The sequence below is a fragment of the Brachyistius frenatus genome, unplaced genomic scaffold (genome assembly GCF_029030835.1).
Source record: "Brachyistius frenatus isolate BFR_SWC_R1_liver_20210118 unplaced genomic scaffold, ASM2903083v1 Contig_10, whole genome shotgun sequence".
Lineage (NCBI taxonomy): Eukaryota > Metazoa > Chordata > Actinopteri > Embiotocidae > Brachyistius > Brachyistius frenatus.
Genome location: NW_027210609.1, coordinates 4,325,067 through 4,553,197, shown reverse-complemented (window position 1 = coordinate 4,553,197; position 228,131 = coordinate 4,325,067). Strand labels below are relative to the sequence as shown.

Genomic DNA, 228,131 nt, shown 5'->3' with positions numbered 1-228,131 from the left:
GCAACCAAGCAAACCGAATATCCTACTTGTATATGAGTAAATCCACTAAAAGCACTCAGTTCTTAAGTGCAGCAAAACATTCATTCTGAAAATAAAATCCTAACTGCTATCATATTTTGCACATATAAACTTGCTTGTTTATAGTTAACACATCCATACTTTTTGGAATGATTATTGCTCCAGTAGTCCTACAATAATGTCTAAAGTACTTTCAGAGAGATTGTTGCATTATGCCAGCTGTACTTTAAGTATGTTGACGTGGAGGCTGTGGCTCAGATGGTTGAGTAGTTCGCCCACTTCGATCTCCTGCTCCCTTTGTCCACATGTCAAAGTGTCCTTAGGCAAGACACTGAACCCCAAGTTGCTCCCACCAGTGTACCATTGTGTGTGAATGTCTTCCTGACGGTGAAGACCTTGCATAGCAGCTCATTCGTGTGTGAATGGGTGAATGGAAAACAGTGTAAAAACACTTTGAGGTGTAAATAAAGGTGGGAAAGTGCAGACCATTTACCATGAGAGAAAGCTCCTGTTTCACTGTAGTGCACCTGCCAGACATCCACATACTTTTTTCTTCCTGAACATCAAAGCATTTCATGCACTGGCACTAACTGTCACCTGTGAATGTAAATCACTAATGTGAATTTGTTACATAAAAGCTTAATTTGTTACTAGCAAAGCTGAACGAGGAAAACATAATTCTTGTAACTGCTTAGTTTTTGTTTTTTTTCTTCCCATCCCCTCCTCATCCTCCACCAGCACGTGGTCGTGAAGGGTAGTACTATAAACGCAACCCTAATCGTGTCTGGTATCACAACCGCATCCTATTCCCCGAGATATGTGGCCTACAAAGTCCTCCTCATCATGCATGCTGGAACATTGGTTCTGCATCAATGAATCTCCACATGGAGAGGGATGATGAATGGAGAAGAGAAGAGACAGTGGAGCAAGAAAAAGATGTTGTGGATGGATTCCTCTGATCCCAAGTTTTCCTTTTTTTCCTTTTTTTTTTTTTTTTTAAGACAATGTGAACAAGATGCTTGGCTGCCCATGTAGTTTCTGGAAGTCATTGAAAGAAAAGATGGAAACACTGTGAACAGCAGACATCCTGAGAGTCAAAGCAAAGTACATTTTTGTTATCTATAGAGGTCACCATCTTACTGAACCATGGTTTGCTATGTGTCTCCGTATTTAGTCTCCTCCAGGTCTGTTTCTGCGACCCAGATCCTAACCTTTTGCATCAGCTTTATTCATTCTCTGTGGCCTCCATTGGAGAGCCAAATGTAGGCTTAATAATTGATAGAAGAGGAAGAATGAATGAGAGTTTTAAAGTTTTAAATCTTACCTGGATAAATAAAGAAAGGGTGGCCTGATTTTAACAGCACCCTGAGACCAAATGTTCTTCTCCTCTCCTCCTTTTTTAATGTGCCTCTCCTGCTCTTAAGCCATGCAGCTGATCCATTTCCCCACTTTATTTCCTTCACCACCCTTCTTTTACTTTCTCCATAGTCTCGTTTCCCACTTCATGTTCTTTGTCTTTATCTTCACCCCTTTAGCTTCCTACTCATAGTTCACTCTCATTTTCACTATCTCTGTTTTCCCTTCACTAGCTCCTCTCTTCTTCTTCTTCTCTGTGACAGACCATTGTGCTTGCTAACAGTCGCCTCAAGTCAAAACAAAACACGCAAAATATCTCCGCTGCAGTCTGATGAACACTGATAGTCGCAGCTGAAATGTCACGGGCAGCCTGCTGCTAACTCCGAGCACATCTATTTCTCCACACTTGACTCTGGATAGAAAATAAAATTAGACTCAGAGGATCTACTATGCTGCAGAGTGAAGTGTGAGCCCCGCCATGTCAAGTTGTGGGTCTATTACGTTCAAGTATTTTCATGTAAATGACGGTGTACTGAATAACAACTTAGTGGAAACTGCAGTTTGATAAATTGTCTTTTATGTTCCAGATTTGAGGTAGAAGAGATGTTTATCTCCCCCCCCCCCCCCCCACACACACACACACTCATCAGGTATAGATAAGGGATGAACGGATGTTAAATACTTGTGTAAATCAGGAGGAGTAAAAAGGGACATTTACTGTTAGTTACAGTAAAGTTGGTAGCTTGCACCGCTGTTTTTTTTTTTTAAAGTCTCATTGGAGACTAAATGAGACTAAATAGGTTTCTGTATATGTGTGTGACAGAGGGAGCGACTAAATGTGACTACTTTGTGGCATAAAAGTTGTCACATTTTTATTTATTGAGGCATATTTTTAGCAAATGAATCAGCAAATAACAACATTTATAGAAACTGGTTCTTACAGCAGGGATGGATTATTAACACCAACAGTAGCAGTAACAGGCATCAGTAACCCAGTTTCAGTCTGAGTGATTGTAAATTTTCTTTATATCCTCTTTAATCCTTTCAAGCCCTAATAGCTCACGTAAGAAATAGACTGTCTGTGCAGACGGTCTGAGGATGATGGACACATTGCTAACAGAAGCCCTGTGTTGCATCAGTTCAGAAGGTGAGAAACATTTGCAACAGTGTCTTGAACTTCAGACACTGAGTATTTCTTAAAATTACACCTTTTTTTTTTTTTAAACAGTAGTTTCTGTTTTTTTTTTTTTTACCATTTCTTCTTAGACTCCTTTTTAGTGAAAAGTGTGAACAGAAGTAAAGGTGACCGAGGACTGGAAGCAAAGACAGTAGAGCATATCTGCTATTTACTTTAGTCTAAATATGAAGAGGAAGAGGAGGAGGAGGAGGAGGAGAAGGAGGAGGAGCAAGTTGATAGGATGAGATGAGACATTCACTACTGCCCCTGAGGAGGAACAGCAGTACATGGGAAAGCCTGATGAGAAGTGAGGGCAGAGTGTGTGTGAGTATGTGTGTAAAAAAAACTTCACCCTACTTTATGTACTGTAATGACATTAATGAGTCCAAGTAATAAATTAAAAATTTGTGTGCACACATTATTCTCCACATGTTAGTGCCTAGGCGTGTGTGAGAAATATATTGAGGTTATCAGTATATTCATGCAAGCAAACACAGTCTGTGTGTGTGTGTGTGTGTGTGTGTGTGTGTGTGTGTGTGTGTGTGTGTGTGTGTGTGTGTGTGTGTGTGTGTGTGTGTGTGTGTGTGTAAAGAGCAGGGTAATGAATGGCCCTCAGTTTATCTCAGCTTTTGCGAGCTCTGTGATTAACTCCCCCACATATATTCCAAATTAAAGATGTGGGTTTCAACTTTAACCCCTGTGGAGTAGCTTAGCACGGCACAGCACGGCACAGCCCTGCCCAGAGCTGCTGCAGCTGTTGCGGCCCGGCGATTAGAGGGCACTTCAATTCGATCCAGAACGAACCCAGTGTGGTGAAGCTGAGATTGAAGTCACAGAAAGGTTACAGCTGGAGAGAAGGGATGGTCACCATGACTCTACTGTGGTCAGAAATACCACCGTAGAGTCATGGTGACCATCCCTGATGAGTGGAGCTGCATCTTTACACTGAGGTTCTTGGTTTGTGCTGTTTTGGGCACTCGTGAAGTATCATGCGGTCAAAGTTCCATGCTGTCAAAAACCTTTTCTGGAGTCAAGTACTGCTTTTTAAAGTAACAAACTGACTGTTGTGGGTAGTAATGTATGGGCACGCAGCAGTCTTGCGAACACATCATCTTTGATAAATTATAATTATAATCACCTATATTTGTGTGTGTTTGCTTTCAAAATTTACAACAGGATTTGGTTTAAATCAGCTGGATGAACAAATCGACTGTCACTCATTAAGGTTTGGGTTTTGACCTTTTCATGGGATCTTTGACATTCAGTGATTTCAGGGGTTTGAGAGCTTAATTTTTCATTAATGTCCTTAAGTCTAATATTTTCCCGATATCCAAAATGAAAGATTAACAAAGTTAAACCGACACAAGCAATGAGGAAAAAGCATGAAACTGTTCAAGTTAATCATTGCGCAGTGTCTGTGGAGGTTTTCACTACAATGATCCTCCTTGTAATCTGTCAACATAACTAATATAAGTCAAAGTAACCATCATTTTAATGCATATTGTAACATATTTCACTCTATATTCAAGTAGTTAATAGTTCCATGATATGCAAAAGTGAATGTGATCCATATTTCTTTTGAGACTTTTAATATCCAATCATTTTAAAGTATAATGCATTTATATACACAGTTTTGAAACTTGTTGACTTATAAAACTGCTTTTGCTGCTTGCTTGAGGTTAAAAGCTGATGCTTTAGACAATCAATATCACCAATTCCCAATTTACAAATAGCAGCCAAGTTTATTTATATGGTCCTAAATAACAAGTTTGTCACAGAGGTTTTACAAATTGTACAAAATCTTTCCCCTAAAAATTACAGTTTTAAGTACAAGATTTTCTCTTTAACAGGCCCACTGTTGTACCAAGTTGTACATAACTTTGAAATTGTTGAATATTTATTTTATCGCTTCTTGTGCACAATCTCCTGCCAGCTGTCTCATGCAATATCAACTTTTTGTTTCAGGCAGCAGGGCAGGTTTGTCCTGTCTCAGAAGATGGAACTTCCTAGTTACAATGTGTGTGGCCTTCTTTTTACATAATGATCTTTGTGTTTGTATTTGTGGTGGTATTTTGTGTGTTGCAAAAAGACTATTTCGGTCAAAAAGTCCCGTGGAGAATCTTCATCAACTCTTCTTCAGCTTCTTCCATCTGGCCCTTCACCCCTCCCTTCATCTCCTCAGCCTTCGTCCTGGAAAGTTCAGCACAGCAGCAACCATTAAACATTTAACATTTGACTTTTACTATTTTCTCTACGCAACAAAATCCTTTTCCCTCAGCACATGAATATGCAAGAGGACTCTGTCCGCGCAGGAGCGATAGGAAGGCATACCAGGCCACGATTACAGTTCTGCCTGAAAGCTGCTGTTGTGTAGCCTTACATCACATCATCTCTTGGTGCAGAAAGGCACACTCCTGGAACACTAACCCATTAGGCTACAATCTCTGCTGGCTTTTTTTTTTTTTTTTCTGTGTCACGACTTCCCATTCTGTGTCGTCGCAGCTGGAACACTTGTGGTGGTCCCCAGATGGGTGAGCCTCTCGACAGAGCTGCTGGACACTGCAGAAGTCCAACACTCTGCAGCAGTGACAGGATTTTCCAAACAGCTACTCTAAGTAGGTGAAGCAGCAGTGACCCACTGACCGCTAGATGTCTTATTCCATTTGTTTTTTCATTGTCACTGCTATGCTGCAGCTATTATTAGAATATTGTTGACAATAATTTGCACAATCCAATCCCACAAAATAGACAGAAACGTCAACAAACATTTCACTTTAAAGCTTAATGTAGCTTCATTTTAGCCTATACGTCTCAAACCATTTAGATCTGTTTTAAATAGTTAATCCACATCCCTCCGAGGGGAATCTCAGAGCAGAAAGCATGTAACAAGAACAACAGCACACAGCCCTGAAAATGGCTGAGAGGCAGCACGCTGTACTTATTTGCGCTAAATGCTAATTTCAGCATATTAACATGGTCACACTGACAATGCTAACATGTATATGTTAAGCAGGTAGCCTAGATTAGTGGGTAAGCATCCTAAGCACCAACCAAAAACCAGGCCACAGGTCCAGAGACCTGCATGTGAAACAACTGGCAACCAAAGCACTTTAGGTTTTCTAGTAGGCTATAATTTCAGAATTTAACCAAAAACACAAACACTTAAAACTAATGTTGATTAAAATGAATACAGTATAAATGAGCTCCTCAAACAACAATACCGTTTTGTTTTGTTTTGTTTTTCATGAGGGTGACCCAAACTACACATTTGTATTATCATGGTGATGCTAAAGGAAAAGTCAGGTGATCAACAAAGTCAGTCACACTTCAGGAAGCTGTGAATTTCTCTTATATATTTTATGCCAATTTGTCCGGTCATGAGAGATATTTCAGTCTGGACCAAATTGACACCTCAGACTTGCAGCTTACTTTGCAAAAAAAAAAAAAGAAGAAGCTAAAGCCGTGTGGACTTCATGGTTGAGTACAACGATTTATTCTTTTGACCCCTGACATCAAATGGTGTGAAAAGCCCAATCAATATGTTTACTGCACCAAAGGGTACTTATGATCAATATCTGGCCTGATGGTGCTTTATCAGCCACAGTCCCCTGTCGGCTATGGGGACAGTCAAATGAGCGCCGTTGTGCCACAGATGGAGATAAACAGCAATGACACAGAAATCAAATGAAAGCACACAAAAAAATGAAGGTCAGTTACAAACACTAAACAAAGAAAGCTGCCCGGCAACATCGACGTGCTCTGCTGTTGTGTGACTTGCTCAAAGGCACCACTGTGTTATTCTGTATAGCTGAGTATTACTCATTCATACACTCCCCCAGTTTTTGCCAGTTGGTTTACGTCTCTGTCACAAACACTCCTTTTTCTAACCTGTGGGCTTCCTCTGACCTATTTGAGCAAGAAAATGAATCAGGAAGCCTGTGTTCTTGCTCGTGGCGGATTGTAATTAAATATTTGAAATGTAAGTGTAGTTGCCACCAGCATGGAGCCACATAACAGTCAGCTCAAGGCTCAATGCCCCAAATAAATAACAATGTAAAATTTAAGAGGTAGCTGCTGTAACTTTAGCGAGGCTTTCCATTTTCATCAAGCACCATTATCAGGTCAAGATATGATGTCGCGTTTGTGACGTGCAAAAGCGGTGGTGTGAAGGGGTTTCCAATGCTCTCCTAACATCACACATGCAGGCCATAAATCCTGCTTAATTGTATAAAAGTGGACATAGCTTTAGGGTCTGACAAGGGAGGCCAATGCAGAAGTGTTAAGGTGTAATACCACTGAGAGTCGCTAGGGGTTGGCTCCAAAAAGGCTCTGGCTCCATAGACTCCCATTCATAAAGACAACCCCATTTTGAAAAAAGTTCGGACACTGTGTAAAATATTAATAAAAACAGAATGCCAAATTATATTATTTGTTCTCATGAGCATTGCCTCAAAAGCAGCATGTTTGGGGACGTGTCTGTTTAATTGACAGGCCTGTGGTGCGTCAGATCCACCGTTCACTCTTCCCAGCTTGTCCAAATATGGTCACTTCTGGCTCCAGAATAGAAACAGACAAATGCCAAAATCTACGCCGATTTGATTCGACCTTGAATTCCTGCAAATTAGCGAATGTTAAACGTGCTAAATTGCTAAACTAAGATGTTGAACATCAATCAAAATTCTGCATGTTTTCTGAATGCTCAGAAGGAGTCTTGCCTTGTCACCAAAGGTCCAAACTTGGAAGGACCCGTCCTACCAGGGACGCATCCTTGTGACTAAGAAACCGCCTTCATCTTGCTCAACATTAAATGTCATATTTTGGTTAATTTTCATAACTGGAAAGGATTCCTCATTTCCTGGAGGGCATTTTGTGCTGCAGTGAGACTCTTAAGGATCCAAAAATAGCAACGTGAGCCTACCAGAAAACGATATAATCAGATAAAAAATGGCTCACAATTCTTTTTTTTCTTTCTCAGGAGCACAAGGGAACCTTCGAGGGATCAAACACTTAGATTTCCAAGTTAAAATCTCTCATAGGGGTCCTTCCTTTTCTCTATAGCTCCATCACTTCAAGCAGGTGAGCTAAAATTGAAACACTTAAGCTTCACCTGCCCCGAGATGCACCTAGCTGCTGTGTGTGAGCATGTGTGTGTGTGTGTGTGTGTGTGTGTGTGTGTGTGTGTGTGTGTGTGTGTGTGTGTGTGTGTGTGTGTGTGTGTGTGTGTGTGTGTGTGTGTGTGTGTGTGTGTGTGTGTGTGTGTGTGTGTGTGTGTGTGAAAGAGAAAGAGAGGAAGCGAGAGCCTCACTTGCTTGCGCGCCTGTGGCTGTGTCCTTATGAATGTGCATGTGCATGGCCGTGTGTGTGTGTGTGTGTGTGTGTGTGTGTGTGTGTGTGTGTGTGTGTGTGTGTGTGTGTGTGTGTGTGTGTGTGTGTGTGTGTGTGTGTGTGTGTGTGTGTGTGTGTGTGTGTGTGTGTGTGTGTGTGTGTGTGTGTGTATGTATTCACTGCATGTGTGTCAGTGGAGTCAGCCTGTCCCCACAGGGGTCGTTGTGTTACAGACTGTCCTACTGTTTTTATTAACCAGTTGCTGCACGAGGCCACATGAAAACACTGTCCAGCTTGTGCTCAGCAGACAGAGCGTCACAGTGTCGCTGACGTCGGGGTCTTGTGGGTTTCACCAGTTCAAATCATCTCTCCACCTGTCCCCAGAGTCAACAGTGGAGTGCACTCATATCTTCATTTTGACAAGTTAATCACATGCTGCTGCTTTTTATAAAGGGTCCATTTCTTTGTCAGCAAACTGGCTCCATTTTCAGCATTTACTCAAGAAAATAAGAAATTTTGTATTTTGCACATATTGTACTTTTTACTCTGTTGTCTTTGACAGCAATAGTAACTTGTCTTTGCTGATTAATATTTTACATAAAAAGGGTTACGTTTATAAAATACAATGTTATAGGATTAACTACACAGTTGTAGGCCTACAGTTTATATATATATATACATATATATATATATGTATATATATATATGAGGTATATATGAGGTGTATAGGAGGTAGTTAAATTATGTTGACTTTGACAATTAATCTGTTAAATTAACTGCCGAGTTAACCACTATAAGAATTACATAATCACTACGTTTTTTGGCAAAAAATAACAAACGTTTGATTATTTAAGTTCTTTAATGATGATTCTGTGCTTTTCTATGTTTTACAGTATATAACAGTATGAGGATTATATCTGGATGTTGGACTGTTACACACGCAGGGCAAAATGACATAGTGATGGGTCTTTTTTTAGTAATGTTCTCCAGACTAACCAATTTATTGAGAGAAACCAAAAATATATTTTAGTTGCCACCCTGAAATTCCATTTCAGCTGCATTATTTAAGGCATTAGTAATATCAAAAAGAGCATCACAACAGAAATTTGTGTAACAAATATGCAAGGGTCCCATCAGCCAAATTAATGCTTTCACTTTAAGAACATTTTGCAGATAATTCCTCTGTATTTTCTCTTAAAATTGTAAATGCAGGACTTTATTGAAGTTGTATTACATTTTGCTTTTACTCTGGTACAAATTTGAGTACTTGTGACAGTCAATCATCAGCCTCTCATTTGTTAACATTTATTTAAGATGTCATATGAGTGCTAAAAACAATGCATTTCTACTGTATAATTGATCAATAATTTTGTCTTTGTTCCTTTCTCATGCCTCATCGGCTTTATTTAAATACGAGATTTATCATTGATAAAGCGGTCTGATACCAACTGTGCATTATATTTGGATGTGGTGGCAGAAGGAGCGCTCTCAGTGCTCATCATGTCTCCAGTAACACTGGAGGAGAGCGAGGCGATGGCAGCACAAGGTGCAGAGAGGACATGTGACAGTGTGTAAAAAAAAAGAGGAAAACCCTGTAGCTGCTCCCATCCCCCCACCAAGCTCCTCCAGCCTGGCCGTCTGAATTAAATGGGGCCTGTCTTCTTCCTTGCAGCTGTAGCTGAGCTGTAACACTGTAAAATGAATGACAGACACACACATTGTCCCTCACTCAGGAGTCTTCCCTATTGAACAGCCACTCTGGCAAATATGTTGTATTATTTTGCCATTTTTAGTCCATAAACAATCAACTGAACAAGCCCATATACTGTATGTCTGTAATAATAGTACACTGACAGATGCAAGTGTTTTTCATTACCATTTCATGTCCTGAAAAAAGGGACATGATGTGCATGACAAGTCCTTTTTTTTAAAAGTGACTGAATATATGTTGGTGCCTGCTGCAAAATGACTCCGAGTGTGCTGCAAGGAAACCCCCACCCACACACACACACACACACACACACACACACACACACACACATACCAAACCCAAAAGGCTTGCATGCACACAGACACACTAAAAGACACATGCGTCAACTAAAACATTAATTAGACCCACAAAACGTCCCAAACTCATTCACATGCACAAGCACAGACCCACATTCATTAAACACACTGAAAATATTCCCTTTGGTGAAGTAAAAGCAGAGCAGCGGCTGTTTGGTGTTTATTTACAAAGCAGGAACTCAGACCATAAACTCAAAGCCTAGAGGCCCAGAGAAAATGACGAGAGGTCTGTGTACCTCTTTGTTTTTCATCCAAACCTCTTTAAGTTCACTCAAATGAGTCTTTAATGCGGTGGATGCCAAAAGAAGGTGGCAATTCAGGCAAAGACTCCACTTTTTCAAGAGGAACTGAATGGTGCATTGCTGTCTGTCAAGTTAAAACTCTGCTGGTGGTGGCGATGTTCCCGGCGGCGTTTCACTGTGCTCTGATGATTTTACCAGATGACAGTTTTAAACATCAGTGCATCTTCAGCGGACACCCGTGCACTCACTGAAAAGCAAAGGAGCATTCATATGCTTATGTGGGCCACTAAAGTAAAGAAAAAAAAAAAGTCAATCCAATGAAAGAAATCAAGTCTTCTTTCATGACCATCGCAGCCAACTAGCCTTTGTGGACGGGAACAGCCCACTGGTGATACCACAGAACAGTCAGTAATCATGGCTCTCCTCCAGCAGTTACAGCTGCTTTTTGCTCTGACATCCAAATGAGCTCTACTTACGACTGAAGCGTCTGAAGCAGAAGATTTCCCCATTAAAATCACCCTCAGCATGTCCACACTGTAAGGAAAATCTTACTTGAATGTACTTCCAAACAGCAGATTTGCTTTTAGCTTCAGGAAAAATATGCTCACAGTTGCACAAGATGAAATGCAATTATTTTGGTCATGAAGTTTTTTTAAGTCAAAGTTCACCCCATGTTATAAACAGGTCTTCACTGGTTGGCAATATCAGTCAGTTGATTGGTCGGTTTACTAGCTTTATCCAGAGGAACAAGACTTTGACAACTATTAGACAGATTGCAGTGACAACTGTTACGGGCAATCATAAATGAATATTCATAACTTTGGTGATCCTGACTTATCTTTTAGTGCGACCCACAAGGTTGATATTTGTGGTTTGGAGTGTAATGGCTCAGCACTCATTGGGTGGATCTCCATAAAATTTGGTACAAATATTCTTGTAACTCTCTGGGTGAATTGTAACAGCTTGTCATTTAGCACCAAATATCTGCAAAACATTCCCATCAGTCTCAGCTGCTCTTTGTTTTTGTGCAAATCAGCAAATATAAGTTTACAAGCACACTAAACTGAAAACATTCAGCGTATGGAAAATTGCCATGTTGGCTGCCAACTCTTAGTTTTGATGTCATAGTTTGTTTTGCACATTTAAATGTCACATTTAAGTTTTTAAGATATGCTGCTGATCAAATCTCAAAAGAAACCCAATTTACTGTCATTCTACACACCTCATCGAGGTTTCTAATCTGCTGTGTTCGCACTCGTGTCTTTTGCATGTGTGCAGTTAGTCAATACAAAGGAAACATTGAGTTGTTGCTTTCATCTTGCAGCAATCTGTTCTCATGCAGCAATAAGCAAAACTACGCTCATCCTCAGCTACTACGCAGTTGGTACAATACTGACAAATTTACAGGGTGAGAAAGAGTCGAAGACAAAACCGCTCTAATGCAGGCGATCACAAACCTGAACACTGTTACAATCATGTACACACGTTCCAGATGATCAAAATCAGGGTAAGACTAACACTTATAGATGCTAATGTGCATGGAGACGTACTAATTGACTTTGTTAGCCCGTTCAGAGCTCTGTAGTAAATATTAACACAACATCCACTTACTCAGCGACCGCTGAACCTTTCGACAGGAGAAGCCGTGAAAGGCTCCAGAAATAGATCATTGGGAATATTCACCACAGATACACCAGGAGGCCCTGAGGTCATAAGAACATCCATGTTCAACCAATTACAGCTTTTCAAAATTCAAATGTCACAGTGAAACATCTCAGTGAATTTGAAATAAGAGGCAGTTGACACAGGGACAACACAAAACACAGCATGTAACTGATTGTATACGAGTACAGCCATGTGTGTGTGTATCTGTGCGTGTGCGTGTGCGTGCGCGTGTGTGTGTGTGTGCGCGCGCGCAAATCAGTCTGCCAGAATGAATGAATGCATGAGAGTCCCTGGAGCCTGCACAGGGTCCATATCTCATCATTATAAAGATAAAGACATGATAGGAGGAGGCAGATTGACAGGAAGCCCTGGAGGCTCAAATCAGCCTGTCGACCTTCAAGCCATCCAGGAGGAGCAGCAAGCTCACCTGAGCCCACCCAACACACACACACACACACACACACACACACACACACACACACACACACACACACACACACACACACACACACACACACACACACACACACACACACACATAACTATCCATCTATCCATTTATCCATCTATCTATGGATTGAAGAGTCAGACATCATTTCCCAAGTCGTTTGCATATGCTAGTTGGTTTGGGAATTTTTCCACTAACACACATATACATATACACACACACACACACACACACACACACACACACACACACACACACACACACACACACACACACACACACACACACACACAAACTTGTATCAATATGCATGAGTGCACACTGCAGCCATTAATGGCTTTCTACAGAGACCCACATGCATGAGCTTTTAAAGCTGTGGCACTCAGCTCCTCATTGCTTCTCAGTGTGCCTCGCTCACACAAACCCAGAAATACATATATGCACACACACACACACACACACACACACACACACACACACACACACACACACACACACACACACACACACACACACACACACACACACACACACACACACACACACACACACACGACACAGCAGGGATCTCCAGAGTTATTACACACTCAGAGGGGGCCTAATGTTGGCAGGCTGGCTCCATGGAAGCAGATTTGCGGCACCTCAATGCAACGTGTCCAAACATTCAGAGGCCATGCTGCGTTCTCATATCAAGGCTGGACAGCCATTAGTAGCGGAGAAGTACAGTGGGACAGCAGGATACAAAAACAGCATCACCATAGTGTTATGCAATCGCTTGCAACAGCCCAGCAACAAGTACTTCAAAGGAGAGGCTTATCATGGTGAATTTTTTTGTAGAGTCAGACAATTTGAGGCCACTCAGTGATGATTTGTAAGATTTGTGGTCTGGTTGCATTGAAAAATATGACATTTTAGTATTCCTTTACATCCTTTGATTTTGTCCATCCTCTGTGTTTCCTTACCAAAAGCAGCATTTGTGGTAGCTTACATTAAGAAGGCAGACTTGTAGAGACAGGTGGCCTTAATCTAAATAAAAGACGCGACGCTATGTATTTGCAAGATATGTGTGTAAAGTTCCACAGCTTTCGAGTAGGCTGAAGTCACTGAGAAACCAACGGCAGAGTGATGAAGCAAACTCCAGGGATACAATGCGGAGCACTTTAGTTTTATTTTAAGTTCTTTGTTTGTGTATGCGTGGTTTGCAAAGAGAACAAAAAGTATTACACATGACCCAGTAAGCATTGATAACAGAACTAAAACTATAAATAAAAGTTACATGAGAGTTTAATTAAATGAAAAAAGGAATAAATCTCACTCACATGACACACAACTGATGGATATAGTCCAAAAAGAGAGCACACAGCAGGGAGGGCTGCGTACATAGCCTCTTCAGTGGATGGATTGATTGCAGCTGAGAGGGGGTGTTCCTTTCAGGTGGGTGTGTTTACCTTATTAAGAGGAAAAATGTGACAAGCAAACCAAATGTAGCTAAGACTCCCAGAACAATCAAATAAACCAACACATTGGCACTCACACCAAGTAAGATGAATCTCCCTGATGATCGGACTCCCACCACCAGACTCCTGCAGCGCGGTCTAAAGTCAATTTCATTATTATGAAATTCTCAAGAACAGTAAAGACCATGTTGGCCTTAATACAAAACACAGATGTTGTGTTTTTCCTGGAATCTAGGGTACTTTAAATCGTAATAGTTCCATTAAATTATCCACCGATTAGGTAATCCATGTCTACTGCATAACCATACTCCTATGGGGAATTGTAAAATGTTAACAGGGCCAGTGTTGGGAATTTTTAACCCAAAAAACATAAAATTATTTCTTGGAAGTCCAAGTTCAAACAGTTCGAGAGGAGTAATCAGTCCTGTAGGATTTTATTTTCATGTATTTACTATTTATATTTCATGATCACATAACGTTATATGATTTTCATTGATATATGTGTATTTTTAAATCTCTTTACACAGGCACAGTACAAAGTGTGAAGGCTATAAATGCTCAATTCAATATGCTGCTTTGTACACACAGACAGAAATAATATGATGTGTTGTACACATGTGATGTACACATCCTTTGTGTCATGATTTGTGATCATTTAAAACTGTGAAACGGCTTGCTTAACACAGTGAAGATCCAAAAATGTAAAAAACGAATTAAAAAATGTAGTTTTTAGATGCTAATTTGCTGTATTTTTTATTTTTATTCACTCCTGTCTGGACACCAGTGGTCCTCACACTTTCATTCAGTCGTTTTGAACATGTTTTGGCACCTGATCATGAGGTGACACAGGCGCTTTGTGTATATGATATTTTACATCGTTGTGATGTGACTCCACGGGATCGTCTATCAAAGTCTGTCCCAATTCAGGGCTCCTAAGTGACGAACCAGCAGCATTTTATCCAGTCTTCATTACCCTGCAGGAAATTAGGGCCATTCAGGCCACTTAACGCCTACAACAGCTGTGAATACTCACTTCTTGAGAGTCCCTTTTAAAAGAAATATCAACCTGCACCATTTCAATAGGCCCTAACGCTGCCTTTGAAAGGCAGGGTACTGTGTTCAATTAGCTATTGTTGTGGAAATGGCTGTTCATGTGGGTGATATTTAGCTGCGCGTCCTTTGGTGTGTAATCATGCTCCAATAAGCTGCTCAGTTTTCAGTGCAGTCATCTCTGGGTGTGTAGTACAGAAGCACATGGGGACAAGGAGACAGTTATTATAGTTATCAAGTGTGTGTGTGTGTGTGTGTGTGTGTGTGTGTGTGTGTGTGTGTGTGTGTGTGTGTGTGTGTGTGTGTGTGTGTGTGTGTGTGTGTGTGTGTGTGTGTGTGTGTGTGTGTGTGTGTGTGTGTGTGTGTGTGTGTTTGTGTGTGATAAAGAGGGAGCTCTGTGATGAGAAGCCAGTTGGCCAAAACCTCCCCCTGACCTCTGAAACGTGGCAGACATAAAAAAAAAAAAAAAGACGGATTTTATATAAACTGATTTTTTTTTTTTTTTTTTTTGGTCTGATAATGAAAACATATTAAAATGTTGATTTTTTTTTTTTTTTTTTTTTTTTAACATTTTGTTCAGCTTTCAGTTTATATGTTATGAAATGTAGTTGTTTTCGAGGGAAGCACATTTCATTCAAAAGTTCAACAAATTTGGAGACCTTATCTTGGAATATTTATTTTATATATCATAAGAAAGCTCCCTTAATTATAAGATCTGGATCTCATAATATTGACAAAACTTTGTCATGAGAGATGATGTCAAATAGACAAACACCAGTTTGAACACCTCCCAATTTGCCTGCGGGTCCAAAGGATTTAAAAAAAAAATTCAGTATATAATGATTAACTGTATATAGTAAATTCAGCTTACACAATTTACCAAAATGTAAAGAAATACAGTAAAAAAAAAAAGAGATAATTATCGTATTTGTACAGTGATTTTGTGTACGACGTCTGACCAGTGATGCCAAACGTCCAATAATGTGTTCTCATTTCATCATTCTGTGTCACTCTTGATAGTTGTAATCAGTTTGGCGATATCTTTTTAATTTATTTTCAGACACAATCAGGAGAATAAAATAATGGCTCTTCATCTGCATTTACTCATCTCCTCTAATTTTATGTATTTCCAGCCAGTCATGCCTCAAGCTTGTTGCGATGTTGAATGTGACTCACAAGCATGGCATGTCATTAACTTAGCCAATAGTTGTCGTTTATTTGTAAAGCGTTTGCATGCAAAGAAAGCAAAGTTATCTAAGTTGTCCCACCAAGTTAATATGCTAATGCAATCATACATTTATGCCTTGGTTCTAACTTGCTTCCACATGGTGGGGAAATACTACACACTGAATGTGCTACTGTGAGGGATTTTTTTTTTTTTTTTTACTGTATCATTAAACTCCAAGAATTAAACTGAAACGCTTCTTGGCACTGAAAGGTATGATTAGTTGTAAACCCAGTTGACTGGACATGCTGACATTTGCAGCTCATGTTTTGCTCTTGTGGCTTTGTTTCTGGAAAGATACCACACTCTAAATCAATTATATAAGCACATTATACTGCAGCATGTGGTGGTTTTGCAGGAAAAAGCAATAAGTGAAAGTAATCAGAAAATGTCATGAATATTGAAAAAGCCACTGATTATGAAAACAGCTTCTCATTCACAGTTCTTGTCAGAAAAAAGTATTCAATTTTGCAAACAATCTTTATGCCCTGAAAGCCAAACACCCCTGAATCAATCATGTTCATAATGTAATTAGGTATTTTTATTTGTTTTTTTTTCATTTGCTGGTGTTTTTGTTCTGTTTTCACCAAAGGCACAGTGTAACTAAATGGCAAACCCTAGGTGAGGAATGGAGGTGCAGGCAATTATGCCTGAAAATGATTTTCTCCGGGCTGATTTATCTCCACTGTGCACTGAGAGCAGATTATGAATCCCAGCCAGCGCACAATAAAACCTGTTTTGCACAAACCATGAATTTCATCAAGTAGTAGAGCAGCAGAACAGGAAGAGAAAAAAAAAAGATCCAACCATCCATCTGAGCAGTCAAAGAGTCTACCTTATGTTAAGCTGCAGCTGAATACAGAGCAGCAAAGGGAAGCCTCCACAATCCCAGGCAAGATATTCATTACAGCCGCAAACCTCCAAGTCAGCAGAACAGGAGAAGGATGCAATGAGAAAGCAGCCATCTCCAGTGGCTCTGATTTCATGCTCTAAGTTGCATTTCACTGGTTGTGGAAACCTCTTCCTCCCAACCCCCACCCCTTGTTTTTCCATTGTCCCACCGTTTTTCTCCTCTATGTCGGCCCACAAACGTGACTGCAGGCAGAAAGTGGCCATCACACTCGGGAGGGTGAAGCTCTCCTCCGTGAGATGCCAAGAGGGGAGGGAGGGATAGGGTTTCATCACCCGACAAGAGCTCTATTCGCCGGCGTGTGTGTGTGTGTGTGTGTGTGTGTGTGTGTGTGTGTGTGTGTGTGTGTGTGTGTGTGTGTGTGTGTGTGTGTGTGTGTGTGTGTGTGTGTGTGTGTGTGTGTGTGTGTGTGTGTGTGTGTGTGTGTGTGTGTGTGTGTGTGTGTGTGTGTGTGTGGCCCTAATGTGTTTTCATCCATGAGGAAAAATGCTATACTCCATCTCTATAATACTATAATACAAACGCGTGCGATGACACGAGCTGCTCCTCTGTGAGGGTTTTAAATCAGTAGCAGCGTTCTGCAGTGCTGATTCCAGTTCAAGGTGGGTAATGGCATCGAGAGTCAACAAACACAGTCTGCTGTCTACCAATGCAGCCTACACTGCATCACGGTGTGTGCCACTTCAAATTGCATCCTGTTTTGTTTATATCTTTTAAGGGACTCCGTATTCAATCTCTCAGCAGCTGCTTCATAAAGACTGTGTTTCTGTCTTTGAGGATTCCCTCACAGTCAGAGCTGATGTTGTACCTGACCACTTACATGTGAAGAGACTAAATATGCACAGAAAACCAGAAACACCAAGACTACATCCAGGAAACGATCCAAAAACACAACTACACACTTTATATGCCTTGAAAGGATTATGATATTTGATTATGACTTAGAACCACTTTTATTTTCAGTAAAAGAAACAGTATCACCGTTTGTTTTATCCGTACCTCATGGACCTAACTAAACAGATCTGTCTCTGAAAAATGCAGTAATCCACATATAAAACACCTCCCCCACCCCATGTAAAGATTTAAACAGGAGATCTCACTTGCAGACTAAGAAAACAAAGCACTCTTTCTCTCCCACAGCCTTGACATTCAGACATAAAGCCTGTTTTTCTTTGTGTATGTTTTATAGCTGCCCTCGGCATTATGTGTCTGGGTTTTCCGTACATACTGTACATCCCAATTCTTGCAAACACGATATTGAATGACTGGAGGGAATTTCCCTACATCTTGCTGAAACATGAACCTATCAGAATCTGGTGGCCAAAGGTGAAAGGTCATGGTGACCTCAGAAAACACGATTATGGCCATAACTCGATTAATATAATTACGGCAAACTTTCACACAAATATTTAATAGGATAAAATGATGAAGTGATGAAGTTTTATATACAAAAGGTCAAAAGTAAACTTCAATTTGGATCCAAAATCAAGAACCACTGTTTACATCTCACTTTTTGCAATCACATTATTGAAACTATTGCATCCTTTCAGCGTGCCGTGCGGTTGCAGCACGACAATGTAGTATTACTACTATTACTATAATAATAAATATCGTGTGTCCTAAATTTTTCCAAAGCTGACGTTTCAAGACCACCACCATCATGCACCTTTTAACTTTAAAGTAAAATCAGGAATATCCAGACCATCACAATAAAAACCAAAACATCACATTGTAAATAGAAAGGAAAAACACTGCTGTTTAAATCCCTGAATGAGTGACAGAGGATATAACATTAAGTCTCTTCACCACCGCCTCCATGAAAAAATGTGCAGGTCACCGCCCTGCTACTATATCACAGGGGGTGAGGACGAGGTTAGGTTAGCAAAGAGGGTGGGGCGGGGGGCGGGGGGGGGGGGCGGTGGGGGTTAATGATCAGTCACATAGACTCAAACACACAGACACATCAGCACTCACACTCACACACTCGTTGTGCTGCAGACACGTGGGAGCTGGTGACCAGGAGGGAGAATGAGGTAATGATGAAAAATCCAGAAGAGAGGAGAGCCTCTTCTAATGAGCTATTGACATTCTCAAACGACGAGTTGGGGGGGGGGGGAGACGCGCTTAACCGTCGGATTGAAAAACATGAGCCTGTCATCTGCCCACGGGAGAAAATTATAACGATTAGCGTTTAAAGCTAAAAAAAAAAAAAAAAAAAAAAATTAAAAAAAGATGCCTCAAACGCTGGCGTGAAAATACAGGAGAACTAAATGACTAGGTTTGACATGACAATAGAAGATGAGAAATGAAAACTTTTAAAGTCCAAAGGCAGAGAATCAGGTTGCACAAATTTAATTACGGGGGAATCAATAAGGAAATCGGGCATAATGGAGGATGAAAGCCTTCATCAGATCCCAAAGTGTTTTTTTGAAGCACGTAAGAGGCAGCAGACATAATTGCGCAGTGATGAGAAACACCATGAGGGCAAATAGGTTTTACCTCTACAGTACAAGTACGGTGGTTTGAATAATCATACACTGTGTGATCAATCTGTGATGCTGTTTTTCCACAAATTGCACCAATTTAATCAATAAGGAAGAGAGAGGGCTGCACAGCGTGAACAACTGCAAAACATCAATAATGTTTCATTTTCAAAAAAAATAATGTTCCTCTTACATCGAGGTTGGGGTTGGGGACCATTTGCAGGTCTGATGCATGTGATGAAAAAACAAAGTCACTTTTCATTCACTGTCAGTCCGAGGCTGTGACGCATCAGCTCAGTCTCCAGTCAAACCCACAGTGCTGCTGAGACGTATCACCGAAGAGTAATTGATTGCAACTCAAGCCAACGCAACACAGGAAAGGTCCCTGAAGATCGCCTGCCCCTCTGGTCCTTGAACACATTACCATTGATTTTTTTTTTTTTTTTTTTTTTTTTCAGTGCGCTCTTGTCGTCGCAGACTGTACAGACTACGAATCAGAGATGACCCTTACTTTACCAGTAAAAAAAAAAAGGTGACTCTTTTATATACCAAGAACACCAGAAAGCACTTTCAGATAAGGCATTTTTCATGAGAACAAGGTCATCAAAAGAACAAGTTGTGGGGTGCCGGGTCGTGACCGGTGGTTGCTCCACCTCAATTAACAGCAAAATGCTTTTCACATTATAAATATAAACCATAAATAATAATAATTCATAAAATATAATTGCTTGTTTTCCATGTGTGTTAAACATTTTCAAAGCCAATTTTCTTCTTCTTTTTATCTGTTTTTTTTGTTTTTTTTTTTTAGCTTTGTCAATCAGCAGCTTGAGACACACCTCGGGTCTCAAGACATAACAGAGATCCACTTGGACAAACATTGCTCCATACCAACTGGTCCAAAAACACCACAGGGTGCCTTCAGGAATTACCAACAGTGCTTCAAATGATCTCCTCTGGACTCAAATAAAAGAGACACACTTCTGTCAAAACAGTCAAGCCTCAAACCTGTACTGCTATGTATGTGTTTTGTGTAAACAAAGACTGCCTCTGTGTAAATACAGGTGGAATTTGGCGAGAACAAATGACCTCTTATTTCTTATGTAAACATAAAGGAACACCGAAGGGGAAAAACATCATGCTTTTTCAATTAGGAGCCACTGCTAATGAGAACTGAAGCCCTTCATTTTAATTACAAAACTGTGAGATTACAACCACGTGAAGGCAGACAATCCATGCTAATGGAATAATTAAACATGCAGCAATCTTTAATTAGCCTGTATAAACCTGAAAAAATAGGCTATATGGGTTATTCAATATACTTGATTTTTTTTTAAATGCAACGGAGAAAAGAGGACGGCCCAGATAAATAACAGTATTCTTTGAAACACAAGAAGTATTACAGCCCAATAAAAACAGGGGAGGAGAAAGGGAATGCATGAGTTTTGTGCGACCTCCAATTTGTGGATCATTGTGCGGAATAAATGCTGTATAACTAAGAATTTTCAACTTGAAAAGATGAAAAACACGTGGTACACGCTTTCACATGTGGTATATTAGAGGATCACCCGGGCATCGATACAGCATCACCATCAAGATAAATAAATTACAGACCGGAAATGGCAAATGATGAATCCTCGGAGGGCGAACGTAGTAACCTTGCACTCCAAACCGTCAATATTCCCCCGACAGTGAAGCTCGTGTTCACGCCCGCTCCAGAAAATGCATTAGACGCAGACGATATCCTGGACCAGCGCCTTCAATCTATTCCACACAACCACTAATCTGTTAATTGATCTTGCGAGGGAGATGAGAAGAAGTGTGTGCGTGTGCGTGCGTGTGCGTGCGTGTGTGTGTGTGTGTGTGTGTGTGTGTGTGTGTGTGTGTGTGTGTGTGTGTGTGTGTGTGTGTGTGTGTGCGTGCGTGTGTGTGTGTGTGGATGACATTACTGAAGAGATATATCATGTTTTATAATGGGTTCAGGGGCCTTGAGTGGATGAGAGCTCGCTGTTGTTGTTGTTGTTTGGAGTCCCCGACCCACTTTATTGCCGAGGACCTCAGAGGGCTGCCATTTCACAATGAAGAGCCCAAAACAGCGTTGAAGATGTAACGCAGCGCCTCAAAGAAAGCCGGCTTTGACCACCGTACTGGGGATAACAAACAGCTAAATAAAACGAAGACACTGACACTCCACCGCAACAAATGCGATCGCTTGTACGACTCGACCCCGACCGACAGTTCGGCGTGGGGGTCCGAGTTGTACAGGATGTTTTACACAGTGAAACTTAAGTAGATCTGCCCCGTGCGTTTCATTCTCGGTGTGCTCACGAAAGCGAAAGACTCTGCGACCACGCCGGCTGCTCCGTGAGGCCGGAGGCTACTTGGGCCTCGATGCTAACATCAGCACGCTAACTCTCAAGCCACAATGCCGACCTGCAGCTATAATTTGAACCCCGTTTGCCACGTTTTAATTTGACATGTCAGCATCTGAGGCTGAACAGTGAGTGTGTGTGAAAAGATCTTCCATCAGGTAATTGGATATTTTGACCCCCCCCCCCCCCCAGAAAAATCCAGGAGATCCCCAAAGTCGGATGACTAAAATGATTGTGTTCCACAGTGATGAACATCTGCTTCCCAGCTGCAGTAGGAATACATTCAGGCTTGCATAGGTTTGAACGCATCGGCATCCAGTTCTCCTCATCACGTGAACCACGTAAGCTCCGTTAAAGCTTTTAAGAGCACTGTTGAAAGAAGGTGAACAGCATTTCCTCAAATTCCTTTTTCTTTTCTTTTTTCCCCCAAGAAAAAACACGTTCTGACATTTATTTCCATCAACTCTTCGTGAACTGAGAATCTTTCCTCTGACCCTTCAAGTTGGCAAATTAAAAAACAAAAAAACATCCAGGAGGAACACAGATTGTGTGAATCATAAAAACGAACAGAAGAATGAAGAATGAATGGCATTTTCCTTCTGTGTTATCCTCATTACAACACATTAAGAAGATCTACATTCAATTAAATGATTAAATGAAAATATCTTTGGTTAAAAGTGGGCTACCTTCGTTTCTGCAGCTCACCAAAAAAAAAAACATCAAATAATTCCTTTGTGCATCAGTAATTTACGCTGCTACTACTATAAAAATCAATCGATTCAAATCTGCGTTTTTGTATTTGACCCATATCTGAATACTTTTGTGATGCAGTCTCCAAGAAAAAGAAAAAAAAGATGACGTGAATGGTGTTAATCACGTCAATCAATAATGTGATTTGGCGCTGCATAAATAAATTGAATGAATCAGCTTTTAATTCCTGTCACGTCTACGTGCCTCTTACGATAAAAGAAAAACTGCGGTCCTTGTTTTTCAGTCCTACATTTTTCCTCGCCAAATTCTTCCCAAGTATTTATTTCTGGGCATCAAAAGGGGAGCAGTTAGGTTTCTTCACCAAACTGTTGACGCAAAATCATGAACATCAGACACAGACTAATATCAGCCGGTGCAACTGACTGCTCTCAAAATTACACACCACGACGATGATCACATGTTGTAGGAATTGGAGAGAGAGAGAGCTTTGATGTGACTCCAGCCCACCTGGCACCGAGCAAGTCTTCTGAGGGACCCGGAGAAGCTGCAGAAAACCTCAGACCGGAGGAGGCGGGAGGATGGCAGCAGGCGTCGTTTCAGCCAGAGGATGATGAATGCAAAAGTGTGTGGGGGGGGGGGCATCGCTCCGCTTCTCAGCCACTAAAAGGATTAAGGGCCCGATCAAGGCTGCAGCGCAGGTGATAAGAGTCGAAAACAAGAAGAAGAAGAAGAAGAAGACGCGAGTCACACGCTCTAATTCCTAAACCACCGTCCTCACCAGCAGACTTTTAGCATCCTCCTCTGCTTGACACACGCGTCCTCCTCGGAGATCTAAGGAGCTTAGATGATGCAGCATTTTTTTTTTTTTTACTTCCCAAGAGAAAACTTGATGGGGTTCTTGTGCACATGGCCTGGCTGCTTTTAATTTGTCAGGAATTTAGTTTGCAGGATCTGCCAAAAAAAACAACAACAACAACAAAAAACGTACTGTATCATGATATTACAGCTGGACAGAGTGAATGGACATTTACCAACTGTTTTGACAAATAACGAATCATTTAAGTCATTTTTTTTTTTTTTTTTTTTAGGTGTAAAAAGCCCAACATTTGCCAGTTTGAGCCTCTCACTTGTGAGGATTTGCTGCTTTAGTCTGTTTGAATGTGATACTGAAGATAATAACCGTCTGTGTCAAGACTTACTGTTTAGATTTAACAAGTGATTTCAAGACAAGGAACATGGATTTGAGAAGGTTTTACCAGTAAAAACAACAACAACCTATGACTTTTTACTATTTCCTTACATCTTATGGACCAAAATATGAATTAGGAAAAACAATTGGCAGATTAATTGATGATAATAATGATCTGCAACTTTATTGTGATATACAAAATGTATGATGATGTTATCATCCATATTTTTTTTATCAAATATTTTCTACTCCCTAAAACGCCTGCTTATCAATCAATAAGTATTCAAATAAAAACTGAACAGGAGCCTTTGTGCCCTCAAGCGATAATTACGAGCCAATGACTCCTTTTAGCCATTATAGGCAAATAACAGAACAAGTAAAGCTGTAACAGCACTGACTGCTTATGAACTGTCTTCTTTTTTTTGTTCTTTTTTTTTTTTCATAATTTACACCAAGTCTTCTTTTTAGTGTCACTATAATCACATTTGCATCTCCCGGTAGAAAAAAAAAAAAAAGCCAACCTTCAGTTTGTAATATGACAGTTACAGGGAGCGTGGTAATCACTGGTGGTACGAGCGTTCACCACCGTTTTCTTTACTTTAGAGCATTTTATTCTTGATGCCGTTTCACGCCCTCGGTGTAGTCTCATTTATTCTGCCGTTAAAATCCCCGCTCTGTGCTTTACACTTGAAATCAGTGAGAGAAGATTACAGGAAATCCCACCTTTCAGGTGAGAAAGTAGGATTAAAAAAAAAAAGAAGAAAAAAGCCTCTTTTTTGGGGGGGGGGGCTCAGCGTACACGGTGCGATAAATACGACAACTTCCCTCTTCCCAAAGCCCACAGTGCTCGACGTGAAGAGGAATTATCATCTTGAAGAAGCACCGTGTGCCGTTTTGATTGATTGCGATTGTGCTATTAAGTCACGTTATGCAATTCACTGGTGGGATGCAGATCGACTCAAGAGCACTGTGACCGTTTCCTAAAATCCCATTTCCATTCATTTACTGACACCTAGTGGTCATCAAGAGTAAGGCCAAGCATGCAGGTAATGGTGCATTTACCCGGATGCAGCTACTCCATGTATTGATCAATAAACTGTCTGCTTTCACTGTATAGAATCAATACTTATTAACTAATGCTCACAAAATGTTCCCATAGAATCCCTGTTTTTTTTTTCCCCCCCATCTTAATTTTCCAACCATTAAAATAAAAACATCTTTTAATCTCACTTTTTTTTTCAAATAAGTCAAATCCACTTTGAATAAAAGTTTAATTCACAAAAATACATTGACCAGTATAATGAAAATGTACTAAAATGTACTTTAATAATCCATAAAAGCTGGAACATCATTGACAGAAAAACACAAGAAGCATTATTAGAGTTGGTTTAGTATAATATATTTCAGCTTCAAGAGACATAGAAATCAATCCTTATTTTTCCCCATATTTCTTCTATAAAAGACCCATTTTTTTCTGAAGCATTATTATGCAAAAAAAATGGCATTAGAATATATTATGGGAGCTATGAAATCCCAGTGACTGAGTATAAAATTAAGTCACATCAGAGAGAGATATTTGCAGAAGAGAAGTCCATGAACAACAGGGCGAACAAAGAAAAAAAAAATATAATAAAAATAATAATACATATTATAGACCTTGATCTATCATCACTGACATGACAGGCATGGAGAATAGGTGTATGGCTATAAAAAATTTCTCACTTTTCCACTTGATTTCACTTGAAAACATCTACACTTAACTGATGCATTTTTTCATGCTCATGTTTGAAGAATATTTATAATCATACAACTAAAGAGGTCAACGTCCATGTCTTTCAAATACGATATTGATATCGAAAAAGATGAAAAATACTGAAGTTCTAACTTTGTTTTTCCTTCTTTAACACAGTTATTTTCTTTTTGTTAAACTGTCAAAAACAAAAACAACAACAAACAAAAAAAAAGAAAACACGGGGCTGCTCTCTGCCCATGTAGGCGGCTCATGGAAACGTTTTTTTTTTTTTTTAACCTTTAGAAGCTTTGCTGCATTTTATCATCATCATCATCATCATCATCAGTTTGTGGTGCTGTTTGTTGGTGCAGAAGTGGAAACTGTCTGTTCAGGGTTCACACTGAAACACAGAGGAAGGTCCTCGGAGGTGAAAGACCAGAGTCTTCTCTCATGCTCTCTCTCACCCTCTCTCTCTCTCACTCTCTCACTCTTCCTGTCTTTTCACTCTCACTCTGTATTCTCTCTCTGTGGATCATCCTCGTCTTTGATAGGAGCAGTTCAGTCAGCTGATTCACCGTTTATGGCTGATGGAGGGTGGGGGCGGGAGGGTGGGGTGGGGCTGTTGGAAGGCTGGCACGTTCCAATCAGGGCAACAGTTCTTCATTACAGCATTTCTGCAAGACAGCACGCTGGTTAAGTTCTTGTTTCAGCCATCATCAATGCTCACACCTCACAAAAAGTAAGTCAAAATAAGAAATTCGACAAGGTGGTGGCGGCCCTCTGCTGGCCGCTGACTGACATTACACGTGTTTGCAAATTCCTGAGTAAGAGGGTAATGTAGGTGAAATCCTTTTTACCACACCACTAAAAAGTAAAGCTTTTCATTATTGCAAGGCGTGTATGGAGCTGTGATTACTGATGCAATGCAGCCCTGCCTTTATTAAATCACTGCAGTCACATTTAAAGCTTCACTAAAAGTAACATTTTAAATGATCTACTGTAGACTATTTTTCTCCGATTCATAAACTCGTGCTTTTCGCACCATTCTTAAAAACGACGTCTTGAGTGGTTTTATACAACAATCCCAGGCCTTGAAAACAGAGATCACATGTTTCGTCTGTACCCGAGAGGACGGAATAAATATGTGCTGAATTTCATGTTTGTTTCCCACCTCTGACCATCGCATCATATACCGTCTCTCGCCATCTAGTCCGAGAGCAAGAAGTGAGGTCAGCAGTGCGCGAGGGAGCCCACATAACCACTCAGACATTTTCACGGCAAAAGAAAACTTAATAAAGTTTTGGGGGTCCAGAACTTTACTCTGCTCATAACGTCTGACCAGCGTTCATTGGTCACAATCCAGGAAGCCCAGAAAGGGTGGGCGACTCGGCCGATTGGTAGCCTTGACGATATGACACGATTCCAAAAAATCTTCCACTATTTCAATAGCAAAATAAGTTTTATATATCAGCATAAATGTGACAGTTTACCGTCTAATATTCAGTAAAAACTAAAAAAAAAATATTAATGTAATTTGTTAATCTTTTGTAACCACTTTCATGCTCCTAAAGTAACACCATGCATGTTGCTGGGCACGTCATGTCCTCATACCGCTGCGCTGCATAACTTCATTATGACACCAAGTCTCAATATTACTTCCAATTTGAATTTTATTCAAATATAAAAAAAAACGATATTATCCTGAACGATTAGATATGGCGCAGTCCTGCAAGTGCAGGTCCAGCTGCCTCCTCGAGTGTTGGCTTTAGTAGTGGATGCTGCCATCAAACAGAGCAACGGGGGCATTTCAAAAGTGCGAAAGTGGAGCCAAAATAATGACGGCTGCGTCTCAATTCAGGCGTTTCCAGTCAAGGACCAGCGCGATTAATTTTTTAATTTTATTGTACTCTATTAATCCCCGAGGGGAAATTCTTTCGCTACAGCAGCATCCCATCCATGCAAGCTCACCGGTACGACTTACTGTGGGACATAAATGGACTGCAGCCATAATGAATGTTGTTATATCGGTTGCTTCTACTGCTGTGACGAGTAAACTGTCTGCAGTGGGGGGAAACAATGGTGTTTGTGACGCTTGTTAAGAGAGTTGCGCACAAAACTTCCATCTGGGGAATTTCCAAGTTAACGTCTGGATTTCAAAAGTTTTGAAGACGACCCAGAGCTCAATTACAAAAGTCTATGAACACATATTGCAGTGATAAAACAGCGTGTGGGCGTATCTGACTCAGCCCTGTGCGGAGTATAACTGAAGGCCACCTGCTGCTGGAGCTCCTCAAAAGAGCTAAAAACATGCCTTTGAAGTCTCTCCAGATTTTCCTTAAACATAGAATAAAGTCTTTCAAATCACACTCGTTTACAACGTGTCTCACGTAGGCCAGGGTTTAAAAACTGACCACAAATCAGAGAGGGGGGGAGGTGGGGACAAGTCCAAACACCAACAGTTTGAGAATCAATACACCATCGTATCAGATACGAGCTCCCTGAAAGTTTCTGTCCCAGTGAGCAGAGCGAGCGCTTAGACCAGAGACCCGTAGTTTAGAGCTCATGAGGTCAGCATGCTGGAAAACAGCCACGGACTGAAATGTCCTATTAACTCGCTCTGTGTCCCGTCTGTGGCTGGTACTGAAAACTCTCTGGTCTCTGTCCGTCCCTCTCTGTCCCTCTTTCTCTTGTCTGTGTGTGAGCTGGTGTGTTGTGAGCAGTGGAACAGTGAGGCTGAAATCCTGTTAGCGCTGGTTCACTGGGCTGGCCAGCATGTGTACGTGGAGAGGTGTGTGTGTGTGTGTGTGTGTGTGTGTGTGTGTGTGTGTGTGTGTGTGTGTGTGTGTGTGTGTGTGGGGGTGGGGGGTGCAGCAATCACCCCGGGGCTGTGCTGACAGAGGCCCCCACTCTCACACACTCTGGACCTCTAACTGACCAACACAGACGGATTCAGACGAGGAACGCAGTGGGTGGTTTAACAGCCCTGATGTCTGAGCTGGGCACAATGGTACTGTCTGTTTCACTAATCCGGTGTTATCGCTAATATCAAACCCCCACCACCACCCCCACCACCACCACCACCACCACCACCCCTCCACCACGCAAGTTAAAAGTGACTGAAGATGTAGATGTAAAAATCGCTGCAGTTGGCCGTGCTTTGTTGGTCTGGCGTCTTCGAGGTTTTGGTCTGACAACACGGCCCTAAATGTGTTAACAGACTCTCGGGCCTTTTAAGGGGCTGCACTCTGACCAAAACACTGAAAAGAACTTGTAAACTGTGGGTTGCTCAGCCTCACCCGCTTTCATTTCCAAACAACAAAGATGCCATAGTACCGACACTGAACCGGCTCTCTTCAAGTTGCATCTGTAAATTTTTAATTGCGTGTGCATTTTTTCACAACACCACCCAACGACTGACCTGCATGCTTTTCGACTGCCGATGCCGTATTTTGAGGATGAATATTGAAAAGGCATTTATATTAGCGCTTTAGCCTATAATTATACATATTTAATTCAATTAATTTGCGGTAATTAAATCAATCAATAAATGATCTGATGAGGTCTGCACCCCAAGCAGACTTCCTGTAGACCTTCAGAGCTCCCTGTGGACTGACAGGATTGTGGGTTTGGACATTTCTTTGCACCTGCAGACCTCCAGAGAATGCGGCCACAAAGTCCACAAGTCTACAAGAGCGGTCTGGATTTGGGATCAACCGATTATCGGAGCAGATATTTCGCATTTATCGCCGCAGGTACTTTTTTTATTCAATAGCTGATCAAAAATAAATTATTATTAGTGTATTTATGGAGTCCACGTGCTCCCGCTTCGTTTCATTTATTTATCTAAAGTCATTTGAATTACGTTTTGCGTTAGAATTTGTTATTCCAAATTTTGACAAAGATCTTTAGTTTTACTGCAAATGCGTATCTGCTTCACATATCGGTTTATCGTGGCCTTGATTACCAATAATCGGTATCGGCCCTGAAAAAGCCGCATCGGTCGATCCCTGGTCGGGATGTTTCGGTTACAGCCAGGGTCTTGCTCACGAACACGTAAGCATTGCTGACGCGCAGCCCGTAGTCCTCAAATTCTGCCAACTCATTTGCTATCCTGCAGCTTATTGGTCTCAATGACCAAATGCACTGATTAAACAAAAGGCTGCCAAAACTGTGGGCAGCAACAATCTCCCGTGAGGCTCCTGTCTCAACAACAATCACTGAACAACCAGCTGCAAAAGGTGCAACATTATTTGCGAGTATACGAAAACTGACGATTGTGTTTCCTTTCCACACTGAGCAGCCACGATTTGACCTTTTCTAATCGAGCTCCTATTCTTCACACAAGCTTTAATACATACATCCGAGTGCCTTCGAGGAGACCCCGTCATTATTCAAGAGGAGCAGGTACAAATGCTTTGGCCTTTAATAAAAGGTCAAATGACACATTATACAGCCTAGTTTATTTCAGCATTCTGAACCCTTTCGGCTTCACTACCTTTAATGTTTGGAAACACTGAGGCCCGACTCATTCATCTCCATGTGAGGGTGAGCGGCATATCATAAGATCTCACCAGATTTCCTCAACTGACGAACCGTAAAGTCCGACGGAAACTTTCCACATTAAGCTGTTGAAGGCCATTGCGGGCAAATGATCAAGCATGACTGCTTTATGGTGATTCTCACATTACAGAAATCAGAAGTATTCAAATTTGTCAACTATTTTAGTTACCAAATTAGGGGAGGAGGGGGGGGACAGTCTTTCCTATATATATTTACTTAACTAATTTTTTCTCAATTGAATGTTGCAGAAACAAGGGGACAGAGGACAAAATACCAAACCTTTGTTCCTACTGGTCACCTCCACCACCTCCTACTAAAATAAAAGTACATAATATTTAAAGCAACAAGAGAAAATGTCCTCACATTTACAGCACAAGAAGAAAATGACGCTACTAGTGTTTATAAAAAAAGGGCTTCACAGGTCCAGTCTACTTCAAAGCTGCAATGACAGTAATTATGAATGAAATCAAAATGAATAGAGAAGTTTTCCTGTTCACAAAGATTGACAGAAATAAGAGGCCTGGTTTACTGAGTGGGAGTATTTTCAGACTTCCTCATTACCAGCATCTGGTGAAACTGTCTGGTGAAAAAAAAAAAAAAAAAAATGCTGACAAAACTTTTTTTTTTAAAGAAGAAACAGCAGCAGCAATTCTTGTTTTTCTGGGGAATGACACAGTGACCGATCAGGATTTCCTCTAACATAATCAGCTGCTGCCGCTTGCTGAGGTCTGAAATTTAAATCTAGCTCTCATACGGTGACTCATTCATTCAAAAGTGACAAAGATGCACAAATGTGCCAATGATAGCATTTCACATTTTAAAGGTGTGACTCAGGGACGCAATGCTTGTCCAGAAAGATTCCCTGGACCTTATTAGTATCACTGAAATGCTATTCACTCTCACTGGATGACATCTGTAGTCGTTTATAGAAGATGACAAGACACGTCGCTCGCACAACTATAAACAAGATGTCTGACTGATCTGCTGTCACATGGAATAGTTCCTCTTTAGACAATGAAAACATTTATAGCCCGGAGTACAAAAGAAGCAGTACATCACTGTCAGTCAGCTGCACCGAAAAGCTCAAATGTACTAATCCCGGGTCCAGTTAGATGAATCGGGGCCTCGTCAGGTGTTAATCTGACTCCCGACCACTGGGTTAGCCTGCTTTCAATTGAAGGAACTTTGTTTTTTTGTCATCTATTTTCTCCACTTCAAACCTGTGTTGTACCTCCAGCTGCCTGGAGGGGGGGCTCTCTCTCTTAACCGCACCTTCTTGGGCTCTCCAGTTTTCTTTATGTGCTTTAGGTTCTTCACAGTAACCTCTGTTGACACGATTTATTTGTGCTGTACAAATAGATTTGACCTGACTCGGCTGCAGACAAACAAACTCGCAAAAGACTGTGATGAATGATCAACTACAACGGCTGTAGGCAGCATTATCTAAGGCGGCACAGGAAGATCACAGCTATTACATAACCAAATTTAAACTGACAGCCTAGGCATGAATCATGACATGAATATGCCAGCTGTATGTTTTTTTTTGTTTTTGTTTTTTGTTTTTTGCACTAATGCGTTTTGAAATTTTAGACATATATACACACACACACCTGGCTCAGAGCTGCTGCAGGGGCTGGAGGGGGGCTCTTTAAAGCAGGACACAGTTGGATTTCTTTTTTGCCTTCTTCTTTTCCACTGGCGTTTTCCTATTTATCTGTCTGACCAGGTCATAGAAGATCTAAGAGAGAGCAGACAATAAGTGAATAAAGTCAGTTATGTTACCCACTGTTGAGGACACTTAAAAGGTTTACGTGACCACATTAAGGCCTCGTTACTTAAAGGATTTGAGTCCTCATTTGCACACAGAAGGTGTAACGAGGGTGTAGCACTGACAACCAGGTATAATCCAGGTGAGCTCATTAGTACCTACATCTTCAATTCTTGTCTTTAATAGAAAAAAAAATTCTGCTGAGGAAGATAACGCAAATTCATCTTTTTAATACAATTTAAAATCAGATCACCGTTTTCAAGTAATTTCCCGAGAATATAATATTTTGGCTGATGTTTGAGGTCTGGTTGTTTACAATATGGGTAGACTCACTACTAGCAGTTTGTTTCTGTGTGTACTCACATCAAGGACGTTGATCTTTGACTTAGCAGAGGACTCTAAAAAGGCACAGTGGTTCCACTGTCTGGCCAGGTTCTGGCCCTGCTCCTTCCCGACCACACGCTCATCCTCCAAGTCACACTTGTTCCCTACCAAGATCATCGGCACCTGAGGACAGGACAGGAGAAAGCAAGATGGCATGTAAATACATCCTAAATCCTGAATGTTCTGTCTTCAAGAGATCTGGTGGCCTTTTCTGACACATTTTAGTCCAGTTCAAACATTTGTGACATTGTATTCAGCAAAGGTTGGTTATGTTCCTCTAAATGCATCTTTCCTTCCAGCTCAGATACTCCATGTCCTCCAAGAGGCTGTTTCTGGAGCTTTTTACAAATAAAATCATTATTAACTACTCTGATTGCACAAGTAAAACCCTACCTTGTGAATAAAACGTATCTACGTAGCATCCTTACCACAAGTAATGGCTGCAGCTCAAGATTTAAGCGTATACGGTGTATACAGTGGTCTATGAACCGGGTCGGATCCTGAAGAATCCGCTGTTGCACATTAGAAACTTCCAAAGGATGTTGTACAATTGCAAGTTTGTGTTTAAGTAACTTAACCAAGTAAAAGTTTTTTTTTTTTTCCCCCAATATGGGCAGACTGCGAGCTTACCTTCAGCACCACATTTACAGATAATAGCTGGAAAATTGACTCCTTTATCTTTGAAGATCTGCCATTCCTGATGTCAATTATCATCCTGTGGAAGGCTACGTGAAGACTTTGTAGCTGCAGATGTCTTACTTTGTTCTCCACTGGCAGCAATGCAAACTCCAAATACAGAAGTTACATATGCACTCGGTGTAGCACTGAGCGTTAGTGGGCTCAGGCTAAAGCTTTCTAATAGCAACAAATACCACCTCTAAAACACTGACTCAAAATACTTAGAAAGAAGGTTTAAGAATTGTGCAGTTTTACAGCTCAGGAGGGACCAGCCATCACAATAATTCACAAGTCTAGCACTTATATCAAAAATATTCTTACTATTTACATAAACATGATGGAAAAATATTACAGTACCACAAAATGATCAGTAAAAAACTGCAGATGTGAGGCAATGAAAATATTCTAATCAACCACACATGTGTCTGACATTATTCCCCAGAGTGCTGAGGTTCATAAGTAAGACAATAAAAATAAATTGAGAAAAAGAGGGAACAGAGGAATGGGTGCATAAAGAGAAAAATGAGTTAGACTGTAGAAAGGATAATAAAGAAAAGTACAGGGCTCCAAGTGGAGAGTTGAAAATCAGAATGGATTATTTTTTTCCCCTTCTTAATAACATTGTAAACACAATAACCAATTTACCAATATGAGACTTTGCAAAAGCGTGTGCAAAACAAAGAAGTCCATAGAATGCCAGGTACCATCCCCAGTATGAATATAAACAGGAGCCCATGTTATCTTTGAGACAGCACTTTGTAATTCCCGAATTGTGCCGTTTCTCATGAGACATTTACAGCCCCTTCAACACCTCCAAATCACTTGCGCATTCTGACACAGGGCCGAGTATTTAATAAAACATATACAGTAACTGACTTTTGACATGTTAAAAGACCACAATTCAGCTCGCTACCTCGCCCTTCAAACTACAACAAAGCTACAGCTACAGGCGCAGCCTCACTTGCACACTTTTGCAGAGTCCGGCAGCGGCATTAACATCCATGAGGGTTCAATGGTTCAGGACGGGCGTTGGGACGGAGAGGTAGTGAATATAATAGAAGGACATTGGCTAACAAAAGCTAAACTCGTGCATCCTCAAAGTGCAAAAGTAGAGGGAGGATTATTAACAGCCAAGAAACCTATTCATTTCATTGTGAAGCCTGGATGGGAGACAATACAAAAAAAAAAATAATAATAAATAAATAAATCGCTCCATCCCTGTGGGAAAGCAAAGAAAATAATTTAGGTTACACAACAGAGACCAAAGAGATTAAAGGATCAATGTAGCAAGGAAGGTAGTTTCCTTTTTTTTTTTTCATTTCTTTAAAAAAGGAAATCATTTCTAAGCAAAACTAAGAACACAAACGTTGACATAAAACGCAGCTGAAGTTGGAATCTCCCAAACAGGCAACACTTCTTTTGTGCCCTCAGTCAGATGTTTCAACAACCGAGGTCAAAAATAACTCAAACTCGGAGGAAGAGAATATTCTGGGCAAAACCTCGGCCCTGACTGTCACAGTGGGCAGAGACGGGGCATTCGGGGTGTCGGGATGCGTCTCATCCTGCCTGCTGTTTCCTGACTGGCTATCTAGGGAGAATGCTGAGGCCGGAGGAAGTCATGGCAGCCCCGCCCAGCCAGGATAACATCGCTTTCCTTCCTGAAAGTTTTCGAACATTTCAGCCTGATTCCACGCTCCGGCTGCTCCCTGGAATTACATGATAGTGTGAGCCTGTTTGTTTGTGTGTGCCTTCATTTGGCAGGCAGCGTTATTTTCACATTTAAACTTGGCTTAATAAACCACTCGCTGTAAAACCGAACGACGGCAGAAAAAGGGGTTGAGTCGCAGGTTTGAGGAAGAGTTCAGGGTTTTGTCACAGGGCTCACAGGATATTTGTCTTTGTGATGCAGCTAAACAAGCAACAAACACAATCACCAAGTGGAAAGTTTTGCATGCAGCACAACAGGCGCCAATATATCAGCTGAGGAAATCTATTTGCGGTGGGCCTGCAACAAATAAATCTATGCATGGGAAATCCTGCCTTCACTCCCTTCTTCTGGTCCACAAGTGGCCCACAGACGTGTCTTGTGGACCTGGAAAAACGGGATATTTGTAAGCTACATGGTCACATCCTGACATGCGCCAGCTCGCTCACACTTCCGACCATTCCCCACCCACAACTCTACTGTTCAGGGGTCGTTATTTGAGCAGTGTGGCCACACTTCTTGAGACAATATAAAGAATGAGATGATTATTCCAGGGTTCCTTTTCTGTTTTTGCCCTCTCTAACTGGAGCAGACGACAGGAAACTGAGATGTTTAGATTAACCCCACAGAGGTTGCTGCTTGATGTTTGATATCCAAACAAGCCCTCGCACTGGACTGCTGAGCGACATTTCTCCCAGGGATCCTGGGAGAACCAGCGGTATGCCCTCCCTACACAAACCCTGAGCCAGGCCAGGGATAAAAAGAACGGAGAGAGGGGTGGAAGGATGGAGGTATGCAGAAAGGAAAAATGTCCAGTGTCAGCAGCACACAAGGCAGCATTAGCCTACTTGAAGAATCCACACAGCCCACAGAGAATCTGTTGAGACGCTGTTAACATGCTACAGACAGGTCTTATTCCGCCCACAATGGCACAGAACAGGAGAGTATAGAGTAGCATAAATGAATGGAGCCAGTCCTTCCAAATGGAGCAGTGAGTCACAAGCATGGAGTCGAGCATTAGTACCATCCTAGTCACACAAGCAGAGACGGCGATGGCCCAGAAAAGTCATAAGACCTCTCTTACACAAGAACCGTGGAAGGAAGTAAAGGAATCGAGCTTTTAATACACTGGTGACTGCTCACTTACTTTATTTTTCACTCCTAATGACTTCTTTGTAAGGAGATGGAGTTTCACCCCACTGTGTTCAATGTACGGTCATTAAAAGGTCTTTTAATTGAGCTTGGGAATATTAAGTGCCACTGTACATTTTGCCAGCTTTGGAGTAAATGGTGTGTGGCAGAGCTAAGAATGACAACAGCTGTAGCAGCAAAGCTTTCTCCAAGTAAGAAATCGGTCCTCTCGGATGGAAAAAAAAGAAAACACGTTAAGCATTTCCTTTGGTCGCGCATTCCTGCAAGGGGCAAAGAAAGATAAACAGATTTCACGGCTATCATAGGTAAAGGCTTCAGTCGCCACTGAACTGACAGCTGGCAGAGTGGCCGTAATAGTCCGATAAGCAAAACTTTTTAAAATCGGAGGATCTATTCAAAGAAAACATTCAACTGTTTTCTTGCACGCCGAGAAGCCACTGATCCTGCAGTCCATCTGTTAGCCTGAGGCTAACCTCAGCTTCCAAACCACGGAGGCTCTAATGAAGCCCCACAGCCCCACAGCCTCACAATCCAGTGTGTTTTTGATGAGCTGAGGCTTTCCCTTGCACATCATCCCTGACAGTCCAATCACCCACACAGACTGCCAGACCACAGTCAAGACCACGAGGCAGGCCACAGAGAAGAGCGGGGAACACAAAGCAACAGGCGCTGAATGGGCCAGTCAAAGCAAAATGAAGAGGAGTATGCTGGCACAGATATAGAGGAAAGGGGAGCAAGAGCACAAAACTTCTGCACCAGGCTGCAGAGGGGCTTACTAGACGGTTGAAGGGGAACGCAGAGAAAGGGGGAAAGGAAAGCGCAAGAGAGAGGGTTATGGTCACATCAGTTCCCTCCAGAGATAACCAAAAAAGGACATCTTGGATCCTGCTGACGCACTATTGGCTCCACCAGAAAGGGGATGGAGGGCTTACTCACTCCAGCAGCCTCCCAACTCATGAGATACAGAAAAAGGGGAAATGTGCCACTGACAAACAGCAAACTAGGAATATAATGAGATGACGCTTCCTCTTTTCATTTGCAGTGTTACAGATCCAAGCTGAGGGCCACACGTGAAGGAAAAAGAAAAAAAACTGCATGTAGGAAAACCAAAAGAAAGAGTTTAACATCTCCTAGTGAGATAAAGATATTCCCCCACTTTTTACTGAACTCTTAGCTAAGTGGGGGCCAGTGATCAGTGTCCATGTTAAACACTGTTCAAATAATCAATCCACAGAGACATGCATGTCACTATTTAATATTAATTAAATGTTAATATAAACTCATACTAGACTGCGAAGAGTACAAAAGTTTCTCATTGTTTATACTCCACAGACAAAACACTGTGATACCACCTGCATCATGTTGAGGTAATACAATTTACAAATTCTGGCATAAGATGCAGTGATTACAATGTTGAATAGTAACCATAGCAACAGTGTGATCAGGTCCCAGAACATTGTAGGCGGCTGAGCCCACGGACAGAGGGCGCTTACAACTTATCTGCCCTATTTTCCACAATATCTGCTGTCTAAAGCACATTTACCCATGATGTAAAAAAAATTTTTTTTTTAAAACATTAAAATAAGATGATGAATATGCTTAAAGTTGGGAGAAGCTGATTAAAAACAGGCTTGTAAGCCCACGTGTGCACACTTGATACTTACATCCTCCGTGTCCTTTACTCGTAGAATCTGTTCTCTCAGGTCTTGGAGGTCGTTGAAGGTGGACTGTGCTGTGATGGAGTATACCAGAGCGAAGCCTTGGCCATTCTTCATGTACAAGTCCCTCATTGCTGTGAACTGTTCCTACACACAGGGAAAGAAAGAAAAAAAGGAGGATGGACAAGCAATGAGCTCGGTCATACAGCTTTCCACATTATACTGTTAAAGATGGATTTACTAGCATGGATCAGGAAATCGCATTAGTATCATCTGCTCAGAGATACACCACATAATGGATGTTTGAGCTGAAATAATCAATAGGTCATTCTTTCAGGAAAAGTGTGAAATATTTGATGGCTTCAGATTTTGCCATGTGATAATTTGGTGCTTGCTTTTATTTATGATAAACAAAATGTCTTTAGATTTTAGACTGTTGGTCACAACAACAAAAAACCAAGAAATTCATAAACATCATCTTTGTCTGTGAAACTATAATGGACATTTGTTTTACAAGTCGTTTGAGTAATACAGATTATTTGAAGCCCTGCTGGTTGCAGAAACTATATAGAGCAGTAAAACTCCAAGATCTCTGTCAGGCTCTCTAGCACACACGCACGCACACACACACACACACACACACACACACACACACACACACACACACACACACACACACACACACACACACACACACACACACACACACACACACACAGTATTGTTCAGTGTTGGACAGCCACAGAATCAGCCAGCTGCTTTTCAACTAAAAAGTACAGACATGAACATTTGTGTTGCTGGTGCACCATCAACAAATATGTATTCAGTACATACAAATGCTTTACCCAGACCCCGACAGGGAGAACACATCATACTGTGTAAGGTAGGGGGCACTGCATTCTGCATTTCAGAATAAAGGTCATGACAGGATGTCATTTTAGCTGATAAAAATCTTAGTTTCACTGCTGATTAGATGAGCAGGAACAGCAATGTGTTTTGTCGTTTTCAAATACCTGCCATAAAGTCACGTCTCGTTTCAAATGTAATCTATCTGAGCCAGCCCTGTCTTTCTGGAAGACAGAGATTCATGTTTCCCCTCCAATGTCAGTGTTCAATAAAGTGCTTATACACAGCAAAGCGGGGTATTGACAGAGATTTACATTTTGTGTTTCTCACTTACTGTGCCGGCTGTGTCGAGAATTTCAAGCATACATTGCTGCCCGTCTACCTCCACTTGCTGTAAGACAGAGAAACATGGCAACAGAATCAGATAATGTAAAGCTTAATTCCAGGTCACTGAGTAAATCCTATTCCGTGTTTAAAACACTGCACACAGTAAAGGCTATGAGAGAGCGAGCAAACATGGCGGAATGAAAAAGAAGAGACAGGGAAAGAGAAGGATGAGGAGTTGAATGAAAGAACTAGCAACCACAATATAATGACCCGAACCTGCAGAGCAGCTGCTAACAATCAGCTCATTTCAAGCCAGCACTCAGCCTCTCTCATGGGACACTCACCTTTCTGTACGAGTCTTCTATTGTAGGGTCATATTTTTCCACAAAGATTCCCTGCACAAACTGAACTGTCTGTAAAGAGAAGACACAGAGGAAGCCAACGTTAGATCAATGTGACCTCCGGGCCACAGAAACAAAAACATCCCGAGTGGCAAATACAGTGTAAGTGCCAAGTCCTCAACCACAATGTCTTTCTGCAATCATCTCAGCAACTGGAGAGGACATCTGGAATGACAACGTTCACGACGGCGCTGGGCAGTTCGGCCAAGACGGCGACAAAGCAGGACTGAAGGCCAGTACTTTTATTATACTAACATGTGTGACTACATGCTGATGTCAGGTTTGGACTATGCTATATAAAGCTCGGAGCTTAGTGGCAGGTTTACATTATGGCTAGACCGAGTTCACCTGATAACATCTTAATCTTAATGCCTGTTTGGGGGATTAACCTGAATTTCACACCTGGTCCAGGTTAGCTAAACGGAGTGTGCAACATTGAACAAACATACATGGTCTCCTGGCAGCCCTGTGATTGCAATAACTACCTTGCTGCTCAGCTTTTGTCTCTGTTTTTCATCAGATTTAAGAATGAAGGGAACGTTTTGGTTTTAGTTGTTTCACTGTAAATTAGCCCAGAATTTCTGCCTCTGACAAGCTTAGAATTGACCCGTTTAAGTTTAGCAAAACGTCTACAACAAATGGATGAGAAGGACAGACACTAATGTGCAGAAAACAGAGAATTCATATAAAACTGGCCTAGAGGACAGCAGAGGTGAACACCTGCTAGGAAACACAAGCATGTTATCTATAAATAGTTAATGAAGGAACTTGGAAAAAGGACAGTTATCTGCGCTCTTGCTACTTCTTGTCACAAAAATAATCTTTCCTGATTTGCTTTCTTCCACCACACAGTTTCCTTCAAAGTTATCAAAATGTCTGTCTGTTTCATTGACAATTATCTACAAAGCCTTTCGGAAACACACCGCAGGGGTGTTAGAAGTAGGAGGGGGGGGGCCAGGAAGGCATACTCACCAGAGCGGACTTGCCCACACCTCCAGAGCCTAACACCACTAGCTTGTATTCACGCATGGCGGGATTGCTTCACTGGACAGCCCAACAGTCTGCACTGGACAAACAAGGAGAAGCAAATTAGGAAAAGCAAAATGAGAAAAGGTGCAAGCTCTACTCAGAATAACTTTCTTTTCAAGCAAAACCAAGGAATTTCCCCAGTCCGGTCTCTGAGTTTATTCATTGCAGAAAGGAAGGATTGTAGTCATTCCTGGAGGTTATGGACAAGAGGCAGCACAACAATAGAGGGAACACCCATAAGTGGAGCTGCTTCAGGGTGGAGGAGGTGAAGAGTATGTGACCCCCTCTCTAACACAAACCAGCTGTGGTGTGTACGAGTGTAGGGGGGGACTGAAGGGGAGATGATACATGGATCTGGCAGATATTCCTGATAATGACACAATCCTCTGGCTTTCGCACACCATAACACACCCTGCTGTCAGATTTGTCAGTGTGTTTGGTTTCTGGTGTTTGGAAAACAACAATATGGTGACTGTCTCCTTGGCTAATGACAGAAATCAGCTGGGGGAAGTGGAAACTGCAATGGGGAGGAAATTGTGAAATCACTGGAATATCCCTTTAAGGGATGCAAGGCTTTGAAGCATTGGCACACACTGTTGCGTGAAGTCAGTTGGGCTCGCCAACTGGGTCACTACAAGTTGGGCTCCAGTCAGAGGGGTTGGAGTTTAGTTGTAGCTGGGCAAAGCGAAGAATCATGATTTTTTTTTTTTTTGTCAATTCATATTAAATCCTATTTTGTAAAAGCTGATATCTATCAATCATTTGGTCGAGAATAAAATAAAATAAACTAAAATGTGCAGTTTTGTCTAATCAACAGTCACAAACCAAAAGACCTTCAGATTTATTATATAAAACCGTGTAAAGCAGCTAATCATCACAATGCAGAAACTGTTTTGGATTTTTTTTTTTTTTTTTTGCGCTTCAAGAATGATTGAAACAATCAATTATCAAAGTGGTTGTGAAATGGTTTCTGTCAAATCAACTTACTATTATAGTTCTAGGTGCATTATTATGTCCCACGTTTCCCCATTTATTATGGATACCAGCTTGAGCTGTGGTAGAGTTCCTATACCCAAACTTTCTGCAAGAAAAACGCTAACATCAGGTCTCTTCAAGTACAACGGAATTCTTTTGGCTTCTGTGTTGAAAAGTGCAGCTTGTTGGCATCAAGGCCGTGTTGAAAATCAAAAAGTAGCTCGCGTCAAAATCAGGTCCCTCGGAGGACAGTATTGCCTCGTTTGATAATCAACCCTTTTTGCAAACCACCGAAAGCTAATCGTCAGCCAGTCTGGGAAGCAGATGATTCTTCCTACACTGTTCTCTTTAAGGCACACTCTATCAAAATCCTCAGGGGGGTGGACGAAGCACTGAGGACCTCCAACTTCCATCACAAGCAGTCACCATGTGGGATATGAAGCCCGGACCGTAAATAATTCGTATACCCTAATCCTCTTCACGCAAAGATAAGTTCTCCTTGCATGATTAAAGAGGAGCCACTGGATAGGGAAAAAAAAAAAAAAGAAACGATAGAGAACAGGGCTCTGCGAGTACTATGCGAACACACGCTGCTGTACTCTCATGTAAACATTCAGGCAGAGTCGAGTGCATGCTCTGTGTCACACATACAATGTGGTACAGACGAAGTCACACTCGGCTTTAGGCTCGGCCTCACTTGTCAGCTATCTGCATGTCATGTTTCTTGTACGAACGCCGACCCACGCGAAGACGGATGACGTCAGGAGGCTGCTGTGTGACACAGACGGTTAGATTATTATGTGACAGCTTCAGAGGTTGTTATGGAGGACTCCTGGTCCTCCAAATTGTCCAGAGTCAAATCCCAGCTGCCTTCTCCCATCTTAAAAAAAAAATTCTTTAAGGATGAGCAAAACAAAAAGGACATTAGGACTTGATCTGCAACCTGTGCATATCAACAGATGCCTTGCATACGTCTGAAGCTGACCGCTTTCATTTGTTGGCCAATTAATTACCTGCCATTGTTAAAAGAAGTGGAAAAGGTTTAAACTAATATTGAAGAAAGTGGTTAGCACAATAACTTCTTCATCAGCAAAAGGCACTCATCAGTTCAGGAGAGGTATGGTACCTTCACTGTAAAAATGCTGCAATGAACTCTGCTTTTGTTTCCCGTTATGAAAGTGTGTGGTTCAGCACAGTTAAAAATAGAGTCCTCTCAAAGGAAGATAGCCACTGATTTGTATGGTATACAAAGTAAAGAAAAAAATGTGCAGAAAAGTGCACAATCACATAATGAAAAAGCCACCTGCAGTCCAAACATGCCACATTTTCTTAACTACTTTTGTATTATCACTATTTGCTTTTTTTGTTTCTAACAAAAACTGTAATGTGGTCATGTACTTTTTAAAATAGGTGTCCTATATATGCTACAGGTGTTAAGCTTTTAAGTGCGTACATTATGTTTGACTGGAGGTGGATAATTGGTTTAACACTACTTGACATTCACACAACTGAAAGGAGAACTGATACAGATATGGTTTTCCCTTTATGTGACCGTGGGTGCTTCCCACAGCAAAAACGGAAACGTTTGAAAAAAAACCACACAAAAAAACAGTCGTCCGAATCACAATTATAATATGAACAAGTTGGTTCTTTTCTCCAGTTCCTCACTTGTTCTTTTGCAATGTTGCTGTTTTTATACCTACTAACTTTTACATAAGAGTGTCAATCCCTACGCGTCATTAAACTGCATCGGACTGTCAGGTGGTGTGCTAGTAAACTGATAAGGATGATTTTATTTTTTTTTTGTTGGCCATGAACGAAGACAGTCATATTTTAAAGCTAAACCCCATCACCGAGCATTAAACCGGTCAAAAAGGAAAGATTGTGAGTATTAGTTTCTTGCTTAGCTCAAGCAGGAGAGAAGGACAACATTTAAATGCCCATGTGTTAATTCATGCTCTCAAGAATGGCAAAGTGGTTACGCTTGATGGCTGCCAAGACACAAATACCACCATCGCAAGCTTTAATGACCTTATTGATTACAGCTCTGATTGATATTCAACGAGCTAGAAAAACCTGTCTACCCTGACTTCTTCACCCAGAACTGCACCCTGTTCTTCGAAAAAGATAAAACGCAAATGAGTAACGCTCTTGTTCTGAAACCTTCTCTGCGTACAAACTTTCATACCAGGAAAACTACAACTATGTCTGTACTCTCTCATCCGCCTGCCAACACTCGCAACACGCACAAACACACACAAGGCCATTTAAGGACATCAGCCTTTAAAACCAAACCTCTCTCTCTCTGTCTCTCTCTCTTTCCACTGCCCTGAACTACACACTGTCATTCCCAACAAAACAAACACGCCGCTGCAGCCGTTCCTCTGCTCTCGTAGTAACCCCAGCAAATAAGGAGCGAGGGAAAGCCACATGCCACAGAAAACATGCTCCTCCATGACATCACTGCATCACTCACCCTCTACAGCCAAAGGTATGTATCCATCTAGGGCTGGAAATTGGATCAGGTGGCGCTTGGTAGCAAGATCACGCAGCGAATGAGAGTCTGGATAAACCGCAAAACTGAATTTAGGAGAACCGGAGGCCGCACAGCTGATATGCAGCATCCAGGATCCACTATTTCCTAGTGCGCCGAGTCTAATCCGACGGCAATGAAGCTGTCAGAGCAACTGACTCGGCAAGATGGGGTGACTGACAGCTGCCCTCTGTATCTTCCACCCAGCGCGGATGGTGAAGATGCACACATCCGCCGGTTACGCCAGCAGCGCGATACCCACTCTTGTGGGTAAACGCTTGCTTGTTAAAACCACATGCCAATTACAGAAGCCACAGTGTTGCGAAAAACACGAGGTAGGAGTACAGAGAAAAACAGTGTGAGAATATTTTCTCTAGAAGCAGGTTTTTTTTTTTTTTTTTTTTTTTATATTGACAAGTTCCAGGTTACTCAAGATCACAGTACACATCACTTGTTCAAACTGAGCTCAAGAAAATAAAAACAACCAACAAAAAAAAACACTAACTTCAGGAGAATAACTGAGAAGCGACAGACGGCAGAAAACCTGCCAAAGTCAGGGTTATGGTGAAGATGGCAGAGCAGCAGCTGATCATTTGACAGCAAACATATTTCCTACCAATATCTTAATCATTTCTTTTAAACTACCTAAAGAGACACGTGTTATTTGACACTAATTATAAGGAGGAAAAAGTCCTCAGATCATGGATTTAGTTCAGTTAGTTAGTGTTAAGTTTAGAAACTGTCGAGTCCAAGAGGAACTTCCTTGAATCCCCTTCCCCATTTAACCACAAAAATATCTTCATTGTTCATGTCATATGCAGTTATCCTTTATACATTACAAATTGCATATTTGCCTATACAGAAAATGCACATTTGACATGTTGTCTAAAAGTCTAACTAGAATAGCAATTAATTGTAATTCATTATTTTGATGTGCATCAGTTGAACTCCGTCTCTAATTGACTATAATTGGTCCCAAATTACACCGTTTTTTTCCCTGGGGAGCTTCCCTGGGAAATTAGGAATTTACAAGCCTGTAAAATAAACAGAGCTTAAAAACAGAAACGCTAACCTTTCAAAGTGGTAAAGAGTGCAACGTTTTTTTTGTTTTTTTTTTATTTTTCAGGAGAAGATATTCACGCGCGGTAGATAATACCGTACAAACTGCACAGAGGTCATCATTACTTCTGAGTCACGAGGACGTTTCATCTCCGAGGTCATGTTCAATCTATCTCTCAAATCTTCTCCCATCAAAAGAACCAAAATCAGCATAACGACTCGGTAGTTCTTGCATCTTTTCCGTGAGTCAGTGCAAAACTGCAGCTCGGTACACCAAAACTTAAATTATGACAAAGACCTGCAACTGACAAACACCATCAGCCGAATGCATGCATCTGTCTCAGTGGGGCTTTGACCTGTAACCACATCCTCTTTCCAAAGCACAAGAAGGCTTCATGCTGATAGGATGGAAAAGCAGTAGCTACCTACTAAAATAACCTCTTCCAGTCTCTGTTCCTGTTCAAGACTACAGACAGCAGGCTTGCTATAAGTAGGGAGGAAGGAGGTGGAGGGTGGAGGTGGGGGTGGGGGGTTTAAAGGCTCCATCTCAGGCTGCTATCAGATATTCAGGGCACAGGATGGAGGCACATGTATCATCTCAGTTCACCCAGAGTGGAAAAAAATAAAAATAAATGTTAAAGAAAGGACTACTTCACTAAGAAACTGTGTTAATCTGTTATTAACAATAATAATAATACAAAAGATGACCTGCTGTGTTTTAGAGTTTGAAGGATGGAGTACACAACACCTTTCACACATTCAGGTCTCCCTGCAGAAGAAAACAACCTTACAACAAAGCTTTGGACCCGGGCAGGAGAGGAGAAAGTCATTTGAGCCCTCGGGCTGCGATCTCGCTGTGAATCTAACCCTAATGTGCTTACAGCAGTAGCATACGCTTTTATCAGTCCAGGTCATGCTTAAGTCCCTTCAATCTGCGGCTCCGACTCCACCACAGATGTGTGATTTAGTACATTCAGCTTCCACAACATGAACGCAAATTCATCGTAAAACCCCCTCTTCTTCTTCTTCTTCTCTCTCTTACAGATATAAAATATCCTCAAAATACCGTCATCTATAAATCCAGGCAAACGAGGCCCGGCGTGTGTTCACGATAAACAATAATAATGCCGTTTCAAAACCAGCAGCTACCGCGAAGTCCCGTTATCACACACACACACACACACACAAAACAAAACAAAACAAAACCAAAAAAAAACGCCGCTAACTAAGCTAAGCTTTAACTTGGCCGCTAGCTGCGGCTCGTTAGCCGCCGAGCTAACTAGCCGACACGTTCCTCTCCCCGCGTCGTGTAAACAAAACACGAGCTAGCTGGTCAGAAACGTGCCGCGATCGAGCTAATTTCACAAGTCAAAACGGCCAAATACGGCGGCGACAGGTCTGAAAACGACCCGCAAGCGAGGTGTATTTTCTCGGGTAAGACGCAGCTAGATTGAGCTAAACGTTACCTGCCCTTCCGTCCTGGCCTTGACTATTAAAAAAAAAAAAAAAAAAAAAAAAAATGGGGAGTGCAACACACTCCGGTTCGTACTTGCGGACAATTCTTCTCATTTATCGGGTGGTGGGGAAGAAACAAATAAACAAAACGCGAGCCGTCCGCTGCGTTTGTTTTCCGCTTTATTGACCCGCCGGCGTCGACGCCCCGCGCTCCCAGGTAAAATGACTTATCGACCGCGTCTCGTAAAGTTTTGTCATTTCGCACTCACCGTCTCTTGCTCGCTGTCTCTCGCCGCTCCGCAAGTGTCAGTTTGCCTCCGGGAGGCCTGTGTGCGCAGCAGACGTCACTCCTCGTCGTTTCTCCGGGTTTTTCTTTTTTTTCTTCTTAAAAGGGCATCATCACACATCGGCCGCTCATTTACATGATAACGGGCGGCACAGTACTGATGATGAGACAGAAATACACACTTTGGATTTAGCTAGTATGATTAAATATATATATATATGTAAATATAAATAAATAAAGTAATTGTACAACCCACTGAACATCCCACTCGTATACAACTGCACAAGTCTTGAAACACCCCCCCACAAAAAAACAAAAAATACCCATGAAGATGCATTCAAAACTTAAATAAAATCAACTTTAACTGAGCCAAAGTGTCTTTTTGTTTTTGTATATATATATATATATATATATATATATAATCTATAAATATATATATAAATATATAAATATATATATAAACATAAATATATATATATATATATATATAATATAAATCGGACTCGGTCCAGTGTCTTTTTGTTTTTGTATATATAAATATATATATAAAAATATAAATCTCTATATATATATATATATATATATATATATATAAATCTATAAATAAATATATAAATATATAAATCTATATATATATAAATATATAAATATCGGACTCGGTCCAGTGTCTTTTTGTATATATATATATATATATATATATATATATATATATATATATATATATAAATATATATATATATATACATAAATATATATATTTATCATACTAGCTAAATCCAAAGTGTGTATTTCTGTCTCATCATCAGTACTGTGCCGCCCGTTATCATGTAAATGAGCAGCCGATATATATATATATATATATATATATATATATATATATATATATATATATATATATGCTTTATGTAGGCAGAAAGCAGCAAGAAATGTCCTCCCTTGCTTTACATTTGAACACCCACTGAGGATGAGTTGCGTTCTGGTTGTAAAAACCTGTAACGCATAATGTAAAACAAAATCAATAAGGAGGCAGTATTTTGTGTGGGTGAAGTGAATAATAGTCATCAATATTACAAACTGTGTGAGTCACAGCTGTTTTAAGTCTTTGGGGGAATTTATAAATCAAGGCTAATTTCCCCCAAGGGGAAATGCAGTTGAAATATTTTCCTTTAAATTCCGTTTATGTTGATTCTTAGATTTGATGAGAGTAACTAGTCAAGTCATATTTATATATATATGAACAGCACAAACAAAAGTTTAACAAGGAGCTGCACCAAAATCAAACAAAATTAAAGCAATCCGATTAATTTGAAAATTACAACCCATCGAAAAAAAAAGAAGAAAAAAAAAAAGTAGATTTTAAAAGCAGACAGGCAAGGATGTAAGAGCAGCAAGCAATACTCATTAATCAAATAGTAACAGACTTAAGTGATTAGCTTCCTTTTAATTGATTGGTCGCATCTTCTTAAATGTGAATAAGAGATTTTCTTAATCCATGTTTTCTCACCAAGACCACAGACTTGGATGTGTTCATTTCACAAAACATGTTTTATTAAAAGAAAAGGCTGAATAGTGGAACAACAGGGATCTAATAAAGGATTGATAATTTAACAAGGAATCTTTTCTTAAGCAATATGCCAAAACATCTGCTGGTTTCAGATTCTCAAATATGAATATTTGCTTTTTTTTTTCTTTCTTTTTTTTTTACCAAGTCTAATATCTGAATATCTGAATATCTGAAGTGTCATCAGCACACAAGTCCAAGTCACAAGTCTTCAAGTCTTCTAACAACATATTTTCCTAATACATTAAGAGCATGTTATTTTAATGCATAAACCCAAGTTAAGTCAACAACTGACACAACAAATTAACAGTAAATTTATCACCAACAATTTGACAAAGTCAAAAATGTATTCTAGCTGCTTAAATGTGAATATCTTATTCTTTATAAAAGGATACTGAATATTTTAGGGTTTAGACTGTTGTATGGATAAAACGGGCATGTGATGGATGTTTGCTGACAATTTATAGACCAAATTAATAATCATTATAGAAAATAATAGTTAGTCACAGTCCAATAGGCCAAATCATTAAGTATTTGAGGTGTAGTATTTAACAGTCTACAAGTACTTTCTTTTTCATTTCTTTTTCTGGGATTTTATTAGGTCACACCTTGAGATTTTTCTAATTTTTGGCACTCAAGCCAAGTCTCAAGTGGACAGATCTGCAGCTTAAATAAATCCTTATCCCAAACACACATCTGACAACTGACATGCAGGAGAAACTGCATCACGGTCCTTTTTAGTCCATTTTGCCGTCCTGTGTCCTTCACCTGTAAGTGTTAGAGCTGAGACAGATAACGGGTGTGCGACAGACACATACAAGAATGTGAGAGGAAAGTGCTCCCTTATATGTGTCCTATCTTCACACGTCTTTAAAGGGTCAGCTGCTCAAGTTTGGGCAGGCAAAGAAAGCAACACCGGTCTGGATATTTTTGTAAGGAGGTCCCCCTAGTGGGGAAAGATAATCCTGCGCAGGGTGAAAGGAACATGGAGTGAAAATGCACTTTGAACTCATTCTCACGAACTAAAACAGAGTCCATAAATGTATTCATAAGGCTCTCTCTCTCTCTCTCTCGCTCGCTCACTCACACACGCACACACTTTACAACATTTTTTTTTTGTATTTATTATTGTACCATAGTACAATCTTTCATACAGATTTAATACAGTATGCATCAATCCCTTGCTTACGTTTCTCCATTCCTTTAAACTCGCTGTGCCATCTGTTGTCATTAGCACGCAACTGTGTTGAATGTAAAATCACTGTCACATAAAACAGAACAATTTGATAACAACTCTTCACAATCTAGAATAAATAAATCACTTTAATACAAACTAATATTCCAGGAAAATCAAATGGAAAGGCCAGCCAAGCGTCGCTGGACAACCCAAACGTGTGACATATTAAAGGCAAATAAAGAGTAGTATAACTGAGTACAAGCAGAAAGCTTTTACTGTACATACATGTAATTCTAAATCATTATCGTTTTATGTGTGACACGTGTTTTTGCTAGATTCAACGCTATCTCGCAGCTTGTCTGTCATGATACATGCAGTACATACTGTATGTGAACAAAATAGAAAAGCACAGCTCGTCCCCACACGCCCACAAACAAACAACTCTCACCACGCGTCTGTATTTAACCAGTGTCGGGTAAATCGGATGCACATGACAAGGCTGAGAATGATAAAAGGCAGATCTGCACATGGCTCCTGAAAGAAGGAAAATGAGGATGTGTTTCTGTCCTTTACTTCTCTGACAAAGTCCATAAAGTTGGGTCTGATGTGTGGTATTCTGCACCTCCATTTCTTCTCCGTGACCTCAGCAAGGAATTCAAAAAGGCCTAGTGGATAAAGAAGTGAAGAGTCCTCTCACTGATATTGCCTGTAGTCGCCAAAGGAGGGGGTGGACATGGGAGCAGGCTCTTCTGCGAACTGGGGTCCTTGGGAGGAAAACACAAGTCAACGTCAGAGTGAGAAGTCTGAGCAATACACTGAACCCTAACTTTGATTCTCAGCAGCTTCTGTGTATGCAGTGTAGGACTGCAACTAATGGATTGTGTTCACTGTTGACTATTTGACCTCTTGTGGGCAACAGAATATTTAAAAGAAAACTTCCAAAAAGCCCACGTTGACATATTCAGATTGATTGTTTAGTCAAAGCAACGACTAAAAACACAAATACATTCAGTTTGGTACAGAAAACTAAAGACTTTTTAGTAGTAAAAAATGTGGTATACGCAATGAAGTCAGTGTGCAAGTTTTAAAAAAAAAAGTTTAATTTTGGAGTATAATGTTGAAGTGCAGTCCTATCCCACAGTGCACAAAAGAAGTGGAGGAGCTTCTCGGTGCTGTGAAAAGAACAATATTTGTCGATGGCGGGGAAACAAATACGAGGGTCACACGAAAGAACAAAAAAACACGTATTTGAAAAACTCTCTAAAAACATTTCCAGTCTTTGTGTAGCATAAGTGGAAACAGCAATATAAAGCCATGTGTGTACGAAGCAGGTTTCGCATCAGTCACTAGTCGTAAAATAGTGTGGTATCTTAAATTAAGAGTAAGCCAAAGCAATTATGGCACGTATTGTCTCTCTTTGTCTTTATATAGTTTTAGAAGATGTATGCTGCACCCACGATGTGCAGTTTGAAACACTTATTTGACAAGGTGGGAAATACAACAGTTGTCTTTAGAATTATTCTCCATTCCTTTCGTTTGCTGTGCTAACATTTTTAATCTCCATATTTATTCATAAATTCTAGTTATAACTGATTTATATCTTTTTGCTAAGATGTCTTCATGAGCCCATTCTTTTTTTTTAACCCACCAGAGCAATTCTTTTTTTTAATCCAAATATATTTCTTTGTTATATTTTATGAGTATTAGTTCAAATGCAACAGATGGACTGTGGAACAAATAAAGAGAAGCATAGCTGAGTTCATGCAGAAAGCCTTTACTGTACATACATGCACTGTTGAACTGGGACTCATTGTTGCTGCTGAGCAGACATTTTTCACTGCAGACTTCCTGACTTGTTGCAGCAGAAAAAGCAGTAAAACCATTAACGACGGCTCAGTTGTGGGACCGAAGTGTCCCACATAGAACACAGCCGTTAATAATGCTAATAATTACACCTGGCATGTAAAAAATGTTTCATGCAAAAAAAGTGCAGCTAATTACTTTTTAACATCATTACTGTCAGGCAAAAAGCTTGTGATACCAATTTTTTTTTTTTTTTAAACTGCACGGTTTTAGCTTACAAAAAGATGTTTTGTAGGTCACCAAAAATCAACACCACAAAGACTCATAAAAATGTGTTAAAACCAACTAGTTCAACTAAAAATACAGGGTGATTAGACTGTAAACAGGAGCTTTCTCTCAGTTCTCTCACTGACTAGATGCTGCTTTTGTGCAAAGCTAGCAGGTGAGAAGGTGACTAATGCTCCTACAGTACAATCAATATAAACATGTCTAAGGAGGCATTCATATCTGGATGAATTACCAAGTGCTGATCTAAATGTGAATAATAGTTAACTACACTTTGACCACATAGCATATCTACCTTCTGTTAAAAATGTTTCTTTATCTTTTTTTTTTCCCCTCCCAGCTGTCGCTCACCTGGGAGTTGTTGAATTGTTGGGTTCCTTTCTAAAATGTTTTAAGCTTCTGTTATAAGGACTTTACTATGTTGTGCCCGGAAATAACTTCTGTAATGATTTGGCACTAAACAAATAGAATTAAATTATCCACACCGAGTTAACCAGATGGACTTGATTTAATTTGTTTGTATGAAGGAGGTCGATTTATGGATTGTGTTGTCTTTCCATATAATATTTGTCCGTCTCTGTCCTTCAGTGTAATGACACAAACTTCCCGTATCACAAGTGTCACTCACCAGTCGGGAACTGTGAAGAGGCAAACCTAGTGAGCAGGATTCCAGCGCCCTCTATCAACGCCAGCAGAATACCTCCCATGGCTGCAGAGCCAACCATGGCGACTGGTCCATCTACAGAGGAACGCACACCCCACATTAATATCCACATTTCACACAACAAGTACGTTCAGCAGGAACGGCTCAGATGGAACCGTTCGCCTGCTGCTCTTGATGATGTTTCCTAATAAGGTACTCCCTCCAGGTGTTCTCACTTATGCTGCCTAATTAAACCTCATGCGGTTGCAGACGCTGAGAATTACAAGAGATCCCCAAAGTACTCGTAATAATAGGCAACAAGTGTTGCCCCTGTGGTAAGTGCAACGGATGAATACATAAAAGACAAAAGTGAAAACACCTGAATTGGTATTCAAGCAAGTGTTAAGGATCCATATTTATAAATTAGATCACATGAAAGGAACTGAAAATACGCAGCCGAGTCACAACACTTTACAACTGCAGTACCTTTAATTTAATTGAGGAAAATCTAAAAACTGGATTTATAGTAACAGTTAAATCAGTTCTTTGGTCAGAGGTGCCAATCAAGTCCGGGGACGTTATCCTATCCGACGTCTAACCTCCGCTGTTCAATAGACTTTCAGGTGCCTGCTGGTGGAGTATTAATAATGCAACAAGATCAATGTTAAACTGTGTTCAGTCTAAAAACAGCAACATCAACATTTGCCGTTTATACGAAGCACGTATGCGCCTCCTGTAAGCTCACTCACTTCTTGCAGCGAGGATAGCTCCTGTCATGGCCCCACTTGTTATTGAGTTCCAGGGATCCTCCTTCCCCCGCACTTTTACTAAACCACAGTCAATCATGGAGAAGAGGCCTCCCCAAACAGCGAAGCTGCCTGCAACCCACAACAAAAAGAGTTAAAGGAGAAACAGGACATGTTTGGCACTTGGTTAGGTATTCAACAACTGTAGGCTTTGAACTGTCCATTTTCTTCAAGATTAAGAATAGTCTGGTGGGATTCATGTCTATTTCTCTTGTAACAAAAGGCTTTCAATAACAACACATTTCTACTGCAGAAAAGACTTATGCATCTTCCATATAGCTTATGTGCGGCCCTAAAAAAAAAAAAAGCAGTATAATCACCATGTTTTGATGGAATGATGATTGATTGCAATATAGTTTGCATACAGATGACAGCGGAAAAGAGGATTATACTCCAGGAGCGATTTGAGACGTTTCTATGTACGATTTTTTTTTTTTCTGAGATACACTTCTCCACATCAGAATTGTAAGTACAGTGAACCCTCGTTTTTCGCAGGGGTTACGTTCCAAATAGAAACCGTGATAGGCGAAATCCGTGAAGTAGTAACCTTTATTTTACAATTGAAATAGATAGAACTGGACATTAAATATATCTACGTTACATATAGTCGTAATGTGATTTCAATGCACGATGCAAATCCGTGAAGCAGCGAGACCGTGAAAAGTGAACCGCGTTATAGCGAGGGTTCACTGTATTGTAAACCACATGCTGATGACAGTCCGTACCTTTTACGTAGAAGGAAACCGTGACCTTTACAGCAGTTCAGCATTTGTTCTTACCTCCGAGCTGTGGGGCTCTGGTCTTGATGGCAGTCAAGCTGCCCCTCATTCTGTGGCTCATCCCCTACAAAACAGAGCAACAAAAAACTCAGGTCAATGAAGATTCAGTCGCTGGCAATAACAAAACACGGTGTCGAGCACGCTCTTTTCATGGTGTCAGAACAGGCTCATGTCGTACGAAGATGTCCAAACCGTTGTCTTTACATGACTGAACTTACCGAGGGTGCATTTCTGAAGCCCTTCACTGCCTGAAATATTCCTCCTCCAATGGCTCCCATGGTGAAAGCTCCCCCACAGTCGTCCACGATCCTCCAGGGGCTACAAGCAGAACACACAAATCATATTATCCGACACCGTCCATAGAATGAAGTCACATTAACACCAAGCTAATATCAGGATAACTCAAATCGGTTATACAAGTATCGATGACCAAGTTTGTAAACTTAAGTAACAAACACTATTTTAATCTGGCAATAAAACAACTAATCTGAACATTAACGTCCCTAAATCGCACATTCAGTCAATTTTGGCCCAAATACTATCATGACAATATGTATTTTAAAAAGTCCAGTCCACAATAAAAATAATAATCTCCAAAAAATGGTGAAACAAAGGTATAGTGGCTTAGGTGCTGAGAAAAAAAAACACTTTGCTGCTGCTCCTTGATATCAGCATATAGCAAATGTATGCAAACTCATGTCTTCTATTTAACTGATTGTCAGTATTCAGTGTCTCACTGCTGTGCATGACAAGACTAAAACCTGTTTTTTTATTTTTTTTTATTTTTGGAGTCTTTTATTTGGATGACATTGAAAGTCTACTAACAAATAGATGCAATTATATCTGTATCAATATATATTCTCAATTGCCTGATAATGACTAAGATATTCAACCTTACTATCTAGTTTAAAGGCATGTCCACTTGAACGTCTATCAGACTTTCTGACTATAAATGTGTTATTTCAATTAGTCACTACATAGTGAAGCCATAATCGTATAAAAAAAATAAAAATAAAAATGAAATAAATGAATGGAAGAACAGTTTTATTTTTCATCAATCCTTCCGTTTGTCACAGAACTTCACATTTAAAATCACCAACATTGGACATCTATGGTTTTCACTCGACACTAAAAGGTATCAAAAGTAACTTGTAACTAAAGCTTTTAGATAAATAGTGGAGTAAAAAGCACAATATTTCCCCCTGAGGTGTGGTGGAGTGGAAGTTTAAAATACAGTAAATGTACTTTGTCGGTACAAAACGAAGTAGATAAAGTCCACGACTTCTGGGGATTTCTTTTATGTCGAGGTTAGGTCACATCTGGTCACATCTGGTTTAACCTGATACCATACACTGGTTATAAAGCTGCCCCTTATGGCAATATACATATATACATATATATTACATTAACTCTTCACCAACACTATTCATTACAGTCACTAGTTTGCTGGAGTTCCCTGATAATAAATTGCTATCTGAAGATACCCTCCTCCAGCTGTTGTGAACACCCCCACCCCCCACCCCCACCCAGCTAACTTAGCATGGTGCTAAGGCAACAACATTAACTGACTTGACTTATAACCTCCAGGATTGCTACAACTGTCATATCGGCGCTTTGTATTCACTGCAGCTTGTATATCTTTTTTTTTTTTTTGTAGAGTCAGTTACCGGTGTCAGTAAACTGAATGTAAAATCACGTCGGCGAGGAAGCCGACAAGGTCACCAACAACGTGTGTTAGCCGAGACGGTCTGACTGCTAGCTCACCGCCAACACACTTCTATACAAATGTTAGCATTGCTGCTAACGTCAGTTAGCTCGCCGGATTTTTTTTAAAGGTGTTCCGGGTTACGCCACGCGTCGCAAAGTCGAAATAAAAGGTACACGCTTGACATTGGTAGTGACTTAAAACGGAGTCACGGGTAGGACTCGTTGAAACGCGGCGATGAAGTGATCTTTTTGGGATGTTTCAGGACTCACCATGGTTCTCTGGCATATTCCTCCATTTTGTTCTTTCGCTGTTCCCTGTGACGTCACGCGTATCGACCCAGCTGACGTAAGAACAAACCTTGGTGCCTTAAAGGAACATTTCATGTTTGTTTTTGTTTTTAGAAAACCTGGAAGATAGGCGTTTGAAGGTGAGAACTTCTTATTGTCTTGTTGGAAGATCTACTTCTTCTCATTGTAAACTGATCTACCAAAATCCGCTGCAACATAATGTGTTTTTTTTTATTTTAGTTATGCTTTGAGTCAGTTAAAAACATTTTTGGGACACCAGTGACTCCTAAACACCAAACGAACTTTTCTGGGCCATCAGTACAGGTGGACCCTATGAGGTTGACACTGGTCCAATATCAAAACAGACATGTTATAGACCTTTTTCCACTACTGTTATCATGACTCATCGCAGTAGGGGAAACACTGGAATCGATGAGGCTCACGTGACATGTCTTACCAGCGTGAACATCATAAATATTTCCCCTGCTTTGACAAATCACGGTGTCAGCAGCGAAAAAGGTCAATTCGAGGATGAGGAGGAGAACCTGTGGGTCAAAGGAGGCTAGTTTTTGACGGTTAACTTGAGTTTGATCCTGTTCTCATAGCTTTATGAGATGAGCAAGCCCAGAGAGAGAATGACAAAAAATATAAAAGTTGTAAAGTCAAGAAAAAGCCAACGTTAAAAAGTAGAAATCAAAATAATATACTTGAGATGTTCATTGATTTGGCCTCCTGTTGAGCCGGCTGTTCCAGATTTGAGGAGTAACGACAGAAAAATCTACCGTTAATAGTCAAAAGAAGATAAGGAGAAAAGAAGAAAAGGAGATAGACAGATTTATTGTGGCTTAATATTCTGACCTACAGAAGCAACTATCCGATTAAACTTCCTTGGAGTAGACATGTGACAAAAGTACAAAATGGAAGAAAAGCATTTAACCCTCGTGTTGTCCTCGGGTCAAAATGACCCGCAGCTGTGTTCAACCAAGTTCTATTTTATTTTCATATTTTTGGGGATCATTGGTGACAAGGAGGCTGTGAGGGTTTCTTTAAAGAATGATGACTAATGATCCCAAAAAAATATTAAAATATAGAAATAAAATAGAACTTGATTGAACACGGCTGCGGGTCATTTTGACCCGAGGACAACAGGAGGGTTAAACACATTCAAGACCATTTTTAGCACATTGCTTTGCTCCCTCTGTTTTATTGATAATAGCAGGCAATATTTTTTATCAATAAGTTATTATTCCATTTTGCTTTTTTTTACTATTTTATCCATTTATAATAATGTTTTATTATTTTGTTTTTTTGGGGGAGTGTTTAACGACGTCACATTTTTACACATGGTTGGTAAGTGCCAATATTGTTTAATGACACGCATTTGTTTGTTTAGTGAGATCTATGAATGCACTCAGACTATTTGTGAACTAAGATGTGGCTGAAAAAGATTGACTGACTGAAACACAGCACAACTATTAGAACTGAAAAACAGTGAGAGAGTTAGGTTTACCACAGAAGAGTTTCACTGTGATTCGCTGTAATTATTTTGTGGTCAGGTGATTCATTGTAAATTTATGTGGAAAAAGTACAGTAAAATGTAATCTCATAGGTCCTGAGTTGCCTGATGTTTGTTCAAAATTATTTTAGCTGCTCTTATGTTGCCTGTTTCAGGATTATTATTTTTTTTTTTATCAGACTGTCACAGCAAACCTTAGTTCATGTTGTAGTTAAGGTCCTCAAATTGCAAAAGGGGGATTGAACAGCTTAATCCAACCAGACGGAAAAGAAGGAAGGAACATTAATACACAATTACAATTAAATTGAAGTGCGGTATACTTTGTGCCTGACGTAAACACCAACCAGAAATGTGTCACATTATCATGTCAGCTGAACTGTTTTCTGCATATACATATAATGACCATTTTCCCCTTGAGTTCCCCTCCCTCCACACCAAACCACCAGTTATCTCAACATTATCATTTCTTCCCGTCTTTTTTCCTCCGGCTGAGACCAGATGTACTGGTCAGAGGAGCAGCTACAGCCGGGAGACAGACGGCTGGCTCGCAGCCCATTATTAGGAACGGGAAAGGAATGACTTGCAGAGCGAGCTTTCATTGAAAAATGACCAAATATAGGCATTTCATGGATGCAGAGACTGACGCAAGGCCATGGAGAGATGAACTGGCCTGCTGCTGCTGCTCTCCTCTCCTCTTTTGAAACACAAAGGATGATGTATACCTTTCCAGCTGGTGGGGAGACAGCAGACAGCTCTCACTGTATCCATGCAGCTTTAAACATGATGACTATGATGGAGTAGTGCATCAAATAAAACTATCTTGTATACATATTTTTTTAAGACGTTAAAATATGCTACGCTGGGTATAAGAATTTGAGTCTGGTCATTTGTTTTCCACAGAGAGTTCAATTACCTCGTTAACAATTCGTTAATTAGAGCTACTCCTTCATAAATGAGTCCAGAATCTATAAATAACAAATATTGTTCATTTAAAAAGTTAAAGTACTCAACTAAAGACGTCTCCCATACTTCATGGGAAAGTCACTTTTCAGTATACTTATATTGGAGGATTCCAGCATCACACTTTTGTAAGATGCCTACTGGAACACAAATCATAGTTGTGTGTAAACGTCTTGAACTCATAATAAAGGTGAGTGCAGACAAACATTAGCAGATAAAAGTGACAACCGCCAGGTTTAAATTCAAACTCTGCAGGACAACATTTTGCCCTGCGAAGTAACAATAAGCAAAACACATTTTTGAGTTTTGAGGTGTCAGAATTCACACGCAGAACAACAAGTCCTGAAGCTATTATTTATACTCCACGTTGGCTGTCGGCTATGGATACATATCTATATATGGCTCTATAATTGTTATGCTTTCTTACCAACTAGATCTGAAGTGGAATGTACACTGTGGAAATACCTGAGAATATTATTCACAGTGTGTGATTTTATACAGACCAGATCGGCTAAGGTGAGTGACAGCTCGTGAGATATTAATACATAACTGGATTTATCATACTGAAAAACACGTTCCCATTAATGTTATCAGGCAGGCATAACAATTGAAAACGTACCATAATCTTTTATTGAAGACATACAGGCTCTGTAAGAAAAGAAATGTGTAACAAGACATGTGTGTCCTTCATTACACCACTCAGTTTGTTTTGTTAATCACATTGAATTCACCAACATTCACTGAAAAGTACGGCTTTAATGAACAGGAGGGCTGATTTAAGCCTGTAATGGTTTTCCCAAATCCCACAAAGGTTAAGACATGTAGATGTATTACATAAAAGTTATGTAAGATACACCAAGGCTAGAATCGATCTTTACAAAATAAAACATCAGACACTGACGGACAGCCGTTTGCACTTCCTGATTAAAAAATTATGTAATTATTTCCATACTAAAAAGTCTGTCGTCATGCACCAGGATTCCACTGGCCTGCTTTCCAAGCCTGCCTGAGATGTGTTGAGATTTGACAATGAGACACACAATCAAAGACCACCTTGACCTTTTTTCTTTTTCTTACCCAGAATTTCTTAAGTCAGGCCGCCATGTTTGTTAATTCCCTGATATTTCCGCCATTTCAGAATTCCCAGTTTGAACAGATTTACAAGTGACAAGTATAAGGTGGATTCCTTCTCCACGAATAAATAAATGGTCAAATGAATGTTCACTATATCAATTATAGACTTTAGTATATTAGAATTTTATTAAGAGTTATTTGTTATTTATTAAGCTCATCGTACGCTCCCACCACACGCTCACATTCGGATGCATATACAAGCCAACATGTTATATGATCGGCTTCATATTATCTAGTGCAAATAACCAGCAAAGCGTCAATATGAACTGAAGACAAACAGCCTCAAACTCCTGGCACTGTCTGCGGTCGGCTGACAGAGGGCCCTGCTTCACTCATTCTCCACGGAGTCCTTTTGGTCCAGTGTTTGAGGGGAGAATTCATAGTGAGGGCTCGTCATCCAACCTTCTCGTGTTTCGCTCTCTCTACCCGTCCCACGAAACAGCTCTTTAACTAGCCCCGGGGGAGGAGGGTGATGTAGAGTTTATCTCCCAGAAAACCGGTTGTGACATGTCTGTTCTCCCTCGCTCTTCTTCTTCACTTTATATTCCAACAGGAAATACTACTGCAGCCACTTTGGCACCGGCACCTATGGGAAAAATCACATGTAAGAATACTTGAATGCAGCATGGCGGCGCAAAACTCTCCCCTTCTTACGTACCTTCTTCAGTTGTTTAACGTTGCTTCCTCTGATTGAGGCAAGCAGCTGGTCCCTTGAGTTCTTACGACCACCTGAGCGGTCTCCATCCAGCGTAGGAGGTGGAGGAGGAGGTGGCCCACCCCCAGGAGGAGGAGGAGGTGGTGGTGGTGGAGCCGGACCCCCAGCTCCTCTTCTGGGAGTCAGCTTTGGCGAAGGCATGGGTGAAGGGGTGGGAGACGGTTTGGGGGAGGCCTTTGGCGAGCACCTCAGAGAGCCTCCACCTCCGGCCTTGGGCACCTCCAGCGTGTCCTTCTTCTCCCCGTTGGCCTGCGCCTGCTTCTGTTCCTGCAGACGCCTCTGCCTCTGTCTGTCCATGTTACGACTCAGTATGTTTGTTGTGGTCATCCTGGGTCCCGCCAACTCAAAATGGTAGCCCAGTTTGAGCAGGGTGGTGTTTTCTTTCAGGACCTTGATCATCTCCATCTCAGTCTTGCCTCCACAGATGTGGCGCTGGTTTTGAAAGCGGAGCTCGGTCAGTGTGGAGTTGCGCTGCAGCGCCTGGATGAGAGACAGGATGCCCTTGCCGGTGAGATGGTTGGAGTCGAGGTTGATGCTGGTGATCGTCTTGTTGCTGCGAAGCGTGCCAGCGATGGCGTAAGCTACGTGGTCGTCCGCGCGGCAGTTGGCCAGAGCAAACGCTTTGATGTGGGAGTTGTTGTGCAAAGCCTCTGCAAACTCGATGAGTGTTTTCGTCTTGATGACCTCTGAGTTGTTGACATTGAGCTCAGTGAGGGAGGGGTCGTTGCTTCTAACTTGCTGCATCAGCTCATCGAACATGCTCGAGTCTTCGTCCTCCTCGTCTTCCTCTTTCTTCTTGCTGTTTGGGCTGTTTTTGGCCACACAGTTACCAAGCTTCTGGGTTTCCTCAACTTTTCTAACTTTACCTTTACTGTCCTCTTTTTCCTTTTTCTCCTCGGCTTTCTTCTCACTGCTAATCTTATCTTTCTCTTTCACGTGGTCACTGTGGTTAACCAGCTCTTCTCTGTCTGTTCTTTTTTCTGCCTTGTCACATTTCTCCTGCACCTCACCCTTCTCAGACAGTTGTCGCTCAACTTTGACATCAGCTTTGTTTTTGTCTTCAACTTTCTTCTCCTCTGTTTTGGGATTCTTCTCTTGTGATTTACTCTCTTGAGCCTGGCTTTCTGGTGCTTTGCTCTTCTTCTCAATCATCTTAGAGACAAGCCCTTGTGTCCTGATACCCTCTGACTTTCTGTCCTTTTCCTTTCCTGCATCCTTATCGCTTTTTTCTCGCAGCTTTGAGATAATGTCTTTGGTTTTGCTGTCGTCTCTTCTCCTGCAGTCTTCTTTCTTTTCCTTCTCTTTGCTGTCACCCTTTTTTTCCTGTAACTTGGAGATCATATCCTTTGTTTTGCTACCTGTGCTCTCCCTGTTTTCTCTTCTGTCTCTTAACTTATTGTCCTCATATTTCTCTTTTTCGCTGGTCTCCTCCTTCACTTCAGTCTCTCGGTTTTCCTGCTTCCTGTTTCTACTCGAACGCCAACTTTGCTCCTCTGTCAAACTTTCAGGCCCTTTGCTGTTCCTATCTCCTACTTTGATGTCTCTTTCACTGGAGACACTTGCTTGTTTTGGCAATCCTACTTTTGCGTCATCGTTCCCCTCCTGGCTGAGGCCCATCTTCCTCAGGTATTCCTGCTTCCGGCTCTCTTTCTTCAGTTCACCCTGCGTAAGGAAAAATATGTAAGTAAAGCACTTGAATACATGAATATGACAGTACCAAAAACCAAACAATTATAATCAAACGTCAGTGTGGTGGAGTATGTCAAAGGATGTGGTGCCCAAAACCTAAATAAATACAGCAGATAAAGAACAATGCTGTAATATCACATTTTTTAAAAGACTGGAGTTTGACATCCTTACAGTCTCATCATTCAAAATTTGTATTGGATAAACGGTGCAGAACTTCTTTTTCCAAACACACACTATATACTGCATGACATACACAGCATGTATGACGCCTAATTGTGTTAATACTTGTGCAAATACTGTATTTCTTCACTATAAAACAGCTCCTCATCCAACTGCTCATTGTAAACACACCCACTCTCTCTGACACAATATGGCATGTGTGTTTACAGTCAGCTAAAGGACAAGGAATCATTTTTTATAGCGCAGGGATACATTTGCGGTGAGTAGCTTGCTAAGTGTTTGATTTGTGAGCCTCCGTCTGTTTTGCTGTGTGAGCCTGTGGCCCTGGCAGATGTATCCTTAAAAGGCAGTGAGCATAGGAGCAATCAACCAAGGAATTCCATCAGGCCGGGATTAAGAAGCCCCGCAGGGCCGCCGCTCCATCGACTGGAGTGACTCGCTTTTAAACACACAAGCTGCTAGAAACCCTGCTCCCTGACTCACCGGCTATCGGTTTCTGTTGACAACAAAAACATTTATAACGAGTCGCGAGGATTAATAGAAATGTCTCTGGATGTTACTGAGAGGCTGTTTCTCTGCCAGTGAGATGATGGCTAAAGATGTGGGATGGATGCAAGCAAGCCTCAGAGGGGAAAGTAATGTTTTTCCTGGCACAGAAGCCCACTCTGGGGACCCGCTATTTTTTGAGCTGACGGCCTCGGGGTGCATGAGGTCCAGCTGCTTCAAGCAAAATGAAAAATAGCACATGGAAGCTATCATTAGAATACCTTGGGACAGTGGATATTATGTAATGCTGTCATCTGTCAGTCATACATTCAATTTAAAGTCAACCACCTGTTGGTTATTTCTTCAAATCTGATTGAAGGAGCTCAAATATAAAGTAAAGACCGTCTTAAAAACATGCAGATCATACTTAAAGTTTCCTCACTAACCTCAAATGACTGTTCCCTCTGACTGAGCCTCCCTTTGGTTTCACTTCGAGTTGTCGCATCCCGGACGTTGTTGCTCACAGGCGGCTGCGCAGCTTGGCTCTCCCCTTGGGCGATGATCTTCCCGTCCTCTGGGTTGAGGTCTGGCACTTTCATAATGTCCTTCTCCAGCTCCTCCACCTCTTCGGGGGAGAGGGTGGACAGCAGGTTGTCCAGGTCCGGGTCCTCGCTGACCTGGCGACCCGTGCGGGTCAGGCCTCTCACCTTTCGCCTGGACATGACTACCTAAGATTTGCTTCGCCCGTGTAGAAGAACAGAGAGAGTTGGTTTCTTTGGAGGTGGTAGTGGTGTTAGTGAGTAAATTCCTTTTATTTTAAATCAGATTACTGTGTAGTTTCTCTCCTGTGGTGAGAAGATGAGTATTCCGATGTGCCGAAGCTGATGTCCTGCCGTCCTGTCACCGCTTACCAAAAAGCTACCAGAGACATCAATCCTGGCGCAAAGAGGCTGGACTCGCAGTCTTGCAGTGAAGGGTACCAGTGACGAACTGCAAGAGGCTCTCATCATCAAAGTGGACTGTGAGGCTGGGACATTCTTCAAAATCCTGTGAAAGCGCATGTCCATATTTAGTTCAGGGTACACACTCCTTTAAAGGTAATGGGAAGGGCTGAAGTTTACAGAGATGCCAGAGCAGACTTTCACAGACTTCCTATTACACAATCTGTGTTTGTGCATGAAACCAGGTCCTGATTGTTTATTTAGTAGTTACACAGTGAGAAAGGTCAGTGTTTAAAAAAAAAAAAAAATCATATTCCCAACATTTTGGGGAAAAACACTTATCAGTAAAAAAAAAAAAAAAATTGTTTTATTTATTAAAAGCACACTGTAAAATTAGTGGGACAGTGATTTTTATTTGGGGTGAGGGGGGACAGTTTTTTAATTTAAAGAATAAATAAATGTTCAAAGTGAAATAACGTTTAGAAGCCAGTGTGCAGTAAGAAATGATATCCACTGTTTATGAAATTTAGAGACAAAAATCATGCCTACGAAGATGTTTTGAATAAAAAAAAAAACAGTTGGTTTGATTTTAGGAGAATATACATGAAACAAAGGGTGAGGACTAAAAGTTATTGTATTTTGACATTGAGATTTTGTTTATGATATTTTTGGTGTCAAATAAGTTGTGCTTTGTATAAAGAGTGTGTGCAAAAAGCTGCAGCTTCAATCTACATTTTTTTTGGTCTTGAGGAAAAAGCTCTCTGCAATGTTGCATTTGTTTTCTACTATACTGATGTGGTTGTTTTTATCCCAAATAGTATGTGTAATTATTTACAGTAAAAAAAAGTTACCTTTTAAGGAACATTTTTATATTACAATAAAGGTCAGGTTTAAAATGAGAAACGTACAGACAATAAAAGGTTTCTAAAAACTATCATAAACCTATATTTACTGTAAAGACAATAATAATGTATACAAATCTAAGGTGTACGTTGTCCTTATAACTGCAGTATAAAGTGAAATGTAAATGTAATATACATTACGTCACGGCGACGCCCATTGACAAAGTTGAACGAATGTCTCAATATATCATCAACTACATGTTTAGGTTATTGTGACCCGACTTTATGTTCATGTAATCAACCAGCTCCACGTAGAATGTGAAAGTATGAAGTGTCATTTCCAGTGGCCAACAGGGGGCGCTGTGACTATGAGTGAATATTACCACACAGGGGTCTTCAGGGCGGGGCTGTTATAAAAAGTAACGCAAAGTGCCGTGATGACCTTGTGTTACCTGTGCAGGTGTGTTTTAAAGCTGAATATCACGTTTTATATTTGTACACTGAGAGCTCATCACACTCCTGGTTTTATACACCTTAGTTTGAACTGTGACTTCTGGTGCTGACTCGTCATTTAACCCATAATCCACCTGAAAATCTACCTGCAGCGTTACAGGAAGGATTTGAACTGACTTCCCGTGTTCCTTTACATCCCGTGCTCTTAATTTGGAAAAAACAATGTTTGTACCTGATTTGCCCCTTTTATTGTTTCATTAATGTTGCAGTTGTGTAAATATATTTCTGTGACACACTAATCCCTTGGAAAATGGAGGACAAGCTGTTTTCTATCTGATTTTATCTGTTTGCTGAGAAAACATCTATTACTACTTAAAGTACTTACTTAAAGTAATGTAGCAACAAAGTAACAAAACATTGGTACTTGCGTACCGTGCTACAAACAGATCGGGTCCAGTCTACATCCAGGACATGGTCCAACCCGACATCCCAGCCCGCTCCCTCCGCTCTGCTTCTACCGATCGGCTTGTTGCTCCCTCACTGAGCTAAACACTACAAAATCACGACTGTTTGCTGTCCTGGCTCCTAAATGGTGGAATGAGCTCCCCACCGACATCAGGACAGCAGAAACTCTGTACATCTTCCACCGCAAACTAAAAACACACCTCTTCAGACTTTACCTTGAATAGTAGAACTTTAGTAGCACTTAAAATGGCACTTACTGATAGAACTTTGTAGTTTGGCTTTCTTGAAGAAATTGTATTTTCTTGATTCTTGTTGTTCTGGGTTTTGTACCCTCATGGTTGAAATGCACTTATTGTAAGCCGCTTTGGATAAAAGCATCAGCTAAATGAAATGTCATGTTACGTTACGGAAAAGTCACTAATATAGCATGTCGTCCAAAATATAATTAAAAAGTCATAAAAGCGACTAAATTCAAAATGGTGGACTTCCTGTCGAGTTGACGTCACGGTGCAATGTAACTTTTTTGTGCGTCGAGGTGTGATACACGTGTCCACCGGATTTGGTGAATTTAGGTAAATGTGGCCGCCGGGGCATCTCTGTAGGGGGCGCTCTCGAGCCGTTTGGCCGCGCCCACTCGCGACTCCACCAGAATACGACATTTTTTCGCCGGGAGACAAATGCGTATCCACTTTCATGAGTTTTTGAATATGATAAAGCCTCCAAAAAGGCAAATCACTTTACGTGAGAATAAGAACGTCGAACGAGTAAGAACATTTTTACGAGAAACAATAGGGCTTTCGCACCGATGCTCGGGCCCTAAATATGTTAACAAAAGTTAAGCGTCTGGTGATGCTATTTGATGACAGTGAAATTAATTCATTCTGACAAACATCTGAACACATTTAACTTTGCTTGGAGGTTAATACGGACATCTAGTGGCTACTCTCATGTAAACAAACCGTTTTCTCATTATGTACAGTTGGATTTCATAAAAACAAAGCTCTTTAAACATAAAAGACACAGCAGACAATTGCAATTTACATTCCAAAGTTAAATTTTATGTTAATAGAAATAAAAATGTTTCACTTACTTTATATTACAATGTCATACCATCCATATGACAACAGACAACAAGCCATATCCGGACACGTTATTTTGCCAAACTGATGTCAGTTTCATTAAAACACACTCATGGAGTTGGTTTAGAAGCACAAATAAACGGAAACATCATCGTTATGTCAAACTACATATGAAAGCATCTTACGAAGAAAATCCCAGCGTTCTCCTTGTGCTTTACAAAGGCTCAACAAATCTGTACATGTGGACGTCGCCGTCGGAGTGAATCATTTACGCTGTAAACTAGCGGTTCTCATCTGACATTACACAGCAGTAAGTCTCAGGCCTATGCTTCTCTGATCAACAGTGTCAATATGCACCTTAATTTCACATACAATTTGAGTTGTTCGATGCACCTGAATAAAGACGATCCGGGAATCACCCGTTAGAGGAGGCGGACAGCGCACGCTTGACCCATCGTGTTCCACCGTTCATACAGGTAACAGGCCCTGACCTCTCTGGAGCCCCAATCTGTCGGTGAACAGTTCAAAGAATCGTTTGACATTTCCGGAAGTCAACCCATCTGCTTTCTAGTTGAGTTGAGGATAGATTAGAAGACGGATAGGCGGCCAGTTATTTTAGTGTCGATACTAGATAACCAGTTTTTAAGTTTTGGCGGGAATCGCAAAAGAAGAATAGCTGGGGTTCGGGATGAAGGATAGGTTGAGGTTAAAGTTCGGGGGGAAACAGACTTTACAACGCCCAGAATCTACTCCCAAGCTCTGTACGAGGGCAGAAAACTCCACCTATCATCTCCTCTGCAGCTCATTCGTCATTATGTCTTGCGGGGTTTCCCCTGTTTATTTGATGCCAGTCCAGGCTAACGGCCCGCTGGCCCCCACCGAAGTTTATCATACGAGTGGTAGAAAGGGCGCAAATGCCATCAGCAGTGACACCTGGTTCAATTGCTGGCCAGACCTTTATTACGTGTCATTTCCTGTCTGTCTGTACTGTCACTTTGTAATAAAAGACACAAATTCAACACAAATAATCAGAACAAAAAGTGGTAGAAAGTACTGCACTAAGGAGAATTTTGAATACTTGACTATTTCCATTTTGCACAACTGTATACTTGTGTACTTCTGTACGTCGGGGGAACTATTATTTTTACTCCACTACTTTTTGAGGTATCTTATTAGTTCCTTGCAGATTCCCATTATTCATACAAAATAATCAGCATATTCATTCTCATGTATACATTTGTGAGCGACCCAGCAGTACATGAGGCAGTTATAATTAGCTTCACCTTCATCAGCTGCTACATTTAAGTAACACATTCATGGAACAATAATTATAATTCAATAATATAAATTATTCCAACATAGAATATAGTGCATAATGACTACGTTTACATTTGGTACGTTTCACTGATAAAACTTTTGTGAGGACGACTTAAGTATTTCTACATGGTTGTATTGGTAGTTTTACTTGAGTAACTACCTTGAAGTACTTTTTCCTCCATTGTACAAGAATGGTGTCAATCTTCTCATTCAACTCTCAGCTGGAAAGCAAAAACGTGCCTCCAAAAATGTCAAACAAATTCTTCAAGGCGACGCGGTCAACAAAGCCTAGTTTTCCGGCAGTAGTCGTTTTTGGCTTTGCAGCTTAGTCCAGGAGGTGAGAACCCATTCACAGTAAAAGGTAACCTCAATAATAATAAATACTCAACGGAAAGATGCCAAAATGTCATATCTTAAGTTATAATAATACATCGTTTTAAAATAACTTGTTACAATATCAGAAAATATTTAGCTGAAGAACAGATTTACAAAATATGCATTTAAATAGTTAATCTCTTCTTTTTCATGGTTAGTCATTATAAGGCGGGACATTTTGTGTTCATCAAGCAGCATGGCCTGTAACTCCCCTGATCTGATATGTTACAAGAAATAAACACTTAACAAGAATTTCAGTGTGAAACATCCTACCAGGCATTATAGGGTTAATCTTAAAACTCGTCTATAATTCATTTAAAACAACAAAAGAAGCAGAAGAGGACAGGTAACTTTGACTGGGTAGCATGCTGACGTTGAGATGGTACATGAGAAGGGTGCCACTATTTAACTACCTTGAAGTAATTACTCGAGTCAGATACAAAAAAAAAAAAAAAAAAAGACGAGACAAAGCTCAAACTAACAGGTGACAAAAGGATTCTTATAAAGAACTGCGAGTACCATAAAATCCAGTAAGCCATCTGACACAAAAATGTCACCCTTGTGACATGCTTGCCTTATTTCCAGTTTTTTTTTTTTTTTTTTTTTTTTTACTTTAGATTCTATCACGAAGCAAAAGAAACAATACAGATATAAACACATCATGTTATCGTAACTGGAGAATGTGGATCAGTGACAGATATTACCTGGAATGTGGCCGTGGGCAGTTTTCAATTTATCCAGATCTAACAAAAGTGAGGAAGTAAAACATTTTTTTCCTTTAACAAATAAAGAGGGAGTGCCTCGTCTTTTTTTTTTTTTTTTTTGTAAATACCTTTTCATCCCTCTCCTGTACGGGTAAAGAGCCTCTGTTTTAGGTGACACCCTGCCGTTGAGGTGAGCGTGTCAGAGCAGCGTCGAGATGCAGATACCTCCTCACTTTAAGGGTCATGTGAAACCTGCAGCGAAACCCGCCCAGAGCGATCGGGCGTCCGGTTGCAGGACAGGAACTGATTTACGTTAGTACTGCGGAGAAGTAGGACAACGCTCTAAATAAACGACAACAACAACAACAAAAAAAACATCTTAAAGTGCCTACTGCTCTGTCACAGACAAACCACTGCTAGTCGAAGCTGTAGCGTTTATTTGAGTGTGCATGTGTGTTTTGTTTATTTGCGTGTGTTTGTGTGAGAGTGTTGCTGCCTTCTCCTTTTGAAACAGTCATTTCTCTCAGTTGCAGTTGTTTCCCGCTGAGTGTCCGTGAAGACGAGCCCGTCAGTGACCAGGATACTGAGGTGGAGAGTAAGGTGGTGGAGCTGAAAAATAAATAGGCAAAGTCAGAAAGCCGTCGGCTCTTCAGTACATTATCATTATGTTGAAAACAAGTGTTGACTTAAGATACAATTTTCTGGTCACAATATTGTTCTGGGTTTTTTTTTTGGTGAAAATTAAGGGGAGCTCAGAGCAGGAACACACAATATGCAAAAGATGTGGTTAAACAAACAAAATACTGACTGACTTTCAGTGTGGACAACTAACAATCTGCTGATGGCTCTGTGAAGGTGGACTTGGGACACGCTTCTACCAAATTTAATGGCACGAGTCGTCGAGACATTTCACTCAGAATCTTAAATGCCTTATCGTAGAGCGAGAGGAGCTGTTATCTGGTGGCGACGACTGTCTGTAAAAACAAGACGAGGTCAAAACCTAGGGAATGGCTGGACTGCTTATGAAACGCTAAAGCTTCTCATTTAAAATGAAGGCTTTTAATTTGAAACAGATACAGGAAGTCAAGGCGTTCAGTCCTTTTAGCAGGTGTTGAAATGTTGGTGCTACAAGAAACATCAGTTTCTGCAGTAATTGTCAGAATATCTTGTTGGCAGAATCAGAAACCAAACATCCTTATTCTTATACTCCAATAATGCTTTAAACGGAGCCACCTCTTTTCTGCACGTTAAGTAAAACAGCTTACCTTTTCTCGATGTTGATTTATGTGCAAATGTTTTTTTTTTTATTGTGACATACTAAAAGAGCTATTGATATTAATGATCAAGAAAAAGCATACATAACACCGTGGCCAGGAAACCTTTCAGCTCAGTTCAACACGGTGCTCTTACCCTGGCTGTATGCAGGATCCATCAGGTGTGGTGCGTAAGGTCCCGGCTGCATCATTGCGTAGTGTGGGGGCATGCCGGGATACTGGGGCGCCATTGGATAACCTGCATGTGGATAATCAGAGGGTCCGAGGGGTTTTCCATAAGCATCATACATGGGCTCCACTGGGTAGCTGGCCATGGGGATCTGCTGGACTGTGGGTCAAACACATAAAGACAGCTTTGAAAGGAAACTGTAACCTCATGGTCGTCTGCACAGACATGGATCTAAAGAGCGGAGGTCTGACCATCGTAAGGTGTCCTGCCCCTCTGCTGCCTTCTCTGGTAGAGGTAACAGCAGGAGCACATGAAGCAGCAGACCATGGTCGCAATGATGGCCACAAACAGGAGGATGGAGGAGGCGATGCCAGCTAACGTGGTGGGGCTGAGAGGAGAGAGAGAGAGAGAGAAGAAAAAAAAAAAGAAAGAACAAAGAGTGGAGGACTTGGGTTACAAAGCATTCCCTTTGTGACTTTGATCATGTACATGTTATTCCTCTCTCCATGTCCTGCTAATTGCGAGTGGATTAAAGTAGAGATGGCTGTAGCGCTTTTGATTCAGACACTGTTAACCAAAGACTGACCCTGATATCACAGCTCAGTAAAGGATGTCCGATCCCGCGTGTCTGCGTCCGCTCCCAGATTCCATCACCTCATAATCTCGGTGAAGCAACGAAGCCATCCATTTCATCTCAGCCTTGGCCGCCCACTGATCTGATCTCCCGGCGGGCTTAAATAAGCTGCAGGTTGTCGGCCCGCTGCTGGATAGTGATGGATGGTTTCTGGTGCTGTGGAGGAAAACCGCCGTGCAGCAGCCTCTCGTGCACAAGCTTGCTTAGTCCAGCATTATCACGATCCCTCACGGGGGACTGTGGCATTAAAACACCACTGAATGCACACAGAGCTGATGTGACAGAACCACTAATGAGAAGACATTACAGTCATTTAGCGGAGTGCAGCCACTGAAGTGTGGAAACAGGCCTGTGTACGAGTCGGTGGATGTCAGGCTTTTTGTAGAAGAAACAAAGGGTGTGGAAGAAATTTGTTGAAGAACAATATAATGCAAAATCACTTTCACGTATATGTTTAATGCCAGTATACTTTATTACCAATTAAATCGCTCTGTACACAAACAATTTATATACCCCATAATCTAAATACTATGGTGCGAATAACTTTTTAGTTCAATGCATGATTTTCATTTGTAATTCTATATATTACAACTTCTTTATCCCCTCACTTTATTAGTGATTATTTACAGCTCACGGTATCATTTACATATGGTGTATATGGTACCTTTAATATTTATTTTTCAATGCTTCATACAGTATACTGTAGATGCTCATAAAGCAGTATACTCCTCTAGTTTGTTAAAGTTAGTCGTCTTTACTTTTCCAGCTGTAAAAGATAAAGTATAAGTGTTAAAGATTTTGATTCAATTGGTTTATATATGGGTTCAATATGAACATTGTATAGCTACAATAAAAATAAAATCCTAGATCTATTGGGGTTAAATAAATGTATACACTTTCTTGAGACTATTCTACCGAGAAACTACAGTGATTATGTGAAACTTGTGAGAAGAGATAAGATGAAGGTCTACTTATTAATTGTTTTCACGCTTCTTTCCCTGCCTCTCACTTAAGTCACATGATCACATCGACCAAGAGAGGCAGCTAATAGCCCCTGAAAGGAGATCACGTTATTGCTTGATTCATCCAAACTAACAGTCAAACGAGAGAAGAAGGAAATACTCACATTAAACAAGCTGAAAGCAGATAATCCCTGGTATTTTTGCCTGATTATCAATTCAAACAATGCACCTATTTTCAAAATTGGAGCATATTCATTTTCTGGTAATCAACTAATTGTTTCAGCTCTCGTGAAATGCTAAATTAGGGACCCCGCTGCGTAGAAATAACGTGCATCGACATTTTCACCTTTAAGATATTTTTTAGAGTCTATTCTTACGTGTGGATTTATGTTTGTAGATGTGTGTTCTGTCTTGCAGAGAAGAGATTTTTGTAAAAAACAACAAAGGATCAGCCTGCTTTAAGCAGATGAAGGATATGCGATTCTGCAGCGACGGCCTTGAATCAGGAACACACACACACACGCGCGCACGCACACACACACACACACACACTGAGCTCTTGGTGTCAAGGAAAATGAATAAATAAGTCATTAAATTTGTACCCTGCTGCTGCATCTGCCCCCACCTGAACTGGAAGAGCATGCAGCGCTTCTGCTCCCTCTCTGTGATCATCTTGAAGGCGTCCAGGCAGCAGTAGCGACGGTGGCAGTTCCCACAGCAGAACGTGATGAGAGGGCAGTCGAAGCCGTTGTGCCAGGTGCCGTTTTTATCCACGTACCACAGACAGTCCTCGTTCCCGCTGACTGCAAAACAAGTGCAACACAAAGTGTGAGGCTGGGATGACGCAACACGATCCAAAAGTGAGACGAAAGAACCAAACAGCAGGCCCGAATTCAGTTTGTTCTCTGAAGTGTTTATTTTCCTTCTTGCCGTCTCTTATTGTTTGTTTTATCACCAGTGAGAGATGTCCTGACTGTTTACTCACAGACGCAGCTTTGTTCTGCCCTCAGGAAAAGAAAAAAAAAAACAGTTGTATTTCAAACGTTTGCTCGTGCTTTTTTAAAAAAAATTTATTCCACATTCAGTCACAATTCAACGTTTTCCCTGAGGTTGAAAACTGATTGGAGCTCGGGTACCCGGGAGATTAAAAAAAAAAATCTGTTCGACTGCAACTCGGGATCATTTCACTCAAATTATTTAATCTGACAGTTATTTTTTTCAATTCATTCACTGATTGTTTTGGTCTAAAAAAAAAAAAACATCAGAAAAAGGACAAGAAAACGCTTATTAAAATCTTGTAGCGCTCATAAAGATGTCAATGATTGTGTATTTTGTCTGCCCTGTTGTCCAAAAACCCTAAATGTTTAATACACCATGATATAAGATAAAGTAAAGCAGAAAATTGTCAAATTTAATGACCAGTAATTATCAAATATTTGGAATTTTTGGTTTAAAAACAAAAAAGAGACTGTAATTATTGCATATATCAGAATATGAATTCTATTTGCCACTGCAAAGGGAAATCTGCACACGTGATTATCCTTTGGAGATGAAGGTTCAACTGAGAAATACACACCGTCTTTCAATAGAATAAACATATTGTAAGCCGTTAAATTGACTGGAGGAGAGCACATATCATTATGTTCTCCACAACATATAATTTAAGGCCACACTAAATTGCACGCTGAAAGCCTTGCTGCTTTAAAGAGGCCTGGGAGAAAACTGACACATAATGTTAAGTGTGTCGGTCCGTACAATCTGAGTAAATGCTGAATGCAAAATAAAAGAGAACAGAGAGCTGCATTTACTTGTTGAACGTATTGAACTGATGGAAACTCCATTAGAGGCTTCAGTCGGGCCGAGACCGATATCGAACGGGCTCCTGAACCTATCGGGACTAAATGAAGTGCTGCCATATTCTGCACTGTGATATGAGCTTGAACTGATCTATGACCGTTTCCTATTAGTATTGTTTACCCTGCTTTGTTTAAGCTACCGTTTGTCACATTATTGTCAACCCTCCCAGCCTGTTGAGGAACAGGAACAACTCCGTAGTGACTCCTGCCCTCATGAAGGTTATAATGTTCTGCTTTTGAATTGTTTTACAAAAAAAAGGTGCCGATTCAACTTTCTGGTTATTCTGCCGGCCGCAGTTTGTGGTGCATTTAAAATGTGCTGCGTCATACTGGTAGGTTTGAATTATTTTGTCCACTCCTCCCCATTTATATCTATGTGGGTAGGCAAAATAATGGAAACATCTGCTGGTCTGGGTAATATATATATCGATATCACATTACTTGTAATGTGAAATTACATATCTTCTATCATAATATCATGATATGGCATTTTTGGTCTTTTTTTTCTGGTTTTAAAGGCGACATTACAGTAAATTGTTGTGATCTAACGCCCTTACCAGACTTCTCTTCTTGTTTTATCATTTGCCTTTACTCACTCATCCGATAAAAAAAATAAAAAATAATAATAATAATCTCATTGTATAAATATTTTATGAAAGCACCAATTGCATCCCAACAATATTGTCACAATATTGGACATATTGAGGTATTTGATCACAAATATAAATGATAATATATCGCCCAGCCCTACTTCTCTGTATAATAATAAAACATAAACATTACAACCTTCACAAAGGAAGGATCTAATGTAGGACCGCCAGGTTAACTTCAGCGAGGTGTACCTAATAAACTGGCAACCAAGTGTAAAACTCCCCATTTAAATTCAGACTTGTGTTGGCTGCTATCAGTCTAATAAGCAAGTTGCTCTGTAATGATGAAGGAATCTTTTACAAACAAAGTCGGGGCTGGAAAATCAATTAAACACAATATCATTTTATATCCGCATCGAATTACTTTGATAACTTATGTATTGTGTTATTATCGGGCTGTCGGACAACCTGCGCGTGAATAAAAGTTGGTTTAATAATTGCCCGCATAAAGCGTGAAGTATATAAATAAACGACTCGCTGTTTGGAGAATAAAGATTTGTTTCTGGAAAGCCAGCAGCTAACTGTTAGGCTAATGCTAATTTGAGCTAATTCTTTAAATTCACTTCTAATTAAGTAAATAAAACAACTCGATTTAAAGAAATGCTCAAACGTGAGAAGGACTGGTTCACAGGAGACTCCGCTAATGGCTGCCAAATGAGGCCGGGCAATAAACAGTTAGTTTACAGTTATCCAGGCCTGAAGAAATAAACACAAAGCAGCGTGAGATCGTGTTGTCTTGCAGGGAGGGGGGACAGTGGGGGGACAGACACAGTCCAAGTTTAGTGGTCCGCTGTTATTAAACAAAAATATATAACGGACATGAAGGTCGTGGCGGTGGTGGGGGGGGGGGGGAAAACACCGCCTGTGGGATCTACCGGTAAACCGTTTACCGTCCATTAGGCGGCGCGGCCTGGACGGAGAAGCCCGTGATCTTACCCGGAGACGTGCAGAGGACGACGGCGAGCAGCGCCAAAGTCAGCGAGGCGAGGGACATGTTGCCCGTCGGAAAGACCATCCCCATCCTTAGGAACGAGAGCCGAGCGACCGGTGGTTCACGGAGCAGGTGTTTTCATCGGTGGAAACGAACAGAAAACAGCCGGACTAACGGTCCCTTTCCGGCATTATCCCGGTTTGCGAACGGACACCGGACACGGGACGCTGTTTAACGGTCGGTGGGTTTATCCGTCGAAATGACACATCGCGGCTGTGACGCCGTTCAACCGGGACGAAGAGGATGCTGCGTTCCCGTACTTCCCGAAACGTCGGAATTAATCGCTATCGGTGCACTAGCGACAATTCCGGAGCGTAAAAACCCAGACTGTTGAAGGATTCAGGTAAGATTATTTTTGTTTGTCTGTGTTAAAAAAAAAAAAAAAAAAAAAAAAAGAACCGCGTAAAGTACTGAAACACTCAAAAAATAAAATGTCTTGCATGTAAAATTTTACGAAAGTATTCAGAATAAAATAAAATTACTAAAAGTAGTCATCGGGCACAGTGGCCCATTTCATTAAATCACAATGTATATTGCAGGATTATAGCTACTGATGCATCAGTGTTTACAAAATGGTTGAAATACTTCGTATATATCTGGGTAGTTTGTGAAAAAAAAGGGTGTTTTACGAGCAGCGTAAATGCATCTCCCACTCCCGCCCCGCCCTTATAGAGAAAGAGAGACAAGTGACAAGTCTGGATTTTAATCTGGCACCTGGAAGAAACAAACAAAAACAACCCCGTCATAATGTGAGCAGAAAGTGTAAGAGCATGGCCATATCATAAATCTGAAATATATATAATTCGTAAGGGATAAAAAAAAAAATAAACCGAGTAATTGGGTCATATTAGCCCGCTTTTTTTGGTGTGACTGACATAAATATAAACTCAAACACACTCTGAGCTGGATTTAAGGTTATATAAATGCATATTGAAAATCGAATTTTAACGTGTTTTTTTTTTAATGTATTTACATGCCTCCATAAAGCCCTTTGAATTGCCTTGTGTCTGAATGGTGCTATAAAAATAAACTTGCCTTGCCAACGTGAAGCTGCTGTGGAAATCCATCCATCTGTGAATGAACTAGAAGCTACCAACTCCCCCTTGTGGAAAATCTGAACCTTGCTGAATGTTTTTTTTTTCCTAAAACTGCAAATGTCATCATCTGTCCTAATAATGCAAAACCTGGACATAAACATAATAATTATTACTATAAACTGCACTTTGCACATAAACATCATTAAAAGTAAACATGTCAGTTTTTACTTCAGAGCTTCCGTTCTCCAAATAGGAGTAATAATTGTTGGTTTAGCAGACTTCAGTTTTATTTTTTTACAGTTAAAATTTTTACAGTTGCATTTAATATTTGAATGTCAATACTGTAGTGGACCAACAAATCAACCTCAAACACTTATGCTGCTTTCATCTTGCCCAAAATAGGTATGAAATGTTTGCAGAACAGTAAGAAACTTGAAAGACATTTTTTAAGCTTTTTAAAGAAATATGATAGAAAGAAATGCAAATATTTGTTCCTAATTTGAGGACACAAAAACAAAGAAATCTGGTAATCAATCTGGAAATGTTGTCCTTTTGGGACTTTTATTTAGAAATTTTTCAATCCCAAAATTCAATGGGTACAAGGAAATGACAAGGCTGTGAATCACCATGGCAACAGTGTAAATTCCCAAATACCCACTGTACCCCGAGACATGACAGTTTTTTTTTCTAAGAGCTTTTCATTTCCTGTCGAAAAAAGTCAGTGTTTTCTGGAATATAAGGCCGCCAATGCTTCTCTCTCTCTCTCTCTCTCAAACATCATGATGGTTGTTTGTTTTCCCTTCAATCAACGTTAAATCTCTTGGAAGTGTTTTCGATGTTGCATTTCACTCCATTTATACCGAAACACAAAAATAATTAGCTAAATTACAAACAGGACATGGCCATGTAGTCCGTTCATGTCATGATTCGCCTGTCCCGCTCTGTGAAGCCTCGACCTCTCGTCCAGTTTAAAGTCGAGACTTTGACCTTCATCAGGAACAAACCTGTGCAGTCTCTTAACTCATCTTCCTCTTCACTTTAACACCTGCAATGTCCTTCATCCCATCACGCGCATGAAGAAACATGAGAGTTATGGGTAAAGTGCACGAGTCTCTTCCCACCCTTTCCTCCGTCATCCCGACTTTTCTTCCTCCGTTTTGCCGAGTTGAAAATTCATCATGAGAGCAGAAGTGATGGGGCAATAGAAGAGCTTTTCGGGATGTTGATGATGGAAGATGATGATGTGTTGGAGCGGCAGACGACGAGGCTAGAGGCCTATAGACTGAAGGGTTTGTCTCTCGGCGTTGTTGAGGTGGCCTGAGAACATGCTGTAACATGGCTGCTGGGCAAACTGTGTCAGGAAGTCCGTCAGGTAAGCCTGAGGAGGAGACAAATGATGACATCAGTGTCATGAAGTGATAAATCCTGCAGGACATATTCCTGTATCAGGGCAATCGGGAGCACAGGGAGCAGGTACAAATTCAGCTTCAGTTCACACGTCTCTTGATGTAGTTAGGAAACTGTAGTCCAAATACAACATTTATTACCCCCCCAAAAAAGAGAGAAAAAAAAATTAAGGCTCTAAACATTTTAAATCCCCAAATTCACAAGACTTTATTATGAATGGGAGATTACTCCCGTATACATTAAAAAAATAAATAAATAAAAAAAAAAGCATACATTTCATTGCATGTGTTCGTGAGAATTTGTATGTTTTTCAATTTTTTTTTTCAATTATTTTATTGTTTGTAAAGTTTATTTATTTGTATTTTTACCGTTCTCATTAAACTTTTGCAGGTGGCATGAGATGCAATAAGCGTTGATAAAACATCAGTATTTGATGCTCTAGTAACAGCCTTATTTGACACCCTGAGAATTAAAATGCATTGCTATTTCTAGTTCTCCATGTAAATCAAGACAGTATTATGCGATGTATCTATAAACACAGACACACAGTGGGGAACTAATTACTACTTAATGTAGTCCAATGCACTCCAATATAACAGTCATGTCATAAGAGGATTTACAAGTACATTGGTATCTTGATTTTGATCGTATTCAGGACATGACCTATAAATTAAACATTAAAATGCTGGTTATTCATATCCCCGAATACAGAGTCACTACAATATCCAGCTTTCTGATCATGAGAGTTCAATTTGTTGTCATCTCAGCCACTATGATCTTTACCATCAGGCGTAGGTCATACACCTGGATCAGGTGTTCACATGCCACGGTATCCTGGTTTCTACTGGATCATTCCAGGTATCATAAAGGATCAGCCTTCATCCAGGTTTTTGGAACAAAATAAGATGTTTACATGTGATACACATAACAAGGTTCCTTTGAAAATCCGATCATAACCGGGACACTAATGCACATGTAAACACATTGTGTAATGATGCTTATAATGTTCAGGTTTTGTCGACACCGTCATAGAGATTGTTTCTCATACTCGGTGTAAATGTTTTTTTTTTTTTTTTACTGAAGATCAATGTCCACAAAAAAAAAAAATCATTAAAAAAAATGTTAAGCTACAATTCATAGAAGAGCTGTTGTACTGAATTGTATATAGTTGTCAAGGTGTCTCTGATAAATTGGTCACTGAAAGAATGTTTTCATTACTTATGCATGTGTCCAGTCGATGAGTCATTACAGAGTCTGATAAAGATGAGGATGAAGTCAGGTATTGTAGTGGTCACACACAATAGTACCGACACATATAGGGGCTGTTTATTTCTCTTGTAGCCATTGCAATGAAAACATTTTAATTTTCGTACTTTAATAAAGCAGTGTGCCTCGTCTTTTCAGAGAATCTGATCCCTCTTATTCGGGCAAAGGTTACTTATTTGTGTTCTTGCTTCAAAGCTGACGAATCCACAAGCGTGTTGTGTACTTTCCCTTTTATTCGCCAGGACAACCAAACTGGACCCGAGAGAATAACGTTGCACAGCCACATGACCGTTGTTTATCAGCAGCTGGAAGTGCCAATTGCGCGTTTCAGTCTTTACGACTAATCCGCCATTGGCACATGGCACCATTTCACCCTAAAGCTCCTTTATAATTGGAGCATCTTCTGATCTGATTTGACATGCGAGGACAGAAAACGCTCTCCGACATTGGTGACGATGGCTGCGTCTTGCAGCGATGAGAGAAAAACCTTTCTGAGGGTCCGGATCCTCCAGGAGAGCGTGCATGATGACATGCTACCGTAACTTATTAATTACACTGAAAAACTACTGACTGCAAACACCTAGTAATCTGCCACGATGGGAACGTTTGGTAGTTTTCGTACAGAATATCTGTGCACAACCCTCATGAGCTGGCCGGGCATGAAACGGCACAAATACTGAAAACAGCTACATACACAAGGTGGCAGTTTAGTCCTCAAACATTTCCTGATTCACTGTGGAGTGAAATCAGATTCATCATTTTCTTGCTTAGAATCTCTCTAATGATTTTTTTATTTCAATATAAAAGTGTATTGCACTCATTTCACAGAACCAGCACATCAATTTTGGACAAAAGAGAGAGAGAGAGAGATCGCTTTTGTTTTTAGCTTCACGAATCTCTCACTGAACATAAAAACTTCAGCCTCTTGTGTTCATTTAGCAAACAAACCATTTTTAACAAGTATTTTCCAGTGTGTTTTTTTTTTTTCCCGTGTCCCTCACTCCCTCTCACAAGGTTTATTTTCCTTCATGCTGGTTTCGGCTGCTCTGAATCAACAGTGGTCTAATACTGCACGGTCACTTGTTGAGGGAGAGAGGAAGAGCGCTTGTTTTAATGCAGGTTAGTGCAGAAAGTGACAGATTAATCTGACCATTTGTGTTTGATATGATATGAAACCTAATTGGTTACAAGTCAAGTCATTTAATGGCATTTCCAAACCACACAAAAAAGAGTGTCCCTCCTAATGACTGCGTCCTTCCGGTGTGGCTCCGCGGCTCCAGACGAAGGAGTGTCTTCTGACTAATTAACCTACCTTGGTGGCTACATGTAAAATAAGACAAGTCAAATCAACGGTTTAGAGTTTACCTGCAGATCAATCAGATATATGGGGTCTTTCAAAGCATCTGGATCATCCTCATCGTCATCCTCGTAATAATCATCATCTGTAAAGAAAGAAAGACAACGGATATTAGGAAAACTCCATTTGTAAAGCTGAAACAATGTTCTACAGTAAGAAGTACACACGGGAAAAGTGAGGAGACTATACAGGAGTAGCTGAGACGCTCAGGAGATAACAGTACCGTATTTATTGGAGGCGATAAGGTCGGAAAGCAGCTGCCCTGCCAGCCCTTCATCCTCCTCCTCCTCATCCTCCCCCTCGTCTTGTTCGTGGTCCTCCCACATACCGCTGGATTCTGACACAAACACAAACAACAGCTGGTTACCGAGATGTCTGCTGCTGCGTTTCTCTTTATTTTACAGACATGGGACTGAGCAGTTTAAATAGAAAATACAATGAATCTGCAGTCGAGTCTTCAGATTTCAGCTGAATGGACTTCAATGAAGCCTTTCTACTGTGTCTACTCACCTTGGCTCCAGTCTGCTGCGTTCGCTCTGCTGGCGTTGGCCTCCACTACAGTCGACAGCTCGTTGATGATCAATTTAAAGATCTTCACTAGCAAAGGAATGTTGGTCCATCGCTCCGGGTCTGTTGAAATTAAATACATAGTCAAGAGCAATAAAAACAAGAGATTGCATCGTCTTAAGGTTTCTTAAGGCTTCTCCTAATGTCACACGTAATGCGATCGTTGAAACCTTTCCAACCATCTCTAAACTCAAAACCTCAACGCTTATGATGTAGAGAAACACGGTCAAGTAAACAAATCCAGATGATTTAGTCTCATACTCTTTGCAGATTTGGAGCGTGTGCGGATGCCGTCGTCAGGGTTGAAGAGTTCTTCTCCCTTGACCACGATGTCTTGGAGACGTTTGTCATCAGTGTTGAGACCGTGCTGCAGCAGCTTACAGAGAGCCACCGTGCTGCAAGGGGACAAGAACCAAAAGATAAATGGAAGATTCAACTTTATTATTTTTATTTTTTAAAAACTGTAAATCACTGACACTGACATAAAATACTCCAACTCGGTCCAGCCAGTGTCAACCATTTGAGAGAGGCAATAATTGTTTAAATATGTTGATAAAAGTGCAGATTCTATCCTGGAAGGCATTCATTGTGCTACATTTATTTGTACACAATAAAAAGGGAAAATAATTGTTGCGTAAATAATGAAAAAGAGCAGAGGAGGAAGAAATGAACAATGGCAGTTTTTCTCATTTTTTTCCCTCTATGATTTAAATGACCAGCTAAATGTAAATAGTGAGGAAAAATGTGCTAAAATATCTTTTACTGGAAGAACTGAACAACTACAGTCTAAACTACTGGTGCTACTCATGAATGTATTTTAGGAGACCTGGATACTAGATTACAAGATGGGACCCCGTGTATTCAAACTAAAGTGGCAAATACACACCAAAAGATTTGGGCCATGCGGTACATGGATGTTCAGCACGTTTCCACAAAATTTAAAGACAATGTGCATTAACATCCTTCTCCGTCGAACCCATATGCCCGTATCCAGGTCAGCTGACTTCCAGGTGGCTCCCCACACACACAACTGGACTAAAATAAAAAAATATATATTGCAATCCAAATGTAACTGGACCAAATGGATGGAATTCTGATAATAAACATCATTTCACTGGGATTAAAAAAAAAAAAATTCACCATTTTACAGCTGCTTCTTTTCATATGATTGTGTGAGGAAAACGTGTGCGTCACGTGGTGAATACAGAAGTTTTAGTCACACGGATGGCCGCCACACAAAAATCACAGCACAGCCCAGAACTGTTCCTAAGGGCTTCGTACTGCAAGTTTATTCCCCTATTAGTGATACAGGTTAGCTATGATGAGCCTGATACGCCTGATAGAAAGAGCTGAGCTATCATTAGCACCAGCGAGTTACTGTTGCAGCCTTCAGACCACCTTTGGCTGCAGGTAAAAGTCAAATATTATTGCTTTGTTAATAATGTAAAACTGCTGCAGTCAGGTACAAAATGATTCACGAAATGTTGTCTGACCTGACTTTACCCTCGTACTGTCCGTAGAAGAGGTGCTGCCTGCTCATCCACTCTGTCATAACAAACTCCAGCGCAGGTTTCCCTGTTGGTCCCGGCAGACTGCACAAGAACTCCAGCAGAGGCTCCAGCTGAGAGTGAACCAGGTGGGCGAACACCATGATCAGAGACTACAGAGGAAGATGAAGACGCAGGTTACAAACATCACATTCTCGCCTGCGTCCCATCCGAATTATCACGAAACATATTATCATCGTTGCTCCCGACCTGCATGACGCTCAGAGTCTCGGCTTGCTGCATCTTGCTCAGAATTGCTCGCAGGATCTGGTCCAACTGTTCCCCGAGCTCAGTTCCCGCCCGAGAGATCAGCGTGGACACCAACCTGCCCACGAAGGCGGCCGTGAACTCGGAGGTCCGGGGGTCCAGCAGCTGGTTGACAACCTGCATGACGTACCAGAGGCCGCTGTTCCCCTGCTCGTCTCTCCACTGGGCGATCTGCTCCAGGGCGACGGAGACGTACGCCCGCAGACACTCGCCGCCGTTCTGGAGCGACGAGAGAGGCGACAAGAGAGTAGATGGAGAGTGAGGAGAGAGAGAGGCGGGACACGGAGCACAAATGGTACCTTCAGAGTAAATCGATAGCTGCAAACTACAGTCGTAAATGAGCATCAGTACAATAGTTATTTGAAATATTTGCTATCCAAAATAACTTTTGGTGATGAGAATTCAGTGTCTGGATGAAATGCAAATAAGGAGAACTTCAAATAAAAAAAATAAAAATAAAGCTTTGTTTTGTTTACCTGCATTACTGCATTGTCATCAGTGCGTAAGGTGCACTGTGCCACTACAGGAAACGCCTGGCACACCAACACCTCTGACAGAGGCGCTTTGGTGTTTCGGACAACTGTGGTCAGGATGTCGATGGACGTCTGTGGACAGAGCAGCAGCAGCAGAGACAGATGAACCAAAGTCTTTTGTGAATCTCAGGGAAAAACTCAGTACAGCGAAAGAATTATGGGTTGGGCTCGGTCCGGTCTCACAATTGGTCTCAGCCAGACAAAAACTGTGTGTTATAAGGATAAGAGGGAATTATCGGCTGAGGAGGATGTTAGGTTCGGACTGATCTGGACTTTCATCTGGTTGCAGATTGAATAAATGCTGGAAGGAATGAAAAGTACTAGTAACATTTGTTGTGTATGTGTGGCAAAAGAGGAGAAAAGACTTTAGAGAAGATTTTCAAAGTTTAGCTGATATACTTTTTTGTGTCTTGTTTTTGTGATAAGATCATGAGGTTCCTAAATCATTCAAAAAAAAAATTATTTTGGAGAAAAACCAAAAGCAGAATGACTGACCTCATCATTGTTTGGCCTCACAGCAGGGTAACAAACATGAAAACATTACTGTGCCACCTCCTCATCTGGAAAGTATTTTCTTTTGATAAATCGTTGTCTTTCTGAGGCGCCTTCTACTTACAGCACAGAGTCCGTAGGGGATCTTGTCGGGGGGAGCCTGCATGATGCTGACCAGCGTGGGGATAAGCCTCATCTGCATGGGGCCCTGGCAGCCTTCGATCTGGGCCAGCTCCTTAAAGATGTCCTGAGCCAGGGAGGCCACCACAGGGTCTGAGGACAAGAGAGGAGACGGGGCCTGAAAGGTAAGAGACACTTTCCCAAGAATTTTTTTCTTTTTTTCCTCCCCTCAATGGTTCAACTTTAACCTCTAAGAGGCCATTTACATGTCAGATGTGATTATACTTCAACAGTCTGATTGAGAGGATAAGGCTTGATGAGCTGCATTAGTACCATTGTTATATTTAAGGAAAATAGCGATGGTGAGGGGGCAGATCTTGTTCTCGGCGCTGGTGGTGAAGGTCGGGTCGACGGTGCATACGATGCACAGCGTCTCCATGACGAGCGTGAGCACCTCTGAGCTGAACTGGGCTGCCAGTTGGACCAGTCCCTCGAGGATGCTGGGGAGGAAGGGCTGAAGGACGTGCGTGCTCTCTGACAGCTTCAGCTGATCACAGTAGCTGCAGAACGTCATGGATGTTAGCAGTCGATGAAAACAAAGCCTCCATTCAACATTTGTATTTTTACGATCAGTTATTATAGGTGAGTCTGTAATAAAAACATGAGAAGTTTACAGTTTATTTTAGGGTCTGTGATGAATGTCATGAGCTTTTTGTTTGGTCCGTTTTGATTTTGTGAAAATTCATTCCAGAAAATTGTAATATTTCCAAAACAAAAGATTTTGTTTTTGGGTTCAGAGACTCTGCAAATTTGCATGAACCACAGCTGAGGAGAACTACTGAGACAAAGTTGTGAGTGCCTGGTGTGTTAGATCACAACGATTATACAAGGGTTTTCTGGTTTTCTGGTCTTGACAGTCAAAATTAAAAACATGGCTAACTCACCCCCAGATGGCCCTGACCGCAGAGATGCGGACGGAGGGCGGCTGACTGTCATGGAGGCCGCTGACGGTGGCCTGGAGGAACTGCTGGATGAGCTCGGGAGACATGGCCGCCGTGAAGCGACTGGCCGCCCACAGAGCTCGGCCGAGGAGGAACGGAGATGCCGCTGGTAAAGAGAACAAAAAAAAAAAAAAGAAATAGGGAAAAAAAATTCATGAAACAACAGAGTTTAGCGTTTTAATTTCATATAAATCGAATACAATTTCACTGTCAAGTTCCTTTAATCCTGTGTTTTTCCGCTGACTTGATAATGACTACCTCACCTTTTAACCATCAAGATTCAGTTCAAGTCTCACCTGCCAGGTTGAGATCAGCCAGGATGACGCTGGCCAGAAAACCGTGCATGTCAAACTGGATACGACCGTTCTTCACGTTCTCCGTGATGATGGTCTTTACTGAGCCGAGGGCCAACATACAGGCCTCATGAATCTTCCACCTGGTTTGAAGAAAAACACCACGAGACATTCAGGGTTTCCTTGCCACTCTGAGTGTTTCGGACAGAAAGCAAAAAAAGAAAAGAAAAAGAAAAAAGAGTAGTGTCTTTAAAATAGACAAAGTCAGGATACTGATCGGTGAGTGTAACGCGTCTCCTCACCAGTGCTCATTGCCACTGTTTTTGGCCTGCTCGGCCTCCTGCAGGTGTCTGGTCGCGGCCGCTGCCAGTGCTGCTGCGCTCTCATTCTGAAACTCTGCAGCAACAGCCTGCAAACGGAGGTCAAAGGTCACCATCAATATACAAACCGTCAAGGTGGATGACAGGCTGAGAAGTGAGCTGATAAGCGAGCATTGTTTCCAAACCACAGCAAACATACGGAAATTGGACATGTCCAACCCGATCCTCGTGTATTTGACACTGCACACAAACACGCGCAGTCCCGAGTCTGTCGTGACAACACAGTGATCACACACGCGTTGTGTCATGGGAAATGTGTATCTTTCAAAATAAAAGCACAGCACCAGAAGTTCGGCACACTTCGAAATTAAAGTTCGAATTTCTTTCCACACACATATCCATGACCCACTCAAAATGGCTCCACGACCCACTTTTAGGTGACGGCCCAGTAGTTGAGAAACGCTGCCCTAGACCTTCTCACAAACCATTTTCCCTTATGAAAAGTCACATTTTGCCCCGTCTGTGTTCATTTGCAGCAGTGTTGAGTCTCCAGCTCTATGTTTGTATCTCACCAGCAGCAGGTCCTGAGCGGAGATCCTGACAGAGTAGGAGAAGGTGTCATCATCCTCGTCCTCTACAAACTGCTGGGGGTTCGCCGTCCACACTTTGATCTAGTGAAACAACACAGTTAACAATCAGGTGGACAAATCACCATAAATATAAGCAGCATTTACACTTTATTCCATCTTTTTAATAGTTCATACCTTCATGTATGCACCCACCCTGCCAACACCCATTTCTAACACGTGTCGCAGTCATTTCTCACCTGGTCCTCAGTGATCTGCATGTACAGGATGATGTAGTAGATGAGTTCGGGCAGCGCTTTCTTCACGGTGCTCTTGAACTTGTTGTTCTCCAGCAGCGTGTGGACAAACTCGAAGATGCTGAACACCAGATTCTCAAAGCCCAAAACCTCTCCTGCAAAGGTAAATAAATCTTATCAATCAATCAATCAATCAATCAATCAATTTAGAGTGCAGAATTCTGAAGCAGCATTATCCTGCTACACATTACATCACAAAGAATACAGAGACCCGAACATACAACAGTGAATAGAGTAATACAAGTTTAAGTAAGACAACCACATAAAACATCAGTGTTAACTGACAGAGGGGAATAAAACTATATACAAATTATAAAATTAACATTAGACAATGATGTCTAAAAATCAATGTGTAAAAAGGAAGTGTGAGCAAAATGTAAATTGTGCTCACCGTCTGAATCTACAGGGTCATCCACTTCCTCTGTGTAGTTGACTTCTGTTCTTACATAAGTGAACATCTGGTTAAGGAGTAATACAGTCTTCATATATTTAGGTTTTTGTAAGTATTTTTCCCCCACATTAATATTACCTTCCTGTTATTAAGTATTGTCATTAATAATAATCTCTTATGTGAAGATGTAGTTTATTTGGGAAGTACATTTTTTAATTTTCACACCATCTAGAAATGCTTTTTTTCCTCGAAACATGTGAAAAAGTGTTTCATCTCGCTTAAGGCAGCAGGTGACTTCCATAATACAGAAGTAATGGAGATGACTGATTTAAAGATGCTGAAAACAAAAGACCATAAACTCAAACCACAGTGAGTGGTCGATATAAACTGACTGCAAAATGCCTCAGAATTACGTTGCGCTCTTTCTTCCTGAAGTGGATGCTTTGGTAAGACATGGACAGCAGTAACAAATTCAACACGCAGCTTTTATTGTAAAGGATATAAAGCTGCACTTTCAGTCAGCGTGTTCCACACGATGGGTAATATTTGCTGCATAGACGACACCATGGGTTTGGGGAAGTTCTTTACCAACGCTGTCACTGCCTGTGACCGGAAGAAGACGACAAAAATACTGATTTAATTGCAGCTATTATACACATTAAAAATGACATGTGTTTCTCAAGTGAATAAATAAAATGTAACTGACAACGAGTGTACGACATAATCAGTCAGGATAAATGCTGGAATCTGTGACAGGCTCTGCAGGTACACACTGGTTTACCAACTCAAGATTGCCTTCATATTGTGAGGAAAGTGGAAGTCACTTAAGTAACTACTCAATGATTCTGTGGTGCATCTCACCTTGAGGACTTCCATCTTGAGGCCGCTGTCAGACGAGGGTCCATCAGGCATCTGCAGGGCCTGCACAAACGCTTCTGTGAACTGCTGCACCACAGGGAAGATCAACGCTTTGGCTGCCCCCTGCACGCACAAAGAATACACGGTTATTATTCAAAAACAAAAAAACATCGACCCGTCTTCGCTGAGACTTAAATGTAAGACTGTAGCAGGCAGAACAACAATTTCAAAAATGATCAAAAGAAAAGAAAAAGTTCCATTGTATTACTAATTCAAAATACATCTGTGATGGAACAGTTATTCCTATAATATGTAGAAGACAAGCATTTTATGTCCTGCTGTCCCCGCCTCACCTTCTCCAGCTCTTCGATTGCACAGATGAGGTTGGCACAGGTGGTGAATATCTCCACGGCTCTGGAGCGAGTGCGAATACTGTAAACCTGCAACAATTAGTGTGGAAAGGTCATGTCAGACAAATACAGTGCAGAGCAATTACTATCAGTAACAGAAAATAAGAGAGATTACACTGACAATTGACAAAAATGTATGCATGCAAAGACAACAAAATTCAAAACTATGTTAATTTATTGTTCTTGACGCAGTAAAACTCACAATCCCTGTTTTTTCATAAAAATAAAAGGTCACACTGAAGTGACAACTGGCTTCACGCTGCATCTGAATGCTGCTTGCTTGTGAATTTAAATTAACTGTGGGAGAGAAGACAGATGGAGCAACTTTCCAAAGATGCCTCTCCGCTACTGTTTATCCTAACTTGGTGAAAAAGCTGAAGAAATACCGTAAACACTGCTGCTGATCATTAGAGATAAGAGTTGTAGCAGTACCTCGGCCATGGTAAAGATCTTGTACATCTCGGGTAAGATGACTGGAGCTACGAGCGGCATCTGTGTATCCGTAACCTCTCGAGTAAACTCTGCAAACAATAACAAGAGACATTGACAACAAGAAAAAAAAAAAATAGAACTTTTGGCTAGTTTTAGTTTTTCATGGGAAAGATTTCTAGCCTGAAAGGAAAATTTGCCCCGTTTTATGTGGATGTTCACATCACTAGTGTTGATGGTGAATGTAGTCAATTGAGGGGATACGTTTGTCAGTGTGCTATATTGAGAGAGACAGCTGAGTTTTTCGGAGTCTTCCTGCAAGCAGAGCCGTACCGGTTATGTCTGCATGCACCAGGATGCATTTTGCACGACCTTGACAACTAACCCCCGATACTGATGAGGAAATAAGTGTTAATCACGCTGTTTCCTGCTGTTAGTGTAGTGTCACCACTGCGCCCTAAAAAAAAAAAAAAAATCGTATAAAAAAAATCCGGGTCAAGTATGTTTGTGTGTTTGTTTATGCGAATGTTATTACATACCTGTGAGGACCCTCATGGCCCCATGTACAGCATTGACATCTCCGCTGACCAGCATCTCCATCAGGAGGGTGAAGAGCTGCGGCCACGCCTCGGGCCAGTCCCAGTGGGCGATGGCCGACACGGCGTACGCAACACTGGAGCGAACTTTGCTGATCGACTCACGCAAACCGCTTGGCAGCAGCTCCCTGATGGCCGCTTTAGCCTGAAGGGAGACAGCAGGGGTTTTAACCACATTCGGCTTCAACCCTACGGGGGTTATATTAAAATTTGGTCCAAGTGCAATACTTCGGAAAGATGGAACTTCGGCCACCGGGAGGAAAATAAACGTACGGTTGATTCAGAAAGTTTATAATGCTTCCGTTTTTGAAAAGTTGTGTTGAATCAATAATAAAAATAGGTAAAATTTGATTCTTTTCCCATTTATTTATTCTAAAAAACCTGTAATGACAAAGTGAAAACAAGTTTATAGAAATATTTTTTTTTTTAAATGTTACAAATAAAAACTGAAACTAGATTGTTCAGACCCTCAATTCAACTTTGTAAAAACCTTGCAGAAAGTGAATAGTCGCTCCAGTCTCAGGTCAAAACACTCTGGACCAGGTTTTCTTCAAAGAGTTTTGGGTATTTGGTTGCATTCATCCTTCCCTCAGTCTGATCAGTCTCCCTGCCCTGCTGCCAAGAAGCACTCACACACAGCATGATGCTACCACCACCGTGCGTCACTGTACAAATGGTATTAGACAGGTGATGAACAGTTCCTGGTGTTTACCAGACAAACGTCTTGGAGTTCTACCCAAAGAGTTCACTTTTTGTTTCATCAGACAAGAATCATTTTCTTTATGTTGTCAGTCTTTTAAATGCTGTTTAAACAAGTCTAAGTGCTGTCATGTGACTTTTCTGTCTGGCGTCCATCCAGCTACTCGACCATAAAGTAATTTTATTTGGTTACAAAGTTTGACCACACGGCCCTCTCTAGGAGGAATCCTGGTTGTTTTCAAATTCCTCTATTTCACAATAATTGAAGCCACCGTGTTCCTGAGAACACTCAAAACATTTAGAAATTGTTTTATACTCTTCTCTTGCCATTTCAAATGTAGAGTTCTCCAGAGAGTTCTTTGGACGTCATGGGTCAGGTTTTGTCCTGACATGTCGTGTGAATTGTTTGATCTTATACACACAGGTCTCTAAACGATGTCCAATCCCTTCAGTTTGCCACAGATGGACTCCAATCAGGTTTTAAGACATATACACAGGGTATTGAAGGAAAAACAAGACGCACCTAACAACAGTCTGGAGAGCCACGGGTAAGGCTCTGAATACTTTTGTAAACAAGTGATTTCATTGTTTGAATGTGCAAAAAAAAAAAAAAAAATCAAGCATGTTTTCACTTTGACATCATAGGTTATTGGGTGCAGATTGATTTGCAAAAAGTGACAATTTTATCAATTACATATTAAATCTGCTACACAATAAAGTGTGCACTAAGTGAAGGGGTCTGGATTCTTTCCAAAGTGACCGTATCCAATGTCTACCTGATCTGTGGTTTCTGGAGGCCTGAATTTCTCAGACTGGGAACACCAGTGAGTCTCCACATACTGCTTCAGGATGACCGATGCCAACTGCAAACACAGAAAACCAGACAGTCACAAGCCTGATATAGGCGTATGTATACGTGTAAAGCTGCACGAGTGATATAGGCAGTCAGAGTCAGGGGGGAAAAAAACAAACATATAATGATCAATAACCTCAGAAAAAGTTTAAAAGATGCGAGTGTGACATGTGAAACTTCCAGTTTGTTTCAGAAAAAGATTATTATTTGTATTTTCTGCTCACCTGACGGATGGCGAGAGCTCCCTGAGGGTCGACAGTGAGTTCTGCCAGGTGGACGCCAAACTCTACAACATGAATATATCAGTAAGGAGGGCAGAATATAAACAACCAATTAATAAAACAAAAACCTGCCGGCTTAGAGGATGCAGCAAAAAACAAAAAACAAAACAAGAGCCGGATCAGAGCAATAAGAGATGGTCTTTCACAACACTGAATTGCAGTGTATGTAGTAAGGAACAAGAAAAATGGAAAAACTCATATCTTCAATGTTCAGTGTCCACTCCCACAATTGCTGCACGTGTCTCTGACTTGTATCTACCACGTTGTTGTTTTTTTGTCATTGTTGTTGTTCCAGTTGTTTCTATTATTTATTTTCACCTTGACAGTTAAGAATCTGGCAAAACATGAAAATACATATGAATCCTCGTTTCAGCTGGGCTATACCCGTTCAGTTTCTGAGAACATGAAATGGCAGCTGCAACACGCACGTGTGGCACGGTACAATTTGATTAAAGGCTAAAAGCGTGGCACAACGCTAACAGACACGCCGCATTGAACCTACTGTGGTCAGCATGCAAAGTGCGAGATAAACACAGAATTCAGGATCAGCGTCAACCTCTGTCTATATCGCTGGGTTTACCAAGAGTGACATCAGGCGCCAGAAGACAATGTTACTGCTGACAAACCTATAGGGCGGCTGCCTTAGAGAGGGGCCAGCGGAAAGGGTCAACCTCACTGCGACGCTGCAGCACAGCCGACAGACAGTGTGGACAATTAGCCTTTCAGCAGCGGCACGGGGATCGCAGGACAGACAATGGGAAGTCTAGTGGAGTATAAGCTATCGCCACTGTAGCTACTGTATCCATCTGTCCCCTTTTAGCTCTCTATTAAAAAAAATAATAATAATAAAAAAAAAAGCCAGTGGTTTGTCATAGAAATTATTTCCCCAAAACACCGATTTTTAACCAGTAGGTATGTCAGCGTCTGCAAAGTGGATCAACTATATTTTGAGATCGGAAAAAAAGCAAAACAATGATGTCACAGAAAATACAAATCGAGAAATTAGTGTTCAAGTGGTTATTTAACTCGCATGCAATAAGAGTGCTTAGCTTATTTGGCTTCTCACCACAAATGTGTCCTAACAAATCACACAGTATAAGACTCAAAGCCACAGGCACAGCATCTTCTCTCTCTGCACATAAATCCATTAAAAGGTTTGAAATGATATAATTTAACAACAACACTTGGCTGATTTTAATTGTTAAATTTGAACGTGACAAATCAGAAACACTCTGTGCCACTTTATTTGCATCCCTCTACATTGAGTCTTGATACATCATCATTTCCCAAATTATTTTTTTTTAATCTGAGCTGAAACCGCAGACCGTCTATGAAAGAAACAGAAAATCAAAGAAATTTAAGCATTAGGATTTCTTTTGAGGCAGTTCATTAATGAAGTAATGTAGGTAAACAAAAAAACAAAAAAGTGACAACGTTAACAACTTGGGACTGTTGTCCCTCTTTGTCTTTCTGGTGCTGATGATGGGAGGAAGCTGGCAGCTGGGGAGGGGAGGGGGGGAAGCCCCTTGGGAGACATCTTCGCGGGAAAGCCTGTCATGTTAGTTTGGTTTTCAACGGTTGCCATAGCGACAACAGAACAAAAACAACAACAACAACAACAACAAAAATTCTAAATAAAATAATAATAATAATACCGGAGAGTAACGGCACTTTAGAAGCACGTCGATTCGTTTGACTACGTATTTACCGTTAAATATACAGCCGTTAGTCCGCGTGGCTACCCGTTGGGGTCTGATGACGTCATCCCACCGTCTCCAAGTGACGTTATCGGCTTCCAACGCGCTCGAGACTTAGAAACAACGTGAATGAATCTAATATTTAGGTCATTATTTACCCTGCAGCGTAAAACTGAACGTTGTTGTTGTTGTTGTTGTTTTACTGAAGGGTGATAAGACAGGAGACGGACCCCCGCTGCTGTGCTGTAGAGGCCGGGGGTCCACCCCCCCCCCCATGTGCTTTAACATAACTTATGAGCTAGGTTGATGCTAATAACTCCACTTGTGACACAGTTAGCTGCGACCTGCCCGATCCCGCTCAGGGAACCTCCAAAAAAAAAGAAGAAAAAAGCCCCTGGTGAGGTGAGGACCGATCTTTATTTTTTTTTTTTGCTTGACTTAATCATCACCAACTTCTAAAAAAAAAAAAAAAAAAATGTGGCCTAACGTTAGCTTATGGGAGCCGACACAGTTCCCCCGGCTAACGCCGTGGCTGTTAGCTTCAGTAGCCCTGATAACAGCAGCGACCAGCTGCTCATGTGCCGTGACACCGGGCAGAGTCCCACCACCACCTCCACCACCACCCACCTCCACCCGGCGATGTTTAATAAAGTGACACCGCCGGACACCGCTCACCCTCTGTCACTTCCAGCACTTTGATCTGCTCCTCCGCGGCGGCGCGTACTTCTTGAACCGGGGACAGGATGGCCGTGAGCGTCTCGATCAGAGCCTCTTTCAGTCCTTGCTGCACGGGGCCGGCGGCCGAACCGGGCCGAGCACCACCCGCCGCACTCATTGCCTGCTGTGTTTCCGCTCGCAGCCCGCTACAGTCGGTCCAGCACCACCCGGGGAGGAGCAGGGAGCCGCGGCCACAGAGGCGAAGCGCGCCAATGCATGGAAACGCGGAGGCGGGGTTTTTGGAGGAGGAAGCACATTTTGTCGTCCGGTCCGGGACACGTGTTTTTCTTTTTCTTTAAATGTGTGTTTTGTTGTTAAACTCTGGCTCCCTCCTGTGGAGCGGGGGGGAAATTATGACTTCGACCGCTGTCTAAAATAGGATCAGGCCACTATGGAAGCAAATAGTCGACATAAGTCATTTTCTTTTATACTATAAAGAGACCAAATCCATTCACGTAAATGGTTTTCGAAGACAATATTTCATTGCTATTTGCAGTGATGAATGTTTTTAACACTAAGTATTCCGTAGAACAACATTTTAAAATCCACTCGCCGATCAAATTCAAGTGTTATGGTCATTATTTGCTTCCATAAATAACAAAGTTATCAATAAAATACTAGGAGAGTACATATTTAGTGAACCCCAGAATATTGTGCATGTATTAACTTGAAAACCTTGACAGCTGCAGGAGACACAGTATTTTAAATATGAATAAAAGTCTTATGGCGTTGATGTAAAGTATAAAAAAATCAGCTTCCGCACTGCTCCCAATGGATCAGTTGTGGCCAGGTTTTGCTTATGTTTGCCGTTTGGATATTCTCGGCAAATGTGTGCCAACAGCTTTCATGTTTCATGCCTCGCTCATGCTATTGTGGTTGTACGTGCTCTGTCCCAGGGAAGTGGAGGTCGATACAGCAGCATATTAAAGCCTGTGATTTGGAATAAGATGAGCAACAGTCACAGTATGTTTGTAATGTTCAGGTGTCCACATATCTTTGATTATATGCTGTATTGTTAAGTTTAAATAAAAAGAAATTGATGCCGTCGCGGTTTTCTACCGATGATTTTTAAACCGTCTTTAAAATGTCTCGTCACCACCACACAGGTAGTGCGATGCTGCACAGATTTACTTGCTGAAACAGGTCTCCTGTCAGCTGCATCTTCTGTTAACAGGTGTGGTCTCACCTGAGTTTAGAGAGGGCCTTAAACTTTCATGACCAACTTCTCACTTGTCAAATCTTTGCATAAACAAGAGTAACATTAAACTGCTGTGGAGTGAAACAATAGTGTAATTCTCTGCGAGGTGTGACTGTCAGTCTCCACACTGTAACCCTGGAAGTGGCAGCAGGTCGTGTTGCTGAGGGAGGAACTACCAGCTTCACTTCATAATCCTGTGGCTCCAACAGGGACATACAGTAGGTGTACTATCAGCACTACTGATACTCTGTTTGTGTCATCATGTTGAATTTCTTTTCCATCTTCTGAAGATGAGCTCCGATCTTCTCAGGTGTTTCTTTGTCATCGTTTGGATGTTTTTGACAGTTATTACATCAGGTTTCTACGTTTGCAATTCACCGTGTGCCATCAACGGATGTCTGGCTGCAATAAGACCTGAGGTTTCCTCGAGCTCTTAAACACATCTGACAAATGGGCAAAAGCAAACCTCAAAAATAATTATTCTGTATCTAAAGATCTGTGCCTCAACATATAACCTTATACGTGTCTCATTGTCTTTGTATAAAACGCAGAGAAAAAATTATAACGACGGAAAACTAACAAATACTGAAAACACTTGCTGCCAAAATCAATCTTGCTGAGCTAAAATGAAACTGGCTTATAGCTGCAGCCTGTGTGACTTTAGGGAGAACACAGGTGAGGAGGTGTTGACATATAAATAAACATCGTACGTTATCTCTCTTCTTGCATCGTCACTGCTGCAGATCTGAAGGATTAAGACACAGATGTAAACCTGGGGACTCGGGTCGCTCTGAAAATAAGACGAATAATTAAATTCTTCAATCTCACAATGTAAAGATGTTCCATTGAGGCCAGTGAGTGTGTTGTTTATCACACTTTGAATGTGTCAGTGGTCAAGAACTCAAACACTTGTCAGTTTCGTCTCTCAGAGCAAAGAAAATGATAACTTATGATAGTATTATCTGAAACAATCCAACTCAGAGACTGTAGAAATAGAAACCCTGGTGTGATCTTCATAGCAAAGACAAATACACCATATTTGTGTTGTTGAAGAAAATCCCAGCAAATAAATTGAAGTCTGGAGTTAAAGAAAATCCCACGTCTCGTGCAGGATGTGACTTTGACAAAAGTGTCAAGATAAAAACTGTGGCAGCTGGCTGTTACAGACACAGATTAGCTCAGTCATGTTTTAGTTTATTAGGTACACCCAGCTGAAACTCCTGCAGTCTCATACATTAGCCTTGTACTAAAGCCCTCCATGAAGGTTATAATGTTTTTGTTGAAACGGTTTCAGAGCTGTGTTGATTTTGGTTGATGTAGTTTGTGCTGCTGATGAAAAATGCTTCATTACCTTATTTAGTTCGGGTCATGTGTTTGAATGTGTTTATTCATTCGTGTATGCGGGTAGATTTCTGTACGACAGACGTGTGTTTGTGCGATGTTTAATTTGTATGTGACATTTTTCTTTTTGTCGCTTGCAAAGCACTTGTAATCGCTAGCTTTGATAGTTAGTATTCATGTCGGGCAGCACAGGGAGGCAGTGGTTTGTCCCGTCACCTCACGACAGGAAGTTCCCTTTCGGTCCGTCCACACAGTTTATTTCATCACACCCGTGAGGATTCGATGATCCACCATAGGGAGACCCGTCCTCCTATGCTCGGACGCAATCCCCATACTGATGTGTTGTACCTCTTTTCCTTCGCTCAAGGAACATTGGTTACGTGCATAACCTCCGAGTTTTGGGGTCAAACGTGCTGGTCGGCTGGGGCCTTTCTGTATTTGAAGGTTCTCCCTGTGCACGCATGAGTTTTCTCCGGGTGCTTCGGCTTCCTCCCAAAGACGTGTGGCAAGTGTGAATGTAAGCGTAAATTGTTTATTCCTGTTTCTGTGATAAACTAGCGATCTGTCTCGGTTGTATCCCGCCTTTCCCCAAAGTCAGCCCCAGTTGACCCTGATGAAGGCCCTCACTGATAGACAGTAAATGAGGTGGACAAAAAAAAAAAGAAAGACATCTAACCACTAAACTTTATAACCCTCGTGAAGGTAGGACTTATTGCAGGACTGCTGTGTTAATTTAATTTAATATAATTTAATTTAATTCAAGCAAAGCGTACCTGATAAACTGACAGCTGAGTGTGTGAGATAAAGACTGCAGGTGAGGATCTAATATACAGAGCCTAGGAATGAACCAAACACTAATACAACTGTTTCCTCTTGTTTAAGCAAAAAGAATTTGGTTTATGTAGAAACAAGCAATGTTTTGCAATTGAATATTTCCCTCTCCTCCAAAACAGTTAAAGCTAAAATAAAAAAAATAAAATAAAAAAAACACCCACCCCATTGCACCCAGAACTGCCACCTTCTGAAAGTGTTTGCAGATGTTACTAACAGAAAGCAAAGGAAACCCGGGCGACAGCTCACAGGGTAGATAGATATAAGTGTACAGTACATATATATAAAATATAAAATCTCAAATATATTTTATATATATATATATACATATATATATGTATATATATATATATATATATATGTATATTAAATTGTGTTAGGCTTTCACTACACAGCATTGAGGTGGTGTGTCAGATTATCATTTTTTTCCTTCAATTTTTTTTTTTTTCAATTCCTATTATATAAACCAGAGGAGAGTCAAAGCAAAACAAATGAATCAACGAACAAACAAATGTGGGGGGAAAAAAAAAAAGGAAACTAAGCAACAGACGAAAGGCCTCCGCCCCGATCCGATGCCCCTCCTCCCCTCTCCAGCCCCCAAGCGGAGGGGGTGAACTAGCCCAGACGAGGTGGGACAGACCCGTCCAGCTGTACAGCGCAGTGAAACATAACTTACATATTAGCTCTTTTTTTGTTGTTTTTTTGTTTTTTTTGTTTACACGTACAGTCGTGATCAAGGCACAGGGATCTTCTACAAGTTATTTTTTTTTCTTCAATAAAGTTGTACAAAATAATACATTTTACAGTCTGTACAAGAATAATAGTCCAGCAGTAAAATAAAGACAGACGTACTTAAAGCCGGGAGGGGGAGGTGGTGGTGGGGGGGGGGGTGAGAGAACAAGACGAAAGGTACGGCGGGAAAGGGGGAGGGGGGGGGGGTCGTTGTGAGGACAAGAGGACTGATGAGGAGTGTGTGCGGGTGTGTGTGTATGTGTGTGTGTGTGTGTGTGTATGTGTGTGTGTGTGTGTGTGTGTGTGTGTGTGTGTGTGTGTGTGTGTGTGTGTGTGTGTGTGTGTGTGTGCACTCCCAGGTAAAAATGTTGCATCCAGTTTCCATAAGTCTTAAACTTCATGCTTTCCTGTTGCCTTGTTATTTTTTTTTTCCTTATTAAATCAAACCTCTCTTTTATTTTTCACACGTTAGATTGTTATCAGATAGCAGCAGGGGCACAGGTGGGCGAGGATGGATATTTGTATGTGTGTGTGTGTGTGTTTGTGTCGGGAGGTTTTAACGGTGCACAAAGGCAGATCACACACAGTGTACACCAACACACAACATGGGGTAAAAACTAACAAAAACTTAAAAGTTGAATTGTGTTATTACAGGAATATATAATATTTATATTTATATATATACATATTTATATACACACATATATAAATATCTATATATATAGCTTGGATTTTTTTGCACTGCATGAAGTTCACTGGTATGCATGGATTTATGCATTGTATGATATTTTTCTTATACATATTTTTTTTAATCCTTTATTTTGTTGTTGTTTTCCGCCATCCCTCCTCGACTGGTTTCTTGAAGAGCGAGTCATGTGAGCCGTGTGGGTCTTATGGTAGAGTCACGCTCACGTCCACAGGCAGCCATTAGTCAATTAGTCTGTCTGTCCGGCCCCGGGCACAAAAAACGGCTTACAGCCCTCCTCTGTATCAGTTTGCCACCCTCCGTGACCGCCGCTCTCTTCTTGTCTTCCTTCCTTCGTCTTCAGCACGCGGTGAATAAACTCCTCTCTCCCAGAATGCATTATTTAATTCAGCCTCTGCCGCCTGTGAAAAGCAGGAGGGCTTGGTTTTTAAAAAGGTGTGTGCGCATGTGTGTGTGTGTGTGTGTGTGTGTGTGTGTGTGTGTGTGTGTGTGTGTGTGTGTGTGTGTGTGTGTGTGTGTGTGTGTGTGTGTGTGTGTGTGTGTGTGTGTGTGTGTGTGTGTGTGTGACTGCGATATTAAAACCTTCCTAAGAGTCTAAATGTCTTATTCTGTAGTGTGTGTGTGTGTGTGTGTGTGTGTGTGTGTGTGTGTGTGTGTGTGTGTGTGTGTGTGTGTGTGTGTGTGTGTGTGTGTGTGTTCATATATCTGAGAGAGCTAAAAGGAGCGATTGGATTCGAGTCTCGACCCTCTTTCCTGGGTCAAAGGTAGCTGAGTACAGCAGGCAGTCCAGGCTAATAGTTTGTTGGGGTATCTGTAACTTTGTTTCCTATATTTTTGTTTAAAAAAAAAAAAAAAAAAAAGAGTCTTTCAGCAGTTCTGTTTTTCTGAAGTCATGTTACCAGAAGTTGTATCGGGGCGGAGGGGAGGGGAGGGCAGGCAGTCAGCCGCTTGCTCGCTTGTTAGGTGGTTGGTGGAAGTGGAGGGGTGATTGGCTAACTGGTCATGGGGGAGGGTGGAGGGGGGCGGGGCGGGGTGGGGGGGTGAGGGGGTGGGAAGCTAGGTAGGTAGATAAGTAGGCCGGACGCCGCCGCCCATCACAAGAGCTCATACTGCCGTAGGTGCATCCTCTGTATGATGTCACGACAGTCATTGAAGACGCGGCGGATGTTTTCCGTGTCGACCGCGCAGGTGAAGTGGGGGTAACAGTAATGCCGTCCGTCCCCGCTGGCTGTGCTGATCCTCTGAAAGACACAGAAGTAAAGACAAGTCGGTGTTGACGACAATGTTGTCTGATGAACCCTCACGTAGGAATGTTCATTTGAACTTATTTAATGTTATTAATTATAGAGACAAGACTGTTGTTGATTTGTTCTTAGAATTGAAGCGTGAATGTTTGATCAGATTTGTATTTTGACCACTCGGACTGGCAGAAGCTCGACGTTTCAAGGAGTTATGCATTATTTCCGGCTACTTACTTTTAGCCATTTTACTCCATTTTTTTTTTTTTTTTTTTACTCTTTGTTTTCACAATCTACTTTAAAATACAAACGAAACGAGGGTGGATCAAAAAGTCCCGCATGTACAGAGCGCTGCCCTGTGACATGCAGAGGGCAGAAGGAAGCTATAATCTTCATCAGTTAGAATTTCAACTTGTGCTGCTTGATGAGCTTCAGCACCCGAGTTGCACGTGCATTTCTTTGTGCAGCGGTCTTTGCGTGTCTGGGATTTCTCCGTGGACTTGAGCAGAGAGCACCTGAGGTACATATAAGTGGTGAGGAACCTCTTGTTGCATGCGTGTCATGCCGAGACATATTTCACCTGAAATCTACTGAGAATTTCTTTCAGGCAAACTTCCTGTGTGCACAGTAAATGAGTGAAAGATCAAAGTGTCCATCCGCCGCACGTCTGTTTGGACTTTGGTGACATCTTTGGTGCTAAGCTGTCACTCGTGTGTCGAGTTTGAATTTATTACACACCACTTCCTCTGTATAATCTTTCACATATACGTTTAAAAGCTAATAAGAGCACCCAATTCAAGAATTACAACTGATTTTTTTTGGGGGGGGGCTAAATTTATTTAGGTGAATTGGAAAAAAGAGCCGATAGCTGTGTTTTGAATACATTTGGAGATGATGTTTATACAAATCTAAAATCTTCATTTACTGTATGCTATTGATTTATTCAATGGAACTTTAGTCTTTTATTGGCAAAACTGAATTAAATCCTCTCAACTGAGTCAGGAGTCAAACAGAGGAGAGATGGAGTGAAATGACAGCCAATTCGGAGACCATATCCCATGTAAATTAGCCATTAACAACCATATGATTATGATAAGAATAAGGTTTTTTTTTGTAATCACGCCTCATGCTACACTGCTCTGTGACCGACATTGCAAAAATGAGGTAAAATAAAAAGAGAAACGGGTCAAATTCAAAAGGTAAAACAAGTTTTACCTTTTGAATTTGAGCTTTGTACACACCAGAAACTCATCCCGAATGAAGTACTTTGCCCTGGTGACACGTGGATCTTCTCCTGGCTCTGGTATTGCTGTTGGACGAGAAGGAATCTGGTCACAATGAAGTCGTCTTTACGCAGTGCCATTCAACCGTCACACAGTATAGCACTGTAGCTTCAGATAGAGTACTGCCTTTTAGTATGTGTTCACACTGACTTTTTACAAGCTAGCAAAAAGCTGTAACCATGAAGTCACATGACTGACACCCAACTCACTGATTGGACCGTCTTGGTAATGACAACTTGCATCGTCGGGGCTACATGGACCCACATGATGCAAACAAATTCTGGTGACTGACATGAGCTCAGAGTAATCCAAATATCCGAGGCGGTCCTACCATCATCAGGTGTAGTGTAGCGTGCGAACTCCGGGAAATACTCCTCGATTTTAGATTTCCCTGCCAAAACCTTCTCAGCCAGTAGGTCCTGTTTGTTCAGGAAGAGGATTACTGAAATGGTCCGTAGCCACCTGTGGAGGGAAATGAACGAGTTTAGTGTCAGGTTTCTTTAGAATTAGTTAGATTTGGCCCCAAACTATGCTACAGGTCAGCTTTTGGAGAGTCGCTGTGTTTCAAGTGGCATTCTGTTTAAATGGGCTTTGGCTGACGAACAAGGGAGTTGTGGATTAAAAAGGTCTTAGAGCTTCTGCCATAAACAGTATAATGCCCTCACAATGAAAGACTAAGTATCCAGTCAGCGTCGACGCAGGAACATTATATTTATTAAATTTTTTTGTAAAGTTTTCAGACATTATTGCTGCTGAACAGGTTTGTGATGTACATACCACATTGTTCAAGTTTACAGTGTACTCCTATTTTGTCTTGAAGAGGTAAATCTCACTGAAAAGATACCGTGGTGCAAAGGGCTGCTCTTACACGGAACAGAAATTTATTCTGTTACCAAAGAAATATCCTTTTAAAGATCTCATATTTGACACTTTTATGGTGTTGTATTTTTTTGTAGCCTTAGTCTTCATCCTATTTGGTTTCAGGGCAACGATGCATGACCAACGGTACTGACTGTAGGTGACATTTTAAGCCATGTTAGTTTGCCGTGTGCAAATATATTTACAAAATGTTTTTTATAAAAGTTTTTTTGTGATATAATGTAATGGTCACAAACAGAAAAATGTAATGAGTAATGGTAAAATCCAAAGTGTCTCTGACCTGTTGTTCCAAATGTTCTTGAAAAGATTGAGGGCTTCCTGTAGTCTGTTAGTCTGATTGTCTTCTCTGATCACCATGTTGTAGCTGCTACTCGCCACCACAAAGATGATAGCGGTCACATCTAAATATCACACACACACGCACGCACGCACACACACACACACACACACACACACACACACACACACACACACACACACACACACACACACCGTAAAATAAGATTAACACACCAAAGATGAACAAAACAAGCAAATAAACTTCTATATATGTACCTGTTATTGCTATTTTTTTTTTTTAATTTTAGATCTAAATGAAGAGATGGAAATGCATCTGACAAAACCAGACACAAGTTTCTGAACATGATACAAATTAATCAAAGTCAATAACTAAGAAAATTCCTAAATAGTCCATCATCATTTCATCATAAAGCAATCCAAGCTGTAAACACCGTACCATTAAAACACTGGATCCACTTTCGACGTTCATCCCTTTGACCTCCGACGTCGAACATACTGAGACACAAGTTGAAATTTTAATTTACACTGTAGAAGCAAAGTAAAGGCTCGACATCAATGGATGGTGAAGAGAAACACGGTTTGACGTTTTAGAAAAAAAACATATCCATACAGTGTTTATTCACTATAAAAATAGATGATCTGATACAATGAAATTGATTGATTTGCCAACAAGAAACTTCAAATTGTTTTTTCTACATCTCTCTTTGGATGTTTAGGCTCTTATGCGTATTTTTTTGTGTACTATAATTATCAGGGGGAAATCTTTTCCACTATTATTTTTTTTTTACTTTGACTTTATTACACTACATTTTTATAAATAAAGTTTGCCGTAACTCACTGGAAATTGACTTTGTCTATTTGAAATCTTGTCTCAAAGATCCCAGATGTCAGTACTCTGCATCTCAGCAGGTCCTGAAATAAAGAGAGGGAATACGAGGGTTAAAGAAAATAAAAGCAGAAAACAGTACAGTCAGTCTCGAAGGTGGAGGCCAACAGCAGACAAAGAGAAGTTAGTGGGCCAAACCAATACAGCTGAAACAGATTAACAGAATAAATACAATAATTCAACAAATAGATTGTATATCTTTAGAACAAGAATAGAATCACCTCTAAGACCATCTTCTTTTAGGCCACAGTTTAGAGTTAATCATTAAATGCTATTTTTTTAATCAATTTGATTGTTCAATATATAAAAAGACAGAAAAACAGTAAAACAAAATTATCTTTACAAACTCAAGAGTTTTACCTGAGCAACAGAATAAAATCCCCAAATATTCAGTGAGAAAAGCAACGAATCCTCACATTTAAGAACCTGAAAACAATGTCCAAAACAACTGCAGATTGACCATACAGTGCCTACGAATGTATATTCACTATACATTTTATGTAATACATTTTTTTTTTTTTTATATATAAAATCTGCACTACACATTCCCCTCAAAACTCGTACAATAGACAAAGTATCCATGACTGATACATAACTTTTTGCTAACTATTTGACAAGGCAACGTGTACATATGTAAAAAATTCCCTCGATGACAGAAAATGACAGTGACTTCATGAAGGTCAGCTTATGGTTCTCATGTCCACGTGGGTCAGAGTGACGTGAACTTTATCATCTGCACAAGTTGGACCCTGTGCGATCGTCTGTGCGCGGACTGGCCGCAGATCAGGCATGAACAACTGCACACGCTCATTTTGCAAATCCTATGTATGTTCTGATATAGTGTATGTACAGTATTACACATCCTTGGACCAAGCTGGGGTAGATAGCTCTGAAAAAAGTCAGAATTTGAAAATACAGCTCTCCTTCTTCCTGTCTCTACCCTAAGCACCTCCCGCCAAACGAGCACACGCACACGCTTTAGTCATGAAGTTCTCTTCATCTCTGAAACATTTGGCCAATATTGACACGAGCTTTATTGCAGATTGTGAAAGTTGCACAAGGATTGTTCTCTTTTTGGATGTTTGAGTTGATTAAGAGTATGAATGGCCTTGGTAAAGAAACTGTTCATGAGCAGTGGTCCCAGTTGCGAATGACCTGTAGCGCCTGCCAAGGAGCAGCGGGTCAAACGGGTGCTAGCCACGGTGTGAACTGTCTTCGAGAGTATGAATGGCTCAGGAAAGGTAGCGGATGTTGGTGAGTGAGTCGGAACAGCCAATAGGAACGCCCTCTCTCTGAAATGACCTGTAATTGCCCTTCAGTCTCCATCACGCGCTACATTTTCTGGAGACTGAGAGCTAAGAGGAGATGCAGACTTTTAGCGTTCTCTCTGAACACTTCAATTACCATATGCTGAAAGGTTAATACGGATATTTTTGCATACTGATGTCACCAAAAAAAAACCTGCCTATTCCAGCTTTAAGGAGTTTCAGACAGTTTTGTTTTTTGACGTTTTAATGTTATTCAGTTAAACACATTTGGGAAAGGAGCTTTTCTTGTTGAGATTCACAACAACCATTTTGATAAGTAACAGTGTTACTAAATAATATTATCACAGTGTGACAGTGAGCAAGCATTCACAATACCAGGAGTCTGATACTAAAGCCGCTCCAAGGAATTCAGCAGTCATTCATCATATTCTAACTTTAGTTTTATTATATTTACATTGTGCTTTTCTAGTTGTTAGTTGAGTTCTATAAAAAAAAAATAATAAAAAAAAAAAAGGCTTATGTTAGTTGCATGGATGTTAAACTATTATTAAAGCTGTTGCTTGTGATGAACATCTTACCTGATCAGTGGGTGTGTAGTCGTTCTGCCTGACCACATCGATCCTGTCTAAGAAGCTGCAAAGAGAACAGAAAAATACAGACAGTTAGATCCCAGCTGCTGTCCTGCAGGAACATAATAATAATTATACAATAACATAATAAAACTATAATTTACAATATAGTTACAATAACACAGCAAAACATGTCAATTCAATAGCCCACTTTCAGTAATCATCCAAATAAATGCTACTTAGGACTACATGTACCGGCTGTGAATGCACCATAAAATCTGATTATACTGACGAGCCTACACAAACAAACACACACACACAGTGGTCCAACCCAGTACAGTAATAAGATGAGAAAGATGGAGGACAGCAGTCCCTGGACGGCCACGAGGGGGCGCGTGTCTCAATTCACAGTGAGATCAGAGGCAGCCAGTCTGAGTCACCAGCAGCCGTTTGCTCTGTCAGACCCGAGAAGCCTCGTCAATGGAGCTGTTGTAGTAGTAGTTGCACAGGAGGAGAAGTGTGTGTGTGTGTGTGTGTGTGTGTGTGTGTGTGTGTGTGTGTGTGTGTGTGTGTGTGTGTGTGTGTGTGTGTGTGTGTGTGTGTGTGTGTGTGTGTGTGTGTGTGTGTGTGTGTGTGTGTGTGTGTGTGTGTGTGTGTGTGTGTGTGCCTGTGGCAGTGTGTGGCAGTGTGTATGTGCGTGGGTGGGTATGCAGGCCTACAGTGCGCTCAGATTTGCATAGTGCCTACCCAAGCGCATGTTAATTGTTCTGCTGAAATGGCCTACATCGCTGCTGCTATTCAAGGTGTGCCAGTCACCCTGATGTTTTCATGGTGACTGCATCATGGTCGGCTGCTGGATGGAGGTGTCTGTTCAGGATTCAAAACTGGCCACAGACAAGATTAAATGTCTGAAACGGAGAAAAAAAAATCAACGACTAATGATCCTTCCTCGTGTATAGGGTGCAGTTCTACTATATATGTGCATATACAATGAATCTGAGGACTGGGATGGCTTAGAAAAGCGTGGACACAAAAAAAAACACAAATAAAGAAACATCCCTGCTGTCTTGCCAGTACTTTCATTTGTACAGAAACATATAGAAAGAAGAACAGGAGTGGCTCAGCTGCGGCCAGCTCCACTACACTGGGAGGAATTTGGTGATTATCTATAAATTACAGTGGCAACCATCCTACAGTAAGTGTCCCACTAGCCTGCATCAGTCAAGCACAAGTACTGCTGGTTTTCCAACAACGAGTCCTCTTAAGGGTGACGAAAGGGCACAGGAGCGCTGAGAGGGGGATCATCTACAGAAGCAGAACTTCTACTAAAGACAGCTCTGTGTGCACTAATACTATTCATATCATCCAAATGATCCATTCACTGATTTGCTGCTGTTCTTAAACATGTAAGAAATAGGAATTGGGAAAATCCTGCAGAGGAGAGCTTGTTAATGTCCCTGCGTTTGCCTCAGTATATTAAACATTAAAATCTCATTCTATTCAACTCAGCTGAAATACTGAATTAAAATTAAATTCAATGCAAATACTTTCAGGGGTCCCCAACATTTGCCAGAGGAAGGTCTACAGATACTGCCTGACTGATACATTTAGAGTGCCGATGTGAGTCTTTTTGGGGATCGACGGGAACAGAAATATTTGAGATGTTGTGTCAGGTGGACGGACAGTGACTGTGAAGCTAAAACAGTTTGAATTATATTTATCAACTTCCCTAAACTATTATAAAAAAAAAAAAATGGTGTTATCATTTGTCTGTCTTTGCAAACTGGTCAAACTGTAGGCCTCAACAAATTATTAAAATAAAGGTGAAACACTGGCTGAACTAGCCACGAAAAACATACAACTGGTAACTATGGAGTTGGAATAAATAGCTTTATTTTTTTTTTTAAAGGCAAAGATTCCTACAGTGTGTTATAGTGTGTGCCTGAATATAAAACTTTTTTTTTTGGAATGTATATGATCCTGATTCATCATGGCACTGCTTACAACCTCCACTAACCAATTTCCTGAAAACACCCCCCTCCCTCCCCAAAAAAACAAAAAAACTCTGCAATGACTCACAAACTAAACATGTTGGAATCCACTCTTTCCTGGTTACTTGCTAAAAGGTGGCTCCTGACATAGACAGACCTGCTAATTCCCCACCATGTTGGATTCTCGGCCTGCCCAGCTGTCTGCTTTGACTGATTGTCTGCACTCCAGTCCTTACAACTAGAAAGGCAAGGCGCCTGCTTGTAGCTGCCTCTCGGAGAACAGGTATGCAGCCCCCTCTGAGATAACTAGGAATGTGGCAGGCAGGGGTGAAATGTGACAAGAGGGCTGCAGGTAACACACTGCAAGGAACAGGGGGCTGGGTCTGCAGAAGCTGCAGTGCTGGACAGATAAAAAGACAGCAGTCAGGAAGAAGTACTGAAAGAGAAACAGAGGAGGACAAAGAGTTTGGGGAATGAGGAGTCATGTGTGTGTGTTTCTCCGCACAAATGCACACTGACACAGATATATAGAACACACATGGAGGCTATTAAGCAGCCAACCCGTTGGGTACCATGGACTCTCTGCAGGGGCCAAGTGGCTCAGCTGTTCCCACACTACAGTGCTTCTGCTGTGCCAGCAAACCCAGAGTCCTCAGCGGAGGACCGCTTGGAGCCAAGCAGCCCCTCATGCACAGCTCAGACCCTTTGAGCCAGCGTCTAACTTGTCTTCCTGTAACACTTGTCTTCCTGTAACATACACACATATGAAGCTCACAAAAAAAAAAAAAAACCCATTAATAATCAGGACCTGACAGAATCCAAAAGCTCTAATGATGACAGAGCTAACATGGCTGCCGCTGACATCTGCCGAGGCCAAACTCTTGTTTATCTACAGCTCTGGTCTGTGGCGTAGACACACCCAGGACAAACACTCAACTCAATTTTTAGCAGTTCTCCCTATTAATAGGAGAAGTGCCAATAATAACCGTGCCTCGTAAGTTGAACTAAATAATAGTGGCTGCCCCAGTAACAGAGAGGTCTGCGGTGTTATGTATAACCTGTCAGGGTTATTCTGGGGTAGCAGACAGGCTGACTTAAACTCTGGAAATACACACAGCACTTGTCTGGGGACTGAAAATAACCCTGTATTTACAAAAAAAGATAAAGTGCATTATTTGACTTTACTGTACTTTTTACTTTGTATATTTTTTTTGCAGGTTCAATTACTGAATTGTAGGAAAAGCAAATGATTAATACAGTAGTTCTATCTTTTAAAAAAAAGTTAAATTTACTGCTGTATAAATAAAAACAATACTGGGAACTGTTTTATTATGTGTTTGTAAATATAAAACAAAAACATAAATTTCAACTTCAAGAAAAAAAAAAAAAAGGTCAACTTCCCTCAAAATTCTGCTTTAACAATTACCAAAAATAAACACGCTAAAACAGCAGCATGTATCCGCTTTGCATGTCAAACTTGAGAAAGGAGGTCTGTACTGAAACACTCTTTGGAATTGTTTCTGAATTTCCTTCTCCACAACAAAACAGACATCTTCATAAGCTGGAAAGGCTTGAGGGCCCTGCACAATCAACAGTATGCGTACTGTCCCAGCAGAGCTGATAACACTCCCATAACGCAGTCATCTTGTTAAAGTGGCAGCATTAGGACACAGGATTACCCAGATTATGAGCTAGTATACCTCCTCAACTCTACACGGGATTACACTACTCTGAGCTGCACAACTGTGTTTACTAGTCACTCAGCTGGACTGCAAAATAGTCTCAATTATTATCTCTATTTATTTAGATTAAAAAAACATAAACTTGACAAGAAACCTGAGTGAGATTTATAGTGTTTTTTTTGTTAATTTGATATTTACATTTTAAAATCATGATATAATTTAATTTGAACTTTTACAGTTTGCCAATGTCTCTTTCTTTTAAAAACAGCCAGCATTCATTATTAAAGAACAAAGGAACTGTCACAACAAATGCAACAACAATTACTTTGTTTTTTGACAACATCTGGAAAACTTTGCCCTGCATCCGAACAGCTCTACTGAAAGGCTGTGACACACACACACACACACACACACACACACACACACACACACACACACACACACACACACACACACACACACACACACACACACACACACACACACACACACACACACACACACACACACACACACAGCGGGAAGGATTACGTCCCTAAAAAGCACCTCTTTCCACATCCGCTGTAATCTATTTACCTCTACCAGGTTTTCAAAAGCTCTACAAGCCACTTCTTTTAATGTCCTTGTCATCTCATTTAAATAAAAAAATTAAAAACTGACAAAAACTTGTTCATTAACAAATAAATAAAGTGTGTATTTCTGTCGAAATATAAAAACCCAGTTAAATTGGTTAAACAGCTAAACAAAGAAAAAAGGAAAATAGTTCATCCTTTGTAAATAAAGTTAAGCATCAGGTGGGAGTGTTAAAATCAGAAACTTAGGATTTAGAAAGTTGAATGCATGATATATACATCCGTCACTTAATTTAAAAATACTTTACTGTTATTGTTATTAACACTAATATGGATACTTGAACCGTGCGCATACAATAAAATAATTTAATTACGCCGTGAAAGAGCACATTTTACTAAATCTTTTACATTCAAATGGCTTTAAAACTGATCCATAAACATAAAAATTCAAAGTAAGTCCCAGTTTGCAAAACTGAGAGCAAACGCTTGAATTTGTCATTTCAGGACACTCAAATCCATCTCTGCACACGAGAAAACTGAAGCTTTAGAGAAAACTGAAGCTTTACAAGCCTCCGAAGAACCAAGTCAGAAAATGGTCATGGGCTGCTTCCTCAAGGGGGGAAGAGATCCTGCACAGCCCGCCTAGAGGAGAGACCAAACCAAAGGCTTCACCAGCCGATCCTTAATCAAACACACACACACACACACACACACACACACACACACACACACACACACACACACACACACACGCGCGCGCACACGCACATGCACACGCACACGCACATGCACACACACATCCAGAGATAGAGAGAGAAAGAGGAGGAAAGAAAAGAGAGAGAAGGCTGTGTCTGACATTACAGCGCTGCTCCAAAAATAGCTCCCTGGCACCCTGGCCTCCAGCTTGGTTGTCATGGTGACAGAACCACAGGCACTATAAATAGACAATCGGCTCCAAATCTTGTGCTACTGGAGAGGGGCCAGAAAAAGGGGAGAGACAGACACAGAGAGAAAAGAAAAAGAAAAAGGGAGAGAGAAAGCATGAGGAGAAAGAAGGAGAGAAGAGGGGGAGAGAAACAGAGAGAGTAACAAAGAGATCCAGAGAGAGAAATGCAGGGAATGAGGTGGGTTATAAAGAGAGGAAAAGTGCAAGACAGAAGAAAAGAAACAACAACAAAAAAGGAAAGATCAAATTAAAGAAGTTAAGAAGTAACACAAAAAGAAAAGGGACTAAAAAGGAACAGATTGTGAAGAATATAACAAAAAACAAAAAGGTGGAAGAAGAGAAGTGAAAGAGAAAGCGTGTGCAGAAACCAAGAAAAACACAAATCAAAAAAGAACAAAATATAAAAAAAAAAAAGTGTAGTGAGCTATCAATGAAACAATGCGAAGTTTAGAAGAAAAAAAATGAAAGAAAAAAGAAGAGGGATAAAAAGAAACAAAGACAAACAATACGGGAAGAGCATAAGACCACAAGAAAGAAAAGAAACAAGTCAAAGAAATACAATTTAAAAGAGGGATACAAAAAGAGAAACAAAGGCAAAAATCAGGGATGAAAATTAGACCTAAAGAAAGGCTAAAAGAAGAAAAGAAAAGCAATAAAAAAAAATTACAGAGAAGTTAGAAAGAAAGAAAAACTCAATTAAAGAGAAACAAAAATAAAATAAACTAAGAACAAATAGAACGAAAACAAGATAGAAAGAGTAGGACGTGAGAGGCGGGCCTGCTAACAGTAACTAAACATTGTGAACAGCACAATCACTGATTACACACAGCATTCAGAAAATCACAATACAGTGAGATTACAGCAGCAAAGTTTCCCAAAGCCGTCTCCAAATTAGCCTTAAACACTTTAAAACCCAACTCAAGCTCAGACACAGCATTTGCGACATCTGCTGCTCGCACACATCCGCATATTTCTCAAAAACACGTATTCAGGACAACACCACATGAAGGCGACATCAAAAATTATATGTTTTAAAACGCAAAATCTGTGCTACGTTCACACCAAAGGTCCACACCACCACGCTGTTTTTGAGCCCCTCAAATGAAGACTTTTGAATACTTTGCCAAACTCAGTTTTATCTTTAAAAAGATGGAAACAGGTGGAAACAGATAATTTTCCTTATTGGGTCTTAATCTTGATTTGTAACGCCCTTATCACGTGACTCGCGTGGGGGGGGGGGGATTAACATCAGCCTTGGGTACCAGTGGTTAATTCAACTTGGGTAAGAACCAAGAAGTTGCCGACCTTGCTGTGCTAGCAGCAGCTGTGAAGTTAAATTTGCATTTCATAATGCCAACACTTCCTGCTCGTGGAGGAGGAAACCTACTTGCAGAGTGTCCATCGGCTGTTTTAAAATGAAAATGTGTAAGTGTAGATGTAGCCTAAGTACTGACACTAACACCCCCCCCCCAAAAAAAAAAAAAAAAAAACAACAACAAAAAAACAACCCAACAACCATCAGTTTGTCTTTGCCCATCCCTCACTCCCTTCCCCCTCCCGATGAGTCAGAGACTCAATCCCAGCCATTTTCTGTCCTTGCAGAAACATCACTGCACATCACAGAGACAGCTAGAAAGAGAGAAAGTGTGTGTGTGTGTGTGTGTGTGTGTGTGTGTGTGTGTGTGTGTGTGTGTGTGTGTGTGTGTGTGTGTGTGTGTGTGTGTGTGTGTGTGTGTGTGTGTGTGTGTGTGTGTGTGTGTGTGTGTGTGTGTGTGTGTGTGTTGGGCACATTATCGCTTGGACAAGATTTTTAAAGAATCATTATTGAACTCAACGGTAAAGGAAACAGATACAGGATGTATGGAGGTGATCCGTCAGATTCCTCCCCTCACTTTCCAAGCTATTTGTGACACACATTTCTCCGTTTCCTCTCAACATCTGGCGAGCGAGAAGATTGACCACAGTTATTCACCATGTATATTTAAACCCATTATTTCTGATAAACTTAAAACCTCTGAGAAAAGCCTGACTAAAAGCTTTAAAATGTTCTGTGTTCGAAGAGGAAAACCGCAGAATAATTGACAACTAATGTTTGTTCCACAACTAAACAATTTATTGTGATTTTTAAGTGACGAACCACATGCTCTATGTATTGCCATCGCAAGTTTCCAGAACCCAAAGTCACATCTTTAAATCAATTTAGAAATAACAAAATAGTTTGGAATGTTATCCCGAGTGTTTTAAAGTTGAACAAAGCAACAACAACAAAAATAATAAAAAAAAAAGTTTTAAAAAAGCAGTGAATCTTCAGATTTAAGAGCAATCGCTGGCATTTCCGCTTGACGAATGATAATTTAGCACTTGTACTATTTAGTGATTTGATATCATATATAGTGAAATTATATAATTTTATGCAGCTTCAGAGATTAAACGCCGTTTCATTCATGCCGTAGTTTCCTTTAATTTCCCTTGATATTTAACATCTTTATGACATTATAGAAATTTATATAGAAATTACATACGCAGTGATGTTTGTTACTACATCCCCCACCTCAAATGAATCAACATTTTTTTCCAATTTCTGCTGAGCAATAACATTTTCTAACCTGTACGGGACAGTGCAACAAGCAATGGACACAACACTGACATCTTATCGACTTTTAAGATAATATGGAGAACATGTTGGAGACAGCTGCTTATTTACACATCCAGCAGAAAAATAGCAACATCAGCATTTATTTGGAGCCCTGTTTCTGACCCCGAGATGACGCAAGTCCAATACTCACTTTCATTTTAGCTGTATTTTCTCATAATTCATATATATTTGAATTTAATTAACTTCTTATAGTCATATCAAGTCTTTATAAAATGTTATCAAAAGTTTTTTTTGTTTTCTTTGTGATGTCACTGAATTCCTTTAAACTTGAGGCAGGTAAGCCTAACTAGGTGGGTACATCTCACGAAAAGCCACATCTGCTGTGAAGCTATTTGGCGTGCTAACGAAGCAACAAGATATGAAGATCCTCATATGATCGACGCTCGTTATTAAAACGCGTAAAAGGTGCCACAGACGGAGACGGTGCGAAAGGAGACGTGGTTCTGACACTACAGCGCAAACAGGCTCCTTTTGTGCAGCTCTGTTCGCTGTGTTCCCAAATATATAATCGTCTGCAACTGGTCAGCAATGTCTCATGATTGGCTTGTTTTTCACAAGTTCCTTTGGGCCATGTGTTTGCATTTATTTTCTCTGTTTATGCCTCATTCCATTCAGAAATGTTTTTTCTTCTTTTTATTCAAGGGAATAGTTCAGAATTTGGAGAAACGGTCCTGTTAGAGGAAGAGGATTGATGCCACTGTGGAGTAGATGTGAACACGGCCGAATGACTGAAACCAGGGGGACGCAGCGTTTCTGTCTCCGTCCAAAGATAACAAAATCTGCCCACCAGCAGCACTTCCAAATCTCACCGACACATTTTGTCTCGCTTGTTTAATTCTTACGAAAAGTGTCAAAAATACTGTGACTTCCTGATGTCTCACAAGTTGGGACAAAGGACCATTTTACATTTCGACACAAGAACAATTACAGAACAATTTCTCTGTTGATCGACAAATCAAATAATCAGTTAATTGTTTCAGCATTTTTTTTTTTTTTTTTTTTTTAAATATGATATAAAACAATAACTAATAATGATATAAAATATATCCAATTTGTTAATCAGGCTCATTTATATCATTGAAAAGCAGGACAAGAGTTACACATTTCTTCATACTGAATATACATTGTCAGTTTTTAAATGCATTTGTAGATTGATCCAAACACCAACTCTACAGTACGACTCTGTTTTTTTAAATAGTTACTTAGCAGTGTATTTAATCACAACATAAAAAAATGATTTAGGTTCAATCGCGTGAACATTAAAAGTAATAATTATGTCGTGATGTGTTATAAGCAACTCAGAATCTCAGGCATAATTTTCAATCAGGCGATTATTTCAGGATAAAGTTTCTAACTGTGATTTCGGTGCGGACTAAACAACCGAAACCAGACAAACGGGCCTCGCCTTCTGAGACAAAACAAATGCTCGCCTCAGTCCTGTTAGGGGACACAGTCACGCTGTTTGGACCTGTATGTGAATTGCCTAAAGTTACAGGAGCCTCACCAACACCAAATGAATCCAACGCATGCATCTTCATAAAATCAAGGACGACAACATGCTTGCGAACCAAGACCACATAATGTATGTATGTAGTATGTAGTAATGTGTGTTAATAAAATACAACAACAACAAACACACATCACAGAGGAGCATGACCAAGCAAAAAGACAGCTGAGGGAAGCTTCCTTCTCTCAGAGACAACAAAGCATCAGTGCCCAGTCAACTTCTTCTTCCCTTTTTTAATTGGTTTTCATGACATGAATCAGATGATGTAATTCATTTTCTTAAAAAAAAAAAAAAAAAAAAAAAAAGGGAGAGACGTGGGGGGTGTCCGGGGTGGGCCTGACTTTTCCCTGCTTATCCAAGGTTGACATTTTCATTTAACAACCTTCATCAATAATGCTGAAGTTGTCTCTCTCCTAACACACTCATTCTTTCTCCTTCTGCAGCCTGCCTGGGTTAAAAATAGCTCTCCCCTCTCTCTTTCTCTGCTTCTCCGTTTACATAAGCACACAGAGGGGGGAGGGGAGCACTTCCGGTCTGGCCACCCAGCCCAGCATCTGATCCATAACACTGGAGCTGCTGGGTGTGGGAGAAGAGAGGAGAGGAGGAGGAGGAGGAGAAGGAGGAGAGGAGAGGAAAGGGAAACCCTCTCTTTCTCCATTTCAATGTCTCTCTTCAATCCTTTCTCCTTTTCAATCGTTCTGTCTCTGTCGACCAAGTCTGTTGGTTTTTCATGACCATCTTCTCCATAGGGTGCACTGACAACCAACCTCCTCTCAAGAAACCATACAGTACCACACACACACACACACACACACACACACACACACACACACACACACACACACACACACACACACACACACACACACACACCCATATCAACAAACACCTGTGGTCGCACATGTAACACGACAAGGTCACACAGTGCACTCACTCATATTGTACACTAAGTCCATTCACTAGAGTACTGCACTACAGTACTTTATGGGAATCTTTTTTAAGTGAATATTTCAAGTTCACGTTACTTTACACTTTTATTTCACTATATTTCAGAAGAAATACTGATTGTTTTTTTTTTTTTTTTTTTCTTTCCTCTACATGTTTTTGATCGCTACAATAACTGGATTAACATACAGATTTTACATACAAATAACTTGATGGATTTATTAGATGCAGTATTCAGTCTTTAAAGATTAAAAACAGTGATTCTTTCTGGCTTGCGGACCTTCACAAAAAGCAGCGACTTACTTGCGTACTTGTGGTTCCACCTAATAGTAATCTGTTTCAACTTTTCAGGGTTTCATTTCAACCTACAGTATAGTGCGGGACTTGAACATACAACAAACAACCATAACATTTAAGCCCTTGCCAGATGTATTCACACAATGCTGATTCAGCCTGACTCCCTGCCGGGTAAATCTTTCTGTACTTCACGGTACACCCAGTTTTTAAATCTGGTGTCTGGTGAGACATGCCCATGCTCTCACGATTAATGTAAACTGAACGCTCTGATGGTGAAACGAGTCATTTTAAAGGGATCGTAATACTTCAAACTATTTATCCACAATTTCACAGCCACGAAAGTAGCGACAGAGTTGACCACAACGGAGCCTATGATGTAACAACATGCCAACAGAGTTTTTGTAATTACTCTCACAGGCAGAAGGGCAAAACAAAAGTTCAATACTTCAGGTTTAATAACTGTTTAACATCCAAAGATGTGAAACTTGTAATTCTTTCACAAAAAAGCAAAAATTAAGGGAAAAAGTTTGTTCAGCAAAATACAATTTTTTTTCTTGTGTCCTATTAAGTTAATCATCTCATCAGCTAAGTTTATACTTCAGGTAATTTTTTTGGTGGCTATTACATACATTATTGTATTCATCAGTATATAAAGTTTCATATTCAAAAATTATTTAAAAAAAAAAAGGCTAACTCGGACATACACACCAGCACATACTGTACACAAATACGCATACATGTGTATACATAGAGGAAAGTCCTCTAACCTCCAAAACTCTCACCTCATGTGAAACTGTGTGTCTTATAACAAAGGCTTGACCAAGATCAAAAGGCTGTTAACATGTTTGGAACAGCGGATGGAGATCATGCAGAGGGTTTGGGGAAAGCTGATGCTAAAATATCTCAGTATTTCTGTCGAATAATTTTGAAATGCAAAACCCTGCCATTTAAAAACAGTAAAGAGCGAGCTGTGCTAGGACGCAATCTCTTTCGCTGTCAGCGGCCACACACAGATACCATCCATGGGGTTTATATCTGGGTTGTTTAGCAAAACTAACTAGACAGCTACCTGACAGAAAAGGTCAACTTTTTTACAAACACAGAGATGGTCAACCTTGCAATGGCTCAGCAAACAGAAGGACAATGCAATCAAACAGCGTGAAATCTTTAGGAAATAGTCCGTTGATATGTAATATTTGTCTGATTTTCAACATTTCCAATGAAATGACCAAAACCAACAGCTTGCCGATCATCCTATCAACCACTCTCTGTGCAGCTTTACATAGTTTATTCTTCTTGGCAGAGAGCTCCATTGTTTCAGAATCTGGCTGTTGTGAGGTTATACTAAAACACAGAGGTACTTTGGGCTAAATGCCAACGTCAGCGTGCTAACATTCTTACAATGACAATGTTAAAATACAGATGTTTATCCAGTATAATGTTTGCCATGTTCACCACCTTAGCAACATGCATTTTATCCGCTCACAGTTTCCAATTAGCACCGAACATAAAGTAGAGGCGAATAAATCGACATACTGGACAAATTTAAACTTATTACAATTCATCCTGAGGGGGGCTTGAACCAATGTTAACATTAGTCAGAACCAAGGATGTGTACCAACCAACAAATCAACAGGGCTTTTCCTAAAGTAACAATACAGATATCACACAGATGTATCATTTAAAAGGTAAGCCAACAGCATGAAACCGGACACCTTGCACTCAGAAAAAAAAACACATGGAAAAACACCCAAACACCCCACAGAGTGCATCGTTAATGTTCTTTAGAAATAAGGCCATTTGTAATTGCAAGAGTAAGTATAACGGCGAAACAAAGTGGAGACAGTGGATACAACAACAACAAAAAGACTTACTACTGTGCGCAGTCGATGAGCTGATATTCGTTGGACCTTTCCCAGCATGCCCGCACCCCCTCGTCCTGCCAGAGGATCTTTGCATGGTCATAAAACTCCTGGAAAGAGAAAGGTGGGTTGGGATCAACAACATACCACACATAGAAATAACTGTGAGTCAGGCAGTTATTTTAGCCCCCGAAAAGCGTGCAGTATGTAAGTAGAACTGGAATCGTCATGTGTGTTACAGTCTCCTAAACTGATAAACAAATAACGGCTCCACTGGAGACTAAAACACATGATATGATAGCAGTTTTCATTTGAAACATCATGTTATAATAACATGTCATTCTTATAATTTTAGTTGTTTTTTTTTAAATCCAAGAACAAAATTACATCTGCAAAAAAACAATTTATTTACAAATCAATCAACAGAACATTAATCAACAACTGTTTTGATAACTGAATGAGCGTTTTAGTCATTGTTGAAGGAGAAAAAATACAAACATTTCTTGGTTTGATCTTCTCAAATGGGAGGATTTGTTGCTTTGTGTGATGATAACATGATAGTCGATGGAATGTTCAGACAAAACAAGGCATTTGAAGAGGTCACGCCGAGCTATGGTAAATTATAACATTATAGACAAAGTGATGAACAGAAAGTCTTGAGCTGATTCATGAAAAATATCATTGGTTTGTAGCCCAAAAGAAAAATGGAAAGAAAATAAATCCACTAAATGCAGAAAGCAACTAATGACCTACACACAGAGTAAATGGATGGTTAGATATGAAGTTGTGGCTTAGAACTGTATTTCTTGTTTAGGTCTCGATGGGTGAAAGCGTTTACGGACAGATGGAGGGAAGCAGTGATATTCCCGAACTTTTAGGCCGGCTCGGAGAGGAGCAGCAGATGAGCGGGCTCTGACAGAGGCAGGAAACAGAGCAGTTCACAGAGTTCATGAAGAAATGAACAGCTTTGTACTGACACAAGGCTTGGCTGTCACTTCACAGGGGCCTATCTCTTCACCACGATCTACAGCCGCTCGCATACAATGCAGTCAAGCACAAAAAAGCCATTATGAGCCACAGAGTTAAATTGTATACTCTGAAAAATACTTAATTCAGCTGAGAGTGAGCAGGATTTTGGAATGACTGCCTTTAACTGAAATATAAGTTCATCAAACCGGAAAGGATGGCCAAGATGAATACGTCAAAGGGACGAGGCGATACTTCAGGTCCTTCATAACTAGAAGTGGTGTTTATTTGTCACGCTTTTGGCCTAAAGACAACATAAAGCTGTTAAATAGGAGAAACAATGATTGGTGACGATGGTTGTTATCCACAGGCTGTGATATGAACTTCATTAATTAGATATAACACATTATTACAGCACATTATAGGCCGTTTTTAATTCATGCAGCTGCTGATGAAGTTCCTGTTTTGTAATGTATTATCTGTTCCACTCTATTTATGTGATTGTATTGAGCTCAGTTTCAGTCTATGTACGTGTGTGTACATTTATACATTAAGGGGTGTGTATATGCATAAAATGTCTATTCATGTGCATCTAAGTTTTTTCACTGCACTAGAATGCACTGTTTCTAATACACACAACAATAACAATGAACGCAAGTGTAAGAAACTTCTTATATGGAAAGAGTTTCACTTCTCTTCATTTTTTCGGTAGAAAAACTAAGTGAGATAACTCAAAATGTTCTCTTGTTTTTCTTGTTGTATCTCTTTTCCACTTCAGAATGATTTCAGATAAAAGTTGGCGACCTCTGAGTCGGCTCCGAGTACCAATCATTAAAAGTTTCTGTTTAGTTTACAGACTCAAGTTAGTGAAAAGTGTGATATTTAGCAAATTAGCACAAAAAAATACAAAAAAAACAAGACAAGTAAATTGTAGGCATAATGTAACAAATAATTATAAAAAAAACCAAAACCTGCCAGGTTAACTAGGGACAAAAACATAACCAGAGCTGCAGGTTATCTTTAAAAACATTTGCAGGAAAAAAAAAGGTTCATATTTGAAAAAGCGCATCAACACAGTAGGCGACAAATATAATTAGTAGTGTGCAACAACTGAATATCTTTAAATGAGCTTTAGCTTTTAACAAGAGAAAACAACTTCAAATCAAACTTGTTGGGCTTCATTACTTTCTATACGCTATTGATAAATTATTTATACTTTTGTTTTCTAAATGTCATAAAATTGTAAAATGTTAAAGTTAATATATACATTTTGTTTGTTTTGTCCAAAAAACAATTCAAAATCCAAAAACATTTTGTAAAGAATTAAATAGGACAAAAAAAAAATCTGGACAAATAAAAAGTTGTGAATGTTTAGCATTTCTGAGTAAAAAATAATTACTGAAACATTTAATAAATCTATTAATGATAAATTTCCTGTCCATTCTGTCCAAGAGGAGGAGAAATCAAGTAATATTTTCATCTTTAATAATAATTAAAAAAAAAAACAAGTCAGTGAGTTTGTAACAACACACTTACTTATGAATTTCATTTTTTGTAAGTTTTTGGGAAAATTAATAATACAGTGCGTCGTGAATTTTCAGGAGGGTCAATTTAAGGCCAATCTGTCTTCTTGTCTGTATAACCTCCTCAACTGAAGAAGAAATGTTTTCCCATCTTGAAGTTTATTCATGGCTACATGTAAAATTCAGTGTGACAAAAAAAGCGATTTCATGATTCCTTTTATAGTTCTCCTGTAGTTGTGCAACTGTGAGCAGAGATTTCATTTTAAGAGCAGGAATGGCTGAGACCTGTCTAGACCTACTTTGAGATCCTGTGTAAAGTGCTGCAGAGTTACAGGATTTACTTTAATTGAATTTCATTTATAGAATTAGTCTGGGGGAATCTACGGGCTGACATATCAGAGCCGTGATATCACTTAGACTATACATTAAAATGTATATTTTACTCTAAAAAATGCTTATAAATTTTTGGAAAAATTGACACATCTCACTCTTCTTCCCTCAGATATACAGAATTGCATTATTAATTCCCTGTTTATTTACTACAATGAACTCAATGTTCAAAACTCCAGAAAACTGTGCTACAGTATGTAGAGCGTTAACAAGTTTTGACTGTGTACAGATACAACACTTGTCTGCACTGGGAGAGGGATCCTTCTTCTGCTGCCTGTTTTACTATTGAAGGATTTTTGTAAAATAGAGTAAAGAGTGTGTTGCATGTGGCAGCCGGTGCGCTGGCAGGACAAGTGGACAACAATCAGTCTGCAGTCTGAGTAAATACCCTCTGTAACAAAGTTCAGTGTTGCATTAAAGGTGCGGTCTGTTATATTGTGAACATTTTGGAGAGAAATATACTTTTGGTGAATAACAACTAAGCGGATTATTGATTAGACACAAAACTCTAAAGGAAATCGTGAAAAGATAAGGACATAAGGACATAGACAAGATTACGGATATTCAACACAAATGCTGTGCTTATTGTCTCCCTCTGTTCCTCCTCGGCTGAAGGCAGGGTTAACCTGTTCAACTGGTTTCCAGTAGGCCCTTAGGCCAGGCAGAGGGGGAGCAGGAAGAGGAGCAGTACGCAGACGAGGAGGAGGAGGAGGAGAAACTGGGCCAATCTGATAGTTTTCTAATCTATTGTCTTTCCATGAAAGCTAGGCTTCTTTAAACGCTGCTTTAAGTAACCAGCTATCATCCTGCTGAATTTACTCCTTAAATCAACAGAGGTTCTTTGACACCAACACCAACCGCATTATCTCCACGTTTATACCTGCTGTAATCCTCCTCCACACCCCACATGAAATAGAGTGCTGGCCTTTCCCTCCATTGAGACCCTGCAGGTCTGCAGTGGAAGTCTCCTAACGGGCCGGCAGCCCGAGGGAAGGGTCAGCTCGAGATAGGCCCTCATAATAAATGTGCCATGACGTAACAGGGACAATATCAAGAGACTTCCTTTTGCTTACACACAAATACACTTACTCTTCAGTGGAAACTCAGCTGTAAATGACAAATATACACGAAAGAAACGACCTGTTTAAACAATGAGGCCGTCATGCTGGAAAAATAGTGTTCTTCCTCGATGTAACGGTTAGAAAACAACTGAAATACAACTACACTGTTTCATTTATTTTGTACTTATAAATAAATATAAATACTTGTCCAGCTGATTGATTAAAACGACATATTATTCTTTAAATTGTAGGAGCATTTTTGACCATTAAATAAAAAATAAATTCCAGATGTTCTGTGCATGATTTCCTACAAATTGTGGCTGGAAATGAAAAAAATGTGTCTTTGAAAACCTTTTCATCTTCCAAAATAAGTGAGTGACAGGCCTGATAAATGATATGTATGGTTAAAATACATCTGCATTGCATTTGTTAAAAAACAAAAGCACGAGTTTTTTGTTGGTATACTGACAATGTAATTTGATTTCTGAAAAAAGGGACTTATCTAATGATCATTTGAATTTTTGATTAATCTGTCGATTATCTTCTTTTGGTTTGTTATTTGTCCATAAAATGTCAGAAAATTAAAAAAAAAAAAAAAAAAAAGAGCTCAACGTGATATCAAACAGCAGCCCGAGCACCAAACACATTCAACTTACAACTAATATATAAAACAAAGACAAGCAGTAACTCCTCACATTTAGGGGGCTGGAACCTGTTTTTTTTAAGCATTTTTATTAATAAGTAACTTGTTAAATACTTAAATTATTATTTTTGTTGTCATTAAATACACTATTTGACCATTCACTTTAGCTAAGTCAAAAAGTTTCATCAACAGAAATTGTCCTGATTTTTAAGGCTACCATCACAGGACCTTTTTTTTTGTTTTTACCATAACTGGGCTTAGTGACATGTAACAAGGAATTTGCTCATAATGTTACACAAAAGTAACAGATTATATAGATTGCAGTTTCCCAGCCCTGCAATGTGAAGTTGGTTGAACAAGACTTGATAAAACGTTCTTATATTAACTTAGCAATTTTAACACAAAAAATGATCCTGGTGACATCAGTAAATAAATACGTATCTATCTGGTCCAGCGATGGGACCTGCAGCGACTCCCTGACGGGCCGCCGGACGCAAACTGCAGCTCAGGGGGGAAATCCCTCTGAGTCTCTGTGTTTCTGGAGGATACGTCCCTCTGGACACATTTAGGTTTATTACAGACAATCAGTGTTAATAGGCGGTGTGGTTCTCCCAGGTGAGAGGCTCATTCAATTGACAGCCTCCCAAGCGGAAGCACACCTGCTAATTACTGAATCACAGCGCAAACACACCCAGCAGACTCACAAAGGCAGTCGAGTGAGGCGCCTTACTCACCTCCAACTCCAATTGGAAAACTACAATTTTCCACAGTACCGGTTTACACATTTAAATGTCTTGTCTTCTTCGATCGACACACCAAACAACAAAAGTTAATTATCAAAGAAGACTTCAGAAACCAGTGAATATTCACATTTAAGAAGCTGGAAACAGAGAATTTGGCGCATTTAAAAAAAAGAAAAAAAGATTTGTAGATCAATTCTTCAGTTGCAGCTCTATTCAGCACGCACGGTAACCGTATGTTTGATAATCTCAATATCTGCTTAGAAAACGTGTTCATTGTGAAAGAACTTCAGCAGCAGTTAGTAAAATTACATGTAAACGTGTCCAATAAGTTTTGCTTCAGCTGCAGGATGAGTCATTTCAAAACTCGTCTGGTAAAAGAATGTAATAGTTTGATGACACTTGTGAGATCAGTCTAAAGGTAGTTATCAGTGTATAATATGTGCAACAGGTGAAAGAAGAAGGAATGAAACTGCTATTAAAAGCCAGAGTTGACGTATCTGAAGGACGTACAGTGTGACTTACTGAAGGAAACTCAAAATCCTTCTGGTTTACTTGGTTAAGGACGTATCCGATCCAGGATTGGTTTGCAGAGCAGGCTAACTTGCAAGGAGGTGTGAGTGTAGTCATTGCAGCCACAATCGTCTGGATGGAGAAAAAAGTGGAGGAAAAATTAATACAATGATTTACTAGAAAAAATGTATACACAATCAGCGCTGCTTTACACTAGAAGATGCATTTTAATGCTGAAGTTCATTCATCAATACTTTAAAAGCATTTAGAAAAAATTCTGCAGGTTTTAAGCGACAATACCGGTGATAATTTATCACAATTTTTAGTTTTATGCTCAGACTTTTATAGATAATCAGATAAGTCCCTTTTTTGATCTGAAAATTATCAAATCTTTTTATCGTCGCTTCTACCATGTCAGACAAACAAATAATATCTCATGCTAGATCATTCAAAATGAGCCAAAAGATCAATTTCTTACCTCTATAGCTTCTTTAATGTTGTTTTTAATATCATGAATTTTCTGTTTTTTCTCCCTGTGAAGACCAAAGAGAAGAGTTCATGAGTGTTTTTTTAAACAGGAAGATAAATTACAAGAATAAAGCTTTGTCAAATTCAGCCATGTAGGTTAACAGTGAATACAGTTGATCAATTTGTTTAAATGCTAATCAAACATTATTGCCAGAAGGCAGACAGCAAAACATTCTTAACAAAGTGGAGATTTCTTCTTTTTTTTAAAAAAAAGAAAAAAAGAAACAGGTTAGAAAGCAGTAATTATTCCAAAATAACGGTTGAGGGATGTTTTGTTTCTTTTGTGTCCGTTGGGTTTCAGTAGGACACAAAGTTCTCCAGGATCTCTTCATCAGCTTGGAGGTGAATTATATCTGACATCAGTAATATGGCTGTTCAAGATACACAGACACCTTTATTTTGCTGATCAAGTACAACTCCTGAATTTTGTGTGCTTGCTGATACCAAATGAAAACAGCTGAACTTGTGTTTAAATTTAAGGATGCCATCTATTAAACACAAAGGAGTAGATTGTGGGCGTGTTGAGGAGGAATGTTACGGTTTATTTTAAATACGTTTTAGGTCCAACTTTTAACAACAATGGGCACCAGGTGAAATACAAAGTATTAGCAAATGCAATGATATGCTCCATATTTCATTCTTTCAGTGTTGTAAAAACAAACAGAATTTCAGCATCACTGATACCAGCAGTCAAGGTTTAACGTCACACAGGTCGTGCAGAAGCCTGCGCAAAGTGTTGAATTCTTTCAAATGTCTAAACAAAAGACAAAAGTTTCACTGTTGAAATTTGGATTTGATACTGAAATTCGCCAAATATTTGAAAAACAGGCTTCTGAACACAACAGTAGCCCAGGCTACTCATGTTGAGCTCATGGATTTCAAATTAAAAGCATGGAGGGATATCTTTTGGTAAGAAATAGGTCCCATCTAAAGTGGCTTTGGTGAAAAAAAAATAACTCGGCATCACAGCATGCTGCTGTAATCGAAATTTCACCCCAACTAAGGAACTTGTATCTTTTTATTTCTTGAACTGACGAGAGTAGGCGGAGCTAACGCAACAGTCTCGCTCTTCGACTGACGTCACACAGTTTGAATCTCTGGGAGGTGAAGTCATAAAACACAACTACAATTACTGCTCTTCGGCGTAGTTGCCGCCAAAGAAAAAGATCCAGAGATCTTCGTAGTTGTACCTTTAAAATATGTACAAAGTTACTTCTAAAATGTAAAAGTGCATTGCTTTTCAGAGGTGTTTTGCCTCAGGAATATTCCTCTGTCAACCTATTTGGATGGAGTTTTTGGTTGTTGTTTTTTTTTTGGCATGGGATGAAATCTTTGTTAACAAAGCATATTTTACACATATGATAAATATGTTTCTCCTCACTATACAGATGTTCCAACTTATAAATTTAACATTTGGAGAATAGAAAACATTGATTATATGGTTCCTGGAGACTGAAATGAAGACTTTTTTTTTTTATAATGTGCATCAGTACTGAGTCAACTGTGCGTATTAAAAAAAAAAAAAAAAAATGGATTACCTAAATCTAAAAAGAAAAGAAACATCATGAATGTCACCATTTCTTCAAAAGGTGGAGATTTAGTAAGAGCTGCAGAGGGGTCTGCCTCCTTCTTGGTCTCGCCCTGTTTAACTCAGACAAACTCGAGTACATCTAGGAAGACTGCATTCTTGGCACCAGGACCTCTTTAAAAAAAAAAAGAACACCCACTTTGAAATAGGCACAACTCAGTCTCTTCTCACCTGAGCTATAATGCCCTGCTCACTCTTCTCTTATGTCCTCCCCTCTGCTTATCCCTCTCCTATATTACTGTGTCACTCACCATCATCATCTGCCCAGCACCTTGCACTGACTGGCACTGCCCTGCACCCAGAGGGGAAACTCAACAGGGCCCAAAGAGTCAAACAAATCCTGGAACTAAACACGACTGTGGAGTCACAGCTGACTGTGGATTTGTCATTGCACCACAACGTCTGGTGTCTTTGAAGAGCGTATGTTTTTGAAGTGACCCAAAAATAAGCACAGGATAAAGCTCCCATCCCCAAAACTTCTTTCTAGGATACAGATGATTAACACTAGAAAAATGTGTTTTTTGTTTTCATTGCATTGCAGGACATTCACAAGACACAGTGGTTTAAAACACTCACAAGGTTTTCCATGAAAACCTGACAGATGAAGCGCTCTTCCAGTGTCTCCAAACTCTCGAGGACTTACTCCATAAGGTTACAACAATCTGCCCAAAATGACTTCATTTTCTTCATCTGACCATATCGGACAGTTTATTAAAACAATGACTGGAGTTTGTCCATCCATGCCAGCGGAAACGGGAAAATAAATATTTATGTACTAGCCAGGCCGTCAATTTGAAGCAAAAAAAAAAAAAATCCTAAAATTTCCCCTGACTGTCCTAATTGATAATCAGGAGATATGAATCAGTGTCACGTTACAAATTATGATAAAGAATAACTTGTATTCTTGGTTGAGGAAGACAGTTCATAATAAACCAATTAAACTGATCTCCAATCGAAAAATATTTCAGAAATATATCAGTTTGATATATTGTATGTACAAGACAACCAAAGTACTTTCGAAGCTGCCGTATTATCTCAAAACCATAATGTAGTGCTTTACATTCAACCCTTATTTAACCACAAACATAACAGAAAACATTAACTTGTTACTTCTCAGAAACTGGAAAGAGATAACTTTGGCTTCCAGATTCATTTATTGGTTACCAAAGAGGGGATTAATTGACTCATCACGGGTTTAATGTAGCTTAAATAATGATTCATTAGCTGCACAAATGATACAATTTTAAACTTCCAAGTACAGCAAGTCTCTCATGCGAAATGCAGATACAGTTGAGTATGAAACCCAGTGTTTCTTCATTCCTCTTTCACTAATTAAATCTTTATTTCTGTTTTTGTATTCAAATCTTTTAAAAGTCAAAACTAACTTATTTTACTGTTCGAGCTCCTCCTGCATGTCATCAGTATTGGGAAAAGTATTTCCTGCCAGTTGAAACTGCTGAATTAGTTCGCTCCAAAACGCTATTGAGTTATTTGGACGACAAATATCTTAAGTTTGTCAGCGTCACCCAAGTCCCGATGAAATGCAATTAAATGTTCACCAATATTCTGAAAATAAGCCCACCAAAACTGTCTGTACTTCATTGGTGAAATAAATGTGTTGGCGCCGTGTTGAAATACAACATAAAGCATGATGGAAACCAGCAACACTTACTCTGCGTTGAAGCCGTTAACGTGCAATATTCGCATCTGTTTGACTATCGTGCTTTTCCCGGATTCACCGGCCCCTGAAAGCAGAGAGAGAACAAAATAAGTCAGAAAAGAGTTGTACACACCGCTGTCAAAGGCAAACACTAAAACCGTGTCCTGGTGGAAGACCAGGCAACTTGGAGATGACGTAACAAGACTGATGCCTTGCTAAGATTATTGTGGGAATGATCTGACTTGAGGGTTTTGTTTTTCTCAGTACAGAGGTCCTGCAATAAACTTTCCTGACTTCTACAACACTACTCCTTCATAATGTTACACAAAAACTAAGAAGCGAGGGCCGGCGGGGTGGTGAGGCCTCAATACCCCCAACGAAAGAGCCGAGTGAATCATTGACTGTTCTTATCAGTGGTGAAAAGATTTTCTGTATCTACAGTGGGTATCAAGAAACTTGATACTATACTTAAGGACTTCCATTTTAATGCTCCACTTCTACTTCTTCTCCACTAAGTTTAGGAGGAAATTATAGTATTTTTTACTTTATTATAAATTACTTGATATTGCATTTAATGGTAATTCTTGAGATTTTACATAAAACCCCAAAAAAAAGAACATATCGTATGAGACAATGCAGTAATAAGGATTAAATCAGTGGTTCCTACTCTTTCTAGCTTCTAAGCTCTTACAAAAGCAGTTCCCTTCAAAGAGAGATTTCCCCCATAAACTGCTCATCTAAAGAAAGATTTGAGGCCCTATATTTAACAAAAAGTTTATCAAAATAAAAAATAAATGGTGTTATACAACTTTGTTTTTTCTTCTTAATCATCTCACGACCTCTCAGATTTATCTTGTGACTCCCTGTAAATGGCCTGACCTCATCGTTGGGAACCACTGGACTAAACTACCTAACATAATATCAAGTTAGACTCTCTCTACTTTATCCTGCTACAACATTAAAATGCTACAAGTGCACTGATGCATCAGTCTTAAGAATATAATATTGTTGTAGTGTTTCTGCAGAATGTGTACTTTTGCTTTTAGTTCTTTAAGCACATTTTGTTCGTATTACTTTTGCTCAGTGAGGAGGCTGATGCAGGGCACATATACTGGGGTATTTTTTTTTTTATTTTTTTTTTTTACATTTTTTGAGCGTATAATTCAGGAAAGATGGACACAAACTGTTAAAGCCTAATAAATACTTGAAAGAATTTGTTTTTTTAAATGTCTTTTCCCATAACTATGGAGGATAAAACAGTCAGATGAAAAGAGCCAGGCCATAACATCTCCTCCTAACCCAAACACTGGGACCTATCAAGGCTACAGGCCTGCTATTTAGAGCCAGAGTGTTGACCATACAAATCTCAGATCAATTTCAGATTAGAATGAGCTAGACAGGCGTTCAAGGGACGCTAGTAATCCTAATAGTAATCCTAATTTACACTCCTTACTTCAAGAGGTTTAGCAGAATAGTAGCGTTGGCCTTAAGGTTCATGGAGTGTCACGATAATGCTAAGAATAGCTTCATCAGAAATAAAAATAGAAGACTTTTCAATGGCTTATTGGAGAATATTCATTTCCGGAGTGGCCGGTGTGGAGAGGATTATGCAATGGTGAGTGTGGAGTCTGATAAACAGGCTTAAATAAGTCAAGGTGAAGGCATCCAGGATCCACACTGCGAACACAAACACACCACATCACAAGTTTTACAGTTAATATGTGTGGCGAGGAGAAACGACCAAGCAAAACGCCTGTCGGTGGCCCCCCCCGGCCTCTGCGTGGTTCCTGGGTGCGCTGCCCTCTCACAGATGGTGGTATCTGTCTGTTCTGCCGTCTCTCACATGTTCTGTAATCATGCTCCATAATAAGACATGAATGCAGACAGGCCTGCTTTTTCAACCCTCCTGTGTCAAGGCACCGTGAACTGGTGGCGTGGTGACATCATGTCATTGCATCATTTGTTGATACTTCACTGTTACAGGCTGAGGAAGTAGTCGTAAAACCTTTTTCATAGGTACAATCTGAAACAATGGCTATGAACAAGTGAAAAATACTGGTTTTGTGGGCGCGAAATAAACCTTCACGCCCCCGCACAGGTATATCAATGATAAATGTCACAAAACCTACCTAATAGTAGTAGCCGGTGAGTCGCCCGGTATATCTGTTTGTCTTTTTGGAGCTGCTTCTCTATCTTTTTGTTGGCCTCCCTCTGTGCCTTCTCCTCATTGCGTTGGTCTTCAGTCTTACTATTGCCAAGACAGCCCATCTTCCCAAAAACCCAGTGAAAGGTTTCAGGGTGAGGCAGGGTGGTTGGTTGGTTGGCTGGGCGGGCGGGCGGGCGGGTGTAGGAAGGGAGGCAGGAGGGAGGGTGTTGATCAGAAGAAAATCAATCAATCCTAAATTCCTAGACTGGCCCAACAGTGGAACACCTGGCTCAAAATGGGTGACATTTATGTCGCCAGATGCAGCTGGAACAGATGTCAGGTAGTAGACGGGGAGGCTCCACCAGGCTTTGGCACAATATTGATGGATGGATGTGGGTATTTACTGGCAATTTATCAGCTAGAGATCGGGCAGAAAGGAGCAGAGCAACGATGCCGCCCTCTCCGACGCTTGAGTCCTGTATTTTTCACTGTAAATCCGCAATGAAGTCATCAACATTGATATGAGAGTAGATGTGAAATTTCCAGCTCGTCGCTGCACGTGAATGAACGTCGGTAGTCCAGTTTCCTTAAAGGTGATTTGAATATAAACGCTGTTTTTTTTTTGTTTTTTTTAAAAGAATATATATATGGTCACGATTTGATGTTAAATTTTCTTAGCAAATGTCTCCTCCGGAGCCCATCTTCGGCAGATATCTCACACTGCCATTCAATTCATTTCCACTCACAAGCAAAGCCCTATTTTTCCTCGACTCTACCCCCCCGGGTTTCCCCCCCCCCCTTTACATATATACTTCAGGTGATTTTTTTTTTTTTTTTTTTTTAAGGGGTCTTTGCGATCCGCTCTCCACCTAACCAAAGCACATCAGAGGGCGTGTGAAAAAAAAAAAATTAAAAAAAAAAAATCAAATAAATATTTCCTCTTAAAATGACGGCATGTGAATCATCAGGCTCCACCGGGGCTTCTTTTTCTATCACAACCGTTTTGAAATCCGTCACATTATACACCTTTTTGGAGGAGGTGGGGGAACAAGGGGAGGAGGGGACGGGGGTTGCCGTCGTAAGATGTTGGCAACCTTAATCAATAATATCCTGTTTTTAGTCGATGTCAAAATTGTTTCCTCTCCCCGTCAACAGATGCTGGCGCTTGCTTTTTCGGAGGGTTTGACCAGACCCCCCCCCCCCCCAAAAAAAGGCCCCTTCTCCGTCCTTTTTTCTCTCCGTAACGTTAATTTGTATTTCTCCTCACATCGGAAAGCTTCTCCGGGCGAGCGCAGGCGGGTTTTGGCAGCTGGATGTCCTTGAATAAAACGCAATATCCAGGTGATATTGGTGGAAATCCGCCGTTATTTTCTCGTTTGGCGCAGGTACAGCCCGCTGTCAAGTCTCTCAGCTTTTTGTATTCCCTTTGAATCCGTATGGTAGATTATGGTTACATGTGCATGATACATGAACATACCGCGGTGTTTTCAATCATGGATCCTAGGGACAGACAGTTATTATTATTTTTTTTTTACCGCCGACTGGCCGCGGCTGCTCCGATGAACCGGTCGGGGAGGTGAGAATAGTTCCTTTGCAGTGTTACTCTGAATTATGTTTGCCCCCTTTTTTCTCTGAGAATTGTACATTGAGATAGATAGCGTTGAAGAGGTGGGGTGGGGCAAGCTGCTCTCACGGAACCCTGGGAACGAAGAACCTTGGTCAAGTTGTCCGAGAGGAAGAGCTCAACTTCCAGTTGCAACTTTCACAATAAATCTCAAATGGAAACTTTATGCCAACTACACAAAAGGTTGTCTTTTCAAACAGTTCGTAGGTTTTCAAGTGGGTTTTTTTTTTTTCTTTTGCATTATTTGAACCAAAAATTCCACAATGACCTTGTCTGAGAAAACATTACTTTTGTACTTCCTCTGTTTAAGCTTTTGGAAATGTAGTCAGTGACAAAGACTGTAGGCCAGTCTCAGGTCACTTTAAGGTGAGAAAGAAGGAGAGAAATAAAAACGATTTTTTTTTTTTTCTTGTTAAATTAACTAAAATCCTTAAAAATGAAAAGTCGGCATAGGAAATCTTAGGTTGTACTGCACACAACTTTGAGCCAAATATCTATGATCAGGGGTTAAACTGATTCATTTTAAGGAGTCACAAACCAAAATTACCGGAAAACACTGACATATGAATATACTGCACCAATTTGTCCAAAACATTTAGTTAAGTAGGCCTAATGTCTAGAATTTTGTACCATCAATCATTTTTATTTTACTTCTAATTCATGTTGTTTCCTTGTTTTTATTTTGTAGATTAGGTTTTTTTGTGTGTTATTATTTTTAAATTCAGTGCCACAGTCAGCTGCAGTTTATCTTTTAACAATCAATTAATTGCACAGTTGTTAATTTTTGCTCAGAAAGAGAAGTTATCAATCTGTCGGGAAAATAAATACCCATTCATTTTCAGTTTAGCAATCATTAAATGAATTAGTTTTCACAATTATAGTTGAAAAGGTCTACTGATTACATAAACCGAATAAATGTTTTATTGTAAAAGGCCTAATGGAAGAATGATATAATTTTCAGGATTAATACTAACATTTTGTGAGTAGTCAATATCATAGTAATCTACTTTAATTTTGGAAACAAAATTTGGTATGGAGCTACAGACTGGTGTCAGATTTAAAAAAAAAAAAAAAAAAATAATTCCTGAACTGTTTATAAAATGTCATTTTAATCTCCTATAAAATATATAGTCTAGATGTCACTCTAGACATTTAAGAAACACACATCATAAACATTAAACATTTTTAAAGCAACCTGAATATGAAAAAAGACGAATCTACAAACATTTTTAGATTTTCACTTTCTTGCCAGAAAAGTCTCGTGCTTTTAACTTGAAGTTAAAGACGAGGAACTTCCGGTTTCCGTCTTGCTGTCGCTTGACACATCTGGAATGAAGCAGGGTCGGATCACATGATTGCCCGGAGCGTCATGAAGCAGAGGTACAGAAGGGGAGAGGCGCCCTCTTTGAAGCAAAATTATTTGCAACCTATCCACCCAAAAAGCATGAATCAATAATTCTGGAAGCCTACAAATTACAAAAATGATTACAGAACCAAAAAAAAGTGAATACTATATACAAGTCATAACAGTATCACAAATATCAATAATACAATTAATACTAATATTATTATATTACAAATAGCCTGATAGTAAGTGGATGATAGTAACATTAATGATCAAACCTCTTCAGGTGGCAGAAGTGGTTCAAAGTCAATGTTTTGCAAGTTATAAGTAAGTCTCAGCTTCATGAAGGTCTGTATCAAATCCCATTAAGTCACAACCCTCAAGTCACGGGTCAAGTCCAAGTGCTGGGGTTTGTGTTTCAAGCTCCACAAATGTCATTATGTGCCCTTAATTTAACGCAAGCTTTAGAAAAATAAGGGAATTAAATTGTTTGATATTACTTTTAATTAAAACAATAAACATTTTAAAGCCAAATTATCATGTGGGACTTGTTAAATATTAGTCCTTAAGTATAGCATTTTGTGAAATCTGAATCTGGTTTTCAACATTTGCAGCAAATGTTACAAATAACTCTTTCTTATGACATACATTTTGACACTTAGAGAGGATATCCCTTCTTCCCTGTACCAAAAGGAAAAACAGAATATTCTTGTCGAAACTTATGCCGTTGAAGAATCGGCCAAAAAGAATAAGAAAATAGCTTAATATCCTGTTGGAACCTGTTTTTATAAACTTTGAAGAAAATGGTCCAAACCTGGATAAAACCATTGAGACACATAAAAAATATAATGGTCCCGTAAAGGGCACAAGGACATGAATGGCTTGAAGATTGTGAACGTGAATATAAATCCTTTGCTCTTCACAGCCACCAAATCTAAAACAACTGAGCACCTAGTTAGATCGCACCAGACAAGAAAATATCTTTTGAAAGCTGCTCACCCCTCCAGGAGAGCTCAGAAACCTGGAGGATCTTTACCAAGGATTTGGTGCCCTTCTCTACGACAACCCCAAAATAGGTATGAACAATGTTTTCGGGTGTTGAATAGCTGACTGGAAACCTTAACTGTCCTTGAAAAGATTGGAATGAGGCCGTGTAATCTTATGTCTGAACAGTTTGCTGTGATTGTAAAAACAATGAATGTGCAACATGCATGATGTGTCCAACAAGAACAATCTGCTGCAATACTATAGTTTACATTCTATAACAACAAATTTACTGATATGACTGTTAATCATGTGATTACAACTCCATATTTAAGAGATGTGATAACAAACTAAACCATCTCCATGACAACCGAGCACCTTAATTACCTGAGGAAGGCCATGAGTTGTGGCTATAATCATTGTAGTAAATCCAATAATATGAGAGAAACCTTGATGCACTTGTTCTCAGTCCCATTGATCTTTGGCTTCACAGTACAATACATTTATACTGTAGATTGTGACATCTGAGTCTGAATGACTGAAAAGTTTCCTTTTTAGTCAAACTAATTGATACAATTTTGAGATACATTCAAAATTAAAACTGCAAGCAGTCATATTGACACAGATTTTCGTGCATGTACGTAAATGTAGCTGCCGGGGCATCTATGTAGGGGGCGCTAGCGAGCCATTTAGCCACACCCACTCGCGACTCCACTAAAATACGACATTTTTCAACCAACTTTCATGAGTTTTTGAATATTATAAAGCCTTTCAAGATAAAAACAATAATATTTTTACGAATAACAATAGGGCTGAATAATATTTTTACAAATAACAATAGGGTTTTCGCACCTTCGGTGCTCGGGCCCCAATTAAACACGGATGTTCCTTAATTTTACCTCACCTTACCTGGATATTTAAATGGCTCTTTGTCCTTCAGCTCTCACACGCACGCATGTGAACGCTGTGTGCATCAGAAGTCACACAGAGCAGACTAACTGGCACGCACGCACACACACACACACACACACACACACACACACACACACACACACACACACACACACACACACACACACACACACACACACACACACACACACACACACACACACACACACACAACACACAAACACCTCCCTCCATTAATGCGCCAAAAGGCAAGGGAAAGAAACTCAGGGCAAAACACATAAAGGTCATCAATGACGACTAAATGCTACTCTGACTCTCTAATAAACACCAACAGACAACTGAAAGAAATAACTAATGACTTAAATCCCAGAAACAAGTTACAGTTAAAATCCCAATCTGTCAAAGCAACACTCAACAAACTTTGTGTGCTCAGACCAAGAAATCAGTCTCTCTTTTTGTAAAGACTTCAGCATCTGGTAAATTCCCAAACAGTTTCACTGCTATATACTGCTGTACAGACACCAGACCAATGACTTGCTAACTGTCAAACTGGGTGGTAGAGTAAATTATTACCGTAAGCACTGCTAGAAATGACAATCATGTGGCTGCATGTGGCATTTTTGTCCCGAGAGCAACTGATCTTTTGTCATTATATCATACTGTCTCTAACACTGTGTTACTCAGTCAGGTACAACTAACTGGAGGCCTCAGTGAACTGTTCAACTTCACGTTACATTAGATTAATTAACTGCATTATGTTATTTACTGTACAAACACACACACACACACACACTGAGGATACACATTTTAACGGAAAACACAGGCAAATTATAGGAGGGCCATCTTTATCCTGTTTGCATATCCACAACCAAACTCCATTTCTTTAAAACACATTTGGCCCCATCCCTACTACTGTTTTAGCATCTGTTTTGACTGCTTCTGATGTCGACACATACATTAGCAGGAAGAATTAGCAACCTCGTCACAGTGACAGGTTTGAACAGAGAGACAATTTTACACCACCCGGAATGCACCGGGTGAAGGTTAAAACCCTGGAAAACCTTGCTACCCTGTCAAAGGGTAGACAAACAGAGAAACTCTCTCACGTACGGAGTCAGGTCATGTGCAATCAAACTGCAGACATTTTGAAATGTTACGCACACACGTAATACTGCTTCAGCGTCTGGGAGTTGAGGGATTGTGTACGCTGGCTCATTACACCACAGAGATATTGTCATTATGACTGACCCTTGTGCTTTTTCTACTTTGACAGTTAAAATGGCTGCTGTGAAAAAGGCCTCTCAACATAATCATTTGGTTGGCTGTGACCCCAGGACTTTTGATTTTGTGAAGGAACATGTAGACCACGACGTGCCTTCTGTCAAAGACCTGCACTTTAACAACATGCTGCTACTCGTCATAACATGGATCAAAACTGTAGTGATAAGAACAAGAATGCAATGGACATCTTTCAGTCCATTACACCTTTTTGAAGTTGGAACAAAAAAAAATCCACAAATTCAGTCAGTAACAGCTACAAAACTGTAAGGCCAAAAATCAACAACCTCGGAATCTAAAGATATGAGGCACTTGGAGGATTTGGATATACAAAAGTCCCTGTGTCCCCAACACCAGGCCAAAGTGAGATTTGATTAAAAAAAAATATTTTTTTTTAAAACAGCAAAAGCTAACATTATTACTTATGCCAAATCAAAACTGTAAAATAGAGAGTACAATTATAACAATGAAGCAGTGACACCAATGTTGTTTAACCTGTTCCTAAGATTATTGACAGAAACTCTACCAGGTTTGATGCAAAAGAAATGAAACAACAATGTTACATCCATTTTAGTTGTAGTAGTTCTGGGAGGGCCTCTTCACTCTAAGTTACACGCTCGCTAAACTTCCAAAAATGGCATCAGGTTTTGTTTTAATAACGAATACGGCCTGGTCCCAGCTCAGGGACCTGCAGGATGGAAAGGAGTTTAAAAAAAAACCCACAGTGAAGCATTATCTCATTGTCTTGTAAAAGCCCAATCATATGGCTATTTTTTTTTTTTTTTTAATCTAAAACACAACATGGAACTTAATGTGATAAGCTTAGTGAGTTTTGGGTGACATGCGTAAACATCAGTGTGATTATGGCTCCTTTAAACTTTACAGATAACGTGGCTTGGAGCCTGAATGCACTGCGAATTACTAACACAAGGAAATGTTAAAATAAACAAATGAAATCAGCTACCAAGACACTCTAAAATTCTGTCATATCCTGTTATGCCTGTGTTTATCCTCTAGATGGTAGCATCCCTCATACGTAACGTCCACCCATCTGTCCATTGTAAACTATTATTCCTACACCTACACCCACTCCGGACATGGAGACAAAATGCTTAAAATCTATGTGTGTGTGTGTGTGTGTGTGTGTGTGTGTGTGTGTGTGTGTGTGTGTGTGTGTGTGTGTGTGTGTGTGTGTGTGTGTGTGTGTGTGTGTGTGTGTGTGTGTGTGTGTGTGTGTGTGTGTGTGTGTGTAAACTAATGATCGTATGAATGCACTTAGTGAAAGGGGTGTTATCTGACACTGACCAGAGAAACACAGCTTTTTGTCTTTACTACTCTTCCTTCCTGCTTTTGTTTAGTTACACGGCTTACTGCTGTCTTTTATAGAAGCAGTGTATTAACGTTGTTTTTCTGTGCATCATTACACCAACTGCTTCTTTCTGCAAGTGTTGTTAGATATTATCTGATGTAGGTTCTTCTATAAAGTATGTGCAGTTTTATACAACAGGAATTACTATGTGCATTTCCCATTACAATTCCTCTCTTTTGCAACTGAATAATTTCAAAGTCGTTTTTTTACTTTCATTACACTGTACAAACAAAATAAAACAGACATACAACAAAAACAAGACAGCAAATTGTGAGACATAGTAGACCTAAACAACCTAAGGAATGAGTCAAAACAAAAACATTTGTCACAAACATCTATATTAATTATTCTGCTGAGAGTTTTAATTGTATAAAAATGTGTCTTTCACAAATAATATTGACTGCGGTGACTCCCTGATGTCACTGATGACATCATATCTGGTCCCATATAAAAGACTGGAGAGAGGACTGAAGACTATCACAGACACCTAGCTGTTCTGCGTACTGTAGCCCAATCATCATGCGTGAAATTGTACATCTGCAAATTGGACAATGTGGAAACCAGATCGGCTCCAAGGTAATGAAATAAAATCCTTCTCCACTGTTAGAGTCATACTATGCATTAGGCCTTACTGAAAAATATAATGTCTATCTCCTTGATTGAACATCAGAATATTAATGATACATCTATTGGAAAGTAGTTTTAACACATCTTACGGATTGTTAAAGTAGCTGAGATGAAATGGGGACATGTTACAATTTATGTCTTAACTACAAGAAACTTTTTTTTCTGATGGTCCATATCCTTTGAATGTTGACACCAACAGTTGTGAGTGACACAGGGTGTTTCCTGTCAAGTGTTCACAGAAAAGATAAGAGCCAAAGCGAGACTGGCATGGGTGGGACATTTTTTTTATCGTGGCTAACACAAAACAAGAGAGAGGAACTACAAGATAATAAAACTTAGGAAGCTCTTATTGCTTTTTAAAACTGAAGAACATTACTTAAGATATTATTCTGTTGAAACATTTTTATAATTCTATTGTGTAGACCAGGCATTTTAATTCCAACATTTAATATGCATTAAGATGATGATAAAACAGTTACACTCAGATAGCCTATATATGATATGTACATTGGGAAACAATTGTATAAAGACCTGAAGATCAAATTTGTAAAATGAATGAGTATTTATCACCAAGTTGCTCTTAAAACAGCCAAACTTGTATAGTTATCAAACTAAGAAGCATCTTTTAGCAAACAATCAGAGTTGTGTTAATATTGCAGTGGTGATTTCCTTCTTTGTAGTTTTGGGAAGTGATCAGTGAAGAACATGGACTCAACACAACAGGCATCTACGAAGGAGACAGCAACCTTCAGCTGGAGAGGCTCAACGTCTATTTCAATGAGGCACACGGTAATAAAAAAGTTGTATAGTTATCCAAAGTTGTCCAAACTTTGGATGTAAACGTTTTTCTAAATCATTCTGTCATGTGCGTCATAATTTACAAATTACTCACTGAACTTTTTAATTACTGTTTTTAATTCTGTCACAAAGTGTTCTATGAATAAGGTCAGGCTGTCCATTTTCAGCTACATTCATAACACATTTCCATTCTGCAGGTGGTAAATACGTCCCGAGGGCCCTGCTGGTGGACCTGGAGCCTGGAACCATGGACAGTGTGAGAGGAAGCCGCATCGGCACCCTTTTTAGGCCAGACAATTTCATCCATGGTGAGACAGACAACCAAATATCTATGTTGTGCAATATGTCACATGACTGCCTCACATTTATCTGGTTTTATTAGGAAGCTTTTCGGGATTTGTTTTGACAAAGGAAACATACTAACCTGTGAACAGTATAATACAGATGCCTCCTAAACTCTAGCATTTAAAGTTATGCAGTATGTAGGTTTGTTTGCAGCTCGACGTTGCAACGTACAGCTGCAACACTTAATCCAATGGTACTGAAAATGGTTCAAAAATTCAAGTGTGAAGAAAAACTTGAACACAGAATAAAATCTAATGTTAAACTGAAAAGAAAAGCAATGGCTAAATCGCAATAGCAAATGTTTACCCAAAGAAAAGTGGAGGCATATTTACTGGCAGAACTGAATTGAAAATCCAATTGCAATACAGTGTCCCATCACAGCCCAGTAACACACCAAAGTATGGAATGCACCTGTTAGTCCACCAAGCGATACTGTGTGTGCATCACGCTTTACCTCGCCTAGCTGTTAAAAGTACACGCACTTATGAAGAGGACAATACTTTCACCCAGGAGAACCGGCTTTGAGATTGTGAAAAAGTAACGTGTATTTGATCTTTTCCTAACCATTCAGTTTTGGTGCTCATGGCGTGGGGTTGTTTTCATAAACATAATTACGTGGGGTTTTTTCACGCCTTGGCGAGGCAAAACGTGACACTGTCGCAGCATCCGTTGGTTGACTAACGACTGTATTACAAGCTTAAGCGTAAAACGAGGTTGGCCATCAATAAAGCATTGGCACAGCTTTTCTGTTTTCATTAGTGCAATGCATATTATTTGTTTCCCTGACCTACACAGGTTTTTTTGTGGTGTTATAGGGAACTCAGGTGCTGGGAACAACTGGGCGAAGGGCCACTACACCGAGGGAGCGGAGCTGGTGGAGCAGGTGATGGACAGAGTGAGGAACGAGAGTGAAAGCTGCGATTGCCTGCAGGGCTTCCAGCTGGTTCACTCGCTGGGCGGAGGCACTGGCTCCGGCATGGGAACCCTCATCATCAACAAGATCCGAGAGGAGTACCCCGACCGCATCATGAACACCTTCAGCATCATGCCGTCGCCTAAAGTCTCTGACACGGTGGTGGAGCCCTACAATGCCACGCTGTCAGTGCACCAACTCCTGGAGAACACAGACGAGACCTTCTGCATTGACAACGAGGCCCTCTACGACATCTGTTTCCGCACGTTAAAACTGACTACACCGACTTACGGGGATCTCAACCACTTGGTCTCCATGACCATGAGCGGGGTCACAACTTCCCTGAGATTCCCCGGACAGCTCAACGCAGACTTGAGGAAGCTGGCTGTCAACATGGTGCCCTTCCCTCGCCTCCACTTCTTCATGCCAGGCATCGCCCCTCTGACAGCACGTGGCAGCCAACAGTACAGATCCCTCTCTGTGCCTGAGCTCACCCAGCAGATGTTTGATGCCCGCAACATGATGACGGCGTGCGACCCGAGGCGGGGGCGCTACCTCACGGTTGCCGGTATCTTCCGAGGGAAGATGTCCACGAAAGAAGTAGACGAACAGATGCTCGCAATGCAGCAGAAAAACACCAACTACTTTGTCGACTGGATCCCCCATAATGTAAAGGTTGCCGTGTGCGACATCCCGCCCCGAGGCCTCAAAATGGCCTCCACGTTCATTGGCAACAACACAGCCATACAGGAGATATTCCGCAGAGTGGGCGAGCAGTTCTCCATGATGTTCAGACGGAAGGCTTTTCTCCACTGGTATACAGGCGAGGGTATGGATGAAATGGAGTTCAGTGAGGCAGAGAACAACCTCAACGACCTGGTGTCAGAGTACCTGCAGTACCAAGATGCCACTGCTGATTTGGAAGTAGAGGACGAAGAAGAGGAGGGACCCTCAGCAGCAGCAACAACTAAGGTTCAGTCTCGGGTGGAGGCTACATTGGAAACAGTGACAGAAACGAGCAAAGAAACTGTTGATGAGTAGAAGACAGTGGCGGTGTGGCGTGTAGGTTTGACACTTATGGCAAGGATCTAGGAAAACGTCAGATTGTGGTCCAAAAAGGAACCTTTATTTTGTATGTATGGCATTCCCATGGATGATTTAGATAGCCTTTAAAGTAATGATAATTTGCTTCAACATATTTCAATATAAATGCTATTTTGTCTTTCTTGTATTCTTCAAATGTTTTGTGCGCTTGTTTTCCAGAATTATGTTTTTTTTTTCTATAACAGTAAATATTTGACCATCAACATTTTTTAATGTAAATATACAAATGTATTGTTTTTCTGGCTTTATGCAAACCACAGCTTTATAATGAAATTTTGAACAGTTTGAACAAAATTGTTTGTGTTTTTTTTTTGGTATACTTTACGACGATAATTAAACAGTAAAATTCAAGAGTGTTGATTTCTAACAACTGAGTATAATTATTACCGCTATAGAAAAAAAATACCTCCCTTTTCATTCAGTTTTATCATTTTAAGTTAAACAGAACCACCCTTAGCTGCAGTGACGGACAGTACTATGATCTGAAGAGTGATAATGTTCAAGGCTGTCAGACAGTTTCCTCCCACTTGTACGAGTCTGGGACACAGCGATTACACATAACTTGGCCGGAGTGTCTGCACTCTGAGATAAGCACACACTGCTTGGAGATGTCCCAGCACCACTGGAACAAAGTCGACCTGACTCGTAGTGATAAGAGAGGCATGTTAATCACATGTGAATATAGGTTATGGTGACAAACACAGTAATGCCCCATAAAAGGCTAATTCAGATTTCAACGTAGCAATAAGGAGGAAGGAATAAAATGGGGAAAAAAGTGCTCAATTTTACCACTTAAAAGGTGGGGTTAATAAAATGTTTGGGAGGAGAGTAATTACTTTTGTCAACTCAACAGTTTGAGTATTCAGTAAAGTATAGAGTACAGTGATGCTGCCAAAACTATTTATATGTTCACAAAAGTCAAAGATAATGCACATGGTCCTGTGAGGCAGCATAATGGTTTGATAAATTTTTTTTAAAACATATTACTAACTACAAGCTGCCACGCCCAGCTTCTAATAATTAGGCCTTCTTGGTAGTGGTTTGCATTGTTGGCGCTAGTGTTCAGCCTTTGTTGCTTGTCTTCACTTAAAATAAGGAAAATTGTATTTGCATGCCTCCTGCTTGTTACCAGGCTGTGCAACCAACAGATGTTTTTCTCCCTAAATCATTTTTCCCCCCCCCCCAAAGTAAAATGGAGTTAATCAAAAGGGGAACAAGTAACAAGGAAATCTAAAAAAAAATAACCACAGTTTTCTGTGGCAGGAACATTTGTCTATTTTTCTGTCTAGTTAATCATCTCCTGACCCCTCAGGTTTCTCTTGTGGGAACCACTGCACTAAAAAAAAAATGTCTTGAAAATCATCAAGAATAGTTTTTGTAACTTCATAGCATCAACAAGAAAAATAATCAATCCATCAAATATTGCACCTAAATAGCCCACAGAGAGATAATCAAGTGCAAGACCGACAAGGTGCCCTTGTCAGTTTTGCGTAAAGATTGAACCAGTGACTTTAGCCTGTGGCGTCAGCTGTGGAGAACCTGCAACCTTCATTGCGTAACACCAAAGGTTAACTGGCTGCTATCAGCAGAGACTGCACTGCCAAGACCTTCAGGGCACATGCTGTGCGTAATGCAATAATCACAAGGTTTTTTTTGTTTTGTTTTGTTTTTTTTAGTCTGCAATTCTCGAGTTGAAATTGGAAGTATTTCTTCCTCCCCCTACCTCCGGGGTCAGTGGACTCGTGGCGGGATACGTCAGACCAGCGGAACTGCGTCACGGACACACGTCACTGCTCCAGCGAGAAGGGGGGGGGGGGGGGGGGGACTTGCGGTTGTCTTTGAACGTGGTGTACTGCTTTCTGTCAGTGTGTCCGTGACTGCCTCCCGGCTTTATCCCCGCGTCCACTCCGGCTTCTCCAACATTCACTCGCCTGTTTAAAACCATGAAGATCTGGACCTCGGAGCACATATTCAAGTGAGTAGAGCATTTAGCTGCATGACGTGTTGTAATGTTCCGAGATAGCCCGGCTCTTAACCGGCTCATGGTCTCTTTCGGGCAGCCAGGCAACGCCGGCCGGCTTTGCATTAATCCTGTGTGAGCAGCGCACGCAGAGTTTAGGACAGATAATGGCATCCAGAAAGGGGCTGCTAATTATAACCTTAGTGCCAGCAGCTTGTCCGCTCGTAGCTCAACTCCTCCCGTGTTTACGTCGGTCGGTGCAGTCATTCCCCCTAATTTGAATAACACTGTAAAAAGCCATTCAAACACCAATAATGTGATTTTTTTCTCTCTCTCTCCCCCCAATATATATATAACTAGACGTATAAATGAATGTATCGGAGTTAAATACAAGATGTCATGTCTTGCATAACCGGCAATTCATGTGCAGCCCCAGGCGCGCGACCTTTCCCCCTATTTTCAGTCGTAACCGGCCGCGTCACCTGGTAACGTCGACGCGTTCACGCGTCTCCACGGCAACCATTCAACCCTACATTTAACCCGACGTCTCTACGACATTTTACCATCAGTGTGTTTGAGGTTTTACTGCCATGTTCCTATATTTGCTTTATTTTCTGGCTTTGCTCCAACAGCCATCCTTGGGAGACGGTGACGAAGGCTGCTATGCAGAAGTACCCCAACCCCATGAACCCCAGCGTGATCGGAGTGGATGTCCTGGACCGAGACGTCGACAAACAGGGACGCCTCCGCAGTAAAAGACTCCTGAGCACAGAGTGGGGTCTCCCGTCCTTAGTGAAATCTGTGAGTGTCAAACACATAATCTTCTCACGTTGACCTAAAAACGCATCGCGAGAATACAGTTATAGCCTGAACAGTTCGGTGCCAGCGAGAGGTTAAGGCTTTCCATCCAGTGAGCTCGACCTTAACCCGCAAGGCTATTTCTGTCCAGGAGTAGGAGTAGCAGCAAACCTGGTTACTGACTGGATCCAGGACAGTTCATGGCTGTGTGCCATGGCTCGTGCTGTACAGGACACCGTAGTGCCATTTCTGTCTTTGCTCAGTTGAAACCCATGACACCGTGTGACGCAACTTTCCGTCTCTGTGTCAGCTCGGTTAAAACCAGAGGTCACTTGAATGCAGAGCAGGGACGGCGGCCTGTGGATTACTGCAACAGGTCCTTTGAACTTTTCCCTTCCGACCTTACTTTTTAAAGCAAGTAATGATAAGGTTGCAGAGAGTTAACATCCTGCCCTTTCGTCTTGTGTTAGCCTATGTAAACATTGGCCAATCAGCTTCCAATCAGCACTGACCTTTAGATGAGGACGAGGTTGTAGTCACTGACGACACCTATGAATAGTCTCTTTAATACCAAGGGCAGTCAATGACCCAGACTGCCCCCAATGATTGATAGCATATTTACGTAGATGCTAATCTGATTATCGAAAAGCAAATCACTCCTGATCCCCAGAGTTTGCATACGTACTGGACGTACCATGCAGATGTCTTCCTGTAATGTCAAGTTTTTGCCTGTACTCTTAGTTTAAGACATAAAGGAGCTATCGGAGACTCATTGGAGCTGTAGTTGTGGCATAATAAGAAAAAAATAATGACAGAAAAGCACAGTGTTATTTTAAAACTTAAGCAAGTGGGACAGAAGCTCATCCAGAAGTGGGGTGGAACATTACATTTTTCATCTGCATGACATCCATGGAAATGTTTTGCCCTCCATATTTCAAGATCTGCCAGAAAAAGTAGCACATGAATTGAATGAGATTTTACACAAAAATTTCAAATAAAAACCGAGTGGGGAAGTGGTTTAATGTGAGCAGGACACGTGTACCCGAGATGAGTTAGTCAACTGCCATCTCGGTGTTTCTGTTGAAAACATAGTAAAAAAAAATGTAACACAGAGACATAAAGACTTTGAAAGACAATAATAAGATGATAGATAAAGCAATAAATAAAGGCACTATTTCAGATGTAAAAATCCAGCACAAGTTGCACTGATTCAGGAGGACAGAATCTGTCGGCAAACAGTTTGAGCTCTTCCTTCGAGCGTGTTGTAAAATGTTTTTCTTTCTTTTTCCGCAGGTCATCGGCAACACACGGACATACACGTATGTTCAGGAGGACTCGGTTGTCGATCCCAGAGGGAAGACTTTCGAACTTAAGTCTACAAATGTGAGTATTTAGAAATAACACCCTCTACTTTTTGTTTCTTGTTTAGATCTAACTGCCAGTGGGCGAATCGTAGCCATGAGAAAGACTGAGAGCTTTGTAAAATCATTTTTGATTGTAATGTGTGTAATGTCTGCGGTTTAGCAAAGGTGCCCGTCTTGATCAAATCAACGTGGGATTTCACCTCAGCCAGAGACAGCTGCCTGTATTAAGATGAATTGCTACCGTCTTACGTTGTTGTGCTGGCAGCTGCCACACCATGTGACATCAGACGTGTTTCCATCCACGCTAAACATTTTCAAATATTGATTTTAGAATTGCAAAAAAAAAAAGTAAATTTGCATTTTCTTTTGCTCATTAAAAAAAAAAAAAAAAAATGTAGTTAAAATTTGCGAGACATTTAATTGGATACTTGAATATTTGAAAGCAGAAACCGATCTCAAGCTTCACTTCTGCCGACTGTAGCATTGAAATGTACTGGTCCCTATTACATATTGTATTTTGAACGTGTCAAACGCAAACACTCGCACTCGCGTTCAGATTGGCCGTCCGTGTCTTCTGCCTGACAGAACACATGAACTCCGTCGTTAGAAGGTGAATTGTTACTGGAATGAGGACCAGCTCGTAACACAGGTCGATGACTCACATTTCGACAAAAGCTGTCCACAGCGTGAGACTTGTGTGACAGCTTTCACTGTAGGATGTGATTTAAAACATGATCTGAATCTCTCTATGCGCTCATTCCTCATTTGCAATATTTACTCAACAGATCACTTTCACTAATCTGGTGTCTGTGGACGAAAGGTTGATATATAAACCACACCCCGAGGATCCAGAGAAGTAAGTGGGTGTTACGCTTCATTTTTGTTTTGTTTTGGGATGTTGTTGGTTTTGAAGCCATCTAACATGTCAGGTCGTTCAAGGCAACTTTTGACAATGACTTCTTTTAAACCCCTGTCCTCTCTAGAACAATACTGACGCAGGAAGCTATCATCTCTGTGAAAGGGATCAGTCTCAGCAGTTACCTGGAGGGAGTTATGGCCAGCACCATCTCTGCTAATGCTGGAAAGGTAAGAAATGTTGACGAAACCAACTCCTAATAATCGCATAACAGTAATGGGGAAAAAAACAAAACACGTTCATTTTCTTTTGCCCATATAAAAAAATGTATTTAGTTAAAATGTGCGAGACATTTAATTGGAGAATCGAATATTTGAAAGCAGAAACCGATCTCAAGCAAGTTGGACCCATAATGTTTCTCGCGCCTATTTCAGGTAGTTCCACATGCGAAGTGTTAGATTTTCTGTAAGCCCTGCACACAACAGCATAATAAATTGATACTTCAGAACATAATTTATCGTATTTATCGTCTAATTGTCAAATGGGAATTATGGAAACACCCCATTTTTACAAATATAAAAAATGTATTCAGTAATTTATTTCAGTGGTTCACAATGCTTTTAACTTGTGGTCCCTTAAAAATGAGGCCATGCCTACTTTTGACCCCTTATCAAAAGTTATGGCCAGAGTTATGACATTTGTGGGGTTTTGTTCATCTGTACATTGAATATTTGCCAAAAAGTCATCATGTGAAAAATCTTGGTGCCAGTGTCAAAGTCTCGACTTCATTTTTTCCCCCCACACATCTAGCCACTGATGGCGTGAATTTAGTTTGGTGGATTTTTGTTCTTGTAATAAAAAGTTTCAAAAATAGTTGAATACAATCAGACAAATATGTAATTTTAGGCATACTGTCTCTTTTATGCCCCTTGTAACTTTGTAGATTTGCTCCTTCCTTTCTATTATACTTGATACTAGAATTTTCCCACTGACTGATGTTTCATTTTGTCCTTGATCAGGGCCGTGAAGCCATGGAGTGGGTGATCAGGCGACTAAACGTAGAAATCGACGAGCTGGCGGCCACAGCACGCGGGACCATACGCACCCCGATGGCAGCAGCGGTCACTGAGAAATGACACCTACCTCTGTTGTTCAGGAGAGTCTGAGGAAGACTGCACATCCAGCCTCCCTTTATGATGCTCTGGTGCTGTTGTTGTGCTCTGGGGCTTTTTTTTTTTTTTTTACTATTATTATTATTATTTAAGGATACAATCTAACCATCTCGTATGCTTTACTATCTACATTAGATATATTTAAAGCAGCAGGCTGCAGCATAAAGGGGTTTTGTTGAGTGTTTTCAGGCCAGGACGGCAGTGATAAGACTTGGGGCTGAACAGTCCGTGGCACACTCAGGGACAAGTTTAAACACCACCGTCGTTTGTGTGTTTGGAAGTGTGTAGCATTGGCAAAAAGGTATCCGAGATATTGGATGACCTGGAAGCATAAGAAACGTGCCAAAGCAGACACTTGCCAGCTGTTTTCATCTGGCAACAGACCTCAGAATATCTGCAAGTCTCTTCAAATATCAGCTCTGTTTTTACAGCGACAGAGTCAAAAAGAAGAACAGTTTATATACAGATGCGCAGGAGTGACTGTGATCAATACTAATGTTGAGATATGGCAGAAAATAACACTTTGTGAAGGCGGGGGGTCGAGTGCAATGTATATCAAGGACACGCGTTAGCATGTCAGAGTGGATGATTGGGTTCACGACAGAGACATGATGAATGTTTCACTGTGAGCAAGCCATCCCAACAATGTTTTCCTGTGGGACCTCAGTAACAAGACACTTTACCAAGCAACGAACGAAAGCCAGATTCTAAACAGTATTGTTGTTACGCATTAACTAATGTTGTTATTAAGGTATTTAAGTGAAATGAAGGGATCAACGTACTTGCCATATTTATGTTTTTGAAGAAGAATCTCTCAAATGCTGCGTTACTGCAACGTAAAATGTGTCTGATGTGTAGAAATAAACAAAAGGGAAAAAACTGTCAGTTAACACTGGACCGGATTGTGTTTGCTGAACTCGCGCAGTTTTATGGACACGCATAATCCTTTCAGTTTGTTCTCAGTGTTGAGGCTGAGACTTTTACTTGCACTTACAGAATAATACATTTTACGGGGAGAAGAAAAAAAAAAAAAAAAAAGCTGCTACACATGCTGAGGGAGCTATTAGCTATACGTGAATATTTACCATTTGATTGGTTCAACTGTGCATTTGAGAGTTTTTTTTTTTTTTTTTCATATAGTGGACAGCAGTGTGGTAATGTTGAATGCACTAGTTTCTTTAATATATTTTTGTAACAGAAATATTTATTCAAAGTAACAGTTTGTTACCCCAAGGAGTGAGTTTTGAGTTCAGTTGTCAATTAAATATGATTAGCCAGAAATCATAATTTGTCCATTTTGTGCCTGTAAAAATATATTCTCTTACCAAATGCAGAATGTGACAAATAAATAAAACACTTTGACCCGTTATACTGAAGAGCCTTGCCTATAATTCTTGTTGCCTAAAAAAAACAAAAAACCAGGCCTGGATGTTGTTGAAATGGAAATCAGTTCTTAAAATTAATTAATTAATTAAAACAATGTATATTTATTCATATTCATAAATATTTTATTGTGAAGTTGCAAAAAGGCCTTGTGTGAAACCTTTATCTCTGAAGTGAGTATGAGTCACGGTGCAGTGGTTAGCGTTGTCACCTCGCAGCGAAAAGGTTCCTGGCCTTTCTGTGCGGAGTTTGCATGTTCTCCCTGTGCCTGCGTGGGTTCTCTCCGGGTACTCCGGCTTCCTCCCACCGTCCAAAGGAAAAAAAAAACCCGGTGACCCTCTTCAGGATAAAGAGGGTACAGATAATGGATGGATGGATTCTGTCAAACAATTGGCTTGTTTGTGTTTGGGAGGTTCGAGTCAAGAGAAGTTCACGAAAGTATTCCACAAGTGAAATAGCTCAAATTTATGAATATACATTTTTGCATTTGATCAGAGTTTAGACATTGATGCAGTTGCTCATACTGTACATAACAGTGTAGCAAATTCAATGGGGGCAAAATGCCCCAAGAAATCTCAGAATTCCCTTAAAAACTATAATTGAGGGGGGAAATATTGCTACCAAAAATTAACCATATTTACAAAGTTAGGCTATTATCATCCATTATTAAATATTATTTAATTCTCTAACAGTCCTGTTGGTCACACCACTTACACACATAACTCTGTTATGCTATTGAGCAAAAAGAGATTCAGTTTTTATCTATTTAATACCTTAACAATTATACATTTAAGAAGGCTTTTAAGAGCTAAACAAAAGTGCCTTAAGTACCTCACTTTTTGCCCACCCTTTTTTTTTTAGACAGTAGGGGCAAAAATTGCCTCCTAAATGTTTCCTACACTGGCACACAGGCAACACTGTTCCCTTGACGGGATGCTTTGGAGACACAGGGGCCCCATGCTGCCACATAGTGGCCAAAGTTTAGACCTACAATTTAATGTAGGAAAGTTTATTAAATGTAGGTGTTTCAAAGTTAGTGGCCAGACGTGTGACGTGATTGGTTAAACTAAAAGTGCCAAATTTTATATCTATTTAGTCACACACAAACAAACAAAAAAACAATGAAAAGAAAATGTGATTTAACACGTGTCTAATGACAAAGTAACTAAGGTACAGTTTTGAGTATTTAAAAAAAAATAAAAAAATACAGAATCTCAGAAATACAATAACAGTTTTGAATTCAGTATAAACAATACAAAATATATGAATAATATATACATTATAAAGTTGTTGTATGTGTAGGTTTGGTTTATAGTGTAGGTGTACTGAAGTCCCACCTGCAAGTCACGCGAGATGACGAACTCTGTCAACAGGAGCCAATGGAGGAACAGAAAACACCAAAACTGCAGAAAGACATTTGAAATATAAAATGCCGAAGAAATACGCATACCCTCCTGAAACACTGGAGTAAGTACATCTCTCCGCATGAATAGCGACCTGTATTATCATGACACTGCTGGTACTGGTGTCTGTCGGCCCAAATTGCCATCTCAATTGGACTCGAAGCTCTGCCAGCCCTGCTTGCAGAACCGTAACACCGCTACTGATGAGTGAACGCACGTTTAATGTCTTTCTTTTTCAGTAATAATGGTGTGTAATAACACTGCTGTGAAGCGCTGGCGTGAAGCTGAACTTCGTAGTGGCATTAGAGGAGCAGCGAGGTTGGTTGTCTGCCCGTGAAGATGAGCAAAAACAAAAACCATTTGGAGGCTCCTCTTCGCTTTCTTCTTCTTCCTGGGATCTTTACTGCAGTTGGTATCCTTGTAAATGCATTACTGCCCCCTTCCGGTTTAACTTGTCCACTACTGTTCAATTCTTCTACAGCCTTGTAATTAGTTTAAAAACACACTTAAGCAGGTGTCTGCCTTGGCTTTGTCCCAACCTTTGTTAGCCTGAAACCTCCTTGTCCTCCCTGCGTTAAATCAGGACATGCTCCCCTTTATCTTTTACTGATCACAATGTGGCCAGTTAGATGTTTCCCCATAATAACAAGGGTATGTACTGCTGAAGTTACTATGACCGACCCTCGGCCTACTTATTTCCCCGCTCTCTCCTGTTGAACGTCTCCAAATGCGTTTCGAAGTCCTTATATTGTTGCTTTTATACTGCTGATCTGTCCATACAAACCTCAAGACATATAAACAGCTGATTGTTGAGTTTACGATCACATTTGTTGTCTTTTATTTGATCCGTGTACGCTGCTGTTGTTTCAGGATGCTTGAATCTCTCTGGGTACAGGGAATGCAGAATTGCAGCACAGATGAGAACAAATTGAAAATCCAGCAGGCATCTGTAGCAACGGGCCTCGTGGACGAAAGAATAAAGGTACAACAGAGAAAGAAATCTGCTGTCCCGCATTATTTCGATGAAACAGTAAAAAATATGCAGCTGCAAGTGTTGATAATCAAATGCCAAAACACTGACTTTATTAGTGATGATTTGTGGCCTTTTAGCAGTAGTTACACACATATATCAAAGGTGCATCTCCATTGGGTTTGATATGACTGTGGACGTAGAAGCAGACTTCTATACAAAACAATGTTTTTTTTTTACTGCCCCACATTTAATTCTGAGTAATGTTATCGCCTGGGTTTTGAAGTTTTAATTATAGTTATTGATTTTTATGGCTTTATTCTTAATATTTGTTATTCAAATTTGTTTTTCTTTCATTTATTTATTCATTGCTATTATTTGTGTGTGTTCTTTTAATGTGAAGCACTTTAGGTTACATGTTTGTATGAGAGTTGTTATATAAACGCAGCTGTGTTAAATTGAGGTTTCTTCTAATTGTACATCTTCTTTTGTAAAGACTTGGATTTACTGCAGAAACCGAAAGAAAAGGAGGGATGATGGAGGTCAGTCAAAGGGGAAAAAGTCATGTTCCACCACAGCAAACGCAAGAATTTCAACTGAAGGTATAGTACACAAAGTTAATTACATACTTGATTTGTCACCCTGCTGTCATTTATACTTTCTACTTTAAAAAGCAGTACAGTTAGTCAGCTAATGAACAAGTGTTTAATATTCTACAGGGTATTTTTTTTATTTTTTTATCATAAAAGAGGCAGAGAAAGCAATAATAAACCTTAGTGTAAGGTAGTCACATGCCACATGATGAAATTATAAAAATGAATCTAAAAGATGAGGGGCAATTAAAAAGTTTAGAGACTGCTTTGATGTGCGCTCGCTCACAAGTTTCAGGTCCATGGTAAAATCGCAAATGTGCGTGTACCACTGCTTACAAAAATGTCAAGTGCTGATTTTGATCAAGTGACGTAACTTGGAATATTTACTCACGAAAGTTATAAAAGGTTATAAAATAATAATAAATACATGGTAAACTTAAAAAAAAAGAAGAAAACATGGCTTCACAGATAATTCACACAATTATCTTCTTCCCACACGTATCACACAAGCAGTTTCTGAAAAGATGAATCAAGGCGACATCGAAGAGGTCGACTCTGAGTGCAGCAGGCGGGGACAGAGGGCATCAGGCCAAGACTCTTCATCATCTGATGAAGAGATGACCAGAGCCACGGAGCCAGATCTGCCCGTCCAGGACTCAGACAAAGAGAGTCAACAAGGAACAGCTGCCTGCCTCATACGAAGTATCGAGGAAACGGTGTGTAAAAAATAAAACAAAAAACATAATTAGATGCTTGTGTAACTATATAATGCAGCTAAATATGGACCATTATCTATCCCACAGTACCTGATGAGTCTTTCACGTCTTGTTTCATCCAGGTTCAGGAGCTCCAGGCCTGTAATTGTGATGTCATCGTCCTGGTTTACAACCACAGCAGCAGGTGCCTTTCCACAACTGGCACGCTGAAAGGACTGGACTTCCTGAGTTCCCAGAATCCAGGCATTGATTTGCAGTTTGCAGCAGCTTTATCAGTCTCTTCAGGCGACTGTACTTTGAACTGAATCACATCAGATTCTGGGTGACTGCTGAGCTCTATGAGCTAGATGTAGTGTTCGTGTCACCTTTTGGACATTTCAGATAATCACGTCACCATCCTGAACTGTCGGCATGTTTCTGCTCTCTGAAACTTAATGTGAAATTTGCAACACCAGAACATTGTTTCAATATACTGTGAATCAAAAAACACGTATCATCCTCATTATGTAAAAATTCACTTTTCGGATGTTGCCCCTTATTATGGTGAAGCTTTATGATGCAGCAAACTAACATCGGACACACAGAAGGTAAAATGTGAACAGATTTTGCAAAAACGCTATCTCCTAAAAGAAAAACATGTCAGGGATTTCCATCTACTGTTTAAATACTGACTTTTAAAAAAAAAAATTTATTATTAAGGTGTTTGCGAATTATTTTCTGTCGGCTTTATTTATTCAACAGGCCGTGTTTTGACTTTGGCAAAAACAGTTTTTAATAGGTTCTGAAAACACAAAGGAGCATTTGCCAGGAAAAAAAAATAAGAATAATTACCAAGACACAAAGAAGAGATGGTCTGATATAAAATGTGGACTATAAATTTTTTTTTTTTTTTAAATGGTCAAACCACCAAAATGGCTGTGTTTATTAGAAATCAATTATTATACAATGAATAATGTATTGCTTCTTAGAATAATATAACTTATCTGAGTAGTATACAAGAAGTATTCTTGTCTCCTGCAAATACTGACAGTACATGTATCATGCATGAACACTGATTGAAGTTTTGTGTTTACTCTTGATGTATATATTTTTTATTTTATTTCCATTTTATTTGCGGAGTACAGAGCCTGCGCTGCCCCCTGCTGTTTTGGAGGCTGGAGAACTGACGTCACGCTCCACCCCTCGTGGTTTGTCGCGTCAGCCAATGGAGAGCGAATACGGAGCATTCCCTCAGCCAATGGGAGCCTGCTCTGTATTTAAAGGTTTTGAAAGGAGGGACGTTTGAAATCTAACAAGCAGTGCAAAGGGAAGTATTAGCCAGGCGCGTTTAAAACTGGAGCTCTTCAGGTTTTTTTAATCTATATTTACTCTTTTTTTTTTATTTAAAAAAAGGCCCGGGTACTGCGACGACATAGTTGAAAACCTCGTCTCGCCGTACAGTTTCTGTGGACATTTCTTATGTACAGCAGTTCTCTTGAACTGGCCGACGTAGCTGCTAGGTGGCTAGGTTAACCTCACTTCGCTTTCAGAGCTGCTTTCGGCCTCCTTGAATTCCTGATAAATCATCGGACAGCGGGTCGCTTTCGGTCATCGTGCAATAACACATTTAGGTAAGTCATGTTTTCTTATAACTAACTTGTTAACAGTGTTGTATGGGACGTGTTGATTTGCTAAGTTAACAACCGTTGTCTACAAACGTTAAGATAGCCGTGCGACGACGACGGCTAACGTTTGATGACCTTTTAATGTTTACGTTGTTTTTTGTTGTTTTTTTTTCCAATGATTATCTTAAGAATAAAATAAATTGACATAAATGACAGCTAAAGTTGCTGTTAACACTTTTTTTTAAGGTTGATCTTAACCCCCCTTTTTTTTTTTTTTTTTTTTTTTTTTTTTTTTTTTTAATAAGCACTGCGACAATTTTCCAAAATCAATTGCGAAGACACAATTTAAATAGTTCCCTCGTTGATCAGACCTATTTTGAGTTCATGCTCACCTGAAACTTTGATTTGTTTAAAGAAACGAAAGAAATCTCCTTTTGTCTTTCTCAGAATATGGACCCTGCTGTAATCAAGGTGCCAACGAAGCTTCATAGGCTTGAAGTGAAGGTAATGCACGTCGTTATCACAACGATGATCAACGTGAAATCACTTTTATCAGACTGCCGGCTGGCTCTTCTGACTTTTCCTGCATTTAAAGTGCACATCATAAAGTGTTTTTTTTGGGCACTTAACTTCATATCAATTTTAATTACAAAAATAGAACAAAAAAAACAAGACTGCGTTCAAAATATTAAGTAAATGTTAAGAGAAAGAAGTGCAAACAAACAAAACGGCATTAAACATTTCTGTCAAGTTATTCTATACACAAGGATGTTTGCACACTATTCTTTTATACGGCAATGGATTTAAAAAAATAATAATTATTTACTCTTGTTGGCACAAGCTGCTAATTATTGCATGTGTTTTAATCTGGACTCATTTTACATTTATAAATGGCAAATTCAAGCAACCGATAAGGTGTGGGTGTTGTTATGTTGCACTCCAGATCAAAAAGCCTTTTAAAACCGGTTTTATTAAGCGTTATGTGATTATTTTTTTTTCTTTGTTTGCAGCCAAACAGCGATGGGCCCAAACGGATTCCCGTGTCGCAGTCGCAGATGAGTCAAAAGGCCGTCGTCACACCGACGCCGCATCAGCGGGTTCTGGGTGTGTCAAATGGGCCTCACCGCATTCAGCGGCCCGCGAGCCACCAGAAGCCAGTGTCTCATGTCTCTGTTGCTGTGAAGTCCACACACCCTGCTGATCAGAACGTGAACCCCGCCACCCGAAGTGTAAATCCCGCGCCGCAGTCCAAACCTGGTCCCCAGCAGAACCAGCCCAAACCACATGCACCCAAGGTGAACCCAGACTCAACCAAACCGCCATCAGAATCGGCAAAGCTGGAGAAGCCACAAAGTAAGCAGTAATACTACACAGGACAAACATTTATGGTGGTTCTCTCTGTTTTTAGTGCTAAAATATACTGTTTTTTTCTTTTTTTTTTGGTTAGACAAACCTGGCAAGAACGACCAGGCCTCTTCATCAAAGTATGTCTAAGTGGGATTCGTTACACTATTTATGTAATCTGTAAAATAAAAAAACAAATATTATGTCGCCATTTTTGTAACCAAGCACTAATGTTCTGTCACAGGCAGCGATGGAGCCTGGAAAACTTTGACATCGGCCGTCCCTTAGGAAAGGGCAAGTTTGGCAATGTTTACCTGGCCAGAGAGCGACAAACTAAATTCATCTTGGCCTTGAAGGTGCTCTTCAAGAAGCAGCTGGAGAAAGCCGGGGTGGAGCACCAACTGAGGAGAGAAGTGGAGATCCAGTCTCACCTAAGGTAGAAACGGCATTTCAGTTGAACCGTATCGGACTGTGCGAGAATTAAGTTGTCGCACACCAATTTCTGAACGATGGGCAAGACGAACCTGGCAAATCATGTTGTTCAGTACAAAGTTGGATGCGCGCATGTTGTTTTTGGGCTGTTTACGTTGTACACCGTTACACTAAAGAGTGTTTCTATTCCTATTTTCCACCCTCTTTTCAGCTGAAGGTGTACTTAGCGTGGATGCTCATAGTTTCAGTCTTTGCTGTGGTGAGAGTCTGTTAACTCTGTTCAAACGAAGGTTCTCTTCAGTTGCTCTGAAGGGCGAACCAGTCAGCGACCAGTGGGAGTGGCTAAATGCAATAATGGTGAAGTCAAGCGTTTGTTCCAAAATGTGTAGAATCCAACAGTGGTGCTTGTGGTAGATCTTGATGAAGAATATCAAATATCGAGGAATCAAAGCCGGAGCAAGAACAATGCTCAAAACTTCAGAAAAAGTTGAAAAGGGAGGAGGAGGACACTCTTGTTTGTATTTCTTTAAACCAATCACAATCTTCTTGTGACTTTTAAGTCCAGGCAGCAGCGGTGGTGTCTGGGGGAACTTGTGGTGGAACAACATTTGTACAAGGGGAAGCGAGCCCTGCCATTTAAAAGGGCTAAATCCCCTTAAAAGAACGAAGCAGGCCGGCCTTACTGCGTAATCCAAATCTTTATCAGAACTCGCCAATTTAAGTGTGTGGTGGGCGGCTGCTCCAAGGTTGTTGTTTTCAGTTGCAATGGGGATACAGTGGTAGTATGCCACATGGATTTTACACTAAAGTTGATTATTTAAACCAATCTTACTAAAAAGTGGTCCAAAAAAAAAAAATGCTGGAAAAGAGGGAATGAACTTTCTTTATTTTTTTTTACAAATATGCAGGGACTTGCTGTTTTCTGGAGGGCTTCAGTACTTTGGGTGCCTCGGAGGGTCGCGGGCCATTATTTTAATCAAAACTATTACTTTTCTTGTGACTTTCGGACAGTGCATTTTAAATGAGTGTGTTGTCGTACTTAACTATTCATTTAAAATGCACCGTCTGCTATGGAGTATGAATCTCCAAACATGGTTAAAACAAAGCTAGTGGTGACGCTACGGTGGCTTGTGGCCGTGAAAGAATGTGTGGCTGATATGCAGTGTTATAAATGACCGGGAGAACCCTGAACATGCAAGTCATACATGTTAGTTTGGTATGTATGCCGACTCGAGTCTTTCTGAACAGCGACGCCACGGAGTCGAACCGGTGACGGTCTTGTGTCTTCAGTCTCGTGTGAATCGGTTCTGCAGTTTAATGTCCACTCACACCATCACGTTGCAAGCCTCATGCGTAACAGAGGTTTGTGTAAACCCCTGAAACTGTAAATTGTGACTACTTTTAGGATGCGCTGGGGCGCCACATAATGCAAAGCAGCAAAACCTGCTTAAATGCGTTTCTTACCTGGTTTAATCTTTTGTTGTTGTTGTTGTTGTTGTCTTTCTTTTCGAGCAGCTCGTTTTCCACGTTTATGTCTTCAAGTTTAAAACCTGATCTGTCTGAAAAATCTTGTTCTACCTAATACTGCATAATTGTATCTGCTTTATCTGAAGTCTAGCACAACAGCTCAATCAGGTTTTGTATTAAAAGTCTGAGCACGAGCTCATACTGCCGTTTCCCCTCCATCAAACTCTGCATAATCTATTGTGAATATTCATTTTGTTCAGCCAGTCTTTGCCTTTTTTTTTTTAAATATCGGTTCAGCGTGTCAACAAAACTTGAAATCCTCTTCTGAATCGGCGTCCTACAGGCATCCTAATATCCTGCGTTTGTACGGCTACTTCCATGATGCATCTCGTGTGTATCTCATCCTCGAGTTTGCACCTAAAGGAGAGTTGTATAGCGAGCTGCAGCGCTGTGGGAGTTTTCCTGAGGACAAAAGCGCCACAGTAAGTATGCAAAGTAGAACATTTGCTACTGAAATTCACCAGTGAACACGTTTGTCATGTTTATCAAAGTAATCAATGTAAGCTGGACCCTATTCTAGTCAAATGTTTTTCTCTCCTTCTTTGAAGGATTTTATAGTTTTAGAAATTTTAAGAGTGTCAAAATAATGTGTTGTACTTTGCATTGATGATTCTTTATGCTTTCTGTCCTGTACCAGTACATCATGGAGCTCGCTGATGCCCTCAACTATTGCCACACCAAGAAGGTGATCCACAGGGACATCAAGCCAGAAAACCTGTTACTGGGGGCCAACGGGGAGCTCAAGATTGCAGATTTTGGCTGGTCTGTTCACACCCCCTCGTCCAGGTAAGCACACGCCTTTCTTTTTTTCACCTCGGTTTTTGTAAAGATTTTTTTATTTTTAAACTGTTACTGTTGGGACAAAAATATTGTTTCATCTGTAAAACTAGTTTGTTTCGGAGTCTACTCAGGCCTGGAATTCTTCTCGTTTTCTTCTACAGTGTTATAAGTTTTTTTTTTGTTGTTGTTGTAAAAAACTAAGCTCATCTACACAAAATGCCTTACTTGCGTTTCTTTTCTTGTTTAGGAGATCCACACTTTGTGGCACGCTGGACTACTTGCCTCCAGAAATGATTGAGGGGAAAACTCATGACGAAAAGGTGGACCTGTGGAGTCTGGGTGTCCTCTGCTACGAGTTCCTGGTTGGACACCCTCCATTTGAAGCAAAAACTCATGAGGAGACCTACCGCAGGATCGCAAGGGTATGACATGACATGACATGAAAACAGCCTGTTGTTGTTGTTTTTTTTTATAATTTCATTTGGCTCTTCTCATGTTTGACATTTTAATATTGAATGTCCTTGGTCCTTTTTCTGCCTTTTTTTGTTTTTTTCAGGTGGAGTACACTTACCCTGCACAGGCCAATATCAGTGCCGAAGCTAAAGACTTGGTCGCCAGGCTGCTGAAGCACAATCCTCTGCACCGACTGCCCATCCAGGGAGTCCTGTCCCACCCCTGGGTGGTCGAGAAGTCAACCAAGACACCCACAACCCTAAACAATGACGAGCCCAACCAATGATTAGTCTCCACCCAGCGACGGAGGGCTGTACATGAGAGGGTGGAGTATTGCAACAAAAGTGTGTCAACCCACAACGGTGAATCTGCTTCTACTGCTATGAATATATGAATATTATAAAGTCACTCTTTGTGGCTCTTGTTTTAAAGTGTTGACAGCTTGAGCCTCTTGCTTATATTTGGTATCTTTTATCTTCCTAACCTTTAGATTTCGTTTCTCACCAATGGCGTTCTTCTGTTGCCTGTAAATATTTTTCTTTTCTTTTGCATAATTATGAATATTTTTCACTTTTTCACATATGCCGTTACTTGAACTAGAAAATAAATTATCTTTCATGGACATATGTTCATCAGTGAAAATTATTATTTTTTTCTTTCTTTGCTGTTAATTCTTTTTCGCGTAATTGGAAAAGCAGACTTTGCACTGAAGCAGGATGAGACGCTTATAAAATAAAGTCAAGAGCCGCTAGTGTGTGCGCTAGTAAACCACTAGAACTGGGAACATGTTAGGTTTTGGAGAATTCAGTTTCTGCTACCACAATAAAATGTTGAACTGTACAGAAGTAAGTAGTTTTTAGTGAGTTGGTGTTTTTGTTTCTCTTCTTCTTGAAATGGAAGTATTTGCATTCTGAAGGTAATGGGTTGCTGCACAAATACAAGTGTGCAAATGGTAAAATGTTTGGTTTTATTAAGTAAAAAGCTGCGCTCCTTATCTAAATTTGCTGAGGAAAAAAGGTGGGAACCTCCTGATGTGTGTACAATGATGTTTTAAAAATATATATAATCATCTGTTCCGGGTTTTAATCGGCAAGGTTATGCAGAGTAATTTAATGACATAATTCTTGTTGGAGAAAAATCAACTCGTATTGTGTTTTCAAATTGGAAAAATTGTGGCTTTAACCAGGGGCAGGTCACAAAAAAATAATGCATTAAAAGGACTACAAACATTACTTCAGGTCAGCAAAGGGCCCGAAAAGGGGGGGGAGGGGGGGAGCCCCGTGCAAAATCAATTTAAACGGCGAATATTTTCTGGGGTGAATTAAAACCGCCATCTGATTAAGAGATTAGTTCACATTCTCAAATCAGAACTGTTTTTGTACAATTCACTTTCCTGTCCGCTAGGTGGCACCGCATGCCTGATGATATGCAGTAAAACTGTCATGGACAGAATGGGAAGACATTTGTCTTGTGACTAATTTTATATTACAATTCGTTGTTTATAATTTCTATATATCTAGGTCCTTTTAAATCCATTGATTTGCATGCCCTTAATGTTTTTGTGGGGGTTTAATGTAAATACTAACGAGTGATTGTAAACTGAACTGTCATCTCCAAATCAATTTTATTTTGCATATTGGACTATAACCAAATGAGTGTAGATGTTCACGCAGTGAGATTTATTGAGAGCATTTAATCCTGTTATTACATTATAATTATTGCAGTATTCAGCCTTCTCCTTATTCTCTGCAGGTTTTATTGCACGTGGACTGGCCCTTAAAAAAAAAAAAAAAAAAAAAAAAAAAAAAAAAAAAAAAAAAAAAAAAAAAAAAAAAAAAAAAAAAAAAAAAAAAAAAAAAAAAAAAAAAAAAAAAAAAAAAAAAAAAAAAAAAAAAAAAAAAAAAAAAAAAAAAAAAAAAAAAAAAAAACACCTGGCGCTAAGAGGAGAATCTAAGCATACACGTGATTGCTGGATCTTTCAACAGTTTGACATGACGCCACTCAGAAAAAAAACAAACAAAAAAAACTCGTTCGTTCAGATGTTGCCTGAGTAGGAGGAAATCAACAGCGTGGATAGAGGGCGGCCATAAAGGCCTGACGCACGCCTGCAGCAAAAAAAATAAATCTGTCGAGGTGCTTGTATTATTTGAGCAGGAATGTGCGGCGCGGTGGAAAACATGTTGAATTTCTCTGCAGACACCGGTCTGGAATAAAGGCAGCAGTAATCGGATTTTGAGTAGACTGAGTGTAACCCCCCCCCCCCCCCCCCTCATAAATACTGGCGCACACATGTAGCCTACTATTTATTTATTTATTTTCCAGAAGCCAGAGGCCTGTGCAGCCCTTTTCACTGCAACTCGTTGTCGATTAGCCTCTATTTAATTTAGACTAATACTAACAAAAAATATGAATGCGACTATCCATCATTTTCTGTCTTTTATTATAGAGAAAAAAAATACATGTTCTGACCGTTTTTCGTTTTACATAAAACCACACACATTTTTACAATATAATTTCACTTATTTCTTTATTCTTTAATATTAATTTCACGATATATGATAACGACTTTGAGATATACATTCCATCTTTTTGAAACCACAATAACACACTACACATACGGTTTTATAACATTTCCACAGGACCCATTGGATTGCACAGAATGAAAAATGTCTGTATGCACATTTTCCTCTATAATGATCTCTCGCTGTTTTGTTTTAGATTTTCAGACACCGAATTTTTCTACACGGGATTCTTTCAAATTAAATTCAAAAACAGGCCATGTGTTTTTAAATGCGTTATATTTGATATGAGCGTGCAGTATTGATTCACTTTGGGGTCCCCATTAATATCGCTGGAATTTGGGCCAGGACTTTGGCGCTGGACTTGCGGGGAATTTTGTTATTGGCGATTGAAAAGTAAAGTTAATTGTCAAATATTGTGGAGAAAAAAAAAATAGGCCTTTGAAAGCATTGACACGTTCACGCAGAGGAACTAAAATTTAGAGGATTTAAAAATTTCCATCTCCCAGTTTCATTGTCTTGTGTGTCTGAAATATCATACATTCAATGCATAGTTTGTATAGCTGCTGTGTATCTGATATTTTGAATTGCCAGTATTTTTTAAACTGATCGGGGAAGGTCTAATTTCTTTTCTTATTTCCAACAAAATTGCACTATTCTTTTAAATATTTCTGCTTATTGCCGTTGTGTTATTTTCTGTCTTGTTTGCCCACCACATTCACAGCCTGTACTCGTATTGCAAGAAGAAAGTGGCATTTACTTTTATTTTCTTTCCCCCTTTCAAATAGACGTAGCTTTATCGTCATTAACTCACATTATGTCTGTCCATCACACTTTACATGAAGAGAAGTCTCTTGGGGGAAGCACCACAAGAGCAACGACGAGGCAAACTGCCCTTTTTGCAATTTTTGTTTAAGGTCAATATTGTAAACGTTCACTCCACTGGAAAATATGTATATGTTGAGTTGGCATATTCATACAACATGTATTGTCCGTATAGTGGGCTGCGGATGCATTAGATTCCTTCACTGCAACAAACGTTATTTGTGTGTGTGTGTGTGTGTGTGTGTGTGCGCGCGCGCGCGCGCGCGCGTGTGTGAATTGATGCAAGTACTGTGAGTGCGAGAATGTCCGCGTGTGCGCTTTTACGCATGAATTAAGCAGAGGGGCTGCACTCGCCGGCAAGTCGTGTGTTTTACTTTTTTTTTCCACTAAAATGGGGATTTGCAGTTAACATCTAGTTCCAGCAATGGCTTGCATCTATTCTTCTATGTTATATCTGAAAGCCTCTATGAGCCCCTCCATTGAATGGATGAAACCAGATATGCTGCATATACCTCCTATTACGAAGATGGCGACATCAAAGAAAACCTGGTGCCAGAGCAGCTTTCTCCACTGAAGTTTCAGGTGGAAGAGACTGGGAAGCAGGAAGCAAAGGCCTGCACCTGTCAGGCTGCCAGTGAGACCCATGAGGAGGGCGAAATGTGGCACATAGATAGCCATAAGCAAGGTGAACACGACAAGGGTGCAGCGGAGAGTGAGTCCCCAGGATTTTAAGCGTCCATCGACTCCGTAGCAGTCTGGGAAGACCGCACGTCCCCCATCCTGGAAAAACGATTTCTCTAATACCTCGACGGCAGCGAAAAACGGCAGCGGATACGACAGCAAAGCTTTGGCCACTAGGAAGAGGTTAACGACAGCGCGGATGCCTGGGGGAAGGTTGTCTGTGATGACCTCCTTGGTTGTGTCAGCCCAGGTCAAGTAGGCCACCAGGGCGAACAGGCCCTTGAGTATGCAGGCAGCGATGTGAGTCCAGTTCATCATGCAGTGGAACTCGCTCGGTTTGTTCATGTTCCCCTCCAGGGACGGCAGGAAGATCTGCGAGGTGTAGCTGAACACGATAATCCCAATGGAGATGGGGAACTTCTTGACATCGATGTAAAACTTGACCTTGTCCCAGGCCCAGTCCCTCGCTCTGGAGAGGCAGTACGCTATCACCAGGATGTTGATGACAAAGTGGGCCAGCGTGCACAGCAGGCTGAACTTGGAGACGGCTTTCAGGTTCTTGAGGAAGGCGCACGGGAGGAGAGCGGCGGTGGCGATGATGGCCCACGACTTCTGGGAAATTGGCATGTTGGGGAAGCTGTTGTACATGAGATTACCACTGACCACCACATACAGGATGCAAGTCATCACAAGCTCAATGATTTGGGCTACATTCACGACGTGGCCGCCTATAGACGGGAACCTGGGCGCGCAGCAGGCATTGGCAATGTCCACATAGGAGTCCCTCACACGGACGAGCTGCCCGTCTTCGTCTTCCTCGTACAGGCAGGCAATGAGGATTTTCCCCGTGTAACAGCACACCACGGCGGCGAAAATAATGAGAAAGAGTCCGAGGTATCCTCCGTGCAGGATGGCGTAGGGCAACCCGAGGACGAACATCCCCTACGAACAGGGAAAAAAACCCACATAAAAACACATTGTGAACGTTATCTGGTTCAAATTATTAGAGGAGGGTCATGAAGTGTTCATAATTTGCGCCTCTCTGAACATGTAGCCTACTCGTTTTTTGTTTGTATAACCAGATCATATTTCAACGTGGGCTTTGGGGTTGCTCGGCGTGACTCTTCTGTGGATGTCAGTCCCGTTTTCATGTTGTGGGTTTTCCACTTCGCTTTGAGGCGCATCCGCCCGCCTCTGACGTCATCACGAGTTTGAGGAGACACACACTGACGTCAGGGAGACTGCCGTGACCACAGCCCTGATAAGGCATAAAAGGGATTGCGTCTAGGGATTTTTGTCGCATAGCCTCTCCACACAGACTGCACTCTCGAGTAAATTCTCGCACTTTCAGCGGTGTCCGTCTCCCCCCTACATCCAAAAATCATCGCATCTTTTAGAAACTACCTGCCCGCACACGTGAACATCTGTGCGTAATTGGATATTTCATGTTTTCTGCTGTTTATCTCTGTTTTTAGGACTATTGCAATATGCGTGACTTTTTGCCATTTTATTTTTTTTATTATTGCTAAAAATTGTTCTCGAGACAACATAGTCCATCTCCCCACATTGCATCTTTGTTATAGTTGAAATTTTCCTTTATTCTTTAAATGCCCCTAAATAATATATAACATATTATATTTTAAAATAATCGTCTTTGGCTCTGTAAGCCACGAAGGCTACGAAAACGTCTCTCTTGTCCATTTATTCATAGCCTGGCCGAGTGTTATGTGAACAGTTATCAGGGACGTGCATCAGTGACACTGGACATCACTACAGACAAAGAATGTGTGTGTGTTGAGGGGGAGGAGGGGGCTCAGGGCATCAACTGCCTCCCTTTTTTTTTTTCCAGCGCATTGTAACGCACGAGCGGTTTTAAAATATCTACAATTTTCAGATGAGACGTAAAAAAAAACATTATAAAAAAAAACTAAGGAAATATATTCTTTCGTCAAAAGTCATGATGAATATTTTCAAGTCATTATTAAAAACAGAAACTTTACAAAGTCATTTAAAAGGGAAAATGGTTGAACATTTTTGGTTGAATTTTAATGAAGCTTTCATTTGGTCGCAGGTGTACTTTTATTTCGAATTTCACAGTTGCCTCGGAGGCAGCTCAGCCAATTAGAACCGAGCACCGGAGCCGCTGGTTTATAATCGGTGAAGTGCGTCTTTACCTGGATTGCGTTCGTGACGTTCCATCCCGCCTCCCAAGCGGTGATTTTTGGTTTGACTTCGCTCAACTCGCTCGCCAGATCTCCGTCCTTTGAGGCAGAGAGCGGAGGACCGGTGCCGTCCCTCTGGTAGTGGCTGTCACCCTCCAGTGCGCTTCCGTCTCCGCTCCCCTCTCCTCCCATCTCATCGGATGTCAAAATGTCCATCTGCATGCCCTGCCGGTGGTCGTAGTCCAGGTCATCGCAGGCGGCGAAGCCCAGACCCTCTTCATCGGTGGCGGCCTGGAACCCCATCCTGGCGAACATACCGCTCACCTTTGCCTGGGATTTGTTGGAAACAGCCGTGGCTGCATTTGACAGTTTATTAGAAAGCTTACCTCTGATTAACGTCGCCATTTTACGCTCCTGTACCGACTAAACTGTCTGCAGCTTAATTAGGTATTTTCTCCTTCAGTCAGTAAAAAATTGAGGCTACTTTGGATTGCAGCTCTTGATTCTCTGCATTAGATAAAGCCACGACGGAAAAGCACAAGTTTTGTTTGAAGACACGGACGGTTTTTCAGTTGCTATCTCCACTTGTTCACTGTGTGCCTGCTGCTCTTGATTATCCCCAGGTTCATGTCACCTTCAGACGCCGCTGCTCCGTTTCTGCATCTTGGCACTGCGCTCTGATGCTCGACGAGTAGCGCACCTATTCAGTCTCTGAGGCAGCTCGGCGGTGTGCGCAAAAGCTTTACGCACGACAAAAGGCGAGCCACAGGTTCCTGCAGGGCCCCTAATATCGCTTTCTTTTAGGTTATAAGGTGGCAGGCAGCGTTTCCAGGAGTTGCTTGTCGGCTTTCAGGTGCCTTTACTGATGCCAATGCGGTACCGTGGAGCCCGGGGGGGGGGGGGGAGGCAGGGAGGAGACACGTGTCCTCGTCAGCCTGCCAATGCAAAGCACGTCTCCAGCCCTCCCAGTGCCCCACCAGAAGAAAACGGGAGAGATTTGCTGCATTTCTAGGGGAGGTGCTTGCAGTACCCCCACCATCACTTCCCCAACCCATAATCTATACCTCATCCTCACATCCAATGACATTCCGGGGGCCTCAAATCTTGCATAACTTTACGCGTATAAAAGGAGGCTGAAATTTGAAGAAAACCCAAACAGTTTGGACCAGATTATATAAAATACAAAAATAGGATTTGTTATTCATAAAAGAAAAATTGAATGTTGCGACATCTGTTTCTTTTAAGGAGAGGAGGACGTGGAGCATGAACATAGTAAATTGTTTCTGGAATTACGTGGATCGATTTTAATAAGTGTTGGGTTTGCTGATGCTCAGGAAAAAATATTTTCGTGCATTTTGTCTTTGCTAAATTGTGGTAAGATATATAACTTTAGAGTGCACACATTTTGAATTTGCTTTTGGTTTACATTTATTCCTCCGGCTCTCCTAAGGCTGAAGTCTTCATTAAGGATGCTCATTCATTCACTCATTCATGATTTTGATTGTATCTGTGGAAACGATGTGACAGTTTGACCCATGGCGATATTCCCGTTGAGAAAAAAAACAACCTGTTTAGCCTACGCAGCGATATTTTTTCATTCAGAAAAATATATAGGCCAGTTTGGAGAGAAAGTTAGCAGATGACATTTGTGTGAAATTACATCCTGAAATGGTCTGGAGCTGGAATGCATATTTGTGTTATTCTTTGGAAGTCTCGAGGAACTTTTTTTTCAGTCATAGGCTACATTTTTTTTTTTAAATAAAAAAAAAAGTAAATAGATTTAGTTTGCTTCATACAAAACAGAAACAAAAAACTCCTCAAAATCAAGTCTTGCTGAAGAATAATCCCATAATTTAAAGTAACGTGGTGTCACTGTCACATTATAGGCTATTTGTTTTGATTCAAACAAATAATTTAAAAAAAAGAAGGCCTAACAGCTTTAACTGCAGTCTTTTTGTTGTTTGTAGCTTAAGTAGTAACAAAAGCCCAAATTGCTGTAAACAGTATGTTGACGCTGCCTTGTCACTAGTACTCTGCGTCCGCCATGTTCAGTGTTTCCTCAGGCTGCAGTATCAAGAGTTCATCACCACGATACAAAGCCGCGGCCCAGCTCGCTACGAAAATAGTCTGAACTAACGCACAACATGCTGTAACGCTGTCTGTATCCATCCAGGCTATTTGCTTTGAACTGGTGCAAAAAAAAAAAAAAAAAATAATAAGGCCTATTAAAAGCTCCGAGTCTGGTTTCTATAATAGACTGTAACCTGATAAGACCAGTGATGCAGCGGTATAACAGAGGAGTCTTCTTCAATTGGTGATCATTGTACTGCAAACAGCAGCCACGAACAAAAAGTCTGGTTTGCTATTATTTATTTAGGTCAGAAATCAGTCAGAAAGGCCTGTGAATTTATAAATGAGTCAAACTTTAAGCGTCCGGAACACCAGAAAAAGCCCGTCTGTCTACTGGTTAGACTCAAATATTTTTCACAAATAATTGAACTCTTTAAAGTTGATTAATTAACCCACGTGGTCCGGATTCAAAATCGCCACTGCTGAAGAATTAGCCTGTACAACCCTTCATCGTAAACGGAAACACAGACAAAAGGATTCCTTTTTTTTTTTTTCTTTGTTACAGAATTAAATGATCTTAAGCTAAATCCATCCAAAAAAAAAAAAAAAAACACAAAAAAAAACTGCATCACACTCGTCAGGCTCAGGTGGGAGGGGGGGGGGGTGCATGCCGAGCTGTATCAGGCCTGCGCATCACCCCGATTTAAACAACTTGCGTCTGAATCACAAAATACAAGGCAAATAAATCGGCCGCTCTGACGCGCCCTGGCTTTGTGCGTCTTTTGTGTGTTCCCTTTTTCCCCTTTTTTTTTTTTTATTACTTTCAGTTGTGGGAACGAAAATGGCTGCTTCCTCTGCCCTGAATGAAAGAGTTAATGACAGAGGCTGTTATCAGCGGGCTGCAGCCCTCCTCTGATCTGCGCTCTGCGCTGTCTGATGGAGTGTGCTGCAAGATGAAAAGAGCAGCCCTGACACCACCAGCCAGCAGGTTACAGCGGCTGCGGACCTTCTCAACACCTGCCGTACAGATCATAATAGCTAAATAAGAAGAAGAACAACAATAATAATAATTATTTAAAAAAAAAAATCATAAATGATTTCTGTTAACAATATGTGGGTATTTAGTCTGACTTTGTAAATAAAATTGAAATCGATCATATTGAATCACAAACTTGCGCACGAGGACACATTTCTTCAGGTCCTCGTGAAAGGACCATAGAAAATGTATTTTGGGAAATAATATTGGGGGGGGGGGGAAATGCTCATATACCAGCAGAATCTACACGTTTGGAGCTTTCAGACCTTTCCACACACACAGGGTATTTGCTACTAATTTTTGTTATATCAGCATCGTGCACGCGGAGTGTCTGATCTGAAGGAGCAGCGTCGTTCATCTGCAACGACGAGGAAAGTGATTTCCCCAGTTTATCACCCATCCTGAGAGTCATCAGGGGGTCAGGGTGCCGGGCCCCAAGAGGATCCATCATCTCTGTCGATACAGATATGACTAATCAAAGCTCTTTATCTGTATTGTTCGAGTTTGCGCTGCTTTTCTGTTTGGCCCGCGTCTCCGATATCCACCAACCATGGCGGTGAGTCTTTAGTTTTTGTGGGTGGTGCAAAGAAACATCTAAAAAAAAGAGCATTGTGTTCTCGGTTTGTTCTCAAATTCATTTCCTCCAGTGCGCCCCTCCACCCCCCTCTCTTATACACATTTTCCCTCCTCCCCTCTCTCCTCAGTATTTCACCCTCCGGCTCGCCTTTTTCGCATTACACACATGGGTGAGCTGGCACAAGGTTCTCCGACTTCATGTAACCCCCCCCCCCCCACACACACACACACACACATACACACACATCACTCCCTCCGCCAACACCAACCCAACCCCCAGTCTTTTCCTCGATTCACAAAATAATTTTGCAGGGAATATTTTTTCATAGAAGAGGATTCTGCCAACAAATAATTAAAAAAAAACAACTAAAACTGGACAAATCAGGACTACATAGTTTGCTTTTTGTGATTTACATGTGATTTACTCCACCACGAAAAACAAAACCTGAAAATAAAGCCTACGTGACGTAGGCTTTTTCAGGTATTTGAGCTGCTTCAGTGTCAAAGAGTTTAATGTTTCCATGCCATTATTGCAATTATGTAGGTCCACAATTCCTTTCGTGTGTGTGTGTGTGTGTGTGTGTGTGTGTGTGTGTGTGTGTGTGTGTGTGTGTGTGTGTGTGTGTGTGTGTGTGTGTGTGTGTGTGTGTGTGTGTGTGTGAGTGTGAGTGAGGGAGGGAGGGGTGTTTCATGAATCGTTTGACGCGCGACCCAGATTGAGCCCAGATAAGAGAATACTTGAGACAGATAACTGAGTGCAAATTAAACACACAAATGCTGCGATACTGCAGACTTCGGACTAAGAAACGGTTAAGATGTCTGGAACGGAACCAAGTCAACCTGAACTACATTACCTGCCATTTAACCCATGGTTGTCTGGCTGCTGCGTCTCTGGCAAGCTCAGCGAGGCTGAAAATACCACCCCCAACACTCCTCAATTAAGAAGGGACAGTGAAAAGGCACTCTGCGCTCTCCGGGGACTGTAGAGGAGGGAAATTAGCCCACATCAGGCTAATCAGAGGACCTCAGAGTCCATTAACATTTGCATCACAGTCACAGGTAGCACACTGTCTGTGTTATCGACTGGATTGTGTCTGCGCCCAGCAGTTTTGTGCAAATCGTTTTGCAGCAAACGAGAAATATGTTAGATTCTGTTCCCGATGTGAGGTCCAGATTTCAGCACCACAGACAGAGTTGAGCTGCAGGCAGCCTCCTTAAAGGGAAAGTCCGTCTGAAAAAGCATTTATATTATGTTTGTTAGGTGTGTTTTGAGGTGATTTGAGACTGTAAAAAAGAGACGATGATCCGAGCAGGAAATCACAGAGGTTTAAAGAGATTAAGTTAATTCACGTAGTAGATTATTCAACAGAGGTGACTGACTCATTTTGCTTATTTACGTAAGGGATTCCATTTTTTGGCTGTAATTCGCAAAGTGCACATCCCCTGCACGTCTCACGCACGTTAACTAACCTTATAATGGTTTTATAGTTTCAGTTGGAATGTTTCATTAATCGCTCCAGGATTCGCGTTGAATCATTACAACTACTTTATAGTCACATGTTAACACTGAACTGCAATATCATAAATAGGTGTAAATCAACTTTATGCTGCATAACATTTTAATCCTCAGATTATCACAAAAAACACATCATTGAAAGTAATATCAGCAATCAATTCAATTCATGGCCTGGGCAAGTTTATTCTAAAGTTTGGTACCTCCAGAGACATTTCTGTGTAGAATGGGTCTATCCATTGGGTTTTCATCCTACAGACAATTCATTTAAATCTTCCCATTTAAGAATATTATCCGAAATCACACACAAACATTTGAAAATTGTATAGATGCTTTCCTAATGCGTGTTTTTGTCTGCTCAGTTTTTTGGGGGGGGGCGTGGGGGGGAACAAAGAGCATCATTGTTGAAAATGATAACCGAAAACATCATATTGTTCCTCCCCTCACTGAGCTGCAGCCGAACCATCAGGCCAATCACAGCCGCTGCCCACTTCCACGGAGACAAATCCAGGTGGCCCGCAGTGGTAAACCACTAAGAGCCTTTTCATTACTACTAATGCGCCTGTTTAATGGCTTATTATGGGCTCCCGAGAGACTTCCTCAGAGAGGTTTGTATTAGTCCGGCATGGTGGCTTCTGTCTGCATGAGAACAATGACAAATAGCAGGAGAAATTATTCTACTCTATCTATCTATCTATCTATCTATCTATCTATCTATCTATCTATCTATCTATCTATCTATCTATCTATCTATCTATCTATCTATCTATCTATCTATCTATCTATCTATCTATCTATCTATCTATCTATCTATCTATCTATCTATCTATCTATCTATCTATCTATCTATCTATATGTAATTAATAACAAAGTAGGGTCATTTTATGCTCAGAAGCATCAAAAAGAGTTTAAACTGTGTGTATTTGTGAGTTTTGTCCTTGCTGCCTCCTTGTGTTTGATATCAAACGCTCCCCAGACGCCGTTTTGCTGTTAACCCACGGTGACTCCACACTCTCCATCAAACCTTTGACGGCCTCCTTCCCGGCACGGCTCGGGTTCACTCTCCTGCTGCGATACATTAACATTGTAATTGCCTTTTTTTTGAGCACAATAAACGGAGCTGGTCCACGGGGACCTGCACGGCCCGGGGCTGGCACAAAGCTATGCCATCGATTTTTCACACACTGCCAGTGTAAAAAAAAGAAGAAATCTGAGCCATCAACAAACACAGACCTGACCTGAACGTGCATGTTTTTTTTTGTTTTTTTTTCCAGCTGGAATTCTGCAAATGGATGTAGTGCCTACATCTGACTCTTACCTCGGGGCAAATTAAAATAGAACAGACTTGGCTAATTATTGTTTTAAATGGGCTATTAATGTACGTAAAATACAGCTGTTATCGAGAGTTGTTTGTTAGATGTGTAAGTACAAGTAAGTAACAAATCAAGGAGCACGTCTCCTGTATTGATCAGGATTTAAGGTGCGCTAATGGAAAAATCATCAATATCTATCACACCTAATCCAGTTCACCACTACAGTAAGAACTCCCTCCTTAGGTACGTGTCTGTGCAAATGCTTCATATTTAATAGACTGTGTGTGTTTTGTGGTTGTGTCCCTCCCAGAGCATAAACAAGTGAGTGTGTACGTGGACATATGTAGTGTGTGTGCGTGTGTGTGTGTGTGTGTGTGTGTGTGTGTGTGTGTGTGTGTGTGTGTGTGTGTGTGTGTGTGTGTGTGTGTGTCGTCTCTCGTCACCCAGAGTTGAGTCAATAAACGAGCAGACCTCAGCGGCTGCTTAACTGACGTGTAACAGTTTTGTTCTCATTAAACTTTTATGTCTCGAGAGCAGCGACATGTTGTCGGCTCTCACAGGGATTCCCGTTCTTAAGTCAGGCTGCACTTTGACTAGAGGTTCACAGTGTTTCATGTTGCATCACAACTGGCCACCTGATAAACTCACTTCATGTAGATGAAGCATATTAAGGTTTCAATCCTTTTAAAAAAAATTTTTTTAAATTTTATTTAAAAAAAAAATCTTTTATTTGGATTTATATTATTTTTGTAGACTGCCTTCATATTGCCAGATTATAGAGTGAATAAATGGATGGTTGACAAAAGAGTTTTTCCTATTGGTGATTCATTTTTCTATTCAGGTGTCAATCTACCAAAACCCACCTGGGTGTACACCTAATAACATGACAAAAAGTCGTACACCTAATAACATGACAAAAAGTCGTACACCTAATAACATGACAAAATGTGGCAACAATAGAAAAAAAGAGATACAAAGCAAGGAAGCCCATGTGTCCATGTAGCAAAATAGCACACCATAGGCCTATATACACTAAAGTTTATATGCAACACTTTTATGCAGATGTAGTATGTTTTTAGATGAATATTTTTGACATTTTGTCCAACATGCAAGAGTTAGATGAGAAAATTGGTGCGCTTTTTATGCGTGGGCCTTCGATACCAGCATCTGGTTAGCTTAGCATAAAGACTGGAAATGGCGGGAAACTACAAGCTTCTTAAACTCTGTCCAACAAAAAAAATGACACGTAGACACTACAGAGTTCCCTGTTTTCAGTCTTTATGCTACACTAAGGTAAGATAAGCTAAGATAACCATCTCCTGGTTATATCTTCATGTTTACCACAGACATGAGAAACGTGTCAGTCCTCTCATTTAATTCTTGGCATCAAAAGAAATTTGCGTGTTTCCCAAATGTCAAACTATAGAGCTAAATTTGACTATTATCAGACTACTGAACAGGTGTTATCATCGCACATCTGTCCTCCATATATGAGCTAGATGGGGCCTATTAAACCTGTACTGGTTTCGAACTTTCACCAAGGAGACTGCTGTTTGTGTCCTGTGTGAAAACTAAAGCCATTGTAAACTTATTTTAAAATAAATAAGTTAACTTTGCCCATAATTTAACCATAATGCACGTAACTTACATAAGTAAGGTATTTATTTTAAGTCAAATGATCTATTCTTAAACCTAACCAAGTAGTTATGTAACCCGAATCAAACAGTGACTGAGCCCGTATAGCCTACTAACTGGGTTAGAAGGTCGAGGAGGCCCTATATGAAATATACATCTATGTTTTGATTAAAACTGATATTGGCCATTTAATGGGCTGATAACCCTTAAAATTGGGTGAAGTAAACCACATGCAGCTTCTAAAGATTGTAATTTGTGACATTTTCCTATCATGTCAATCAAACTGGAAGAATTCACTGTTATTCTCATCTAAATCACACCTCCTGTCTTTGTCATAAATAAAAAATAAACTTTCCTACATTTTTGTTTTCTCCCGTTTAATATGCTTTTTAACAGTTCAAATCATTACAAATGTCTGAACCTTGCAGCACCCAGCAGAGCAAAATGGACCCAAAAATGTCTCCACTCATCTCACAGGTTTTAGTTCACATCCAGGTGCACATTTAATACTTTAAGTACAGCTGTTGTTAATGTGTTTAGTCAGTTGTTAACCAGGTCTTTAAATCTGTTAAAACTGTCTCTTTAAGTGATTAAGTAGCCTACAGAAGAAAAACCACATAACAAGATAAATTATTAAAGCGATTAGGAAAAAAAAATCTTTGGGAATATCTTTTCACATCTTTGCAAAGCATCTCGCACTCGCTACCCTTTATGTGTCTAAAAATACAACAAATGTTACTTCTACTGCCATAAATTGATATTCTGTTGGCTCAAAAGATGAAACCAACATGGCTGAGTGATACAGGGAATCCCTTTTCCAAATTAGCAGTGATTCTTTGTTTATTCTAATGCATCGCTGTGTTTTTATTAGTGTAACCCGTCCATTTCCTCTCCTCATCCAGGCTGAATGATTCATTGAAATGCACATCTTGTTTGCAATTGACTACATTCACAACCTGCTGAAAGCTTTTTGTTCTGTCCCTGTGATGTCGGCAGGCCTTCAAACAGCTTTGATTTAATTGAAACTCGCAGCACTCATAGAGAGTGCCTGGAGCTTAATAAAGGCAACCGCTGGCCATTGCTCACAGGTTTGTGAATAAAAACCATGTATGCTTTTATAAATAGGTTTTTTTCCCTCTGCGTCCTCCCATCCCCCACAGCAGAACCGTGCAGCCACTCTAGGCTGTCATTAACTGCTATTGTCAGCAGCACAATCAGGAGTAGAAGAAAAGAAAAAAAAAAATACTCCAGCACTTATCATGAGCTCAGCCACAGGATCCACAAACACACATACAAGAAACACACATAAATGCACAACACACACCAGAATGTTACTATTGATTTTTGGGCTGATGTGCGAGACGTTGCACAAATACAGAAGCCTGGCTACAAAAGGTGTTTTTGTCTTTCGAGAGCTATAATCGTTCTGCAACACCAGGACGGTGTCTGGCTCTGTGTTCAGACTTTGGGTCAATACATGTGTGGAGCAGCCCAAAACACTGCATCGTTTGGTTTCAGCCACTCCTGTCGTCGTGTTGAGCTGATTGTCAGCTCACTAATCAAATATGCTGATGATAACACAGTGCTGCAATGTTTGGGTGTTCAATCAATGAAAAAAAAAAAAAGACCACTTTAAAAATCCAGTTTTCTTCAATAATTCTTGGTTATTGTCAACATATGTTAATACATAGCAATATATTATTCATGATTTAACAACAATTTCTTGAGTGGCCAATGCCTTGTCCAAAACTATCAATTCCTTAACATTCACTCCCTTCTTTTTTTTTTTTTTTTTAAAAGAAAGACTAAAAGCTTGGAGTTATTTTGATAAAAGCAAAAACCTTTATTTAACCAAGTAAAACAGTTGATATAAAAATGTCTTTCAATGTTGACCTGGCCAGAAAGGCAAAATTACATGTCAAGTGCACATGAATTATATATATGTATATTATCAAATTAATCAAGCACATTGATTATATATATATAACAAGACATTTGAAGTTTGACAGTAATAATTAATGACCTTGTACCACAAACATTTTGAACACTGGACTTTTAATTTGAATTGCATACATGAAGTGTTGAGTTCTAAAAGTGTAATGCAGCAACTTTGACAGGGCAAATGGGAGCGGGTCAAAACGAGGCTTCGAGTTGACTTAGTGAGTCAATCAATACACCTTGTCAACATGACAACTTTGATTGTTCCACTTGTTTTTTATTGTCTCTTGCATGACATATGCTTTAGAGCTGACTGGATCTTCAAGCACTACAGCCAAATTTTACATTTCATTTAGCTGACGCTTTTATCCAAAGCGACTTACGATAAGTGCATTTCAACCATAATAAAAATAGAAATAAAATAAATAAATAAAAAGCCACTATATCTATTGCCAAATGAGGTAACACAATGGTGAATGAGCCTGTGGCTCATTGATGAATGTCCTTCCACTGTTTGGATCTCTGGGAAGTGAAGTCCAAAGCACAGCGGCAGTTACTTCCTACCGCCGTAGGAACCGCGAATCAGGACAATATAGAGCTCTACGAGACTGTAACTTCAACGCTTGAAAACTCAACTAATGTGCCAAAAACTGTTGTTTTGACATTAACACCATATAATGCCAAAGATAGCAGCTACCTGATACAATTAGTACAATTAAAAGAAGATAAAAAGAGTAGTGTTTAAAGCCTCACACACTTGTGTTTCCCTTATTCTCTCTCTTTCATTCACCTTCATTGATAGACCGTAGGTTAATCCATCCTGCTGGTTTCTGCCTCACTTGTGCCATAGTGAGCTGCGTCCCTGAGGGCGACTGCGGTAAAACACATCTCATACAAACCTGTCAATAAGCGCAACTTCTGCGACTCCCCTCGACACCGGCCCTCGGGCTTCCTCCCTGTGTGTCTACATTTCACCGCTGATTGCTTTCTGATCTGCCTCTTGTATTGTTTGAGCAGAACACTGAGGAACACGTGCGCGGCTGCAGAGGGCAAAGCGGACACACAAGAGACACATTTTTGTTTTGTAGAGGTGAAGTGAACCTTTTCACACGTGTAAGAAGACTTTTTTTTTTTCTAAAAATCTGATAGTTTTGTTGTATATTTATGTGTAGATTAAATGTAGTCGAACCACAAGATAACTTGGAACACGCATGTGTTGCTATAACTGAATATTTGTTGATTTACTACAAAAGACTTCATGTTTGGCAGATTATTACAACATTTTGTCCCAGTTTGCATTTGCAGATAATCAGGCTATAGCAGTCACTCCTAGCTGGAAAAAACAAAAAACAAAACATGAAATGACAACAGGGAAAGAAAAGAGGTTGATTTTGGTCATTTCTTTTTGTCATCGACTCAAAAATAACTGCAGCCTGTGATATGCAAAGCAGGACAGCTACATTTCCACGCTCATTTTTCTTCATCGCCGCTATCTCTGGGTTTGGACAGAAACACAAATCAGGTCCAGCCTCCCTGCAGTTTGACCACAGCCTCTTGTTTTGGTCTCCAGCGGACACTTTGCTCACGGCTGACAAACGTAATCTCAGTCCAGTTCTACAGTCAGAATAATACCCTTAAGATGTACCTGACACTAACCTGTGAAGTTGCCACACTTTTTTTTTTTTTTTTTTTTTTTTAACATTTAGTAGTAAAATTGAAAAAGAGAAGAGCAACAGAACTGGTTGTGTTCATGTCTGAGGAATTCATTTTGATGGTTGAATCCTCTGTCAGTGCATTCCTATAAAAACAAGTAAATATTCATCCGGCCATTTCTGCACCAACAGAAGTCAAGCTATCAGATCACACCTCCCCCTAATTCAATCTTGAATGTAGCATATCACGTTTCCACCCGCGATCCGAAATGTTTCACACCCTGTGGTGGGCGAGATAACATCTCTATTGTGCGCTGCTGTTTGGTTGAGATAAACAGCAAACAATATTAAACACCTCCATATCTGCTCCTTAACCTTCCTCTCTTCTCTCACAATCTGACTGTCACCCTCACTGCTGCCTTATTGCGTTTCAATCTCACAGCTCTCTGTATTCTACTGTAATGCGCCCCCCCGCCCCTCCACCCTGTGTGTGGTGGTATCACCCGTCGGGCTGCTGGACTAGGGCAATGTTTGTTGATTGATTGGTCTATCACTTTGGTCCACACTGAAATATCTCAACAGCTAAAGGACGGATTCCGCTGAAACGAGGCATTCATGTGTTTCCTGAAGATGAATCCTTCGGGTGATCCTCAGCGTTTTCTTCAAGCTCCTCCATGGAGTTGAAATTATGTTCAGACTACATAATATCTGTGTCTGGTAAAATGATTATTGCAGATTAGGAGATTTATATAGTCATACGTTCTTACCACGGCTCAGCGGAGACACATAACAGACTTCCCGCCACTTACCACCCAGTCATAGCCGAGCATCTTTCGAGACCTGTGCGATGACATTGGAAAGGAAGAGCTTGTGTCCAACAACTGGAAACAAGAATGTAAACAATATATGGTGTGAATGACGCGGGCTGTTTTGTGCTTGAAGAGCCCGCAATGTCTTTTCTTAACAAGCGTAGAAAAGATTGCCATTGAATTTGGTTCAGACATTCATGCTCCCATTCGGATGAACTGTGCTGACGTTGCCGTCGCTTTTCATCTCGCACCGCCGTCGGGTGAACATTAATCTTAGCCTGATACATTTGCTCACATCCAGATAACTGGAAAACGTGATGACATTTCCGTCGGCCTCAACTGTATTTTGTCTTTAGAGTCAGTTGGCGGATGTTGGCATGGTAGCACAGTAAACACTGTAAATGTTACACCTGCTAAAAAATGAGCATGTTAGCATTATCATTGTGGGCACTTTAGCAGTCCAGCATGGCTGGAGATCTTTTGTTACCGTAATGTGCACCACAATGACAATTTTCACAATCTTTTTTTTCCCTACTGTTAGTTTTAGACCTTTTTTGATGGAAAATGAATCATAGTATATTATTATTATGTTAACTATTATGGTAATCAATTAACCCTGTAAATCACTGTTTTGTGCCTATTTCTGAACCATGGTTTAAAGTTAAAGAGGACACTTTTACCATTCAATTTCTAAGCATAACATTTATCTCCACGGAAATTTGATATTGTTAAAAAAAAAAACTTCACTGTTAGACTGTTTGTGTAAAACATGGTATTTAATGACTTCACTTTGGGCTCGATTGCAATGAATATGGAGAGTTGGCAGATATTTTATGTACCAAATTATTAAGCAATTAATTAAAATTTAATTGCCATAGGAGCCAATAATGAAAATAATCATTACTTGAAGCCCTGAATAGTTGAGTTTTCTTTTCATTCAGAGCTTTTGATTCATTCTTTACTTGCTATCTTTGGTAGTCATTAACAATTCTGCCTCCTTACTCTTTATGTCGCCGTCATACCCTTCCCAACTTCTTTCACTCGCCCTTTCCATTGTTTATTATTTTAACTGCATCCTCCCTTTTACTCCCACTTTGCCCTTGCTCCTCTTCCCCTCCGTCTCCTCCCTCCCTGGCTGTCCTCTCCCTCTCTGCTCTGTTGTGATCATACCTCCACCCAGGCATCTAACTGCAGATAATCACCCGAGAAGAAGAAAGAAATAAACGCTCAGTTTTTATCTACAGTCACAGCTGCAATTTATTGTAGAGTGCTGAATGCCGGAGAGAGATTAATAGCACCCCTCACTCTCTCTCCATCTCTTCTCCCCCCCACCCCCTTTCCTCTACTTTCTGTCAATGATTTCTCCTACAGCTGGTGCTTTCTGAAGGGTGAAAAGACCCAGCTCCATTTGAATATGCCCAATTTTGAATTTATTGAACAGCAGCTGTAAATTATGGGCTTTTATAGGAGAAAATGATCATGTTATACATGAAGTTGTTCTCTGGATTCTGCAGGCTGAACAAGTGTCCCCCAAATTGATATTTCACAAATTTACTCAGTCTCAAAACGGACTTCAGATTGTTACAACTGCTCACATTTTCAGTTGATCCTATATAACTAGTTTTAGAAATATCATTTGGAGAAAAAAAGGAATGAATGAACCATATCTTCATAGCTACTCGTGGTGGCAGGAGATGTAAGGTGCTACTAAGAGAATCGTTTGCTGTAGCAATTACAAAAAGGACACTTTTGACCCCAGGCATCTCACAGTGTGATTTAAATGGCAGAGGGGAGGAGTGGTTTGCAGGGCTCAGTGTAAATGGCACACTGGCAGACTGAACAAAAATACTTCGCCTCAGCCCGGACAGATCTGGGCTACCACCTGCACTGACTCCTTATTCTTTTCAGCAAATATCAAACAGGAACAGGAACGACATCTTTTTTGATTTCTTTTAACAGCTACAGACATCAAACTGAGGGAAAGAACTGGTGAAAATGATTTCACAATTCCGTTCAGATGTTAAGATTAGCAGATCAACCTCCATTCATAAACATACCTGTGCAGCATTAGAACTTTCTCTGAGGTTTTTGCTTGGCGATCTTTCAGATTTGTCCACTGAAGTTAATTCAGTTCATGTGTTTTGTCAAATTTTGCTTCCAGCCCAAACGATTATCATCACTTTTCAATGTTTTGACAAGGCACTTTTCATTTAATCCAGCGGTTTAAACCGTTCATGTGGGTTCAGAAGTAGATGCTACCACTTTATCTTTGTGTCTTTAAAGAATAAAAAATAAAAAATAATAATTTGAAAACGAGATAGATAGATAGATAGATAGATAGATAGATAGATAGATAGATAGATAGATAGATAGATAGATAGATAGATAGATAGATAGATAGATAGATAGATAGATAGATAGATAGATAGATCGATCGATCGATCGATCGATCGATCGATCGATAGATAGATAGATAGATAGATAGATAGATAGATAGATAGATAGATAGATAGATAGATAGATAGATAGATAGATAGATAGATCTGTTCTTACTTTTAAGAGCTGGTCATCTGGTTTGTAAAATGTAAGAAAATTATGAAAAAATTGCTATCACAATTTTACAGAGCTGATAGTGACGTCTTTGGGTTTTGAACTCAGTTTACTATCCTTAAACACTAAACAAACCAGAAAATATTCATGTTTAACCCTCCCGTTGTCCTAGGGTCAAAATGACCCGCAGCTGTGTTCAACCAAGTTCTATTTAGGGCCCGAGCACCGAACATCGGTGCGAAAGCCCTATCGTTTCTCGTAAAAATGTTCTTGGTCGTTCAACGTTCTTATTCTTACCTAAAGTGATTTGCCTTTTTGGAAGCTTTATCATATTCAAAAACTCGTGAAAGTGAATACACATCTGTCTCCTGGCGAAAAATGTCGTATTCACATTGTAGTCGCGAGTGGGCGTGGCCAAACGTCTCGAGAGCGCCCCCTACAGAGATGCCCCGTCGGCCACATTTACCTAAATTCACCAAATCCGGTGGACACGTGTATCACACCTGGACGCACAAAAAAGTTACATTGCACCGTGACGTCAACTCGACAGGAAGTCCACCATTTTGGGCGATTCTGACACGTTGTACTTTGTCGAACTCCTCCGAGGGATTTTGTCGCCCCGACTTGAATTTAGGTTCTACGGATAGAAAACATGTTTGGGATTAAAAGTTATCAAAATAATTCGTTTTCGTCGATTTGTGTGCCTGTAAGAGGCGGACATTTTGAGCGTCTCGCCATGAAACTACGAGTTGCTTTAAATCTTAGGTACATGGACCGACCTTCTCCAAACGTCGCAGGTATGATAACAGCCCCGCCCTGAAGACCCCTGTGTGGTAATATTCGCTCATAGTCATATGATATGTTGGCCACTGGAAATGACACTTTTCATACTTTCACATTCTACGTCGAGCTAGTTGATCAAATGAGCGTAAAGTTGGCCAAATTTTTTTTTAAAAAGGTAAGACTTTAGTATGTCGTATAAAATATGAAAAAGTCATGCCGTAGTGTTTCGTCCACAACGTCATACTATTGTATGACTTTTTCTTCGTCCCAAAATTTTTTAAATACTTAATACTTTAGTATGTTGTCTAAAATATTAAGAAAAAGTCATGCCACGTCATACTATATAGCTTTTTGTTCCTCCCAAAAAATTTTTACCAAACCATCATGCTATAGTATTACTTTTATCATATTTTAAACGACATGCTACAGTATGACTTTTTAATGATAATTTGGACGACATGCTATATTAGTGACTTTTCCGTAACGTAACATTACATTTCATTTAGCTGACGCTTTTATCCAAAGCGACTTACAATAAGTGCATTTCAACCATGAGGGTACAAAACCCAGAACAACAAGAATCAAGAAAATACAATTTCTTCAAGAAAGCCAAACTACAAAGTTCTATCAGTAAGTGCCATTTTAAGCGCTACTAAAGTTCTACTGTTCAAGGTGAAGTCTGAAGAGGTGTGTTTTTAGTTTGCGGCGGAAGATGTACAGAGTTTCTGCTGTCCTGATGTCGGTGGGGAGCTCATTCCACCATTTAGGAGCCGGGACAGCAAACAGACTTGATTTTGTAGAGTGTTTAGCTCGCAGCAAGGGAGCAACGAGCCGATTGGTAGAAGCAAAGCGGAGGGAGCGGGCTGGGATGTCGGGTTGGACCATGTCCTGGATGTAGACTGGACCTGATCTGTTCGTAGTGTGTTTGCGTTACTTTGCGTTACTTTGCGTTACTTTTCGCTACTTTTCGTTACTTTTTGTTACTTTTCGTTACTTTTCGTTACTCGTTACTTTGCATTACTTGTCGTTACTTTATAACAGCCCCGCCCTGAAGACCCCTGTGTGGTAATATTTGAGACAAAAATAGCACCTTTAAGCAGGGATATGAGGCCCCTCGCGCGCTGCACGTCGGGGAGGCGGCTTCGGGGAGGCGGCGCGCGGGAGTGCGAGGGCCCGTACATCACTGCTTGCAGTTTTAATTTATTTTTATATTTTTTATTTGTATTTTTATAGGAGGCTTGTTAGGGTTTCTTTAAAGAAGATCATCAATGATCCCCAAAAATATAAAAATAAAATAGAACTTGGTTGAACACAGCTGCGGGTCATTTTGACCCTAGGACCACGGGAGGGTTAAGAAGCTAAATTTAAGTAATTTATTTTTCTGTCGATTGACTCGTTGTTGCAGCTCTGCACGTGTCCGTGCAGCAGATACCTGTGTAAGGACCACAGGTTTGGATTTGGATTTCTACTCGTCCAACAGCACACTGTGTTTAAATTACAGCATTGATGCTTCTGTCTGCAGTCAGAGGGAAAAACAACAGATGTGAAATGATTACACAACTGTTGGGATTTTCTTCTGCTCCTGACTGAATGTGTATGTCTGATGGTACGTTTTCTGCTCATGGGAATCAGTTCATCCCGTTTGCCCCACATAATGCACCTGCACCAACAAGAGAGCAGGAGGAAGTGTGAATGTGGTCTGCACAGCACTGTGTGCACATCACAATTTCTTCTCTCCTAACAGTCACAGAGTCAATGGTAGCAGATTTTTTTTCAATTCATGTAGATACCTGTGTAACATTTGACAAATTATTGTTAAATTGCCTTGAATTACAATGAACTTATCTTTTTTATAACAATATACTATTTATCTTGTTGTAACATGAAATGTTTCACGTGATAGCGTGATAAGTTTGTAGGTCCTAATAACATTTAAGTGTCTTGTTATAACGTGAAAAATTGTAAAGTGATACTGATCTTTTTTCTTTTTTTGGCGTGGCAGCAATACACTTGTGCATCAATCAGGTGTCAATAACAGTGATAGAACTTTAGAAAATAGCTTAATCTCTAGCAGGGAGTTGCAAAATCTAGTCAACAAATCAAAATCAGCAACAAAATTATTTTTTTATTTTATTTTTAGAAAATTAGAAAGTGTCTATATATTAGTGATGTTTGCAAGCTTTGTGGGACCTGAAAGGTTCATTTTAAAACGACAGAACAAAACCTCAATAATTTAGTCCAAAAAATGAACGCTTTGAAAACACACCAAGCACATTTCATGAAATTTAGATGTTAACACACATTTTGGAAAGTAAAACTGCAATATTTGAATGCAGCCAAACATTTTGTTGAGGGACTGAGTTGATGCGATGTTTATTTCTTTCATGCTTTAAAAAAAAAAAAATGGTGACCTTTCCATAAAGACAGGCTATATATTAAATTGCATTACATATATGGGCTATTTCAAGAGGTGAAGTTCTCAAAATAAATTACACTTAACAGTTGACATGAAAGTTATCTCAGATAATCTGCTCATCATCTCAGATATACTGCCGTGTTACACTTTAGATCATCTGAGATCCGTTCTGAGATTATTTCCGCCCCATGAAGTGGCACGGCTCTCCGGTCCGCTGTGTGAAGGGGTGTCTGGGGACGTGGACACGGGTCACAGGCAGCGCCACATCAGGACATCAAGCTCCAGCCGAGTGGGAATTCATGTTGATTTTCACGCGTGGCTAAGCCTGTTTTGCCAGCTGCCATTTATGCTCAGACATTCATTCTGTATGAGTGACTGTCTGTGTGTGTGTGTGTGTGTGTGTGTGTGTGTGTGTGTGTGTGTGTGTGTGTGTGTGTGTGTGTGTGTGTGTGTGTGTGTGTGTGTGTGTGTGTGTGTGTGTGTGTGTGTGTGTGTGCGTCTTATTTTGGCCATCATAATGTGGTGTCCTGCTTAAAATAGAAACGGTGTCATCGTGGTAGAACAAAGTCATCAGAGTGTCTTCGAAGACAAACTAAAACTCACTTTTTCCACATAAAACCGTAAATATATAAACAGTAACACAGGCACTGCAGCTTTTTCTTATTCCCTTCACTTCAAAAGAAGAATTGAGAGCTTTTTATTCCTTGCCCAACATAATTCAGCTTGGCATCTAATTCATATTATTACTGAAATTGCCTCAAATTTGTTGCCATGGTTATTTTTCTATGCTCTCTCTTTTGAGCTTTGTGCCTCCTCAGTGGCCGATGATTAGAGCCGACAGCAGCTAGAAGGAGTCTGGGTGTGGAGAGACTGTGTGCGTGTGTGTGTGCGTGTGTGTGTGTGTGTGTGTGTGTGTGTGTGTGTGTGTGCGTGTGTGCGTGTGTGTGTGTGTGTGTGTGTGTGTGTGCGTGTGTCAATAGAAGAACAGATAGGCTGCAAGGCAGTGACCTGGTAATCGTGAATGTATCCACAGGCCCTATTCCAAGATAGTTGCCATGGTCACAATAATTGGGAGGCAGAGCAATGAGAGAGAGAGAGGGGAGAAGTGTGTGTGTGTGTGTGTGTGTGTGTGTGTGTGTGTGTGTGTGTGTGTGTGTGTGTGAGATGTTGTCTCATGTCTGCAGACAGAGAGACAAAGAAAGAAAACGAGAGAGAATTACTGACTTGAAGAAAAGGAGGCTTGAGGCAACAGTGCAGACTAGCAGCAGGAGACGGTACTACATCTCCAGCTGCTGACGGCTCACAAAGACACATTGTGCAGAGAGGATGGACAAAAATCACAGGAGGGCCTGGCTGTATTGTGATTCAAGTCAACAGCAGCACGAGCTTCAAATTACCACAGAGTTGAGTCAACGCCTTCCTGACAAGTAACAAACAGCAGGTTTCACAAAGGCAGCTTTGGAGTATATTTATAATATATTCGATTATATCGCCGGGTTATTGTGATCATTTATTCGAAATTGTGTCTCTGGCCATTTGACGATGAATGTCCACTAGTTTCTGTCCCCACAAACTCTTTGGAGAAATATAAAATGATGAGTGTCACTCTCTGTCTGTCGATCAATAAATCTCTGTGGAGCTTCAGAGTCAGGTGATAATTGTCTGTTGGCCTGTCATGAAAGTGACTCCTTTTACTTTGTTCCATTTGATATAAAATGATCGATTGCGTCATGATTGCGTTGGCGGTGCAGTTTAACATTTTGGGAAACGAGACCCATTAATTCATTTCACCGGGCACATTAATGCTGAAAAAAAACGTCCCCTTCAACCCACAACCCAGCTGCACGACCCAGAAGCTGAAAACTAAACTAAACCTTGACCCTCCGACAACAGAATAACCATCACAGCCTCCCACTGATCCAATCTAGCGCCAACTATTTTCATTCAAGTGAGAAGGCGCCATCTTTTGATTCCTGTAGTTGTCCTCAACAATTTCAGGGGCTGAGCTGAGGGACTTTTTGTTGTCCTCCCAAATACATAAAGTACATACAATAATTTATTAATACGGCTTTTTTTTAGACATCCTTGATTTTTCTTTGACCGAACGGATTAAATTCTAATTATCACCGGTTTAACATTTAATGAGGACGATTTCTCTCTACAACGTCATGGAGGACAGAGGGAGATTTTATTTTTTTTTAGAATTTTTGAATTGTCGTTCATTCATAAAAAAATGAAATAGTTTATGCAACTATTGTCTTGCCTTGAAACAATATACAGTATTCTCCTGTTTTTTTTTTACCAGCCTTAGCGCCGGTTTAGAAATGAAGTTGCCTGTTGAATAAAAAACATGGAACAGGCCTCCTGCTGCTGTTTCCTCCCTGTTTCTCTGAGCGTTGTCTGCTATCTGCCCTGTCACAGTCTGTCTGCAGCTGAATGAAGTGCTCTGTCCTGTTGCTCTGTCACAACAGAGCAGCAGCAACATCATCCTCTGACACACTGAGATCACAGGGGTGTCCCCCACCCTGACTCACACACTCACACACACACACACACACACACACACACACACACACACACACACACACACACACACACACACACACACACACACACACACACACACACACACACACACATATTTGAGATGAACTCGCTAAATCCCCCCCCCCCCCCCCCCCCGGCATCCCACTGTCATCATTACTACTGTCCACCCGCGTGTCTCCCCTTCTCTCTTCCATCCTCATGTCCTGGTCAGGAAAGCCCCCCCTCCCCCCCCCCTGGAGGCAGCAGTGCAGCGCGGGTGGTGCTGCTGTACGCTGCGCATGCTGTAAAGGGAAGCGACAGCTGGGACAACGAGGCGATGACGTGGCCGGGTGTGTACCGAGGTTGTGGTTCTTCATTGGATGTTGGGATTTGCGTGTGCTCGATCACGACTCTGGTGCAACGAGGTGTTGGACATTTGAGGGCGAAACTGAAGGACACAGCTGCATGTTCAGCTGTTCTTCTCCTCTGTTTCCTGTCCTTGTTTTTTTTTTTGTTACCTTTTCTTTCCTTTCTTCTGTTTTCCTTTCCTTTCATTGTGCAAATGTCAAATTCGTGTAATCCTGCACAGTTTTTATAGTGTGGATGCGTTTAATGCATGTGTTTGTGTGTGAAGGAGTTGGGGGCTGGTGGGAGTCTTGATGGCACTGATGGAACGTGTGTGTGTGTGTGTGTGTGTGTGTGTGTGTGTGTGTGTGTGTGTGTGTGTGTGTGTGTGTGTGTGTGTGTGATGTGTTGTTTGGAAGGGGCTCTGGTCTTGAGTCATGAGTCATGTTGAGAAGGGGTTAGTCCGGCCGTCCTCCCTCCCTCAGTGGGGTTTTTGAAATGTAGAATCCTGCACCAACATCACGCTTCAGGCTAAAAGCTCTCTATTGTCACTCAGCACACTATCTATTGTGTTGTAGCGATAAGGTTTGTGTGTGTGTGTGTGTGTGTGTGTGTGTGTGTGTGTGTGTGTGTGTGTGTGTGTGTGTGTGTGTCAGCCTGTGCGCATAGGCATTCAGAAACCCACAGAAACCCGCCTTTTCTCCTTTGAAGTGTGAAGGCATCACTTTGTGTAAACATACAGTCAGATTTGTTCAGTGTGAGACGTGCTGTCATTCTGAAGTGTCACTGTTTGTCTCCTTGTGTGTGTGTGTGTGTGTGTGTGTGTGTGTGTGTGTGTGTGTGTGTGTGTGTGTGTGTGTGTGGTGACTCAAGGGATAGAGTGTCTGTCACTGAGTGTGAGCAGTGCAACCAGCAGTGTGTGTGTGTGTTTATGTGTCTCTGATTCTTGCCACAAACACACTGCAGCCATAATCCAGTCCCAGTGCAAGGAGGCAGTAAAAGGTTATCAGATGGATCACAGATATGACATAATAGATGATAGTGTAAATTAGCTCATTTAAAATGGGGATTAAAAGCAAGTATAAAGATTTATACTTTTAATCTCCAGTCAGTAGATTTAACAGAAAACTATTTTTATGTATACATCTCACAGTTTATGACCGATACCTTCAGTCGGATGATGGAATCAATTAAAATGCAATTTACTTTACTCTTCAGTTTGGATTCTCTTCAGCTCAACTTTATTCTATTATTACATTTAATTATTCTCGCGGTGCAACATTTCCCATGTACCTCGCGACACTTTCAGTGTTTCACACGCAGTGGCAAAGAGGTGGTATGAATTACGGTGCCCCCGTTTCTGCTTATAAAATCACCATTTGTTCTCTCCACATACGGTGTTGCATGACTCACAATCGGAGCACTTCTATGACTCAGATTGGCTCGAAACTCACTTGAGCTACCAGTAACCTTCGAAAAGGATTAAAAACTGCAATAAGTTACACTGCAAGCGATCGAGACGAAAATTATAAACGCCAAAATGAGATGAAAATGTCAATGACGAAAACTGAACTGAAATGTTTTTGTTTTACGTCGACTAAAACTATTAGAATCAAAGGGCTCAAATTTGATTATTAGTTTAGACAATAATCTAAAGCAACCAAATTAAACAAACATTCAAAGTCAGTGAAAAAAAAAAAAAGGCTATTTTTGACATCTTAAACCTCCTGAAAACAAAAACAAAATAGCTGCCACCGCGTGCTAACAACTGTCCCGCCCAGTTCAGTGTGAAGTCGACTACTTCCTGTGTTCATTTGCGTCTCCGGCGTCATTGATACTTTGCTTCCTGCAAAGGGAAACTGAGGGAACAGTGGTTCAGTTTCCCTCCAGTGTTGTGTTCCCACCTGTGCCTTGTTTAGCACTCAAGTCAGTCAGGTATAGAAACCGTCGCTCTGCCTTCCCTCCTCCTAGTTGCCAGGTTGTGTCTGCACTTCTTGCATTTAAGCTTTCCAGCTTTCCGTAAACGGTGATTACCAGGTTTTCAGATTTTGCCTTTGCAGCTCTGTTTGCCTCCCGACTGTCTTTGTGTGTGCAAACCTTTGGACAGAAGGTAATTGCCCGCCTATTGAACACTCACCTGCTCCGCTGACTGATTCCAAGTTTAAGACTGAAACGGTTAGTTTTCCTGATTCAAAAAGGAGCCGTACGCTCTCAGTTTTGGGTTTCGCTTGTGAGCAAGCTGCTCGTTGGGTCGCACAAGTTACCGAATTTAATCTGTTTTAAAAAAAAAGTACGATCACAGCTCAGCGGCGGCAGTAATTACCACGTGACGAGATGGAAAAAAATATTCCTACAAAAGCACGTGTAGTTTTACCATGAAAGTTAGCTGAGTTGGTGCGGTAGCTAAAAAGACTGCTCGGTGTGTAAGTGAGTTTTTATCCTTTTACCAACAAGAAAAGCTGTGTTGTTGTTGTTTTTTTACATTTTTATCTGCTTAAATTTTACGATTTATTTATGTCATATTTTTGAGGCTCACCATCTCGCTTCAATAATGTTATAGTGTGTTTGTACTTTTTTTTAATTTTATTTTTAATGAACTACATTGTAATAGAAAAATACATTTTGAACTGCTAAAAGATCTCAAATTCCTGTCTGCTGTCTGTGTAAATCACTCCGCATTATCTGCACCGGAAGCAGCCTCTTTTTAAGCATATTGGCACTGACGCATATTGAAAGATAAAAACGAGCTTTTCCACACAATCATTTTATCTTTAATTATGTGTTTTATGAATAGCACTTTTTATATGGAAATGTGATTATATTAACACTACATACATATTGTGGGTTTATTTAAAGCCGCTCCGCTTTTAATTTGGCACTTTTCCTTAAAAAAAAAAAAAAAAAAAAAAAAAAGTCGAAGTGGCCATTTGAATATCTTTGATGCTCTTTTCAGTGTGTCTTCCTGACGCAGATTCACAATCAGCTCTCCGCCTGTCTGTCGGCTTTCTGCAGAAGAGATAGCACTCTTCATTACGCGCTTCATTAATTTAAATGCTAATTGATTCTGCCAGGGCCTTTCAGACTGAGGGCCAAGTCCTGTCTTCCCCCATTGATTGTGTGTGTGTGTGTGTGTGTGTGTGTGTGTGTGTGTGTGTGTGTGTGTGTGTGTGTGTGTGTGTGTGTGTGTGCACCTGCTGAATCCTGGAGTGACAACACAACAGAAAAGCCTCTCCTGCCTGTCTGTCTGCCCTCAAGTGTGGCACTGATATGGTTTGAGTGCTGCAAGCCTGGCAGACAAGTAGCAAGGAAAAAAAAAAAAAAAAAAAAACCACCACAACCCCGTCAGGATCAGACGAGAGATTTTAAGGCATCGGAGATGAAAATATAAGCACAGAAAATGTGAGAAAAGGCAGTTGGTATGTGGCATGTAACGACTGGATGGATGAAGTAGAGGACGCAGGGGCAGTTAAATGATCCATGCTCTGTTGCTAGGAGACACCGGGGCTGGATGGTAGAGATAAACGCTGGGTTCCACCCCTGGCGGGGAGCGGAGGGTGGGAAAGAGTCAAGGGGGAGGAAGGGAGGGTAAACAAAAAAAAAAAAAGGGAGAGTGGAGATGGGAGGGGAGGAGAGGGGAGAGGATGGGTGGGGGTGGGGGAGGGGGGGTGAATCACATGACAAAGACATTCTAGTTCAGGGCAGATAAGCTTCACGCCCCCCCCCATCATCATCACCCTATTACTACCCCTTTGGCCTTCTTTTCTGCTAAAGTAAAAGTTGCTTGGTCGTTTTATTTATTCAGCTCCTAGAGAGACATGTTAAGACCATACATTTTTTTTTATTTTTTATTTTTTTTTATAATCTTTGCATGATAGTTTGCCTGCAAACCAAACAAATTCTATCTACTCAGTCCTCAATAAAAATATTACTTATGGTTCGGAAAAGGTCATGGTTCGGCTTACCTAAAAGAAATCCACCTTAACTTTTGCTTTTTCATGCCTTGAACAACGGTCTCCCTGTTGAAAGTCCGGTGCTTGTTCCATCCAACCCCCCCCCCCTCCTTCCTCCTTACGAGGAGATAAGACATAAGGGACCTCGTGTTTGTCGCGCTGGGAATGAGAATGGACTGGGTTTGTATGGGAACGAGGACGCTTCGGGAGCCCCTCTTTTGTCTTCACGTGACATTTTGTTCTTCCTCGTCTTTCTTTATGGGTGATGTTAGTTGCCGCATTTGAATCCGTCGTGTCTTTTAAATCCCACCATGAGTAATTTTTGTGATTTTAGAATTTGAAGTCCACCTGGGTCCATTACAGCCCCCACATGACGATGCAGTGGTATTTAAGGCCCCGTCTCGTCGTGAGTAATACTTTGATATGACCGTAACACAGCTGATTTTAAGGCCGGTGAGCTTTTCTTCCAGCACATGCTCGATTCATTCTCAGCGATGGCCTCGGTACGAGCTGCAATCCCTGTAAACCTGTTCAATTTAGCGCATCGCTTGTTTCCTGCCTCACATCGTTAGCAGAAATTAGTCTGATTTTTAAAGCGAAACTTTACTTTTGCGCAAACTACATCCTCAGTAGCTGGTGCCAGGTAGGAGACCATGACTGCCAACATGTAGGCACACGAAAGAGCTTCATTTCACAGCGTCATCAATCTGGTCAGCCCGGCACAAAAAAGACAAAACGAGGAGAAGAGCGCTTCCTCCATCAAATGTGAGGGAAGTGGTGAGCTCCAAGTGAACATCATGATTAGTTGTGAATGGGACGCGCCGGTCTGATTGGTGGAGAGAGCCGGGGGTCAGGCGTTCTGCCAGCAGCTGATACAAGGCTGCTGATTGCTATTCATCCGCTGATTACAGTAATTTAGATCTGCAGCAGGCCGAAGGGGCCTGCGTCTGGCAGGCTGGCTGCTGCTCCGTCTGGGGGGCGGGGGTGCAGTTTGGTTTGCCTAGTGGGGTTTTTTTGTTGTCAGAAATGAATAAATGACGTTTGAAAGAGAACCAAACATCCAGTAAACTTGCAGGGGAAAAAAAAAAAAAACAGCCTCAGGGACAAAAGCATTGTGGAATAATATGTCCTTTATTTCAGCCAGGTTTTACTTTTGTAGTTTGGTGGTCTTGAGTTCAGTCTAGGATTTGTGCTTCCTGTTTAATTTTGAAATTATTCATCTCTTGTCTGTCTTGTTTCACTTCCTGCCCCTTGGTACGATGGTCTGCCCCGCCCTGATTAGTTTCACCTGTCCCTCGTTGTCCTTCCCTTTCTGGTGGATTCAGTCTGTGTATTCCCCTTCCCTCTTTGTCAGTTCATGTTGGTTCCCGTTCGCTTTCAAACCCAGCAAGTTCTTTGTCCTTTGTTTGTTCCTCATTCTGATTTAGTCTTTTATTTATTCTCCTTGTTTGTTAGTATTTTAGCTTTTTGATTTTTGCCTCTTTAGTTATTTACGGATCCAGCCCCAGCAGATGTTCCTTGTTTTTGGAGCCTTGATGTTTGTACATTTGGATCCTCTCTTCCTCGTGTGAACCAATAACAAAAATATGGACACATTTTATGTCAAAATTAAATTTTGTGGGGGAAATATTAAGGTTGCCAAACCCATTTTAGTATAATGATAATCCATCATACCATAAAACAGAAAATAAATATCTCATTTCCCCAGTGATTTATTCTCTGTGGTAAATATCCAGTGCAGATCTTAAAGCTCACTTCATGTGAGGGGGGTGGGGGGATTGATCGAAAGCCATATGATGCACCAGTTTTGTTCTTTTTGTTTTCCAAGCGCCCTTTTCGACACGCTGAGCCCTTGAATAATCCAAGTTGATGAAGCAGTTAGTCACAAATGGTTTTTTCTAGGGGTGTTTGCAATGATTAATCAAGGAACTGAGCTGCTCTGGCCTCTCCACCCACACACATTACAAGGTTAATGTCTATTGATTATTGCAGCACAATAAACCAATACTTCACCACAGATTTTCTCTGCTTTCACACATGTATGTCTTCTCTTCCGTGGATGCATAAATACAGAGGAGCAGATGCAACTGTAGTGTTGATGAATGATGCTTTAGTTGATACCATCTATCCACCGCGGCCGTTTGGTCATATTGGAAAAAAAAAAAGAAATCATGATTAGCACGTTAGATTCACATTTATTGAGCAAAAAAAGAAACGTTTTTCAAAAGTTTCTCTTTCTACAGAAAAGTATTTTCAAAGAAGTATTAAAATCAACGGCTTGTGTAAAGGGTTTAAATATACATTCTGACGTCTAAAATCATCGCCAACTTGAGGTCCAGACTTCGATCACATCAGGCAACAAACGTTCCAGTAACTGTCCGCCATTCACTTTTTAGACAGTCCCTGGGTAATAATATAGATAACACTGTTTCAGAGATATCCAGCCCGCAGGATGCGTCTTCGTTCTCTCACACACAAACACATTCACATATATATAGATATATATATCTATATATATATACACGTGTATATACCGAGTCAATAGGAGGGCTGCTGCACTGTGAACTTGTGCCCCCTGTTTCGGTGAGTCCGCATCATGTTGTTCAGCATGCGTGTTTAGACAATGCGTGTCAATGTGCTCGGCTCCTCGGGGTGTTTGGACTCGCACTGCTCGCCCTCTGGGACGCTGCTTCAGAGGTGACCTAGTTCTCCTGATTGTCAGCAGAAGGCGGTTTCATCAGATCGCTTTGTGCCGAGGCACTGAACTGTGCCCGGGACCCTGGGACAGGCCAATTGGACTTGTGTAATGAAGCTCATCACGCACGCACACGCGCACGCACGCGTGCACTGCTGTCTGCAGGTCCCGGGCAGCAGAATTTATAACAGCCATTTATTACCTTCTGCTTTATCAAAGAAATGTGATTCCTCTGTGCGTTTCTGATGCATGCACCACATGGCCATTACGGGCCATTACGGGGAGGTGACAGAGATGGAGCAGAGGGTGTTGATGGATGTTGGTGCCGGGCCCGCTGTCATTACGCCGTTCCATCGAGTAGAGCGTGCGGAGACACTTCCCCACAAAATGGCCGCTCGGCACCAACATGGCCCCGACTGCGAGGAGCAAATGATTTACACGTGACGATCGGGGCAGAACGTTGCATACATTCATCTGCTGCTTGTGTGTTTTGGAAAAGCTGCGAGGAGCAACGCGACCACAACAAACGGTCTGACGGCAGCGAGATCGCCGCAGCAGAGTGAATATGACTGGGCAGTATTTACACAGGAAATCCATCCTACTGACACGTGTGAAGAAAGCCATAAAAAAACAACAACAACAAAAAAAACCACAATGTACACAAACACTGCAAATTCCCACACTGAGTACGGGCAACTTACCACGACATACCGTTACACCGAGTGCAGCAACTCCTACTTATCCTAATGTCTCTCTAGCCTACACAGTACTCTCCAAATACAGAAGCAACGACGGTATTACATTCATATAAATAAGAATAATCCCAGGATACCCCACGAGTCACTTCAGCATGTTCGCCTCCGTTCATTTAAAAACGACAACTGAAGACCAGCTTCACCGTGTGTCCTTAACAACTCCCTTTAGAGGTACGATAACTGTCCTTGAGGTTGCGACACCGAAACCTCTGTGTCGAAGAAGAAAAAAAAAAAAGGTCTCTTTGAGCGCTGCTCTGTGCAGGTCAGGGGTCCTTGGATTTTTATAATGCCCAAGAGATTTGCAGGGCTTCACAGCTACAGTGATATCAGTTCATCGGGGTCTCTTTCCCTCTTTGAATGGCACAGAAGAAGAAGATATTCGACAGGAATCCTTTGTGTGGGAAGATCGAGAGGGATCAACCAGTTGAAAACCAATTGATCAGTCGCCGGTTTTCAATGTGTTTTCTCTTGTTTTTTTTTTTTTTTAGTAGTATTATTTTGTAAAAAAGGAACATGATACAAAGGTTTTCTGTCCATATTTGAGGCTGTGTGTATTTTCGGAACCACTTTGCTAGCATTCAACAGCTACAACCCCTTTTGGTCTACAGTATTGACGCATTAAAACCTTTGCAGCCATGTGGAGCTGCAATCGTTAAATGTTAACAAAATAATTGATAGTAGAATATTCAGAGTATAAATATTGTGTTTACTACACAGTTAGAACCAAGTTTGCATAGAATATGCACAGAAAACTGTATAATGTTTGAGCTTCTTTAGAAACTACTAACATACAAAAAGTCTGTATGTGGAGGAGAGGGGTTGGGGGAGGGGAGGGGGTTTGACTTGAGCTCTCTATAGCCAGAGGTGCTCTGCATCCCCATCTGCTCGCTCATGGTTGGAGATGACGGCTATAGGGAAAAGATGGCGAAGTAAACTGTCCAGCCGCTCACCCGCTCGTCTCTCTTCTCTTTTCTGTGCAGCAGGTTCTCTGTTGGAAGTAATGAGTCACGTCGGCAGCTTTTTTTTTTTTTTTTTTTTTTGCTCGCAGCGTTGCAGCCCTGCAGTATCGCAGGAGAGAAACGACGGAGGAAAGGAGCAGAAGATGGAGACAAAGGCGGAGAGGGAGAAAAGACGGGAGGGCAGTGTGTGTGTGTGTGTGTGTGTGTGTGTGTGTGTGTGTGTGTGTGTGTGTGTGTGTGTGTGTGTGCGCGCTTGTGATCCCAGACGGGATTTTAGGGCTCCGCTGCGATCACGTTCTCCCATCTTTCCGTTTCTGCTTCCTCCATCTGTCTCCTGCTCGCTCGTTGCTCGGAGGATGAACAGGACATTTTAAACTTGGCCTTTTTCTCTGTTCTGCAGCACCGTCCCTCGATCTGTCCGGCCGCCGTCCCGCGGCCTCCGCGTCACAGCCCTCTGCTGGCGCTGGGTTTCATCTTGATGAACCACTCTCCTGCAGGGTTACTGTTGTACAAATCCAGGAGGTGCGTGTCAGGATCCAGACAGTGCTCACCTGCAGAAAACGCACGCGCGTTACATTTTGAAGGCGAGTTAGAAAAAAAAAAAAAAAAAAAGAAGGATTTATTTTACATATCAGTTAGAGCTAAAACTACCAATTTTTTTTAAAAAAAATTTTTTTTTTTTTTTTTTTAAGGCAATTCATCTACAGTACATTTATATGTACATTGCTCGATTAAATGTGTGGGCCATCACATGTCAGAATAAGGGAAAACGTTCATCCCATTTTCAAATGTTTTGTTTTGTTTGACCAACGGACCAAAACGTCAAAGTACTCCGTTACAGTAACATAAAACGGAGAAGCAGCTTTAAAAATGACTTGAACGATCAAAAGATTATCAGAATAGTTGTTGATTTATTTTTCTTTACGTTGATTATAAATCCACTAATTGTTAATCAATTCCTGGGCTCCTGTTTGTACCAAAAAAAAAAAAAAAAAAGATCATAATTCAATAATCTGCGCTACCAACGTGCAAGTTTGGAGATTTTCCATTTCAAAGTTGAACTGAGTGAAAAAGTTTTTGCTCCCTGTGTCAGCTCTCATGTGAGCACACAGACATGTGTGTCATAAGCATTTGTCTGCTCTGATAACCGCAGATGTACCGCTCCGGCCTCTTTGGCACTTGCACACGTCATTACATAAGACAGTTGCTCCTCTCATCAGCCCAGAGCAGAAAGACATGCGAATGTCAGCGCCGGTCTGATCGGGGAAAACAGTGAAGACACTTTCACTTACCGATATTCCCTCCCACTTCATACAGGGCGCAGTCAGGATACGCCACCGAGCTGTTTCTTTTCAGAGACACACATAACACCTTCTATCATGCTCTGTGTTTTGCAGAAAGGTGGATTTGCACACAGTCATCAGGTGACAATAACAAAAGCTGAAACTGAACTTTTACAGAACAAAACGAAAGTTAGGAGTTTTGTGCTTTTGGATCTCAAAGCAGACAGATTTCATGTCGCAAAGCTCGACAACTTGACAGCGTATTTAGAAATGTTTTTAATATATATCTATTGATTCATCAAGCTCTTCGTGTTTGTGAGGAACAACAGATGTACACGGTTAAATATTGTTGCTGTAATAAACCTAGAGAAGACAGATTATAAACTGAACACAAGTCCTGATCTGCATCATATGCAAGATGCACTTAAATTAAGTTAAACTGTAGAACCACCGTAAAAGTAATTTAATTCCTGCCTAAATACATAAATATCACACGGCAAACAAAATACAAGTATAGAATAAAACAAAAATGGAAGTCTGAGGTTAGCAGCCATATCAGTATCGTACATACCGTCGCATTTTGCCTTTTCCATTTTCGGGGCTGCGGAGGAACTGGCGTTGAAACTGGGCGAGAACATCCGAGGTTCGCGAGTTGATGTTGATCTGAAACTCCATCGTGCTGCTCACCAGATCTCCAACCTGGATCTTCACTGTGCGACACGGCTGCAGGGTACGAAAAAGAGAATATCCAATATTTATTTAAGATCATAGCTTTGAATTCACTTCGAAGTCATTCATGGCTAATTATCAATTCTATATATTATACTGGTTCCAAGGTCACACATTTCTTTTGCCCCGGTGTACAGTGTACACAAATGAAAAGAAGCAGAGCGATGTTGCTGAACCAGCTCACCTCGGAGCTGTTTTTGTCGGGTTTTTCTCTGCTGTCTGTGTGGATCTTCCTCAGCAGGTTCTTGATGCGACGATCGTAAAACTGGTAACGCCGGTTGCTGTTCTCATTCAGCTTGCGTACTTGGCTCATGAGGAAGTTAGGGATCTGAGGAGAAAAGCAACAGACACAGTATTTGTTTTCGGTATACTTTCATAGCAAGAAATACTGTAAGTACACGGTTTGCCAGAAGAAATCTTATCACTTGTTTACTTGTTTTTTTCTCAAAACTCTAGCTAGAAAAAAAAAAAAACTAAGTACAAAAAGCTTTTCATAAGATTTGGTGTCAAACAGCTGATTCTTAGGTGAAAAATAAACCTTAATGTAATTTTTTTTTTAGAGGTTTGACTGTATTTTCTTTCCGGTATATGAAAGGTTTTGCGATGAAAATGGTTTAATCCTTCTTCAGCGACAGAAAATCTGTTGAAAGACTTCACAGATGAACTGGAGCACACGTAGAAAATGTAGGAAATACATTATTAAAAAAAAAAAAAAAAGCGATTGTTATATCTGATGTCTCTGGGTCCTACCTTCCAGAGCAGGTCCTGATAGCGGATGAGGAGCCTCATAACGTCAGCTGCCTTCTCCACATGTCCTTTCTCTGCGCCCTCCGTCAGTCTGCTGGGGATGGCCTTATGGAGGAAGAGGTTGGGAGCCATGATGGTCGCGACGGCCCACAGGTTCATCCTGTTCCTCTTTTCCCTGGAAACCACCTTACTGAGGAAGTCGAGCAGAGCCTGGAGGAAACACAGATGGAGGTATATGATGCCGAAGACATTTCAGTTGCTTTGAATTCTTTTTTTTTTTTTGTTAAAAGACATTCTCACCTTGAACTGAACAATGTGCAAATGTCTTTCAACAGAAAAAAAAAAAAGAAAAAAAAAGAGGCCACTTAAATGGAGCACAAAATACAGTAACGTGAATCATCACAGTGACTGAATCATCCGTAACACCTCAGATGAGAAGAGTGTTAATGCACGGTAAGTTTCAGCTGCCTCCACTGGAGTCAAAGTAATTAGTTCAGGTGGGTTTTATGCTCCTGGTTGCTATAAGCGGAGCTGAAGGCACACTTGTGTTGACGAAAGTGAGTCATGGTTAATGCAAGCCATTATATAACGGAGCAGAGTGTTAAACTGTGGCGTAAGAGCAGAACAATGAAGTAATACGTTATGAAAGCGTGCTCTGGTCAAGTGTCATCTGGGATACATTTCTGTTTCTGACAAATCTAAGAAGAGCGTGTAGCGACTAATGAAGAACGTGTAACGCAGCGGAAGTCAAAAGTCTGGTTTAACACTTTCAAGGTCATTCACGGTTTCTGTAACAATCCCACAAATCTTTACACTTCGAGATGAAATATTTGTTCAAACTTGCCCCTTAAAAGTTTTTTTTTTTTTGTCATGTCTATATCTGTTGAACATCACTTGTTCTTAATTTGAGCTGCTGCCTGTTTTGACCATGACTTCTTTGAAAAAGAGATTTTTAATTTTAATGGGACCTTTCCTGATTAGATAAAGGTTTAAAAAAATAAAAACATTTTCAACAAGGCCATACATATCCTTGTCTTTTACTTGAGTAAAAGCAGCAAAATTACACTTTAAAAATACATTGTAAAATATAAGTCATTAACATTAACATGTTAGTCAACCAACAACATATATTAAGTATTATTAACAAAATAGATTTTAAAGTATCCAAAATAAAATGACAAAAAACACAGAAAAATGGCCCTTCTGAGTGTTATACTTCTTTATTATATCTTTGTATTAATATTATTGATTCTGTGAAAGGATCATTTTGCTGCTGTAGTCAGGTGGAACTAATTTGAAACAATTTATAGGTTAAAAAATAGTTTTAAAACCACTATGATCTGTTTTGTGTTTGATCTGCAGTTAAGTAGCTAGTAAATAAATGTAGTGCATTAAAAAGTGCAGCGTTTTCCTCTGAAATGGGGCGGAGGGGAAGCGTGAAGTGGTATGGGAAATATTCTAGTACAAGCGCCTCAACGTTTTAGTTGAGTCAATGTTTTTAGTTTTATTCCATCCCTGGAACATCACGGGCGTAAGACTCTGTTTCTTTTACCCTGAAACTGACTGGGATTATGTAGAAAGCCCCTAGTCTATTCCAAATGAGCCTAAACGAAAAACTTTACATCTGTGTAAGAATTTATGAAGTGTTGTGTTGTCTTTACCTTCAGTGTGTTCCTGTTGGGCTCGGGCAGCAGCAGGATGAGCAGGTTCAACATGTGGAGTTTCTGCTTCAGATCTGTGATGTCTGAAAGAGAACGCAAGTAGGTAAGACAGAATATACACACACTGTTCATTTCCTCTGTGTATGATCAAGAATAATGGCGTTTCTAAAGATTAATGGCATTGTGACAGGTGGCCATTAGGTGTGTTGGCTTGCGTCTCTGTGGTCGCATGTCGTTTATCACTTTGTACTGATTCATACATCAGCGAGTCATCAGTCACGTTATATTAATATCAATCTGTTTTTTTTTTTTTTTTTATTAAGGTGAAACTAATGTTAAAATAGCGGATCCTCTGCTCTGCTGTGTCACTGTGCATGCATTTGTGGCGGTACTGCGACGCCTCCTAAAATGGTATCAACTTGTTCATCTTCGTGTTGATTCCTCAGCCGGAGCAGAAAAGATAAGCGCCACACATCATGGTGAAGAGACTTAGGTAATTATGACGTGAGCCCCGCTGAGCTGTCGGAAAAAGTGGGCAGCAGATTGTGTAGAGGAGGGGAAGAGGAACTGTTGAATGTGTCTGTTTTATACAGTAATCTAATGTAACCTGACAACATTAGAGACACTATCAGATGATCTAATACACAATAAAAGGACAATAATCCAAAAATAGTCATTCACTTCAACATTTTCCACAATGATAGTTATATACAGTATGATGTATAGTAGGCCTGGTTGTTATGTAACTACAGAGGATTGTCCTGAAATGAAAAGGCCTCAGGTTTAATCCAACAACAGACACAGGTCCTGAATAAAATGTTCAGAATAACAACACAATAATTATGCAATAAATACACATCTGGAACCTTTTTAACCGACACGAATGGTTGAGTAGCGTCCACTGACCTCTGACGGCGCTGAAGGTATTGAGGTACTCGGTGGTTAGCAGTGGAGCGGGCAGTTCCCGGATGAACTTCTTGAGTAGTGCAGCAGCGTCGTTTGGACTCACTTCATCCCAACTGACCTGCCCTGAGTAGAAGTTGGTTTCCAAGTTCTGCTGCAGCAGCTACGGACAGAAAACAATGTTGTTTTTAGAGCAGGTTGGCCACACTGTCGCTGCCTAATTATCATATTGTTGTGTAATTAGTTGTGAAGCAGAGTCTATTGATTAACACAGACATTATTTATTTTAAGGATCAGTTATGACTGGCGGCTTAAGTGGGTCTACATGTCATTCAAAGTCTCTGAAACAAACAAATCTGTCTTGATTTAAAACTTGTTATAATCAAAGTTGCCCTTTATGACAATAGACCTTAAAAACACATGTACAAGATCTGATTCTAATTCTTTAACACAGAGAGCCCATCCAGGTATATGCAGGTCATACCGAGCTACCTGATTGTGTATAAGCTGTCATGCAGAAACTGTGGTGAGCAGCAGGAAAAACTGTGTTAATATGCCGATGGTAAAATCATCAACTGATGGCTGAACGTCTCTTCCAATTAGTTTTTTCAGATTAACTAATTTGGAGTTTCTATGTTGATTTAGTAAAAAGGGTTTTTGGAACAGGAAATATTTTCACATGTGGTGTTTACTTGTCCCTATAAAAGTAAACATGCTTTTGGTATGCTTTTAAAACCATAAACAAATGAAAGAAATCACAACCAAAATATAAAATGTATCTAATTTAAAACTTTGAGTGATCTCTTATCAAATCCACTGCTTGATTGTCGATCCTGGCAGTTTTTCCTAGCTTAGTGCGCCCTGGCGCCCTCTGGTGGGTGGTTATATTTAACTGATTCACCATCACCTCAACACATGAGGAATTAAACACAGAAGCATGAGGCCATCTGACTGCAGCAGCTAAAAAACATTAATTTTGCCTGATTGGACCTTGTTTTTCTAAATGCCAACTGTAGTTAAACTCGGTAAAGGCGGTTGATTTTTCTCTGCTGTTCAAGCATTTCTGACATTTTTCAGTGTCAATATTGTGGCTGCCCTTTAGGTCATGACATGTTTTTCCTTCACTTTACGATCATTAAACGCACTCTTGAGGTGTGTGTTGATCTTGTTATTGTACCTTGATTCTGGACTGAGATCCCGGAACCCGCAGGATCCCCTCCGAATCAACTCCTTTCTTGTCTAGAAAGGACAACAACTGCAGAGGGAGAGAGAGACAAAAGAGAGAGACATAAGCAGAGTCAGGCGTCAGTAGATAAGAATCTCACGCTCACCTCTGCTGGTTGTGCTCTGTAACTGCTGCTACAAACAGGGTGTGGTCAAAGCGTTTCGCATACAGAGGACATTGGGGTTGTTTTATCATCTGTATCTGAAGACGCAGTTCAACAAAGGCAAAAATGTGCACAACACGAGCGGGAAGAGTAAAATACGGTCAAAAAGATCAAAACTGTCATCTTGTGTCAGACCAGGGGTGAATAACGGATACATGAAACAAAAGTGTGTATGTGCAGTGCATACCAATTTTACTTCACACATGTCATCTATCAGCTGTCAGCTACAGAGGTTGACCGTGTAAAGTTTTGTGAAAGATTATATTTCACAGATGTATTTTTGGGTTCTCACTGCCTGCAGGAAGAGAGGAGTCGAGGTGTTGGGCTTCGTTTTCTGATCATTCTCCAGCAGCGTGGCCAGCGGCACCCCGAACAACGTGCTCTCTGTGAGAGAAAGGTTGGTCATGTCACATGAACGTTTGGCCAAAACAACATAAGTGAGACATTGTCCTCTGTTGGGTATAAAATGTTGTTGCTCGTCTTATTTTGTGAGGGTGAGTGGGCCGACATAAAGTAGGTCTAACCAAAAAGGATTATTTAGTGATGATTAATCAGTCATAAAGAATATGTAGCCATAGTTTTGTCTCTTGTTTGTTCTGTAATATTCTACATAGAGCAACAGGCACAATGTAAACATATTTAATAAAAAAAAGGAAAGAGGACATTTTGATTTAAAACCAGCTCAGGTTGTCAGTAGTCAATAAATGAATGCATTACATAGAAACTAACAGATATTAGACCTGTTAAACTATGCTAGCACCAGAAAAACTGGAGGAACAGCTGGCAAACATGTGAAAACTGACAGTTTGTGTTGTAGTTTTGCTCTCATTTTAATGAATCGCAGGCAAAACAATAAACCCATAGTTAGTGTTATTTTCTTTAAAAAAAAAGAAAAAAAAAGACAAAAAGGTACTAGCCGAGTACAGTATGCCAATATACATGTGTGTTAAGTTCCCCTGTGAGCCGAGTGCTACTATACCTGGGATTTTCCTCTTGGCGGTTTTGTGCCTTTTGACCTCCAGCTCTAGGAGGTCGCACAGCGCCGTCATGTCGATGAGAGCCAACTGACGCACCTTCTTCATGTCGGCGTGGGAGAGATCCTGGATAAGAGTCACTCCTAGACGGCACTTGGGGCAGACTACCTGCTGAGGAGGTGAGAGTGGAGGGAGAGAAAAGTGAGCAGAGCGGGAGTGGAGATGAAAGTAAGAAAGCAGAGGTGAAGAGGCAGAAAAAGACAGAAAACATACAAACCGAAAAAAAAAAAAAAAGTAGAGAAGTTGGAAGAAGATTTGTACGAGGAATTGGAAGTAGATTAAGTCAAATATTCACTGTCATGTTATGTACATCAGTTTATGGCCAAGCAATGTTTGAAAGTAAATGTGGCAAAAGAGTATTAATGCATGCCTTAATTAATTCCACTAATCAGAACCACTAATTCTTCCCTTTTTTTTTTTAGAGAAAACTATTAAGTCTGAAACCAGAAAATAAATCAGATGGACTCACCAACAACTCTGCTTTTGTTTTGAGCTAATTCCGTCATTCCTTATTGGCTTAATCTTGTTATCCAACCCACAACAGAGGGCTGATTGCAAATGGCTTATAACAGCATTTGTTTGTGTGTGTGTGTGTTTATTATCAGGTTTACATGAAAATCTTGATCCAAACAGGAAGTGAAATGTACAGAGATTTCTTTGGCCCAAAATTACTGAGACCAGTTGTGATCAGTTGTAATTACATTTATTTTTCAATCACTTTAACACTGCCATAATCTTAAATGTGAAGATTTGCTGTGTTGTGCCATAATCACAACTACAATTGAAGCCAAACGCAGTATGATGGAACTGTGATGCTTATTTGACTGCGTGTCTGCAGGAAAACGTAAATGCTATTAACGTTATTGTTTTTCATGTACAGTACTGTAAGTGAACTGACTTTTCCTTATAGCAGTGTGATTCTTTTAAAATCATCTCTTCTGTCAATAGATTACAGTGTCACCGGAACACATGAATGTAGGAAATACAAGAAGTGTAACACAAGTCAGGGTTTCCCCTTATGTTTAATTTGCAAATTATTTCCCCCATTTTACCATTTACACAATGTCCCCCCAAATTCCCTGTATGAGATAACATTTTAAAACCTGAGTGGGAGAAGTAAAAAGAGTTTGGGTGCTTACAGGCAGGGTGCCGTCCTCTTTCCTGCGTTGGCTGTTATTCTGTGGCAGTTTGGCTTGTTTGATGAGGATGACGGCCTGTTCGCAGTAAGCCACATCAGTGATGAAGAATTCTTTCGGAGCACCCTGCGGATGCTCGGGCGTCACAGCTGAGCAGGAAACATGCACATAAACACACACAATCACCAGTCTATTAGTTCAGAGGGAAGTCCACTGTGGAGATGGCACGAAAAGCTCAATTTGAATACACGTAACACGAGGGAGCACGAGGAAGAAAAATCCTAAAAGTCAACAAAGAAATGAGGAAATGTAATGCAAACTTCATTCAGCTCTTATCTGAATCTTATCTCCCAAAACAGACGAACATATAATCACAAAACCAACAAAACTGCTGAAGTCACAGTCACCGTGAACTGTGGTAAAGGTCGATCTGGAACAGCTCTCCTTTTCATGATAGTAATGTGTCCAAGATAAGTTATCTTTATAGTTACGAGTGTTGCCTGTCAACAGATGCCAACCTGCTGTATGTTTTCAGTATTAAAACACTGACATATGAACTGCAGCTTTCTCTAAATAGCAAACTGTTTTCCCTGCTTATTATCATGAGTACCAAAAACAGACAGGGACTTTCTCCAGCAGAAGCCTGCAGAGACAAGTGTTTATCCAGGGATTAATGTGAACCAATGAGGAGGCGGATGACAGGACCGTGTGATGTGTCCTCTTGAGGCCCCCACAAATCTGTTGCTCACCTGACTTCTGGTATTTACACTTACATCCTGTGGCTAATTTGTAGGATTATCTGATGATGGAAATTGCAAACAACCTGGCTGATTATTGAGTAAATACAGTTTTGATTGAATTATATTCCACAAACAGCTGCAGCCACTGCTGTGCTCTATGCCTGTTTTTAATTGGCTTTAAAAAAAAAAACAAAAAAAAAAAAAAACTTTCACATCTTTGTTATTCCCTTTAGTATTTGCATGTTTATTTTTGACTAATTATATGATGTAGCTCTTACCTGATAATGGCGTTTTGGCAACCGAAGCCATGCTGTTTTGGGCAAGGTCTTCACTATGTTGTGACTCAGGCAGCAGGGTCTGGTGAGAGAGAGCATGGAGACATTGTAAACACCTCTTTTCTTAAAAATCAACACCAGTAAAAATCAAGTCTTTAACTCTGTTAAATTGTCCATGTGGTGTTTTTTCTTTTATATGCTACAAGATACATCAAGTGTAAAATTAGCAGTCAACTAGCAGGCTGACTAAGACTTTCTTTTTCGGAGCTGCAGTGACGGTCTGATAGTGTCAAAAGCTCAGTCAGACAGCCAGGTTTTCATATGTCACTAGCCTTAGACGAGCGGCACAGACAATGAAGTCAAAGATGTAGAGTTTCATCGAAGCCACTTTAGAACATCAGGGGATTCTAACAGAGAAGAGTTTTTAGAGATTGAATCAATGCCATAAAAGAAACTTTGAATATTTACTTCACCTCTGGGAATAAAATGTGTTTCATTTTGTCTGCTAAGTGTATGGACATTGATATACAGTGTTTCCTTTGATAAAGCACTGATAAGGATCAGCGTCTTTTTTCCCCCTCATAGGGTGACTCAGATTGGCAGCGAGGACAAAGCATGGCCTTTACATGATATTTAATGTCAGCCTTTCTGCATGGAACAAGACAGCACAATACAAAGACTCCCACACCGAGTTCTGAGAGTCACCTGAGAAATGGGTATTTTATATTTGAATGCATAATATATTCACTGCATTGGACACAGACAGGCTGTGCTTGCTGTAAACTTGCACTTTCAAACAACATTTCTAAAGTACTTCTGAAACTGGAAACCAGGGTAACTGGTTGATTTATATGTATCAGGGAAGTGTCAGTGTGAAAATCTACATGTGAGGTACTGAACACATACCGTATATGTTAGTTTCTTTTGAGAAGCTTAATTCAAAGAACAGAAAAGGTTGTTCTCAAACAGTCTTAAGTTTCCCACTTACATTTGTAGAGCAGTTTAAATCATGTAAAGTTATGTGGGGCACAAATACTTGAGGTCAGTTGCAGAACAACCTTCCTGAGACTGACAGTGATCTACAATGTGTTTCAGCATCCTGACCCGAGCGATTGGGGCGTGGAAGATCTCACGAACGTCGCGGGGTGGCGGTTTGTTCCTTTTGCGGAGGGTCAGCGTGTAGGAATCCAGTCGACGCTGAACGGCCTCGGCCTGCGTCCGGGTCAGAGTGGACAGCAGCACAGCTTTGTCTACATCCTCGCTGTCCTCGCTGATGAGGGTCGACAAACCAGCATCCGCCAGCCACTGCTCCTCTTGTTCTCCTTCTGCAACAAGTATGTATGTACAGCAGGCATTGAGATGTAAACATTCACACACACACACACACACACACACACACACACACACACACACACACACACACACACACACACACACACACACACACACACACACACACACACACACACACACACACACACACACACACACCGACAACAACAACAACAACAACAACAACAAGATGTGGATACAATACATTTAAACATGCAGATTTTGACCCAATTAAAGGATAATATGGATGCAATTTAATGTAAAAGATTTTAATGAAAGTAAACCACCTATAGGTAACTGCAAGTTAGTTTAATAAATTTAGATTTACTAAAACACCTTTTAAAATGTAACATGTAGCACAGTCAAACCAAAACTAATCAATGCGGAAACAGGGAATCACTGTAGCATCATGACGTGCCAAATGGGACGGTTTTAAGGAGGAACAGAAAGCCAATTTTAACTTTGTCAGTTGTCTGAGTTAGCTATGCAAAGTTACACCTGGCACTCAATGAATGTAAATTATCAATAAGAGTTCCTTTCTTATTAAGAACGAGTTTGGGTGGTGCACAGCGTTCTAACTACGCTAAGCCTGAACTCTTGAGGAACTCTCTTGGACACTAAATACAGTACGTTTGGTCCGGTTTTTTTTTTTAATTTAACAAGGAAGATCATCAAATTATGAATATAGTAATAATGTAGCATAAAATTATACATAAACACAGAGGTTAAATTTATTAGGGAAGAATTCAGACAGTGTTTCTGTTTGACATAACATGAAAAGGATCTATTAAAAGGCAGAGTTAACACATTCAGATCATCTGAATGGGCATTATGAATAAAAGTCAGCATTCATAAATGGCTATCTGGCTTCTGTATATGAAACAATCCCCGCCACAGAGTGTTTGATGGTGTTGTCATGGTGATGAGCGCTACTTTGCTGCATGAGAGAAACCTGATACGTTGCCATAGCAAATGCATCATTTCATGGAGGATCTTAGTAGCAGCTGAACTAAACATTAATGCTTTGCAAGACTATCAGATAAACTCACGAGGGTTTTTTTTTCCTCCTCAGCTCTTTCTGTCCATTCTTAATCAATCAGTGCACAATCAGCAGTATTTACCTTCTGACTGTCGGGAGTCTCTCCTGCTGCCGTCGAGGTCGGTGTCGCCACTCCCCTGTCGGATGGTTTCTACCTCACTCCAGAACGAGTCCAGGCAGAGTTTGTCGGGGTGCTGCTCCTGGTCCTGGTCCTGGTCCTGGTCCTGGGGAGGCAGTGTGTGTGTGCTGGGTGCGTTTTCAGCGGCTGCCTGGTCCTGCGGGCTGGCCCAGGGCTCCACGCTCATCTCGGTGGGGCTGGGATCTCTGGTGCAGACATACACACACGTAAAGAAATTACACGGACGCATGCAAAAAAAAAAAAAAAAAAAAATGAGCAGAAACACAAAGACGCATACAAACACAGGACGAACGGTGAAGACTGAGGTGCTGCGGGGAGGAGGAATCAGCGGGGAGAGACAAAAGGAGGTGGATGGAGGGAGGGCCGGCGTGTGGAGGGCGATGGCGAGAGCGGACACAAAGGGGGGTCTCTATTGTTCTTGCAAAATGTGGCTTGGAGGCAAAGTACCCTGCAGATCCACTAGATGTCACTGTAACAACGTGAAATCGGCTTTCCTGAGGGTTACACCCCTCTGTCTACTGAAACACATCTGCGAGTGCAACCCACTAACAATGGAAAATGCAATATAGAATGAATTTAAGAAAATTAAATCATAAATGATCTAAATTTGCTTTCAGCTTCCTTTCCAAACACAAGCAGGAAAAAAAAAAGCAGCCTGCTTTCCCTGTGTAGGACTTAACAACAGAGGATACTGTTCTTTGCCTACAATGGGACACACTCAGCTGGCAGACACACTCGTCTCCTCAAGAGCTAAAATATAACCCAGTGATCACAGACACAGGAAATGGTCTGATTCACTCCTCTGGTGTGTGGTTTAGTCACATTCTTCTGATCAGCAAGTCTCAAATGACATACCAAACCATAGAGATACATTTCTGAGGCATTCCAGGTGGCTTGTCATGACATCGCGAATGCAGATACACAATGAAGTGATTGTTTCCGGGTGTGCCGTAGCCCAAAATACACATCATACTTTTAGTTGTGATTCGATGAGCTTGTCAGGATGTTCCTCATACATTCCCTCATCAGCCACAAGTCACTTGAAGACAGATCAGACCAGGATTTTTCCACAACAATACTTTGGGGGTATTAAACCAGTTTCGTGGTATTTCAGAGGAGGAGGGTGGGGACGCTGTGGGGTTGTGAGTTTCAATAGATTTAATTCAATGGAAGCTTCTGTTCTTAACAAGAAACAGCAAGAGGAAACAGAAATTAAAAAAAGCCTGATTTACACAGCTTCAATACAGGCTTAAAATAATTGTTCTTTCAGTCTATGCACTATGCATAGAAGAAAATGCCAGAGATATCACCAGTGACTATAATTGGAAAAAATAAAAATAAAATAAAAATTATACATTTGAATTGAAGAAATCCAATTTTTTTTTTGGATTTTATACACTTTATTAATCCCCGAGGGGAAATTTCTTCACTACAGCAGGGGGGCTCTCAGGGGGGAGCTGCTGCAGCAGGCTGCCACTAGCGCGGCGCCAGGTAACCTGACTTGAGGTGCATGTTTTTGGATGTCTACTAGTCAAGGTGTGGCACTACTGCATAGCAGCTTTCTCATTTTTCTAAACTGGCAAATGGTATTAAGTAACTCTATCAGCTCCACACAGATGTATTAGGTAGAATAGGTCATGGTATTTCTTTACTGTTCTCTAAACCAGTATGGTTCGATTTCAATGTACAGAACAGCAGTATACAGTGTAATGTGAGAGTGCCCCTCAGTCCAGTCTAATCCAATCCATTTCAATGAAAAACCTCAAACACTTCAGCTGTTTTTGATCTTACTCTAAAGAAATCCTCCTTCAATACGACTGTAAAGAAACTCAACAGTGAAGCTATTTTACAATAACAGACATTAAATGCATTATGAAAAATGATGCACAGTTCCAGCGTATTTGATCAGTAATAACGATGATATTAACAATAATGAAAGCACCGGGCACTGGCCAGACAAGACATCTGTCTGAATGTTTAGTCTTTACATTTTTAGAAAATAGTGGACAAATACGCCCATCACACCAGAGCAATGTCAAATAAATTACTAATGTAGTCGGACTACAAACCAAGACCCAAAGATATTCAATTTACACTGACAGGAAACACAACAAATCCTCACATTTAATAACCTGGCAGCAGCAAATGTTGACATGTATACTTATTAAATGACTTCAATATTTAAATTGTAGTTACCTCAGTTGTTGATGACTAATTTTCTGTCTGTAAACTACTGTAATTATTTCAGCTCTGGAAATCTGATCTGATTCAATTTCTTAGAGTGTGAAAACATTATATAAACTTTCTGGAACAATCAGATGAGAATTTACATACCTAAGAAATGTTATGATTGTCTTCACTTATATCTATAAGATGTTACAATTTAAAACACATGTTTCCTTACAAAGAGAAGAGTAATGTGTTTCAGCTCCCCACAGATTTAGGCTGAAACTTAAAGTTTTTAAGCATCTGCTCAAAACTCGACAAACCAACTACTCTTATATCTACTCAAGTTTAGATAGAACAATTTGTAGGGGAACAGAAAATGCAGTAATGACGTAATCCCAAAAGGCAGTATAGATGTCATGAAAGTTGGTTGAATACAAGATCTTGCTCACTACATCACTAACACACAGCTGCCCAAAAGCCATAACATGTGCTCACAACATGGCACCAAAAAGATCAGAGGTCTTTGACATCAAAAGGAAAATATTCATAATAGAGAAACTTTTTTCTATCTCACAAAAGAATGTTCATTTGCAAACTGTCAAATGATAAGAAAAATTAGCTGGTCTCTAAATCTAAAATACAGACTCCACAGCATAAACTTCATTTTTACTGCACAGCTGCAGCAGTTTGAAGTTGCACTCCACTTGGTATTTTTTTTCTCTTTACCACACAATGTGCCATCTACACAGCAACAGACAACACTACAAACTTCAGCAAAACATTAGTAGATTTGGTCCCGCTGATCAAGCCACAGCACCAACTCTTCGTCATCAAACCTACCTGGCTTTGTTCTTGTGGAGCAAGGGCTTCCCTCGCTTGCCCTTCACTGGACTTCGGTTTGGTTGGAACCTGAAATGGTTCAATCTGGTGCGTGGAAACTGCATGTTGGACTCGAGCCTGCTCACCACTACCTCCTCTCTGCCTCCCATATCCACACTGCTAGAGGAGTCCAAGAATTACAGCATTGCACAAAAACTAGCTTTATCCAGTCCTGGTGGTTGGACACCATGTGAGTGTGATGTAAATCTGTCCGCTGCTACAGTTTCTCCGTGCGGTGACAGGAAGTGCTGTTGTAAGTCTTGAGGCTGCGAGCCGAGCGGAGCTGGAGATGGTATGCTGGAGGGAGTGACGACTCCCTGAACATCAACACATCATTCACACCTGTTCCCTCCCTCGCCATGCTCAGGTGACGCACCCTGCCTACAAGCCCGATAGCCATCAACTTTCTCTCTGGTTCATACAGGAATCCATTGCCTGCCACATTTTGGACCACAACTTTAACTGAAATACAACAATAACCGTCTTTGTTTCAGCTGGTAGAAGTCGAATGATGACATAAATGATGCATCATCCAGCTACATGAGTGAACGCCAACCATTCATAAGTGTACCTCAGGCGCTTTATTCTTATTATTGAGTTCATTAATTAAGGATTCTTTGTTGGAAAGACAAGGCATTTTACCACCTTTCTGTTTTATGTCTCTGTATGTCCAGAATTAAAATAACCAAACGGATCAAAGGACGAAGACATTCACCTCCTTTTCAAACTTTGTTGTAAAGCTTGCACTGCAAACACGTCAGCTTTAATCTCATAGCGCATACTTATGGTGTGACCGCTAATGACGTGATGGTTTAAAATCAAATCAGTCCTTATATGCAGAAGTAAACTACTTATTGCACCATTTGTGTGCTCATAGCGAACATGCTCGTTCAACCTCATACCTGAGCACGACTAGACATCTGATATAAATGACTGTCAACGGCCGGCTGTGTTTGAATGTGATTTATGTATACGGGTCAGTGGCAGAGTGAGAGAAACATAAAGCAAGAGAAAGTTTCTCGAGTTTCTGAAGTGCAACAGGTCTGTCCGCATTGCTTGTGAGCAGCCCTGTAACCCCCTCCAGCTAAAAATCCCAGCAGCTGTGATGTGGAATCCCCTCAGGGGACAGATAATAAGAAAGAATGAAGATAGCTTTGAATCTATTTCCAATGTTTCATTGTTTTGCCTCAAGAACCAAAAGGAAAACAAGCATTGTCTTAGTCAGAACCTGCTTATAATTGTCTTCAACTTGCCAGCATGTTACAAAACGTGGCCACAAAACAAAGCACACGCTGCCTGCTAAATAAAGAAAAGTAACTACTGAAAATGTCAGGGTGTTTGGATTGTTTCTTGTTGAATGGACCTCCCGTTAACAAAGAAAATCAACAGGAAGCCATCCACTCTGAGAGAAGAATGGACAAAACATGAAACTGTTGCTTACCTTTATACCCTGTGGGAAATAACACAAAGTTACCCGAACCAATAACTCTGCTCAAGGTATACAGTAATCCACTTGAAAAACCAGCTCCTGTTAAAGGCAACGGTGTTTAATCCTCGTGGTTGAATTCCACTGAAAGCCTCTTAGCCAGCAGAGAATGCAACAGTTAGCTTATTCGGCCTTGAGAAAGTGTTTCTTCTCAACACTGTCACAGCATGTATGATCTGTGACATGGACAGTTTTAAGCGCAGAGAGTGATGAGTTCGAATCACGGTGAGTCAACAAAGTGCCCAAACCTCCTCGAACACCACAAAGCACCAAAGACTAAAACGTTAATGCTAAAAGTTCAACATTTAGACACAGAAACATGTTTGCACTGATTAACAAAAAAACAACTAAAAAAAAAAAAAAAAAAAAAGTCTTATCAAAGACTGGTCAAAACTGAAGTGGCACACAAAACTCGTTCAGCCTTACGGTAACAGTTAATCGATACATGCGCCTCCATCCCCAGCAAACCCCGGGTCCAGCAGCAAAAGCCTAATCCTACCTGGCCTTGGCCCGCCCAATAACTCTGCCCGACAGCAGCAGCAGGGCCGCCGAGCTACTTCTCCCCCATGGCATCCTGCTGTTGTCCCCCTAAAACTGCTGCGAGCTGGAGGAAACAGCAGCTGCCTGCCCCTGGCGAGCTTTCCCCCTGTAATCTCTTCAATGCACAAACACATTAGAGCAAGGACAGTTGGCTGCTGCTGGCAGGAACGTCACTACACCGCATCCTGGGGCAGGAAAGGAGGTCTGCATGGAGGGGGCCGGGGGAGCCGAGTGGCTGAATAGCTGACTGGGGCCGGGACAGACAGCGGGAAGATATCGTATGAAAGCATGGAGCAGAGAACACAACAGCTGCGGGCATGACTGCCTCAGTTTCTTGACGAAGTTTTTGGATCAGCTTATGCTGCAGCTTCTTTATTTTTCTGGGACAAAGACAAGTGTAAAACATCCTTTACAGGAGTGGCAACATGCTCAGGCATCCATTTATTGATTTAGCGCCCAGGAATGTTCAACATTTCTTTAAAATGACCTTTGGCCTTTAGCATTATTGGTTTTCATCAGGAACTGGAGGCCATGATCCAATTGACTGTCACGTATTCACAACATAGATTAATATGAATCACTATCAGAGACAGAGAGGCACTCGGTCCAGTGATGTCCACAGACAAAGAGGCAGGAATGAGAAACAATTTCCTCATTGAACTCTGTATCAGGTCTATTAAAGGGAGAAACACAAAGCAGAATAGGGGCTTTGATTGACTGGGACATAAACAACATACAATAGAGCCTGTGTCCTCTTACATCTTCTGGACATAACCCACTTTGACTTGCTTCAGGGCTAACATTCACATCTGACTTGTTCTTACCCTTTGACCTTTCACATAAAATAGATTAGTTATTGTGTTAGGCATTAATGGGTCTTGTGCAAATATGACAACGTTAATGCCAGGCATAAATATTTTCTAATGCCCGTTATTTAAGAAAAACTTAAGTCTGCAGTTTATTCTTTTGTATATAAACTGCACTGTCCTCTATCTTTGGCCACATCATATGGTACAGGGAATGTGAGGATTAGGGTTAAAAACAACAACAACAACAACAACAACAACATATGAGTCGCAATTTGAAAAGGCAAGTTTGATAGATTAGGGCTGAAAATGTTCTTTTCACCCTTCCTATAATGCTGCATGATGGTAAGTATTTGTCACTGTCTGTTCTCTGTCCTGTCTTTACACTGGATTTCTACACAGGTGGCTGGTGCACCAAACGTTACTTGATGCTGAAATGAGCTAAAACAGATGTGCCATTTATTACAATTGACCGCGCTTTGACTACATTTTCAAAGAGCTTTACTATATTTATCTCATTATAAGAGAGATCTCTGGAGTTCATTCCCAAGGATTGGACTTTGTAACACAGCAATGTCGACGGGGTTTGAATTCTAAAAAAAAATCCAGACAGTACTTCCAAATCTTACAAAAATGAAAACCTCCTTTATGTCTATCAGTCTCCGTTAACGCCAATCTAGTCAGTTCTTGGTGCATTGTCTGGCATCACATTATTCACCCATTAAAATGCTCACATATCAAAACAAGTCCAGTCATACTGAACATAAGGCCTTCTCTGTTGCATAGACTGAGAAGATATCGGGTCGGATCGATGCTCGTTTCTGCTGGCGTCTCAGCTCCTTGGCAGTTTTCCCAGGTACTTAGACTGAGTTTGTCTCTAACCAGATCAACACAGATTACGGACACCAGTGGGGGGCCTCCTGCATTTAGCATTTCTCACCAGCACTCTCTGCTCCCACTAACTTATTCCTCATTTCCCTTTTCTCCGTTGCATGTCAACAACAGCTCTGTGAGGTCTGCCATGTTATTTCTCAATCACTCTCTTCCTAAATTTCCTCATCGTCCGGACCAATAAAACCACCTAATCTCCTCCCCTGTAACTCTAGGTCAAACCATGCTCTTTTTCTCTCCCTCTTAAATATCGTAAAATGTTTCTTTTATTTTTCTTGAATCATCTCTGATTTGTGTTTCTGGGCAGTCGAGCCCTTTCTGGCCTTATCTGACAAACCTCCGTAGCTCACGGATACATCTGGAGGGGGGAAAAGGAGTGTTTAGAGCGTGACGGCGTGCCATCATGTGACCCTGCAGACGGCATATGACAGTTAGCTCAGCCTTGTGCCCTGCTCAGCCACCTCTTGGCTAGCAGGGTACTGAGCCTGTGTGGAGTGCGGGGGACGGGGGACGGGGGGACAGGGGGGGAGGGGGGATGGAGGGGGTGGGGGACAGGAAAGTGGAGGAGAATACAGGAGAAGAAGAAATAATGAAAAAGGGCAAATCATGATAATGTTACTGTTAATACGTAAATCTGATCATTGTTTAAAATGTGAAATGCAACCGAGCCGAGGCCGATCAGACTCATCAACACCTCCGGATGGTTTGACAAACACCCAAATGGTGACGGTGCGAATGGGGACGGCACGTCACTCGTATCCACATAATCCAAATCTAGGTTGCAAAGCAGCACTCGTGTTACAGACACAAAAACACGAAGAAACAAAAGAGGTGATGAACTGCCGCATCAAACGACGAAGTTCACGCAGCTCATGCAACTTAGTTTTCAATCCAACGACCGCAACACACTTCCACACGAACCAATGAAAGTATAGTAAGGGCAACTTTGTAGTGAACACTTTAGTCACGAGTACAAAACATTTCACGAGATGGCACACCAATTCATCGGGGTGATGTTGCCGAATTCGTTCTGAAAGAACAGATGGGAAGTGAGTTGGAGAATGGCTTCAATTACCTGGCCATATAAACATATCGATGCATCACTCAAAGTATGTCCCTGTACAAAGCTCTGAAAAAGGAAACAAAAAAACAGACATTTTAAGCCCAACGCTGCGCACTGCCATTTTCATTTATGTCAAAAAAAAAAAAAATGACTGAAGGATTTCACTTCAAGCCGAGGTAACAGTTGTCCACGAGTTCACTGAATCACTGGTGTTTTAATGCACTCTGTGTGAGAAAAAAAAAAACTTCACGCGTGCAAATTCAGCTGAGATTTCCCATTGAATACGCTACGGTTGGTATGAAAGATATACAGACGTGGTTGGTTCAGAAAGATAATAATCACCTTTGGTCTGTTGGCAACAGCTCATATTCTCCACAAGACGATGTGACACGTAAATATAAATTGTGTTACTCCCTGTCGCTCGGCACTCATGCAGTTCAGTCGTGTCAAGCTATTTAGTTGTTGGACTGCAGGCCTGCTCTATTTTAGAAGGGCTTTCTAGTTGACAATAAAAAGCTGGCAATAAAGCATTGGGTGATCATGTTTTCCGGAAACACTACGTGATCATAACAAACATGATGAATGATTGGAACATGATCTGCAGCATGTAACCATATCTCTGACGATCAGGTTAAACTTACTTCCTTGACCAGATCTCTTTCACTGAGCCATTTCACAAACACTGTCCTGTCAACTGCTGACAGGAACTGAATCTGTAGGTTGGAGGTAATAGTTTTAGTAGTTAACATGTCTTTGACAGAATTATTTTTTATTTGTGAATCCACATATTTAGTTTTGTGATAGAGTCCATATTTTGTCGACAAAAACAAACAGGCGTCTTCGTGTGAAGTCTCTCAGTGCATGGCTTAAGTGACTAGCAATGAAAGCTGCACCTTCTCCTCTCTGGCCATATGGTGCTAAAGCAGTTCACAAGGGCAGCAGTGCTTTGCACTGACTTTTACCATTTTAGACTTGGAAGCACACATGCTCTTATATAGTTGTAATTTACAACATGTATATTGCCAATGTGCTCTATCTATGTACACTAGTGACAAGAAAATCAGGGGGTTAACTCCACAGTTGTAATACAATGCCTAAAACCGACAGCTTCTTCACATCACACTGATTGCAGTGTTTTCAAAATAGTCTGCAATTGACACAACTAAGACAAAGTCAATCGAGGACACACCGATCAGCCACAACATTACATTAGAAACACGGACTGGTGATGCATTAAGGACTACACAAAAGCCTCGCAATAAATCCTCCATTCATAAGGGTCATAATGTTCAGTTGTTATTCAATCCGATGAAGTGAAGTGTTGATTTATTCTAAAGGTTATTTAGGAGACTGTAATTTGTGGTGCTGTTGAACTGCACTGGGCTATAGTGAAAGCTGTTCCTAATATTTTGTCAGACTATTTTCTCTCAGTGTAGTCAGTCCATCTTTTAATCAGATGGAACGACAAGTTAACACTGGGATCATTACAAAGGAAAGATGTATTGTTTATTACAACTAATGCTTCACCTGTCAGTGGTTTTATTGTTGTGGTTGCTGGTTGTGTTTAACCAGGTATGTCGCATTAAGGTCAGCAAGCTCTTTAAAAAAACAAAACAAAAAAAAAACCCTGAAGCATTATCTTAATAGACTGGGGATCATCAAACTGGATTTAGGTACACGAGCATAAGACTAAAATGAGCTGAGCACAGCTGCACGTGCAGCCAGGAAAAAGGCCATAGTAACAGGTCCTGATACCATAGCAACCAGAAATGCTTCCCGACCGGAGAGCAGAAACACAGCCAAATGGAAGAATTAACACACTATATACACAGTTGCACACAACCACATGACCTTGTCTGTATTACGAACGCACAAATATTATTTTGCAAGATGACAGTTCAGATATAAGTTATTACAATTTACCGGGTTTTTTTTTTTTTTTTTTTTTAACGAACTCCGCAAACCACAGCTAGCGAAACAGCAAACAAAGAGATCCGACAACTACAGCGATCGACATACCTGCAAAAACACCGTCGACGCCTCCCGGGGCGGGAAGGCTCCACTGAGCGGGGAAAGGAGTTTTGTCCATGTGGTTACAGCAGCAGAGAGGGAGAGCGGTGTCAACAAACAGATGGCACGAGGAGAGATGACATAAGACGAGGGAGACTGCTCTCATCAGCTAACCGTCCACATTACCCTTCTCACCTTGCGGCTGACGTCACTACTCCGGGCTCCACAACATCAATACCATAATGACATTTGGTTGTACATCAGCATGCTCCTCTTGGATAATCTTTTTTTTTTTTTTTTTCACATGCCCACCCAATTTATTGTCCAAAAAACACTTGTAAAAACCCATAAAAACAAATTAAAAAAAAACTGGACAGAAAGAAATATGATTTTCTCAGCAGACTTTCATTATATAAACACCTCAATTTGTAGTCACGAGTAGTTTTTAGGTTTAAAATCTTTACTTTTACACATATCAACAACAAAATGCCCATCAGCGACATTTGTGGTTTGTTTTAACAACGAATGAGATGTTATTCTAAATCTAAGGAGCTGTAAATATTTTTTTTTTAAAGAAAACATTAAAAGGAAAGATACAATACACTCCAATTTTTCACATATTGAGGGGCAAAACATTTTTTTTTAAACAATATGCTATCAAATAAAAAGAAGTAAGAAGTAATGTACATTACAAGACTTGTTAAATGCTTTATTCATTCATATAGGCCAAATAACGATTTTGTTTTGATTCCCTAACAATAAAATTATTGTTTTCATTTTGTTATCCTTATATTGAAAAATCACATTTGTTGGGTTCGGTAAAAAGATGTTAGAAGTGAAATGTTTGACCAAAAACAGTAATCAATTTTAAATCAATACGGTGAAGATAAAAACAAAAATACAACTTATCATAACTTTACTAATTTTATGAGTCAAATTTCCAGGGTTTCTTTAATCTTTTGAATTACTGTATATGGAGATGACATCCATCTGCTTCATGAATTATCTTTGAGCAGAGATTTAAGCAGGACAAGTCAACTTTTGCACTTTTATTCCCTTTATTCATCTATATTTAAATCATTAGTCAAAATGTGATTTTAATTCCATGCAATTGTAAATGTATGTATTTTTTTCTGGTAAATACTTTTTATTTCATGAGATGGATGTGTTGGCTCTGTTGCCTTGATTCTACATGCAGTAGACTAAGGAGAGGAAATTCTGTTGGTATCACCCAAATGATCATATTACTTATTAAAATATTAGGGATTTTATAGCTGAGTCAAAGACAGCATCTATTATACTGCCTCTCTGACAGATAGGCTTAAGCATTTTACTGTAAAATTAAATCATTTGCATAACCATTTATGATACAAAGTGGTACAAAGAAGTATAACTGCAGAACCTAACCTTTGCAAAGCCTCTGGGGTATTAACTAAACCACAAAGAATATTGCCCCATTCATCATATAACAGGAAGGTTGAAGATTTGCAAACCATGCTTGGTTAAAGCATCAATTTACAGAAGTCCTTTTCCCTTATCTGTGTAGTAACCATGCAGATACTGTACCTCTGACAAAGAAGTTCTCAGCAGATTTTGAATTAGCTAAACATTAACTTGTAACCCATCACAGTATATAGCTGTAGTTGTGGTTATAGTTAGTATCTAAAATATAATATCACTTGAATATAAGTGAATAAATAACAACACAGTGACTTATATTCTCCACACAAGGTCCACTTACTGGAAATTTTAGTTTCATCTCATGACCCCCTGTAAATGAAGTTCCATCTGCTGATGAAGGCCACATGATGCAGCTAAAAGTATGAACATTTCCAGGAAGTGCACATTGTGCTATGTAATCTTTTGTCAGACTGCTATTTCCAAGGTCACTAATAAACCTTCAAGCACACATTCACCAATGTAGCAACAATTTAAAATGGCACACACCTATCCAAAGTCCCACCTGACTCCCTTAATACATTCACAGTTGTGTAAAAATGCAACATAATTGGTTATTTTTAGCCATGCTGGTGCAATGCCTCCCGGTATGGTAGTGTTGAGCGCGTGAGTCAGCTTGTCCAGAATTAAATATCTGAACACCTGCTGGATGGATTGAAACCAAATTTTCCACATAGAGGATTGATCTTTGTTTTATACACAAATACCTGCAAAACTAGTACCAATCCCATCTTCTTCACAGATGTTTTAAGTGCTAATAACACTGAAAACTGAGATGTATTTGCAATAAAGTAAGAAGAACCACTTTGCCAAAGCCTAGCCTTCACTTCTGTCCTCTCACAAATCAGTCTGGGCAATAAATAACTCACATCTTAGAGGTAGTAATTCAGCAGGAGTAACTTAATTGTAGATATCTAATTCCAAACATTCTGGAAAACCCAGTGTGATTCATTTGCTCCACCTCTGCATTGTGCACAGTTGCAGCTTTCAGGTGGGTAGATCGTTCCTCCTGGACAGATAAATTCCATCTGACATCCTGTTTTTGTTTCCACTGCCTCTCAGCTTTCTTACAGACAGTCTGGTCCATTACAGGGCTGTGCGTATGTGTGTCTGTGTGTGTGGCTGAGATAGACAGAAAAAAAAACAAGAGACACAGAGACTCAGCAATAGAGAGCACAGAGGGCCAGTAAAGCATCCGACTCTCTTCCTGCCATTGTTTCATCTCGGGGAACCCACAGGAGGCTCAGCTGTAGGCTGCTCCTCCTGGACATCAGCTCGCTTCCCCCCCTGTTGGCACACTTCTCCTGCTGTGGCTGCTGTGCGTTTCCATGGAGACAGAAAATATGCCAGCAGATGATTGCATCCCCTGCTGAAAGGCATTCTGAGATAATTATACACACCACAACCTGACACTGTTAAAAAAGATAGCATGAAGGCAACTTATGTGTGGAGTCACAAGAAAAATAGTTGGGTTCGGGTTTCTTTCTTTGTATGGACTCACACATTGATGATCATCCAAAATGTCAGTCTTTCATGAAACATTGTGACAGTGTGACTGTTTTTGATAGTAAGGAGTTCTCTGTGATGATAGTGCTGTGCTGTAGGCCTGGTGTCTGGTCCTCCACCAGTTTGGTCCACACTGAAATATCTCCGCTATCTGATGAATTCAAATACAAATTGTGTTCAGTCCTTTATGGTCCCCTGAGGAGGAATCCTGCTAAAGTCTGTCTGTAATTTGTTTATTGTGCTACAATGAGTTTCAATTTAATGTGAATATGTCTCATATACATCTCATAAATGTGACATTTGGCCTACAGTGAATTATAGTGACCTTGATCCTTTGACTTTTAACCATGAATGAATTAAAAAAATTGTACTTGTCCAATGTTGTCCAAAGATTCACTTTGCATCTAAGATAGTGCACATGGTATACATTACAACTGCTATGTGTTAACGACGTGTTAGTATGCTGACATTTGCATTAAGTTGTTCCTCACAGAGCTCCTTACATATCTGTGACCTGTGTGTGGTTTATGTGTGTGTGCCATTTCACACATTTGTTGTTCATATCTGGTTTAGGTCAGACAGAACCTATGGCTTACTTGCACTGGTGAGAAATTGTAGATGCTCTGGACTTTCATTGGCTTACATTGACATGTGTGCATTAAGCTGGATTTCTAAATTTCTTAAGGCCTTCAGATTTAGTGTAGTAGACCTGGGAAAAGTGCCAGACATCTGCTGTCTTGCTCACTGTGTCTCATGTCACAACAGCATCTGAAACCTGCCCTGCTTATGTGGTCTATAATGGATAGACTGAGTGCCCTGCAGAGGCTCCTGTTTGTTGTTGTAAACACAGTGAGTCAACAGTTTGCTGTTTTTTTCCACATCCAGTCATTATTATGAGCTTGGTGCTCACGTCACACAGTATTGCGGTAATATATGTAACAAGATGGCATCCTTTCTATCTGTTTTGACTGATTTTACCATGTCTGGCTGCAAACTCTCATCCAGCGTGGTGTGACAGGAAGCAAGCTGCAAAATTGACACCGCTAAGAAATCCCACACCGTAGCCTACATTAGGAAACTAAAATGTAAACAAATATATGTTATTGATCAATGCCTCATTGTAATGACAATGAATTACATGTCTGTGGTTAAACACATTCAGATGTGTTCTGTCACAGGCTTTTATTTACTTAAAAATGTGAACCCTTTCTGCTTTTAGTCCACGTAGAAGAGGTTTAACAGGAGTGGGACAATTACATGGATTTGCAGACAATAGGCACTATTCAAGCAGGGCTAAAATTGCTTGCTATATTTAACTAACTCTCTTCCATTCATGGTAATATCCTGCTTTGGGATTAACCCTGATCTGATCTGAACTGGGCAACAAAGTAGCACTGGTGAGATGTGAGCTCAGCAGCACGAGTTGTGATGAATTAAATGATGTGGAAGGAGAAACAAAGAGAGGTAAGGAGCAAGGGCATAATTTAAAATGAATGCACTTCACCAAAATTTACTTAGTTATTTCTCTGAATTTATAATGTTGTTTTTCATTTTTGTTTTTGTAGAATATGAAAGTTGTGGTGGCGAGTTTGGATAGATATTACTATAGATAAACTCTTTTTTAATTGATTAAATTATCATTAGTATGCTAAGTAAGTAATTCATGTACACTACAATGCAAAAGACCAAAAAACTAAGAACTATACCAATATCTTTGCAGGTTTTATAACATTTTATTTTCATGCAGACTATTATAACAATAAGATCTACTAAATGTGGCTATTGCAGTAAAATATGCTTGAGAAAAACACAATATAATTTTAAATTTGGCCATTTGTATCATTGTAAACATTAAACAGAAATGTGAGTTACACAACAAAAAACATATTAAATCAGATGAAAACATAAAATCAGTGACTTTGCTAGTTTTCCTCGACATTGTTTTTCATATTCAGTACAAGTCTAATCATTAGCATGCTGTAGAGTGAGTGCCGCTGGTGTTTTCTTACATTCAGTTTACGCCATTAACTTAGTATTGCATGCATATCATTAGGTCAACATAGTGCAGTTAGATACAGTACCTCATTCTTTGTCTTCTCTCCTATTCAGCAGCATGTATTGCTCAATTGTTGCTGAGGTAAGTAGAAACTGTATGAGAGGGCATTGCTACCAGTATCAGTGCCACTTTAGTGGAATACAACCAGTCACTAATGCCTCTGTGTCACAATTTGGGTACTACAGCTCAATCATAAACATTTTGCACTATCAAAACTCTCTCAGGACATACAGACACACAGACAGTGATGGTTAGTGCAAGTCATGGCATACAAATTGTGTCATATATGGACATATACATATTTGTGCTGAGCTTTGAGCAGCATGGTTCTCATCGTTCTAAATAAATCTACATGTAACGTCCACAATTAGCCACTAGGGGGAGCGCTTACATTTCTGTAAATGCAATCAGCAGCCAGTAGTCAGAGAGGAGATGAAGGCGAGTGGCATCTTGTAGTTATTGCAATATTCTAATAGGGGGACTTTTCCCTGAACATTAAGCTGTAATGTGTTTCTGCACAAACTGTCACCATGTAATTTGAATAGGTGTGGTGATTTTCAGGACATGTATACTGAACAGAGGGATATCCAGCTGAACTTTGCTTGCTATTTGCTCTAATGCAGCTTTTTACTCTCTTGATTGGCTTCTTTAAGGCCTTTGAGTGCAAACACATTATTAGGTGCAGCTCTGACTTGCAGGAATAGCTTTAGAGAGAAGGAATATTGCACCACACACAGTATCTGACTTAATTGAGGGAACTTTAAGAGTTAGTTGGTCAGCATGAAAAGTAAACAGAGATTCTTTCTTTCATCTTTCTATTCTTACTGTGGTAACAGATATCCTTCTTCACAATTCAATAGTCAATCAGAACTAATGAAAGGCTTCAAGGCTTTACTAAAAGTGCACTGTCAGTGACTGCACTCAATCTGAAACCTCGATGGAAATCCCACAGAATCTTTGCTGAAGAGTCAAACCACAGCACGCCTCTAGCAGAGAGCGAATTACTCCTCTGCTGTTATTGCTGGTGGGTGTATTAAGATTTGGAAAGTTGCTGTGTCATTTTTGTGCACAATGAAATTGGAAGAGCAACTTTTGTACAGTAGTTTTCAGAAATGTAAGAACTTCTTGGTCATGATCAATATATAGATTTACATTTCAAGCATTACCAGTTCCTGGCACTGATACAAAGCCAAGAAGAAAAATAAGCCACAAGAGAAATTATTTTTATTGCTGCCAGTGGAGATGAAAGAGAATGACTCATGTTGTCAAAGAGGAATCCCAACATAATCTGGTTTAGTGTCAAATCCCGCCAAAGAACGCTCATACCTTCAGGTCTCTAATATTGTTCCTATCAGCATGACATGTCGTAATCATTGACTGCTTTGGCAGGATGAAAAGGAGCTCAATATTCTGCTAAAATGGCAGAATCTTACTGACACAGACTCAATATGGAGCCAGCAGCAAGAGATGAGCAGTAACTAAATACAATCTCTAAATTTATATTATGTACTTCTACATTTAAGAGTGAAATATACAATATAGTTACTTTACACATTCAATTTAACATGAAAAACAGGGGTGTAATGCTATTTGTTGAATTATTAGAGCATACATTAGGGATGAGTCGACTCTTTTTCTTGAGGAAACTTCGATCCTTCAATGTGTGCAGCAAGATGTTGGAGATGTTCTACCAGTCTGTTGTGGCCAGTGCATTGTACTTCGCTGTGGTCTGCTGGGGGAGAGGGGAGGGGAGCGGGGGGCATTGGAGCCGGCGACACCAACAGACTTAACAAACTGGTTAAGAAGGCCGGCTCCATCATCGGCTACAATCTGGATAGTCTGGAAAAGGTGGTGGAGAGGAGGACGCTGAACAAACTATTATCCATATTGGATAATCCTGACCACCCTCTCCACCACCTGCTGCAGGGACAGAGGAGCACTTTCTCCAAAAGATTCCTCCAGCTCCGCTGTCACAAGAACAGATACAGGAGATCATTCCTGCCCACTGCAATAAGACTGTACAAAAATCACCTCTGGCAAAATAATACTGTTGACTGTGTTTCTTGGTTGTTTGTATATAATATATATATAGATATATACTGTACTGTATACACTGTATATACTGTGCATTTATAATTTTATATTTATATTTTTACTGCTATTTTATTGCTTTTCTATTGTTCTATTATTATCTTATTGCTTCTGTATGCTGCTGTAGCGAAAATATTTCCCCTCGGGGATTAATAAAGTAACTACCTAACCTAACCTAACCACACACATGGGCGTGCAATTTGTTAAGTTGTGGCTCGTTTTTAGGGTTGTGTAACCACTGTGGAGGCAAGAGTACAAACAAAAGTTAATAATGTAGCTTAGCTATTTGGATCATGCTAATTTAATAAAGTCAACAATATAATCCTGCTTTTTTGAACGGTTCTAGATTACTGATCTAAAGTGTTGTGATTCCAGTCACAACACGTTTCTGCAAATGTTTCACAATGAAGTCCTTGTTAAGAAATGAATGGTTTCTGTCTACTGAAATACTAGGAGGCTTTTAAATTTAAGTTTTTATTAACTAATAAAGCAGCAACCTTAACAGGGCAAACGGGAGTGGATCAAAATGAGGCTTCAAGTTGAGTGAACTAATCAAAAAGACATTTTTGACCATTGCATATGTTTTTATTGGCTTTCTTGTATAACATACAGATGATTGGCTCTTCAAGAGCTTACAAAATCAAAATACATTTCAATTTGAATTTCAAGAGAACAGTGAACATTTAATTTCCTTACTTAGAGAAATAAGTGTCGGAGTGATGTTCTGGTGCGCTCCAGCATCGCTAATGGTGAGCTAAAAGAAAATGAACTTTTTACTTTGACCTGAGACTATGATTTATACCACCATCATTTTGCTTTTGATATAATTCTTTCTTTCAGAAAAAATTACAAACATATTCTCATTTAAAGAGCCACCGTGGTCTCACAGATTCAAGTCTGTGGATGACAATACATCAGACTTAGAAAAGAATGAATGATTCCTCCCATCTGAGTCATCAGCGATATACAAATAACTTTAGAGCAGGTGCTCCCGTGAAACACTTATTTGTGAATTCCCTTACCTTTGGGCCATTATGATGACACCATCTTTTCAGCTCTAAGAAGAATCTCTTGCACAGCAGAATTTTTTCTGAGGAAGAAATTCTACCACTGATGACTGTAAAAAATGTCATCAGTGGCTTTTGGTTACTTTCGGTCAATTGTTGATGTAAATACTTCCTGTGAGAATTAATAGAAAAATGTGTGCAGTGACTTCAATGCAAGGGCCAAAAGAGTTAGAGAAACACTGAATAGAGGGAACAAGGAGATTTATTTTTACATTTAAACATTTAGAAATTCTTTAAAAAAAAAAAAAGTAATTCAGACAAACAGATTAATCTGAACATGAGAGGTATTAAAACTATTGGTGGAAAAACTGACAAGACAAGTGGTCAGCTGTGCACAATCATTTCTTCCTTCATTAATCTACCTCAATACTCACTTTGGTGCATTCATAGTTAATTCACATCTCTGAGCCTTTCTGTTGTTAAAAAAGGATTTGTCCACAGGAGACATAACCCCCTCTGGAGCTGAGGGATGACAGCATGTGTCATTTGCAACTGTCACATTTGCATCTTTACAGCACATATGCAATCGTTCTCGCCAAGGACATTTTCAGGGACCTATGAAAGCACCTTTTGAATTAAAAAAAAAAAAAAAAGTTTTTTTCTTGATGTTATTTCACTTGAATATTTGAGCATCACCATGCAGGATGATATTAATGTCCTGGTTGAAACTGGACACTAAATCTGAATTTAAAGACATTAAGGCAGAGCATGATTTTGTGACATCATAACTAGTTTGGAAACTGATTGTGGGCCAATATGTAACTTGCATACATGTGATGTAGTGCACATGAAGTAACTTTTAAGGGAAGTACAAAAAAAAAAAAAAAAATCCTTTTTACAGCACTTTGGTATATTAATGAAATATGGATTTTAAAAAGTAATTCTAAAGGCCCATAATCACCTTGTTACTATGAGCGATGGGCTCCCAGACTAAAACACTATCTTGTACTAAAGTTTCAACAGCTTTGGTAATTCTACTTGAAAGATCTCTGTTAATGTTTTTGTGCCGTTCTTTTTGGTTTGAAGTGGGGGGCTCAGTTAGAAAAAGGTGACGTCACATACTGTACGTCTGTGCACAAATCAGGATTTAAAAAAACATTTGAATCAAATCTGATCATATCACATGTATACAGTGTTGAGGAAGATCTTTTGGTTGGTAAACTCTCCATAAATATAATTTAGAGGTTTTTGGTTGTTTATTTTGTCATGTTGACTAAATTAATTAATATTATAGAGAAATACTAAGATGTGAAACCTGTGTCAGATGATAATTATTGTTTCAAATTGAGTGTTTCAATATGCCATCATAAAACATCCCTGGAGAGAAAGTTTGCAAACAATACTGTTTTCCTCTCTGTATATTTTCTTTAGTCATATTAGAAATTCAGGGTCATGGACTGAATCTGCCTGTTTGAAATTGATTTGCCTCGGAAATATGATTACCAGAAACAACTTTTACATGTGAGGAAAAACCCTTTAGCTCACAAACTACAAGACTGTCTGGTCAAAGAAAGGAGACTTTTCAGACCTATGCTTAAATTAGGTATCTCTGAGAGATGGGCAGAGTCCTGAAAACTACAAATACATTACAAAATAAAAGCAAATAAAGTAACTGAATTAAAAAGTAGTATGTTAAAATGTAGAAATACTCTGTTACAAGTGCAGTCAAAATATTACTATGGTAAATGCACTTGTATGAAATTAAGTAGAGAACTTAAGTAAATTGAGTCCATCAATACTTTTTATTGTCTGTAAAAATGATCATTCATACAGTATATGTATAACGTATATGTTGAGGTTAAGGCCATTCCAAACAGAAAACACATCCGCTGCTGTAAATATGGAGAAAAGTATAAACTTGAGAAATATTACACCCTCATCAATACTCAAGTCTCCTCGGTTTAAAACCCGATATGGCATTGACAACCCTGTTCGTTCACTCAGGACTGTTAACCACAAGGAGGCAGCTTAATAATATGCTGCGGCGCCCTTCAATAAAGGGCAGTGCATGAATTCTTAAGCTACATCATGATTAATAACAGTCTGATTGATATGCAATGGATTGCAAAAAGTTTAGTGGTTGATGATGAGAGCATACTCCATCCGTGATGATGTGTTAATATCTTAATGGGGGCATTTGAAAAAGTGGACTCATTGCTCATGGCAGATACTTGGCTCTGATCCGGTCTTGACAACAGAGCAAGAAGACAGAGACAAATATAGATACATAAAGGAGAGTGTGGATCAATGCGGGGCAGAAAGACATGCTGTGTACTGATTTACAATGTAGCTTCCAATAGCATCACACAAAAGAAAGAATATCCTCCTGAAAGACTCATTCATGAAGAGTTCTGCAGCAGCATTGGGCATTTTCTGTGTTCTTGTTTCATTAGTCATATCAGTGTGTCTGTTTGTCCCCCTGTTTATTTAAACCATAGAAAAATGTATAATGGAAAGCTTCTGATTTGAAAACGTATTCACGTTTTCAAATTCAGTGCTCAAAGCTCAGATTAATCAAGGACATCACTTTCAGCATCTACAGGCTGTCCTCAACAAGGTTAAAGGAATCGATCAATATCTTTAGAAATACCCATATTTACTTTCTTTTTCAGACTTGGATGAAAAGATCGATTCCACTTTCATGCCTGTCCACTTTTCTGTGGTTAGCCAAGCTTAGTATTAAAACAAAAACAGGGGAAAACAACTGGCCTAACTCGGTCTAGATGTAACATTAACATGCTCACAAATTAACTCACTGTATCTTGTTTGTTCAATACGTTTTAGGGTAAAAAATAACTTTTTTTTTGTGGTTTTACATCGGGTTGTGGGCCAGACTACTTCCTGGCAGTAACTTTGTTGGGTTAGGGTTAGGGTTAGCTTTTTTTCCACGTTGTTTCCAGTCTTTATGCTAAGCTAAGCTAACTGGCAGCTAACCACAACTTTGTATTTAGCAGACAGACATGAGATTGGCATCAATATAATTCTTTACAAGAAAGTGAATGAGAGTATTTGCAAACATGTTGAAGCTACTCTTTTAACTGGCCCCAGAAATTCAAAGTGAACTTGAAGACCTAACTTGCATCCTGTTAGTTGTGGGCTTTGTTTCATACCACCATTAACAAAACAACCACCCCTTTCTGCTCCTTGGGAGAAGTGGGGCAAGTGCAAATCCATGAAATATGTAAGGAATAAATTCTTAAGCCTGCACACCATTTCCAGCCACCATGGGACCAGGAAGATTGGGGTTAAGAAGACAAGGGGAGGGGGTGGGGTTGTATTCGGGGGCATGTACAAATACAGTACTTTACTCCATCAACTATTACTGCTGACCCAAATACTTTGATCACAGTGTGATGCTAAAACTTTTATTATCCCCATCTTATCCACATGTTTTTGTCAATATGTATCGTTATATTTTAGAGCATATTGTTAATCTCGAGGTACAGACGCAGATCTTGTGTACGTCTTTCTTACCTCAGTATGTTTCAAAAGCTTGCGGTTGTTTTCATGGAGATCATTTATGTGGCTGAAAAATAAAACGTATTCATTCCAGAAGAGACCCAACATACGGGGCAGTAACAATAATTGAATCATTGAATGATTAATATTTGAAAAAGTAGAAGAAAAGAAAAGGCAGCCCATATACCCTCTCAGACAGCTTGAATTCAGCCTCTCTGTGGATCCTGGAGGCCTTCTACTGTACTGTGAGCATCTTAACAGGGGGGCATCATGAACTGTTACAAGGACTGATATGATCAGGACCATGGGGCCCTGCAGGAAGTGATGTTCTATCCGATCAACGCTCCCCAGTGTGGGGGACTTTCTTTATGGACCACAGAGTGCCGAACTTGAGAGCATGGAGAACTTTTTTTTTAAATCCTCAGCCTTGTTTAGCACATCATCATGTTAAAGTAAAAATAATCAGAGAGGCATTGTATTTCATTAATATATTTGCTGTTGCAAATTAGTAGTATAGCCTATAAATGTAATTTCAAAGAGACAGGGATGAGCATGTTTTGCTTAGTAAGTTTTCTGCACCGACCTTCATGTGTACAAAATTGTATTCAATTAAATATCTAATAGTAAATAAAATGGCATATTGCACATTGCATGCTAGCCTTTAAGCACAACCTCAACAATATGCCATCCTGCATTTCACTGCATGAGCACAAACAACACTGTTAAATCTGAATCGTTAATACTGTTCTTTAAAAACATCTAATTCTAGTCAATTCATCTTGAGTGGCAAAGAAAAATGACACTCGATTCACTTCATTCAGTGGGTGGGTGAATGCTTAAGGTGTGGCCACAGAAAGACAAGAGACAAGGAAGTAAAGATAAGCGGTGGGAGAGATAATTAGAAAGAAAAAGAGAAGTATGCAGGCATATAGACAAAAGGAACAGAAATAAAAAGAGGAAATCCCAATGAATGGAAGAAGACTCTTGGAGGCGGTGTTAATTTTTCATATACATCACACGCTTTTTCAAAGTCTACTGTCTCACCAGAGAGTCAGTGCAGACAAAGCATGAATTTCTTTTTCAGCTCTAGTGTGTTTCTGACACCTCAGGAGCATTAACACAAGTAAAAAAAATACTATTAAATAATACATTAATTATAAAGTTTGTGAAAAGTATTTTTTAAATAGGATGAGTGGTTTAAGTAGACATTATAGAGACAAGAGTAAGCACTATTTAATCATTAACTACTGGCTAATGTTCAACAGCACAGAACAAAAATTAACTTTATTGGCCAAGTATATTGACATGTATGATGTTTCGGCACTCGAAGACAGTGCATAGAGCAAGAAGCAGCAGAACAAAAAAAGCCATTGCTAAAAATATATGAGCAAAGATACTGTCTTCATCAATAAACAGGTTAATGGGCAATGCAAGGAGTGCATGATGGCTCAACTCAACAACATTATAGAATATTATGTGCAGAATGAAATATGAAGCCATTTAACCTGCCACCAAAACCATTCTGAAATCACTGAGGTGTTTTATAATCATACCCTACAAGGTGATGGAGATACTAGTTGGAGAAGAAATGGGAAATGGAAATGTGGTCCTTGTGCCAAAACGTGATGTACATTTCCTGATGTGGGACAGCTTAGGCTAAAATCTGGGATGCTCAACAAGAGCCTTTGCTGAAAAGCAAAGTCACCTTCAGGGTGACAAAAATATAGCAATCT

At 40.5% G+C, this 228,131-nt stretch overlaps 12 protein-coding genes across 30 annotated transcripts; 4 read left to right on the top strand and 8 right to left on the bottom strand.

The window, feature by feature from the left end:
* Positions 1–4,266: 4,266 nt before the first annotated feature.
* On the bottom strand, positions 4,267–46,331 carry LOC138616577 (ras-related protein Rap-1A-like). Of its 5 annotated transcripts, none has more exons than XM_069690991.1 (8): positions 46,224–46,331; positions 39,876–39,964; positions 38,847–38,915; positions 38,510–38,566; positions 37,336–37,476; positions 32,116–32,259; positions 31,595–31,722; positions 4,267–4,741 (listed from the first exon to the last, which is right to left on the bottom strand). In XM_069690991.1, the coding sequence occupies exons 2-7, from the start codon at positions 39,930–39,932 to the stop codon at positions 31,633–31,635; spliced, it is 558 nt and encodes a 185-aa protein (XP_069547092.1). In that variant the 5' UTR covers positions 39,933–39,964; positions 46,224–46,331; the 3' UTR covers positions 4,267–4,741; positions 31,595–31,632. The 5 variants fall into 5 exon arrangements, with proteins under 5 accessions (XP_069547092.1, XP_069547087.1, XP_069547090.1 ...); XM_069690986.1 differs by lacking the exon at positions 4,267–4,741 and adding an exon at positions 24,991–26,098; XM_069690989.1 differs by lacking the exon at positions 4,267–4,741 and adding an exon at positions 24,991–26,098 and having other exon boundaries at positions 39,876–39,969; positions 46,224–46,317.
* A 2,775-nt stretch (positions 46,332–49,106) lies between these two features.
* On the bottom strand, positions 49,107–55,331 carry timm17a (translocase of inner mitochondrial membrane 17 homolog A (yeast)). Its single transcript, XM_069691034.1, has 6 exons — positions 55,272–55,331; positions 53,513–53,612; positions 53,295–53,358; positions 52,459–52,587; positions 51,695–51,805; positions 49,107–49,742 (listed from the first exon to the last, which is right to left on the bottom strand). The coding sequence occupies exons 1-6, from the start codon at positions 55,295–55,297 to the stop codon at positions 49,672–49,674; spliced, it is 501 nt and encodes a 166-aa protein (XP_069547135.1). The 5' UTR covers positions 55,298–55,331; the 3' UTR covers positions 49,107–49,671.
* Positions 55,332–58,386: 3,055 nt separating this feature from the next.
* lmod1b (leiomodin 1b (smooth muscle)) lies at positions 58,387–63,003 on the bottom strand. Of its 2 annotated transcripts, none has more exons than XM_069690985.1 (3): positions 62,416–63,003; positions 59,558–61,276; positions 58,387–59,485 (listed from the first exon to the last, which is right to left on the bottom strand). In XM_069690985.1, the coding sequence occupies exons 1-3, from the start codon at positions 62,689–62,691 to the stop codon at positions 59,459–59,461; spliced, it is 2,022 nt and encodes a 673-aa protein (XP_069547086.1). In that variant the 5' UTR covers positions 62,692–63,003; the 3' UTR covers positions 58,387–59,458. The 2 variants fall into 2 exon arrangements, with proteins under 2 accessions (XP_069547086.1, XP_069547085.1); XM_069690984.1 differs by lacking the exon at positions 58,387–59,485 and having other exon boundaries at positions 59,497–61,276; positions 62,416–62,707; positions 62,800–63,003.
* Positions 63,004–65,706: 2,703 nt separating this feature from the next.
* Positions 65,707–74,933, bottom strand: shisa4 (shisa family member 4). The gene is made up of 5 exons (XM_069690983.1): positions 74,627–74,933; positions 71,810–71,987; positions 69,840–69,976; positions 69,556–69,747; positions 65,707–68,754 (listed from the first exon to the last, which is right to left on the bottom strand). Exons 1-5 carry the CDS (start codon positions 74,709–74,711, stop codon positions 68,714–68,716), a joined length of 633 nt encoding a protein of 210 aa, XP_069547084.1. The 5' UTR covers positions 74,712–74,933; the 3' UTR covers positions 65,707–68,713.
* Positions 74,934–76,247: 1,314 nt separating this feature from the next.
* ipo9 (importin 9) lies at positions 76,248–92,973 on the bottom strand. The gene is made up of 24 exons (XM_069690982.1): positions 92,661–92,973; positions 90,232–90,293; positions 89,931–90,017; positions 88,399–88,600; positions 87,863–87,951; positions 87,374–87,460; positions 87,024–87,143; positions 86,665–86,765; positions 86,163–86,221; positions 85,715–85,866; positions 85,461–85,559; positions 84,871–84,977; positions 84,572–84,711; positions 84,219–84,381; positions 83,608–83,834; positions 83,279–83,427; positions 82,606–82,734; positions 82,073–82,348; positions 81,809–81,975; positions 80,577–80,710; positions 80,259–80,378; positions 79,972–80,085; positions 79,757–79,833; positions 76,248–77,096 (listed from the first exon to the last, which is right to left on the bottom strand). Exons 1-24 carry the CDS (start codon positions 92,818–92,820, stop codon positions 76,986–76,988), a joined length of 3,132 nt encoding a protein of 1,043 aa, XP_069547083.1. The 5' UTR covers positions 92,821–92,973; the 3' UTR covers positions 76,248–76,985.
* A 3,126-nt stretch (positions 92,974–96,099) lies between these two features.
* LOC138616597 (guanine nucleotide-binding protein G(s) subunit alpha-like) lies at positions 96,100–129,845 on the bottom strand. Of its 4 annotated transcripts, none has more exons than XM_069691028.1 (12): positions 128,133–129,845; positions 126,016–126,088; positions 122,706–122,760; positions 122,228–122,359; positions 116,404–116,501; positions 103,943–103,997; positions 102,049–102,122; positions 101,647–101,705; positions 101,191–101,311; positions 100,363–100,493; positions 99,964–100,057; positions 96,100–98,751 (listed from the first exon to the last, which is right to left on the bottom strand). In XM_069691028.1, exons 1-12 carry the CDS (start codon positions 128,269–128,271, stop codon positions 98,511–98,513), a joined length of 1,272 nt encoding a protein of 423 aa, XP_069547129.1. In that variant the 5' UTR covers positions 128,272–129,845; the 3' UTR covers positions 96,100–98,510. The 4 variants fall into 4 exon arrangements, with proteins under 4 accessions (XP_069547129.1, XP_069547130.1, XP_069547131.1 ...); XM_069691029.1 differs by having other exon boundaries at positions 122,240–122,359; positions 128,133–129,844; XM_069691030.1 differs by having other exon boundaries at positions 98,524–98,751; positions 99,990–100,057; positions 128,133–129,843.
* Positions 129,846–136,141: 6,296 nt separating this feature from the next.
* tubb1 (tubulin, beta 1 class VI) lies at positions 136,142–139,793 on the top strand. The gene is made up of 4 exons (XM_069691032.1): positions 136,142–136,237; positions 136,969–137,077; positions 137,284–137,394; positions 138,247–139,793. The coding sequence occupies exons 1-4, from the start codon at positions 136,181–136,183 to the stop codon at positions 139,383–139,385; spliced, it is 1,416 nt and encodes a 471-aa protein (XP_069547133.1). The 5' UTR covers positions 136,142–136,180; the 3' UTR covers positions 139,386–139,793.
* Positions 139,794–141,269: 1,476 nt separating this feature from the next.
* On the top strand, positions 141,270–146,967 carry prelid3b (PRELI domain containing 3). Its single transcript, XM_069690981.1, has 6 exons — positions 141,270–141,423; positions 142,041–142,209; positions 143,500–143,589; positions 144,356–144,426; positions 144,554–144,656; positions 145,446–146,967. Exons 1-6 carry the CDS (start codon positions 141,392–141,394, stop codon positions 145,560–145,562), a joined length of 582 nt encoding a protein of 193 aa, XP_069547082.1. The 5' UTR covers positions 141,270–141,391; the 3' UTR covers positions 145,563–146,967.
* A 1,375-nt stretch (positions 146,968–148,342) lies between these two features.
* Positions 148,343–152,066, top strand: LOC138616571 (uncharacterized). Of its 4 annotated transcripts, XR_011310599.1 has the most exons (6): positions 148,343–148,448; positions 149,255–149,366; positions 149,851–149,956; positions 150,458–150,663; positions 150,786–151,250; positions 151,788–152,066. XR_011310599.1 is itself a non-coding variant. In XM_069690980.1 (5 exons), the coding sequence occupies exons 2-5, from the start codon at positions 149,283–149,285 to the stop codon at positions 150,966–150,968; spliced, it is 579 nt and encodes a 192-aa protein (XP_069547081.1). In that variant the 5' UTR covers positions 148,343–148,448; positions 149,280–149,282; the 3' UTR covers positions 150,969–151,540. The 4 variants fall into 4 exon arrangements, 3 of the variants coding, with proteins under 3 accessions (XP_069547081.1, XP_069547080.1, XP_069547079.1); XM_069690980.1 differs by lacking the exon at positions 151,788–152,066 and having other exon boundaries at positions 149,280–149,366; positions 150,786–151,540; XM_069690979.1 differs by lacking the exon at positions 151,788–152,066 and having other exon boundaries at positions 150,461–150,663; positions 150,786–151,540.
* Positions 152,067–152,080: 14 nt separating this feature from the next.
* On the top strand, positions 152,081–157,652 carry aurka (aurora kinase A). The gene is made up of 9 exons (XM_069690977.1): positions 152,081–152,273; positions 152,715–152,771; positions 153,278–153,620; positions 153,715–153,751; positions 153,856–154,047; positions 155,854–155,992; positions 156,208–156,356; positions 156,598–156,772; positions 156,907–157,652. The coding sequence occupies exons 2-9, from the start codon at positions 152,718–152,720 to the stop codon at positions 157,087–157,089; spliced, it is 1,272 nt and encodes a 423-aa protein (XP_069547078.1). The 5' UTR covers positions 152,081–152,273; positions 152,715–152,717; the 3' UTR covers positions 157,090–157,652.
* A 1,572-nt stretch (positions 157,653–159,224) lies between these two features.
* On the bottom strand, positions 159,225–163,957 carry slc32a1 (solute carrier family 32 member 1). Its single transcript, XM_069690976.1, has 2 exons — positions 163,003–163,957; positions 159,225–161,770 (listed from the first exon to the last, which is right to left on the bottom strand). Exons 1-2 carry the CDS (start codon positions 163,393–163,395, stop codon positions 160,583–160,585), a joined length of 1,581 nt encoding a protein of 526 aa, XP_069547077.1. The 5' UTR covers positions 163,396–163,957; the 3' UTR covers positions 159,225–160,582.
* A 26,320-nt stretch (positions 163,958–190,277) lies between these two features.
* LOC138616586 (rho GTPase-activating protein 40) lies at positions 190,278–214,946 on the bottom strand. 8 transcript variants are annotated; one of them, XM_069691005.1, is made up of 16 exons: positions 214,771–214,946; positions 212,026–212,173; positions 204,861–205,102; positions 203,512–203,732; positions 202,411–202,489; positions 201,396–201,541; positions 200,202–200,367; positions 199,515–199,606; positions 199,012–199,089; positions 197,838–197,997; positions 196,932–197,014; positions 195,274–195,480; positions 194,708–194,851; positions 194,366–194,517; positions 193,804–193,859; positions 190,278–193,062 (listed from the first exon to the last, which is right to left on the bottom strand). In XM_069691005.1, exons 2-16 carry the CDS (start codon positions 212,091–212,093, stop codon positions 192,956–192,958), a joined length of 2,001 nt encoding a protein of 666 aa, XP_069547106.1. In that variant the 5' UTR covers positions 212,094–212,173; positions 214,771–214,946; the 3' UTR covers positions 190,278–192,955. The 8 variants fall into 8 exon arrangements, with proteins under 8 accessions (XP_069547106.1, XP_069547108.1, XP_069547107.1 ...); XM_069691007.1 differs by lacking the exon at positions 212,026–212,173; XM_069691006.1 differs by lacking the exons at positions 212,026–212,173; positions 214,771–214,946 and adding an exon at positions 212,764–212,787.
* Between the last annotated feature and the right edge of the window lie 13,185 nt (positions 214,947–228,131).

Bases quoted from the DNA above. Each gene is read 5' to 3' on its own strand.
- LOC138616577 (XM_069690991.1), bottom strand. From the start codon at position 39,932: ATGCGTGAATACAAGCTAGTGGTGTTAGGCTCTGGAGGTGTGGGCAAG. The intron at 38,567-38,846 runs GTGAGTGTCCCA...TCTGTCTTACAG, and splicing joins TAGAAGACTCGTACAGAAAG to CAAGTGGAGGTAGACGGGCA. The intron at 37,477-38,509 runs GTAAGTGAGAAA...CCCTGTGTGTAG, and splicing joins TTCTCGACACAGCCGGCACA to GAACAGTTCACAGCAATGAG.
- timm17a (XM_069691034.1), bottom strand. From the start codon at position 55,297: ATGGAGGAATATGCCAGAGAACCATG. The intron at 53,359-53,512 runs GTAAGTTCAGTC...TCTGTTTTGTAG, and splicing joins GCTTCAGAAATGCACCCTCG to GGGATGAGCCACAGAATGAG. The intron at 49,743-51,694 runs GTGAGTGACACT...TTTCCTCCCAAG, and splicing joins CTCTTCACAGTTCCCGACTG to GACCCCAGTTCGCAGAAGAG.
- lmod1b (XM_069690984.1), bottom strand. From the start codon at position 62,691: ATGTCCAGGCGAAAGGTGAGAGGCCTGACCCGCACGGGTCGCCAGGTC. The intron at 61,277-62,415 runs GTTAGTGAGGAA...TTCCTTACGCAG, and splicing joins AGAGGGAACAGTCATTTGAG to GGTGAACTGAAGAAAGAGAG.
- shisa4 (XM_069690983.1), bottom strand. From the start codon at position 74,711: ATGGGGATGGTCTTTCCGACGGGCAACATGTCCCTCGCCTCGCTGACT. The intron at 69,748-69,839 runs GTCAGACCTCCG...TTTGACCCACAG, and splicing joins GGGCAGGACACCTTACGATG to TCCAGCAGATCCCCATGGCC. The intron at 68,755-69,555 runs GTAAGAGCACCG...TTTATTTTTCAG, and splicing joins GGATCCTGCATACAGCCAGG to CTCCACCACCTTACTCTCCA.
- ipo9 (XM_069690982.1), bottom strand. From the start codon at position 92,820: ATGAGTGCGGCGGGTGGTGCTCGGCCCGGTTCGGCCGCCGGCCCCGTG. The intron at 85,560-85,714 runs GTGAGAAATGAC...TTGTTTCACTAG, and splicing joins TGCAGATCACTGAGGACCAG to ATCAAAGTGTGGACGGCGAA. The intron at 83,428-83,607 runs GTACTAATGCAG...TCTTGTCCTCAG, and splicing joins TTTCCTTAAATATAACAATG to ACCCTGTGGTGGCCTCCCTG.
- LOC138616597 (XM_069691028.1), bottom strand. From the start codon at position 128,271: ATGGGCTGTCTTGGCAATAGTAAGACTGAAGACCAACGCAATGAGGAG. The intron at 103,998-116,403 runs GTAAGTCTTTTT...TTCTCTTTGCAG, and splicing joins CTCATCGACTGCGCACAGTA to CTTCTTAGACAGGATCGATG. The intron at 100,494-101,190 runs GTCAGAGACACT...TTCCCTCCACAG, and splicing joins AAGAACATTTGGAACAACAG to GTGGCTACGGACCATTTCAG.
- tubb1 (XM_069691032.1), top strand. From the start codon at position 136,181: ATGCGTGAAATTGTACATCTGCAAATTGGACAATGTGGAAACCAGATC. The intron at 137,078-137,283 runs GTAATAAAAAAG...TCCATTCTGCAG, and splicing joins CTATTTCAATGAGGCACACG to GTGGTAAATACGTCCCGAGG. The intron at 137,395-138,246 runs GTGAGACAGACA...GTGGTGTTATAG, and splicing joins GCCAGACAATTTCATCCATG to GGAACTCAGGTGCTGGGAAC.
- prelid3b (XM_069690981.1), top strand. From the start codon at position 141,392: ATGAAGATCTGGACCTCGGAGCACATATTCAA. The intron at 141,424-142,040 runs GTGAGTAGAGCA...TTGCTCCAACAG, and splicing joins ACCTCGGAGCACATATTCAA to CCATCCTTGGGAGACGGTGA. The intron at 144,657-145,445 runs GTAAGAAATGTT...GTCCTTGATCAG, and splicing joins TCTCTGCTAATGCTGGAAAG to GGCCGTGAAGCCATGGAGTG.
- LOC138616571 (XM_069690978.1), top strand. From the start codon at position 148,411: ATGCCGAAGAAATACGCATACCCTCCTGAAACACTGGA. The intron at 148,449-149,254 runs GTAAGTACATCT...CTGTTGTTTCAG, and splicing joins TACCCTCCTGAAACACTGGA to GATGCTTGAATCTCTCTGGG. The intron at 150,664-150,785 runs GTGTGTAAAAAA...TGTTTCATCCAG, and splicing joins TACGAAGTATCGAGGAAACG to GTTCAGGAGCTCCAGGCCTG.
- aurka (XM_069690977.1), top strand. From the start codon at position 152,718: ATGGACCCTGCTGTAATCAAGGTGCCAACGAAGCTTCATAGGCTTGAA. The intron at 152,772-153,277 runs GTAATGCACGTC...CTTTGTTTGCAG, and splicing joins TTCATAGGCTTGAAGTGAAG to CCAAACAGCGATGGGCCCAA. The intron at 154,048-155,853 runs GTAGAAACGGCA...GGCGTCCTACAG, and splicing joins GAGATCCAGTCTCACCTAAG to GCATCCTAATATCCTGCGTT.
- slc32a1 (XM_069690976.1), bottom strand. From the start codon at position 163,395: ATGGCGACGTTAATCAGAGGTAAGCTTTCTAATAAACTGTCAAATGCA. The intron at 161,771-163,002 runs GTAAAGACGCAC...CCCTGTTCGTAG, and splicing joins ACGTCACGAACGCAATCCAG to GGGATGTTCGTCCTCGGGTT.
- LOC138616586 (XM_069691001.1), bottom strand. From the start codon at position 208,075: ATGGGAGGCAGAGAGGAGGTAGTGGTGAGCAGGCTCGAGTCCAACATG. The intron at 199,607-200,201 runs GTATAGTAGCAC...TTTCTCTCACAG, and splicing joins CGCCAAGAGGAAAATCCCAG to AGAGCACGTTGTTCGGGGTG. The intron at 199,090-199,514 runs GTGAGAACCCAA...CTCCCTCTGCAG, and splicing joins CTCCTCTCTTCCTGCAGGCA to TTGTTGTCCTTTCTAGACAA.